The 288,358-nt window shown below is 36.4% G+C and overlaps 1 protein-coding gene across 2 annotated transcripts; it reads left to right on the top strand.

The window, feature by feature from the left end:
* The first annotated feature begins 86,383 nt into the window (after positions 1-86,383).
* On the top strand, positions 86,384-288,016 carry PDE318 (P-loop containing nucleoside triphosphate hydrolases superfamily protein). 2 transcript variants are annotated; one of them, XM_089830202.1, is made up of 14 exons: positions 86,384-86,531; positions 106,190-106,341; positions 131,134-131,254; positions 131,434-131,483; positions 131,641-131,754; positions 169,242-169,316; positions 229,013-229,051; positions 229,149-229,220; positions 255,129-255,242; positions 255,361-255,432; positions 255,623-255,659; positions 286,988-287,100; positions 287,267-287,449; positions 287,553-288,016. In XM_089830202.1, exons 1-14 carry the CDS (start codon positions 86,507-86,509, stop codon positions 287,670-287,672), a joined length of 1,287 nt encoding a protein of 428 aa, XP_089686328.1. In that variant the 5' UTR covers positions 86,384-86,506; the 3' UTR covers positions 287,673-288,016. The 2 variants fall into 2 exon arrangements, with proteins under 2 accessions (XP_089686328.1, XP_089686324.1); XM_089830198.1 differs by having other exon boundaries at positions 131,419-131,483.
* Positions 288,017-288,358: the final 342 nt, after the last annotated feature.

Genomic DNA, 288,358 nt, shown 5'->3' with positions numbered 1-288,358 from the left:
CGAATCCTAAATAGTTTTAACAGGCGGGAAAGAGGACTTACCTGAAGGTTTTACCCCAAAAAGTGAGGACCACTTTGTAGTTCCTTGCACGTTTGTTTTGGAAACCAAAGGAGACTTGGCTGCTTCCTTGATTAGGACAGTTGGACCCCCAACCGTGATTTTCGACCTATCCCTAGTGCCAGGAGCAGCCAGACAGCCTCCATCTTGCTGTCCGTGCTCCAGTCCAGGAACCCGAAATAGACCATCCAAGGAACTCCCGCTCTTGCATAAATTTGAATTTTGAAAACACCCGCTCCCATCGCTATCGCTTCCCATCGAATTCTAACATGAGGCAATTAATCATAAAAAGCCTAGAAAATTGTGAGTAGTATTTTTGTGAACTACTTATTCAAAAAAGGAAAGGAAAAAATAGAGCAGACAGTATTCAAATCATTAAACCGTAATTTCAAAGAGGTTGAGAGCACTATTGCAACAATAGGGTAAGAGATCCAGTAGCCATTAAGCTAATTTTGCATATCTAGATCTTCTAAATTGTAAGTAGAATTATGCCAATTTTTTAGTGTACAACTGTAGCTGATTTTTCAGTGTACATTCATAAGCGATTCAAGAGCTTGAAGCTAAGGTTTCAGGCATTTTCAAATTTATATATAGAAGCCATGGAGTGCAAAGCTATCCAAAAGTGTCATTTTAAACCTCACCCAATACCCATTATGTTCCCTCCCAATAGCGGCTTGCCAAAAAAAAAGTACTTTTGACACAAATGGACCAATCACAAAGAAATGATCAACTATTAGTACATGTGTTATCAGTTATTAATACGTGTTATCATTATCTAAAACTTCTCAAAAGCCATAATTAATTGGTATCTATCACGAAATCCTCACAATCATTAGACCCCCTGGTGGCACTAATTCATTTCAAAAAACTGTAAAATATGTAAAACTCTATAAGAATTCATTTAAGAAAACTATTAAATATGCAAAACTCTGCATTGCAATCTGTGACCTTTGTAAAGAGATACTACAACTAAGATATAAATTTACAGGGGTGTTAATGTCTCTACTATTGGTGGACAAGGTACTGACATGAGGATAAAGATAAAGATTGGATTTTAAAATCAAATCTGAGTCAGTTGGTTGATGGTGAAGAGATTTGGCCAACTTAATCATATTTCTAAATCAGATTTAGTCTGACTATTATGTCACTGACATACTTATCATGGGAGAAATTATTACTTCAACAACTTCTAGGCTTCTTGTAACTATTTACCTTGTGTTCCACTTAATTTTTTATGAAAGATCTCGATCCATTCTATGGGTTGATTTGGTTTTAAGCTTTCCTTTTTTAAATATATTTTGACTAGTGTTGTCAGTTGTCCTAGGAATTTAAGCACATAACTCTAGTCTATTCGATGGTAAGATTCAAAAAAACCATTATACATGTACATTAATTGCATTTCATAGTTTTTTGGGGAGTGGAAATCCATAGAATAGTACACTAGTCACAAATATTTCTCATTATAAATGCAAAATTTAACGCAGGTGTTGTTGTGGGTGTGTTAGCTACCATTCTTCTACTACTCTTTCTTCTTCAAAGATTTGGTACTAGTAGAGTTAGTTTTCTTTTCTCCCCTATAACAATTGCTTGGTTCATGACCAATTCCCTCAATGGAGTATACAACATTATTGAATATTACCCAGCAATATTCAAGGTAGTCAGCCCTTATTTTATAAGTCCATTTCTTTGAAAATAATGGCAAACACGGATGGGTGTTGTTGGGAGGATTTGTCTTAGCAATAACAGGTTTGAGCCTAATTTTCATTTAATATAGTCTTGACAAACTTTTGTAGCTCAATAATCTTCATAGAATTCATATATAGTTGTGAAGTTCTTGAAATAAGAAACAATTACAAAGATAGGCTAAAAGAAATTTGTTGTTTCATAATTTAAACCAGGTTTTGAGGCTATGTTTGCTGACCTGGGGCACTTCAATAGGCCTTCTATTCAAGTTCCACTAATTTGAGTAGATGAAACTATTACAAAGTTATCAGATTTCTACAAACCATCTAAAGATTTATGGATTGATTGTGTAAGATTTTTTCTCATTAATTTTTTAGATCATGCTACATGATCCATCATCACATTACAAGAGATCAATAACTTATATTCTTCTTTTGATCTCTTCCATCTTGATGATGGATCATGTAATAATTCTCCTTTTGATCTTTTGTACACTATCATAGTGTGATCCAAAATGTTGATAATAAATAATCTTCTATAATTAAATTTAGAAATCTCATAACAAACTATTACAATTTCAATTTACTATTTGGTTTCTATTTAATGACAAAATTAGAGTTTTGCATTGCAAATTGCTTTCTCTATTATTCTCTACCCTGCTCTGATGCTGACATACTCAAGGCAAGCAACTTATTTGATCAAGAACCCTGATGATATTAGTCATACATTCTACAATTCATTACCAAAACCTATATATTGGCCAATGTTTGTTCTTTCTGCTTCAACAACCATTGTTGCTAGTCAGGAAGTAATCCCTAAGGTAGGATTCTTGGATATTCTTAACCTAGGCATTGCCAATAGAAGAACCAACTTGGAAACCCAAAAGAATTGCAAGGCAGAGAAACATTAGTATATAGTTGACTTCTGGGGAGTAGATCTGACCCTCTTTTGTTTGTGTGGTTTGAACAATCTTCACCTGCGAGAAGCAATTGAGAGCCATGGATTGTTTTATGATTGAGAAGGTTGCAGAAATTAGTGCCTATCTCTAACCCTAACTCTACCCCTACCCCTAAGCCTAACACTATATATAACCCTAACCCTATATATAACCATAACTCTAATCATCTTATTGGGATACTAACTGCATTGGCCTTTCTCTCTTCAACATCCAATACCTTCTCATGCACTAGTCTCTCAAGACACTCAGAAGCACTCACATTATCTTCAATAGAAATGTTATTTGTGTCATTCTTGGACTCCTTGATAGTATCATTTAGCAATAATTCACCACATTTTACACCCCTTTGAGATACAGCTTGTTTTGGGCTCTCGAAAGAATTAATAGTTAGTTCAACATTAGCTTTCAACAACTCTCCCTTCTTGTGCTATGGCCCTTCCAAGTAACCACTTGTTTGGTAGATTTGGAAACATTGACAATGATTACAACAGGAACATCAATTCCAATGTTTTTGATCTCTTCAAAACCTTTAGTAACAACTAACTCTTTCTTCTACCCACCACATCATCCTCTTCGATTAATAGTAGGTACATCAAAAACATCCTTAGAGCTAGCATTGACCACCTTCTCCTCATTATGACTACTCTTATGTCCTTTTCAAGTGACAACTTGTTTTATGCATTGCAAAGAAGTTGACATGGGTTCATTTGAGACACAAAAGGCATTAAATTTATCCTCTTTGTTGCTAATTTTCAAATCCTCCTTATGCTCACCCTTACAACCCTTGTGAGTGACCACTCTTTTGAGAGATTCATAAACATTCATAGTGGCTTCAATAGGAACATTAGTTATAGTTTTCTTGGCCTCCTCAATACTATTAGTTACAAATAGCTCTCCTTTCTTGCCACCCTTTTGTCCTCTTTGGTTAATGGCAGGTTCATCTAGAACATTAATCACATCAATCTTATATTCTTCAGAGCTGGCATTCATCAGCTTCTCTTCCTTGATGCTGTATTTTTGTCCACTTTGAGACACAACCTATTTCAAGCACTCCATAGAAGTTGAAGTGGGTTCAACTAAGACATACTACATTAAACTTATCCTCTTCACTACCAATTTTCAACACCTCATTTTGCTCACCCTTATAGCCCTTGCAAGTGACCACTCCTTTGTGAGATTCAGAAGCATGCACAGTGGGTTCAATAGGAACACCAGGTAAAATTTGTTTATCACCTCATCAAGTCAAAAAATAAGGTCAAACTTGATCCATTGTAGACATAACCCCTTTTTTGCCAACATTCTCCTTTTTAAGATATAAAATCCATAATTAATTCATCCATGAAGTATTTATTTGGAGAAAATTCAATAACCTGTTACATTTAAAATTAAATTTAGCTAGTTACATGCTAGGAGACATGAGGCCATGATGATGCTTCTTCTTGAAAAGTGTCTTCCCTAACTCCTATAACAATATGAGTTGAAAGGCTTGCTTCTTCCATAACTTCCAAATTGTTAGAAATAATAGTTCACTAGTATAGCTGAGAGGCGAGATGGGGGTGAATTAGTTATGCAACAATCTGGAATATTAAACTTCTTAAACATTTCTTAATCATTCAACCAAAGAAAACAAAAACCATAAAGAAATGTGCATACACAATTACACCAGATATGTTGACTAGGGAAACCCTTGATTAGAGGGAAAGCCCCGATGGGAATGATGCCCACAAGATAATGTACTAATCTAAATATTCCTTGTTAGAGGATGGACCCTGTTAGGAGTCAATTATAATGCTTAGTACAAAGAGTCCCTGTTAGGAGACTTTGAATCCCTGGTAGGAGTTGTAGAAGGCAGTTGAACCCACTATCCAAATAGCTTCAGGATCAGATCAACAAACTCACTATCCAATTGACCTCAGTACTATTCCTTTCAAAATAATAGATGTGTGATAGTCTTTTGCTTCTTCCTCTATCTTGTACGTTGGACTACTTCACCTTTAGATCATTGAATCAAATCTTGAACTATGTATCCATAGACAACAACCCTTGAGGTCACTTACATGCATTAGTAGATTGCTCTGCTCCTCTACATCACAATCCACAACTCTTCTCTGCTTCTCAATCTCAATGATGATAATTAAAACTTGGAAAACATCTTTCCTTTATACCACACTCAATATTAATTCCTCAAGTCAGCTCCATACTTTATTATAAGTTAATTAAATGAAATACATATCGATTAAATGATGTCAGCCCATAGTTATATACAAACTTTCACATGTTTGACTTACATACCTATGCACTCACTGACATCATCAGTAGTCAGTGTACTACTTCTAGTTAATTGCACAACCCTTCATTCCAAACACAATCCTATATCGATCATACAATAGAAACTCTTTTCCCAATGCTCTGTTTCCCTGCGGTTCTCTGTAAATCATTAATATCTTTCATACATTGTCAATTCAAGTTCTGCGCACTTGCCCATATGTCAAATATATGTTGTAGTATATTTTGGTAACTACGTATAGGCAGATATGCAAAGTGATGTCTTAAATGCATAAATCTCGATCTGCTGCTCTGTTAGTGTTTTGCAAACTTATTACTATGTTGTCATCAATGATAAATACAATCATAACACTATTATGTAATGCTTCCCCATAGTATTAGCATTCATGCTAACACAAATCATCATTCTTAATAACATAATAGTCATCATTAGTAAGTGCAAAAATCTACTTAGAGTCCAGATCAATCTCATCAAGGTCAATTGGGGAGTTATCATCTAAGTTAATGCATTCGCTCTTGGAATGTGGAATTAAAGATTCGGTTCATTACAAAGTTGGATTTGGGTTGAATTCACTCAAAATTCTACCATAGTTAAGGAAATTCACTCCAAATTCTCTCTCAAGGACCTTGTAAGAATTTTGGTTTGGACAAAGGTATTTGAAACAAATTTGGGGCGAATTTTATTGAAAATGTCATTTTCATTGACATCTTTATAAAGTTTGTTTTTGCCAACTTAGGTCTATTTGATCCTCCAACCCTAAAAGTGACCACTAAAAAGACCAAAAAGATTGTTATATATGGAATTTGTGCATTTGTAAATGAAAAGAAAAACTTCTTGCCTCCATTGCTAAACTTTGTTGTTTGGTTGTCATTGCTCAAGCAGTGTTGACAGGTGATTATTGCATGCTCTAAGCTTGTTTCTAAGTTGTTCCTTCATGGTTGCAAGTGTGGACAACTCCCCAAAGACATTGAAGAGGAAGATTTTAACTTTTTTTGCTTCTAATTTGCAACAAAAAAATTATGATTTTTTTTTATGGTTGATTATTTATGCTCACATGATTGCTTTTGAGCCAAAACATTGATATGGTGGTGTATTTTGGCATTTAGTAATGTCAATTGGACTAAGACATTGATATATGTGGCAATATATTTTGCTATGTTGCTTTGATATTAGCATAGTGGGGTATAAACTTATTTGCTACTGCACATATATTAGAGTTCCATGACTCTATGCTAGTTGTGCGAGTAGTCCAAGTTGTTGTGCCAAGTAGACCTTGCCGAATTTTTATGACTTGGCTAGAGTCATGAAATATGATATATAATTTCATATATATATAATTATAAAATTATATTTTCAAGGGCCTTTTCATTTTTTTGAGTCATGAGTCGAGACTAGCTTGCTGAGTCATGAGTCGAGACTGGCTTGCCGAGTTTGAGCCAAGTCCTAACTTCTCAATTACATATTCCCTTTTGTGCCAACATTCTCCTTTGAAAACATCATCCATAGCAACAAACAAATTTTTTTTTCCCCTCATCAAGTCAAAAAATAAGGTCAAACTTGATCCATTGTAGACATATCCTCTTTTGTGCCAACATTCTCCTTTGAAAACATCATCCATAGCCACAAAAAAAATTTGTTTCTCACCTCATCAAGTCAAAAAATAAGGTCAAACTTGATCCATTGCAGACATATCCCCTTTTGCGCCAACATTATCCTTTTTAAGATATAAAATTCATAATTAATTCTAATTTAGCTTTTATTTCCACAAATAACTTATTCAATTCATTTTTCCATTTCTATATCTCTCTGATTCTAATTCAAGTGTCAATGCAATATAGCTCAGGGGATCTTTGTTTTAGACCTTGAAATGCAATATCTCATTATTAATTGTTATTTTTGTTTGTAGGTAATAAGTATTCCTTAGGAGAAAGTATTCAGATGGGTTATCTTCTAATGAATGGGATTTATTTTAAATGTAACAGGTTATTGAATTTTCTCTAGATAAATGCTTCATGGATGAAAGCTTTATTTTTACAATACATGAGCTATGTATGCATTGCATGCATAAACTATTTCAAAGGTATCATTACTTGGTGAAAAGATTTTCTTCATGTGCTTCATGTTTTGTCTTTTCACATCAACCCAAGATATTTTGCATAAATTAATATGTTGTGGCATTTTGGCTGACCGATGTATACAATTGTTGAATGATGTATGTATTATGATCTAAATAATTCAACAAAATCATGTTTCTTTATCTTATTTGTAGTTTTTTGCTACAAGTGCCTATGAATTAATTTGAAGTAATGGTAAGTCTTGATATTGACCTAATTATTTTATTGCAGTGGTGAATCTAATTTTCCAAGATACATTGATCTAATTGCCTCATCATTACATATGTCTGAGAAACTTATTTTCTAGTTGAGCTCTAAGGTTTGTTATCACTTATTTTGCTCATTATTTCTATTAATTGTGCATCTTTCGTATATTTTTATTTAAACAATTAATCTGTCACTTTAAAGTCTAAATGTAAAACCTTGAAATTTGGAGAAAAACTTTTTGCGAAGCTTTACTCTAAAAGTTTCTTTGTTTCTTTGAGTTACAAAAGGATGATCAAATGTCCATATATAGCAAGGACACTTGCAAACTAAGTAAACATGTAGATGTTGTACTTTAGATGTGAAATTGCGTGAAACATTTCAAAGAAGTCTTAGTAATTTTCATGATATCAAATTTGGAATACATTTTAAGGTTGGCTTGCTTAATCTGGTCCAAAGACACAGACACAAATGACATTAACCCTATTTTATGCAAGCTATGAATATGTTCTTCCAACTCTAATTGGACCATCCATGTCCATGATTGCTGCATTTATAGGAGACATTGCAGCTCAATTGACAACAAAATTTACTAGTTTGTGACATTTCTTCCTATAAATATTATTTTCTTGTATGAATATTTTTGTTAGGTACTCTAATGTTAAAAACTTCTACCTATCATTCGGAACATAGCAAAGTCTTCAATGCAAGAACGCTTATTTCTACCTTCCAATGAATAAATCTTCTGAAATTGTAATGTTCCTATTGCTTACATCTATAATAAACTAGAATTCTAGCATATTAAACGTTGTAATCTATTGGAAAGTATGAGTTATATGGTTAAATAAAAAATGGTAATCTATCTCTAAACAGATATTGGGATGGAATTCTTTTTTTCTCCCTTCTAATGCTCTTTACCTAGTTGTTTTAACACTTGTGACTACAGATGAAAACTGCTTGGATGAAAAGAGTAGGGACCAGATAGAAATTCTTTTAGGATCTTTGATGTAAACCATTGCACAAGATTGTGAAAAACACTTTGAAATACTTCATAGACAAGAAACTAGTGAAGCATCCAAGGACCTGTTTGAAAAATTTACGCTTTTTCTTGGAATAACGATAAATTTTACAAGATTAGTTTTGCTTGTAAATAATTCTTGAGATGACCCTAACATCAAAGAAAATATTTGGAGTGTTGTACATAAACCTTGCATCCATTGTCTTTGTAAAACCCTTCTAGATTCTAATGTGCAGGTATGTTTTGCATTGATCTGCATTTTCAAAAAATATAAAATAATTAAGTAGAAAAGTTGACAGGCATTATTGTATTTTAATGTTTTTAGGTTCAGACGGTTGGATTGCATGCATTAAGAGCAATCCTGCAAACAACTGTCACAGAGAATCCCAATAATAACAACTACACAATAGCTCTTCTTATCATGGGAGAGCTTGCTAGTGATGTTTTCTCACTAATTTAAAATTCAACACAGGCATTTGTGTAGGAATGCATATATTTCTATATTCGTAATTAAGATTTACTTTTTTTTATCAAGCGACCAAATTTTTCTCTTTGAACTCATTATTACTTCAACATGTGATGGTGTTCTGACATATTTTTACTTACAGCTGCAAAAATTAATGACAAGTGAGCTAGCATCATCCGTTGGTGTAAGTTTAAAACTTCTTCTCCTCTTATATACTTTAATAGAAGCTAGTGAGTCCCAACAAGATGTCCTTGATTTTCTTTTACAATCAATAATTATGTCCTTCTCTGTAGACACTGAAGAAAATTCAAAGGTATAATCAAGCCTGGCTCTTATTTATTATATATAGTTGCTTGGTATTTAGTTTCATTTTTTAAAATCTTCCTTACAAGAAAAATGAGAAATTAAGACTTGTACAAATTTATGAGTTAATGGACTTTATTGTGTTGGAACATTGTAGGCATGTACTAGGTTGAAAATTGTGGCAATGAAGCTTGTATCACATCTTTCCAATGTTCTATCATTTGCTACATAGTTCAAAGTTGTTTTGCAAGGAACACCAGTTGATATTAGACAAAAACTTTAGGTCAATTAGTAGAGAAAACCCTTCCATTATCTAATATAATGCTTTTAAATGTGTCTATTCTATTTTTTTCACAACATTTCAAAACATTACTTTAATTCATAGGCAATAGTTTCTGTTGCCGATAAAATGCATCAAATTATATTACAATACAACATAAGAAAGATTACTAGGGAATGGTGTGTGAGGTTGTTGACTAGAGGTTCCATGTTGAGGTAGCTTGCATATTACTTTGGCTGGTATTTTGATAATTGGAAAACATTACTCTATCTGGGCTTGAGGCTTGAAAATTTTGGTGATAAGTGCCTTGAATTGGTGTTATAGAATCCTTTAAGGAGCTTGAAATTTTCTTATTCCAAGGATTATGGCATATTTGAGTTTTTCTTGGATTGTTGATACCTATAATTTGTTACTTGTTGTTAGAGTGGTGAAGTTGTTTGTTAGAAAGTGATACTCTATGTTTTGTAGTGACATTTTTAATGTTTTGTTTTTATTGAGTTTTTAGTATATTCGAGTGCATCTATGTGGTCAAGTACTTGGATACAGATCTAGTATCGATGGATTTTTCTAAAGTGTCTTGAATATTGTTGGTCTCTAATGAGCACCTTTTTCTTCTAGTTTATTTGAAGGAAATCATAATCAACATGCCAATTTTTACAGTGTTTTCGATGATATTGTCCTCACCATATGCTAATATACATCATTTCCTTCTAAAGTTCATAGAGTCATCTTGTTACTGTAATATTCTCGTTGCCCTTGTAGGGAGAGTGGTAGAAACACCTTTGTTCTTTTTTTTCTCATTCATGCAGCCAAAAGTTAAGATTATTTATCATCTTAGAAGTAATGTAATCCTCTCATTATTCATCCAAATTATTTACAAGTTCTCTTTACTGAGAAGGATGCACATTTAAGGTTTGAAGTGTGAATAATTTTTTCATTGCTTTGTTCCCAACACTCAACAAGCACTTACACTTATAATTATGATAGACAGAAGATATTCTTCTTTCTCACCAATTCAACTCCATTTTGACATTCCTAAAATCATTGTCTTTAGTATTGTCCATTGTTTCTATATTTGGGTAGCAGATTTAATGGAGAAACTCCAGTACACTCTTCATGGAGAATGATGTTAATTTGAAATCTTGAAGCTTTATAAGAAATAGTTATTGATTTGACCATTGCTAGGTCAATGCCAGGCTTATGCTTTCCGGGATGATGCATGAGATGTCTACTTTGCATTTGCCTTTTACTAGCTTATACTAGTGTCAAAGGAGGAGGCGAGTCAATCTTTAATCTTGGTCTTTTTTTAGTTTTCATTTTTTTGTATGCCATCTTGTTGTCATCTCTTGGAATGTGTTACATGGGATATCTATTGAATTTACATTGAAATGTTTCTTTACCATCATTAAATCTTTGCATGGATTATGTTTATGGCTTCAATTTGAATCTCGTTGATTTTTGCTCTAACCACATTCAATAACTAGCATGCATCCTAACAATTCATTGTCATCAAGTGTAAAAGATTTCTTTAATTTTTTGCCTAAGTTGAAGGCTCCTTGCCTTCTAGTTAAGGATCACTTTGTGAAATGAAGAGAGTAGTGTTGTTTTAATAAAGTAGATTTTGATACCTCACTCTGAATGCTAGAGAGTGTAACTGTAAGGAAAATGAAATGTATTTCATTTTTATATCAAGATAGTTGCAATACTTGTGTACTAAGATTTTTAAGTAATGCTCAAATGCTCTTTTCAGATTTAGTGAAGCACAAGTGAAATAGCATTAAGTTGATTTTTCTTGGCTTCAAATGTTCTTTTTAGTTTGCATATTAATACAATTTTGACCCTACCTCAGGAGCTGTCAATACCTAAATTTAAACTGAAGAGGACAAATTTTTCTTATAGTACATAAAATTTGGTCATTTCTTTATTGATTCTTTTATATATAGGTGGCAATAATCATTCAAAACTTTGGATGATTTTAAATTGAAGGTACTCTGAAGTTTGTTACTATATAAACATTAGCAGGTATAAAATGAGTTGGACAAATACATGAGGCAAGAGCAAAAGGCAATGACAATGAAATGTTGAGGATACATGTTGCCAAATATTAAGGTGTGTCATCTTTTTGTCTGATGTCTCAAGTAACTTTTGGCTTTTCGTGTGAACTTTGATGTGTGCCCTTGTTATTATGTTTTTCAAGTTGCTACATTGATATGATACAAGTATGTTATACTAGATGTCAAACTTCTTGCAAAAACTCTAGTTGGGTATTGTATGTAATATGTAGTATCTTTGAAATTTGAACTTTTTTTAAAAATTCCACATTTTGTGTACTTAATTTTTCTTGTCAAGATTTTGAGTCTTATCTTACAAAAGTTCAAAAATGGTCATTTCTACAAAATTCAGTATTATTGAATGTTGATCTTAACAGAGTTGGTTGTACAAGAAAATTAATTTGATTGGTTAGATAGCTAGAGATGATATGATACAGTTATATCATGTTCAGAAACCTATCTGACAAGGTTGTCGAGTCAACTCCAAAGATTCATTAAATTGCTTTTGTGGATTGATCCCACCACCTACTGCAGTCTAAAAATAAGGGCTATGGCAAAAAATGGCAGACACCATAGCAACACTTGTTGTAGACCCACATGAATCATTACATTCTAGTTTGGATTTTCCTTCATGTCTAACAAACTTGGGTGCAACATGTTATGCTAATAGCATACTTCAATGCCTTTACATGAATAAAACATTTAGAAATGGTTTCTTTTCTCTTGAGCCTAAACTTTTGCAAGAATAGCCAGTTTTATGCCGACTTTCACAACTATTTTCATAGCTAGATTCGGGCAAGAAGGTTGCAGTAGACTTAGCTGCATTTACAAGGACATTGAAACTAGATAATGGAGTCCAATCGGATAGTCATGAATTTTTGACATTACTTATCTCTTTATTAGAACAATTTCTTAGTCACTTAAAAATTCCTCAAGCAAAAACTATGGTGCAGGGTTTGTTTCATGGAAGTCTCTCACATGTAACTCAGTAAGTTGTCTTGGAGAATTTTTTTGGTATACCTTATTGATGGAGTACGCTTACTTTAGCATATATTTAAAATGGTTGTTAATTTAAGATTCTATGTTTACTTCCAACAATTATCAATACAAGGGAGATGTACCATAGCTAGTAGCTCTTACCTTTGAGAAAGAATTGTACTAAAGATATACCATGCTTGCAATACACTTTCACTATATATTTAAAATGTTGTGTATTAAGGATTATCAATAGGTGCAACAACACTCACAACCACATGCCCAAAAAACCACACAATTTCATTCACAATTGCAGGCCCAACAATCTTTGCAATAGTATGGTCAACATTTACAATCTTCACATCAACATGTTCAACAAACCCCATTTGGCCATGCACTAGCTTCATAAAAACCATCTACATATAGATAGTTGTTTGTTTCCCAATCTCTAATCTAGCCAAATGTTGTTTCCTCTCTTCAATAGATTCCTCCTAGCATGTCATTATCTAGCATACATCCCCAAGCTCAAAAACTATCACAATAGCAACTGGTGCAACAACTATCACAAAAAAAGTAGCCAGTGCAACAACTATCACAACAACAGCCCTCTAGTCAACTATTACAATAGCAAGTGCCTACTGTGTAGAACAATATTCAACCCCAACAACACCTTTTGTTTCAACAACAAATCTAGTTGCCTCTGGTACTAGCACCTTTAGTGCAGGCCTCAACTCAATCCTAACAACAACCACTCTTGATGCACCCTCAGCAAAAGAAAGTGTAGGATGAACATTGTTAATAAATGTAATGACTCAAACTAGTTGAGTGAATGTGAAATATCTTAAGAATACTTATTCATGATTTTCATTTTTCAGGGTTATTCTCAAGTGGCTCCAACACAATAAGCTAGACTGCAACAAGTCAATAGTGCATCTATGACTTCGTTGTTGATTTATTTAGGATTGTTAATGTGGTATAATATTAACATTTTTATATGTTTTTGATAAAGCAATGGACATTCTTAGCATAGCCACAAGGAACTGAGACAACTAGCTCCACCAACACACTTTTTGTGTCTGTTGAAACCAAGACTGTTGCAGTTGTCGCACCAGTTAGTGCCCCTAGCTCAACACCGCTGACTTGTGTTTGGATAGGAAATACTTCTCCATAGGGATACAAGTATTATTATAATAGTATGACAGGTAAAGCAAGGCTTTAAGCACCATTATTTTATTTAATCTTGTTAGCTTCACTTGAAACTTTGTGATTAATGTTAGACACTCATATTATGCAACTTGCTCGATAGAGGCCACCCTTTAATTAAGTTAAAATGCTATCATTTCAAATGATATAGTTTCTTATGGTTTCCAATTTATGTTATCTTGCAACTAGTAGTCATGTTGAAAAAAATTGAGCAACAAAAGCAACTACAACATCCTCAGCCAGAACTACAACAACCTCATCAACAACAAAAGCCTCAAATGCTACAACCCCAACAACAACAACAACCTTAGATGTAGTAGTCCAATGTACAACAACAGGCACAACTTCAGCAAACCCAACAACAACATTAGCCTCAACTACAACAACCTCAGTAACTTGTTCAACCTTAATTATCAACAGTGAGTTTCCTTTTATATGATGTTCCATGTGGACCATAGTAGTAAAATATAACAGTAATTTGATACTTAAAATTTTGATATGAATTTTTACTCAGACCTTTGTGTTAACCAACAAAATAGAGCAACTAATTTTTCAATAATGTATAAAACCCCTTTAGCCTCTCTGACATGGAATCTTACAAGTTGTCATCTCCAAAGATGTGGGTGGAATTAGTTGTCCAATTTTTAAAGATAATTTATTTTAACAATAGAAATATAATTCATGCCTATAGAACACTTCGCATGCTTATTTGTGCTCTTTGATGTGGCTTCAAGGAAAAATTTGGATTTTTCTATATAAGTAATTATTGTTTCAGTGTTCTTGATACATTTTTACTTACTTCCATTTGGCTACTATTAATCTTGAAAATAAACTCTTTTGTGCGTTATCTGTGCACAATGTCATGTGGGCTTAGTAGTCACCATTTTATTTTGAAATGAAAAATAGTTTATATTAAAAAAAATTCATATGTTCTTTCCTTAAAAAATAAGCATTTATTTTGTGTAACTGCATGGTCAAAGGGTGGATGCAGAATCTGCAGCTGCAATTGCATGTTTGATGCATGACCTTGGTGATGTTACATCAAAATTTAAGGCAATACTTAAAATCATAACTGGAAGAGCAATGATTGTACCTGAATGGAAGCACTTGACTACATAGATATTGCAAGCTAAACGATCCGAGAAAGGCACATATTCTAATGCACTCCTTGCAATACTTGATATAATGAAAGGTAGGATTGAAAACAACTTCAAGTCATCTAGCTCTAGAACTCCTAATGCTATACATAACCTATTATAGCTATACTACTCTATATGCTACGAAATGTACTCATACAATGCTATACACATTGTATGATTACTCTCCAAAGGGTATTAGCTTAATGGAATAGCACTTGCTTTTAAAGTAGGAGGATGGTGGTTCGATTCCATCATGCCCTATTATAACTAAATATACTACTAAATATGCTACTAAATATACTAATTATGTGACCAAATAGATCACTACATATAAAATTAAATATATGACTAAATCAACTTTCAAATTTATGGCTAAATATGTGATTAAATATACTATTAATTATATGAATAAATGTGTGACTAAATCAATGATTGAAAACAGTGACTTAAATCAGTCAAGTGACTAATAGTAGTTAATATCCAGTCATTTATAACACTACTAAATATACTACTAAGTGACTTTAGTATTAATTTTGATTCGTGACTAAAATATACTACTAAAAATCAGTCAAGTGACTAATAGTAGTTAATATCCAATCGTTTATAACACTACTAAATATACTACTAAGCGATTTTAGTCACCAATTTTCATCTATGACTAAAATATACTACTAAATATACTATTAAATATAATATCCAATCATTTATAACGCTACTAAATATATTACTAAGTGATTTTAGTCACCGATTTTGATCTGTGACTAAAATATACTATTAAATTTAATAGTTTATTTTAGTCACAGATCAAAATCGATGACTAAAATTGCTTAGTAATATATTTAGTAGTGTTACAAATGACTAGATATTAACTACTATTAGTCACTTGACTAATTTGAGTCACATATATACAATTTTTAGTGGTTTTTTTAGTCACATATTGTTGTTTTTGTACTAGTGACCCCAACAAAATATTCATGGATAAAAACCTATGTTCACTCATGAAGTGGGGACATGTGCTTAATTTATATGCTACACAATAGAGAGCTTTGTTTCTCTATGAAAGGAACTTGATGCCAATTGATCCCTTTTTTCTTTAACTGTATTAAAGGAATACAAGCCCTAGAATTGTGATAAAATAGACCTTGAGTAATTTGTTAGATGACTGAGAGGGAGTGAACCAGTTATCCTACAGGCCTTAAAACACTTTTCTCAAACTTAAACTCTTTATAATTTTAGATCACTAGCTCAGTAACCAACTCTAACATTATAATATAAATTGATATAAACTTTGCATCAAACTATTAACTTCATATATTGAGTAAAGGAGTAAACTTTCAGCTTATACCGAGTTGCAACAATAAAAAGTAAATATAAATAAATGTAACACAACAAGAATCCACACAATTTTGACACAAGTATTTAACATGGAAACCTTGTTAAGGGAAAAAATACCTGGGAACCAACAATCCAAAAAATTTACTCTTCTAAAGTGAGCTCTATTAGGAGCCAACCTTGTTAAAGGTTACATACACATTGTTAATGTGACCTTTTTAGAGGATTTTCACCAAAGATCATCTAGACCTTATCACTCCTAAAATATATAGAGTGGCCTACTCTAAGGGACTTAAAATGTTCAATAGAATGTCACCATATAATGGATTTACAAATAAGACTTGTTAGGTCCACTCGGTTAAGAGATTTTTTGCTACAATGACTAGAGAGTAATAATGAAATGACCTATTAGGTTTTAGCACCACCTTTCTTATCTAGATATCTATGCCACTCAAAATCTTTCCTTTGTTTATCCTCCATCTTATTTTTGATCCCTTACAGTTGATATACTCAACAACTCATCTAATTTTCACTTCTCCCTCTTGATCTTCAAAATGTATTTATGCTCGGTTATCCTCTAGCTATCAATCTTCTTCTTCAATTTGATCATCAATAATGAGCATTATGTTCATCCATTAAATATTAAAAAAAATTTTCTCTTTCTGAATCTTCTAGGTTTTGCCTCTTAATCATAATCATTGATCTTTGTCTAGCTCAAATTCATTAAATGTAGATACTCAAGTAACACACTTTCACCTTGAACTTTGTGCTCCAATTCAAATAATCAAATCTCCTTCATCAGATCTTATTTGAATTTCTTGAGAATCCATTGATCTCATAACTAAATTTGTCCTTATCCTCAAAACTTCTCAAGTAATATTTATTTTCATCAAATGTCAACCTCATATTAAATCTTTTCTAAATTGTTCTTCATTTTCATGCTTGGTTTACATTACATCTTGCTCAATCAATACTAGGCTTGGTTAATACTATAATTACTCTATTAATAGTACACCTCCTTTACTTCTTTATCAAGTGCTTAGTGAAAATTGTAGTAGCTTAGTTAATTCTAGCATTATTCTTTCATCGACCAAACTATCTTTCTTATACATGATCTCAAAAATTAATCACATCATATAAAACAATCAAACCAGCAGCAATATACTGTCAGATTCTAACTCATTCAAGTTCCTATTAAATACCATACACTTATCAACACTTACATCATCATTATACTTTCTTAAAATCCTCTCAATCAATCAAATGATATTGCACTCTATTAAATTATCACAATGTCTCACTACTTAAGGCTTGACATCAATGACGACATGACTCTTTCACATACATTAATAACATTATTAGTTGTGACTAACAATATTCCCCTTTGACATTGATGGCAACACATAAGACATGCATTACATTATATTAGGAAACAATAGACCTAATCGAATACCAAAACATCTTCAGGTATCTGACTTCATTCTGGTTTTTTACAACTCGTGATCTTTATTTTTTATCAGATTATGTGATCTACAACAAGTTCTTACCAACATCTTCATCTTATTCTCCTCTTCGACTATTTCTCTCCCCTTGGATGTACTCATTCATTCATTTCAACATCATGTATAAGTCCCCCTTTAACATTAGAAATAAATATTAGTAACTAATAGCATCTCCCTCTTAGGGTAACTTATCTTTGTTCTACTTCATGCCTTCTTGTGTTGATCTCATATTAGTTTTGACATATGGGTGTCTATACACTTAAGTCATTTACAAGTTAGAACTTAGTTCATGCCAAACAAGTAATGCATGTCAAGCATAACATGTTAGACAGTCCATGCCAAGTGAGATACTTAGTAAGTTTCGAGTAAACAATTAGTGTCGAGCAATTAGTATGTGTTGAGTCATTCAGATGCCGAGTGATAGCACTAATGTTGCAGTTGATGTTGAGCATCAAGGACTTTAGATGCCGAGTAAAATAGTTTTCACATAGTTTTTTGTAATGGTACAAACTACTATGTAAACCATTTTTGGAGTCAACTTAAGGATTTTTTTGTGATTCTAGATGATAAGAACAAATCTTAATTGAGAATCCCTGTGTAGTACATGTAGCCAATCAATTAAAGGGATGAATTGAGTGCTAGATGGATGAATTACAATCATTTATTCATACCTAACCATAGTCACCTATTTTTTTAAGGAAGGTAAACCCTAAAACATGGTTTGAGTGAAGAGAGAAATTTGCATGCACAAACAGAGCATTTAGGTGTGACTAAGGAAGAGTGATCATAGTGTATGAATTGCAAAATCAGTTAGAGGAGAACAAAGGAAAGGAATTAGAGGACATAAGATATACATTTGATAGAAGAGGATCAAGAATATATGCAAAGAGGTGATATGTTATCTAGCAGTAGAGTGCTAACCACAAGATCTATGCTAAGACATTCTAATAGGTGAATCAGTTAAATCTCTTAACATAGTAGTCTTAATAGGTTGTTGTAAATCCTTTAACAGGGTGCTTAGTTTATTGTAATTTGAAGTCCTTTAACTAAGCACAATTTTAACAAGGTGTTGAAAACCTTTAATAGGGTAAGATCTAACAATCCTGTAAACCTTTAACAGGGCAAACCTTTCACAGGGTAGATCATGTTTCATGATCAAACATTGTAACCTTCATTGGATACACTTTACAACTACAAAAGTGAAGATTTGTGGGTGTCATCCCCACCCCAATTTTACCTTCTCATTGAAGGGTTTTTGGATAATCATATCTTGTGTCATATGTGTGAATGTTTATTTGTTTTCATGCTATGGATGTATATGCTTAATTTGGTATTTCAATTTACATGTGAAATTGTGAGATGGATGCATGGTGAATGATTTTATGGTTGAATTTTTGAAATGTTGATTCACCCCCTCCTCTCAGAGTTTACTTTCCCTATTGCATTTCCAACAATTGGTATCAGAGCCTTGTTCTATAGAAAGGAAAGCTTTGCAACTTTGAGGAAAGATCTTGACGATGGAAGTCTACAAGTTGCGAAATATTATTAATAATCAAAAGATTGAAATCTAGCTTGCCCTACATTAGTTAAATGAAGTAAGAGATGAGTTGAAGCAATCATTAAAGAGAAGAAAAGAGATAGTTGTTGAAGATAATGACACACAATACCAAGAGATTGACACTACTGGACTATTTACAGAAGGAAACTCAAGTGAATTTGATGTAGTAGTTGTAGGTCTGATGGAAAAGAATGGAACCCTAGTTGAAGAGGTCAGAAATATTAAGATAGAGCAAGAATCATAGGCCACATTACTTTGTGAGGTAACTGAATAGAAAAAGAAAGTTGTGGAAGACAAAGTCATGATTGAAGATGAAAAAAGAATACTAACCAACAAATTAGAAGAAAAGCCATCAGAAGTGTAAAGGATTGCTAACATGAAATTGGAGACAATTAATCAAGTCATGATTGCCAATCGTGAATTGAATGGTAAAGGCATTGTGATCACAACCCTAAAATTACAGAATGAACAATTGAGTAATGATCTAATAAGGGAAAAGGAGTTTGCTGAAAGTTTCAACAAACCAAGTGAAGCCATCAAGTACTTTGAAAAACTAATGAGATCCCCTAGATCCAACGATGATATTACTAGATTAGGATACAAAAAAATAGAAGAAGGAGAATCATCTAAAAATGGTGAGGAAAGAAGTAACAAAGGTAAGGACTCCAAACCTACTTGTTATAATTTTTGAAAATTAGGACATACTGCGAATATTTGTAGGAGCAAGACTGCAAATTAGAATCCTAAGAAGAAGTTCATGGGTAACTGCCACAAGTAGAACAAGCAAGGACATCAAGCACACAAATGCAGAACCAAGACCATGAGCACACAAAGATTTGAAGGATACTACTATAACTGTTAGAAGTATGGACATAGAGCATATGAGTGCAAATCCAAGCCCAAGTGGTCATCAAACAAGCAGACAAAGATAAAGCACAATGGCAACTCTTATAATTGGGATTATAATACTAGGTATAGTTATCACTACTATCAAGAATATGGAAATGTTCTTGAGAATTTCATAAGAACACATTTCAAAAGTGATTACAGTAGATGGTTAAGTCAGACTACATGTTTTAGTTGCTTAAAGACTGGTCACATAAGCAGACATTGTCCAACAAAGTCAAAGGCACCAAGCAGTGAGTTCAACAAAGTCAAAGGAAAGGTAGATGTTGAAGAAGTCAAAGTACAAATGAAAAAAACATGGAAGAAGAAGGAATATTTCAGCACATCAAGTTTAGATGGGATCACTTCACCCAATGGATTAGGTGATCACACCACACCCAATTGAGCAATCAAGAGGTATGTGTGGGACTGATAATTAAATGATATACAATACATTAGGTCCAAGGATTTAGTTCTAAAAATATTATATATGCATGAAGAAAGATACAAAGTGTTGTTTAGAACTTGGAAGAAATCTTTAATTTTTATTAGTTTTCATGTTGTTGTCGAGCATGAAAAGTTTCACTTAAGTTGTAGAATGAAATCTAATTGAAGTCAAGCTATCATAGGTAGTGTTGGTCAAGCTTGTAGTAGTTGTCAAGCATGAATAAAATTACATGGAAGCCAAGTGAGTTGGAATTACTATTGAAGCTGAGCTTATAGCTGTGTAAGCACTAAGCATTAATTGTGAAGTTTTAAGGGTTATATGATTATTTTCGATTCATTTGACATCATTCAAATTTAGAGAGAGCACAAAGAGCTTAAGGTGAATTCAAGAGATCATTCCAAGCATTTTTAGACTGGATTCAACCACTGTTGGACACCATTCATCAGATTTGTGAAGGTATTTATTGTGTGTCGAGCTACATTGTTTGAATTTTTGCAAACCCTAGTTAATTGATATGGCGTATAGTTCTTATGCTACTAAGGTTAAAGAGGGAAAGGAAGTTTTAAATTTTCAATTAATCAATAATGAGATCAAACAACCAAACTTTAGAGCAATTCCTAACATTGCATACAAGCAAAACTTGTCTGGTGTGCTATCGATGATACCACCACAAGTTTTAGTGATTCAAGATGTAAGATGTTGTTATACATGTAAGGTGGGTACCATAAGTGACATGGAGATTAGAGACCTATATAGAAAATTATGTGAAAACAAGATATTGAAGGAGGAATATAAGATTGTAGAAAGAAAAGGGTTAACCATGCCCTAGATTTCCCCAATGTTTTCATGACAGAGTAGATAAAGATTATTTTGAGCAGGATTCATGACAACTCTGCATGGTTAGAGGATGGACCTATCAATATTACCAAGAGGATTGTGCAAATGGTAACATGATATCTAACCCTAGATAGGTCTAAGACCATGAGAAGTGATGCAAAAGAGGTTATTGAGAAAAATATAGGGGCAACGTGGAATAAGAGAGGAATGACAATTGACACTATCACAAATCCCCTAATTGCTTTTGCAGTAAGGATAGTTACACATAAATTATTTCAATCCAAGAGATTGAATAGTGTACCTTGTATTTTTGTTGATGTATGCTACAAGATAGTCAAGAAGGATCATTCTTATGACCTTGCCAAATTACAGTTACAACAATTATCAAAAAATTTGGGAGCCATAAGGAAAACCAAGAGTACATAGTGCAAGTTTGGTTCAATACTTGTATGTATATTTTTCTATGTGTAGAACACATTTCCTTATTTTGGTAAAGTTGCATGGAAGACAAATAGATCTATTGCAGTGCACATAAGTGAATATATTAAGCAACTTGGAGAAAATTTTGAGTGTATAATGACTAGCTACTTTCAATATTTTAAGAAGTCAATGAAACAAAGAATGAGGATACCAATTTCACTAGTTGAGAAGCATTTCAATGATGTTTGCTTTCTAGTTGATACTAACTTCACATATGTTCAGGTTGCTATTCCAAGGGTGAAATGGCTAAGGCCTCTAGGTTATGAGATCAATGTGGATGAAGCATCTGCAACAATTACTACTTTGTTGATAGAAGAAGTAGATAAGAAGGCTACAATCTTTGGTAATCATGATGTAGCCAAGTCTAAGATAACTATGGACTTGAAGACAACCTCTGTAATAAGGGAGAAGGAAAAAATTATTCAGAAGCTCAAATAAGAAATTGGTGAAGGGGTAGAAGAAGATGAAGAAGAAGAAGATGATGAAGATGATGATGAAGAAGGTGAAGATGCACCTGGCCAAGCACCACTAGCCATAACTCAAGGTTAAGGATAAGACCAAGGTGGAGAGGAAGCATAAATTGAAGAAGGTGTCGAGGGAGAAGAAGCCAATAAAGCACCTATAGCCACAGAGAAGAAGAAGAGGAAAGCTAAAGCTCCAGTAGTAAGCAAACCAAAGAAGGTTGTAAAACCTACACTACTTAAGCATGTAGTTTCTGCTACTAGGGCTAGCATGAGAGCTATTGCTAAGAAGGCTCAAGAAGTAGAAAATTCAAAGGGAAAGAGAGCTAGGACAACTAGCAAAGAAGGTGATTCTGAGAAGAAACAAAGGAGAAAGTGCATTTCTCCAATCGAATCAGATGAGGAAAGGACAAAATTTGATGACAACAACCAATTCAAAGTGGTAAGTCATAGTCCTTCTTCTGATTTGGACAACTTGTGTGAGAATACAAAGAATAATGATTACTTATCTTGATTCACACATGTTGAGTTTGATAAACTTGGAAAGATTGACATGAACAAAGTAGAAGAGTCTATATATGCCATGATGGCAACATTCAAGAAGACTCTAATTGAGCTTGCCAACTCTATACCCAAGAGTCTATATGATAGAGTTGAGCAAAAATGGAAGTTTAGTCTCAATACAAAAAGGAAAATCAAAGAGACTACACTAGCAAGTGTGATGCCAGAATTGGATAAGGCCACAATGAAAAAGGTCATTTAGAAGTACATAGGGAGATTTTTGTGCAAGATAAATCTTCCATGAAACAATGAAATAAGGTTGTTTTGGTCATTTATGGGCTTGTTCTAGTTTACTTTTCCATGTTTTCAATAAGACAATGTTTTTAGATCCCTAGGTTCACTTTTAACCCTTTTGTGTGGCCATTAGCAATTTGGGTGTTTTATAAGCTCGTTGCTCAATGAGGTCAAAAGCGCACAATCTATGTAATTGGATGTATTTTCTTATAATCTAGGTTCCATTAGTGGCATTAATTCTATTAGGACTCATTTGGACAGTTCAAAATACTTATAAGGCTTAAAAATGTAAAAATGCAATAAAAGTTGCAAAAGTTGCTATGCAACTTTACAAAATTTTCCATAATTAAGAAAAAGTGTTTGTAATCAATCCCCCAATAGTCACAACCTTTTCAAATTGGTTTGATCATTTGAGGAAGACCTTCATATAGCCCTTTCAGGTGGGTGGAAGATAGAATGTATGATTTTTCCTTGAAATAAATAAAGAATACCTTTTTTTGCATTCTGGACAAGTTTTCTACATGGTACAAACCTGTACGAATGCATAAGACTTGAGCCTAGTATGGTTGGATGTATACTTGAGGTACCTTTCTAATGCAACTGGTTTGAGGTCTTGACATGTCTTATAACTTAAGTTATACTCATTTTTGTGCTGACAGCCCGATATTTGAGGGTTTCAAGGGTTTTGATAGAAATTGCTTTGTAACTCAAGATTCCACCATATGAAATTTATGGCCTTTGGTGGAATCCTTTTATTTTTAGTTCTCTTTAATATTCTCTTAGTTTCAATTGAATATATGTAGGAACAAGGGAGAAATCTAATGCCCTAGGTGTATATCCTATGTATGCACCTATGCACAATTCTGCTGCAACTAGCATTTGAGACCCCAAAACTTCATTTCATGGCCTAAAACTTTGGATCTGGCATATTTTTGGCATCTAGCCAACCTAATTGATTTGATGTTTTTGTCACATGTCAAAATGGGACTTCCTTTGTAAAGATGACCTAATTAGCCCTTTAGGCCTAGTGGTTGTTATAAAGGTTTGGACAGTGGTTTGTTTCATGAAGCCTCAACACTTTGGATTTTTGTAGTGCATCAAGAGTAGTAAGAATTCTAATGGTTAGTTTCTTGCTTCAATTCAAAATTTACAAGTTGCAGGCCAAAATCTAGTTCCTTGGGCTACTAAGAATCCAAGGGTGTAACAAAGGAACCATGCCATTTTCTTAGTTTGGGGTCTTCAAACTTAGTCAATGTGACCATGCTAATATAAAAACAATAGCCCTTGATTCTGGGTTCATGGTCTCATGTTTTGAGTAGGTTTCATGTGTTAAGCCAATTTTGGTGTCAAGGTGCAAGCGTGGGGTCTTGGGTCTCATTTGAGTTCTCAAACCTTGCTAAGGTGTTCTCATGGGCTGATCTCTCCCAACCTACATTGTCTACCCTCATCATTTACATCAAGTGGTATCAAAGCCCATCTAGATCTTTGGGATTCTAAAATTTTGTCAAAATGTCAGATGGAGAGAATGATGGATTGCCATCTAAGATGACTAATGTAGACATAGTGAAATATTTGAAGGAGTAGAAGATAAAGGAAGATGCACAAAGGAACAGAGATGAACTTAGAAACATTGAGATGCAACAAATGAGAGATGAATTGAAAAGGCTTAGAGAAGAGCTTGCCAAAGCCAAGAACTCTAAAGAATTTGATGAAGGGAGTGATGCAAAAATCCCTTTGAAGGAAGAAGAAAAAATACCTCCAGATAAGAGGTTGCTTGTGAGCACTCTTAAGTCCATGGAAAGAAGAACCATGCATACCAAATTAGACTTAGCAACTTATGATGGGAAAATCCCTGATGCTGTAGTTGATTGGGTGGATGCCCTAAATAGTTTCTTTGAATGTGTTGAGATTCCTAAGAATCAAAGGACAAATATAGCCAAGTCCAAGTTGAAAGGCACTACTCTTACATGGTGGAATATCACCCAAGGAGATAGAGTAAAGAATGGCAAAGGTCTAGTAACCACATGGATGAAGATGGAGAAGTAATTTAGGAAGGCCTATGTTCCTGAAGACTATGAAATTCAACTTCATTGAAGAAGAATGAATCTAAGGAAAAAAAGACATGACAGTTTCATCCTACACTGATGAGTTTCAAACATTGGTGATGAGGACACAAGAGGTTGAATATGAAAATATCAAGTTGGCAAGATACTTGCAAGGTCTCAAGTTATCTATTCAAGATGAATTGAGTTTGACAAAAATAAACACCATGCAATGATATGTGCAACTTGCACTAAAGGTGAAAGAGAAGTTTAAAAGAAGAAATGAACAATCTAATAGAGGAAGAGGCAGGGGTAGAAGTAACTCTTGGCAAAGAGGTCAATCATCCAATGAAGGCAAATCCATGGAGCAAACAAACAAAGACCACGGTGAATCTAGTTAGAGAGGTAGCTCTAGAAGAGGAAGATCCTTTAATAGAGGAAGATGGAGATCTAATGGACCTCCTAAGTGTTTTAGATGCAATCAAATAGGACAATATCCAAACAAGTGCCCTAAAAAACCAAACAATAACAATTAAGGAGAAAGAAGGACCCAGTTGGTGCAAGAAGAAAGAAATTTAGAGGCTGAAGAAGGTATGGCACTAATGATGAGACAATCATTCCTACAAGTACCTCATGCTCAAGAACCAACACAAAGGAAGAACCTGTTCAGGACAAGGATCAAATGCAAAGAAAGGGTATGTAATCTATTAATTGATTTAGGATTAATAGAAAATCTAGTTTCTAAAGAAATGATTCAAAAATTAGAACTAGAAAGAATTCCTCATCCATATCCTTATAATGTTTCTTGGCTAACAAAAGGGCAGGAAACACTTGTAACTGAACAAGCCATGGTAGAGTTCTCTTTAGGTGATTTCAAAGATAAATTTTTATGTGATATTGTAGAAATGGATGCTTGCCACCTTCTTTTAGGAAGGCCATGGCAATATGATATGGATGCCATGTATAATTGTAGAAAAAATACATACACCATAGTGAGGGATGGAAAAACTTATAATCGCAAGCCTCTACCTGAACCTAAAAAGGAAAAAGAACCTTTGGCTATCATAGTGGGAGAAAAGAAATGTTAAAAATAATAAAAGAAGAAAAAGAGGGATATGCATTAATTCTAAAACCAAAAGATGAACCATTACCTAGCAAGGATAAATCAGTCCCAAAAGAAGTCCAAAAGCTTCTTGAAGAATACAAGGAAGTGGTTGCAAAATACTTACCCTCATCCCTCTCACCCATTAGAGACATAAGCCACCAAATAGAATTCATCCCTAGAGCATCCTTGCCTAACAAAGCCTTATACAAACTCACTCCTGCTCAAAATGCTGAAATATCCAAACAAGTTGCAGAATTATTGGATAAAGGACTTATTCAAAAAATTCTTAGCCCATGTGTTGTTCCATCAGTTTTGGCTCCCAAAAAGGATGGTAAATGGAGACTATGCACTGATAGTAGAGCCATTAACAACATCAACATCAAATATAGATTTCCTAACCCTAGGATTGAAGACCTTCTAGACCAATTGGGCAATGCATCATATTTCTCAAAAAATGATCTAAAATTTGGTTATCACCAAATAAGAATCAAGCTAGGTGATGAATGGAAGATTGCCTTCAAAACTACAGAATTTCTTTATGAATGGCTAGTAATGTCATTTGGTTTAAGCAATGCCCCCTCTACCTTCATGAGGCTAATGAATGAAATATTTTATGATTACAATGCCAAGTTTTTGGTTGTTTATCTTGATGACATACCAATTTTTAGTTGCAACTTGGAGGAACACCTTGAACAAATTAAATTGGTTCTCAAAAGGTTAAAAGAGCATCAACTAATGATCAACCTTGAGAAATGCACATTCTTGCAGAGAGAATTCACCTTCTTGGGATTTGTGATCTCACAAGGGATACTAAAAATGGATCCAACAAAGGTAGATGCAATCATCAATTGGCCTCCTCCAAAGAATGTAGGTGATGTAAGAATTTTTCATGGATTAGCAACATTTTATAGAAATTTCATTAAGAACTTTAGCCATGTATGTGCACCTATATTGGATACAATAAAAGAAGGTAAAAAGGAAAAGTTTGTTTGGACTAAAGCAACAAATGATGCATTTGAATATCTAAAATCAAGAGTGGCACAATATCCAATAATCACTCTTCCTAATTTTAATAAGGTTTTTACTATTGAGATAGATGCAAGCAACCTAGCAATTGGGGTAGTCCTTAGCCAACACAATAAACCTGTGGCTTTCTTCTCAAAAAAACTAAATGATGCTAAAAAGAAGTACTCAACTTATGATTTAGAACTTTATGCTATGGTTCAAGCCCTCAAGAAATGGAGGCATTATTTATTACCTAAAGAATTGGTGGTTTTTACAGATTAACCATGCTCTAAGTTACTTAAATTCTCAAGACAAGTTGAGTGTGAACATATCAAATGGATGTAACAATTACAAGCCTATTCCTTCACCATAAGCATAAGAAAGGCCAAGCAAATAAAGTTTTTGATGCTCTAAGTAGGAGGATCATTTTGGTGCAGGAAATCCAATTTCAAAGCATAGGCATCCAAGCATTGAAGGACCTTTACAAAGATGATGCAGATTTTGGTGAAATATATCAGGTTTGCACTACTCTTATGGACACATATTATACAATTTTTTCCAAATTTCTTATTCACTATGGATTCATCAACTTTGTGTTTCAAAATGCTCTATGAGAGACAATATAGTAAAGGAAAAAAAATTGTGGGGGAATGAGTGGTCACTTTGGTATTGATAAAGCATTAGAGGCTATTACAAGACATTATCATCGGCCAAAAATGAAGCATGATGTCAAGAAATATGTAGAGTCATGTGTTATATGCCAACAAGAAAAGGGTACTACAACTAACCAAGGGTTATACCAACCTCTCCCAATCCCTTCTAGACCTTGGGAAGTAATATCTATGGACTTTGTGATGGGATTACCAAGGACAAAATTAGGATATGATAATATATTTGTGGTTGTAGACTGTTTCAGCAAGATGGCACACTTTATACCTTGTAAAAGCACTCATGATTCCTCTCATATTGCCCATCTCTTCTTTAGAGAGATTGTAAGAATTCATGGTCTGCCTAACTCTATTGTTTTAGATAGAGACACTAAATTCCAAGGACACTTTTGGAGAACCTTGCACAAGAAATTAGGCACTAATTTGCAATTTAGTTCTACCTACCAACCTCAAATAGATGGTCAAACTAAAGTTGTAAATAGATCTCTTGGAAACCTCCTTAGATGCCTCACCAAGCAATATGCACAAAATTGGGATTTAATTCTTCCACAAGCTAAATTTTCTTAAAATGATTTACCAATCCAAATAGTTTATGGCTATCATCCAAAAGGACCTCTAAAACTTAGAGAGTTACCTAATGATATAAAGGTTAGTGCACAAGGAGAAGAATTGGCTGACCTTATCAAACAAGTACAAGAAAAGGTGAAAGATACATTGGAACATACTTCACAAAAATACAAAGCATAAGCAGATAAGAAGGGGAAAGATGTTCAATTCCAAGTAGGTGACAAAGTATGGGCATATTTGAGAAAGGAAAGACTCCCTAAAGGTCATAATATCAAACTCCAAATGAAGAAGATAGGACCTTGTACAATCTTGCATAAGTATGGTCCTAATGCTTATGAAATTTCATTACCACCTACTATTGTCATCTCACCAATTCTCAATGTGGCTAACTTCACTATTTTCAAGGACACTTCTGATGTTGTAGGTACATCTACAACAAATTCACATGAAGATTGGTTGAAAGATCTACCACCTTCACAACCTTAGAGTTGGAAGCAATCTTGGAAACAAAAATTGCCAAAAAGACAAGGAATCAAACATACTATCAATACTTGGTCAAATGGAAGGGGTTTCCTGACATTGATGCCACCTGGATGACTAAAGATCAGATTTAGCAACATGGATACACTCTTGATCAACTCACCTCAAGTAGGAACTTGAGTTTCTTTCCCCAAGGCAGCATGATGTAGGAGCACTCTTCCATGAAATAATGAAATAAGGTTGTTTTGGTCATTTATGGCCTTGTTCTAGTTTACTTTTCTATGTTTTCAGTAAGACAATGTTTTTAGATCCCTAGGTTCACTTTTAACCCTTTTGTGTGGCCCATTAGCAATTTGGGTGTTTTATAAGCTCATTTCTCAATGAGGTCACAAGCACACAATCTATGTAATTGGATGTATTTTCTTATAATATAGGGTCCATTAGTGGTATTAATTCTATTAGAACTCATTTGGATAGTTCAAAATGCCTTTAAGGCTTTAAAATGTAAAAACTTTTTGCATTTAAGAAAAAGTGTTGTAATAAATCCCCCAATGGTTAAAACCTTTCAAATTTGGTTGGATAAGTTGGGGAAGACCTTCATATAGCCCTTTCAGGTGGGTGGAAGGTAGAATGTATGATTTTGCCTCGAAATCAATAAAGAATACCTTTTTTTTTGCATTTTGGGTGAGTTTTTTGCATTGTGCAAACCTATATAGACACATAAGGGTCTAAGCCTAGTATGGTTGGATGCACACATGAGGTACCTTTCTAATTCAGCTAGTTTGAGGTCTTGAAACATCTTATAACTCAAGCTATACTCATTTTTGTGCTAACAGCCCGATATTTGAGGGTTTCAAGGGTTTTGATAGAAATTGCTTTGTAACTCAAGATTCCACCATAAGAAATTTATGGCCTTTGGTGGAATCCTTGTATTTTTAGTGCTCTTTAATATTCTATTGGTTTTAGTTGAAGAGATTTAAGAAAAAGGGAGGAATGTGATGCCCTAGGTGTATATCCTATGTATGCACCTATGCACAGTTCTACTGCAACTAGCATTTGAGACCCCAAAACTTCATTTCATGACCTAAAACTTTGGATCTAGCATATTTTTGGCATCCTCCAGCCAACATAATTGATTTGATGTTTTTTTCATGTGTCAAAAGGGGAATTCCTTTGTAAAGGTGGCCTAATTAGCCCTTTAGGCCTAGTGGCTGTTATAAAGGTTTGGACAATGGTTTGTTTCATGAAGCCTCAACACTTCAAAGTTTTATAGTGCATCAAGAGTAGTAAGAATTCTAATGGTTAGTTTCTTGCTTCAATTTAGAATTTACAAGTTGTAGGCCAAAATCTAGTTCCTTGGGCTACTAGGAATCCAAGGGTGTAACAAAGGAACCATGCCATTTTCTTGGTTTGGGGTCTTGAAACTCAGTTAGTGTGACCATGCTAATATAAAAAGAACAACCCTTGAGTCTAGGTTCATGGTCTCATTTTTAGAGAAGGTTTCATGTGTTAAGCCAATTTTGGTGTCAAGGTGCAAGTGTGGGGTCTTAGGTCTCATTTGGGCTCTCAAACCTTGCTAAGGTGTTCTTGTGGGCTGATCTCTCCAAATCGACATTGTCAGTACCCTCACCACTTGCATTGTATTTTCTCCTAAATATAGGGCATTCACTATTTTGCAAAATGAAATTGAGGATGTTGCTTAGAAATCCACCCAAATATGGAAAACAATATTTGGACTAACAACACCTAAGACAATTAAGCAGACACCTGTTGAGGTAGGTGTAGACAAAGGTGAGGAAGAAGTAGTTGAGATTACTAAAGATGACACTGAAAAAGATTCACACGTGGAAGGTGCTAAAAATAATAATGATACACAGGCAACAACTGAAGTTGACTAGCAAACAAAACAAAGTATACCAGATATACTAGTGTCGAGTGCCAATCCACAACATGGGTTAGATGTAGACATAGCTACAATAAAGATCAAGGATGTTTCTGATACTGTCATTTAGAGCATAAATCCCCTAATAGAGGAAGATATGAAGAAGATATTGGTAGATTCCACCACCAAGGCACAACTATGTAGCCATCCTATATTGGTGAGTGTGGATGAGATTGAGAAGGTAGACATGGCATCTGCAGGGGAGAAAACACAAACATAAGAAATATCTATAGCCCCTCCTCAATTTATAGTGGTACAACCTACAACTCCTATTGTAGTGTATCAAAGGAAGGAGGCAACAACATCTCATGTCAACATAATGGTGCAAAATGATCCGATACCAACAGTCCCAATAGATGAAAAGGATGAGGAAAATGAAAAAGAAGATGGAAAAGATGAAAAAGATGGGACACAAGTTCAAAGAGGTCAAGAAGATACTCCTATACCTACAACACAAACTCAAGGTGCAACTGAGATTGAAAAGCAAGAACAAGATAGGACTGGAGAGCCAGTACTAGTTACTTTGCTAGAAACTACTACTCCTCTACGTCAAGCTCTTCATAGGCCTACTGTAGAAGCTACACCATTGCAGTCATCAAGGCCTAGTCCTAGCACATCCAAGACAGATGAAATTACATCATTTGGTGATGTTAACTTGGATGAAGTGATTATGTTGCCAAAGTTTTATATTGCAATAATCACTATTGAATAGATGAGCATACTTCAGGATGCTCTTGCACAAAAAAAGCACCAAGAACTGCTTAGAAGGGAGCATAGGAAAAAGTAAGCATTGCAAGATATCAAGGACATTTTTCTTGATCCATTCAACCTGCCTGCACCTCAAGCAGACAAACCTACCATGGAGTAGTTCACAAACATAGTAGAAAATATTAATGATACAAACTTGGATTCAAATGTAAAACTACTTGAATGATCTGAAAGGAAATTTCAAAGAAAAGTTAATGAAAAGATATCAAGTGTAATTGCACTTAGTCAGGTTGAATTAGCAACCAAGATTGATAGTGTAAAGAAAGTATTAGAGAATATTTTATCTCTTTACACCAAGTTGTGTGATACAACTCTATTGACACAAGAAATGCAGTGACATATTGACAATTTGGAGGGAGATATGAAGAACACAGGTACTACTCTACCCAATTCTCCAGCTTAGAGTCAAAAGCACTTTAGGGATTTGATGAACTCCCAATGTTAGTTGACATCCCTACATGCTCAAGATGCAAAAATTTGGGCTACATTGATCAACATCTAGTCCATGTACACATGGAGATACTACACAAGGAACTAGCCTTTGTAGAGATAGTGATGAAGAAAGATTCCCATCTTTCTACACATGAAGGCTTAGTTCACCTTGTTGTCGAGTTAACTATCCAAATCAAATCATTGGAGGTAGCATGTGATAACTGGGATGTAGCTCTGAAGATAATACTTGAGGTCCATAAAACTTTCTTGGACAAACACACTATACGAGTATAACCCTTTGACATAAGTGTCGAAAAGGGGGAGAAATAAGAAGAAGAAATTAGTTTTTAAGAGACAATGACTCCAAGGAAAGAATGAATACAGTTTTGGGGGAGACCAAACAAAGGTGGAGTCAAAGACATAAATAGAGTACAACACAGTTCAACATATGCATATTTACCTAACAGGGGTATTGGTTCAGATTCGAAACATCACAATGAACTCAGGGGGAGTTATAAGTTTTGCAAAATTTTGAAATTCTAAAATTTTGTACATATGCCAAATAGAGATAGTGAGTATCTGATATATGCTCATAAGTTAAGATCATTCATGCATGACCAAGTGTTGTTGCCACTCATGTAAAAGGGAGAGATTTTTGATCTTAGATTGGTTTTGACATATGAGTGTTTATACACTTAAGTCATTTATAAGTTAGAACTTAGTTCATGCCAAACAAGTAATGCATGCCAAGCATAACATGTTAGATAGTGCATGTTGAGTGAGATACTCAGTAAGTGTCGAGTAAATAGTTAGTATTGAGTATCTCAAGTGTCAAGAAGCCAATATGTACTGAGTCATTCAGATGACGAGTGAAAGCATTGAAGTTGTAGTTGATGTTGAGTATTAGGTACTTCATATGCTAAGTGAAATAGTTTCGACATAATTGTTTGTAATGGCACAAACTACTATGTAAACCACTTTTGGAGTTGACTTAAGGATTGTTTTGCAATCCTAGATGATAAGAATGTATCTTAATTGAGAATCCCTATGCAGTACATCTAGCCAATTAGTTAAAGGGATGAATTGAGTAGCTAGATGTATGAATTACAATTGTTGATTCATACCTAACCCTAGTCACCTAGATATTTTTAAGGAAGGTAAACCCTAAAACATGGTGTGAGAGAAGAGAGAAGTTTACATGCACAAATAGGGCATTCAGGTGTGACTAAGTAAGAGTGATCATAATGTATGAATTGTAGAATTAGTTAGAGGAGAAAAGAGGAAAGGAATTAGAGGACACAAGGGATACATTTGATCAGAAGAGGATCAAAGATATATGCAAAGAGGTGATCTATTATCTAGCAATAGAGTGTTAACCACATGATCATTGCTAAGACATTCTAACAGGTGAATCAGTTAAATCTCTTAACAAATTAGTCTTAATAGGCTATTGTGAATCCTTTAATAGGGTGCTTACTTTATTGTAAGTTGAAGTCCTTTAACTAGGCACACTTCTAATAGGGTGTATCCTTTAACAAGGTAAGATCTAACAATCTTGTAAGCCTTTAATGGGGCAGACCTTTCATAGGGTAGATCATGTTTCATGATCAAACATTGTAACCTTCATTGGATACACTTTAAGATTATAGTAGTGAAGCTTTGTGGGTGTCATCCCCACCCTAGTTTTACCTTCTCATTGGAGGGTTTCTGGGTAATCATATCTTGTGTTATATGTGTGAATGTTTATTTATTTGAATGTTATGGATATATATGCTTAATTTGATATTTTAGTTTACATGCACAATTGTGAGATGGATGTGTGGTGAATGATTTTATGGTTGAATTTTTGAAGTTTCGATTCACCCCCCCTCTTAGAGTTTACTTTCCCTATTGTATTTCCAACACCTTGTACTTCTCCCCTCTCCCGTTTCACTCCCCCTTAGGGTAACTTCTTCCCCTTTGAAAATAATTTCTAAGGTTACTACAAGCCTTAATGAGAAACTTATAGAACCTTGTATTTCTACCTTGTACCTTGCATATATTGATTACATTTGCTTCATTACAACCACTTTCACAACTCTAGAAATTCTCTCAAAGAGTGAACTCGTGCATCAACTTCAAAAAGATATTCTAATTATCCATGAATTGATGCAACATGCATCTTCACCAAGCGAATGGTGAATAGGGGAAGGACCCCTAACTTACCTCTTAGATACTCAAAAGCATCCTTATGCAATGATTTTGGGAATATACCTGTAATTTTCTCCTTAGGCTTCAATCTTACTTATTTTTCTTGAACTTGTTCTCTCTTGTAATGATATTTGATATATATGTGATTGGTGACTTCCTCTTGCATACCTTCTAACAATTGATTAATCCAAATAATATTTGAACAATTAATAGCAATATTAACATACTCAACTTTAACAGTGGACTAGGAAATGCAACTTTATTTCTTGCTTAACCATGTATTTAACCTTTCTCCCAAACAAAAACTCTACCACTAGTGTTCTTCCTGTCATCAACATTTCCTACCCACTCAACACTTGTATAAACTTTTAGCTCAATATAAACTTTTTTCTTATACCATAAACCATAGTCTTATGTTTCATTTAGATATTTGGATATCCTTTTTACCATAGTCATATATGTCTCCTTAGGATTGCTTGAGATTCTTGCAACTATACCAACTGCATGTGCAATGTTAGGTATGCTATGTACACCATATTGTAACTTTCCAATCATTGTTTTATATTGTGTCTCATTCAGTTTAATAGTGTTATCTTCCTTAGATAAATTGCATCTAGTGACCATAAGGGTGCTAACTAGCCTTGACTCAACCATACCAAATGTTTTTTGAATCTCCTTAATATATTTAGATAGAATCACATATATTTAACCTTTTGTTTGATGAACTTGTAAACCAACAAAAAACTTAATCTCACCAAGCATAGACATCTCAAATTCTTTACTAATTTTATCAGCAAATGTCTTTCACAACACATCACCAGTAAATATTATGTCATCAACAAATATTTCAGCAATCAAGACCTTATCACCAGCTTCACTTTCAAATACAAATTATTGTTATGACTTGTTCTAACAAATCTAATGATGATCAAATATGAATTCAATCTTTCATACCATGCTCTCAATGCTTGCTTCAATCCATACATGGCTTTGTCTAGTTTACATACCAGGTACTTTTGATTTGGCTTCACAAATCATTCATGTTGTTCAATGTAAACTTATTCCTCTAGAATTCTATTTAGAATCACAAACTCAACATCCATTTGATAGAATTTGGATCTCTTGTAAGTTTCATAGGCCAATAGTGTTCTAAATCCTTCCATTCTAGTAATAGGTACAAAGGTCTTTCAATAGTCAATTTCTTATTCTTCTGCATAGCCTTTACAAACAAGTATGACCTTGTTCCTCACAACTTCTCCTTTCTCATTCAAACTTGTTACTAAATATCAACTCGGTTCTAGTCACTTTTTTGTCTTTAGGTCTTGGTACCAGTGTCCATGTATTGTTCTTCTCAATATGATCTATCTCCTCATTCATAGTATTGACCTAGTCATTATTCTTAAGTACATTTCTAATAGTTCTAGGCTCAAGTTCAGCAATCAAACATGTATTGTCCTTCAACTTACTTATTTGCATGACTCTAGCACTCTTGTCTCCAATAATTTGATCTTTTAAAAGGTTCTTTCTCACAGACTTTGAAAGATAGACTTGGTTTTCTATTCTCAAACATTATCATCATTTGGTTAGGGTTCAACATTATGCTTAGTTTATTCTATTTCAGGCTTGGGTGATTCACATTATGCTCGACAGCTCTTTATTGTTACTCAGTGTACCATTGCAATGACTTAATTAGGTGCTCAAGTACTATATTAGGTGGGCATATACACCAAGATGGTTTGCAAAAAGTGGACACCATGAATTAAAAGTCAAAATTACACATAACGTGATAACATGATTGCATTATGTGTACTTTTGATCAAATTTCAAAATGGGCCTTAGCTTGTTACCAAGCCAATGAATTTTTTTTAATAATTCAAACTTTTACATAGTGTGATCATGTTATGCTTAACAAAACATGATCACATTTTTAAGAACTAGAAGCATTGCTTCTAGTTCTTCATAACCCCATTAGGTTATGAAGAACCATAAGCAATGAGTGTGGGATATATAGAAGTGGGGAACAAAGGAGATACAAGGGGAGGGAGGGGGGGGGGGGGGGGGGGGGGGAGAGAGAGAGAGAGAGAGAGAGAGAGAGAGAGAGAGAGAGAGAGAGAGAGAGAGAGAGAGAGTTCATATTTCTCTATGAATAATTCCACAACATCGTCACTTCTCTATCTACACTTTTTTTTTTGAGTGCATGTGTATTGAAGACCTTTTATCACTACTTGACCTACTAGTAGATGGTGAGTATTCATAATTATCATCATTTAACATAGGCTCACATGCATATCTTACTTCTTTCCTTTGTTGCTTTCCCCTTTCTAGCTCTTTATGTCATTATTTGTAACTTCTATCATGAGTCTGAGAAGCTCTTCCCACTCTTTTCCATTAACTAGGTGGGATTTGTCTCTTAATCTTGATTAATTGATTAGTAGTTTCATTCTTAGCAAAATTCATAACCAAATTCTCCATAGCTAGTTTTCTTCTTGATCGCTGCAATATTTTCTCCTCAACTAAATATTTTGTAATAAGTTGATATACAATCACAATTTTCTCTTGGGTAATCCTTTAGGCATATGATTGACCCTTTAGATTCAAAAAAGAGTTGAAATATAGACCTGGTAGAAGAATATTTTTAGGTCCCCAATTTAAAAACTTTGTCACCTAGTAAATTTTCAATTTTTAATGGCACCATTTGATAGTTTTCATTGGCACCGAGAACTGCTAAAACAATATACATAAGATGAAGGCTTGAACTACTTTCTAGTTGTTCTTTATCAAATGATTCTAAAGGGAATAATATTCTCACTAGCAAATTGAGTTTCCAAGCACATCATTTCCTTTTGCTTGTGTGGATCACATTTCAATATCAAAATCCTCTTGATGTCTTTTTCACAACGTACATGGGAATGTACAACTACTGTAATGTGCTTCGTCTTATCATCTTTAGTGATTATTTTCAGAGTGTGTATAATTGCAAAGGTTTTATCAGCTTCACAAGCTATACACTCCTAAAGACCACTAATAATTTGATGCCTTCTATCTACCAATAATTTTAATTATGGATAGGAAAGATATCCAAGGATAATCATATACATACCTTTTTTTAACACACCTTCTCCTACTGAAATATTGTGCAAATAGATGACAATTGAAATATACACTTCCTTTTTTTGTACTGCTTTAGTTTTTGAGCTCGAAGAGTCTCATACATTGATAGGCCTTGATGATCTCCTATATTTTTGAGATTGGGAAGACCTAGTTAACATTCACCTTGGTTGCAATTAACACATGATATGCATGTGAGACTACATATTAGATGATGATGATCAATACTCACCATCTACTAGTAGCTCAAGTAGTGACAAATACCTTATACCTGTGGCAATATATGCAATATGGATTCCAAGGATCACCTAGCTTCATAAAACAAGAAAGAAAACATCCAACCATAAAAGTATCATACATACATGTCTAGTGATCATATTGTGTTGAAGATGGCTTCTGATGTCACATGATGATGATGATGACGATGATGATGATGATGACGACGATGAAAATGATGAATACTCATCATATACTAGTAGCTTGAGTAGTGATAGAAGGTCTTCAATGCACATGTACTTAGAAACAAAATTTAGAGAGATCCTATGGGGTCCTAATGTCTCTTTTGACACACTAGGACCCCTCATGACCCCTTTCGATACATTAGAGCCAACGAGTCTATGGAAGATATTTGTCAATAGAGGAGATACACCAATTAGATCTACAATAATCTTAAACATCTCACCTCAATTGATGTCATGTTGGTTTTGAAGCTTTCTCCTAACTAGACCTCCTTGTCCTTTTATAGTACCTACATGCAAATAGAAATATGAAGTTTAGTGATAAGCTCTACATATACCTTGATAAAGAAGGTGTATTGAAACACAACTTAACATGATCGTATAAAAATATATAGGAGGGATGACAACAAATAAAGCATTCTAGTTTTCAGAAACCATATCAAACCTTTCTTGATTCAAAAATGTTATTTTTATCTTGACTTGATATATTTTTCAATCTCTACTAGCCTATTCTTGTTCTTTCTCTTTCCACTTTGAAGAATTTTGTGAATTAGGATTCAATGGTTGTACAAAACCTTCAAGAAAAATCCAAGAGAAATATTTATTTCTTATAAATAATATAATTTAACCCATTCTACATACCCCATTAACATGTAGAGTCATAACTACATACTTAAACCCAAATACTTATACAAACATTTGTTACAAAGAAAACAAGCTCATGTTTACAAGTGACAAAATGATTGCACCATATGAAATTATGTGTACCACATATGATAATGATGTCTGCATTTCCATGCCCTCCAAATCTGGTGGTGGTGGCATATTGATAGGCTTTGACGATTTCTCAGATTGTTGAGACTGGGAAGACCTAGTTAACATTCACCTTAGTTACACTTAACACATTCTATACATGTGAGCCTATGTCAGATGATGATGATGAATATTCACCATCTACTACTAGCTCAAGTAGTGACAAAAGGTCTCTAGTGCACATGTACTTAGAAAACTTGTGATGAAGATGACACCTACAACTACTAGATAGCCATGGAAGACTTGTGATGAAGATGACACCTACAACTACTGGACTGTCATGGAAAACCTGTGATGAAGATGACACTTGCAACTATTGGATTGTCATGGAAAACTTGTGATGAAGGTGACACCTCCAACTACTAGTATGTCATGGAAAATTTGTGAGAAGATGACACCTATATTCACTAGAGTGCTTATCAACATGTTTCATTGTTTCAAGATCTACACTAAATTGGCTATCAATGTCGAGCATCAAATTTTCTTTCATCTCGGGAAGGCTCCAATAATTTCTCTAGCCATTCGAGAAGAACACCTCTTACTTATCAATTGACGATCTTAAGGGGCTTTCTAATGAATAGTTCATGAGGCACAACACTTGGTGAAGATTTTGCAAATGGGGTTGCAAGCAGAGTGGGTTTAACCATGGAGGAAACTCTGTAGTTAAGCGTGCTCAAGCTGGAGTAATGCTAGGATGGGTGACCTCCTAGGAAGTTCCAATGCTTGACCTCTACGAGCATCACCTAGATTCAATGAGTGCTAAGTGTTCCATTTATTCTCATGAGAGATGGATTCATGTGTAAATCACTACTCATGATACATGGGTCATCAAGTTTGACTCAAAAACTACAAAATTAAATCCTAATAGCAATATCACAATTTGACTTGTTGTGGAAAATACCTCTTACTTATCAATTGATGAGCTTAAGGGGCTTTCTAATGAATGGTTCATGAGGCACAACACTTGGTGAAGGTTTTACAAATGGGGTTACAAGAAGAGTGGGTTTAACCATGGAGGAAACTTAGTAGTTAAGCACGCTCGAGCTGGAGTAGTACTAGGATAGGTGAAGTCTCAGTGCTTCACCTCTATGAGCATGACTTAGATCCAATGAGTGCTATGTGTTCCATTTATTCTCATGAGAGATGGATTCATGTGTAAATCACTACCCATGATACATGGGTCATTGAGTTTGACTCAAAAACTACACAGTTAAATCCTGATAGAAATATCACAATTTGACTTGCTATGGAAAATACCTCCTACTTATCAATTGATGAGATTAAGGGGCTTTCTAATGAATGGTTCATGAGGAACAACACTTGGTGAAGGTTTTGCAAATGAGGTTGCAAGAAGAGTGGGTTTAACCATGCAGGAAACTCCATAGTTAAGTGCGCTTGAGCTGGAGAAGTACTGGGATGGGTGACCTCCCGGGAAGTCTCGATGCTTCACCTTCGTGAGCATCACCTAGATCCAATGAGGGCTAAGTGTTCCATTTATTCTCATGAGAGATGGATTCATGTGTGAATCACTACTCATGATACATGGGTCATCAATTTTGACTTAAAAACTACACAGTTAAATCTTGATAGCAATATCACAATTTGACTCACTGTGGAAAATGCCTCTTACTTATCAATTGATGAGCTTAAGGGGATTTCTAATGAATGGTTCATGAGGCAAAACACTTGGTGAAGGTTTTGAAAATGGGGTTACAAGCAGAGTGGGTTTAACCATGGAGGAAACTCTATAGTTAAGTGCACTCAAACTAGAGTAGTACTAGGATCGGTGACCTCTTTGGAAGTCCTGGTGCTTCACCTCTGTGAGCATCACCTATATCTAATGAGTGCTAAGTGTTCCATTTATTCTCATAAGAGATGTGCAAATCACTACTCATGATACATGGTTCATTGAGTTTGATTCAAAAACTACACAGTTAAATCCCAATAGCAATATCATGATATTGTTCTAGGTTTTCTTGTTTGTCATGGCGATGAAACCTTGGCTTAATTTCTTATTTTTCTTCTTCCTATTCTTGACATACACACAAAAATCCATCACTACATTTTCCTACATGATAAAAATTAAAGAGCAAGTTTAGTAAAATGAATTGACATACCTCAGATCCTTCACGGGAAGTCTTCGTCATTTCTTGAGACGATGATTTATCTTCTGGTTCGACCATAATAATCTCTCTCCTATATCCCAACCTTACATTTTATTGTTGTATTGCAATTAGTTATTTCTTGTAAGGGTCACCATTTTTATGAAAAATAAACTAAATGATTCCAAAACCCACAGTTTGAGTTCCAAAAGCTAAACTTTCCTTGATAGAATTAGCATTTGAATCTTTGTATAAAATCCACTGTGTATCGTCCCTCCACCACACTCTTTCTTTGTATAAAATCCATTGTACATCATCCCTCCAATCATTTATTTTATGAAATTAATCCATTTTTAGGTACTTTCTTCATTAATTAGGCCTAATTAGGCCTATTAGGCCTCTAAACAATTGACTATACTTTTACATAGAAATAACACAGCCGTGTAATGTCTAGTAAAGTCATATTAGACATAATGTGATCACATTATGTTTGTCTATTAGACATAATGTGATCACATTATGTCTAGTATGACAATTTAGTCATACGAAGAATAATGCAATCATGTTTTATTAACAAAAAAATGTGATTGCGTATAAGCTTGGTAATAGGCCTTTTTAACTACCCAAAGGCTTTGGTTAATGTTCTCCCTCCATTTTTTTTGGTTTATGTTGGCCAATTTTGCCTCCCATTTAGCCCATTACTTGTAACTAATTTGATAAAATATCAATGGGATGGATTCTTGTTTTGGGTGAACCCATTAAGGTTGGCAGCTAATTTTTTGTGTGGCCTCAACCTCTTTGTTGACTAAGTAAACTCCAATTATTCTTGGTCGGGTTGACCCACATAGGCAAGATCCTATGACTCTCACATTTTTGTGAAATATTTTCCTATCCTTCGAAAAGTGTGAGATGTTGTCATGCATCACCATTCCAACATTTCTTCATACTACAGAGTCTTTATGAGGTTTTGATGTCTAGGATTTTGCCACGTATGTTGAGCACTCCAAAAAAGTTGGCTCTGGTGGGTCTACAAGTGACAAAGTCTTCTTGTCAATGATTGGTCCGTGAACTCCATATCAATAGTTTGAGGGGTCCAAAGTTTCATACACATGTAGATGAGATGCTTCCATGTGTTGCCATTCAGGAATTTCTTCATGTCATGGAGTCTCTGCAAGGCTTTGAAGTCCAAATTTGCACCACATGGTTGAGCATCCCATCTCTGGCACTCAAGTTAACCCAACATGGACTATGTAGATTGACGACAAAGATTCAACAAAATCTTATAAGATCATCATTAGTTATGTCAAATGGAAAAGTGCAAGATGTTGCTATGCATCACCTTTCTGACATTTCCTCATATGCCAATGTCTCAACAAAACTCTGAAGCCCAAAATTGTGCAAAATGCTACCAAGTGTCACCATTCTAGCATTTCCTCACTTAACAATGTTTCGGCAAGGCCTCAAAATCCAAAATTTTTCCATGTGGTGGAGGGTCCCATCTCCAACGTTTAAGCCAACCCAATACACACATGCGTAGATTGATGGTAGAGATTTAATGAAATATTAAAAGATCGTCATCTGATCTATCAAACAACAAAGCACATCAACAACAAACATGTTTTTGGGAGATGGTCTTCTCATCTAACAAAGTGTGTCATGTTGTCACGTGTCACCTTTCTAACATTTCTTCACTCTGTAGAGTCTTTGCAAGGCTCCAAATCTTGGAATTGCGTTACAACAATTGGATCTGGCTCATCTTGGAGTCTTCTCACTACATCTCATCCATCCACTAGAAATAAAGAAAATATACATCGACAATGGTGACTTAATCTCTTATTGGGGAGATTTCTTGTGACATCTAGGTCATTCATTTCAATGGATGATCTATATCAAAGACTAGCATTTGTTTTTGGGGAAAACAAATTCTCCCCACCATAATCATCCATGCATGTTGTGGGTGGATAACACATCTTGTTATCCTTCCCTATGGTTTTCTTTGTCCATGGCATGCCATCAGGGCCAATTCTTCAATGCCCAACAACTTCTCAGGCCTTGTTTGCATGACACCTATACACTTCATGCTTCTTTAATGCATGAAATGATCAAATCTTTGGTTATTGGATCTCTTTTATGACTGGGTGCATTGATTTGGGTTTCTTCCTATCACTTCATGGGAAGATTGTACTTCATGATCAAATTTCATTTTGATTCTCAGTTATTTCTCTCCTCTGCAACTCAACTCCATCTTGGCTGGGATTTTAACTTCAAGTTAGATCAAAGTTATGCTTGAACTCTTTAAGAGGCAGTTGTAAATATGTTTTCGAGGTTCTTCTTTGCTTGTATTTTTGCAGTAGTGTTATGCTCTACAACCTTTGCCTTTCCATTAATGAAATCTATGTTCCTTATCTTCTCTTGCCATTTTGTTGTCTAATGCATGTATGTGCCTTTTGGTGTTTCTTTTTTTATTTTCTTGATTCGGATGTTGTGTTAATTCTACTAAAAGTTGTTGCATAGTGAAATATCTTTCCTTTCAACACTTCAATTAGTTCCAAACCTGCATGTGATTCCTTGGGAAATAGATTAGAGTCAAGATTAGTGTATTTTAGTCAATTCATTGGTATTATGTGCAACTATGGGCATAGTTGTAACCCTAGTTATATCTTGGTGCATCACCCCCCCTTTCCCTTTCAACATTTTACTTTCTGGTTCTCTCTCCTTTTTCCTCTCAAGCAGTAGTTTAGGTGCACCCTGATAATAAGGAAGCTGGCCTACTCTAGAGATTCAACCTTAAAGCGCAAGTCCCACACTTGGAGGTCATTTCCATGTTACATAAGGTCACTTGAAGGTCATACCTCAAGAAAGGGTGTAGAATTTTGTGTCAATGATTTTTGGCACGCCCGGTGGGATAATCATTTAAAGATTTAAATTAGTTTCCAGAACCTCCACTGGTCATACCACAATTTTTGGCATGCCTAGTGGGACTCCATTCAAGCTTACTAAGAAGTCTACCAGTTTGTTGGTGTCAACTTAAGGACTTCAACTTCTATGCTGAGAGGATAGTGCTTCTCTTAACATTCTAGCCTTCAAGAGGCCCACATTCAAGCACTTGGTGACTCCATCTCTACATCTTGGTTTCCAAACCAGAAGTGTTGTAATTCATGCCCAAAGTTCAAACAAAGGGCATCTTTTAGAGGTAGTTTTTATTTTATTGATATTTCATTTTCAATCCTAGAAGAAAAAGAAGTAGACTTTCTCTATCACCAATTAGGAGTTTAGAAGTAGCACATACACCTTCTAGATCTCTTTCTACTCCTCTAGTTGATAGATCACAGCCTAGGGCACCATCATTTCATTTGAATAGATCATTATTTCACATGGACCTCCTTATAAATCATATGTGTTCTACCTTTAATGGTGGAATCCCACTAGGGTGGCTTATAATAGGGGTTTAGGGCCCAAAGTGGTCAGTGTTAGGGTAACCTATTGTAAATTGTCTAATAAGATGGTAATTAAAATATTTGACAAATATTAAAAAGATAAATAGAGATGTTGTATCACCCATGCATTTAGTGATTGTATAGGCTAAGGATGGGAACAAGATGATACCTAGTGAGAGGCATGATTAGTTTTCCCCATCTTCATGAAGGGGTATTTTGGCTCCACATTTATCGCGTCAAGGGGCTAGAGTCCAAAGTGGCCAGTCTAGGATAACTCAATGCTTGAGATTTTAGGGTCTAGTGAGAGACTATCCTAAGGTAACTTAGGTAGTTTTTCCATGCAATGACACTCTCGAACATGTAACTTGAGTCTCCTCTTTAGATTTTGTATTTGTTTCTATAGGGTGTTTCTATTGTTGGGTGTTATTTATTATTGGTGGTTGATTTTTATTGATGATTGTCAGCTATTGATTGGTTATTATTCTTTTGACATTTGGAATTGGATTTAGAAGTTGGTATTCTTTTATTGGTTGCATATCTTTGGTTTTGATACTTGCTTTGTACTTAACATTTGGAATTGGATTTAGAAGTTGGTATTCTTTTATTGGTTGCATATATTTGGTTTTGATACTTGTTTTGTACTTGACATTTGGTAGTTGACCTTGGTATGTGATCTTGGTATTAGTTGATTTTCTTTTTGAGCTTGGTTATCTTTTCTTTATGAGTAGTTTGTGTTTCTCATGAGGTAGAATGTTCTATTAGGATTCCTTACCTAGGATTGGTTTTATGTTTTGATATGCATATGTGGATCATACATTATCTCCCTTGCACAATGGGAGTGGTGCATGACTAGGTTACCACAAGGTCGGGAGGTTGTGACTTCTTACCATTTGGGTTCCCCACATATTCGCACCGGTGCAGGATGTTCCTTGATGCAGTGCACTATACTTATTCTTATCTTAGAGACTTTTTATTTGGTTGATGTATCTATGTATTGATGTATCTTGTATCTTGAGATCCTACGAGATGATGTATTATATTGTATTGTATTTTCTTTACTATCACATACCCTACAACATGTGTAATGGATGTTGCGTATTGAATCTACTTGATTATATTAGTTGAACTTATGTATTTTATTATGAGATTACATATCTATTATTTTATCATGATTGTGGATATGGTACGTAACATTAAATTTAATTAATGATAATTTCATAAAATTGACTCAACATGAAGGAACCCATGAGGAATGAAAACTGCATTAGTATTTTCTTATGTGTAATTGATGTGTATGTGTATGTTGCTTCTGCATTATTACCTTGATATTGTATAATAAGAATAAATAGTGTAACATATTTGGTTTTTTTCTTTTGTATTCTCAAGTGGGATGTTACACACACACACACACACACACAAAAGCAATTACATGTCTTTATTATAACTAAGAAATTACACATTATGAGACTATAACTAATTTGGAGCTACATTGTCAGGTTTTGACCTTGAGAGTTGTGATATTTTACCACAAATAATAATCTATTATTTATTTATTCCATTAAAAAATTTATCCTATATATGTAATTTAATTAATTTAATATGATAATATAAACAAATTGTTATTGTTATGACTCAACATTAATAAGAAGTAATTTTAAATTGTCTCACATTGTGAAATAAGTAGATGGGAGAAACTAAATGACAGATAAGAGAAGAGAGATAAACGAGCTCAAAAGAAGATGAAAAATGAGAACTTATTTCTTTGTATAGTTCAAATAGTTAAATTAAAAATGCTTTTCTAGAAGATGAGACATTTAAAGTTGAATAAATTCTATAAATATTATAAAAACTTTCTCAGAAATTTTATTCAAATATTTTGAAAAATATATCTATTGAAATAATTAAAATAATACAATCTAATTATATCATCAAATACATACACTTTAAAAAATAAAAAATAAAAATTGTATCTATTTTCTTTTTGTAAACTCTCAACAAGTTCAAATTATAATTTTTTGATAATAATAAGCCAAAAAAATGGTTGTCCCTATAAATAATAGCCTAAAGGGTGCAAAGTCATCAACATAAAAGTAGTTTAGCACATTATCAACATACTAACATAAAAACTAATGTTTTACATCTGGAATCATAGTCTAGTAAGATGTCTAGACTATTAAAAGTCTTAACATAAGGCTATCTAGGGCCATGATATCTAAAATATAAAAAGTCTTAACATAAAGCCACCTAGTGCCATTAGCAATATTAATAAAAAGTAATAAAGGAAATTTAACCCTATTGCACATCCTTGAATTTGCATCTTGCTTCATAGAGAACACTAGATCAATTTTCACTAAAAAACTTAAATAGTTCCTTCTAATATCCTTCATACTTCTTATTAGTTTCCAAGATCTTATACAAAAAGAATAAGGAGGTAGTTGAAATACATATTACCCTCAAACTAAATCAAGATACACTCCTTAACTTCATTTCAGTCTCTGTGACCCTAGCTTTAACCTTTTTGACACATTACAAGAATTTTACATTCAAAACAAGTCCCATCTTGTCGGGTTTTATAAGTCCCTTCTATCTTGAATTTTTTCATCTCCTCTTCCTCTATCATAATATCATGGTTTAGATCAAATAGCCCCATTTTTATGGTCTTTGAAATATGGATGGAACTTCCCTTAGTATATTTATCAAAGATTTCATCTCCTCCATTTACCTCTCTTGGTTACCTTCCTCAATTTTCCTTTCCTCTTCATTATTCTCACTACCCTACTCATCATCCTCTTTAGTACAAAATTCCAAAAAAAAAATCATTTTTCCTTTCTCTATGGAGTGAATGGCTAGTCTATGGATCACCTAGGGTTACTTTCATTTTTATTACTTTTTTTCCCTAATTCCTTCTCCTCTTCAATTAAAATATTTTGGATGGTTAGTTTGGCCTTTTTAATTTAGGGGGAATGTTTCGCCCCCTTCTTACTAATGTTAGAAAATGAATCTTTGTATTTACGATCCTTAGGACACTCAGGTATCTAATGTACTTACTTTTGTTGGGGCATAGGGTGTCTATATTATTGGTTGAGGGAGAAGTGATGTGTTTATGGGTTTCCTACACAAGAATTTTCCTGCAGAGGTAGAAGAGGAGGTGAAAATGGTAAAGATGGTAAATAAGACCTTAGTGGAGTGAGATGAATTTTCTCCTTTGAATTTTTTCTTTATCTACCACTCCTTTAATATAACATTTTAGGGAATTTAGAATGAAAAAATGAAAGGAGATAAGACTACAATCCCTAAAGTAGTTGAGCAAAGGCATGTGGTAAGAATAATAAACTATAAACCGCTCTTGAGACTGAAATATCTCATTATCATTAAAAAAAATGCCTAGTTCTATGAGGGCGATAGTTTCCCCCTCTTGAAACCATCATACAACTTATTTGGGCCCTCATTGCCCCTAAAACTAGTTGAGACTATTGTTTTCAATTATACAACTTGTCTTCTTCCATTTCTAGCCTATGGTCGATAACCCAATAGCTTAAAAAATGACCTCATCATTCATTTAAAAGGAGATTATGTCAATCATGAACCTTCTATCCACCAACAAGGTCACAAATTGCATAGAGAGGTCCTCATCATAGTCATTGATGCTTTCTATGAGTTGCAAGACTTCATCCTCATGCATGCCAGATTGTAGCATCATTTTTAAATTCTTCATATTTTATTGGCTTGATTTGAACCTTCTCCCCACATGTTATGTCAATTGAAACAATAATAGTAAAGAGCCCCACCCAAGTCTTAACCTCAGCATAATTCACAGTGATAAAGAAAATTGACATATATAACCATACAAAAAGATAAAATGATTACTATGCATGCCAAATTTGTCTTTGTTACTTCTTGTTCTTCTCAGAATAGCCCACTTGTGTGACAATACCTTTCTTTACAAAAACTAATTTATTCCTACCAAATCTCTATATCTTATGCAAACTTTCTTGATTTAATAATGCTTGGATTTTTTTCATTTCATCTCATCATGACACCATGTAATCATTGGGATGTCTTGCAAAATGTTCACATGGCCCGCGCCTTCCCAAATGTGCTACCTTGGCTTGTCACACAAAAAATTCTCTACATAAGTGTACCAACCCTTAATTTCTTTTGCCTTGTTATCAATTTCAAATCCTTGATGACATTTCCTTTTCTTGCCTATAGTTTTGGAAATTTTTTCATTTTTTACGATAAAAGGCTAAGGCCAATATTTTTTATTAATCATTAATTATATTTTACATGGTTCCTCCATTCAAACAAGCACTGGTAGGAAAGAATAGAGTCAAGAAAACCTCCAGTCTTGTCCAAAGACTTGCATCCACTAAAGATACAAACAATATTATAGAGGAATTCACCTATTTACAAAATTTTTAATTGTGAGGTTTTTTCCTTAATTTACACAATATTTGTCCATATTAATCTATCCATCCTTTGGAAATCTCTATAGTTTCCCTTTAATAGATATTCTTCTTGTTGCTTTGCCTTCTTGTTTGAATTCTCATTTTATTTAGCCTGCATACAATTTCCTCTTGACGAAATCATTGTTAGAATTAATCAATAAAAAATGAGTACAATTTATTTATCTTAACATGTCATATGCATCAACATATTAATTAGGAGGATATTAGTCTAGTCACAATAATTAATTTACTTAAAGCACAGATACTTCATGAATGTTTCCAAAATAAAGATTGGATTTTTATTCCAGGCCTTGTTGTTCTGATCAAATTAGAGCTATAATGAGTGATCCCATTTAAATTATATAGAAAACCTAGTATATCATTGCAAAGTAACTCTCTAAAAATAAATTTCTTATGATTAATCTTGTAATGAAAATGGTGGGTTCAGTATGGTGATTATCTTAGATGCAATGTTAATATTGGTTTTCAAAGTTGTTACCTTTCTTGTAGTTCATCTAATTAACTAATCATTCTATCATTTATGGAAGCCTAATTATTTTATCAAATTCTTTGTGAAATTTATGATCTTGACTCTAACTTAGGCACTCTTGGTTACCCTTTCATCATCCATGGAAACTTCTCTTTCAATATATCAAGTTGAACTATTTTGAGGATTAGTGATTTGGTTATTAACCATTGAATTAGTAGACAAAAAATTGCTATAGTTTTAATCTATAAGAATTACGATATAGTTTTACTTTAGTTATTAACCATGTAGTTAATCTATGAAAACTTACTTATAAGTTAATTTTATTCTAATGTTACATGTTTAGGATTGGGTGATCTAATTATTCTTAAAGAGAGAATCCTCATCATCTATTCCTTTGTTCAATAATATATCTTCTTCTTATTTCCTTCTCAATATATATGTTTAATACTAGTTTCTTCAAATTTGTCAACTATCTTTAACATATATTCAAGTTTGTAATTTATCCAATTAGGAGTGCTTCTTTTCTTTCAAGCATTTAGAATAATTTGTGAATCCTCTTAAATGACTAACTTGTTAAATCCCCTTAAATGACTAACTTGTTAATGCCCATTTCGAGGCTAAGTTTTAGTCCTTTGATCAAAGCCTCTAATTCTACTAGATTATTAGAAAGCGCCCCTAAAGGCTTGGCTTGTTTAATTATCCAAGAACCTTTGTCAAAATGGATAGTACAACCTAATACAATAGGGATTGGATTGCCTCTTGAGGCTCCATAAAAATTATGTTTAGCCCATCCTACTATTGGGATTCCCATTTGCAATCTTTCTTGGCTTGTTTGTTTGCTTTTGAATAGGCTATAGGTGGTTTAATAAGATTACACCAAATTTTGCACATTTTCGCATCCCATTCAAAGAAACAACCTTCTTCCTTATGAGAGTTTCCAAGGTTATTACTTTACACCTCTATAATGCATGCTTCCACTTTACTAAGGAATGAAGTTAAATCTATCCTTTCATTAGAAAATATTCTTCTATTTCTCTCCTTCCATATTTACCATAGAATTGTGGATGGAGACATCTTCCATTAATTACTATAGACCCTAGAATACTTATTTTTGGGCCAACTTTTTAGAAAATTCCTTAAGTTTTTGGGAAATGTGGTTAACCAATTAAGCTTTGAACATAACCATTGCCAGCATTTCCTGGAAAAGGGGCATTGGAACAATAAGTGTTCATCCATAGCATATTCATTTTTGTAGGAAAAGCATCTTGAAGGCCCTTCAAAACCCATCTTGGTAAACCTATTAGTTGTTAGGATTCTCTTTTGCAAAGTTTCCCAAAGAAATTTCCTATCTTGGGAAGATATGCAACATCTATGAGAGGAATATCTATCTTTTCCCATTGATGAGAAATAATTGTCATTTCATATCCTCTTTTGACACTATATTTCCCACAATTTGAGGCACCCCAAATTAATTTACCCCTCCTATATTTGTGGTTAAATCATCTATTTTTTAGAAATTGTTCAGAAATATTTTTTTCTTGAATTATCAAATTTGTCTCTTCAATGAGTGTCCACTTCCAACCACCATGTTGGTCATCATTGATGATATTTTTGTAATTTCTTACATATTGTACCCATAGATTTGTTAGAGTGTTTTTAATATTGGTTGGTAAGTTAAAGCTATTCAATGGAGGAAGTTTGTCATATGAATCTTTTGAAAATAGAGCCTCCTAGCTTTGACCAATGTCCACAATAAGATTTTTGGATATAAGGGAATGAAATTCTAGGTTCTTGATCCTTTAGGTAGATTTCTAATTCAAAACAAACATAAAGGATATGAGTTGTTCAAATACTTGTGAATTTTTATTTTTTTTCAATTTGCTTTCGTGTTCTTAATACATTCTCCAAATTAGTTTTTCCCTTAGGGCTTCATTTTTCCAGCTCCAGTTCTTTATGCTTGGACCTCCATATTCTTTAGGTTTGCATATTATGTCCCATTTGATTAATTTTATTTCTTCTTTTCTTCCATGCCTTGCCAGAAGAACTTCCTTAATTTTCTATCTAGGTTTCTTTTTACTCCTTTGGGGAGTAGAAGACATGACATTTTGTATGTAGGAATGAAAATTAAAACTTCTGTAATCATGATCATTCTTCCGTCTTCAGTTAATCGTTTCCCTTTCTAGCTTTCCATTTTTTTGGTGTAATTTTTCAAATATAAGATTTCATGTTTTACCATCTCTAGCACCCTTTTTCCACTTGAATACCAAGATATTTACAGGGAAAAAGTTCATTTTCTATAACCCATTATTTTACAAATGGGTAAAAGCACAAACTTGTGTCACCTTTTATAAAGAAACATGATATCAGAATGCGACAGTTCAACATTAGTGACAAAAAAAATGGTATTTGTGTTTAAAGTATGAAGGTGATGTAAACTGATGAAATCTGTAGAATTGGATGGACTTGATGCCTATAATTTTTATAATTTTTTTGAGTAAGAATTTATTCATTTTATTTTATTTTGAAGTCCCTTTTTTAACTATAAAAAATATAGGGTGTAGTTCCCGTCAAACAAGTATATGCAAATCATATTTTTTTGCTCTGATTTAAAAATATCTTATAGATGACATGTATAGCTAGTGCACAAAAAAAGAAATAATTATTTTTGATGTATATTTTCTTTGTTATAAGTACTCAAGTTCGACCTTATTAGAATCCAACAATTTTTTCCTCCTGTCAAAACTTTCCTATCAAATCTATACGTTCTAGGAAAAAAAATACATATTCGTGAAGAGTATATGATTTACTATTTTTTTTCTTTTTTTGAGGGAGCATCTTCTGAAATGTTGAAATATCGACTTATAATACTTTGAGATAATAACATAGTATAACTAATCAAAACACTTAAAAAATTATATAATAATGATATTGAATCTGAGATCTATAAAAGGGTATTTTTAGTTTTTGAAAAAAATTGAGTTTTGATAGAGAAATGAAATTTGACCAAAACAAGTTTTGGTATCACAAAGGGTGACACAGATCTATGCTTTTACCCAAATATTTCTTTCTATTTCAGGGGAGGTATTAAGAAATAAAATCTCCCATTTATCAAAATATACTTTTTGACCTGATGTATCCATACAGGTTTTAATTGTTAGGAATAAGGTGTCTCAACCTTGTATAATTCCTATTCTTATTATTTGTTTTGTAAAATATATTTCTTGCAAATAATGTTGATGTGTCAACATCTTGAATTGTGTGTAAGGAGATCATGACTAAAACGGCTACGATGGATTCCTATGACACGTAAGAGCTATGTTAGGAAGATTCAATGACAAGTGAAGACATGTGGCAACTAAGATATTTGAGTATTGTACACTTTACCCCAATAGTGGAAATTTTTGGGGGTTCCTATTTTCTCAGAGAATGGTAAAACCCTAATACGATTTACCTTTGGGAGTAGCCCTAAAGTGAAGCACATGTTATAAGCATTTTTAGGGTTCCAAAGAGATGCGATGCGAAAAAGGTGTATTGTTGGTACTGCATGTAGCTACTGGAGTCTTCTGTTGTCGATTTTGAGCTTGCACTGCAAGTGTATTGTAATCTTTTGTTGAAGATAATACCTTATGCAGGTTCTGAAGGGTGGGGTTGTATTACCGAAAGGTTTTTCCCCACCAACAAATCTTTGTGTTATGTGTTTCTTTCTCCGTCTATTTTATGTATGCATGGTTGGCTACAATATTGTTGTTTACATGATATTGAATTTGTAAGTGTAGAAGATTTTAATAGGATTTGCGTCATACTTTCCTTATGAGATTAGTGCAGGAAGCTGTTTCCGCACCTGAGTTTCCTTACATTAATTAATTGTTTGAAGTTTGGGGCCTCTTCCATCATACTTTATCCTAGAAGGATAGTGTCATCTGTGAATTGTTGATGTGTAAATTTAGGTACTTCCTTTGCTATTGTGATTTCCCTAAGTAATCCATTTGAGTGTGCCTAAGCCAATTGCTTTGGCCATTATAATAAAGAGGAAATGGAGATTAGGTCTCCTTTCCTAATACCTCTAGATATGCTAAAGAAATCTTCAGGTGTGTCATTAATAAGAAGATAGATTTTGGGAGTTGAGATACAATTATATATAAGTCCATTGGTGTGAATAACCAAAGGTTTCCATAGTCTTACATAAAAATCTCTAGGCAACCTTATTGTAAGCCTTTGAATTTCTAACTTCATTAGCATACAAGATTCCTTATTAATTTGAGTTGAGTGTATTAGTTCTCGGATAATATTTATAGCATCAAAGATTGACCTACTTGGAATGAATCCGGTTTATTCTTCTAAAATCAATTATGTAGGACTTTTTTCATCCTATTAGCTAATGCTTTGGAGAGAATTTTATAGATGGTGTTACACAATGCTATGGGCCTAAAGTCCCCTCATTCCTTATGTTTTGATTTCTTCAGGATTGATGATGAATTTTTTTTTATTAATCTCAGAGAAGAGAGTTCCCAAATTTTTGGTTGCATCAATAGCCTCTCATAGGGTGTATCGTAGAATATACCAACATTTTTGAAAGAAAAAAAAACTTGGAAGCCATTTGAACCTTGAGATTTGCCTGGATTGAGGTTTAAAAGGGCTTCTTTGATTTCTTCTAAAGGGAATTTCTTATTTAGATATTTATTATCTTCTGCTGTTAATAATTTGGGAATTGTAGTTTTCATCTTATTTTGAGCTATTAGATTAGAGGATTCAAAATTATTTAAGATATTAGTGTAATAATTAACAAAGGCTTCTACTATTCAGCTTGAATTTTCTTTTTTATTTCCAATGTTGTCCTTGATTTTTGTAATTCTTTTAATGTTCCATTTATTAAGAGTGTTGTGAGAAAAAAGTGTTTCTATCCCCTTTTATTAATCATGTTTCATGTGATTTATGTCTTCAATATAGTTCTTCTTTAGCTAAAATGCTCTCCTATTTTGCAAGTTCTTTTTCTCTGATATATTTTTCATCATCCATTCCATCCTTTATAACTTCTTCATTAAGCCTTTTTATTTCCTCTTCATTTTCTAGTTTTTCTTTGAATATGTTTTGATCAAGTAAAAATTGGTTTTGAAAGGACTCGAAATCTTTTACAAAGAGCAAAGCAAAGTATCAATAAAAGTCTAAGAGAAATTGTGCATCAGCACCAAACAGATAAACTAGCCAGAACATAATTTCCTGCAACAACAAGAAGATAAAAAAGACAACAACAAGACAACTATAAAGTCTTCAGTAGGTCAACAACCTGATCAGCCAAAATGTTCATGTTCATAGCAAAAGCCCTCAGCTCATAGATCTCTTTATCATCCATGACCTCTATCTTATTCGAGTTTTCCCTTGTGCACTTACTAGGACCATGATCATCCTTCATCTCCTTTATACCCTAGTTCTTTCATCCATGCTCCAACTTATCCAACAAAACCTTCATATTTTTAGCAATAGCTTTCAAAATGGAATAACTCTGGTTAGCAATCTTTTTCAATACATTCTTAGTACCCTCAAATCTATTGTCCAAAATATCAATTTCTTCTCCATATCCTTTTCCATGTGATCCACAACTCTAGTTTTAACTTCAAGGGACTCTCTTCATCATGTTAGTGACCTCTTTAGTATTCCCAATCACATTTGAGAGCTTATCCAGATGTTGACTTAAATTCTTCTCACCCCTATTAGTTTTGCTTAGATGATCAAACTCCTTTTTGAGGTCCTACATTTTCTCCTTCATAGTGTTAATGTCCCTCTTCATCGCACTTGGATTGCCAAAGACACCCTTCATATACCCTTGTTCGTCTGGGACAAAGCTCTGATTCAAGTTATCCTCATCCAAGTATAGTTTATCTTTCTTTTCATCAACATCGTTATTATCTTTGTCCTTAGCATCCCCTTGAGGAATAATATTCTTGCCTTTCATATCCTTCTCCTTCTTGTAAGTCATGGGATCCTCATCCAAGGGGATGTTCATGCATCTCTTAGATTTCTACATTTTATTTCTATTTTTAATTCTGCTACCAATTGTTCATGTGATAGTTTTTTTGCCCTTACTCTTCTTCCCTTTTTCCTCCTCATTCTTCTCATTGGTTCTAGTCTCCATCTTGTAGTCCCCCTCATTTCTTTTCCTTCTCTTAGAAGATGAGCCCCCAGGGGTTAGCTTCTTTCTCTTTTTCTCTACTGGCTCAACTTCTTCCTCCTCAATTTCCTTTTCATAGGCCTCTTCTGATTCACTCCCCTCAGTTTCACATTCCAAGGTCTTTTTACTTAAATGGGGTTTGTCCACTTTCTTTGATTTTAACAAACTCATAATCAGAACCATTAGTCCTTCATGACAAGCATGATCCCCTTTTGGATCATTCTGAAGGGTTAAAATGGTACTATCTAGAGATTATCAAAGATAGAAGGTGAAATTTATCCTAACCCCATGCCTAAAGTGATTAATCAACATGCAATGGTGGCCATAAATCTTGGTAAAACGGTCATCCAAGGTTATATATTCAATCAAAACAAACAAAATAAACCTCTAAGGTCTAGAAATAAAAGTAAGACAAAAGTAGGAATTGCTAATTTTAACCAACCTATTTCTCTCTTTGGATGACTCCACAAATTCATCCACATCTCTATCAAACATCTTCCTATCCCTGTAGAAGTTAATCCATTCCATGTCCATGCCAATGGCTTTGACAACAACATCTTTCGTGACCTCACAACCAAAACACTACCATTTTTCCAAGTTTTGATAAACTACTTGGTAATGAATGAGTTACTTTCCTTTAGTTTCTTAAAATAACTCATAAACTTGACTTGATCCAATATGCCCTATATCTCTGGTTTTTGCTTCCATTCTTGACAATTCTTGAGCTCACACCTCTTTCTCCCGCCTCCCATATTCTTGGTTTTGCAAAAAAATAAAATTGATCCTCCCAAAGATTTCAAGCAGGTTCAAGTTCTCGATGTCGAAGTCATAATGAGATTTTCTTTTTTGGAAAAACACCCACAATCTGTGTGATAATAATTGAGTAGTCACATCATATCATACTTAATCATCATCTACAAACCCCCTCTCCAACGCATCTCATAATTACTCCTCAATTTCATTAGCTTCATTATTAAAACAAATTTATTTGCTTCCAATAATATCATACTACATCAGAGATAGATTGTTGATTGGGATGTCATTGTCATTATTCTATACAATCTTCATGTGACTTTTACAAGCCACATTTTCTGTCCAGTCGGCTGCTTTATTAGTTTCTCTGTAATTATGAGTAACAACACATTTAGCAAAGGCGTTGATCAACTTTATAGCTTCGCATATAATATTATGTATAGTCCATGAGGTGGTAGTGACCTTGTTAAGACAATTGATGATATTTAAAGAATCCCTTTCTAGCCATATTTTCTCCATATTCATACTTTTAGCATATAAAAGTCCATAAAGGGCAGCAATAGCTTCTGCTATGTAATTAATTTGCTTTCCAGTAGGGATTGTCATTGCACCAATACTATACCCATTTTCATTTCTAATAGTAATACCAAAACCTACAATCCCTGGGTAGCCCTTTGAGGCCCCATAAAACTTTACCTTACACTATCCCTTGGGTGGGTAGTCCCAACTAGCATAGCTTCTAAGACTTCTCTCAATTTGAGGATAACTATCCCCTTCCACATTCCAATTCTTAATGACTTTAGTTTTGCATTCATCTTTAGGCTCTTGGAATTTATTACTTAGCTTAACATTCTCAATCACCATCCTCTTAATCTTATGAAAGATTTGATTGGAATTTGACTCCTTACCCCTGAAGACCCTATCATTCCTTTCCTTCTAGACACCCCCAACATAAATAAGGTAAAATTTAATTCCACAAGTTGTTAATCAAGGCATTACGAGATGGTGACTTCCATGTTAAGAACAAATCTTGAATACTACAAGGTAGAACCCACTCCATTTCCAGTAGTCTAAAGATCCTTTCCCATAAGTTTCTAGTGTAGGAACAATGTATGGTCAAGTGATTGACTAACTCCTCCTCATCCTTGCAAATATAACATCTACTAACAAGACAAAGTTCATTTTTTAAAAGTTGTCAGTAGTAAATTTTTTATCCTGCAATAAGATCCAAAAAAAGATGTTAACTTTAGGGATCATGCCCTTGAACCAGGCTTTAGCCCAACAAAGTTCATGGCAATCATCAATGGTATTACCATACAGAGAAGAGAGAGAAAATAGTCCATTAGGATTAAATTTCCAAATGAGAGAGTCCTCTTCATTGACTAAAAAGACAACATTCAACATTTTGTTAAGGTTATTCAGAGAGTCATCCACTCTAGTAAAATCCACCCATTTTTCTCCTTCCCAATAGTCAGCAATAGATGACCCAAAGGTAGTCTTGCATTGTATCATATATCCATTCCATTGTTGATCAAAACTAAGGGCATGATCAAAAATCTAGATATCATCACAAAATTGAATAGTCATACCATTGCCCACCTTCCATCTCACCCCTTTATTGATTATCTGCTTATTTTCTTGGGCCTATTTCCAAATAGTTGAATCACCTTAAACAACATCATTGCTATGGAAATAGTGGAAGCTTTTGTTCTCCATATTATATTTGTTATTCTAGATGTCTGTCCATTCTCCAACATCATTATAGAGTCTCCAAATGAGCTTAGTAGTTAAGAAATCATTCATATTATTTATCTTTCTTAACCCCAAACCACTTTTTTTAATGGGCTTGCAAACCTTATCCCAAGAAATAAGGGCCATTTTTTTTCCATACTAGTAGATAAGAAGTTTCTCTGGATTCTTTCTATGGTTGCAACATATTTTTTGGGTATCTTAAAACACTCAAAGCATACAGAGGAATGTTTTGAATGGTAGATTTTAGCACAATTATCTTACCATCCTAGCTAAGGAGAGAGCCTTTCCATCCAACCAACTTGGTATGGATTTTATCAATCACAGAACTCCAAAAAGACTTAGGAGGTTCAAGGGAAAGAGGTAAGCCAAGATAAGACTCCAGAAGGCTACCCACCTCACACCCTATAATTCTTTGGATTTTCTCTTGTCTTTTCACATTAACATTAATGAAATAAATAGAGCTTTTATTCCAATTTATAATTTTTCCCATGGTCTACCCATAATCTTCAAGTGCCTTCTATAACACCTTGTCAGGGAACCCAAAAGAAATTAACCTAAAGTTTCACTAAGTTTTTCAAACATTTTTTTTTGAAAGATAATAATTAAACAACAACAGATATAATAGTGGAAGCATTGAATCACATACATAATTGATGCAATGCAAAGTAGGAGAATCCCCAAAGGAGATGTCCAAACCCCCAACAAATAACCACACAGTGGAAACACAACAAGAAGCAACAATAATGCAAGATCTGATACCAAATCACAATTCTTTATTCGTAGATGTAACTGATTACATGCAATATGCCTGGCTATAAGGCCTTCTAGGTTAGGGCCAAATAAAAACAACAATTACAAAATTAGTTTTGCAAGATCCAACTTACAAGCTCTATCCTAGCTAGTCCAGATATACAACTGGATAAGAAGACCAAGAAGATCCACACTTGTACTCTCAGGTCCACTAAGAAATCATTTGGTTCCTAAGCCGCAACCTTGGCTCTTCAAAATTTGCATCTACACTTCATCTCCTTCTCCAAGATGGAATGAATAACCACAGCCTCCCTTCTAAAGACTCCACAAAACCCTTTATTTATACCCAACTAAGCCACAAGTCGGCCTAGTGCATTACAAACTAAATTAAATCCCTCACATTAAATATATGTTGAGCCACAAGTTAGCCGCAACACAAATTAAATGCCAAAAGTTAGCTCACAAACAACTTGACACCAATAGAAACCAAGACAAAACTCAGTGTCACCAAAACCAAGTTGAGCACCAGTAAATTCCCAAGCATTGTTGAGTTCCTAGGCCATGCCGAGTTCCTAGACCATGCCAAGTTCCATAGACCATGCCGAGTTCCTAGACCATGTCAAGTTACCAAACCATGTCAAGCTCCAAAGACCATGTCAAGTTCCCAAACCATGTTGAGTTTCCAAACCATGCCGAGAACTAGACCATGTTGAGCTCCATAACTTTAAGCCAAAATCCCTCCAAACATGCAGGATTGCAAGCAAGCCTAGGATGCTCCTACATCAAACACCCTAGGTTCAAAAAGATGTTCTCAGAAGCTAGAAGAATGTCTTCTGGGATTCAACACATAAATCCCAAATTGGTTCTCCACATACATATCCTCCAAATCTTCAACTTGCACACTCTTTCCCTTATTCTTCTTCTACTTCTTCATATCCACCTTCGGTGTGCCATAGGCCTGCCTTTCATGCTAATCTCCAACCTTCCCAAAATTTGCTAACTCAACTCAGTTGCCAATACTCAGGTTCCTCCTACTGATCTCTTCATTCTACAAAGGAATTAGGGAAAACTTCCTTCCACCTTTGTCAATAGTAAACACATTCTTGACATAATCATGCACAACCTTGCAATCATACTACCAAGGTCTACCAAGCAACACATGACAACTATTCATGTCCACAATATCATACAACACTTGATCCTTATACTACCCAATCTGGAAATCAACAAAGCATTGCTCCCTCACTTCCAAAGCATGCTCACCTTGCAACCAACCAATCCTATAAGGATAAGGATGTCTTACTCTCTTCAAACCAAGTTTCTAAACCATCTCCTCAACAACAAGGTTATTAGTACTACCACCATCCACAATTACCTTGCAGATTTTACCACCAAACTTACAACAAGTCTTGAACAAACTAGTCCTCTGAATAGAATCCAATGTCTTCTCACCAAGCAATACTTGTCGAGCCAACAAAATTTCTCCTTGCTCAGGCCGACTGTCTTGAACTACAACATCATTCACAACAACAGTTGTCCTACCAATTGGAAATTCAAAAGATCTATGCCTTTTTTACCACATCTAAAATAATTACCTTTGAATCCACCTCTACCTTTTGAATTAGCACATTTTGGTTCACTTTAAGCACTCGGTTTAGCTTGTGCCAAGATATCTTACTTCTCCTTCCCTCTAGAATTACCTTGACTTTTCCTCTTCAACTTATCCTCTGCCTTTAGGGCATACTAATAAGTATCCTTAACTGAAGAAATATTCAACATACCAACCTCATCCTAAATATTTAATCTCAAACTATTAATTTTTCTAGTGTCCTTTTCCTTTGATAATTCTCTATGACCAGATCAAATAGTCAACTTGTATAACTCCTCAGTATAATCGTTCACAGAAATATCTTTCTACTTTAGATTATACAATCTCTTAAACAACTCAACTACATAATCAGTAGGAATGAACTTAGCCTTCAACTTAGTCACCATCAACCTCCATCTAGAGATCTGCATTTCACCTTCCTCTTCTTTGTCTCTTTGCAATTCTTTACACCAAAGAGCAGCATGTCCTTTCAACTTAGTTTGTGCTAACCTCACTTTATGTGCATCCTTAGTATCCTCAAGCTCAAAGTAGTCTTCCAACTCACCAATCCAATCAATCAAGTCTTTAGGAGTCAAAGTACCTAAGAAATTAGAAACCTCCATCTTATGCTTCAGCTTCAACTGAGATCCAGGTCTAGCAAACTGACCAGCCCTAGTTCCAATAGGTCTCTCCACATGATCAAATCTATCCTCACCACTAGATCTAGCAACTTCAAAGTCTTCAAAAACTTCCTCATAACTACCTTCAGTACCCACATGCCTAGGTACACCATTTAAAGCACTCACAATTTCAGCAATCATGTCACTCTTCATCAATGCAATCTCAAATCTGAACTCTGCTCTTATCTTCTCTGAGATCCTTTCTCCTACAACATCACTAAGATCATTGTTACATCCCAAATTTTGACTTGATTTTAAATTTATTTATAACCATTATATTGAATAGATTTTCTTTCATAATCATGTGAAGAGAGTGGTTAAATATATCTATTGAATTCATTATGTTAACTATTTAATGATGATGGTCATTATCCATTGATTGTCATGTGATGATTAGCAATTTCTTGATTTCAAATTATGGTTAATAATTAAATTCCTTATCTACATTAAATGTTATTATGGAATTATCATGGAACTTGTTATTATCGTGGAAATTGTTGGTGTTTTTTACACTACCAAGTAATAAGATACCTGATACCAACATGGTGAAGATCAAAACAACCTAAGGATTAGCTACTCCTTTTAATCAGCTAGATGGTCTTCAGATCTGGACCCAACTTCAACAAAATCATAAAGATTTTCTACTCTTTTGGCTTTGCAAAACCAAGGCAGGTGCACCTGAGGGATAAAAAGATTTGCAATCTGATATTACCTTCATTTTTATTTCATTCAATGACATTCTATAAAAATATTCATCCCCTACAGTAGATTGGTCATAATTCTTCTTAGATATACAAGTAATTCTGGGTAACAATAGCTCACTATAACTCAGAGATCAAATGCAAACAAGTATTGACCAACTATGATATTCTTCATGCATTTAAAGTAAATTGATTTTGATTTTAAGATTATGCTTGATGTTTATCCATTATATCATCACATGCAAATTGAACTTAATTGATTAGTGCCTCATCCATTAGGATTCAAAGTCTATCCAACTATTTGACCTAATTCACTACATTACAATCAATATAAATAGCAATTCTCCCTAAAACTCATTCTTATGCATATCCTTGTTACTACCTGGAAATCCTATCATATCAATAAAGCATTTACTTAACTCATTGAATTAAAAGCAATAGTGATCTGATATACAACTTATCCTAGTTGCATTCAATTAAGAAAGGCTTTGCCTACACAACCTCAAAATGACTAGTCAATAAAAAATGGAGACAAGATTTGGAGAGAAAAGATATGGTGACAATTCATCTTTGTATTAATTCTCTTTGAAAACTATGTAACATTGAAATATAACTCAAAACAACTTAAGACAAGACACCATGATCTTGGAAAATTAATGTACTCTTAGATTTGCAGTGAAAATACATCATAAAACTTGCATCAAGGACTGGACCGAATAAAACTTAGCAAAACTAAAAATTATACAATGACTCGGGCCCCCTCTCTAGCCTTGGAATCTCACTTATATAATGTGAGATGCAACAAGCTTCAGGTCTAGAGAGTATTGATAGTTGTCCAAAAGATGGAAATATATTTACAAAGTTACTGTCACAAAAGACAAATATTAGTGTAATAGAATGTTTTTGATTATGAACATTCTCTTGTGGGACCACTTTTGTTGCACTTTTTGTTGCTTAGAGGTTCATGATTGGTTTTATTGTTGTTGTTGTTCCTCAGAAGATGCAACCAATGGACTTGCTTGTGATGGACTAGGTTTTGATGTTCGTAGACTGAGTTCAACTCAAGGTTCTCCAACGACATCATCATGCATTGAAAAACTAACAGTTATAGTCAATTCTCCTGTTGTCATGTCATCATTTTGGATCTCTGTGCTTGTTACTACAGTTGATTGTTCCTCTTTGTCTTCTTCTGCTTCAACTGATGTATTAGTTATTTGTACTTCACCTTGGTCCATTTCCTCTTCATCAGTCTCACTAATCACTAACTGTTTTGAGTGCACAAAATCTTCCATCCACTTGTTAAAAATTGTGTCATTCGGCCAATCCAAACTCAAAACCTCTCGCTCCTTCTTGATCACATAATCTCCTAACTTATTGATTTCAACAAATTCTTCTCTAATAGAATTATGGAATAATTTAACTTTAATAATTTCTTTAGTTTTCATTGGCCACAATATATCCCCTTTTCACTTATAACCCCATTAATTCTAAGGCACAATAAATCATCTAACTCTTTGGCTCATTCTTCCTTTTTTTTAAATTTATTTATTTTTCTAAGTGCATGGGGGAAAAGTTCAAATTTCTCAGCAAGATATTTTGAAAAACAAATTATTATCCTTTTTTGTATTGCAACCCTCTTCTCATCAAAATTAGATAAGTTATTAGTCATTTCAAAAGTTTTCTCTATCTATTCACAAGACAGATTAATAACTGAAACACACAAAAGGGTGACATCCTTGTCCTTGCTACCCCATTTACTCATAATGGGCTTCAAAGCATTTTCACCACCTTTTATTTCATTCCACATTTCCATTAGTTTTATCAATTATTCATAAAATGTTGGTCATTCAATTTTATCCACCAGATACAAGATTGTTTTCTGATCTTGTCCTGATATAAATTATTCAACTCCACTTGTAATGCCTAGAGTTTATTCTTCTCCTCTTCAAAATCCTCTACAATATAGTACTAAGGTCTCTCTGGTCTGTCTAGAATTTCAATTAGAGGAGTGGATTTAAAAGGCTCTACTAGTGGATGAGGATAAGTAATTCTAGGCCCGCTAGATTGTCCTTGGTGCCCTATCAACTTATTCTCAAGTTCTATCCTCTTTTGCACCTCTTTATTATATGTTACCAAAACCTTCTCATATTTTTCCTATAGCTCTAATCTTTCCCTTTTATCCCTCAAGGTTGTGGCTAGGGTGAGGTTGGTTGTTCCAACACCTAGCTCTACAACCTCTTCACTTGTAGTCTCCTCCACCCTTTTTACAATCAAATTTTTGATCAAGCTAATATCATCAGGCTAGAAAGAGCTAGTTCTAGATCCTTTTCTCATTAACCAAATCACTAACGCAACATGATCCTCACTAAACTTGGCACCTTTTAGCTCTTTCGTCACCTTCTCATCTAAATTTAATTTCTTGGCAACAGAATTAAAGACCGTTACATTAGCAATGTCTCAATTTGGCAAAAACAGGACCCCAGATGATTTTATCATTTTTCTCCCCTCTTCAAGGGTTAGGCTCTAAAATTCTTGCATTATTTCATCCTTGGTTTGATTTTGTAGGGTTTCCTCTTCTATCTCAGGATGCTTTTTTTCATCTTATTACATCTTTCCTCAAATAATTGAATATTTATCCTCCATGCAAACTAATAAAATGCTCTAGATTTAACAAAACTATCATCAACAAGAAACTCCTGACTTGCTTGCTCTACTACAGGGTCCAATTACCTTCCTTTTTAATCAAAAACTATTAACTCTAGGCTAGGAATGGGAGGTTCTTGAGGATTCCCTTCCTCCAACTTTGAAACAATGATAAAAACTCCCCCTTGGAATCCCAATTGTTCCATTTGCTCCTTAGTGAACTATTCTTCTCCTATATGTAGTGGGGACTGGGTAGGTGAGAACTCCTCTATTTGGGGCATTTTTTTTTCTTCTATTTTCTACCTCTTAGGCATTGGCTCATTAGGCCTCTCCTCCAAAACAACACTAGTAGATTCAATTATTTGTTTTCCCTTGTCCACTGTAGGCCTCTTATTCTGAATAACATTGTAACTAGGTCTCCTCTGAATAACCAGCTGCCTTGATCCTACTACAGGGGTGAAGACAATTTTCTCATGACCTCTTAGGCCTTATCTGGATAAAAATTAATAAAGAATAATTTCTTCTCATTCATAGCCTCCATGATCTCTGGAAAAGTGATCCTCAATTTATTTAATTTATCTACCTCTGTCTTAGCATCCTTCAGAGGCTTACAATCCTTATCAAAATAATTATTAAATTCTATGACCCTAGAATAAACTCTCCACTTATCCTTCTTGATCTCTTGCTCCTGAAGAGAGAATTCATTCCTTATTATGTCTTTAGGGAAGTAGGGTTGATGATCCTTGGCACCAGTCTTAGCCCTCCATTTGAAGATATAAAAAAATTCCTCACTATCATTGAAACACTCATGGGAGACAACCATTTTATATGGGTTTAAGAATTTGTACAAAAAAAAATAACCACCCTTGGTGATTATGAACTAGTGAGCAATTGTGCAACTTGGGAAAATTGAGCCCCTAGATCGACTAGTCAATTGTGCTTCCTCCAATCCACCTATCTACCATAGTATTTCAGCTATCCCTAATTTTAGTGGTACTTGGTTGGGAAGTACATGGGGAGTCCCTTGGAATCCATATACTCTAAAAACTATAGACACGTGGTAGGGTATGATGTTTCCCTGATTGTGAGACACCTTCAAACCAACAGGGTTGTCCATAGGCTTGATAAAATCTAGCAGTGCCTCGGGAATTCTAGGATTGTCCCTTAATATGAAGTTTCTCAACTTGGATGCAAAGTACCTATCAAATCTCACAAAGCTAGCCTCTTCTACATTCCAGATCATATATGCACTCCATAACTAGACTGGCAGAGCTTCTCCCTCATATTCTCTATTTAAAACCATCTCTTTTTCAAAGTAAGTAACCCCTTTAAACAAGAACATATGCATCAACAATGAATAATAGCCAAATGTTTTTTCAACTTTGTGTTAGAGAAAAAGGTTAATTTAGTTTCTTTTATTAAATTACCTTTTCTCCCTTCTTAAGATTTTGCTTTATGCATTTTTTAGCTTTCTCTATTTAATAATTAATTAGTAATTATTAAATAGCTTTCACCTTTAGGTTACCTTTAGTAACTTATTAGGATACCCTTTTTGGGTTTCGATCTCCTTTTATGAGGATTGATCTTTTTGTATTTCATTATCTTTTCTACATCTAAATATATAGTTTTCATGTTTTTAGAGCAAACCTTTTGCTTCTTCTTGTCTTTTTCTTCTTTGTGACAGATTTTCTACATGCAGGTATTTGAGGGCTTGTGGATTTGATTTGTGTATTTTCTCAAATCCTTCATGGTATCAGAGCCAGATCTACTATAGCTTGCTCGGTATTTGGAGAAAAGAAAGAAGAAGGATTTGGCAGATTAGATCTATTATTTTTTTTGAGAAAATAGGGGGGTAACTAATTTTTGGAACTACTTGAGGCCAAACAGACATCACGGATGGATTCAAAAGGTGTCAAAACCCTTGTTCCCATATAAAGTTTGTCCATTTTCGACAAAGTTGATTCGACAGGCAATTTTGTTTGCTCGGCAGGCTCGTACGACCTCTACACACAATTCAAGGTAGATTTTTTTTTTGAAAATGTGGGTTTAACTGTCGCGGTTATCAAATTGCAGCAGAACCACTAGCGATTACCGCTGCAGCCACCACTGGTGGTCCACCCAGTGGCCCTGCTCAACCACCCTCCACCCACCCTCTGCCCAACTACCGCTCCACTGGTGGTGTGGAGGTGGCTAATTATTATTATTATTATTTTATTATAAAAATAATCTTTTGTACATTCCAAGGGCCCTGTAGGTTTTTTCTCTGTAACTTGAGCATACATATGTATTTTTTTGATCTAAAAAATGTGTCCGAACACTAGTTCTGAGACAAAGACATTGGTGTAGGTTTTTTTAGGTTTTGATGCATTTTGGTTTCCTATTTTGGCAGTCAAAGCTAGATGTTTTTTTTTGCACTCCGGGAGGCATATCTTGAGCATCCGATCTTCGATTTGGGACTTCTTTATATCATGGGAAAGTTGTTTTCATGCTCTTTCTATTGATGTTGATTGTTGTTCTAGATTCTACTCCAAGCTCATTCTATTTAGTCTTCTTCTTTTTTGCATTCTGGTGGATATCCAGGTTATTTTAGTTTGGGGATTGATTTTGTTGCTTTAGATGATTCATCAAGACTTGTACTATCTTTTGTATTAGTCTTATGCCTTTTCTGATCTTTGTAGACATCATTTGTATGCATTCTTGCAAACACATTAAGATAAAGTGACATACTGCATTTGTATTTTTTGTTTTAGTTGTTTGCCTTGTTTTGCCATCTGGTTCGAGTAGTGTCATATGAAGACACTTGTACAGATTACTGTATTCTTGGGATTCATTATATCTTGTGCCTTATTGTACATGCACTATTCTAATAAAGAGCCATGGGGGGTTGATGTTTTTCCTTTGTTTGCCATCTTCCTTTGTCCAAAGTGAGTGTCCCTTCCGTGACATTAGCCTCATGACGTGTTTGAGATTGATCACCTCAGTATACGTTTATGTACTTTTTTGTGCATCTTGATCGTAGTTCCTTGAATTGTAGTTCTTTTTGGCCCACTTCCTCAGTTGCTTGTTACCTCCCTGTCTACATTAGGGGGGGATTCTACTATTGTTTCTCATGCTTCCTTGGTTCAATTGATCAACTCTTCAGGCTTTGGTGTTTTATACCATTTATTTTTTTGAGTTTAGTTGTTTGTTTATTGGTTCGATGCAGATTATAGTCTTCTCTACCTAGTTAGGTTCTATTTTAGTGGAGGTTCTTTAGATCAACAATCATCTTTCAATAGAGCTTTGCAACTTCTACATGCTTTAGTAATGTTCTTCATGATCACTTTGTTCCTATTTTCTAGGAAATTTCTCTAGTTGGAGGCTTCTTTAGTCCTTCACTAGATTTTTTAGCTATCTCTTTTTGGAGTAGATTTTTTCCCACTGGGTTTTCTCTATTTCTCCATTTCATGGAGATTTTGTTGTGATTGGGTACCTCATCAAGCCTTGTTGCTGGGACCCAAGTTTGCTTTCAGCATTGTAGTTTCCTTGCACTTTCTGCATTGTTGCTCATCTTAAGGGGGGTATTAGAGAAAAAGGTTAATTCAATTTCTTTTATTAAATTACCTTTTCTCCCTTCTTAAGATTTTTCTTTATGCATTTTTTAGCTTTCTCTATTTAATAATTAATTAGTAATTTAAAATAGCTTTCACCTTTAGGTTACCTTTAGTAACTTATTAGGTTACCCTTTTTGGGTTTTGATCTCCTTTTATAAGGATTGATCTCTTTGTATTTCATTATCTTTTCTATATCTAAATATACAGTTTTCGTGTTTTCAGAGCAAACCCCTTGCTTTTTCTTGTCTTTTTCTTCTCCATGATAGGTTTTCTACATGCAGGTATTTGAGGGCTTGTGGATTTGATTTACATATTTGCTCAAATCCTTTAGTTTGCTCTTTGCAATCCCAACTAAACCTAAGTGAATTTCCTCTACTAGATAAGATGTAAAATCAAAGATGATATCTACACCAAAAGAAGAAATTTGTGTCATCATGTACATGAACTTTATTGGCACAAACTCTTGTTCATCCTCACCAAAAACCCTACATAAAGTCATGTAAATGTCTATGGCCCTAGTAGTGAAAAACTGCTTCTTGAAAGGCTCCTTGGTTGATGTTGTAACAAAAGTCAAGTTTCCAATGGTGGCCAAGTGTCCTCTCAATGCACCTTGCCTAACTTGATCCTTTCAAGACAAGTATTTCTTTTCCAATCCCTAGAAGTCAAAGACCTCATGATAATTTATGACTAGCTCCAACCTGAAAACCTCTCGAATCTCTTATGTATTAATTCTTAATAGACATTCCCCATCTACTCTCCTCACTATCCTAGCTATTGGGTCATAATTTAGGGCTATGGTTGTAAGAAGGTTTGAATCCATGAAAACCCAAGGGACTACTAACTTACCCAAATCAAAATTCCAGATATTTCCATGGGGAGCAAACAATTTCCTTTCTAAGAACCATTTCTTGAACAATTGGAGCCCTGTCTCAGAAGTAATGGCATCCTCAATCCAATTCCCTTTATCATATAGGCCATCTGCAATCTAGACTCTAGTGTTCATAGGAATTAACTTTTTCTTTTGAGTTGACTTATTTGTGGACTCAGTTAGTTGTTCTAGGAAATCATCATGTATATTCCTATTGGCATATTCTACTTTCCCAAAAAACCTTTCTTTGGAGGCATATTTGATACTAATACAGAAAAACTAGAATTCTTTGAACTATATTTGGACTGAAGTACTTACTTGGCTTTCCTGTTTCCTCTTTCTAAATTCTATAATGAATCGCTGATACAAAAAGTTCTTCACAACTCAACCAAGCAGGAAAAAGCTCTTCAATAGGTTCTTAGCTCTTAGAAAATTAGAAATACATTTGCATGAAGAAAATATCTAAGTTCTACACTATATCCTTGGTTTTTACTTTGCACAAGGAGCCTTAATTCCCATAAATGGATCATAGAGAAATAGAGTGGCACCATCCTTCAATTTTGAAAACAAGTCGTAGATCTTTGAAAAATATGACGATTTGGGAATAAAACCTCTAATGACTCAGCTTCAACCATCCAATTTGGTAGTCAATCCAATCAAATCCTTCCATATAAGCTTCCTCTTTCATTGTTGGCAACTTACATTGGTCCCACTCGTGCCTCTAGACATGTGTCATGCTCTTGCTATGTCACCAAGGTTAATAAACAAGCAACTCTGGTTGGCGACATAGCGACCATCGTTGATGTCCCTTGCATCAGACAATAGAAATCAAACAATAACTTCATTATAAGTAGAGTGGGTCTATGGTATTTACCTTTGGTCGCTATGTCGCTAGTGGTAAAGTCCATGCAACTTCCTATAGCGACAAGGCGACCACCGTCAATCTTGAGGAGATTTGATGGTGTGGATTAGCAATACATTTCCTTCAGTGCAAAGTCTCAGTGGCATCTAACATTATACCATCCTAACATCCTAATGAGGCTATTAATGATATGTAAATTTATGGCGTCGTCTTTAAGTTTGGTCCTACCACAAAGCCATGTGGCAGATGATCACTATGTCGTCAAGGCTAGAGTTCTTGTAATTTTCTATGGTGACAAAGTGACCATTGTCGATCATAGGAAGATCTAACAGTGTCAATCATTCACTTCAAAACATTGTTTATTTATCAATTGGGTCCCACAGGTGAACATTACTTGGTCGCTATGTCACTAGGAATAAGAAACACGTGATTTCTTATAATGACATAGTGACCACCGTCGATCTTGAGAAGATCCAATGGTTAAAAACTATTTCGGGAGTTTTAGGTAACAATATAAACAAATTTTAAAAGGTTTTCGAAAATAGAAAGGGTAGAATTTAAAAATGATTTCTCCCACTCAATTTAATTTGAAAAAGGCACATAACCCAAAAACTTTTCTAGGGCAACATTTAGTGAAACAAAGTTTAGGGTTTTTCTAGGGTTAACAAAATTTAAAAACACAAAACCCTAATTTTTACAAAAGGAACCTGAAACATTCACTTCAAGATATATTTAGATAGACTTGAAGTGAAAACAAGACGAATAGAAATGTTGCATAGGTGATTGCAGGAGAAGATGAAGGGGAGAAAAATTGCTAAATGGGATCGACAAAATGGGATACTAGCTTAGTTCAATTACTGGGTTGACAGGTATGACCTTTAATTATCTTGGTAAGGACCTAGCGACTTGAACATTAGGATCTAATCAATGAACCCACATGAGCTATTAAATAAACATTTAAAATATTATTTATTTTAATTAAAAATAATGCGTACCTCAAATGGTTTTTGGTTGACCTTTCCACCATATCATTATAATATATATTTATGTACGTGCACATAGATATAGGAATAAAGGTGAGACCATAATATTAATTTTTTTAATAAATAATATGATGCCATGTCAAAAGTACATCTACGTGCAAGTAGATAAATACATTATAATTATCCTCGATTTATAACCTTCAAATCTTTTTCCATATTTATTCAATTTCTTGCTAAAAACTAAAATGTACATTTGGCATATTTTATTGGTGATCAAGAAGCCAATTCTCTTCTTTATGAGTTATAGCTTCTTGGAAACCAAAGAGATTTCAAATACTTCCTTATATTATGAAGTCGTGAGAGACCATGAGCATGAGCATATCACCTGATGTCTCTTCCATACAACACTCGATATCTCTGCAATATATCACCCAATAACTCTCTACATTTTTCCTTGCAACGAGTTGCCCTTTCATTAGTATTCTGCTAAAGACGTGATTGATAATCACATAGAGATTTTGTGCCTGAAGTAAATTTCATGAATGAGCTCACTATTAACATCCAGCCAAAGCGCCAATACTTCTGAACTTATTAGGTTATGTGGTTGACTTACCATATCCAATCAATTTATAATATATTCTTTTTATTAGATACCTCTACATTGCATTTACAATAGTAAGCTATAGACTCTAGAAATACCATCCTTGTTTGATGTCATTAGATAGTTCCTCCTTAAGTCATGACTTCTCATGATAGGTAAATACCAGTTAATCATGATATGCTTTCACATCTTTATTTTACTGTTGAATGACATAGTAAATATTTTGCAAAGATTATCTTTCTTAGGTTAGAAATATGTGATGTGTTGAAAACATGTAATATTCTTATATCAAGTTGAGGATCAACAAATAGAGTTGATTGCTCTAAGATTCAAACACTTGGGACTCATCAGCTGTATAGCCATAGAAAAGGTGAAGAGGTGAGATGGGAATCTGCAATAACATAGAAATAAAAGTTAGACATGACATAACAATTCTAAATTAATTTCATTTAACAACTCATGCTTGTTCATACTATTGTTCCCCTTTTGTCAAGTTGGGCGGTGGTGATCGAGTCATCGAACCCATCAAAAAACCTTGGCCAAGTTCGTTAAAGGCATGTTTGCCATCTATGATCACTTAATGCCAGTAGTGCCAATTATTCAAACATGTCCATCCATAACTGTGCGGACATTCTAAACACCATAATGCTCAGGTGGTTGGACTAAAAGTATCCCAAGCCTAATCTCGAGGTAGGGAGGGCCTTTCTATTTAATAGATTGTGTGAGGATGAATATGGTATGAGGTTGGGAGGTTAAACATAAGTCAATGCTTCTCCTCTTACTAAAAGTTGAGGCTTGCACAACCAATTAAAGACTCACTAGATACTTCTCATATATTCTTCTTTCTATTTCATGTTATACATTTACTTTACTTGTATGCAAGAAAATATAGCAAATCGTTATTTCAATTATATTAGTTGATCATTATTATAGTTATTATAGTTGATCATTGTTACAGTTATTTTAGTTGATCATTATTAGAGTTATTTTAGTTAATCATTATTAAAATTATTTCAGTTGATCATTGTTACAGTTATTTCAGTTGATCATTATTATAGTTATTTTAGTTAATCATAATTACAGTTATTTCAGTTGGGTTTTGTTATCTCAGTTAATCATTGGCAGTTAAAATTAGTTAATGTCTCACGAAAAGGAATTCAATATATTTTGTTAGTTGAGGAAAAATCTTTCTAGATCACCTTTATTTTATTATGAAAATCCATTTGTTACATATGGTATCAGAGCACTGGGTTCAACATTGAGCCTAGAGCACACTACTTTCTAGTAAACCTGAAAACTCTTAGAATAAATGTATAGGATGCAAGTACGTAAAACACCTCGCAAGAAGGCATGACATCCCATCTTCTTGTACTTAATTAAGAACATGCCAAACTTCAATTACACTTGTTGTTCCATGCCTCAAGATAATGAAACCCTAAAACAGGCTTTATGTCGAATGAAGAAGGAAAGAGTCAAGTGGACTCCTACTAGCAAAGCAATATATAGAAACAAACTAATTCAAAACTGGAATGCTTGTCAGGACAATTCTCTTATGCACTTCCATACATCTTGGATGGTGCGGGATATGTACAAATCTAAATCAGAATTGAATGCTGAGAAGCAAAATTTAGATTCCATAATGTAAACATCCTTAGAAGAGGAAATTTTTGTAAATAAAGGCTACTATAAATGCAACACAAAATTATTAAAGTTGATTAAATAAATTGGTTTATTCATGTGTTATATCCACTTCCAAACTCTTTTAATTTGTTATAGGCATACTTAATTTTTTTATTTTTATTTTTAAACACACACACACACACACAACAAATTGACATAAGAATTTTGTAATTTCCAGGTTAAAACAGTAAACAAACAAAATGAGAAATGATGAGAATGTTGCAGATCATGACATGGTCCATGAAAATAACACACAATCATCCACTAATTTATTGCTTCAGATTTTGCAAGAAACGCAACTGAAGTTGGATAATATGCAAAAAAGAATGAATGAGATGGCAGCCTAGATGGGGCAAAACCAAGAGGGAATGCAATCCTCACCTCCTCCCAAAACAGAGATAGAAGTCTCTAAACACAACAAGAAAACCTCACAAGCTTTACCCACTCAAACCAAAAAAAATAGAAACAAGAAATAGTGAGTGATCTATCCGCATTTATTAAGAAGATCAAACCACTTAAATTTGTCAGTTCTGAATCTTGAGAGGATGCAGAGGCCTGGTTAACTGAAATGGAACAATACTTTGAAATTAGGAACTTTTTATAAACCTCAAAAGTAGTTTGGGGAATATATCAGTTTACCAAAGAAGCTGCTACATGGTGGGGAAACACCAAGGTTGAGCTAAACATTAAAACCACTGACATTACCTGGAAAAAAATTGTAACCATTTTAAGGAGCCCTTGGTTATCCCAAACCTTTTATGACCAAAAGTTGTTGGATTTCCAAAATCTTAAGCAAGGAGATATGACTATACACAAGTATTGGGAGAAATTCATTTGATTACTGAAGTATGTACCACCATACCAATAAGATAGGAACCTGAAATTGAGGAAATTCTTCATGGGGCTAAATAATAGAATAGGAGGAGCAATTGATGTTCTCACTCCTCGAACCATGGAAGAAGTTTTAGAAAAGGTTGTCTGACAGGAATATAAAATCAAGAGAGATGATTCCATTCGGGATTTTAAAAAAATTGGAATACAGAAAGTACATATATTGGATCTCAGAAGAAACAGTTTAAGGATTATAAATTTAGCAAACCAAAATCAAAAGGGAATGGAATCAAGGATTTTAAAAGCAATTTCAATACAAATAAGAATAATAAGGGCAATGAAAAGAAAGGGCCACCTACAAGATGTTTCACTTGTGGAGGAGATCATTATGCTAATAAATGCCCTATCAAGACCAATACAATTACCAGGAGTAGAACCCATCTCTCAAGCACCTTATCGAATGACCACCACATAATTAATGGAGTTGCAAATACAATTGCAAGATATGTTAAATAAGAAACTGACCCAGCCTAATGTTTCACAATGGGAAGCCCCAGTATTGTTTGGTAGGAAGAAGGATGAAACTATGAGATTATGCATAGATTATAGAATGCTCAATAAGGTTACTATCAAGAACCAATACCCACTTCCTAGAATTAACAACCTCTTTGATCAAATGAAAGGCACTACAATATTTTCAAAGATTGATTTGAGGTCAAGATATCACCAGCTTCATATCAAGGATGAAGATATTTACAAAACTGCATTCATAATTGGGTATGGACATTATGAGTTCACAGTATTACCCTTCGATTTAACCAATGCTCCGACAGGTCTCATGAATTTAATGAATAGCATATTTCAAGATTGTTTAGATAAGTTTGTACTGGCCTTTATAGATGACATCCTAATCTATTTGAAGAATGAGAAAGAACATTAAGAGCATCTGGAAAAAGTCTTACAAAGGCTGAGAGAATATAAATTATACAAAAATTTGTCTAAGTGCACCTTCTATCAAAACAAAATCTAGTATTTAGGACACATTATATTAGCTCAGGGAATAGTTGTAGATCTATAAAAAATCAAGCCAATTAAGGAATGTCTTATACCTAAAAATGTAACAAAAGTTAGAAGTTTCATGGGATTGGCAGGGTTCTATAGGAAGTTTGTCATAATTTTTTCCAAGATAGCTTAGTCGATCACATCACTTCAGAGAAAGGGAAGGAAGTTTGTATGGACTGAAAAATGTCAATCAACTTTTGAATGTTTGGAAGAAAAGTTAACTACAACACCCATACTAAGAGTACCTGACCCACAAAAGAAATTTGTCATCATAACTGATGCATTAGGAGAAGGAGTAGGAGGTGTGCTAATGTAGCATGAGCAGGTAATTGCATACAAGTTTAGGTAATTAAAGAACTATGAGCAGAATTACACCCCTCATGATCTAGAATTAGCAGTTATTGTTCATGCTCTCCAAATGTGGAGACATTACTTGATTGGGAAACCTTTTGATCTTCGATCCGACCACCACAACCTAAAATACATTTTTACCCAACCCAACCTTAATGCTAGACAAAGGAGATGGTTGGAATTTCTAGTAGACTATGAGTTTGACATTAATTACATTGAGGGCAAAGAAAAAAAAAAGTTGACAGATGCCTTAAGCAGAAGGAGACACATTTCCACAATGGCTATTATAAATTTCAAATTAAAAGATTAGATTTTACAACATCTAGGGCATGATGAATTTTATGCAGAGATCAACCAAGCTCTCATTAGAGACCCACAAGATCCTAGGTATTTAGAATTTAGGATAGAAGAGGATGGATTGTTAAGATATCATGACAGGATTTATATACCCAACAAAATTGAACTTCGAAGAGTGATTCTGGAAGAATCTCATTTAGCTCCATATTCAAGACACCCTAGAGTGACTAAAATGTTGTCAGATATAAAACCTCTATATTTTTGGAAAGGAATGAAAAGGGAAATAACAAAATTTGTGGTAGGATGCTTAAATGCCAAAGAGTAAAAGCAGAGGATCATTATCCACTTGGCCTTTTGGACCCAAATGAGGTACCATAATGGAAATGGTAGATAATTTCCATGAATTTTGTACAAGGGTTACCTATGACACAGAATAGACACAACACCATTCTAGTAGTAGTAGATAGATTGATAAAAGTTGCTCACTTTATACTAGGAAATCTAATCGATGGAGCACCATAAATCACTCATAAATTTATAAAGGAGATTATTAGATTACATGGAGTTCCAAAGAAAATTATCTCAGATAGGGATACTAGGATAACTTTCAAATTTTGACAAACATTATTTTCAGCATTAGGGACTAAATTAAACATTAGTTCATCTTATCATCCCAAGATTGATGGTCAAATAGAGAGAGTAAACTAGGTTTTAGAAGATCTTTTAAGATTTTACTGTATGGATTGACAATACCAGTGGGAAATGTAATTATCCTTGGTAGAATTTTCTTATAAGAATTCTTATCAATCCACCATTGAAATGGCCCCCTTTGAGGCTCTATATGGCAGCAAATGTAGAACCCCTATGAGTTGGAATCAATTGGAGGATAGAATTAGTCTTGGACCTAAAATGCTTAAGGAAATGGAAGAAAAAATAGTCTGAATTCGTCAGAGATTGAAAGAAGTCAATGATAGACAGAAAAGTTATGTAGAAGCAAAAAGAACACCTAGAGAATTCTTGGTGGGAGAAAAGGTGCTATTAAGAGTAAAACCTCAAAAGAGTACCATCAAGTTTGGTAAGAATGTCAAGTTAACCCCAAGGTATGTGAGACCCTTTGAAATATTGGAAATTATGAACCTAGTAGCCTACAAAATTTCCCTACCACCAGCTCTTGCAAGGATACATGACATCTTCCATATGTCATACCTTAAGAAATACATCACTCATCATGATCATATAATTAATTGGAACCTATTACAGGTGCAAGAACCGGGGGTGGTGGAAATAGAACCACTCAGAATACTTGAGGTGCATAAGCTATGCTTACAAAATCAAGAGGTGACTCAATGCAAGGTCTAGTGGGATCAATATGCAGAGGATAATGCTACCTGGGAAGATTATCACAAAATTTTTCTAAAATACCCTCATCTTTTCTCCAGGGGTAGAACCTGAACTTTTATTTTCTTGTAATGATCTAAATAGATATTAGTTTTAAGTTTTGTTGTGATATTCATCGGGGACGATGAAAAACTTAAGGGGGAGGGTATGTTACATCCCAAATTTTGACCTGATTTTAAATTTATTTAAGACCATTAGATTGAATGGATTTTCTTTCATAATCATGTAAAGAGAGTGGTTATATATATTTTTTGTATTCATTATGTTAACTGTTTAATGACGATGGTCATTATCCATTGATTGTCATGTGATGATTAACAATTGCTTGATTTCAAAATTATGGTTAATAATTAAATTCCTTATCTACATTAAATGTTATAATGGATTTATCATGGAACTTGTTATTATCATGGAAATGTTGCACAAGCTATTGTAGGAGAAGATGAAGGGGAGAAGCATTACTAAATGGGATCAACAGAATGAGATATTAGCTTAGTCCAATTATCGGGTTGACAGGCATGACCTTTAATTGTCTTAGTAAGGACCTAGTGACTTGAACATCAAGGTACAATTGATGAACCCACATGAGCTATTAAATAAATATTTAAAATATTAATTATTTTAATTAAATAATGCATACCTCAAATGGTTTTTTATTGACCTTTCCACCATATCATTATAACATATATTTATGTATGTGCACATAGATATAACGATAAAGGTGACACCATAGCATTAATTTTTAAAATAAATAATATGATGCCATCTCAAAAGTACATCTACGTGCAAGTAGATAAATATATTATAATTTTCCTCGATTTATAACCTTCAAATCTTTTTCCATATTTATTCAATTTCTTGCTAAAAATTGAAATGCACATTTGGCATATTTTATTAGCGATCAAGAAGCCAAGTCTCTTCTTTATGAGTTACGGCTTCTTGGAAGCCAAAGAGATTTCAAATACTTCCTTATATTATGAAGTCATGAGAGACCATGAGCATGAACATATCACCTGATATCTCTTCCATACAACACCCAATATCTCTGCAATATATTACCCGATAACTCTCTACATTTTTCCTTGCAACAAGTTGCCCTTTCATTAGTATTTTGCTGAAGAGGTGATTGATAATCACACAAAGATTTTGCACCTAAAGTAAATTCTATGAAGGAACTAACCATTAGTGTCCATCCAAAGCTCCAATGCTTCTGAACTTACCAGGTTATGTGGTTGACTTACCATATCCAATCGATTTATAATATATTCTTTTTATCAGATACCTCTACATTGTATTTACAATAGTAAGCTATAGACTCTAGAAATACCATCCTTCTTTGATATCGTCAAATAGTTCCTCCTTAAGTCATAACTTCTCATGATAGGTCAATACCAGTTAATCATGATATGCTTTCACATCTTTATTTTACTGCTGAATGACATAGTAAACATTTTGCAAAAATTATCTTTCTCAGGTTAGAGATATGTGATATGTTGAAAACATGTAATATTATTATATCAAGTTGAGGATCAACAAATAGAGCTGATTGCTCTGAGATTCGAACACCTAGGACTCACCGACTATATAGCCATGTAAATGATGAAGAGGTGAGATGGGAATCTGCAATAACATGGAAATAAAAGTTAGACATGACATAACAATTCTAAATCAATTTCATCTAATAACTCATGCTTGTTCATACTATTGTTCCCCTATTTTCAAGTTAGGCGGTGGTGATCAAGTCATTGAACCCATCATAAAACCTTGGCCAAGATCATTAAAGGCATGTTTATCATCTATGATCACTTGATTTTAGTAGTGCCTGTTATTCAGACATGTCTGTCCATAACTGTGTGAACATTCTAAATACCGAAATGCTCAGATGGCTAGACTAAAAGTATCCCAAGCTTGACCCTCAGGTAGGGAGGGCCTTTCTATTCAATAGATTGTGTAGGGATGAATATGGTCCGAGATTGAGAGGTTAAGCCTAAGTCAATGCTTCTCCTCTTACTGAAAGTTAAGGCTTGCACAATCAATTAAAGACTCACCAGATACTTCTCGTATGTTCTTCTTTCTATTTAATGTTATTCATTTACTTTACTTGTACACAAGGAAAGATAGTAAATCATTATTTTAGTTATATCTGTTGATTGTTATTACAGTTATTATAGTTGATCATTGTTACAGTTCTTTCAATTGATCATTATTATAGTTATTTCAGTTAATCATTATTACAGTTATTTTAGTTGATCATTGTTATAGTTATTTTAGTTGATCATTTTTATAGTTATTTCAGTTAATCATTATTACAGTTATTTTAGTTGGGTTTTTTTTATCTCAGTTAATCGTTGGTAGTTAAAATTAGTTAATGTCTCACCAAAAGGAATTCAATATATTTTGTTAGTTGAGGAAAAGCCTTTCTAGATCACCTTTTTTTTTTAATGAAAATCTATTTGTTACAATCATCAATTGCCCTAGGGTCCAATCTTCTTGGAGGCATCTTCCTGGATTTTCGTAAAACCTAAGCAATAGTTCCACAAATCCAGAAGATCGATAAGCTCCACAAGATCAACCTTCTCCAACCCATAATCCTAGTGCAAACTACTTCAGCTTCGATGATCTGTCTACACACACAGGAACAAGTAGGCTCTGATACCATCTGACGTAGTGCAAGGCAGGATAATCCCCAGAGGAGATGTCCAAACCCCCAACAAATAATCACACAATTGAAACACAACAACAAGAAACAATATTGTAAGATCTGACACCAAATCACAATTCTTTATTCATAGATGTAATTGATTACATGCAATATGCTCAGCTGTAAGGCGTTCCATGTTAGGGCCAAATATAAACAACAATTACAAAATTAGTTTTGCAAGATCTAGGGGTGGTGGAAATAGAACCACTAAAAACACTTGAGGTGCGTAAGCTATGCTTACGAAATTGAGAGGTGACTCAATGCAAGGTCTAGTGGGATCAATATGCAGAGGATAATGCTACCTGGGAAGATAATCACAAAAAATTTCAAAAATACCTTCATCTTTTCTCCAGGGGTAGAGCCTGAACTTTTATTTTCTTGCAATGATCCAAATAGATATTAGTTTTAAGTTTTGTTGTGATATTCATCAGGGATGATGAAAAACTTAAGGGGGAGGGTATGTTACATCCCAGGTTTTGACCTAATTTTAAATTTATTTATAACCATTAGATTGAATGGATTTTCTTTCATAATCATGTAAAGAGAGTGGTTATATATATTTGTCATATTCATTATGTTAACTATTTAATGATGATGGTCGTTATCCATTGATTGTCATGCGATGATTAACAATTGGTTGATTTCAAAATTATGGTTAATAATTAAATTCCTTATCTACATTAAATGTTATTATGTATTTATCATGGAACTTGTTATTATCGTGGAAATGTTGCACGAGTTATTGCAGGAGAAGATGAAGGGGAGAAGCATTACTAGATGGGATCAACGGAATGAGATATTAGCTAAGCCCAATTATCGGGTTGACAGGTATGACCTTTAATTGTCTTGGTAAGGACCTCGTGACTTGAACATCAAGGTACAATTGATGAACCCACATGAGCTATTAAATAAACATTTAAAACATTAATTATTTTAATTAAATAATGCATACCTCAAATGGGTTTTTATTGACCTTTCCACCATATCATTATAGCGTATATTTATGTACATGCACATAGATATAACGATAAAGGTGACAACATAATATTAATTTTTTTAATAAATAATATGATGCCATCTCAAAAGTACATCTACGTGCAAGTAGATAAATATATTATAATTGTCCTCGATTTATAACCTTCAAATCTTTTTCCATATTTATTCAATTTCTTGCTAAAAACTGAAATGCACATTTGGCATATTTAATTGGCGATCAAGAAGCCAAGTCTCTTCTTTATGAGTTATGACTTCTTGGAAGCCAAAGAGATTTCAAATACTTCCGTATATTATGAACCCATGAGAGACCATGAGCATGAACATATCACCTGATATCTCTTCCATACAACATTCAATATCTTTGCAATATATCACCCGATAACTCTCTACATTTTTCCTTGCAACAAGTTTCCCTTTCATTAGTATTCTGCTGAAGTCACAAAAAAATTTTGCACCTAAATTAAATTCTATGAAGGAACTAACTATTAGTGTCCAACCATCATAGTGGAAGCATTAACTCACATACATAACAACCATCATAAAATAGATTACATCTCTTAGGGTTCTGTGATGTTGAATCACGTTTAAGTTTAATAATATTAAATCTAACACAACCAAAATCCACATCATAGAATTATTACAAGTAAAAATCCATTTAAATAAATATACAATTACATAGGATGCCACTTGGTATAATTAGAATGCTTAATCATCCACAGTACAAGTCACAGGGTATGAAAAGCTCAAAGAATAGCTTCTCTTTTGATATCCTCATCATCCTCAGTAATACCAACATTTACTTTTAATCTAGAAATTTTGTTAACCATTCTATGTTTCATAGTGGTCATATAAAAATACTTTGTATTCTTGTCCCCTTCTTTGATAAAATGTTTTCTAGATCGTTGAATTCAGTAAATCTCTTCCTTAGTGATAATATCATGTAAATCAATAAACTTAGAGTCCTCCTCCTCTCTAGAAACTCTCTCATATCCCTCAACCTGAATGTTTTCCTATATCACTTTCAATTCCTCAAGAATATTTCTTTTGCTATCAAAGATATTCCCAAAAGTTTCTCTATTCCATCTTTTAATGTTATGTTTGACATTTCTTAGCTTCTTTGTGAATTTAAACATTGTAGTTCCCTCAATCTTAACCCTCCACCATTCTTTAATAATATTTTCTAGCCTAGGGTGTAAAATCCACATTTTTTCAAAATGGAAAGGATAGTTCTTTTTAATAGAGATAGGGTCAGCTAAAAGAAAAATGGGATAATGATCAGAACCCGCTTTGACATGAACCGTTAAAGAGCAATTATAACTTTGAAACCAATCATTACTAATAAGCACTCTATCAAGTCTAACTTGTATAAGATCCTTACCCATTATTCTGTTCGCCCAAGTATAGTCTATACCTTGCAGGTCCATGTCATGACACATGTGATTGTCAATGAACTCCACCAAGTCCATTTTGCTATCCAAATTGGGCCGACTTCCCCTCTCTTCTCATTTTCCTTCAAAGGTGTGTTGAAATCTCCCATAATTACCCAATCCTCATCCACAAAGTCCCTCTTATGGTTAGCAATTTCCAATTCTTTGAATATGTTGTTAAAGTGCTTTTTATTAAATTTTATTATTTTTTCTTTTATCAATTTCAATTTTGCTACAAAACCAAATATTTTTTACTCTTCAAATTTACCCTCATGCCACTATTACTCTATATTTTAAATAAAATTATCATCTAAGAACCACATTTTCTCACATTTGAAAAGATTCCTAAAAGGTCTATGTTGTTCTCCTATCTCTAAAACCTAACTGGAAAGTGATTGGATCCTACATTAGGAAGTATGATAGTATTGAAAGATAAATTGAAAGTGCTTAGATCTCCTTTATAAATGAATATATCTAGTCTTTCTGCTATGTAGCAAAAACCTATTCTCCTATTATTCCATGTGAATATTTTGTTAGCGGTAGAAATATCTATTAGGTTGTTCTTTGAAAACCACTCTCTAAAATCTGTCATAACCTGCATTACTGTTCGAGGGCCACTGCATTTTTATTCTAGGCTTATAAGAGCATTAAAATATCCCCCTAAAAAGAAGTTCTCTCTAGGATTTTCCTCCATGAAATTATTGATTTCATTCTAAACTGCTTTCTTATTTGTTGTTGGTATAGGTTCATAAACATTTATAAGTGTGAACTGAACTTCACTTTTAAAACTTTTTATACCCCCCATCCACATATTTCTAGTTACCTATGATTTAAAATCAATCTTCCTTGGATCCAAAATAATTCCAATTCCTCCAGAAGCCCCTACTAATTCTATCATTTTTGTTTTCCAAAATTCCAATTTTTTGCTTAGTTTCTCTGTCTCTTCTTTATTTAGTTTAGTTTCTTGTATTAGAATCATCTCTAATTTAACTAAGGATAAATTGCGCTTGAGTAAGTGCTTCTTGTTAGGGGTATTTAGGCCCCTAACATTCCATGTTATGAGTTTCATGGCTCCATGGGAAGGAACTTCCCCTTTATTACATGATGTCATTAATCTTCTTTTGATTACCAACTATTCCTATAACTATTATGAGTTTGGCTAAGGATTTCCTCCCACATTTTTTTCTTTGTTTAGCACATTTTGGATGATCTATGCCATCCATTTTTGCTACAACACCTAAACTATCTAGATTACTACTTGCATTTTGCACAATGTTTGATATTGATACATATTTTTTTTTCTTCCTTATCTTTTAACTCTTGCATTATTCTGTCACTCATTTTAGAATCTAGAATTTTAGCATCCCCATCATTAGTTGTGGAATTCAAATACTTAGTTTGATCCCCATTCCCCTTGCCATTTTTATGGCCCTATATTCTTTCTGATAGTACTTGGACTCCAAACTCCTCCCAACATGGATTGGTTCTACCAAATTCTCCTCCATTCTATCTTTGTCTCAGACATTGGATATTTCATTGTGACTAGTTGCCCCGTAGTTCCTTATGAAAGTCTCTGCTTCTATTAGAATGTGATTAAGATTTTACTCCTTTATCCCTTCCGCCTCTTGGTGATAATTTAATATGTTGTCATCCTCAAATCGTTTTCTTCCTCCAATTGGAGTTTGCAAGAACTTGTAAGATTTTCATTTTTTTTTCTCTCTTTTACTCTTTCCCCTTTTTCAATAGATACAATATTATCAATCTACATTTACGTTGTTGTTATTGTAGAACTTCTCTTATTTCCCATCTTGATATTGTTTTCTCCAGTCGTGTCTACCTTATTTATTCTCTCTATGCACTTGCTGTAGTTTGTTTTTCATTTTCCATTTTCCACTACAACTTGTTTCTTATGTTTCTCTTGATTATTGATTTGTTTTGTATGTTGTCATTGGAAATTGATGCTGAGATCCTTGGTTTCCAAAGAATTTGATAAAGCTTCTTTTCCTAAATTGTTTTCTTCATCAAATTTGGCCTGAGATTTGGGTGAGGCACTTAGCTCCATTTCTTCTATGTTTTGGCCAAAAACAATATCTGATGAGCGAAGGTTGTTGTTGTCAAATTTATTCATGTTCACATGATCCTTTCTAATCTCTATTGAAGGAGGTCAAATTTTAACTTGGAGATGTTCTTTGTGCTCTTCTTTGGGGACCATCAAAATAATTGATCACTAATATCATTTTGAATTAAGATGATGTCTTGAATCAACTGTCTATATTTACTAATGTTTTCTTTAATATTTTAATATATACATTTTGATGTCTACAATGTTCACATTGTTGTAGTTTGTTGATGTTCTCCTCAAAATTATTACTCTCATGAGTATGTCTATCCTCACACTTGTTTTTTTTTGAAGAGTCTCTCTTTGGTCTCTACTTACTGTTTGATCCTGGGTTGAGACCTCAACACTATTGAAACAAAGGTTGTTATCAAGACTCTGATCCAAATCTTCCTCCACTATCTCCCCTTCCTCAATATCTCCTTCTACAAAATATATTTTGCTAGCTAGACATGGTTTTAGTATAGTGATATCATTCTAATGTGACAATCTAACTGTGGTTTTTGCCTGAAGTTCCATATTTTCTTGTGTTAGATCTATTGCCTTATCCTTGTCCATATTGGCAATCATTGGAAATTTCTAGTTTACATAGATTTTCTGCTTGAGCTTTTAAAGCTTAAACCCTTAGGATCCCTATTAGACCCAGATTCTAGGAGGGTTATGTAGTGGATGTGACCTTCAAATTTTGTGTATTTTATATTGTATAATGACCTATTTGTTATACTTTTGATCAGTATGAAGCCTTGTGGATCTGATTTCACATTTACTAAGATCTTTACTTCATTGATTTCCTTATATCTTCAAAACCTAAAAACTCACTGATTGAAATTCCCATGCATTTTAATTTATGAAAATGTAATAATTCTACTAGTAAAGATTTGATTGTAACCCATGTTGGAAAGCTTAACTTTTTTTACAGAATTCTCATTAACATTAGGAATCCATTTAATAATATTCGCAGTATAGCCTTTGTAAAAGCAGAGAGGCCCAAAAATAAATTTATCTCTAATGCTCTTGCTTCTACAATGAAGTTATACCAAATGATTTCGAAGGGAAGAAATGCTTACCTAATTGCAATACAATTCTTTCAACCACATTGCGAGATTTGATTTCGTTGATTCGGGGAATTTTTAGTACCAGAAAACTCCCAAATTTTTACACTTAAACCGACAATCTTCATTCTACTAATTACTGATGATAAGTATATTTGAAATGTTGTTATTGTTACACCCGCCTACCATCAAAATTGTGTATAATTGAATACACCATAGCCATAATTTTTTAATTCCATTCTGATTATTGTTTATTTACTCTCTCCCTTTAGGAAAGTTGTCCCATGAGATGAGATGTGACACTATATTTCTAGCATCTAAAAAATTCGATTTCAATACCCTTTACTGCTATTATGTTAGCTACCATGTTACCTTATTTGTATGAATAATTAATAAGAAAAATATCAAGCCCAAGTAGGAGTTTCCGAATATCACTAACAATTCCTTCTTTCAACCAATCAACTTTGGTAAGGCCTTTAACAACATTAACAATAAGCTTTGAGTCCCCTTCTATTGCCAAAACCTTTACACCAAGTGAAAGGGCGAACCTGATTCCCCATAGTAGGGCCATCGCTTTCGTTTTGTTATCATGTATCGAATTAAATTACTAGTAAACCCAACAACCATTTCCCCACTAGTAGAATGTATGAAACCACTTACAACAACCTTTTCCCTTCTTGGAACTCCTTCAAAGTTAATTTTGTACCAACTTAGAATTGGCGGTTTTCATCCACTGTTCCTCCTCGCCACCATGGATTTGTCAAACCTAGCCTAAGTGTTGGGTAACTCCTAGTTTCTTGCCATCTTATCATCCAAGAGGTAGGAGGAAAAGATGAACACTTTCAGATAGCAACAACGATATTCTCTTTGAGTAATTTATAAAGGGTTAAAGACTTCCTCCAATGAGTTTTCCACATCCTTGAAATTTCTATAGTTACTTTTCTTATCGTCAAAAGAAATAGGGAGAAAGGATGGACACTTTCACATAGTAACAATGATATTCTCCTTAAGCAATTTATAAAAGGTTTTAAAGACTCCCTCCATCAAATTTTCCACATCTATAAAAATTTATTGACCATACACATGAACTCCATTTTCAAATTTAAAAACTGTATTTTTTAATATTTTACCTCTTTAATACTTAATTCTAATCATTGAAATGGAAAAAAGATTTTTATTAATAAGCTTAACATACCAAGACAGAACAAAACATTTTGAAAAATCTTTAATAACTTACGAGGCCAGAACAACTTTAAAAAAGAGTCATACATTGTAACTTTACATGAATGTTATTACATCTACAATAGGCTCTGATAAATGTTCACCTACTGAAATTAAACAATTTAAGTTATCAATTTTCAGAGTATCTGAACTGTACGCTGAACAGTCCAGGGCCCAGAACATTATGATTTCTAAAACATTACCAGTGCTCGTTAGAATTGTATCGGGTTAACTAATAAATACGGTAAGCTAAAATGAACTACACCCTTCTGAACTGCAGCGTCGATGTTTAAATAGTACGTAATATAGTTGCAGATTGCAAGCTCGAGTCCGCCAAGCAGCTATGCAGATGCTTCCGACTCATCCCGGTAATGTCACAAATCTTATCTTCAATCATTTCAATGGTTTTCCTGTATTGGATAGAAACATCGCTTTCGTTGTTGGGTCCTAAGGCATGTCGCCATGCGTCTCCACTGAGCACTAAGAAAAATTCTGCAAGGCATCCGCCCATAATTCCAGAGTCATTTTTGTGTTTGTTAGTTACGTTCTGTTCAACCCAATGGAATATTTAAACTGCCGTTTGCGACTCTCACTATAATCATCTTTCATGCCAAACTCTCCCAATTGAATTATCTTGTTCTGGTCTAGGTTGGCAGAATGAGGTTTTGAATGATTGCTTGAGTTCAGCTTTCAAGCTCATAAATTCAGCTTCGTTGAAATGAGCCCTCATCTTCATGGTGGGCACACGTTTCAATGGCTAAGGTCTCATTTTGTAAGTATTTAGTGCCTGAGACGACTGACACTGTTTCGAGAGCAAATGGTTAATTCAGAAAATCTCAACATAATCTATTCTTGCTTTTCTGGGCTTAAAATGTGAAATAGTAAGATTTTAAAGTATACATTGTCAAATTGTTTACCATTTTTCCGATAATGAACTTTACCTACTTTTCCCAGCCACTGTTTTCATTATGGTAGTATTACTATGGGCACCGAATATATGGCCTATGCGTCATACTCGCGTTAAATCTTTATTTAGATTTTCCGACACTCACCCAAATAAACTACAGTGGGATGCTATCTTCGATTATTATTTGCAGTTATGGAGCAATGGATATTTGTCACATATAACCTGATTTGGTTTCAAAGTTCATGCTAGCACACGATGGATTCACCTTACTTGAGTAATATCAAACACACCACTGACTATATGGTAGTCAGTGCATTTATAGAGGATGAAAACTAGTGGGAGACATTGCAAGAATCCTATTGTGGCATTGGATACACAAAACTTTTTACTTCATCAACCAATCTATATATCTGTTGGAAACATAGCTGAATCAGACAGCACAGTGATATAATAGTCAGATAAATTAGAGTGATGGTATCATTATTGTTTTGACATTTTTTCAACTGTCATATTAATTTTTGCAAGTGTCCCAGCATTTTCATTGACGTATGAAACTTTAGTACAGAGAGTAGTGGCTGTTTTCATATTAGGAACTAAAAGTCAGAGTCGCTGCAAAAGATGGCATCATTTCAAGTTTCATGACTTTTGGGAGTCCTTAAGTGCACAAACGGGTACCTTTAATGGTTGTGTGAGTAAGAGTCACATGCTCAATCGCACATTGTGACAGGGCTAACATGACAGATGGCTTTTTTTCAAGTTTCATGACATTTGGCTGCCCTTTAATGCACAAACGGGTACCTATGAATCATGATGATTCTGTAAATAAGAGGCATAAACGCAAAACGCAATTGTAAATTGTGAGTATAAGAACAAGGGCAATGGAAGTTACTTGGTTTTAGAAGTAAGGATTGTGGTGCAGAAAGGAGTATTAGTGAAGATAGATAGATGTAGCATGCTCTGTTTGAACTCTTTGTAATTGTTTTGACCAAAGGAAAGGGAAGATGCTGAACATCTGCCGCTTCTAGCGTTTTTTTTTTTCCTGTATATTTGAGTTTCTTGCTTGAATTTCTTGTCTTACAGTCGTTATGATGGTTGTACTTTGTTGTTTTCATCTTGTTCATGTAATTATAGTACTTCGGTCTCTCGAACAACTACAAGAGCGCAAATTCTAACATTGGCTACATTCCATGATCAATTTGAAATACGATTCAAGTAGGAAATAATCAATCTGTTGATTTCCAACAAGTGGAAGGAGCTTGAGAGATTGAAATTACAATCAAAGCTCATCTTTGGGTATTATGTACAGTTGCTTCTTTAATTTTTTTTTATGATAGTAACAAGATCACCAAAAGAAGAATGACAACCTTATGAATTAGATAATTTACAAGAAGTGAGGAAGATGGCCAAAGAAACTGGAGAAATTTTTGCAAGAAGCAAGGAAAATGGCTAGAGAAATTGGAAAGAACATTGCAATAAGAGTTTCTGGTTTTGAATCAGGCATGGAATATGTGATGGAATCTTAGGAAGACATCACTTGGAAACAAGATCTCATGGATAAGAACTAAGCATTTGTAGGCATGGTGGTTTGGGATTTTTCTAAGAAATTTGGACTGGAAGAGCAACACCATGACAAGGAAGGTAGAGAAGAGGTTATAGATGAAGAGTGTTTCTTAATATAGAGAAAGGCAAAATAGAAGTTAGAATCATTCAATCATTCCTCTTTCAGAGTTGAAGCAAAGAGTTTTGAAGGGTAAGTAGATGCTGAAATTGTGGATAAACGGAGATAAAATTTTACACGGACAGGCTTAGGAGAGCACAAAAAATCATTTTTTTCAAGTCTCAAAATCGAAGGTCATATTCTACTTTTTTGGAAAAAGTGTTTACTAATTTGCTTCATCTAGCAAAAAATAAAAATCTAGTTTCAAATATGTGGGACAATGTAAAAAACCCTGCTGGTTATATCTTAGATCTCTCCAATCTTTACCAATTTTACACCAATCATTTTATTTGCTTTTGGGCCAACATTTTGCAAATGAATTCTTTACCAAAATATGCTAGCAAAATCAGATGTAATTAATCTAGGAAATTTTCTGAATGAACTGCAACTAAAATTTCAAAGCTAAATGCTCATTGAAATTTATTTTGCACTTATTACATCAAACTCAATTCTTGTGCAATTACAATTATTTGATAGTAGTTCCAGCTGCAACTAACCAATTCTACCCTTGCATAGCATAATTACATATGATAAAGAACCTGATTTTGCACTTGAACAATTCAATATGCCAATGCAACCATAATTAACAAGCAATTTCGATGCAATACAAATGATTAAAGGAACCTGATTGGTCTGCTGTGTAATACAATGCAAGGAGAGACTCCAATTGAATGCTGCCTCAATTCCCAAGCATGATGTTGACTGTATATCAGGAGTAAATATTTGCAGACCCTGATACTCCCAAAACGCTGGTCACAGTCCCTTGTTAGCAGCCTGATTTGAAAAGCTGATGGTCTAAGATGAGATGCAAAACCTCCAATTACCTAGCAGCAGATTTATCCAATGAAAACACTGCCCCTTCAATCACCAACAACTCCCAATTAGCTCAAACACTGGTCATAAATGAATTGCTTCAGCTATGAGCAATGATGTCCAGGACGTATACACATTTTAGACAATGCTGAAGCTCACACGCTGCCATTGGATGAAATCGACAGTCACACAGATCCAATTTTTAATTCTATCAATTTCTACAGCAGTTCACAAAAATTCTTCTTCCATAGATCCACATGATACCTCTAGCAAACAGTCTCCTTAAACACAGATTAAACAGTAGGAGAATTAGCAAATAGTTTTACCTCAGCAACTATTTGCAAAGCAAACTCTGACTAAAACCTCAGATTCGAATCTACAATACTTTAGCTGAAGATCCAATGGGACAACTCAGAATTCAGACCCTTATACTTCAGCAAGGGCACAAAAACCACAACTCAAAAAAAACCACAATGGCATCAAAAGAAAAGAAAATATCCAAGCATGCTTTTCTCAACAAATGGGCTTGTATTTATAACCTCTAGATTCCCTTTTGTTGCCAAAATGTAACTTCACTCAAGAGGCTTCACCACACAACATTAATTAGAAACTTCTATTAGATTCTTTCACTTGACTTGGCTTAACTAATTAATAAATGACTCTTTCCAATGATAACTCAACTCTCAACTTAAATGAAATTATAAAGTTAAATTATAACTTTATAATAAGCCATTTAATAAATTAATAATAATTTGGCCATTAAAAATATAATAACTCCCTAAATACTCATCATTTAAATATACTGTTTGAAATAGGAGTTATACCTATTATTTCTCCATGTGACCAAATGCAATTTTCAAAAATAGAAAGAGTCCATCTCGATCAACACCAACTTACCACAAATAGTAAGTGCACAAAACTAAGACCAAATGAAGTCCAATTTGAGCCAAACGAAGACCAACCTGTAGCTTACTGAATTGTGGAGAAGATAAGACCCTCCCAAGCCAAGCCAAGCCATTGCCTCAGAAGACCCTCTATCCACAATAATTAGCCTACGAGGATCACAATAATAGGCCAATCCTTGAAACTCTGATATTGACAAAAATGGAGACATTACAGACAAAGCTAAATAATTGATGAGATTTTTTTTAATATTCTATCATATTAAAGAAGTGCCAAAGAATTAAGTGGCAAATCTTTAGATAAGGTCATGGTCATAGTGTGTACTGTATACAACCATCAAATAGCCCCGATCTACTAGTGAAGTTGATTGGTTTTGAATGTGCCCCTTGGGAATCAAGTTTTGATGAGGTAGGGATTATGTCTTAGATGATTTTGACATAATGGACACCCCTTAAACATTGTGTCTTAGTTGAAGAGGCATCAACTTAAACTCATGTTTCCAATACCAACAAGTTACAAAAATGATTTAAACTTGATATTGTTGGCCGGGAAATAGTATACAGACATCGGTGTGCAGATACTTAAAATTTGACCATTAAGAAAGGTTCAGAATAGGAACTTAAGAAGATAGAAGGTACTCTAGGGATATTATCTCCCTATTGTAGCTATAAGTAGATTTTAAGATTTATTCACCAGAAGTAGAAATAGAGAAGGGATAATATAATGAGATATGATATGAAAGGAGATATAGGGAATGTAATTGAAACCTGTTGACATATGAATATAATTAATTGCAAATTCTGTTAACTCGCTTAATAACTTGCTGATGAGTTTTTGTAGAACTCACGATGGTTTTTGCTTGAAAATCTTGCGAGTAAATGAAAAACTCGTCCAAATTCATATAATTTAGTATTTCTTGCGTGTAATTAAAAAATCATGATTTTCTATGGTGATGAACTTCATCCTCTCTCTTTTTATTTTCTCCAATTTTTGTCGTGAGCCCTTCTATTGTTGGGTTTTGCTCACATCTAACACCTTGTATAGCTTACCATTGCTGCCCATCAAGCCCGTTAGGGGCTCCACTCCCAAACTCCCATTAGTTTTTGGGATCTCTTGCCATAAAAATAAATTTGCTTACAATGAGGGGTCTTGGACTGGCGATTACAATCAAGAACTTAGATAACTAAAATTATCACTATTAAACTCCAATTGATAAAGATAAACATAAATTTCTAATTATAAATTGGTATTTAATATAGATCTTTATCATTACCATCTAGGCATTTGGCATCGACCAATGATGAAGTATCAAATGTATTTAGTTTCATGATTTTTTATATTTCTTTAATTTTTTGAATATATATACATGTCTATACACATACCCAAACGATTTGTACCCCAAGGCACAATTCTTTTGTTTGTACCGAGAAACCTAGTTCTCATACCCATATTGACAACTTAGCATTAAACTCTGATTTTGATTCATGTATGATGGAAATTAGTGACATGCTCAACAAATTCAGTAATATGTGTGTTTTTGAAGAATATTTTAAAAAACTTCTGTATCCTAAAATGTTTGTAGATTACTGAGTTATTGCCAATAATTCTGTGACTTTTTTAGTGTCTTGGGTTTTCCAAATTTTTGGGCTAGTTGAGTCATTGCCGAGTCTGAGTTTTTCAACTATGGTACCTACTACCAACAACTTCTGCCCAAAAATAGTTATCTAGCTTAGCACTACTTAACATGTTCGTAGCTCTTTCCATTAATGTGTTTTCCATTCTTTCTGCTACCCCATTATATTGAGGTGTTTATGTTGCAGACTTTTGCCTGACAATTCCTGCATGCTTGCAAAACTCATCAAATTCCTTAGAGCAATATTCACCCCCATCATTAGATCTCATTTCTTTTATCTTATAATCTGATTTTTTAACCAACGCCTTAATGGTGTAGGAGCATCTAATCAAACATATGTACACATGAATGCTAAAGAGGCCAAGGTAGGCATAAAGACATCAGCTTGGTTAATTGGGACATTTTGAAACCTATCATGGCGTTTTGCGAAGATACAAACAATATAATGTGTAAAAGTCCTACAGGTCCTGATACTTAAATGGTTGTAATAGAAGCTAATAGTGCTCATAGGGAGTCAAGATAGACAATAAGATCCTAGATCAGTTGAATGAGTCTTAGGAGGATTAAAGGTTAAAGTTTGATAAGTTAGAACACTCAAAAAATTGATTAAGTTAGTTTTAAATTCAAAATTTTAAATGATACCGGCTAGTAAGCTTATGAGGGAAAATGAGTCAAGGGCCTAATTAAGTTTGTAATGGCTTGAAACTGATTTGGATCAGTTGTAACAGTTAGAACTCACCTTATTAAGCCCGGTCAAGGCATAGGGAGGCAGTGTGGTACAGAGAAAACAAGAGACTGTACAGACTGTGACAGAGATATGCAATTAAAATCATTATTTTCTGCAATTTCTTTGTCTATTTGAATTTTTGATTGATCATATTGATTGAATCCATCTTTTGGATGATTGGAGAACAAGGATAGAACATTAAAAAAGGATTGTGCACTAAGGTACCAAAAGTCTCATATATTTTCAATTTGCTGCTGAAAGACATAGGGGTTTGACATTTTTGTTCACAGTTTGAGTAGTTTATGGGAATTTGATCATTTCATGGATGATTTCTGACTGTTCCTCATGGAATGATCCCAATCTAACACGTGTCAAAAGGAACTAACCATTAATATGCAGAAATATTGACTGTGCAAGGTGATCAATGTGAGTGTTTTGGTTAAAGGAACTTTATATTTGGGGTTTGGCTATAGCAGTAAGCAATCTACCTGAATAAGGGTATGTTTTTATGATTGGAATAGTTCTATTATAATTTATGTCATTCTAATGGTGAAACAACTTTCACTTGATTGAAATTGTATTTGGGAGTTAGAGATCAACCAAGCCCTAGTTATATGAGGGTTTCTAGGAGCAATTTGGGGCTTTTATAGTTTTAGAGCCTATAAGATCAATTGACAACAAATTCCTTTGGTTGGAGGCAAATAACAACTTTGTTGAGAGATTTAGGGTCAGGGGTTGAATATCTTATATAGTTGCTTTGTAATATTGGGGTAAAATAGGCCGAAAAAAAGTGACAGTCACCAGTTTGGCAAGGTTGGTCCAGGATACCAATAGTTGAATTTGGGATATGTTAAAGTATCACCAAATGGGTGTTAGAATGCATGATTTAAGCTGAGGGTCTTTTGGCAAGTTTTGGTGAAAAGAATAAAAAACACTCACTGGAGACCTTATAGAGAAATAAGCCTTATTATAGGACAGCAGTTTGGGTTTGCTTACAAGACAAACACTTGAAACTTTGAAAGTTGCTTGTTCAGGTTGGATTGAATGAGGAGAGGTTGTTAAAATCCTTGGTAGCCATTAGGGAGGCTGGGTTCACGTTTTTGGCCATTCAAGCTATTATGTGCCTTGAGAGACATTTGAAGCATTTACACAAACAATTAACCATTAAGCCTTAAAAGCACCACTTCTCCCCAGCACTTAACTTCCTTAAACTTAGTGAAAACTTAAAATCTTGTGGGCCTGAAATAAATCCAACTAATTCTCGAGACATCATCAATGAAGGAAACATAATATTGAGACCTATTCAAAGAGTCAACATCCACTGGATCACATATATCTGGCCGAACAATCTTTAGGGTTCTCTTAATTTTATTAACTTCTTTACGAAATGAAGATCTATTACGTTTACCAAACATAAAATGCTCACATAAATCCTTTTTGCTAACAAAATAATAACAAATGCTGCTAACTAGTTTTTTATATCTAGTATGGGCCTAATACATTCTTCACCAGTATGACCCAATCTATGGTGCCATAACGTACATGCAATTTCAGTCCTAGTTACTGTTGAGTGTTGTAGTTGCACAATGACAACGACATAAATTCGTGAGTATCTCTCTCTTGAAAAGTGAATAAAATATCAACTCCAATGTTTTGGGGGGCTATTTTTCAACCGACTGGGTAGCTCAATTGAAGATAAATGTTTCTGTTTAATGAGGAGGCCTTTGTTGGTTTGGTGAAGCCTAATTTGTAATTCTGTGACACTTAGAAAGTATTTAGTAGAAAACAATATTTTTGTATTTTCTGATTTTTATGGTGGTGCATGCAAGTCTAAATTAATATGAATTTCTAATTTAACCAGATTTTCGTGAAAAACAAATGACAAAGAGACAAGGTGATGAGAAAGATAAGTAAATCGCTAAAAATGAAATTTAAACGGACATGAGCCACAATGGCAATGCATTTGCAAATTAATTCTTCAAAGGGGATGGTAGAAAACCAATGAAATTTGGAGCAACATAATTGTAATCTCTTTGATGCAATTGTCAATGGAACTTTGTAAGTATGATTTTTCATAACTCATCAAATCGTGCAGCCATAGAAAGTGTATGCATACGGGACAATTGCTATGAACGTATGTAAGAAATCCCCTTCTCTAATTCGTCACAATAGAGGTATCATGCGGCTAATCATGACAAATTCCTAGAATACTAAAATAGCACGAGCATTAAAAAACAATAAGACTATTAGCTCCTTTGTTATTCATGATTTGTTAGTTCACAAAGGGAACGCACATTCTAGCAACACTACACACAGAATGAGAGCACCAATAGCATACTTTATTGCATAAAATGTCGGCCTTAAATACATATTACATCCTTGTATTTATAGTGAACCCTCTACTTCATGTAAATTTCGGAGCTAGGGTTTTTCTCATTTAAAGAGTATGCTTAAACTAATAAAATAATGCTAAATATATACAAATTGACCCCTAATATGGTGCTAAATCGCCATGTACACTTGTTTTCATCAATTAAATGGTGAATGGGCCTTTATGTGATCAAAACTATAAAGAGAAGAAGAAGATAGAAGAAAGACATCTCCGAGTGGTAGCAAGAGCTTAGGAGCCTTTTAAAATAGCAACTCGACCTCCTTCATGCATATGTATTAGTTAACCACGCCGAGCTAAAAAAATGTGGTTTCGGTGCATGAAATTGCCAAATTTAGAAATTGGTAGTTCACTGTTAGCACAACTGTAAGTGGTCGAAAATCATTGCACCTGCGAAGTTGAGGAGCTCGATAGAGCCAAAATAAGTCAAAAAACTTAATTTCTAGCATCTGGGTTTTGTTCCCCTTCATCCAAAATAATCCTTGGATAGGTTGGCTTGAACTTTTCTATGACAGTCATGATCTTTGAAGGATCTAATAAATCCACGGCCTCATATTTAGCCCTCACCTGGCCATAATAGCTACAAACTTCCTGTAAACCAGGCACCCTTCTGTCCAATTCCTTGAGTGCCTTCTTAGCATTGAAAATCCTTCTAAGGTCATCCTCAGTACCGCCTCAAAGGTGGCTTGGAATTGCTGTGTGATTGACTCTGAAGCACACAAGGTCCTTCGGGAGTCATCGTAAAAAATCTCTAGGCTGGCCCTGGTATACAACTTATCTGCTTCCATGATCTTGGTCTGTGTCTTATCTTGCATATCTTGGCTGTCAGTGAACAATGGAAGCATAACTTGGTTGCTAGCTTCAATCTTCTTGATCCAGTCATCAAATTTATCCAACTCTGTAAGAGTGAAAATGGCCAATAACATCTTATATCTTCGTCCCTTGATTGTTCTCACTTTCTCCTGATCTTTTGATATGTTTGAATCTCATTGGCCATATCGAACTCGACCAATCACGCCTCCTAACTTTTGCATGCTTTCTTGTATGCCGTGCAATAGCTGCATGTTTACTTCTATATTCTCTGTTCCTTTCTCCTCAAAACTGTGCCTCCATATGTAGCATGCATTCAAAACGAATCCCTAGGGAGTGCGGCCGAAGCTCGTTTGTCGAGGGAAACCTTTAATGTAGCCTTAGGGTTGGCTGGATTGATGGGACCCGCTACCACTTTTACATAATCCCGCAAAACTTGGTTTTGTTTCTTCAAGACTTGAATCTCCTTTTTATCTCCGTCTAACTAGTAGAACACTTGCTTGAGACCCATAGTGGTCATCACCTTTCGTGTGTCCTTAGTGAGCTTCCCGAGCACTATTTCCTTCATCTTGTAGTCCTGTGGATCTACGCTTTGGACATCGGCATGTGGTGGCGGTATGACAACCTATGCTACCACGTTATCTTGCACATCCCTCATTATAAAGGTCAACCACTAAGGATCCTCTTGAATAGGTGCTGGAGGTTGTAAGGCATTGGTAAGAGCACCATCTAGCGAGGAGTTTAGCAATATGCATGTGGCTGTAGATGTGTGTTCTAATGATAGTACACTTGTTATTAAAGATGAGGTGAGTGATGTAGAGACAAAGTCATGTTATACTATTGATCAACACATTGGTGAGGTTCACTTCGTGGACAATCTTATGTTCAACATGGATGCAACATTGTCTTATGACAATCCACTATTTGAAGTTGATATTGATCACTCACTTGAGTGGTGTTGGGCTTAGTTTTCACCATCTACAGATTCGGTTAAGTTATTTGTTGCGATAGTTGGTGATGTTTGTGTGCCCACAGATTTTGACGTGACTGCACCTATTATTGATATAGTTGGCATGAGTGCATACGGTTCTCTTGTGGCTATGTCTTTTTCAGGAATTGTTGGTGATGATTAGGATTCTAGTCCAGTATATATTATGTGGGTGGATACAATAAATGAGAGGATGCTGAGATCTTCTCTGGAGTTGTAGTCTGGTGATATCTTGACTTCCACATTATCAACACAAGTTCTGGGTACTACGTTGCAAGATATATTGTTGGTCCTAATGATGTTAGTAATATGCAATTAGTTTAGTGTTGACAGAGATGTCGTATACCTCTTCATTTGGGATCTAGGTGGAGGTTGGAGTTCATTGTGTTGCTAGATTGCTTGAGGACAAGCAATCTTGCGGAGGGAGGACTGTAATGTCCCCATTTTTGGTAGGCTTCTGTAGTTGGACAAGTCAGTTCATTATGTTGACCCTCGTGAGCTGACAAGGTGATTAGAGGGTCTCAGTTGTGGACTTACTATTTTTGGTAGTTGCCATTTTTAGTAGTGCAATAGGTGACTTTGGCAGTTGGGTGTCACCAGTAGTGGATCTGGTTGTTAATTGCATGAGCTCATATTTATTGATTAATTATTAAAGTTGCATTATTATAATAATAATATTTTATTATAATAATGCCATTAAGAGAACTAAAATAGTTGTGTTGGAAAGTTTCACGAGCTGAGTTCTTTTGATAAACTTTCGCAATTTCTGAAGTTTAGTTCTTTTGGAAAACTTTTGCCAACAAGGGATTATAAATACAAGCTCTTTTGCAGGAATCGGGTGCAACACGGCCCCCCCTATAAACTGCAGTGCGCTGGATAAACTTTTTAACGTGACTGGTAGCGCTGGTGCGACATGCCCACCGGTACCATGGGGACGGGGGAGACTAGAACCCGTGACCAACCCCCTGCAACAGGGAAGATTTAGCCAACCGAGCTAGGGCCCCCGCCAAATACAAGCTCTTTGGATTGGAAAAAGCATGCTTGAATATTTATTTTCTTTGTTGCTTTGTGCGAGAGTTTCTGAGTTTACTGTTTTCTTTTCCCTTGCTGAAGTATAAGGGTTTTCAAGCTGAGATGTGCTTGGTAATTCACAGCTGAGGTATTGTGAATTAATTTTGAGGAATTGTTTGTCTTCCTACTATTCCTACTGTTCTTGGAAGTCATTATTTATTATTATCTGGAACTGGTTGACGACTAAGTTTGAAAATTGTCTTGGACATTGATCTGCAAATTGTTGCTGGAATATAATAATCTGCTCACCACTTCCCTACTGTTCCACTCTGTACCCGGGAAGTGTTTATTGGTGAAGGAAGAGCAAATGGTTTGCAAGTTATCTGCTATTGCTAGGGTTAATTGATGCCTGCAATTTGATCTAAGACTTATTTGTGCATTTGTGAGGGCGACACAAATATTGGTGGTTGTGTTTGGAACCACATCTACACCTGTGCCCTGTTGGCAATTTGGCTAAGAGGTGAGTATGGAAATATGTTAAGGTTGTCATTAATGGCAACATATCATCCCTATTAAGTCAACATGTTATGAAGACAAAGTTTTGGCTTGAAGACTTAGAAAATTGTGTAAGTATCACAGAGTTTATCTGTCAGCATAGACACCTTCTTGGTTTGCAAATATCATAGACAACAAATTGGCACGTACGCACTTGAGGAAACTAGAACAAGGTATGATGATCCTATATGCAAGATCACAAGTCTTTATGAGCAGTACAGAGGGAGTTATTAATGTTTTATCAGTTGCAGTACTATGCAGGCAGAACATGATAGAGTTAAGGGAAATGGTAATATCTATTAGGGAATTATTTTTCTTATCAAAATAATTGCTTGACCATTTAGTGATGACATCCTAGATGTTAACCCTAAGTGGGCAAGAGGTAGTTTTGAATTTTGGGACATGTGTGAAGACATGAAGGTTGATAGAACATAATAACTTAGTATAAAGGACAAAGTTTTGGATGCAAAGTTGTGTGATGCCTTTGGACATTGTTATATATTGTAGCCTACTTGTAGCTGATTGGGAATGTCATTGCTAGCCATTTTCGGTGAGTAAGAGAAGCTGTGATTCATATCAGGCTTGGACGTGGTTTTTGCTTGCCTTCTACTGTATTTACTGCTGCTTGAAGGCCATACTTTCCTGCTGTGAATTGTGTGTTTTGAGAGCCTGCATTTACTTCATCCTGGGCGGCCCGAATTTGGTGAATGGTTAAGGCTATTGGATGTTGCTATTAGACGCCACTGTTAGGCATTCTTGAGGCTGTGATTATCAGTTATATTTAGTGGCGTTTGGATGCAAGTACTGTGTTGAAAATTGTTGGCATTTGTTGACTTATAGGGTGACCAGATACTGCTGCAACATATCACTTCCTTAATCTTTAAACACCAAGTTTGGCGTTGCAATTCCTTGGGTCTGCTGTGACTGAATTGGATGCCATTCATAATCAGGTTCCTAAATTTTAATTGTAATTACATGATCATAGATCGTAATGAATCACAAGTGCTCTAATTCCAAGTCTTTAGTTCTATACAGGCATTGTATTGTCATTTTAAATGGTTGTATGATTCCACTATAACTGTTTGTAGAAATGCCTAGTGGCTATAGGTGCTCATTGGGATGTGTGGCAAGTTTTTGTCTAAATGTCTATTAGCTGTAATTGTTAATTTTGGTCATGAATATGTTTGTCAAAGGTCTGAAACAGCTAGCATATCACTTATATAACAACCTTTCATTGTCAAAAGTATTCAATAACTTTATTCACAACCTACAAACTTAAGGAACACATTCTGAAAGTAAAGTAGAACGAGTTTAAGCTTGCATACAAAGTTTTTGTCAAAATGTCAAAACATTTGAATAGTAAAGGAAATTGGTTTTTGTCAAGGTTAGAACCAATAGGGGGTTCCTAAAATAGTATCAAAGCAGTTTCCTGCCATCCTGTGGGGTAGGAAAAATTTATTATTTTGATCCTCTTGTTGTTACTCTTGCCCTTAGTTCAGTTATGGATGAGTACAATTTTTTTAATAAATATGGAAACCAATTGAATAACTGGGGTAATCTTAGGAAGCAAACAAATGCTCTGATGGAAAGTATGAAAAAGCTGAGACAACATCAAAAAAGACTGGAAGCAAGACTTTTAGATCTGATGACAATTGACAGGGCAACTAGGTATATTGTTTCCATTTTAAAAACGTCTTCACTGATAATGCATGAAGATAAATTAGGATTTTTCATAGTTGAGACATCCAGAAGTCTTCACCATGATTTTTCAGCAACTGGTGATCATGGTGAAGATGATCCTGTGCTTAGTGGGGCAGCCATTAGTCCTCTTTGCAATTATGATGTTGAAGATTCTAGATAGGGATATGTACATATGTCTATTTCATTAGAGGATGACAACATTGAGTTCCAGTAGTTTGTGGAATCCAGAGTTAGTGCTTGGGAAAAAGTTGAGGACATACTAATTGCCCTGGCAGTCTTACATCAGTTGGTAGTAGTGGGGATATGGGAAGTATAGGGTCTGATTTTTCAGGATTGTAGTCCCTCATATGAGTATGTTGATGATGTTAATAGTGTTAGTGTAGAAGATGTAGTTGTTACCACTGTTAGTTTAGACTCTTTGGATGAGGGTGTTGTTTTTGAAGAGTGCGTGGAGGATATGAGAATTGATAGTTCTGATATTTTATGGCAGCTGTCATAGTGTTGAGTCAGTGTAGGAGACAACAGTCTTCTCAGGTGGGATGGATGAGGGCATAGAGCTACCTATTTATGTCAATCATGATTTGAGTGTTATGGAGGAGTTAAGTGATGTAGATTTATGCCCTAGCGATGTTGATCTAAATGATGACATTGAGTCATGTATGCAGTAGCATGCGACAACAGAGGGGTCTCAGTTGGGTAGTGTTGATATTAGTGTTGTGGGGACCTGTGATGTTTCACGTGTTGATGATTCATGTTGCAGTGAGTCTGGTATATCATATTAGACGTTGGGCGATAACTCAAAGTATTTATTGGATGATGATAGGTCCTAGGATTGTGATTTATAGGGATTTACTGACAAGGGGGAAACAAAGACACGCAAGGAGTCTGATACAGTAGTAGCTTCCACTTCTTTAGAGGAGGCATTGGTAGAGGTACCTTGTACCAGTATCTCAATTGTTGATGTGTGTGAGGATGATAGTGCACATGATCTTAGTGATCATGTGGTGGTAGTGTACATACAAGCTCCTATCATAGTGCCGAGTTTGGGCCAGAGCACATGTACATGAGTCAGTGATTATAGGTTCCTTGATATTTGATTGGACAACTTAAGGTTACCGATAGCATGATTGCCACAACTTTAGAGGACTTTAATGTTGCTCGACAAATGTTGGCTATTTATGGTTGGAGCACTCTTGTGACAGATGAGCACTATGATGGTGGTCTTTCCCTTGAGGAGTTTCATGCTCTCCTAGAGGCTATCGGGATTATGAGACAATTATTTATAGTTAGTAAATCAGGAATTCCTACTCAAGAGAGACTAGGTATGTTATGATGCCTTGTGGGGAAAGGAGGATGAGGTTGATGAGCTCACCCATGAGCTTGAGGTGAGTTAGAGCGTGTATAGTCTATGATAGCCCCAAATCGAATTCGGCTACACAGTGGTGGTTGGTGGTGAGTTGACTTCTACGGACATGGATGATGGATGCGATTAGGATGCAGTTACATTCATCCTTGATATGAGTGCAGTAGTTATAGATGAGATGAGTGCATCAGTGGAGGGTTGCAGAGAGCTTCCTCTTGCACTAGGTCCCTTAGTAGTTAGATCTCATGGTGGTAGTGTAGATACAGGTTCCTATGATAGTGCCGAGTTTGGGCCAGAAGACATGTACACGAGTTAGCGATTACAGGTTCCTTGATATTTGATTGGGCAACTTAAGGTTACCGATAGCATGATTGCCACAACTTTAGAGGTTTTTAATGTTGTTCAATAGATGTTGGCTGTCTATGGTTGGAGCACCCTTGTAACAGATGAGCACTATGATGGTGGTCTTTCCCTTGAGGAGTTTCATGCTCTCTAAGAGGCTATCAGGATTATGAGACAATAATTTACATTTAGTAAATCGGGAATTCCTACTCGAGAGCTATGTTACTTGGGGACACGTTTCCAGCTACGTTTCCAGCCCTAAGCCTTGAGTTTGGAAGCTGTCCTCGTTTCAGGGGCTTGGGGATGGTCAGAAACATTTCCAAGCTGTCCCCACCAAGCAAGAAAATCAAAAACTTGTCCCCGAAACTTCAGAAACAATCAACATGTTCCCAGATGGTGTTGACCGTCCCGGGGACCTCGTAGCCATTTCCTGTCCATCTTAGGGATTGCTTGAAGTTTCCAATTTTAAAATAAAATTTAACTCAAAATATATTGATAAATGGTGATTTTCTGCCCATCCGCAAGCCCCACATTAAAATAATAAAATATGTTAATATAACATATTTTGAAAGTTTATTTTTTTGGAAGCCATTACAAACTTAGTATCCAACTATGACTGAAAATTCAAATTGTAACTTTTGTTCAACAAAATAGACCTAAAAATGGTTATAAATCAAAATTCTATTTGATATTCATATTGCAGACTTGGAAATGATTGTTGCTGGGTTAAGGAATACTCAGATTGTTTTCAGCTTTGATAATGCTTCGATAGCAGTGATAATTGCCCAGAAATACATTGTTGTAGCTGATTACTGCCCAAACAAGATGGCTGCTACATGTCTAGGAGGATTTGGCACAACAAATTCAATTTTCCTCCAAAACCCACATGAAAGGGCTCTAAAGTTTAAACATATTGCCCATCTATGGCAGATTGATTCTCTCATTTGATGTCATCCTATGTTCCTATTCTTAGACTTTAGTATTCTTAGACGATGATTTGGTTAGATGCTATGTTCTATGCTGATTTGATGAACAAAATTGATAATTATAAGTTATGTTGCTATGATGAATGTGACAATGTTACATAATTTTGAAATTCATATATATATATATATATATATATAGCCATCCCCTGTCGTCTCCTATTTCAGCCAAAAATAAAAACCCTCCCGGAAACCCGTTCCCCCATCCCCCCTTCCCCTCGTTTCAAAAACTTAGGGTAATATAGCTTGAGAGAGATTGGGTATGTTATCATGCCTTGTGGGGAAAAGAGGACGAGGTTGATGAGCTCACCCATGAGCTTGAGGTCACTATGGACTCTTTGTAGTATAACTAGTCCGTCCTCCAAGAGTCACAGTCACGTTTGGATGAGGTTATCATGGAGGTCCCTCAGTAGTTAGTGCACTGATAGATGATGCAAAATAGGTTATTGAGTCTTGATGTGCTAGTAGTGGATTTTGTAGAGAGTTGTGTGCTAGTTCTTGATACTGCCCCCACTTCTTTGCAGGATTGGGTAGGGTATCATCTAACTTGGAGACGAGCTTTCATGGGGATTTTTTTACTTCTACTGAAAGAAAATCTATTACTTCATCTCATAAAGCCGATAGTGATAGACAGTTGGTAGTGCCATAGTTTCAGAGAGATCAACTGTGGGTTGCAGGGGAGCAGGTTGATGCTTCTTCATATAATTTCTACTGCACTGAGTCGTTTATGGATTATTTGCTTGAGAGTCCGGATTTGCAGGGGGAACTATACAGAGCTTGCAAGGGCACAATCACCCAAGGTTCTCTTGGTATTCGACGTTTGGTGTGAGAGATTGTAGAGACCATTTCTATAATGTTTCCCCACAGCGATTTTGTGGTTGCATTTGCTGAGAGGGTTACCTAGGATCCTACATTTGGCCAAAGCACAAGTATGGCAGATAGAGGAGCTAGTGTTTAGTTAATGCTAATCATATAAAGAATTATGTTCTATTGGTGACTTTTGGACATTTGACCCCTCAAAGTGGCTTATTCTCAAGTATTATCATTTATTTGCAGCATGTTTGCTACTATATTCTTCTTTTGTGAAAGTTATTTCTTACGGATTTATTATTGCTAGATGATGCATGGGGATTTGCTTTTTTTGGAACATCTATTTTATATTATGCTAAAGAATAAAATGCTCACCAGAGATAAGCAAAAGGACAAAACGAAAGCCACATCCTATAAAATTAAGGCAAAATAACACTTCTACCCATTTCTTGACAGGAAAGGAGTCAACATCCTACAAAATTAGGGCAGCTTGGGCTTTGTAATCAGGACCAATTCCTGCTTAGAAACTGTCAGTTATCTGAAACTGAGTGGGAACTATGACAGTTGCTGTGGTGTAAACCATAATTGTTGCTGTCTTCTCTGATCATCTATGCGTCCCCTAAATGAGAGTCACACAGTAGTGGCTGTAAATAAGTTAATGAATTCAGCATGTGAGCATTCTGAAAAATCTTGGCAGCAGACTACAACAAAAAATGGAAGAGAAGTCTGAAATATGAAACCTGTACATCCTTGCATTCGCTACCAAGGCTTGACCATAAATAAGGACCTGATCCATGTAGTTGCATTTGAAGATGCAACAGCAAGGAATCATTTGCATAACACTTGATTTTTTGAGCTTTAGTCATCTTTTTGGCTTGATTCATTCACATTTTGTATGCCATTGTTGCAAATCACAGTTCTAAATGTTTTCCCAAAATGAAAAACCTTTCTTGCACGTCATTTTCTGGAAAGCACAGTCCACAGGCTTAGTGAGCCACAAAAAAAGCGAAATATCCAGTTGGACTGTGTTTCTAGATCCCAAGGATTCCATGACCCCTCAAATCAATAATAAAGGAAATCAGAATCTCTGTCCCAACAGCGCAGATTCACTTGAGAGGAGCTAATCGAGTAAGCATAGAAGCCTTGGCATCAATAGTTATGTTGCATAGCTGAAAGAGCCCTCTGAGTTATTGGATGTACTTTACAGAAGACATTATGTGATCTGCATTCTCTGGTCCAACCATCCATTTACTTACAACTACTTCTTCCATGCTCTATGGTCAGACTTCAGAGATTCCTTGATCCGAGTTACCAAAGGGATTCCTTTCATCCTAGGTTTCTGAGCAGTTTTTAATATTTTATAGGTGGCCTGATTAAAAAATAGGTAAGAGGATCAAAATACTTGGTGCTCCTGCTCATATTTTCCCAAGAGTCATAACTTTTCCACCTTTGGTAGAGCTAATCAAAAGGTTTGTTTTTCCTCACTGAGCATAGCCTCTGTTTTATCTGCACTTGTTACAGCACTGCCAGATTCGTAAAAAGTATTAAACAAAGGATTGTGCATTCAACTGAATATTTAATAAGCTCAGGATTTATAAACGAATCATTAGCAAAGTGAACACTAGGTGACCATTTATCTATTGGTAATGAACTTCCCTTGTTTTTCCTCTGCACTCGAATCCCCTGGATCCAGCAAACCACTAGCATATGTGACATTTATAAGCTAGGGGTTTAAGGGCAACTTTACTGGGTGGATCTCCATGGCTAAATATGTTCTGAAAAAGTTCTCGTCTCATCAGATTTTGCAAAAGCCCATGGAAAAGAGATTTCAGAACCCTGTGAATTATTGAGCCAATTTCAATCAGTTGAACATGTTGAGAATCATGTCTTATTCAATCCTCTCAAAAGCTTCATGAAAATCCATTTTCAGGAACAGTGCCAATTGACCAGATTTGTACCCATGATTGATCTTGCCTGGTGATGAACCTACCAAGATCAAATCTTTGTATGATAAATTTAGTTTGGTCCTTTTGGACTTTTTGAGCCACAAGCAATGTAATTCAAAGGTGAAGGCCTACAGCTGGAATTTTTTAGTGCATGTTTAGGATACTGATAGAATGCCTTCCAATTGACATTTCTGATTTTGAACTCCTAAAGATGAGTTCCATAGGTCTGTATTAATGAACTCACTCATGGAATTAGAATTTCTGTAATTTTAATGGTATACTTAAGTCTTAGACGCATGAAATTACAGGGATTTTTATTGTTTAAGAAAATTATATTGACATGTTTTCAAACTTAGTTATCATATGATCAACCGGATTAGTTGAAATCTTGAAATCACATGTCAATTAATTGTGGCTTGATTTTCCAGGTTCAACTTTGCTAAAGAATGTGTCGATCACAGTAAGATTGGCATTTTGTGGGAAAACACACAAGGGAATCTATGCGGCTGGAGCTGAACTCAGCGGGAACAGTTCTGGTGTAGCCACAAAGGAAAAAGGTCTGAGAGTGGTAGACGAAAAGGTGATTACAGTCTCCTGTAAACAGATATCAACACCTCAATTGCAAATGTTCAAGTTATAAATACATATTCTGTATGCATGTAATAATTTATAACATATTAAAGGTATTGATGTATTAATAAATATAATATGAAACTTTGAGTGACTGTTCCTATCTGCTTTGTAAACTTAATTTTGTTGCTGTAGGATTAGTCTATCTTCAATTATGGCAGAGGATAAAAGAAAATCTGTTTTATACAGTGGCTATTATTGCTGACAACAAGATCTCTTTCATATAAGCGTAGAAGTTATTCAAAAATAGAAAACTATGAAATGATTGCTTTATCATGATTTAAGCTGGGCAATTGGGCTCTCTGATATGATTCACAACATTTTGATCCAAAGGGTAAGATCTGAACCAATGATTGGAACCCTATGAAATGGAAAGTGTGTCTGCTAACCAACTAGTCAAGTTGCATAATAGATGGTGAAATATTTCTGTTATGGTAAATGGTCAGCACTTGAATTTTTTTACCACAAAACATTGTCAAAAGAAGAGTTTGTGTTTGCGAACGAAGTAACAAGTTGCATACATTATATGGCAAAATATTTTCTATTATGGCAAATGGTCACCACTTAAAGTTTTACCATAAAACAGTGTCAAACGAAGAGCTCAACGAGACACTGCAGCCAAAGCTGAACATTGAATTAATTAAAGGCATCACTCTATCATCAAAGCTACATAGTAATAAAAAAATCACTTAATGGAAACCCACGGGCATTACTCAAAGAACCTTGGTCGGAAAGCTTTCTGGGTAGATCAAGGTAATAATTCAGATGTGCATGTGTGTGTCATGTATGTAAATACGTTATGTATGTATGTATGTATGTTGTCTATGTTATATATGTATGTAGATGTTTTAATCATAGATTAGTAAACAAGGTTATGAGAAGTTGTTGTGAGTTTCAGATGTTGCAGTTAGAGTGGAGAACTTGTCAAGTCCAAATTTGTTAGAGTTGCAACTGCAAACCATTTGGACAACTCACAACCTCATACGTGTCTAAGTTACTCGAGTGTGTATGATAGTGTAGGTGTATTTGTGGTGTTGTTGAGATACATGCTGTGACATCTTGGAGTATGGTGAAGTTCTAGATATACTCAAGAGGTATTGCAAGCATTTAGAAGCAATTAGGTATTTGTATTTGCTACCACAAACCATAGATGGTATTTGGTTGCAGTGTAGGAAGACATGTATATGGTTCAGGTAAAGTTGTTTGGCCAACAACTTTTGACCATGTTTGAGCAACAAGGGTTAATTATGTGTGGTTATTATTCATTCAATGTGCAATATGCTAACGACATGGTATAAATAAAGTAGATTTTTTTTGCATGACAATGACCTTGCTGTGCAAGGTAATGATGCAGCACAAGCTTACAAGTATGATATGTAAGGTAATGGCATTGTGCAAGTAGCAACTATGCTGTGCAATACAATATTCATGCTGTGCAAATATAACTGTCTCCCTACAGTCGTGCATGCCATTAGATGTTCCAAGAAATGTTGCAAGAGGTTGTACAATGTTACACCAGCCTTATCAAGTAGGTCCTTTCTAGATCAGCCTAGGAAAATTGTAGGATTGTTCACGTTGATTAAATGACTAGGCTATATGCTATTGCTTGCATGGCTTGAATTGGTCAAGTGGCAGTGAGTGAAGTGGACTACCTTCTTCTTGGGGAAGTAGTACATGGATGATGAGGATAGTTTCTTGTCACTGTATGCTTTCTTTGTGGGTGATGGTGTTAATTTCTTGGCATATATTCTCTTGGAAGTGTGGACTGCCATGATTCTTCTTTGATTTTTGAAAGCTCCTAAATCCATAGTTGCACGATCTAAGACCTCAACAAGATTTCCAATTTGGGTTTCTTCCAAGTGAGTGTTTTCTTGCTGGATGTTGTCAAGGATTGTTTCATGTTCTTAATTGGTTGCAATTGGAGCAGGTAATATTTTGTCAATTCTAATAAGATTTATTTTAATAAATATGGTCTCAACCCATGACACATAAGAGCCAAGTGCTAAATTAGGGATATTAAATGGAGATGGAAAATTTGAAGTCCTCTTGATGTGGTCAGTTTGATGTTTTGATTTGTTTCTTAGTTCTAGTTGAAATGAATTGTTTCAAATTCAAAGTTGATGTTTTATTGTTTATAACTATATTATGCAACGTTTGAAGCATATATTGCTTATAAAAATCTGAATTGTTGTTTGAATGATATTATTTTTCATGTTTTCTTTTCTTAAGACATTCTTAATATATTGAAAGATTTTTTATTGCAAGCTGGAATAAACTAATAGACTAATTTAATTTGGTCTTGTGGATTTTGAAATATTTGATGCAAACTAGATTAGCCAGTGCAAATATGATGAAACTAAATAAACAATTTCTTTTCAATGAATGCAACCAATTATCAATCTAGATTTGATCAAAATAAATGTGCTGAAAAATTTGCTTTTCCATAGATGATTGTGTTGCAACATTAATCATTAGATTTCATTGCAGTTACATCTGTTGATATTTGAGATCTTTTTTTATTTCAATCATTCTCTTGATCACATTTGATGTAGAGTTGTGGATAGGTAGAGTCGATATAGTGTTATTATTGTTCCCATTGTTGATACAATACAAAGTTTGATGATATGGATGTTAGAATGATAATTGACCCATTGACCCATTTTTATTTTTGTAGAGATGATGATGAGTTATTCGAAAGGTCATTAAGTAGAGGCTACTCATTTTGGCCACTTTTTGATTGGCATTCTTCAATGTAGATGTCACATTTGGAGTTTGCATTTTTATAACCATGGTACAAAATCGTCCCCATGCCCTTTTTTTTGATTTTTTGATTTTAATATGCATCAAATGTCAGTTTGCATTCTAGGTTATACTAGTCTAGTTACCAATTCATGTCATACCCACTTTTATACCGTGGTATAATGTGATGCAAGAAAATTCAATGTAAATAAAATAAAATATCCTATCTTTAACTTTTTGTACCCGGTGACATGCTATTGCGTGACCTCTAGCATGTCGCCTCTTAGGCTGTGTTGGTTCCCAAAACCATAGATTGGAATCCTACGAGTCTTGCCAACTCGATGCTAGGATATCTAATCGGCTATGGCCAACTTGACGGGATTGATCGATGCAATCCAAGTCCCCTGCACTTTTGGCTCTACAAAGCCAAGGTGGGTCCACCTAATCTTGGATGAATCACTAAAATCCATGAATGTTTGCAACAAATAACTTAATTATAAATGTAATGAAAAATCCTCCGGAATGACAATAAATTTAGATGACTTTCAACTTGCATAAAAATAAGTGGAGTGCCAAAATTACATTCACTTCACAACTTAAATGATAACTTCGGAATGTAAATACTTCAAGTTTGTATATTCTGAAAAAATAATAAATATGATTTACTTGAAATGAAATGATTAAAGTAAAAGTGTATGCAGATTATTATATAATTGAATATACTAATTCTTCAAATGAAAAATATGAAATAATTGCCAGCGTATGGATTAGGAGTCAAAAGCAATATAAAGACCAATGCCAAAATTCAAAAAAGGGTGATAGAGTCAATATTATAAGTTTTAACATACAACTTTATGAAGTCTTATCTATTTAAACTATAATATAAATAATTTAATTATCAAGATGCAACAGATCAATTATACTTATGCTATTGCAAACTAGTCTAGATTGTTTTTAACTCCTACGGAGACAAGATAGACATATATATGGAAACAATTTAATATTTCACTGTATTTGTGATCATCGAGTTTGAAAAGTTGCAATTGATTCAATCCACTTATCCTATATTAAATTACTTACAGATATAAAAAATGCTCATAAAGGACAAAGCTATATAATATTTTGATTCTAAAGCTTCCTATAAACAAATGACATGAACTACTTATTGGTTGTGTGAGAAACGAAACAACAATGAAGACACTCATGATTGATGCTCAATCCACTATTGTCTGATCCAGAATCGCATATGTAAAAAATCACTTAATGACTCAATATCCACGGGCTTAGTTCAAAGATCCAATCTTTGCCAAATGAAAAATAGTATATCAAAAGTGCCTGAATTTGTAAATATTGTATATGAATTGTGTGTATCCCCCAAATGTCATTATTGCTTCCATATTTATATAATCAGAAGGGTGTCGGGTGCCTTCGAAAGCATCACACATCTTCTTAACAAATAATTACTTTGCTAGTCCATCTGCAAAATACAAATACAAAATGCAACATGGGGAAATAACTATTGCATTCAGTTAATTTCTCTCATCTGATAACCATGTGATTTATCTATACATTAAATTCTTCTACGACATGAAACATTTTGAACACATATGAGGATTGGAAGGCTTTTGGTTTATAGAGAAATTTGAAGACATCATTCCCATAAAATATGAGTACTTTCTCCACTTCTTGATTCCCGCAAACTTTTATATTCTACCTTTATACCATGCGTTGCTTGAACCATTGTCTTCAGAATAGCGTTTTGAGTTTGTGCAAGTGGCTTTTCATTTAGGGGAATATATCCATGCTTGGAATCCATGATCAAATCCATGACAATATCCAGAATATACGATGGGAATTTCATCATTCTAGTTCTTGATTCCATCACTTGCGTGCATTCAACAAACACAATTGATTTCCTCTAATCACCAAGCACCTATCGCTCTGTTGAAAAAGTATCAGATTTTATAATTTTAGAACATCCTATTACAGTTTCGGCGGCATTATCATTGGGCTTTAAGTTCAAAGAAGAGAAACGACATGACAACTGTTGGGAGTTCCTTGACGAGGCATTGAGATTTTTGACGGTGCTAAATGGATTGTCTTCGAACAACTCTAAAATTGATAATGTGTTGCTCTTTGCTTTTTAATAGCTACAATACAGATGATTAATTTTTACACACTTTAAAAACACTTCCAAACTATCCCCTGACTGTGCATATTTGTTCACGATATTGCAGATAATCACGCCTTAGTGTGTCTCAACTGGGAGTAATGTGTTCATTGTTTTGCTTGCATTTCCAATTGCTCCTTTCCACTTGTTGTACCTTCATACGCTGACTGAAGTCAGTATATGTTACTTATACCAGAAGTAATGATCTCATCAAATACTTAGCTATGATAACGTAAATACATAATTCATATCTCTCCAAAATGGCTGCTGCATATCTCACATGCTTGTGATTACGGATTTATTGTTGCCCGTGGATAACAATATAATAACTGGAGATGCATTTGAGACGCCCACCTCTGTTGGGTATGTTAGATTTCTTGGATCGCTGCAAATGTAATTGTATTGCCTTCTTGGTATATACTTTCCAAAGACAACGATCTTATATATATACAGAAAAACAATGACGAATAGACATGTCCCTTCATGGGACATGACTATTCATTAACACAATGATAATTATAATAGTTATATACTATGTTCCCCCAAGTTTCCGGTACGGGGACGACGGGGAATGGCGAGACGGGTTTTCGGGACGGCAAATTTTTTTGGCAATTTTGGGGACGGGGGGGGACGGCTATATATATATATATATATATAGGGAAATTTTAAAATATACATTGGAATTTGTAAATATACATGTCATTCATATGAAACTAAGCACAAAGCATGTCATTTAAACATTATAGAACCATAACATACAACATTTGAATGCCATCTACGAAATAATATCCGATTTTACTATTTTAGTACCCAATTGTCAAAATGCATATCAATACAATATCAAAGAACATTGAACAATGAACATTAAGTTATCAACAATTGTCAATATCATAAGACTCATAATGATAAGCATGATAAATCTAAAAATCAAAATCAAAATATGCCCAAAGCTGTAGGCCCAAAGGGTAGAGGGCTGCCATAAAGTAATCAGTATCATATTATCAATGTATCATAATCATGTTCATGTTCAACATAAAAAGCAAAACATAGAAAATGAAGCAGACTGCTGCTCTTATTCTGCCTCTACTGCCATGGCATCAAAATCAGAGTTCTCCTCACTATCATCCTCCACAGGAAGCGTAGTCTCATCTAATGGAACCCCAACCAGTCCTGGTGCTGTGTCATCCTCATCTATCTGGGCCACATCCTCAGGCTCAACATCCCATCGCAAAGCTGGTGTCTGCCTATACTTTGGAGTCTGACAATCAGCAAGTCGAAGAGCATGATGCACTGTCACTAGCTTCTCCGCTCTTTTAGAGGTAAGTCTATTCCTCTTGATAGAGTGGATATATGAATATGTGGACCAATTCCTCTCTGTAGCTGAGGAACTGGCAACCTGTGAAAGGAGGCGACTGGCAAGTATCTATAACTCAGGTGTATCTCTCCCATGCTAGGTCCCCCATCCAATAGGATCCCTCTGTGCCAAAACACTTTATCCAACCTTGCTTGTGGCTTACCCAAGTTTGGGCCATGAAGGTTGGTGAAGTCAAGGAACTGTGCACGAAGAGTAGAGGCATCTTGAGTTGAATACATCTTATCAATTGCTCTTGTGAAGCCATCCAAAACCTTTGAATCATCACATGGGAGGCCCCTTCCACTCAACTGTGCATACCATTTGGGATTTAGAGCAAAGGCTGCCATATGAAGCGGGGTATTCATCATGTTCCACCTTCGCGTCACAATAGGCCTAATATGCTCCTCATAAAAGCCCAACGTAAGATCCTTTGCCGCAACAATTCTCTTCATCTTACCCAACATGCTGTCAATAGTCTCATAGATCTCTCCCAAATTAGGAGCATCAGTATCAACATATCTAATGACATCGACAATGGGTGCTATGATAGAGCAAATATATCTGCAAGATCAAGATGCCAACAAAAATAAAAATCAGAATTAGAATTTTAAGAATTTTAAGATTATTAGTAGGAAAATCAGCAAGCAAAAGACTAATAGTAAATTTAAAAATCAACAACTTACTTCATTGTGGACCACCAACTCTCATCAAGGATCCTTTGCCTCACCGCTTTTCCTTTAGAGGACTTAGAATGAGACCATCGTCTGCCACTTTGGATTCACCACCATCAATTGAAGGGCCTCATACACCTCAATCATCCTCTCCATCAAGATGAAATATGTGCAATACCTATAGCAACAATTAAAAATTAAAAATTTAAACTTAAACATTAATGATCAAAATTTAAAGCTAAAAGCATCGCATTTGATGTAAGTAAACTTATAAATAATTTTTAAAAATAACTTAAACTTAAAACAAAATAAAAGTAAACTATAATTATAATTGACATACCTTGTCTCGGTTGGTTTGAGGAACTCCTTCTTAGAGAAGGACTTGAATAGAGCAAGTGAAGTGTGGTGGTTGCAAATAAACATTTGCACTTCTCTAGCTTCTAGCACCGCTTGTTTCACCCATTCAATCTTCCCTATGTCCTTCAATGCATTGTTCAAGGAATGAACACAACAAGGGGTCTAAAATATGTGCCTATAAGCACCCTCTATTATCAAACCAGCTGATTTGCACACAGGTGCAGAATCTGTGATAACCTGTACAACATTAGAGGGCCCAATTTCCTCTATGGCATCTCGCAAAATGGTGAACTGGAATTCTGCATCCTTCTTCTGTCCTGAGCAATCTATGGCTCTCAAAAAATAAGAGCCAGCGGGGGATGTGACAATGATATTGATGAGTGGCCGATGTCTAACATCGGTCCACCCATCCATCACAATAGAGCAGCCTGTCCTAACCCGAGTGCGTCTCATATTCTCAAATAACAAAGAAACCTTTGAGTACTCTTCATCTAGGATACTGGTTTGTAGCTTATGCTTATCGGAGGGTACAAATGAGGAATTCATGCTCAAAATATCTTTCACCATTTGTTTATAATAAGTGGAATGGGCTGCATTATATGGGATACCATTAGCAACAAAGAATCTACCAATGGATGCCTCACACTTCTCCTTTGCCTGTGCATTAAACATACTTTCCACCAAACCCTTCTCACCACTACTCATCTTTCTCTTCCCTCTAGACCCAGTAGGATGCCACTAGTACCAGTGGCAGATGAAATATGCCTAGATGATTGTGAGGGAATGGATGGTGATGTCACTGTCAAATTTTGACCCTCCATTTCAGCCTCTAAGTGCAATCTTTGGCATTCTAATTTTTGTTCATTAGTTAGGTTAGGACAAGCTTTGACTCCTTGGCATGAAACACCTAAAAAATGTTACTTCACTCTTGTATAGCTGCCCCTAAAATCATCAAGACAAACATGACAATCCCACACTGTAGTCCCTCCCGAATTTTTTTAATCTTTTGGCCGAGGTATGACATATTGGAGAAGAGGTCTTTTCCTATTGAAAGGACCCTTTGCAAAATTCTTCATAATGGTAGAAGGGCATTTAAACAAATCAGCTTTAGGATTGGGTTTTTGCCTAGTGTCACTACTAGCAACATCAACCCCTACATTTTCTTCTTCACTACTACTACTTGTACTCCCACTGCTGCTTATTGTGTCAATGTGTTTAAATATGCAATTGAATAGATATATGAGCTGAAACAATGAAAAAAAAAAAAAGAAGACTTTGCAGGCTGCAAATTTATTAAAAAAATGATAGATGGAAGCACAAAGAGTTTTATACTTACTTGGTGGACAAAATAGAAGATCAAACCCTTGTTCAAGCTATTGGAAGCAAAAAGATTACCTCCTCTACTTGCAAATTGAAAACTCCAGCCAACTGCAACATAAAATGAAAACCAAACAATTGTTAAAACAACTTAAATGTGTGGAGTTATATACATTTTAGGGTTTTTGGAGGAGTGGGGCCCACTAGCCGACCAAGAAGGAGGCTTTAAATTTTTTTAAAAAAGTAATGTGCATACAAAAAAGGGGGACGACTGGCTGTACCTGGTACGGTCGGGGGACAGCTAGACGTCCCCTTCTGTACCGGGTACAGCTGGCCATCCCCTTTTTGTCCCCCCTGCATCCTTGAGTTTCTGAAACGTCCCCTAAAAAAAAAGGTCATTTGGGGACGGCTGGGGGATGTCCCCGAGACGTCCCCCCGTCCCCGAAACGTTAGGTTTTAGGTCGGGTACGCGTCCCCGGGGAACATAGGTTATATATATATATATTAATCATTGTATTCATTTCTCTAATGATTATATATAAATATATAAAATCTCACAAAATAATATATATTATATCTCATAAATATATAAATATATATATGTATATATATTATATCTGCACTCTAGTCTCATAGTTTATCCAACTAAAGCTACCAAACATCAACACTCCCTCTTAGCTAGAGGATAAACACATGACAATATATTACCTCAATATAATATAAAGATATTGCGAGTAATGGTCTCCTAAATGTCACCTCATTTGACATTCACCACGTACTCTTTGAGCAATGGGCTCTTGAATGTCAAGTTGCAAGATGTTCACTAACTACTGTGAGTAATGGCTTCCTGAATGTCGTCTCATATAATATTCACCAAGTACACTGTGTAATGGCCTCCTAAACATCAATTTGCATAACATCCACAATGTACTCAAAATGTTCATAAGGTATGTGCACTTGCATTCTCATAATGCTTACCATATGAACATCCACCATACAAAGTATAATCTAGCATGATCTACATAGACATCGTAAGATATCCATCATAATAGAAAATTAAGTTATTGGAAGATCGTCACCTTTCAATAACTTTTGCAAATACAAGTGACATCATTCGGAAGTTGTCACTCCCTCATGATGTACACAAGGGGTAGGCCCATTAAAATCACATAATCACGAGATATATTCATGAATCACAGTCCTCTTGACTGCTACAATTTATTGATCATTGGAGAATCCATCTCAGCATGGTTTACGCCCTTTGAATCAATATGACTGAGATCACCAAAGGTTTGACTGAATCATAACCTCTTTCTGCTCCCTCTCTTTCAAGGTTGCCTCTAATGAAGGTTCCCTCTGAATTTCAATCTCCCTCTTTTTGCAATAACAATTTCAAAGGAAAAGATCAAGGCAAATAACTCTTATAGTACATATTAAAAAATAAGAGAGAGAGACTAATATAATACTCAAGGATAATAATTTTGTGTCATTCAAACATAATTTAGATAAATATCTAATTTAAATGTATATTTTGAATGTGTATAAAAATATTTCATCTTCTATATATACTTTAATTTATATCTTCAACATATTATTTACTTATTAATGTCAAGTAATATTTATCTATTCAACACCTTATTATATATTAAGAACTTATTATACAATATTTATTTAATTTAATATACACCTTCATCCCACTAGAATTAATAGGCATAAGCATAACACTTCAATAAAATCACCTTTATTTAGTAAATATTCCACCATACCTTATTCCCATACCTTTTAAGGTTATGAATATCTTGTTTGATTGACTGGTAATTCTTTTTATTTCTAACCTCCTACAAATTTGGCCCTTTAGGAATGTCCATGGGATAGGTAAACTTTATTTTGAAACACCCTAATATACTTTGATAATCTTGCTTTTGATATTTTTGTCCTTTCCCTTATATTTGCTTTACACATGGATCTTGTGACAAGTATTCATTTCGACCCCTTTTTCATCAAAATTCCTCACATTTGCCATGGTGGCAGAGGGCTGCCTTGATACCATGCACTTTTTCTTTTTTTGTTGAACTCCTTGGTGACTTACGTGAGGGTGATACTCCACAAATGGGCCCTGCAATTTCCTTGCTTATCGCCTAACGTAATTGTGTTCTATATATGGTACACTTCCTGTCCAAATGCCACAGAGGATCTATGTAAATACCCAATTGGCTTGTTTTCGGCATCGCCTCATGTTTTGAACGCTTCCTTTGACTTCTTGCTGACCCACATTCTCTCTGTCACACCTCCTTTGACGTCTTCCCTTTAACATGCTATGAGGATGCCACATAAAATTGTTGCCTCTGATATTCATCCATTTAATTTTCTTCTTCGTAAATGGGCGCTAGAGTACTGCGATTTTATCAATTTTCACTGAGCACTACCATACCGAGTTTAATGAGTCAATTTAACTGAAGAGCATACTAAATATACAATGGTATAGTTTAATAATGTAACTCCTCGATGACACATTGGACATACTTCCCATAATTCAAGATGATCTTTTGTCTTTAGTATTGTTCATTGTGAGAGATAAATCATTGACTGATTCGTTTAATCCATCGTATATGTTACAGTCACCATATGGATCCCGAAAAATCATATTTAGTAGTTGCAGAGATTTATATACATTGGAGACCTTTGAGTTTGTTGTAGTGTCCTTCATTTTGCAGCTTGGCTCTGATACCATGTTAGATTTCTTGGATCGCTGCAAATGTAATTACGGATTTGTTGTTGCCTGTGGATAACATTATAATGACTGGAGATGCGTTTGAGACGCCCACCTCTGTTTGGTACGTTAGATTTCTTGGATTGTTGCAAATGTAATTGTATTGCCTTCTTGATATATACTTTCTAAACACATTGATCTTATATATATACAGAGAAAGAATGACGAATAGACGTGTCCCTTCATGGGACACGACTACTCATTAACATAATGATAATTATAATAGTTATATATATATATGTATATATATATATATATTATATATAAATATATAATATTTCACATAATAATATATATTATATCTCATAAATAAATAAATAAATAAATATACATAATATATCTCACACATACATACATACATACATATATATATATATTTGCACTCTAGTCTCATAGTTTATCCAACTGAAGCTACCAAACATCAACATGGTATTCCAGTTTAACAAACCAACTTCATTATGAATGTCTGCAACATAGTGACAATAAATACTTCGAATGATTTAAATACTAAGCGATAAAACCATTATAGCTGGCCTGTATAGAATAGTATTATGTGTGTAATTTCAAAAATGTAATTCATCATAGTGACATCTTTAACAATATCAAAAATAAAATTAATAGTGCAGAAGGGTGCAAAAGGTGTCTAAATGGAGGCCCCAGACTCTATGAATTTGGGCTCCATTAGGGTGCGTGTGGGTAATCAAATATTTAGGCACAAGGTGTAATGTCCCCTTTTCGGAACACCTTATATTTTGCCCTACATTCACAAATCCAAATGAAACAAGGAACACAAAATGGTTAGAGATATAACCCGAAAGTGGGAATTAGATAAAATAAGGCTGTTTTGGAACCTATAATGAAATTAAATAATAATAATATAATAATAATACATGTACTACATCCATTTTTTAGGGTCAAAAGAAATACTTATTGCACCTCATTCTCATGGGCTCGACCATAATGAGGGTTGAGATAGGAAAGCCATGATGAGGTGCCCTAATTATACTTGACCCTAGGCCCAAGAGCAAAAATTCTATTCCCCTTGGCCTCATGCGGTCATAAAATTGCTCATGAGGTGACATCCTAGTGGAGCCCATACACCATTCCCCTCCATCGCTCTCTCTGTCTCTCTTATGATTGAGGATCCTGTTGAGATAAGAAGGACATGATGAAGTGCCCTAGTTATCCTTAGCCCTAGGCACAAGAGTAGAAACCTTTTCGCTTCTTGGCTTCATGTGGTTGTCACCATACTCATGAGGTGATGTACCTAATGGAGCTTGTACTTCATTCCCTTCCCTAATGCTATCTTTCTTTTCTCTCATGATTAAGGATCCCTTTCTTATACTAACTCATATAAGCTCAAAGGAAGATTGTAGTAGGGTGCTTTAACTTGACCCTAGGCCCAAATCCAGAATCTCTGCCCCCTTTGACCACATGCAATCCTTCAATGATCTTACGAGGTGGTGTGCCTAGTGAAGCCTCACTATTCCCTCTCCTTGCACTTCCTTTCCTTCCCTAATTTGATCAATTATTGTAAGTGTATGATATTGACAATTGTATAGATGTAACTCAAACTTGATTACTGCCACAGTTTGTAATTCTTCTCATAAGTCTACAACATATATCCTCTCACGAGTCTGTCATATATATGTGCCCACAAGTTTGTCATATATATATGCTCGTAATGCTGTCATATATACCTCCTCATAAGTTTGTCATATATCTGCTATATTCATCATAAAGGTTTGGCATAATCTTTTAGATATGCTTATATTTCTTCTAATGAACGGATAGATTTTCCTTTTGCCTTTCAAACGAGTTGATCTCCCCTTCATATCTTCAATGGTGAGAAGTCACGCCTCTTCATTATGTCTGCCCTTTGCAGTGGTCACAACTTATCAAAATTACCACCCTTCGAAAGAGTCACAACTCTTCACCACTTTTGCCCTTTGTGAGGGTCACAACATTTCATAATTACCACCTTTCGAGAGGGCCATGATCCCTCATCATTGGTGCCTTTGAAAGCGTTGTGACCTTTCATTAGTACAACCCTTTTGAAAGAGTTACAACCCTTTTGAAAGAGTTACAACCCTTCATAACATTGTCTTTGGAAGGAGTCACTTATTTTCATATTCCTTTTAATTCTTTCTTGAATCACACCTTCCCTTTTCTCTTCTTTCCTCTCTACCTTTTCAAATGAACTCTCCTCTCTTTTATATCTCATGCTGAGGGAGTCACAACACTTCATTATATATCTCTCGACCTTTCATATTAACTTACCTTGTAATTATATTATATTATTTATATATTTTGTATACTTTGATAAACAACAATCTATTTTACCCAGAATTCACAAATCCAAATGAAACAAGTACAATATAGTTTGAGATTTAACCCTAACCTAAGAATAAGATAAAATAAGATTTGTCTTGGAACCTGCAACCGAATTAGATAAAGTAATATAATCATAATACATGTACTACATCCATTTTTTGGGGTAAGAGAGAAATACTTATAGCACATAATTCTCACGAGCTCAACCAGAGTGAGGGTTGAGATAGGAAAGACATGATGAGGTGCCCTAATTATCCCCAGATGTAGGCTCAAAAGTGAAACTTTCTTCCCCTTGGCCAATTGTGGTTGTGATTATGCTCATGAGATGGTGTACCTAGTAGAGCCTATGCATTGTTACCTTCTATGCTATTCTTTTCTCCTCTTATGATTGGGGATCTTTTTGAGATAGGAAGGAAAAATGAGGTGCCCTAATTATCGTTGGCCTTAGAAACTTTGTCCCTCTTGGTCTCATGTGGTGGTAACCATACTCATGAGGTGGTGTAGCTTGTACATTGTTCCCCTTCATCATTGTTACATCCCAATTTTCGACCCAATTAAAATGTTCATATAGCCGTTGAGGTTCACATGAAGTCAATTGACAGTTAAAGTTGTTATAATCTTGCGAAACGGTACGATGGTTAGTCGTTATAATTTCATATGAAGATAACATGCTAGTTGATTATTTATCATGAATTTATGGGAATTGAAAAGGCGGCTAGCCGTTATGATCATCAATGAATAATAACTTGTTATGGTAATATGATATAACTGTGGAAAATGTCTTTGTAGGGAGCATGTCGAAGGGGTGGGAGCATTGTCAGAAAAGAATTAGGCATAGAGACATCACCATCACTGGGCAAATGGGTATGAATCTTGAATAACAGGATACAATCATTAGACACGCATGAGCTATTAGATAAATATTAAAAACATTAATGATCTTAATTAAAGTACATACCTTTAACGGCTTATGGTTGACATTTCCATCACTTCATCATAATACATATTTATGTACATGCACATAGATATAGAAATAAAGGTGACACCATAGTATTATTTCTATACAAGATTCTATCTAATTAATACGTACATTTAAATACGTGTACAGGAAGATAAAATAATCTTCCAAATGAGGAATGTATTTAGATATACATTTTAAAGATACGACCTTGGATAAAACATATAATATGATGCTATCTTATAAAATACATTTACGTGCAAGTAGATAGATATGTTTATAAATTTATCCTTTTGATTTAAAACCTTTTAAGTTCTTTTCAGATTTGTTCATTTCCTTATAAGAGGCCAAAATGTACACTTGGCATATAGTATCGGTGACTCAAGAAGACAAATCTTTTAACTGCTCATGAGTTACAGCTTCTTGGAGGCCTTTGATATTTTGAATGCCTCGTTATTTATGGAAATCGAGTGAGGCCATTGATATCTTCTTCTTCCACGATTTCACCTTGCTCTTTACGTTTTTCTTATACCTATTTATTGCAAGTGAATCAAACCAGACATAGTTCATATCTGTTTAGAGTTTCCATTCGAAATTACTCACGACTAAGGAATTGGCTACTTGAAATCAAGCCAAGGCTCACGTCCAAGGAATCGGCTATTTGAAACCAAGCCAAGGCTCACGTCTTTCATCTTCAGATTAGGTTATGTGGTTAGACTTTCATATTCAGATTGCTATATGTTTTTCTTAAGCTATTTTCGTATTTGCAGCAGGAAGGAATGTGTCATGAAAACTTCCGTACATTACTTTCGAATTACAATCGAATGGATATTCGACAATCCAGTCTCTCTATGTTGCTGAGTCAAGACAAACTGTTCATGATATAATTACACATCTTTATTTTATTGCTGCATGTCAGAATCAAATGGTATTTTTGCAAGCCTTAAAGATTATTTTCCTCAAGTCATAAAAGCTGTGATATACTGAAACATGTAATATTCTTACACTAACTGAGGTTCAACAAAATGAGTTGGTTTACTTTAAGATTTAAACACCCAGGACTCACTCGATTGTATGGCCAAGGAAGAGGTGAGAAAGAAATCTGCAATAACATGGAAACAAAATCAGAGGTGACATAACAAATATATATTATTTAAAAAAGGAAATCATTTAATAACCCATGTATGTCCAACTCATTCTCTATTGTCAAGTCGAGTGGTGTGATTAAGTACCAGAATCCTTAGTGGCTGACAAGGTGTTCCATGTCTATTTTGGGTAGGGAGGGCCTTTCTAGTTAGAGAAAGTGTGGGGATAAGTTTAAGTAAGGTCCATGGTTGGGAGGTTAAGCCCCTGATAATGTTTCCCCTCTCCATAAGATGTCACGATGTGCATTAGATAAAGACAAGTTAAGCATTCAAGCATTTATTGGTAACAGGTAATTTACTTTTGTGATGCCTATTCAAGTAATAAGATATGATGGATTAATTTATATCGTTGAATTCAGTTATTTCCTTTAATGAAAGCAATCTTTCTCGTCAATGTAATTGGTAAACAGTTAGATCGATTGATCTTCCAATTGAACATGGAATATATTTATTTGCAAGAGATAGGTTTATTTGATGGATTGTTATTTCAGTTTTTCATTTATAAGAATATTGATTATAGCATATCTTCTAATCTTACATTATTGCCACAACTAGCAATAGAAAGAAAATGAAAGATACAGTGGTATCTGATGCCCTAAATGATACAGTGGTATTTGATGCCCTAAATGATGCAGTCGTAATTGATGCCCTAAATGATACAGTGGTATCTGATGCCCTAAATGATACAATGTTAGTGATGCCCTAAAAGAGATAGTGGTATTTGATGCCTTAGATGATATATTGGTATTTGTCATTACGATAAAGTAGTATAGCTATTTGTTCCTTAAGAGGTATTTTATGGACTAACTTGGGTTTTGTAGAAGCATCCCTAGACGGGTTTCAGTTTGAATACTACAGTATGTAGATTTTAAATTCTTGGGTACATTCATTGATGGTATCATCAATTGTTAGTTATGAGTTTTCCGTTTAAGTAATTATAACTGTTAATCTCATTCACATGAACATAACTGATATAACTGTCTTCCTATGAATATGAAGTAATCACTATATATTTTTGATTTTTTAGTTGTTAGTTAAGACCCAGGAAAAGTGGATGTTACAATCATGCTATCCTTCTCTCCTCTTATTATTGAGAATCCCTTTCTTAGCTATCTCAACAACTAACCCATATAGGCTCATAGAGAAGATTGCAATGGGGTGCCTTTCCATTAACTCTACCCTAGGCCCAAGAGTGGAGTCTTTGTCCCCCTTGGCTTCATCCAGTTCTTAACCAATCTCATTAGGTGGTGTACCTAGTGGGGCCTTACTGTTCCCCTTCCTTACACTTCCTTTCCTTTCCTAATATGGTTGATTATTTTAGGTGTATGATATTGACAATTATATAGATGTAACCCAGACTTCATTACTGCCATAGTTTATAAATCTTGTTCACAAGTCTGTCACATATATCTGCATGTAAGTCTGTCATATATATCTGTTCGTAAGTCTCATATATATCTCCTCTTATTCATCATATAGTTTTGCTACCATCTCTTAGATCTACTTATATTTTTACAAACATGAGCAGATAGATATTCCTCGTGCCTTTCAAACAAATTGATCTCCCTTTCATATTTTCAATGGTGGGGAGTCACACCTCTTCATCATGTCTTCCCTTGCAATGGTCACAACCTTCCAATATTATCATCCTTTTAAAAAGTCACAACCCTTCACCATTTCTTCCTTTTGTAAGAGTCACAACCTTTCATAATTACAACCCTTTTAAAGAGTCACAACCCTTCATAACTTTCTCTTTGGAAGGAGCCACTTCTTTATTTTCTTCTTATTCTTTTTAATTCTTTCTTCAATAACATATTCCCATTTCTCTTGCTTCCTCTTTCCCCTTTCAAATGAACTCTCCTTTTCATATCTTATGTTGAGGGAGCCACAACACTTTATTACATATCTCTTGACTTTTCATTTAACTTAATTAAGTAGTATATTATACTATATTTTTTATTTGTTTAGATTTTAATTTTGTTATTATTTATTAGTTAATATTATTTTGAAAGGGGGACATCACACGAGGACTCACATCTCATGCTTTGAGCAAGGTTGGGGTCCTAAGTCTCCAGGTAGGATTGTTTATCTCTAATTAACAGAGATTAATTTAAACTAATAATTCCTAAAATTTGTTTAAGGACAATCCTTATAAATCTCCTTTAATATTGTTAATATTCCCGCTCTAATTAATTCCTTATGATAACTTGATTTTAAATAACTAATTATGACCAATTTTTTACATTAAAATAATTTGCTCGAGTGTATTCGTTAATAATAAATTTCATTTTGAAATAATAGTTAGTAACCTTGAATTTTTTTCCATTAAAACTAAATTTCCCTCATAATTTAATAAAAGGCATCTATGATACAAAGTAAAGTCTCCCATCAATTGAATTGTTTCTTAGAGAACTTAATTCTACATGCTATCTTTTCCACTAAATTTTTACAATACATTCCAATATATAACAAGATGGAATCTCTATAAAATTCATAAATTTAATATTATCACTCACTAAATCTTTTCTAGAAAAACCCAACAAATACTATACACTAAAAGGAAATATCTAAAGGGAAATGAGAGTATCACAAAAAGCTATGTGAGATTAGTGTGTACATCTAGTAACCAATGATTTTTTTAATAGCTTCTAATAAGCAAATACAAGTACATACTACTATGCCATAAAAAAGGAAATAGACATAGTTGATTTCCTATAATCAAAACCTTAAAAGAAAGTCATTGCAATTTACAAATCTAACACATTTCAGCAGCATTAGCATACAAATTTATTATTCTAGACTCGTTAAACTAGAGGAATGAGACATGATAGAAAACACAAATATACGTGGGGGAAACCTTTCCAGGTAAAAAACCTCATACTCCAAAACATCAAGCTAATGTTTTATTTAGAAACAAGTTACAATACATTTTCAGCCTTCACATGGAGATTTACATCTTGCTCCATCCTAGAGAAAATTTGGCGGCTCTGTGTAATGTATTCGTCATCTCTCTCTCTCTCATCTTTTCAGCAACACATTGTATTTATAGGGTTTTCATGCAAAACAAAACTGTTTGTGTAGTGTCTACAGTCAATGTATTTACAACCTATAGAAACTTCCTCTGTGCACAACTCTTGCATAAAAACAATTTAAGAGAATATACCAAAAAGATAAACTTTCTGATTTTGGCTCCAAGTCTATCCTTATAGATGATTTGGTCTCATTTAGCATCTTTCCAAAAATGCATAAATAATTAACCAATAAAATATCCTAAGGTTGAGTCACCTTACCTCAACAATCTTCCATGAATGAAACTAATGAAACTATGTCCTCCTAGACATCCATGAAACCACATAAATCTGGACACATGCACTTGTGCTCCAACTAGACACCTATCAAACAACACAAGCATAAGATCCAAGTGATAAAAAAGTCTACAAAATGCTTCCACCACTTCTCTGCGCTCATGAGCTTTGCAAAAGCATAAAAAATATCAACTTCTTAGCCCAAAACAATTCTGAAGTAATCCTCCAGAAAACAAGATAAAACTTCAGCCAAAACAACAACCAAATTGATCGCTCCAATCCAACTGATAAACCCATGAGATTGAAAATAACATCCACAACAAATGCTAACACATCCAATTACCCATACCTCAAAGGTATCCAACACCAATAAATTCATGCTAGCAACATAACCAACCCATAGATTGCAGCCTCAAGCTCTATGTGTGAACCATTTGATGAAGACCAAATACAAATAGGAACTCCCACTGCATGGGTAATGTCAAATGTAAAAGATTTAAGGCATACCAAGTCTATCGATAGCAAAATAGAGAAAGTGTAACCATGTAGTACCAAGGATCATCAACAAAGATATGCAAAATCCTAGAGCAAAATTGCTGCAAGAAGCATCTCTCTCATCCAATCTCGACAACTCTCCCATGTTCTCAACAACCAACAAAGAAAAGAGATAAAGAAACCATTGTGTCATCACCAAAAACCAATGAAGTACAAGTGACAACACATGACTAAAAAAAAGTGATCACCATAGTTCTAACTAAGATCTCAAAAAAATAGTGTTATGTAAATCCAAACATCCAAGAAGCTATTCAAGACCAAAGAGAGAACTTGCAAATCATAAGCATGTAGCATGTTCTTTCACAAACACCTCTGAATTCCAATTGTGCCTAGTATGATCTCCATCAAAATCCCAAGAGAAAAGCCACAACAACATCCAAAGTTGTTCACCCTCAAGAGATCAAACATAGCATGATATAATGAATCTACATGGATGTAAGCCTCTCAAAGAAGACCAAACTACTCCATTTCCCATTTTAGGAAATCAACCCACTACCATATCCTACTATCATCATAAATGAAAATACACGTCAAGAAGATAACCATTCTATCGATCTCTCATAATGAATCTTCCAGAACCATCTTACTACAACTCAAGATCCATGACTACGAAAGAAAACATAAGGCACTCGAAAGTAACATTGGGCAATACCTCTCAAGTGATAAACCACCAAGTAGACCAAGAGTGGGAAATAAGAATGCTCCTCCAAGATATGCAAGTCATCATGACTTATCCCAGAACAATCTCTTCATAGGTCTCTATCAAACTCACATCCAACGAAGGTGTAGGCTCCTTGAACTTTCTGGTGAAGTCTCATCAAGAGTATACATCTCACAACATGTCTCATATTAAGAGAACTCTAGCCTCACCTAAGTCTTCAAGTATCCATGAACAGCTGTAATCAATCATTCTACGCCAAACTTAGGATGCAACACAACACTATTATGAAGTATCAAGCAAATGATCAAAGTACTCAATACCAAGAAACTAAACCAAGATCAATTTCAAAGGTCCAACCATGGAATTAGGAACATAAACATGACAAGATGATCTAAACTATCCTCCAAAGAGATAACATGCTCTAAGTGAACAAACTACGTTCTTAAGAAAATGGAATCATGCCAAAACTCTAATGTCCAATCAAGAGTGTATCATGACATAACACAAACATACTTTAAACCAATGTCACCTATCAAGCAGCATGAATACCTCAATCAAAGACTTTGAGAGTCCTCCATGACTCTAAGACGTTAACATCTCCAATCACATGAAGATACTTTCTCCAATTAGTGAAGCAACAAATGTGACAGACCCGTCCGCAACAACAAAAGCTAACGCATCGTCCAACATTTGTAACACTAAAGAAGACCATCCATCACTATGTGATGGATATACAGTCATTGCTAGAGTTCTCATTGAAACGTAATATCGAGCTCTCCAAGAATATGACCCACTATCCCCTAAATTTGAAAATCATCTAGGCCCATGCATCACATCAAGTGCAACTAGGATTTTTGAACTAAGGAAATACACCATGTTATAGGACCCCATATTCGACTATCCAAGTAATCACTTATCATCCATCCTCTTATCCTAAAGCAACCACACCAATGCACAAGTGACCATAGACAAGGCCAACTAACAAGTTTGCACCAACATTGAATCAAATCTATTGGATATAGACAGTCCACATCCAAGTTCTCCCATTGCAATTAAATGGATGACCTACCTACCTGAATGCATAACTTGTAGCTCCAATCATTGCAACATGCAAACCCACTATCACATCAATGACTTGTAAAATGAGATCTTAAAGATAACAATCATGTAGACAACATGACTCAAACACCTGATCAAGCATAGATCTGATTTGCCAATTATGTCCACTTCGAGTGCCATAGTCCACAAATCCAAAAAGCATAACCATAGAAATGTTGAGCAACTTATCATGTACCAACATCCCCATGCAAAGAAAGAATCACACCTCCTTTCACCATGCATAAAGCATCATGCATTTAGAACTACAATTATCTCATCTAGTAACAACTTGAAGGAACTAGGCTCTAGAAAATAGCAGTCTAGTAGATCCACAAAAACCAAAAGTTTTTCCTTGAGCATGCAAAACGTGTAAAACTACTGTGTTCAAGAAGACCCATGCACATCCACACCCACTTCTCATCTGGAAGACTCAAAAGTCTGAAAACATCAAAACAATGGATTGTCATAGATGAGCATCACCTTAGATTTTTAAGGAAAATCTATAAACCCCTTGGATCCAAAAAACAAGAATCCAAGCCATGCAAGTACAATCATCGAAGAGGAAAATGTAGTACAAGAAAACTAGACCCACTTGTAGATCAACTCCACAATCACCACTAGAACATGCATCCTAGAGAGAGACTATGCATTTTAGGTAACAAAATAGACACTTTCTAGTGCCCATGCATCAGAAGTACAACTTTTGTCAACCAAAAGCTCCAGATCAATGGCATTTCAACATGACTGACTCCATTCTATTTGTGTTCACCATCCTTCAAAAAATGTTTGTTGTCTCCTGAAAAACTAGATCATGTGCAAGACTTCTAGTCATCAAAGGATTAATTATCAATCAATTCTTTCAGAACAAATGCCTTCAAGCTCTGCAAGCTAAGAGATCTTAATCTGAGTTACCATGTTCTCTTCTAGACTTGGGAATTCCTGGTTCAATTCTCTCAAAAGTCTGGTCCTTGTCAGATTCTGTCAAAAGTATGCCACAAAGACCGAATTTTTCTGGGAATGCTCTTAGAGGAACCATGGTAGAATTCAGACGACTGTTGGGCGACTTTGATTTCCAACAGAAAGGCACCCTTTTTTTCACTTTTTCAAAAAGTTTTTAAGGCTGAATTAGACTCAATGTTTACTTTTTCAAAAAGTTCTTGATGCCAAATTAGACTCAAGTACATGATTATACTCAAATTACAAATCATATTTAATTTGAATTAAATGCTACTCGAGAAGAATCAAGATGTATAAAAGTGCCACACTACTATTAGTGGAATGTATGTAATACAACATAGAGGTTAACATGCATATTAAACTATCCAAAGCTTGTTTTCTTTGCTTCATCTTGTCTAATCCAAAGCTGCTTTCTTTGAATCATTGAGTATGATAATTAATGTGCGAAGCTTACAATATGGCAACAATCACAACCTTGGCCTTAAATGGGCCTATAGCATTACTTTTGGTTCTCCTAATTTGCAATAGCTTAATGATGATGATTTGCTTGATAGTTTTTGATGAAATTTGAATGTGATGGCTGATTTTTAATGTTGACACTATTGTTTTGAACTGAAACATTGAGATGGTGGTGCATTTTGCTACGTTGCTTTAATATTAGCATAGTGGTGTATGGATCTAGTCACTGCTACATATATGTACATATACATACACCCATCCATCTATACATACATACATACATACATATATATTTCTAAAAATAAATATTCTTGTACAGATGAACCCAAATGACTCCAAAACCAACCCAAAAGAATTTTGAACCCGATTCCGTACCTGAATTCAAACCATCAACTTAGATCTTAATAGAAGAAATACCCAAAACCAGAAACACTGTGAATCCTTACATGCAAGCAACATGCAATTCACAAAACCGAGCTCTGATACTAATCAAAGGGAAATGAGAGCATCCTAAAAAGCTATCTGAGATCAGTGTGTACATCTAGTAATCAGTGATTTCTTCAGTAGCTTCTAATAAGCAAAAACAACTACATACTACTATGCCATAAATGCAGAAACAAACATAGTTGATTTTCCACAATTAAAACCTTAAAGGAAAGTCATTGCGATTTACAAATCTAACAAATTTCAGCAGCATTATAGCATACAGAATTAATATTCTAGAATCATAAAACGAGAAGATTGAGACATGATAGAAAACGGAGATGTATGTGGGGAGAACCTTTCCAGGTAAAATACCCCCACACTCCAAAACATCAAGCTAATGTATTATTCAACAATAAGTTAAAATACATTTTCAGCCTTCACATGAAGATTTACATCTTGCTCCATCCTAGAGAAAACTTGGCAGCATAACTCTGTGTAATGAACTCCTCATCTCTCTCTCACATCTCTTCAGCAACACATCGTATTTATAGAGTTTTCATGCAAAATGAAACTGTATCTAAAGTGTCTTTATTCAATGTATTTACAACCTATTTGAAACTTCTTTTGTGCACAACTTTTGCATAAAAACAAATCCAAGAGAATATGCGAAAAAGATAAACTTTCTGATTTTTGCTCCAAGTATAGCCTTATCAAATATTTGGTCTCATTTAGCATCTTTCCAAAAATGCATAAATAATCAACCAATAAAATATTCTAAGGTTGAGTGACCTTATCCCAACAATAACATTACCAGTATCTCTAAATGCCAACCACAACATGAAATCTCTATACCAACCATTAATCAAAACAAGGTGAAGTACAATATACAGGATAGCTTCACCTATATGGTACTTGATAGTGATGATTTGCTCCAAATTTTGGTTCCCTTCCTTGCATGTTGCCTTGCATTCTCCAAACTCACTCCACCATTGTTTTTTTGTTTTCTTGTAAAATGTCCTCTTCCCTTTTCGTTACATTTATTTATAGAAAGTGGGTGGGAAGCTCTCAAGGAAGAAGAGATTCCACAGACAGTAGTGTGACCTTTGGAGTGTACAAACCTCCTTATTCTTACTTCTATCAATTTGTCAATTTTGTTTGTTCTAATTGCATTAATGCTCTCCTGATGGTCATTATTGAGCTCCTTCAAGTGGACTTAGTTGTTGGGAATTAAATGCTGCTGATGTGGAATTCGTTGGTTAAGTCAGCAAGAACTAATTTTTTGCAGTTGTAATACTAGCTTGGCTTGGTGAGAGAAAATAATAAGTTTATATTTTTTTGCAAAAGGGATCTTCTCAAATAAAGAGATGATGTCATGAATGGATCTATAACATCAAGTAATGCCATCTGTGGCTTTCTTCTCCTGTGAACACTTTACAAATTTAGTGCTTCTGTTTTTCCTTGTGTAGATTGAAAAAATAGCAAAACATCAAAATGTTGGTGCATTTCAAAGTCTTCCAATGGTGATGCCATCAAATGATATTCTCCGTTCAGCAATGAGAAAGGCAAGGATGGTTGGTCCAACAAAAGGTATCCAAATAGACAAAGCACATATGAAGCTGATTTTGTTTAACAGGAGAAAGATAGGAGCTTTCCAGTACCATTGGTTGCAATGTTCTTTTTTGAAAGTTTATGTATACTTTTAGTTCAATAAGGGTCATTTTCTAAGCATGTACATTTTCACTGATTTATAGGTATTATGAACATAGCAAAGCGGGAGCGGAATCGAGGTGCCAAGCAGCTAGATGCATTGATGAAAGTAGGCAGTAAATTTTTATGTTTCCAGGTTTTTGTTCTGGTTGTATTCATTGAAAAAACCATAAAGATGTAATAGCAGGCACTTTCAGATAATGAGTTGATCTTTTCCATCATTAAGGTTTTTAGCTGAGTTTGAAAATTTGATGTCTTGATGTCAGGAACTTGCTGTTCCTTTGAGAAATTATGTGGAGAAATTTCCTTCAAATCAGGATCTACATCCTTACGAACAATCTTTAATCGAGTTCACCCTAGGAAAAGGCAAGTATGAAGAGGTATAAGTAATAATCTTATATTTCATCTTTTTTAGCGTATTGCCTATAGAGCAATCCTTTCAAAAACAACAAAATGTGCTTGCTGCAGTTGTAGGCAGATGGAAGGTGTAATTTATGTATTTTGCCTAAAACATCGAATCTGTTCTTTTATTGCTCTGTATTTATTTTGAATGCAATTGCATTCAGTACAGTTCTTAAATGCAATGATTCATAAAGATATCGAATGGAACTTTTTTCTTAGATGTGATTAATCTATGATTGAATACTTGTAGCAGTGTCAATGAGTGCCAAAATCATGAAAGTGCAGATACACATATCTGTAAATGGATCATCTCTACTGCATTAAAATAAGGATGAAAGGATTAGGTAAGCAGACGTCAATAGGGTTTTGGAAAATATATGAATGAATGAATGAGTGTCATGTCCCCATCCATCCAAGCCAGCAAACAGCTATGTGAGGAAGCTCCTTGTATTACCTTTATGAATGTTTAGAATAAGGAGCAACTTCAATGGAGTGATTATGTTTGAAGGAAGAAATGCAACGAGGATTAAATAAAGACAAGCAATCCCACAACAGTGAATATTAACAGTGACTGTAAACTAATGTTAAAACTTAAATGCACAATAGTTGACTATGAATAAAGACAAAGTTTGTCTATACCATCTCACCATCAGTAACAGGCGAATTGTAAGGTAGTAATTACAATATGTTCATAAAAGACAGTGACTCTATTAATAATAATCAATGATATTTATGCAGATCGATAAATGAAGATTCAATCTCAAATTGCAGCTATCTTTATAATGACAGGTAGAAGTTAGGGGATCAGAATTGTGACCATTGACAATGATTTCATCAAAGCAATAGTAATTTACATGCATGCTTGATTATGACCAAAAAATGTGTTAGGGTTTGATAGATCCAAAACAATATAAGAATAAACAGTTATATGCAGAAACAATAGAAGAAAACACAAAGAACATAGATAACACAAAAATTTAACGTGGTTCACCCAAAACCTGGGCTATGTCCACCTACACAACCTTCAACCTTTCTATTATCCAGCAAAAACGTTCACCAACATTACAATGCATTATGCATCTCAGCCCCTTATAACAGCATTTTTAGGGCAACCTCTAAAATCGACCATTTTAGGGTTTTTACAATGTTGCCAGTTTTCTTTTCCCGAAAAAGCACAAAAAAATTTCGATTCAGTGAAGGCGCCGCAACATCAACCCCCACTACATGATCAGTCGCCACAATATCAACAATCTCCCATTTGGAGACTTATCAGGGTCCACACCAAACAAAATGGTCGATCTTCAGTTTATTGGCTATGGCTTAAGGATGATGGGACAATTATAGGAATTGCTGCCCACTAAATTTACTCTCAAATAATTTTTAGAAAACATTATATATGTTTTGCTGATAAAACCAGTTGAATAAATCAGCAATGAACCAGGAAATGCTCATTAGAATACTTCAGAATACGTTATTACGTTATACATCAACAATACAATAATATGCATAGAAACCCAATCTTAGAAACAACAAGAGTTAGATTGGTAATGCATAGAAAAGAACCTATAGCTCCAATGTGAATTTTGATGTGAATTAACCACCAATGTTGAACCAGGTTGGCATCCGATTAGGTGAGAAGACCTTGAAGGTTTCCGTCATGTTTTGGAAATTGAAAGCCAAAGCTTCCCCTTTCTCCAAGAGGAATTTGAAAAATTCCAAAATCCAAGCATGCTGAAAATAAGCTGCTTCTCCCCCTACATGATGACTCTTCATATTCCCTTGCCCATCTCTTCATTTTTTAATTCACTTTTTCCCACTTTAGAGAATAATATAACTTTATGAGCTTAAGTGACTTAATAATTCCACTTTGTAATTTTAAAGTCACTTTATTAAAACAAGTTAATCTCCGGACTTTCTAATAAATATCCCGTCAAACTTGGAAAGCCATGTATAATATTAACAGCTTGCTAGAAAGCTCTTGACAAGACGCTCGAATTTCAATACTGCAAACTTGGAAATATGGACCCCTGTTGACTTACTACCTGAAAGTGAATATGCCTATGTCGAAACTCATATTGACCCTTTGGCAAGGCCTAGTTAGATCATGAGACCATGATGGAAAAGGCTAACGATGCATCAGAGGGTAATGGCTAGAAAAAGGGACATTACTGTCCTCCCTTCCCAAAGATTGCTTGCCCTCAAGCACACTGTAACTAAAATGCTTGGATCCGATATCAATCTCAAAGAAGTCACTCCACCAAGCTGTTGCACCACTCTGATCCAAATAATTTGTCTAAAATTGTGAAGCCGCTCATCACTTCTCCACAACAATGCACTAGTCACTAATATTAGGATCCTAGATAACTCTATGTGCATAATCTATCGAATCCTCTTGCTGTGTGTTGCTATCACATGTGAGAAAATCCTCAATCCAACTGAGAACCTCACTCCAATTGAGATTATAAGCATTGCTAGAGTCAAATAAATGTGGGAACTTGACATTATGCCAAATAACTTCCCAAAATAATATTGACCATGTGATTGATCCTCCTAAGTCCCACAAACAAAAGGGCCATCCACCTTCCCAATTGTTTGGCTCCATACTAGAAAAGGTAGAATGTCCAAAATATCCAGCTGCCACAACACTACCCCTCTAACATGTATGCTGAAACTGTAAGTGTATTGAAGAAGCAAACCAGATATGGTTCCTCTTTCATGAAGGGAAGTGTAACAAACCAAGTGCCATCATCATGCTCAACATTAGTGATGTTAGAGTAACTGTATGCACTAGATAAATGAGGAGAAGAATCAATCAATGAATACCCAACAACACTGCCCTTTCTCTTTATATGTTCCTTGGCCATACTGTTAGCCAAATTACTATGTTCCCTTTGTATGTTCCTCTCCATTCTATGTCTGTCGGCGTACATCTTCTGTTGATTTTGTGCCCATTGTAAGTTTTCCTTCAGGCATCTAAGGATGTCCTGTCCCTCCTAAAGCCAGTCCCTCGCCCTCGGTGTGCGATTGTCACTTAGAACTATGTCAATGAAGGAAAGGGGTTCATACTCGTATAGAGCTTTGAATGGTGCCATTCCGATGGACATGTGGTACGTGGTATTGTAACAATATTCCCCTACGTGTATCCATTTGACCCACGCTCGTTGTTGTGCCGAAACGTAGTTCTGAAGGTAACCTTTGAGCCACTTGTTGACAATCTCCATTTGTTCGTCTATCTGAGGGTGCTAACTAGTACTTGGTGACAATTCTATCCCTGCCAACCAAAACAATTCTGTCCAGAAAACATTGATGAATCGCCCATCCCGATCATTGATAATGTTTTGGGGTAACTCGTGCAGACAAAAGAGTTCTCTAAAAAATAGATCGACAACTTGTGCAACCTGAAAATCTTAGGGCATGGCGAAGAAATGTGTGTACTTTGTCAATCTGTCAACCACCACGAAGATACAATCTTTTCCATTCACCTTGGGAAGTCCAGTTATGAAATCCATCGAGATACTTTCCTACTTATGTTTTGGAATTGGCAGAGGTTGTAGTAACCCGGTGGGTAGAGTATGTTTAGATTTGTTTTGCTGGCAGACTGCACACTCTCTTACATACTGCAATACGTCTCTTTTAAGTCCTTTCCATGAAAACCTCTCCCTGAGACTTTTGTAAGTTTTGAGGAAGCCTGGATGTCTTGCCTAGGGTGAGTCGTGTACCTGCTTCAAGATTTTTTGCTTCAATTTGGATTCTAGCACTAAATATATCCTACTCTTATAGTAAATGATATCATCCACCACTTTGTACTGATCATCTTGGGTGTTGCCATCCATTAGCTTACACCCAAATGTGTTTTTGGAATATTCTATCAACAAATGTGCCTTCCAGTCAGCTGCAATCTGGTTTAGTGAGCAGATGGCGGCTTTCCTAGGCAAGGCATCTGCAACCACATTGTTCTTTCCTTTCACATATTCAATGTCAAAATAAAAAACTTGAACCTTGCTTACCCATTTTTATTGCCTTTCGTTCAAGTCCTGTTGCTCTACAAAATATCTCAAACTATTGTAATCTGTACGAATGACAAACTTGACACCCACCAGATATTGCCGAAACTTGGTTAGTGCATGTACGATGGCCAACATCTCTTTGTCATAGATGGAATATATGCGTTCTATTTGCATAAGCTTCCTGCTCTCATAAGCTATGAGGTGCCTATCTTGCATCAGTACTGCGCCAATGCCTTCTCTGCATGCGCCGCACTCCAAAATGAACGGTTGAGTGAAATTAGGTAATGCAAGTACGGGACAAGTGCTCATTGCTTCTTTTAGCTTATCAAAAGCGAGTTGTGCCTTTTCATTCCACTGGAAAGGCCCCTTCCTTGTCAAATCCGTTAAAGGTGCGCTGAGTTGAGAGAATCCTTTAACGAACCTCTGATAATAACTGTACAGTCCGAAAAACCCTTGCAAATCCATGAGTGATTTTGGGGGAGGCCAATCAAGGATAGCCTGAATCTTCTCCTGATGAACTTGAACGCCATATTTACTGACAACATGCCCAAGGTACAATATTTCTGTCATACCGAATTCACACCTGGATTGCTTGGCGAACAAAGACTGCTCCATGATTCTTAGGACTTCATCCAGATGGTTCAGGTGCTCCTCCCATGTCCTGCTATAAATAAGATAATCAAAAAATACCAATAAGTACTTATGCAATTGTTTGTTGAAGAGGCAATTCATGCATGATTGGAATGTAGCAGGTGCATCTGTTAATCTGAACGGCATGACCAGGTACTCATAATGCCCATAGTGACAATGAAAGGCCGTCTTTTCCACGTCTTCCTCCCTCATGTGGATTTGATGGTATCCAGAATGGAGATCTATTTTCGAAAAGTAGACTGTGCCATGTAATTCATCCAACAACTCATCTATCCTTGGAATGCGATATCTATTCTTTATTGTTTCACATGCGCATCGTCTCGTCCTTTTTGACCAATACCATTGATGACGCGAAAGGGCTAGAACTGGGACGAATCCATCCTTTCTCTAGCAGTTCCTGAATCATCTTTTCGATCTCATCTTTGAATTTCTTGGGATGGCGATACAGTGTGCTTATAACCGGCTTGGCTCCTGCTTCCAACTCGATAGTATGTTCAAACCCTCGATGAGGTGGTATGCCGAGAGGAATGTCTATAAATTTTTTATCATGGTTGCTCCAAATCTTCTAGTGATCATCATCTTGGGGAGGTGTCCGTTGCCTTTTTATAGGTTCTGCCAAAACAAAACAATGTGCCACCCAACCAATGTCGTTACGCCAAAAAGTTGCCTCCATCTGATGTGTAGAAACTTCCTTCGGACCTTCATTTGCCATTCTGTAGAGAACGACATTTTTCCCATCGACAACAAAAGTGAAGTCCATTCATTTGAAGCTTTGAGTGTATTCATCAAGTGCCTCCATCCATTGTATGCTTAGAATAACCTCTATATCGTCAAGGTCCACTATGAAGAAACCCTCAATCACCTTATGATTTGCCATTGTGATACTTAGTTGAGGAACAAGGTGTGTGTAGGGCAGGAGAGTCCCTCTGGCAACCTTGACGTGAAATCCTACGTGTGTCTCCATAGGTAGACCTCTTCGTTTCACTAAAGATGAGTTTATGAAGTTCAGAGTGGCTTCGCTATCGAGCATCACCATAACCCTTTGTCCTTTGAAGCATTCCCGTACACGAAACAGCGTGCATCTCAGGATACCGGCAGGGCGATAGTTCCTCCGCGCCGTACCAATGCTGCAATTCTTTCTGTACGGTTCAAACTAGCCATGTTGGTGTCGTTGTGATGTTTGTTGTCTTTGGAGGGTGTTTCTTCCTGTTTGTCCTCATCATCGGACATGACCTCAATGTAGTGGATCTTTCCTTTTCCAAGGCATTTGTGCCCAGGTTCTCATGGTCCTTTGCAGTTGAAACATAGTTTCTTCCTTCGGAGCTCCTATCTGGTAGCTTTGTCAACGTACGACTTTCTCAGTGGAGGTTTGTTATCTCTATCCATTGAAGACATTGACAGTTTCGAATGTGAGTAACTTCGTGATGATGACGCCGTTGATGACGCCATACTCCTTGCTTTCTTAATGACCTTTGATAGGGTGGCAGGATTGAACCCTTTTACCCAACCTTTTAGTGGTTTTGTCAGTCCGTCCATGAAGAGCACTATTCATCTTCTTTTAGAAATGTCTGTGACCAAAACAAAGTTTCTAAAATGCTGCAATGTACTGGTCAACCGATCCAGTCTGCCTTAGTTGTGCCAAATCTTTGAAATTGAGTTCCAGATCTTTACCGTTAAATCGATCTATCAATCTCTCGGTGAATTCCGCATAGGTATTTATTTGATCATGCCCCAGTGTGATGGTGCCGTGATGCCACCATTCATGTGCAACTCCCTTCAAGTGTAAGGCTGCAAATTTAATTGCTTCTTCCTCCAGCATGAGATTAAGCTAGAAGTAAATATCTGCCTTCATTACCCATGCTTCTGCCGATATGGATCCAGATTTGTCAAATGGTAATAGATTTACTTTACTCAACTTCCTCATGAGATCATCATTAAAATATCCTCTGTTTCCGCCTCCCGAATATCTCATTCTCAGATTTGCATAGTCTTTGTAGGATATATCTTCCTCAAACTTTGCATTCTTCTAGTCTTCTCTCAATTGCTCTTGCATTTCTTCAAAGGTCGGCTACTTCCCTCCGTGTGGTGCCTTCGTTCGTGGGGGGAAAGATGGCATGGAGGGTCGATAGCGTGCTGGATGAGGGTTTGCTTTATCCGACACTGAGTCCGCATTGTGACCATTTTGTTCTTCGGATAATTTATTATTTGTCAATTTCTCGAGAGTTTCTTCCATGAGACACTGAGTATCATTGATTTGTGCCTGATTCCTCGCAAGTTCTCTCAGTAGTGCCACGAGTTCGGCAGCTGTGGGTTCCGGTTTGACAGCCATTCTATCAACAGAATTGGTTCTTCTCTTTTGGCTATAAACTCTCATTCACTGTCCACAGGCTAGCAAGATCGAAGCTCTGATAGTGCTGTGATGATCCGACCCACGCAACTGCTCTTAACAATCTCTACGAATTTGGAGGGCAGTACTGTAAGATTGGAGTTTGATGTACGGAGGCCAATTGGAATAGTATAGACAATATGGAGGCCGTACAGTGTTTGGATGACTGTACGGTATGATGGAGTGGAGATGGTAGACGGGCCATACACCAAGGATGTAAAGGCCGTACGACATGAAGTAACTTGTACGGTGGACAAGCTGTACGAGGGAGAGGCACAATGGTCGTATAGAGGAGGGAGGAGAAGAATAATGGCTGTACAGTTAGGTGTTGAACAAGCCGTACAGTGGATTTCAGAAGGTCATACGGTGTAAGGTGAGTTGTATGGTATAGGTGTCTGTGTCCAATGATGTTGTGTGGATGAAGTCGGGTGTTGGTGGATGATCGAATCACTTAATATAACCAAGATAAAACTCAAACAAGAAATGGAGAGTGAACATAGAAACATTCAATTAATATTAGCAATATGACGGTGCTCCGATTTGCTAGATCTGAGCAAAATATTACATGCAACAACGGAATAGGGTGAGGGTTGAGTCCCACTAAAACTGCACGAGCCAAATAGGGAAGATCTTTCACCTCCAAAATGGTGAACAAACCAAAACTCCAACAAGAATTCGCAGTACCAAGAAATAATCCAAAATGCATACCTAAAGACTATCTACAAGCCGTGCTTAAATACCCATCGGGGAAAACTTTCCGAGGGTGTACAAAGATAGCCGACGACGATACAAACTACGAAAACAAAACAAAAATGGGTCCGAGATATATTAAATCAGTCGATCCATTAACAATAGTTTGATTAATGATTTATTTTATAACAGGAATATTATAGTTAGATTCGCTATCTTGTGTGTACAATGTAGCTTTTGACCGCTAGGTACCATCACTCTAATAACCAAATGCTACTTAGTCTACAATCCCGTCTTAGCTACAAATCTTTTATCAATGAAATTATGTGTAGCCCTATATTGTAATGTCCCTTTCGCTTAACGTCTAATTGCAATCAATCTGCTAGCCTTTATTATTCCCCAAGGCTAGAACAAATTAAAATTTTAAGGGAATGTGGTTATTAATTAAATATGGAATTAATCAAGGCACAAATTATAATGTGTTCATATATAATTAATAAGGTGGGCCGCTTGATAATGTTGAGTGCCTAAGTCACTTAGGAATTTCCTATCCTAATTTAAATTAAGCTTTTTGTTTGGGGCGAACTAAATTTCTAGGCCTAAGTCAATTATTCCTATATCAATGTCAACTTAGTATGGAGGGTAAATTTAATAATTTTTGGCCTCTTTACTTTAGCTTGGGCAAAACAAATAAAATATAATGTATTAATTGATGAAAGGGATGTACTCGATAATAGGAGGAAATGGATTTTTTTTGTCATTGACGACATATGTTTTTATTTTCTCTTCTACAATGAGTTCATCTTCAAACCCTAGGACGACTCTCTTGGTGGTTCACCTGGCTTGGACATAGCCTTGGGTTAGACTTCTTCAAAATGCCTTAAGCCATTTTTGTGGTAAAGTTCACATATATTATTTGTGGACAAATATTACTCCTGCTGTGATTGGGTTGTGCCCAAGGAGATTTCATTCAGCTGGGTGTTTTAATAATGCTGAAGGCAACTACTGTAGCTCTGGGAACCCCTACTCACACGATACTGTAAAGTTTTTCCAAATTCTAAGTAATCAGATCTGAGATAATACCTTTCTGTATAGTTGCTGTTCTGATCTTCCTTTTATCTAACCTTGAAATGAGATGTCAATATTAATTGTTATTTTGAAATATATTTTTCTCAACAAGTATTCGATTTGTAGCAAAGTTGCTTAAAGGAGTAGACTTGATATTCTATTGTGTGCTCTTTAACTACAACCACACCTTACTCATATACCATAACCAAAGGACATGCCCCTTAAAGGGACATGATCGTATCTAGGTCGGCCCACATTGCTCTCCCATAATCGGCGCCTAGAAGGAGATATAGTTTAACAAACAAACATAACTAAATTTAGTTAAGGTTAATGCTAACATATACTCATCACAATAAATTGCCGATCATGCCTAGACAAGGTGCAATGCGTTAATAATCCTTCAAACGGTATTACATGAAAGATGAAGTCTATGCGATCTGCACAATCAGACCAGTATGATGATCGTAGTTATAGTTTTAACACTCCCTCTTAACTTGATAATCATATTGAGAGATATCATATCTAGCATCATCAATTACGATGAATAAGTATAGAATGATACTCTATATCTATTTGAATCTTCTTAGCATGTGGTATCATTGAACACATGATACTATGTCATATTACTATATTTGTGATATGACATATCACTGATACTAGTGATAACAATATTGCAATGAATACAGTATATAGGATAACATCCGCAGAATAATTAAATTCTTCATTTATCCAAGTTGTGACTCATAGGTATTGGCATTCCTATATCACAACATGATCCTGAGTTAAGATCTACCAGAACACAGGATGAACTCTGGAGAATAATAAAATTCTTCCTTTTATCCAAATTGTGACTCATAGGCATAACAATGTCTACATCACAATGTGATTATGAACTCATCTAGATTTGATAGTAGATCTCTACTGTTTAGCACATTATCTAAGAGATCGTCATCTCTCATAATGTCTTCCATACAAGTGTTCATTATCTCAAAGATCGTCACCTCTAACATAATGAATACAAATGGTGGAGCCCATAATAGTCAATAGCTTGACAATAAAATTATTTTATTAATAATTTAAAGAATACAAATGAATTACAATTCAACCATACCAAGTCTTTTCCTAAAGTGATCTATCTTCACTTGAAAGAGAGGTTTGGTAAGAATATCTGTGGTCTAGTGTGCAGTGCAAATATATTCTAATTTTACAGTATTCCTGTCTACCATATCTCTTACATAATGATAAGGAATTTCGACATGTTTGGATTTGTCATGAAAAATTGGATTCACAGAAAGCTTGATTGAACTCTGATTATCACAATGAATAATCGTAGGATCCATGGCTTGACCAAATAATCCCACAAGTAACTTTTTAAGCCAAATTGCTTCTCAAGAGGCTATCGTTGCTGCAATGTATTCGATTTTTGTGGAACTTTGTGCTACTGAAGACTACTTTTTGCATATCCATGATATCATTGCTAAGCCTAAACTAAAACAACATTCTGAAGTGCTTTTTTCTATCAATAACTCTTCCAGCCCAATCTGAGTTTGTGTATCCATGTAGGTCCAATTCAACTTTCTTATACTAGAGCCCAAGGTTAAGAGTGCCTTGTAAGTATCTCATGATGTGTTTGACTACAACTAGGTGAATCTCCTTTGGCTCATACATAAACTGACTTAATGCATTAACAACATAGCAAATATTAGGTCTTGTATTTACCAAGTACATAAAGGACCCAATCATCTGTCTGTAAAGAGTAGAATCTATAGAAGGTGATTCTGCTACTGCTTCCTTATGTTTATGTAAGTTAGTTTCCATGGGAGAAGACATAGGCCTGCAGTTCCACATTCCAAGTCTCTTCAAGATGTCTAATGTATACTTTCCTTGATTATGATGTTGTCAGAATTTTGCCACACTTCCAGTCCTAGGAAGTAATGAAGGAGTCCTAAATCTTTCATCTCAAATTCTTTGATTAGATCTTTCTTGCATGGATCTATGAGATGATCATCACCTATTATTAGTAAATCATCAACATACAGTATCAAAATTACCATATCATCTTTATCTCTTTTATAATATAGATTTGGATCAGCTTCATTCTTGGAGAATCTTAAGCCGGTGAGATACTTATCAATTCTTGCATACCATGCCCTTGGAGCCTGTTTAAGCCCACATAGAGCTTTCTTGAACCTGCAAACAAAAAATTTAGGGTTATGAGTTTCAAATCCTTCAAGTTGCTCCAAATATACCTCTTCTGTAATCTTTCCATTCAGACATGCTATTTTTACATCCATCTGATGTACTTTCCATCCCTTTGATGCTACAATAGCTAGGACTGCTCTTAAGGAGGTGTATCTGGCAACAGGAGCAAAGGTTTCTTCATAATCAATCCCTTCTTTCTGAGAGAATCCCCTAGCCACGAATTTGGCTTTATATTTTTCAATGCTACCATCAGCAACATGCTTGATTTTAAATATCCACTTGGAAGAAACAACAGATTTTCCTTAAGGTCTCAGAACAATTTCCCAAACATCATTCTTCATAATGGATTGGTATTCTTCTATCATGGCATCCTTTCAAGCTATATGTTTAATAGCATCTGAAACATTGGTGGGTTCTGATTTAGACAAATCATTCATATTTGTTGCATAACTAAAAAATCTTTTGGGTCTTTTGCTTTCTCTGAATGTTCCAGATGGTGCAGTGAAGTCTTGTGCTTCCTCTACTTTTCTTAGAATTTTGGGTTTCTTCAAGATTGAGGTTTTGAATTTCATCTTCAATTTCTTCATTGTTCTCCCTCTGAGACTCAGATTCGGTATTTTCTTCAGAACTAGGTAAGGAAGAAGGTTCTTCAAAACTTTGAGCTCTTTTGAATGCTAAATCTTCTTCAAATATTACATTCCTACTAAGTTCAATATTTTTTTGACCAGGTATGAAAATCCTATATGCTTTAGATATTTCAATATACCCAACGAAAATACCTTTCCTCCCGAAGGGTTCTAACTTAGTTCTTTTTTCTTTTGCAACATGTATATATACTGGACACCCGAAAATCCTAAGATGACTTATATTATGTTTGACCTTAGTAAAGACTTCTTTAGGAGTTTTATCTTTAAGGTAGGAATGAAGACTTTTGTTTTGAATATAGACAACAGTACAAGAGGCTTCTGCTCAAAGATAGTATTCTAGATTTTGATCAAATATCAAAGCTCTTGCAATTTCTATAATTGTCCTATTCTTCCTTTTTGCTACCCCGTTTTGTTGTGGGTTATAAAGAACAATATGACAGAAGGGAAGACCCGAAAATAGCTAGACAATAACGGAAGACTATATTCTAGTGTAATCTAAAACGTAATAACATTGGAGAGGAGAAAATCAATAACATACCTAAGACATCATAGTCAAGATAGCTTTACTCAGCGGCTGGATCACAATCTGAGAGAAAACATCAAATCTATTTATCCAATATTAGCTCGGCAGAATAAAACCATTGCCTAGTGGACTCATATTGGTGGCAATAATTGTCAAAGATAGCGATTCCTGTCTACTCCGTTTTAACGGTCTTGTCATCCTCAAAGGAAATTGCAACCAGTCAATTGTCCTCCTTCAAAGACACTATCATTACATGTCATATACAATAGTAACATAATCATAAGAGTGTTTCAATCTTCGTGGCTAATCACAAGAGTGGAGTCATAATTGTAAGGAGAATATAGAATCAGGTCATAACTAAACATAACAAAGGTCATAGTAGCCATTATACCAAGTATTAATTAATTAGTAAGTTTAACCTAGTAACAGACAGAAGCTTTTGTGGTATTAGAACAATAATCATGTAATGATCTCTGTTAGTTCTGATTAAAGAGTTCTAGTCTGGACTTTAAGGTATTTTGTCGAACAGTTGACATGTAACCCAATACTTTAAATTTTGATACTGCTGTAAGAAGTCCAACTCAAGAAAATGCAGTACTATTGCTATAGGAATTTGCAAACAAGGTGGAAACTCGGAAAAATATAGTACTAAAATTAATCTATTCTCCAATAGCAGCAGCTCACATACAATATAATATCTATCACAATGCAAGAGTAATTTCTGAATGTATCCAAATGAATTCAATAATGTTTACATTACTACGTGAGTTTATAAACACAATGAGTGGTAAATGAAACCTGGCATAATCGTTGATGGCTGTGAGCTGTTTGTAAATACTGGCATAATCGTTGATGGCTGGGAGCATATACTGTTGTCTTGACCTGCACCTTAATGACTTCAGTCCTTGTACTGCTACTGCCCAGTCACTTCTATGTTCACACCTGCTACTGAAAAGAGACTCAGCGTGACTTCCTTGGCCTGTGACCTCTCTGCAACTAACAACGTAGCTACTGGAACCAATCTCACGAGCTGCTAACCCTGCCTTCACTATGCTTCCCGTGGCTATGGATATATGGCCGCTGACTAAAAGTGCCTTGTTGTGGTGACCCGAGCTCCAGTATGTCTGGTCTGTAGACTTCTTGACCTACATCAACCTCTCCTTCTTCAACTGTGGGATGTCTACTGTCCAAGCACAACACTTCCAGAAAATGATCTGTAGGTGCCAAGATTTTATACAGATTCAACCTCCTGTGGCTCAATACATATATAAATTCAAATCCTCAATTCTGAAAATGCAATGTGAGTGCCAGGTTTGCGTCCAGCCTCACTAATTTCCTTAAGGGGTTTCGCCCTTAGGAAAAATCCAGTCACATTTAAGCAACCTTTAGGATTTTATAAAATAACATATATTCATGGTGTCCAATCCCAATGCGAATGCCTTCCTTTATAATTTCAAAAAGAGGTGAGGTGCAAACAATTTAGCAATGTGGGATAAAAGACTATTTCGTCTTTTAGTCACTTAAGTCATTTTGTCATAAAGTGTCCTTATAACTTTATAATAACATCAAAATATTTAAATAAATAACTTAAGTCACTTGAACTTTAATATCTCTTAAAATACTTGTTGATTGTCATGCCGTTTGAAATAGGAATCTCTCCTCATAATTCCCCATGTGACCAAATACACTTTCTAAAAATAGAAAAGGTCCATCTCTATTACACTTGACTTACTATACATAGTAAGTATGGCAAATGGAATCCAAAAGATATCGAACAAAGGCCAAATCCATAAATCCCTGAATGTTGGAGACGAATCAATCCTCAGAAAACCTTCTAACCATCCTTATTAGCCTACGAGGATCCAATATTAGGCTAATCCCTGAAATTCTGATGCTGGCAACAAATGGGGACATTACAAATCACAAAGAATTATCTCTTAATTCTAAGTCTTCCCAAATAGGGAACATTACATGTACTACTTGTGACATTGACATTTTCTATGATTTCCATTTTTCTGTGATTTGTATGCAAGGTAATTTATGAATGTGTAAATGCAAAACCATTTGGTGGCATCCCTGAATTTATTTAACAGTCTAGACACATGGTACATGTTGCTATTATCTCCACTCTAATTTAGAAGACAACAAACCATAAGATTCATTATGGAACAGAGAATTATTTATATCATGAGGGATGCATGAAAAGTGTTTTGACAGAATTACCAGGATGGACAAATGAAATCTCTGAATGCTCCAACGAACCAATGCTAGGTCAAATGTCAATATATGAGCTTGTAGTTTGTGGTGTTACATTTGGGCATGATTATTCTGGTCAGAACTCAATACTTGTAATTTGTGAGAATTAGTAATTGAATGTTTCAATTGGGATATCACTGAATGGTATACAAACTGTTTGTTGAAATACCCATGCATTGGATGTCTTCTTTAGTTTTAAATCCAAGCAAACACCGTACAATTTTTCACAAAAACAAAGGAATCAGAGAAAAGAAGAATTTTAATACTTTCTTGCTAAGTGTTTGACAAAATGCGAAACCAATCCCAATGTGTTCTGGAATAGACTGAGAAGGGGTCCTTATAGTGGTATCCTGGCCACATTCGTTCGAGCCTGTGGGGTGTCATTTGAGGGTGTATGGTAACACTTGCAGGAGTTTTAAAACAAAATTACACAATAAAATGAGGCACAACTGATTATAAATTAATTCTATGAACTCTTGGGAATTGGGCCACACCGATGCTATACTAGGTGCAGAGCAGAACATCCAGAGTTAGTAGAAGAACAAAACCCCTTAAACTTAGTAGAGCGGAGAAATGATGGAGGAAATGGACAACCTACTATCTAGGATGTTCTGGCACATTTGGCTTAACAACAACGACAAATGATACAAACATTCATGCAGTCCCAACACCAATTGTTGAATGCAATCGGCAATCTGAGCATCCAACAACAGTAGACACAAAATCAAGATGTGGAAGGTAGTGAGATAGATTGTGAAAATTATGTTGTAGCAGCTATGAATACTGTTCGTTCAACAAACACAAGGTCTGATCAGCCATTGAGACCAACATTCTTACCCCAAAGAATTGAAGCTGAAGAGGGAGTTCCTGAGGAAGAAGCAGAAGAAATAGATATAATAGATGATGTCATGGTCGTTTATGATTATTACATGACACTTCCGAATCGAGTCAAGGAATTAATTAATTCAAATCAGTTCATGGACCAACAGAAAGATAAGGCCAGACTTAGATGGGAAAGGCAGGACAAGGGGCCACAAAGGCAAACTAGGCAAGACTTCCAACCCAAGGAATACAAGGCAGCTTTGAACAAGGTTCCTATACCGACTTTTAATGGAAGCAAAAAAGCAACTGCTAAAGCCCGGGTTCATAAATTAGACATGTTCGTATCCCCCAAACTAATTGAGGATAAAGCTATACATTTTGCCACAATGCATTTGGAAGGAGTAGCTTATGATTGGTGCCACCACGGGCTTGTTTCGCAAGATCATGCCATGATACATTCCTATGAGAAATTTGTAGACAAGCTTATCACTCTATTTGACAAGAAAGAGATAGAGGTGTACTACAAAGATTTGACACAACTCAAGCAAATGGGACATGTAGAACACTACGTCAACAAGTTCCAAAAGGTTGTTGTTATGGTTCTAGATATTATAGAATGGACAGTAATAATGCTGCTTGTTGAAGGCTTGAGGAATAGTGGCACACAAGTCTAAAATGCTACAGGATGCTATTGAGCTAGCATTGGACCTTAAGATTATGCCTCTTTTGTAGCCATAGAGAAAAAATTTCAGCACCTACAAACCAAACCGATAGGTATTCAAGTAGCATAAGTATACATGACCAAAAGTTGGTCAAGAATCTAGGAATGAACTAAGGAGGAAGAAGCTATGTTTCTCATGTAAGGAATCATGGGAACCCGAATACCACTATTTGGGAAAGTGCAAGGTTCATCTGGTTGAGGTCATATTTGACTACGAAGAGCATGAAAAGAAAGAGACTAGCGCAAAGGACAATACTGATCATGAGGATCAATCACCGTAGGTACAATTGGAATGTACTACACCTAAGAAAAGTCCACACGACTTTATTGCTACTTTATTTGGAATTCCTTGAGTTCACCCTTTTTGATTGTGAGGTATCCTTAGGGGAAACAAATGGTTTCCTTAGTGGATAGTGGAGCCACACATATTTCTATAGATGAAGGATTAGTGGTGAAGCAAGGCTTACAAGTTGGGGACTTTCCAGGATTTTTTGTCACTGTTGTTCATGGATTCACATTGAGTTGCACCAGAGTAAATTCCCAATTAAGCATTTAGATTGGAGACCACACATTAACGAATGACTTCTATGTACTAGGTTTTGGCAACATAGATTTTGTTTTGGGACTCTAGTAGTTAGAATCACTCAAATATATGTTCAACACTTTTGCTAGATGCAATTTGAATTTACGGTTGATAGGAAGAAAATAGTGTTGAAGGCCATGTTTGACATTGATCATGAGTAGTTTCGGTGAGGAAGATGGAGGTTTTATTTAGGCATGGGAATATAGATTGTGTAGTTCAATGTTTTGTATCTATTGCACTTCTCACCACTGAAGAATTGCAGTATCACGTTGATATTGAAAACGTCCTTGATAAGCATAGTATAGTATTTGAGGAAATTCATCCAAGATCACCTGATCGTGGGTTTGAGCATGTCATTGAGCTTGAGGATGCTGAGCTAGTCTTCATCACACCCTACTGACATCAATGCCATTTTAGGAGATTGAGAAAACCATCAAGGAATTATTGAGCATGGGTCACATACATTCTAGCTCTAGTCCCTTTGCCTTGTCAATAGTTTTGGTTAAAAAAATGATGGCTCTATGCGAATGTGCATTGATTACAGAGTTCTAAATGAGAAAACCATAAAAAATAGGAATCCCATTCCCAATGTCAACGATCAAGTCAAACATCAAATGTATATGTGGGAATTATAAACGACCAAATCAATGGACACCACTTAATCATGTCAACATAATGTAAATTTTATCATCCCTAACAACTTAGTAAATTACTCATATAATCAAATATAAAATAATATAAATCACTGTGTTAACAAAATCAATATCCTATAACTCGCTACAAGTCATGGGAGTTCAAGCGGGTTGTGAGCCATGCAATCTTTGACAAGTTTATATGACTTGCTAGCATGACCCACTGGGTCATGGGTCATGACGCACATGACTCGCCGACCAGCAGGCCATGCCATGATTTGCCGGGTCCGACGGCCATGACCCATGCACAATCCATGCATTTCAAGTCTTCTAATTTCCTCTCACTGTGACAAACCCTTGTGGTCTTATGATTAATAAGTTTGATCACAACCTCTTTGAAAAAGTTGCTTCCCACTTGGGATTGAGCTTTGCATTTATGGGATATAAACTCTTTGCAGTGGTCTACAATTTGTCAAGGTTTTGATAGGATTTTCATCACTACTTTCTCAATGGTCAATACTGTAGATGCCAATTTCTTTCTTCTTTCTATGATTCAAAAGTGCGAAGACCACTGCCTTCTATCTATGTGTCCTTGTATTATGCCTTCTCTTCCCTAACTTTGCATCTCTAAATATTTAGTAATCTGAGCTTATTCCCATATGGAAACCTCCATATACTTCATGTGCACAGCTTAAACTTATCTTTAGTAGCCTTTACACCTCATTTGAACTGGTTTTACCCTGTTTAATGCATGAGCAGCCTGGGAAGCCTTTCACACTAGAGAAGGGATGACACCTTGTAACATCCACTTTTCCCGGGTCTAAATTAACAACTAACATACTCAAAGAAATACAGTTATTACTTCATTTTCATAGGAAGACAGTTAAATCAGTTTTGTTCATATGAAAGAGATTGATGGTTAAAATCAGTTAGACAAAATTTCTTAACTAAGAACATAAAACACCATCAAGGAATTTACTATAGAAATTTAAATCCACATACCGGGGAATTGGAATCAAGAAATAATTGTAGGGATGTTTTTTGCATTTACCCAGATTAGTCCACAAATACTACTATAATAATATCATATAACGACTTCCATCCAATACCGCTATATCAAAATCAAATGATAAATACCATTAAATACTACTATATAAAATTAGGGCATCACAAACCACTGTATCAATTAGGGCATCAATTACCACAAGATCATTTAGGGCATTAGATACCACTGTATCAATTAGGGCTTTAGATACCACTGTATCATTTACAGCCCTAGATACCACTGCATCATTCCTTTCCTTCCGATTTCCTAATTGTGACAATAACTCAAGATTATAAGATATGCTCATATTTATTATTCATATAAATGAAAGATTGATATAGAAATCCATCAGATATAATCTATCTTTCGCAACTAAAGTAAAATAACTATAACAATGAAATAACTTAATTAATCTTACCTTCTTGCATAGACATCATAAAAGTGATAATACCTGTTTCCGACAAACAATTGAATGTATAGCTTATTTTTATTTGTTAGACGTTCGCCAACTTGGGGAGAGGTGAAACATTGTCAGGGGCTTAACCACGCAACCTCGAACCAAAACTTATCCCCACACAATCTCTAACGAGAAAAGCCCTCCCTACCTGGAATTGGACTTGGAACACATCTGTCATCTACTGAGCATCTTGGTATCTATCCACACCGCTTGACTTGACAGTAGGAGATTACAATAACAGGATCATGCATGAGCTATTAAATGATATTATTCTAGATTAAATGTATCATATCTGACTTTCATTTACTAAGTTATTACAGACTCCATCTCACCTCTTCATCCTTTTCCATGGCTATACAGTGGGTGAATCTTAGGTGTTCAGATCTCAAAACAATCGGCTCTGTCTGTTGATCCCCAACAAATTCATGAATAACATATATATTCTAGCTTATCACAATTTGTGATTTGAAAAGGATATTCTTAAAGATGACAGAACTTATTGTTTCATTAATTACTTTAATCATATTTGATTTCTCTTCCACGTTCTTGCAGAATCATTCCATCTCTTCACCATTTCATGGCTTCTTTGCCAGTGAATTCTAGGTGCCTGCAGGATTATGATCATTCTGTTTTATTTACACCTCTTCACTATGTCATGGCTTCTTTGCCGGTGAATTCCTCGGTGTTTAGATTCTATGAGTATTCTGATCTTTGTTTCAGAAATTATAACAGCATGTTTATTGATATTGATTCAATTATTCATTACAACCACAATTCGATTTCATAATGATGTTATGATATAAACTAAAAAGATCTCAATGACTATGAAAATGCAAGAGACCATTAGCAAGGTATTTGTAGTAAAACGAAGTATATTCGGCTGCATTCGAACTGCTACTTAAAGAAGGAAGACTTATGATATTCGAATGCATGTAATCTATCATTTCTAGTCCTAGCAATTTATGTTCGGTTGCAGTCGGACTTATACTTCAGAAAGGAAGGAAATTCAAATATGTACGTTTTACTATTCGTATTTCTAGCATAGTTAAAAAAACCAGCTGCAATCGGTCTTATATTCATGGAAGAAAGGAATTATATGAAACACAATACATAAAATCATGACCTAAGATTGGGCCAGAAGTTTGTCGGGTTGTGGCTCCTCCCTTCCTTGGCCGGAACTCCTGTATGAAAATTTGTTCACCCGCTAGCTCAGACTCTTGGTTTATGGATTGCATCGATGGCATAGTAAGGAAAAATCAGTGTAATATTGACTGAGCAAACGGATTTGAAATGGCTCAGCTGGAAATGTATAATCAAGGCTCAGAATGAATATCCACCTTTAAAAAGGGAAACGTATCAGACAAGGAGAGAATGATGCTCCTTGGTCGATTCACGGCTCTCTTAAGGACTAGCCAAGACTCCTTTGCTTCTTTCGGTTTCCAAGATGACCATTCGAATTCAAAACATTAATTCAATTTAAAACAAATAAGAGGAAAAGAAAATACGAGGTTGGAAGGTAAAGTTGGAAAGATTATAAGCCATTTGAATTCCCAAGTGTTAAATCGATTTATCATGCCAAGTGTTAATCGGTTAAAAGCAAGAATATTAAAATGGAAGGAATAGAGTTGGAAGATTATAATTCGACTATTATTATAATTCGAATGTTATTATATCTTGAATATTATTATTATAATATATACTTGCATACGTTCATGTAAGTATATCAATGGGGTGACATCATTATATTAAGTTATTATAATGTAATGGTACCATTTCATTTTTATATTTATATGCACGTATATAAATATTTATTATAATATTATGATGAAAGATCAATTAAATCCTTTGAGATACGATTTATATTTTTAACTTAATTATTTTATGTTTCTCAAATTATTTATTTAAATAGTTCATGTGGGTCCCATAGATGTATCCTATTTCAAGTCGCTAGGTCCTCAACCCATCTGCCTAGTGATGGTGATGCTCCTGTGTCTAATTCTTTTTTGACAGTGCTTCCACCCCTTCGACGTGCTTCCTGTAAGGAAATTCTCTGAAATTAAATCATAACAAGTTATAAATAATCATAACGGCTAGTTGCCTTTTCAATTCCATGAATTCGTGATATCAACTAGCATGTTATCTTCACATGAAATTATAATGACTAACCATCTCATCATTTCACAAGATTATAACCAATTTAATTGTCAATTGACTTCATGTGAACCTCAATGGCTATATTTCAAATTAGGTCAAAAATTGGGATGTAACACACCTAACAAGTAACTCTCAAATCTATGACTAGCCGTAGATATAGCTTCTAGCAGTAGTACTAAAGGAATCACGCTTCACAGCTTAGACATTGACAAAATGTGGCGGCTACTAGATTGTAATGTATAGCCTTGAGTATTTTATGATTTTTTTTTTTGGAAATTTGAGTTATAGCAAGGAATGGATAATACATAGTTTGCTGATTCGTTTTTCATTTTCTATTCACCAATCTTAATAAACATGTGCAGGGCATAATGTATAGGAAAGATTGAATAAACTAATGTGCATCCATCATGGATGTATGTTTATGTATGTGATCAAATTTGATTCTATTGGTGATGTAATAGTGTCTTTAAACTTTATTTAATAACGGGTGCATGAAATAAGTTTCAAATCATTAAAAATCTTTAATTTTTAAGGATTTTTTCCATTTTGCAAAGTCATAGCTGATGTGTTGCCGAGTCACCAATCAAGTCAAACTTGCTAAGTCATAGCCGAGTCCGAGTCATGGAACTATGATCAAAATAGAGGAATGCCCCATGGAGCTAAAGTCCGACCATAACCACATCTCAATATGGGTAGCCACCCACATTAAGGATCAACATAATGTCTCAAAACCTCTACAGAAGAAGAAGATGCTCTTGATTGGCAAAGTTTTAATGACACAAGAAAACCATAATATATTCCGAGACTCTCTTTTATGGCTGTCTAAAGTTCATTGAAAGTATCTCAAGTCTGATAAACAATATTCCATGGACAAGGATAATCTTGTTCTTACTATCATTAAAGCCCTGGAGGAGTGTAAAAGATCTAAGGCCACAAGAGGAGACAAGAACACTTTTCCAGCCAATTTGTGGTTTGACGAGGAGTGCAAAATGGCAAAAAGAGTTGGAAAAAGTTCATGAATAGAGAAAGTAGAAAGGAATATGATCAGCTGATTAAAAAAAAGAAAGAGGAGTATGTGAACATGAGAAGGATTGAGCTGAATAATCTTGGTAAAAGCAGCCCCATAAAGTTTTGGAAAGAGCTTCAGTAGAGAAAAGCACAGATAAAGAACAACATCACAGGAACCAAATGACTAGAATATGCCAAAACCCTTTGCGGGTGTGATTTGTCAGCCGACTGGATGGTCCCGGCGGTGTTTCTGTAGCCGACGGCATGATTGTCGTCGGTGTTTTGTATTTGGTAGCCGACGGGTAAATAGTTTGTAGTGGACATAATGTTTGTGGCTGACGGACTCCTCCGGGAAGGTTCGGCGGATAGTATTTATATCCCATCTGGGATCATTGTAAATCATCTTCTATCATTCATCTTATGGAGCATAATGTAATGTTCTGGCATAAGCGAATAATGTAATGTCCCCTCTCAAAATAATCTTGGAGTTTAGGGACCAATAAATTAAATTCTTTACCTTTTTATGAATTGCATCCTTGATTCCGATGTAATCTCATATGTTGCTAATGCAAATGATATGTCAGGTTAATATGAACAATGTGATTTAGTATCACTAACTTAGACAATTGGATATAAGATGATTGTTGATGCCAAATTGAAAGGTGGGATCTTATATATAGTAATTTTTGTGAATCTCCAACTAAATCCCTTAACAAAACCTTTATGTAATCCCTAATGTGGAATGCCTCAAAAATATATGTTTATCCACTTAGGGAAAGAAAAAATATTCTATTAGGGATTCAACAAGTAGGTTGTTATTATAGCAAGTGAATCTAATATATTTGAGGTATCTATGTTTGCATCCCAAGTCAAATGCTACTATTTGGTAAAAGGAAAATCCAGCAGAATAATGGCAATTGATCCTTTCATTATTTTCAGATTATATTTCTATTGTCCCAGCTAGGCTTTAATACTTGTTTCTAATTTATATCCGGTCTGTTATTTCCAGATGTGTGGTATTGACTTGAATCTATGTCCTTATTTTGCTATGATCTGGTATATCTGTGGCCTATACTGGTAGCTGATTGTGACTGATCTGTGTTATTTTCCTGATGATCGCTCTTGTCTACGTATTAATTTTGTATATTCTGACTTCCTTCTTCGATTCCCCTTATCTGCTCGCTGGTTATATGTACGTGCCGCAATGGTCGATGCTTATATATTATTGTTGCTTTCTTCTCCAATTATATGCGCTGCTATCCTTTGTGGATGTCTTCTTTTGCCTATCTCAGTATTAAAATCCTTCTTCGCTGTTCTGTCTCCTCTTCTCCTTTGGATTGTTCGATATCTGATCGCTGCTAATAATGAGTTTTACACTGCTGGTTGTCCAAAACGATAAGCTCTAAGATAGCGTAATCTTCCCTTGCATGAGATATCCTGTCTATTCTGCCAATTCTCATCATATACACGTCATGAGTGAATGGACGTGTCTTCCAAACATTGCATCCCTTCATAATAAGTCATATTAACTATCTTTAATATCACCCATTCTTGACATGTGATATGATATGATATGATATGATAGATTTTAATGACGTCCACGAGACTAAAGTAGTCTATGGGACCCATGCAATCGCCCTCCTGAGTCAGAAGCCAAACTAGTCAGTTGCAAAGTTTTGGTTAACTTGTCTCTTCTTCTCTGAATTTTGATAATCAAATCCGCTGTTCTCTTCACTTGATCTTCCTCAAATAAATAGTTGAAGTCCTTGTTCTGCAGAATTTTTGTATAATCAGATCTGATGTCATTGTAAGCCAAGCATGCCATGACAAAGTGTTGCTCTGTCTCCACTGTTCCCATATTGCAGAATAAACATGTTCTGTCTGCCCACTCTTCCTTTGGAACTTGCCATCTACCAGTTTCACATCGCAGCTGATGTGAACTAGTTCTAATTTGTGCCATCAACATTTTTGCTTTCCAGTTAATAGGTGCCCTTATATAGGCCTTTTCATCATGACTAGAAGTGGGATTAAATTCTTTAATGTAATAAGATTTTTTCCGCCCTATGTGTCTTGTCCACAAAATATTGCGAAATTTTTCATTGACAAACATTTTTATTTCTTTAATGTTATCCGGGCAAGCTTGGATGTTGATATCCCATTTTTGCATCCATTTGTCATTTTGTTTCATCCATGTGCTTTTCCGCCTCACAAGTTTTTCCTCTATTACCAACTTGGGCCAACGATGTGTTTCCAGACCTTGGGTTTTCTTTAAATAGCTTAGCATTCAGATCAATGCGACGGCTTCTAATGGAAAGCAACCCACCTCCACCAAAAGGATTTCATACGGAACTGTGGTCTTGACTTTAAGATTGCATGTGATAAAGTGTTTTTGAATTCTTTCTACTTGCCGCCATTTCCGTTTGGACATACTACTGCCCCACACTTCACATCCGTATAGAATAACCGGAGTGACTAGCAAACCAAACAGAGTTTTCATGGTCGTCCAATCCCATAATTCTGCGTTCCTGCACTTGTTTTGTAAAGAGTATAACGCCTTCCAGCCCCCTTGGATCCTTTTCGATCTACAAGTATCACAGTTGAGTTTGTTATGAAAATCGATGCCCAAGTATTTGTACTCTTCCACAATCTCAAGGGGGCTATTTTCAAACAGAAACTTGTCTTGTATGCCCCTATTCTTCTTTAGTGAGAAGATCATAGTTTTGGTTTTGCTAGTGTTAACTTGCATTCCTACATCATGACAAAAAAATTCTAGTGCTTTCAAGTGCTCTTTCAAACCTTTAGCTGTTCTAGCAAGAATTATGAGATCATCTGCATATAAGAGCAATCTTATCACGAAGTGGGCCAGCTGCACCCCCTCACCATTGGTCTTGTTTATCCACTCTTCTAACTTGTCAATATAGAGCCCGAATAGTGTTGGAGAAAGCGGACACCCTTGCTTAACCCCAATGTTGCTGTCATAATCTTCTGATATCCCTTCTGTCGTTCTGATTTTAGCTTTGACCTGCTCATATAATCTGTAAACCGCTGACCTAAGTTCTTTAGGGACATCCAACTCTACCATTCTATCCCATAGTTTATTACGTGGCACTGTGTCGAAAGCTTTTTTAAAGTCCACGAAACAACAAAAAGCCTCGTTCCCCGGAGTGTCCCAAACTTTCTCTATCAAATGCCTGAGAGTGATGCAGTGATCTATAGTAGAGTGTTTCGGTCTAAAGCCTGCTTGCCCTTTTGCACGTTTGCCTTCTGTTTCAGCCCAGTTGCTGATTTTTTGTTCTACCAAACTACCAAATAACTTGCCAAATAGTGGATTGATCATGATGGTTCGGTAATTAGAAGGATTGTTTATATCTCCACTTTTGTGGAGTGGGATCACCACACTTGTAGTCCATTTTACAGGGAAACCTTCTCTATTGACACTGTTGAAAATCTTAGTGATGTGTGGTGTGAGGATTTCAGCACCCCATTTTAAGTATTCCGCTTGTAGCCCATCTATATCTTGCGCTTTACCAGCAGCTAACCTCCTAATGCCTTGAATAATATCATTTTCGATGAATAACTCCCCTATAGTCTTTGTTTCCATGGTACTATGCTCTCTTAGATCACATTCGTAGAGAGTCTTGGCATATTCCAGCCATTTGGTTCCTGTTATGTTATTCTGTTTTTCTCTGCTGAAGCTCTTTCCAAAATTTTCTGGGGTTGTTTTTACCAAGATTAATCAACTCTATTCTTCTCTTGTTCACATACTCTTCTTTCTTCTTTTTAATTAGTTGATCATACTCTTTTCTACTTTCTTTGTTCATGTTCTTTTTCCAATTCCTTTTTGCCATTTTGCACTCCTCATCAAACCAAGGATTGGCCGAAAAAGTGTTCTTGGCTTCTTTTGCGGCCCTAGATCTTTTACACTCCTCCAATGCTTTAATGATAGTAAGAACAAGATTATCCTTGTCCATGAAATGCTGTTTTTTAGACTCTAGATGGTTTCCCGGAACCCTAGACAGCCGCAAAAGACAGTCTTGAAAAGTATCATGGTTTTCTTGTGTCATTAAAACTTTGCCAGTCGGAATCATCTTCCTCTTCTGTAAAAGTTTTGGAACAATATGTTGATCTTTAAAGTGAGTAGTCACCCTTATCAAGATGGGGTTATGATCCGATTTTAACTCTATGGGGCAATCTTCTATCTCAAAGTTAATTATCTTTGCGACATAGTCTTGCGAGCATATAACATAATCAACAACACTTTGTCCATTGTGTCTTTTGCATGTGATGCCTCCTGATTTAGGCCACTTTTCCATACCATTGCATATAACCATGTTGTATAGGCAGCATAAGCCTAGTAATTCAACACCAAAATGATTAATCTTTCCCATGCTATCCTGTGAAGATCTTTCCCATTTTTGTGTCCCTTCTTCTTCGAGCCAAACTGGATCTCTGCTTTCATTGTAACTCTCCTTAAGATTGAGAGTTTGGTTGTTTGCTGTTCTAGCATTGAAATCACCTATTAACATTATTTCCCTTAAAGAGCTAAAGGCTGCTATGTCTTTTTTTAGTGCAACGAACGGGTCTTCTCGATCCAATCTATGTTTTTTATATATTTTTGAGCCTTTTGGAGCGAAGTAACATATAGCCACCCTTGTAGAAATCTGATTCTCTGTTATTTTTATCCAAATATACTCCTTGTTTACATCTTCTTTCTCTAAGTTTACAAATCTGCTCCAAGTTTCTTTTATTAGAACGGTGATGCCTCCATGTCCCTTACCATTATCTATCTTTTCATTCCACAGTGATACCTTCTTATACCCTTCAAAATCTGGAACCCTACATCCATCATGTTCATGAGTCGCGGTAAGCATAATGATGTCATTATCTTTAGCTATCGGCCCTAACCCAGGTCCTCTTCTCCAAGGATAACCTCTGTAGTTCCAGCTAACTATAGTTAAATGTTCCTGGGTGGGCCCGAGTTCCTATTTATTGCGTGTGATTTTGTCGCTGATTTGGGCTTTGCCATTTTGTAGCCACGCCCACTTGCCGTTTCCTCTTGCTGTTTTCACTTTTTCCCATTCCTTCCTCCTTTCTTCTTGCTGAGTTACGGTGAGGTCATCATCAAGATATATGTGTGTGCCTCTAAGAAACTTCCTTTTGCTGAAAATGTTATTTTTATCCCCTATATTCCTCATTGTCACTCTAACATGTCTATCTTTGCCTCCTCTAATCCATTTTCCGATTCTTTGAGCTTGTATGATTGTTCCATGCCAGTCTAATTGGTCTTTAAAGAAGTCTTTAACTAAATCCGTTGTTTTCTCCTATTCTCCATAGTCTCGTAGCCCTTTGACAACGATATTTGTTGCTTTCTCATTTCTTTCTTTTTCCTCTCTAATCTGTCTCCGAAATTGTTTTTCTATGTTGTCAATAGGAGTGTTTGCTGGCCCCTTTACTATGTTAGCCCATGATCTAACTTCTTCGATCTGTTCTCTGAGTTGATTCTCTTTTATTTCCATATTGGCCATGGCATCTTGAATATTTTTCATTTGCGGGTTTTTGTCTGCTTCCGTAGCCTCTCCTTCTCCCATAGTACTTGCTGCTGTCCTCTTTTCCCCTACTTCTTTTTTTAACAATATTAATTCATACTCTCCTTTTTCCATATTAAATTGCAATTTTTGAATTTGTTCTCTAAGAGACTTGACCTCCGCTGCCAGCTTCCAGTTATCCTCAGTAACTCTTTTCATTGTGATACTTTCTATTTGGCTCCTCTCTTCCAGTGCCCACACCCTTTCCTTCATAGCTACTAAATCTTTCACAAAGATGTCTGGATACCACGTCATAGGTGTCCTTGTGGGGCTGTAATTATTTGGTAGCCCATCCTCCACTGTGTCTATCACCTGAGAATTATCTGGCTTCCCTTTACCGTTAATATCTCTGATATTATCAAACTGCTTAATTGTTTTAGAGATTTCAATCGGCTTCAGACTTTGTTCTCCCTCCCTTGCGCTGTCTGGAGTTTGTGGAATCGGTTTCGGAAGTAAAGCTGCTAACTTCCCTCTTTTTGCATTTTTAAACTTTCGTATCTTTCTCCGCCTAATTATTCTTTTATATTGTTTGGCATTCACATAGATGTAGTTGCCTCCTGTGAGTGGTCCGCTGGCTTGTGATAAGCTCAAAGTGTTTGTGGGTAAATTACCATTTGTCCCTCCAAGATTGAATGAACTCGTGTGTCCGGCTGAGGGTTCTGGAATAATGAGGAAGCTCCCTTGGTTCCACTTGATGATGCTGCTGTGCATTAAATTATCCCCGTATGTCAGGACCAAACCACTATTGCCAGAGATGTCGTTGTGTTTCGTAGCTTCTTCTAGACTAGTTTGCTGTTCTGCTGTTATGGGTGCCCTGACTATCTGATTCTCTGCCACCCTGTTACTATCAGATCCTGTGTTATGTAAGGTGGACCCATCAAGTTCTGACTGTTCCTCTCTTATCTTCGGTTGATCAGTCAATGATACTTTTACAAGTATCCTCTCTGCAGATGTATCAATGATTTCCCCGTTTGTTCCGTCCATGAGGACCATATCATTCCCACTGGTGCCTTGTTTATATGTTTTTAATGGTGTTTTATTGTTGTGAATTTACCAATGCCAGGAGAAGAAACAAAGGAAGCCTGAACAGGTGCAAAATCAGATGCAAGAAAAAGGGAAAAGGCGTACCTGGGATCTGCTTGTCCGCCTATTGGAGGCACATAATGTTGTCTTCAAATGGAACCGAGCTGGAGCCCACTGAAAGAGAGGGACACCATATCAAGCAAAATCATCATCTGGAAGCCCGCCAATATCAAAGCGTTTAGTACTGGATGGTCCCACCGGTTGCTAAGACTACCGACCAAACCCTTAAATCTGCCCCTGCACTGATCCCGTGTCTTGTGGACCCCTCAATCAACCCCAAGAAATGAAATCGTGGAGTTTCGCTGGACAAAGAAGTCTCTACCAGACGCAACAACAGATGGCTCGCCGGCTCCACCGTATGCAGACCTCACTCTGCGTATGCAAACGAAAAGCAAACGGAACAAACAAACTGTAGAGATTTCCAGTTGCCACCACCCACGAAATGTCTCCAATAAAACGAAATTCCCTCACACTTCAGCGGATGTGAAGTCTGTGACCCACATGTTGTCTACGACAAAAGAAGAGCCAGAAATTCGATATGATAACATCGAATGTTTTGATTTGCTCTGCACACGTTGAGACGGATCCCTGTTGCAGAAATTTTTATTATTTTATTATTTTATGAAAATGACAAATATAACATAAGGAAATGAACTGCAGAATCAGTTCAAAAGCTGTGGGGTATGTTTTATTTTTTCCCTCCAAAAAAGGATGTTAAATGCTGGAAGGCTGCCATTGGATTGAATGTCAATGTTCGGACTTTGGCTTTCCAATTGTAAACACTCTTCATTTCATGATCGTAATCTAATCTCTCCTAAACTATGCTGCCATTTCAATGATTAATGCCGCCAGTTCAATTTAGAATATGATTCATAATATATGTTTAGATAATGATCATAAATTTATTTTAATTATTTTAATTTATTATGATTATTATCTTAATCTATATATACATTGATATAATATATTAGATTACTATTATTATCACTTTTGCGAGAATAGATATATTTATTATTAGAAAATAAGTATTTATTTTGTTATGATTATTATTATCAACATTTTTATACTTATAATGATTTTAATAATAAGAATATTAAGTTATTATCATTATAATGATCAATTATTATTATCATTTTAATTATTTAATTAATGATCATTCACTTATTATAAGATACTAAAAATGTTCATTTATAAGATTTATGTTATAATTATCAAATATGATATTATTATAATAATTTATTATTTATATCATTAGTATATTAATGTTATTTATTAATAATTATTACTTGTTTATTTCAATATATTATATTATTTAATTATTATAATAATTCAATCACTATAGTTACAATTAATACTATATAATAAAGATATTATTATTTTATTTATTATGTAAATATTATATCTATAATTTAATATCAATTTAATTATTATCTTTTTGACTCATTATATTATTAAATTTTATTGGAAAAATAGGGGGCATAAAAAATAATCTAAGGAATTTTTCTGTTCATTGTCTGTATGCGTTCATTTATTTTACCTGTACAGTAAACATTTGGCGCCGTTGCCTTATGAACCTGGAAGGTGGGAGGAATGAAGATTAATGCCAAATCAGATCAACAAGGATCGGAATAAGGTCAAGGGAAAAGATGGAATCCGTACTGCACAAGAACATTTAATTCTGGCATAGCAGACAGACCGCCGAAGTAGATTCCAGAAGATTGCCGACGGAAACAGGAGTGCAGAGGCATTGTTGGAGGAGATTCGGCAGCGGGTGGAATTGGTGGAAGAAGCACAGGAGGAGTTTTTGAATTTGTGTTCGCCGAGGGAAGAGAATCTAGACGAAAGAGCATCGACTCGCATGGCTCGGAGTGCCGACGGAGCAAGAGCGTGGAGTGAACTCTTCGTCCGAGATACACTTCCGTGGGAGACAACTTCAGAAGATCTTTTTTCTTCACCAAGGTTCGCAACTGTTGAGTCCGCCGGTGTGGGAGTGCAGTTTGCCGGTGTGGGAGTGCAGTCCGCCGGTGTGGGAGAACAATCCGCCGGTGTGGGAGTGCAGTCCGCCGGTGTGGGAGACCAGTTTGCCGATTTGGGAGTGCAGACCGCCGGTGTGGGAGTGAAGAGCGCTAGTGTTGCAGGACCGAGCAACGCCTGTTTACAGAAACCAATTGTGATGGCGGGACTGAAAGAGAAACTGCCGAAGTTCAATGGCGATGGTACGGCCGATCCCATTCGACATTGCAAAACATGTGAAATGATCTGGAAGGCAAATGGGATAACTGATGAAGACGACTGGATGAGGAAATTTCTGGCCACCCTACGAGGCGTAGCAATTGATTGGTTCACTGATATAGATCCACAAAAGCTAAACAGTTGGGATAACATTAAAAAGGAGTTTCTAGCAGAATTTAAACTGTTGCGGGATGATAATGAAATTTTAGTAGAGATCTTCAATACTAGGCAGGGGAAGAACGAAACCGTCCGCGTTTACGCTAGGAAATTAAAAGACTTGATAAACAAAATGGAAAGTAAGTCGGCAGATGGACTTCAGAAAAGATGGTTCGTGGAAGGCCTACGCTCGAAGTTGCGGAGGAAAATGAAAATTGTGCCACCGTTGTCATACACGGAAGCTTATAACAGAGCATTAGACCTCGAAAGTGAGCAGAAAACAAAGAAGAAGAAGAACAGTAGCTCATCTGATTCTGATGACGACGAGCCTGCCAGAGAAGATAGCAGCGACGATGAAGACAGTAGCAAGAAGGTCCGCGGTTTACAGAAAGACATAATTCGCATGATGAAGGAGTTTAAAAACATGCAGAAGGAGCCAAAAGGCAGTGAGTTGTAGTGCACGGAGTGTAAGACCGACGGTCATACTAAAGGATCATGTCCAAAGAACCAATTTTGTGACATTTGTCAGATTATGGGCCATTTGACAAAAGAGTGCCCCTTTAACATGAAGACAAGAGGATCTCTGCAGGTGTTTCTTACACAGGAGGCTTCCTCATCAGGCAATAGCGGAAATACGAATAGTGCAGGTGCCACATCCGGAGGGTACAGGAATAATAACAGAGGGCAAAATAACAACAATACGAACAATAACAATAATAATGGGAGCTGAAGTCGAACCCAGTATGATGCAAACGGACGGCCGATCGTTCAATGCCGAGCATGTAATTTGTGGGGTCATTTTGCACGAGATTGTACAGCGGCAAACACACTGAAATTATTATGCAAATGGTGTGGACCCAGCGATCACGAAGATTCCAAGTGTCCAAAGTTTGGAGTAAACTTGATCACTGTCGGCACGGATGTAGAGGAGGTTCTGGCAATTACACGGAGGCAAGCGGAAGAAAAGAGAAAATTGGGGGAAGTGCAGGCAGAAATTGCAAAGGCATCGTCGATGGGGACATCTCAGTTGAAGGACATCACCGACACCTTGGCAAAGAACTTCGCAGAACAAAACATTGTATGACAGATCTTACAAACGGAGATACCGGTCAAGATAAGTGACCTCCTTCTCACAATGCCTCAGTTACGGACGGCCATTTTGAATCATACACCATTTCCGAAAGCAACGGAAGACACAGGAAGGGACAGTAGTCCAACGACGACAATAGACCCAATGCTCTTGGCACTCACATCCGGACAGCATCCGACAGTCGTCGAGATGGGGATTTTGGGAAATGTTCTGACAGACACAATTGTCGACGGAGGGTCCGGTGTGAATGTGTTGTCGGAGGATACTTGGAAGAAGTTGGGAAAGCCGATGCTGTGGCCACTTACATTTCAGTTGCTCACGGCAGACCAGCACGAGATCAAACCGTTAGGAACCTTGAAGGTGCAACTAGTAACCATTGGTATGCAACCATTTTTATTGGATTTTGTGGTCATTTCATTGAAAAGAAAAGGATATGATGCTATTCTGGGACAGGATTGGTTGGTGCAAGCAAAAGTAAAACATGATTGGAAATGAAATACCCTATCAATGGAGTGCGGAGGCAAAAGATTCATAATTGACCTACACACACAAATGGTAGGTGAGGAGGCAGCATCGTCAGACTCAGAAGGTGAAAGCGACAGTGATGACGAAAGAAATGATGATGAAGGAAAGAGGAGAATGGAACCAAACGACGAAGGAGTATTGACACTAGAAGGAGGATCGAATGACGACGACCTAGACTCGGTGAATGGCCTTTATCATTGGCAAATAGAAGACTACGAACTCTTTTCGAGTTGTAATATACTAAGAGTCGACGAAGGTGAGAAAAAAGAGGAAAATGAGTGTCTGAAAAAATACAGAGAAGCAGATGACGCAAAGGAGGTTACGGCTGAAGAAGGGAAGGACATGCAATACAAACCCAGAAAAAAGAAAAATTCCACCGTCCAGTACACGGTGAACAGACCGCACAGGAAGAAAAGAACGCATCGCACCATAAAATTACTTGAAGGGTACCGACAGCAAGGAAATAAGCTAGATGCGCGACGACCGCAGGCACAGTGGGCGACGGAGGTGACACAGAACAGACATAAGGCGTGGCATGACAAACTCAACAGGTTTCAGTCGGGGCAGCTGGTACTCAAGTATGACAGGCGAAATGAAATCAAGTCGGGGAAGTTCAAAGTCAGATGGGTTGGATCATACCAGATCCGAAAAGTCGGCGACAATGGAGCAATTAAATTGTCAACCTTGGACAGGGAAGAGATCCCTCAGGCAGTCAACGGGTCCAAATTGAAAACATACCGCGCCTGAAAGATTTCATCACCGTCGCTGTCGCCATCGAAGAAATCGTTGCAGAATGATTCGACACTGTCGCCGTCGCTGAAGAAGTCGTTGCCGAATGCTTTGAGGGCTCCTTCGTCGTCGTCGTTGCAAAATTGTGACGCCTGGAGGCAAAAATTGAGGTAACTCTGTATTTTTATTTTTGAAAGAAAAAAAAAAAAAATTGAAAAAAAAAATTCTGCTGGAGGTGCTTTGAGGGCACCTATCTGCGGGAGGCACTCTGCAGGCACCTATCCACGGGAGGTGTTCCGCAGGAGGTGCTCCGCGGGAATCTGTCCGTAGCAGGTTGTCCGCGGGGTTCTCTTCTTGCTGTATTCACGCGGCAATTCTTTTGTTTATTAGATGCAGCAGGCTCCCACAGATGTAAACCAGTCTCCGGCGGACGAAAAGATTTGGCAACACCCTCGGACGAGCTTGGCCCGTTATTCTCTTCACCGCGGCTTATGTGCTTAGCCATGGGCTTCTAGAGGAAGGATTTTGGAATCCGGCTGTGACATTCGGGCTGTTCCTGCCGAGGAAGCTTTCCTCTATTTTTTAGGGCGCCATCTAAGGAGCAGTATTAGAATACATCCACTGTGATTCTCAGAATTTTGTGTTTCTCATTGCCGGAGGAGATGTTTCAACGAAAGATTGTTGGAGTTCTGTTTCTCATTTGCGAAGGAGAGAGTATTCAAGTCTGTGTAGAAGATGGGTGTGAGGGGTTTTCTTTCAAAAAAAAAAAAAAACGACGACAAATTTAAGTTGTTCGGAATGAGTAGCAGATGATGCCAAAGGGAAGGGGAAGCATCAGTGGTTGCTACAACGAGTGTAGAATCGGCAGAAAATGACAGAAATGGTGTGTTTCGTGCAGTTTTGTGTGAGTTTCGAAGTGCTAATTTGGTCTTGGTGGCGAGGGGCGCTGCCCCTCGACCCCACTGGGGGCATTGCCCCTTGGACCCCTAGTAATTGCGGATATCAGTCGTGGGAGTCTAACCAGTTGAGAAGAGTTGAAGTTACTGCAGGCATGGACTGTCTGTGTACCAAAGGCACTGGGAGTAGGTGTTGGCTGGGAGGCTGTCTTGGTGGATGCGTAGAGAGCTCGAGAGGAGCTAATCATCCAGTTGGAGGCAGGGCAGCGACACTTGGCTCAGGGTACCGAGGAATTGAAAACAGAGAAAGCAGCACAGGTGGCTATCAAGGTCAGCTTGAGGAGACAGTATTGTGTTAGTAGAGGCTACAGATGTAATTGAATGAATGTGGAAGTGATGTGACAGAAGCAGATTTTTGTTGTAGTCACTTTGTTAATGTATTTTGTTTGTTAATTTGTTTCAGATATTTTGTAATTGTCGTCCGGAGACGACTTTTCTTTTTGGGGGGGATGGTGTCAGCTGACTGGATGGTCCCGGCAGTGTTTCTATAGCCAACGGCATGATTGTCGTCAGTGTTTTGTATTTGGTAGCCAATGGGTAAATAGTTTGTAGCGGACATAATATTTGTGGCCGATGGACTCCTCCAGGAAGGTCCGGCGGATAGTATTTATATCCCGTCTGGGATCATTGTAAATCATCTTCTATCATTCATCTTATGGAGCATAATGTAATGTTCTGGCATATGCGAATAATCTAAGGAGTTTTGCTGTTCATTGTCTGTATGCGTTCATTTATTTTACCTGTACGGTAAACATGATTTGGGAGAACATACAACCATGGTAACCGAGACTACAGGTGATTTATTCAGCCAGAATGATATTATTCAAGGCATAAGGAGGCTAGCTGCGGATAAAGCTGAAGATATAGATGGGCTACAAGCTGAATACTTAAAGTGGGGTGTTGAAATCTTGGCACCACACATCACTAAGATTTTCAACAGTGTCAATAGAGAAGGCTTCCCTATAAATTGGACAACAAGTGTGGTGATTCCACTCCACAAAAGCAGAGACATAAACAACCCTTCTAATTACTGAACTATCATGATCAATCCACTCTTTGAAAGTTATTTGGCAGCATGGTAGAACAGAAAATCAGTAAATGAGCTAAAACAGAAGGCAAAAGAGAAAAAGGGCAAGCAAGCTTTAGATCGAAGCACTCTACTATAGATCACGGCATCACTCTAAGATATTTGATAGAGAAAATTTGGGACACTTAGGGGGCCGATGCTTTCTGCTATTTCGTGGACTTAAAAAAAACATTTGACACAGTGTCACGTAACAAACTTTGGGATAGAATGGAAGAGTTGGAAGTTCCTAAAGAACTTAGGTCTATTGTTCACAAATTGTATGAGCAGGTTAAAGCTAAAATCAGAACGATGGAAGGGCTATTAGAAGATTTTGGCAGCAACATTGGGGTTAAACAAGGTTGTCCGCTATCTCCAACACTCTTCAGGCTCTATATTGACAAGCTAGAAGAATGGATAAACAAGACAACTGGTGAGGGGGTACAACTGGCTCACTTTGTGATAAGATTGCTTTTATATGCAGATGATTTCATCATACTTGCTAGAACGGCTAAAGGTTTGAAAGAACACTTGAAAGCTCTAGAAAGCTTTTGCCATGAGGTGGGAATGGAAGTGAACACTAGCAAAACCAAAGTTATGATTTTCTCACTAAAAAGGAATAGGGGTATACAGGACAAGTTCCTGTTTGAGGGTAACCCTCTAGAGATTGCGGAAGAGTACAAATACTTGGGCATAGATTTTCATAACAAACTCAATTGGGATACATGCAGATCAAAAAGTATTCAAAGGGGCTGGAAGGCATTATATTCTCTACAAAACAGGTGTAGGAACGCAAAAATTATGGGATTGGACGACCATGAAAACTCTTTTTGGTTTCTTGGTCACTTCGGTTATTCTATACGGATGTGAAGTTCGGGGTGGTAGTATGTCCGAATAGAAATGGCGATAGGTAGAAAGAATTCAAAAACACTTCATCACATGCAATCTTAAAGTCAAGACCACGGTACCATATGAGATCTTATTGGCTGAGGTGGGTTCCTTTCTGTTAGAAGTCGTCGCATTGGTTCGGATGCTAAGCTATCTAAAGAAAACCCAAGACCTAGAAACACATTGCTGGCCCAAGCTAGTCATAGATGAAAAACTTGTTAGGCGGAAAAGCACATGGATGAAGCAAAATGACAAATGGATACGAAAATGGGATATCAACATCCATACTTGCCCAAATAATATTAAAGAAATAAAGAAGTTTGTCATGGAAATTTTTTGCAATATTCTATGGACAAGGCACATGGGGCGGACAAAATCTTATTACATTAAAGAATTTAACTCCACTTCTAGTGATGAGAAAAAGGCCTATATAAGAGCACCTATTAATTGGAGAGCAAAAATGCTGATAGCGCAACTCAGAAATAGTTCACATCGGCTGCAATGTGAAACTAGTAGATGGCAAGTTCCAAAGGAAGAGTGGGTAGACAAAACATGTTTATTTTGTAATATGGGAGTGTTAGAGACGGAGCAGCAATTTATCAAAGATTGCCTGGCATACAATGACATCAGATCTGGTTATACAGAGATATTACAGAACAAGGACTTGAACTACTTATTCGAGGAGGATCAAGTGGAGAGAACAATGCTCTGATTATCAAACTTCAGCGAAGGAGAGACAAGTTAACCAAAACTATGCAGTTAGATTAGTTTCTCTCCTACATTGGGGGGTGATCGTGTGTGTCCCATAGGCTTCTTTAGCCTCGTGGACGTCATTAAAATCTATCATATCATATCAATGATGGGACATTACATAGAACAACCACCATTCTTATAGATCTGCCATCTGATTTGTTTACTAGTTTTAAATAAAATAGTTTTCATACAATGTCAAGAGTCCACATTGGAAAAGCATAGCATTCATCTCAGTCAAGATAGATGGGTATAATGAATGAAACTGTGATAAAAAACAGTTTAGACTTACATGATCGATACAGTCAAAGCAAGAGTATATGGCAAGAATTGGCAAGAGAAGATGAGAAGGTACTAACCCTAAATGACCTGTACACTGGTTTCAGAAATATAAAGACAAGAAGACTCTAATTATAAGCAACCCACACTACATATTTGAGAAATGTATTATGATGAAATATTCTGTTTTATAGGAAACTAGATGCTTATATTGGAAGATGTCTTCCATGTAAAAAAATCATTTCAATGCTCTTACAGCTAGTTTTTCATGGAACAGGTCCTACAAGCGGTTGATTTATTTCGAAGGAGGATCACATCAACAGGAAAGCAACATGCATCTATTTGTGCCAAGGTTTGGATGTAGTGGTTTCACTTATTTCATGAAAATATATTTAACATTTCTTTGAAGTGAAATTTAATAGTGATATAATTTTGAGAGGATTATTCATTCCTTTTCTTACTTAGCATCTTTAGATATAGGTTTTGTCAAAACTCAAAGCAATTACACCATGCTATATGAGCCACTGATAAAAGGGGCTACCTTTTGTTAACTTATGGTTAGTTCTAATATGTATAATGTTATTCTTTGAAGCATATATCTCTCATCAATTATGAATTTATGATTAATCATTAAAACCATTTTCTGTAGGAAATGGATCAAAAATAGAGATTGAGTGTAGTGTATGCCCCTCATTCTTTTCGAGAATGCTTTGCAAGTTTGAATTCTAACATGAATGGGTTTGCTGTTTGGTTTCAGATTTCATTTGTCATTAAAGAGCATTTATATAACATCTTTCTGGCAAGGATGTATAAACCAATATGCATTAAATAACAAATTCACCCGGAACCCTTCAATAAGCACAATACATATGATTTGAAAATAAATTGCAATACAAAGAGCAGACCTGGAACAGTGCCAATGATGAAGATTTCCGTGAATAAAATCTGAGTTACGCTTTGGAAATTGAATCTTGCTTCAACAAGAGAACATTAACTCTACTACAAGCTGGTCCTGGAGTTTCATCTACTAAATTCTACCCTTCAACCCTTCCAAAGGCCCAAATAAAATATGCTAAAAACTTGTGAAGGCCTGAAATTGTCAGCAGCAGCATGTCCAAAGCTTCATATGATTGTTGCTATTGTAATATCCCCATCATTAAATAAAAATAAAATACTAACTTTATTTAGGCTCCTGATTGATTTATCTATATCTTGGGCCCATCTTTTATTTTTTCCTAGATGTAGGTGTTTTCCATGTCACGTGTTGGCACATTGTTTCTCCCTTGGGAGTTTTCCTCTGACAGGGTATATATGTCCGTTGGATTAGTTGTTGTAGATAAATGATTTGGATTATTTTATTGTACTTCGAATTCCTGTTGAAGTTCAGTATCGTTCCATATTTGGGAAGTGGAAGATCTTCCCTACTTGGCTGTCTTGGTTTCGGTGGGATTCAACCCTCACCCTATTCCATTCTCTGTATTACTTTCCTTAGATTGGCAAATTGGAGCACCATCTTTATTTGCAAATATAATTAATATTCGGCGACAACATTGCATATCTTTTTGTTCTTCTTGTGTTCCTCGGCGAATGTTAATTGTATATTCTAATTGGTGACTAACTCATAAGGCTTACTTTATTACCTTACGTTGTGGCAAGATCCCAAATGTTGCACGACATCCTTCATACATTGTGCATCCCTTCACTACATTTTCCTCTACCTTACATCACACACTTTGACTCCTCCCTCTCGCTCCCAACACCCACCTTTCTTCTATCGTACATTCTACTTCCAAATGCCATATGCCATACTTCCCTTTCCCCACCCTATATCCACTCTCACCATGCCTAACTCCTTGCTTCATTGTACGCCTTTGTCCAACCGTACAGTACACCTTCACACTCCATCTGTACATCTCTGTTGCCTTTGTATGTTACACTCACACTTCATCTGTACAACTTTGTTGCCTCCTTACGACACACACTCCCATTCCATCCGTATTGCTATTCTCTAATCATCGTACAATTCCTTCATCCTTCCTTGCCAAAAGAGTGGTCTCCAATTCCACTGTACACTCCCCTCCATCTCACCTTCCATCTTCCTCTCCATTTCACCTCCATCTCACCCTCCATCTCACCTTCTATCTTTCCTTCATTTCCCCTCTCTCACCATTTCCCCTCCATCTCACCCTCCATCTTACCTTCCATTTTCCCTCCGTTTCCTCTCCATCTCACCCTCCATCTTACCTTCCATTTTCCCTTAACTTCCCCTCTATTTCACCCCTCATTTCATGACATCTCCCTCTATTGTACTTACTCACAATCCACCCACTCAAATTCCGCCATTGCCATCCGTACATCGAAAGAGACCGTTCAGACTTCCTTTGCTCCATCAAATGTCCAATGCATCTTGCAATACAAGACTTGGATTGCCGTAAAGAGGGTAACTCGCCTAGGTACTAATTTGGGACAACTACAACTATGCACAGGGAAATGAAACTCTAAATCACTTTCATAAGACACCAAATTGCCTCCTAAAGAGATGTAACAATGAGACATAAAGTAGAGGCCTGCAATAGAGGAATTAAGACCTCCCTAACACCACTTTTAATTCCTAGACCCAAAGGTCCTCTATTGAAGCTGGGTGCTACCTGCCAAAGGGGTGACTTAAGCTAGCAAATTAAATGCAAAAGAAATGGCACATGTAATACTTGTCTTCATCAGCCAACAGTAGGGGATACATTGCACGAATACTTGGAACTATAAAAAAATCTCAGAGAGTTATAAGCACAAATGAGGGTTCCTAAGTATTGAAATTTGTATGGACAACACTGAGAAACAAAGTCAAATCTTACCAAACTTGAACAACGCCTCAAAAAGAAACTTTACATACCGAAAATATTATGCTCATCTTTTTTTAAATCTATCTTCATTAAATCCTGATAACCAAACTTCGAGCAAACATTGAAAATGCTATCTCAAAATCAACAACCAGCTAGGGTGGATCTTGCCTCGTCGAAACCAGATTAGTTGTAGAGGGTTTTTGCCAACATCTTGTTATGGGTGTACAAGCAGAATGAGAGCCCAATCCTAATATGTAGACTTGGAGGGAAATACTAGGTCACATTCAAATATAATATTCCCTTGAAAAAGGGTCCCAAATATTTCTCAGAACAACTTATTCTCCCATAGCCTAGGCATCCCAATTAGTGACACTGTTAGAAATACTTGCTTAAATATTAAAAAGATACTTTTGAAATATTTAAGTGAAAATATTAAAATAGTTTCCATCTTATTGAAACTTGCAAGGTGTTGAAAACAAGGAATTAAATAGGCCAGAACAAATTGAAGTTGACAAATGATGAATCAATTATCAAACACACACACACACACACACACACACACACAGACACACACACACTGTAAATAATGGTGTTCTTTGAGAACCAAAGGTGACAAATTAAAAAACCCTAGAAAGAACAATGACATGCAACCACTTACTATAAATATAAATGTTCTTTGAGGACCAAAGAGAATAAACCTAGAAAGATTGGTGCCTTGCAAGCATTTACTATGAATAGTAGCATTCTCCAAAGATCAAAGAGAACAAACCCAAAAATATCTAGAAAGATTGGTTCCATCACTTACTATAATTAGCAGGTTTTTTGAAGACCAAAGTGAACAAACCTATAACGATTGGTGTCATACAAAAACATACTATGAATAGCAACTATTGTCAAAACCCATTGAAATCGACAATTGAGCTCACCAAGAACATTGGAACCCCCCAACACATCAGGAAACAACCTACAAAAAATTCTGAAACTCGGTTGATGCTTGCACAACAGGATGGCGTAAAAATTGGGACATTAGGACAAGGGAGCAAGCAAAGGAACTATATGAGTCATCAAGGAAAAAGCATCTCAAAACTGCTAGGGACATTTTAGGAGACTAAAAGGGAGATTTAAATAAGGTTATAGGGAAGATTATGTAATGTCCTTGAACTTTGGATGCCAATTGGATGAAACTTGAATGCTACTGTATGGTATACAATGTGTATGACAATGGATGGATTGGGTTGTGTACGAATGAGGAGAGTTATTGGCACTGTACGAATGAGGAGAGTAGGTGGAATCAAGGCCGTACGGTATCTTTGGTGGCCATATGGTGAGATGAATGGAGGATGTCGTATCTGGAAGCAGAGCCATACGGTATCCTTGGTAACCGTATAGTAGGATGAAGGAAGAGGTCGTACAACAGGGTAGCCGTACAGTGAGGAGGCTTTGATCTATGGTGGTGCAATTCGGTGTATGGCGAGGGTGGAGAAAATGGTGTATGACGTGATGCTAGATGGCTGTACGGTAGGCCATACGTTGGGGTTGATGGAAGATAGGAAGAATGTATGGAGGTGTGGGTGGAGGGTGAAGGCCGTACAACCAAGGAAGAAGCAACTATGGACAAGGACAAGAAGTGGTACGGTTAGATATCTGAGCCCCATGGTGAAACACTCTTGTTCATTCACAAACACATATTTTGATGGAATCTAGACACAAAATAATAGAGACTCAAATACAGATAATTCTTTCAAGAAATATATATGCTGAAAGATGATGCTCCGATTTGCCAGATCTAGCGAAGTATTACATGCAACAACGGAATAGGGTGAGGGTTGAATCCCACTGAAACCGCACGAGCCAAATAGGGAAGATCTTTCACTTCCAAAATGGCGAACGATCTAGAACTGCAACAGAAATTCACAATACATAGAAGTAATCAAAAAGCATACCTAAAGACTACCTACGAGCCATGCTTAAATAGCTGTTGGGAAACTTTCCGAGGGTGTATAAAGATAGCCGACGGTGACACAAACTACGGAAATAAAATAAAAATGGGTCCGAGATATATTAAATCAATCGGCCCATTAACAATAGTTTGATAATTGATTTATTTTATAACGAGAACATTACAGATTAAGTTGGTGGTATTAGATTTCTTCATCTTTACCTTATCTTTCAATCCATTATGATCTACTGAATGACAGCCTCTTATTTGCTTATGTTAAACTTGGTCTTTCCTAATGAAATAATCTATTTTTTTTCGTGGGCTTCAGCAATTTAATAAAAATGCTTATAAACTATTCTAAATGTATGATCACATTTTTCCATTTTTAAGGAGTTACGTCTTGTCTATTGGTCACATAGTAACAAAATTCGCCAATCAACTAGGCTGAGAAAGCCATTCGAGCTAAAAGGTACAAATAGCACAATCAATTATACATGAAATAATGGAAGAATCATAGTGTTCCATTGCTTTCAGATTAAGTGAAGTTTGTCCATCCAAAAGAAATTTTTTCTGTTTTGAAACTGAAAGAATAATACTATTCTAAATTATCTGTCCATGTTTTCCATTAAAATTGCTGGAAAATTTTCCCCAGACTTTTCAACTTTTAAGTGGAACTTTCCAACTTAATCATCAATCCATATACCTGCTGTTCTTTGAACACTTATCTAAATGTTATATGCTTTCATCAAGTTCATATTCATCCTGATATGGAGCCACCTTTTGAACCAGGTTGCTCCTCTTAACACTGCATCTTAATACACCCACTGTTGACTTGATTCTTCCAAGTTTAACCGCAATGGTTGAATGCTCCTAGCCACAAATTGCCTTAATCTGTTCCAACAAAAACTGTCCTATAATTTCATGATAATGTTGTAGTACACTCTTCATTATTTTAATAACAAAAACCAAGATGGAGTTGTGTGATTTCTTGATCAAATAAAATGCCAATGAGACTCATTCTCATTTGATTAGCCAATTTCAATTTGTAAACCAAATTGTTGAAATTTTTCCCAATTATTTCTTCACCACTTCTAAAATTCATCCTCTTAGCTTTCTTTCACTCCTTTCTTTAATTGTTTGATTTGATTCTATTTCCTATTTTTCTTTTATATTTATATTAAATATATCACTTAGAGTATAATTTTTTCACAGTTTTTAGTTTTTTTACATTGTCATTACATCAGACTAAGGACTTTGTTGTCATAGAAAGGACCTCAACACTATAATTGTTTGTATTCAACACAAAGCAAGAAGATGTAGTGGGTTGGTCATTGTGTTCCATCTATTTTCAATAAATTTGTGCACTTGTTAGAAGAAACTTTCTTCATGATCTTGTTATTTCTCATTTATGGTAATCTTGATATTCTCACTCATTGAGTTGATACCGTCATATTCTCTCCCAAACAAGGCTTATCTATTTTGGTAAAGTGGAGCATAGTTAGAATGATGTTAGTGAAACTAAGAAGATTTTGGACAAACTCCAATCCGGTAGCATCTAGGATCATTTGCTTAAATATTGGCTACTCTCATAGTTGTCTTCGTAGAGCTAAAATTTAGTGGATGACCATGTTAGAGAGTTCCTTCAAAACCTTAAGAAGTTGTCTCAAGATGATTGTGTTGAAGGTCAAATTGATCTCATCAACTCGTCAACAAATATAAATAAAAAAATATTAAAAAATATGAAAAGTTCAAAGAGAAAGACATAATTAAATCAAGTGATAATAAATAAACATGTTTGTAACTAAAGTGAAACATGAATTTTTATATTGTTTCACTTACCTTTGGGAGATCTAGTTTTGAGAATGATATTGTTGGCATAACTAATGCAGATTGAATTGAGGAATGTTGTAGTGCAGGTTTGGTGCCCAAGAGATCAGTTATTGTATTGACACTGAGGAAGATATAGCTCAACTAGTGGAAGAAGCAGCTCCTATACCTGAACCAGTAATTTCAAGGTATGTGAAGCAGAATCATTCTGCAGATCAAATAATAGGAGATAAGGATGCTGGTGTACAAACTGGAAGGAAATTAGTGAAAGCACTTGTTTGATTTCTAAATTTGAGCCAAGGACAGTTAATGAAGCATTAAAGAATTATGATTGAATTAAGGCTATGGAGGAAGAGGTTGACCAGATTATGAAGAATGATACATGGACATTAGTTCCTAGACCAACAGATAGGAAAGTGATTGACACACAGTGGGTGTAATTAAATGAAGATGATGAAGTAATTAGAAACAAAACAAGACTAGTATGCAAGGGTAATGCACAAGAAGAAGGACTGGACTATAGAGAGACTTTTGCACAGGTTGCAAGACTTGATGGGTAAGAATGTTACTTGTCTATGCAACTTAGAAGAAATTTAAATTTTCAAATGGGTATCAAGTTTGCATTCTTGAATGGTAATCTAGAAGAAGTATACATAGAACAACTAGATGGTTTCGCATTATCAAAAGATAACGACATGGTGTGTAAGTTGCAAAGAGCATTATATGTTTTGAAACAAGAATCAAGGGCATGGTATGAAAGATTGCACTCTTTTTTGAGCAAGATTGGTATCAAAGATTCTAAAGAACTATTGAGGATAGTAATGTATACATGAAGATTGAAGGTGATAAGATGTTGATAGCTGAACTGTTTGTTGATGATATAATCTTTGGAAGAGATGATGAGATGAGCTTGGCGTTTGTAGAAGAAATGAAGGAGTTTGAAATGTCAATGATAGGAGATATTAAGTCTTTCATTGGTTTACATATTATGCATTTAGAAAATGGCATTTTCACCAGTTAGTACAAGTTTGTGAAGGAAGTTTCAAGACATTTGGATTGGAAGATTCCAAACCGGTTGGAACCCCCATGGCGATAAGATGTAAGTTGTCAAACGATGATGAATCAAGTGCAGTTAATGAAATATTGTATAGGTCATGATTGGTAAGTTGCATTATTTCGTTTATAGTTGAACGGGCATAGCACATGCAATTCAGATAGTGCCAAGATTTCTGTAAAATTCTAAGGAATCCCACATGTTGGTAGTAAAAGGATATTTGAGTACTTGAAAGGTACTATAGAGTATGGTCTATAGCATCCACATTGAGGTGATTTCTCTCTAAATGTGTTCATTGATGCAAGTTGGACAGGAAACATTAATGATAGGAAAAGCACAAGTGGTGGTGCATTCTTCCTAGGTGGAAGAGTTGTGTCATTGATACGCAAGAAACAAAGTTGCATTTCTCAATCTAGTGTAGAAGTTGAGTATGTGGTAGCTTCCGACAATTGTTCACAGGTTGTATGGATGAAGCAAGTTTTAGAGGGAATCGATGAGAAGATAATAGTACCAGTGACTATCTTCTGTGGCAACACCAATGCAATAAATATGTCTAAGAACTTGGTACAACACTCAAGACTAAGCATATTGCAACAAAGTATCATTTTGTGAAAGGGAAAGTGAAGGAGAAGGAAGTTGAAGGAACAAGTAACAGATATCTTCAACAAGCCATTACCTAAGAATGATTTTGCATACCTGAGAGGTAAGTTAGGGGTTATACTAGTAGCGGAGCAGAACTGAGATGATATTGTGACATCAATCTAGTGGACTTGTTTCATATTGGATTGATCTAAAGGGGACTGCTGTTCAGTGGGAGCTGTTGGAGGTGAAGAAGATGTTTGTACCAATAGGTGACTCATGTTGAGTGGTGCTTTTGGCATTGTTGTCCAAGGGGGAGAAGTTTACCGAGGGAAAAAATTACTAGGGGAGAAAACTATTGGGAAGAAGACCTGTAGAAGATTAGAAGGATGATGATTCAACTAAGGGGGTGCAATTGTTAATTAGGAAAGTTAGTGTTGCCATCAATGCCAAAGGGGGAGATTGTCAGCATAATTGATGTAGATTATGTTGAGGAATGTTGTGCAGGTTTGATGCCCAAGAGATCAGTTATTGTATTGCTATTGATGTCAACTTGGTTTGTGTTGATTGACAGTACCTGGGTGAACTGATGAAGTGCGGGAATAGGTGAATCCAGTGTTGTCATTGTGTTGGAGATTGAATTAGAGTGTGCATTACAAATGGGAAACTCAGAGATGTCCCTAGATGTTGTATGTTGGATCGCATAAGTTAGAAACAAGTTTGGACAAAGTTATGATCAAATGAAGTGTGACAGAGCAATCGGGAGGAACAATCAATGACATATGAAGAATAATTTGATTGGTCTATCAAATCTCTGTGGAATCAGATTTTGTGGTTCACGATATATTATTTAGACTATGCTTTGTGATTGAAGATGCAATTGCTGTAAAAACCCATGACCTAGCTATAACTTGAGCAATGCCAAACTTGACTAAATTTTCACCAATCTTCCTCACAAATCAGATTTTTTCAAACATTTGGTACATACCTGATAAACATTTTATTTAGGATATTTGGAATGTACCTTTTTTATTTTTGGCATATATAATTGGCAAATTGAATACATACAAATACTGAAGCAAATGCTAACTGAAAATGTTACTCGTGTAATAAATATGAAAGCATCAATTTCTTATGAATCCAATGTGGCGACTAACTCTTTGAACTGTAACAACTAGTATTGACAATCAACTAATTTCAATTGATCGTATTTATCTAAATTCAAGCAATTCTGAAATTATTTAAAAACAGTGGAAACCTGATTTTTTATTAGTTGAGTTCATGCCGGCTCACAAAATGAACTGTCACATGCCAAATCAATCCCACAATGGAAGCCGCAGCTGATGACCAGTTATTCCATGTAAAATGCACCTCACCAACATCCTGACTGACCCACTGTTATTAGAATGCACCCAGCAATTAGTTTCGGGCTTTACCAGACTAGCCACAGCCCCTTCAATTCTAAAACGCAGCTCCAAACTGCCTTCCGATTTTCTCAGGAAACAATCGCAGTGTGCTTAGGTATAATCGATCAGCCTTGAGATGATTGCCAATGTAATTTGGATGCTCAACGTCACCAGCTGGAAGCTAACGGCAGTTCTCATAATCAATTCCAATCACAATTCAGCAGTCTTGAAGTTGTAAGACTCAACCGAATTCTCCCTCCAAACCAATCAACCTCAATCAATTCAATTCTCCATGATACAGAATGAAACAGTAGGAGAATGTGCAATATGTTATACCCTAGCAACAAGTTGCAACTCAACCTTGATAATTATCAGAAAAACTCCATAGAAACCCTTAGCTAGACTCTCAAAGAGTAAATATGATTTCTAATGTAATAATCAAGATTATTCTCCTTAGCCAGAGGAATATAGTAGGAGAATTTTGGCCAATTGTATACTTCAGCACAACTGCCAAGAACTTCTCAGACTTAACCCTTTTACATCAGCAAGGGCATACAGTTCGGAACTCAGGAAAAAGCCACAAAGACACAAAAAACAAATATATATTCAAGCGTGCTTAACTCATCAAATGGGCTCATATTTATAATCTCCAAATGGCACAAAGTTTCCCAAATGAACTTCACTTAAGAAGCTTCCCACACACAACATTAAAACATAATAAAGTGCCATCATAAACTAATTTATTAATTGCTTTTGGCTCCAAAAATGACCTTTTCCACCATAACTTCAAATTCTGACACGTAAGGCCACTATTTCTTGTTGCCAAGATTTAAAACTTTTCGTCCCGATTCCAACGAGCTATGATACTGAGGTGACCAATCAACAAGACCAACAAAAATAGCAACCTCAATTTATTTAGATGAATAATAATAATTCACCTGTCTTGCGAAAACAACTGAAGAAGCACTAGAATCGAAATCTGACAACACCAAAGTGATCTTGATGATGAAAGACGATGAATGAACTTGACGGGGTGACTTACTATAGATAGATGCTCCCTCCAAGATTCTTGGAGCCTAAACCGGAAGCCCGAAATAAAACTGACAGCATCCTCCAACTCCTCTAACTCAACTGAGCTCATAAGAACCAACAAATTGACTTACTATAAATAGTAAGTCCCTCAAATGGAGCCAAAACACACCAGAGGTTGCTAGAAAGCCTACAACCACACAACTGAGACCCTCAAATCCTACTCTCATCTCGCGAGGGTTGTGATGGTGACTGACTTGGCCAATTGCAGGAACCTGCTAAAAACGGGGACATTACAATTGCATAATGATTAGTTTACTTGAAGACATAGATTCAATGGATTAAAGATTGTTTTGTGAAGAATTGACAAAGCACTTAGAAATACTACTCATGATATATGGGTCAACGAGTTTGACTCAAAAACTACACAGCTAAATCCTGATAGCAATATTACAATTTGACTTGTTGTGGAAAATACCTCCTACTTATCAAAGTACTGAGAAGTTAGAACAATTGATGTTAGATCCTAACTAGTAATGTTGTGGCCGACTTCGGTGAATCTTTTTGTGATCAAGGTGTCATGGCAATCTGGCAGGATAATGAGTGAAGGTGAGATGGCCTTACGTCAATTGTGGTAATCAAATTTCTTGGAGTCATGGGTGCATGTTGGAAACATGAAAAGGTTTGAGTTTTATTGGTTAGATTGATGTGTGTTTACCGTACAGGTAAAGAAGTCAACACATACAGACAATAATAGCAGAATAGCAGAATTATATTCGCAATAGTAGATGATTGATTAATTACAATGATCCCAGATGGGATATAAATACTACTGCCAAACCTTTCCGAAGGAGTCCGTCGGCCACAATTATTCTATCCGTTACAAACTATTTACCGCCGGACTGTCGGCTACAAAAACACCGTCGGACCGTCGGCTATAGAGGACCATCCAGTCGGCTAACACCATCCCCCCCAAAAAAACAGTCGTCTCCTGAGAACTCACAAAATTAGGAGACAACTTACAAACTACAGAAAATCTAGAGAGAAGGGGGCGTCCCAGAAGTGTGGTGCTGGCGACGTAACTCATACACCTGTTCTGTCCTAATGCGGAGATCTGTCTGGATCTGAGAGTTGACTTCGACGGCCTCCTTTAGAAGAAGTGCCGCGTCCATGGTCTGCGTCCTGGCTAACTGCATCTTGTGCTCAGCCGCATCCTTATCTCGAACCGCTACCTCTGTACTTTTCTTAGCCAAGTCCTTCTCCTGCACTGCGGCTGCCAAATTTGCCAGTAATGCTGCCCGCTCTGTGGCCCAAGCTGCCTGCTGGGCGGCCAAGTCGGTGGCTAGTTTCTGTCTAGCCTCAGTCTCAGCTACCAATGATCGCTCTGTTGCAACCCTGTTCGCCTCTGCACGCTGACGACCGTAGTAAACATCTTTGTATAGTCCCACAACCTCATGTGCCAGCTTCATCATAGGAGTGTCAATGGGTCCCAATTCCGGCTCCGTGGCCCAATTGGCCAGCATCTCAGCTGTCTCCGTTGCCGGCCAGCCCCTGTCTATAAAGCAAGTCTCGAATCGTCGAGGAAAAATCCAACGGATATATGCTCTGATTAAGTGCCACTCCCTTCGCCGGGTCAGGGCCTGAATTGCCACATCGTGGCCCTTCTTTAATGCAGATTTCATAGTCCTGAGGTAATCCCGGCACCTGTCCTCGTCTGACCCATAGTCTTCCTTGGCGAAGGCCTCCAATGACCATTCTGCATCATCGTTTCCCTCCTCGTCAGCGGGAGCCATTCCCACATCCGGTGCCGCCGTCTGTGTTGTTGGCGCAACCACGGCATGTGGCATACCCTCCTCCGGAATCTGAGGCTGGGGTTCAGCTGGCCATGTTTCTGAACGCCTAGGAGACTGAATGGAGGGACCCCGCTTCATCGGAGTGAGTCGGAACTGCTGCCTCAGAAACTCACTAGCTCTATCCATCACCTCCGGTTGGTCGACCCGCGCAAGCTCCATGTTCATCTCCGGTACGGGCTGGGCTGACTCGGCCTCTGCTAAAAAAGATGATGAAACGGTGACCACTGCATCACAATCAATGACCTCCAACCGAACCTGCGGCTCAGACTGTGGTAGTGGTGACTGTGCGGCAGTGACATCCGCTGGTGCAACTGGAATCACCTCCGCTACAGCCGTCGGCAATGGCTTGGCGATTATCCGTGGGACGGCATCCGTCACTGTCTGTGGAACCACCTCCGTCACTGTCCGTGGGACATCTGCCTCCGTTGGAGGAGTCATAAAAACCGGGGCATGGCGCTGACGAAAGGCCGGAATGACTGTCGAAGAGAGAGTCAAGTGCGCTGAGGTTGACAGCTGAGGCGGGGCAAAGAATGTGGGCCCACCACCTGCTGTCTCATCGTCAACTTCAACCGATGTGCTCTCCTCTTCTACGGATTCAGCCCCGTCACTCATCGAAGTGCCCTCTCGTCTGCTATCTGTCTCTCCGGGAGGGGCCAATTTGCAGAGTACTTTCTTGTGGCCAGCTGCTGACCCTCCTGTATCTAGGTGTCGCTAGTAGAATATGGGAGGCTCCCCGTCTGCCAACTTGCCCCGTGGAGGAGCCTCAAAGCCATCCATTGGGATCTGGTGCGCTGCTGCCTCTAGAAACAACCCGATGGCATGGTGCGGCATGAAAAATGTTCAGTGCTGAAGCGTCATGAATTCTTCCATCCTGTCGGCAAGCACTGAGGCCCAATCATATACCACTCCTTGCATGATCCCATTCATAAACACAATCTGCGGCAATGCGATATCTAAAGCTCGGGTGGCACCTGTCAACCTGCTCTTGATGACGTCCATGATACAACGCCAATGACCCTCTCGAATAAAGTCCCTGCGAAGCCCTCTGCACCTTGTCCCCTGGATTGCTGCCTCCCTCTCCATGGGTGTAAGGTCCCTGCATACTAGAGCTATCCAATGCTCCTTCCGTTCCTGTGACAGTTTGTGATTCTTTATTTCCACTTTCTTCCTGCCAGGGCCAGGAATGCCGAAGACCCTGGTGAAATCTCTTGGTTTAAAGGACACCGTCATTCGCTGCTTTTTGTACAAGAATGTACTTGTTCTGTTCTGGACACTATATGTCTCTATCATGGTGCGCAATACTGATTCGAACATCCGAATGGAAAAGATGTGAAGCTGAATAGCCCAATGTACCTGTGCTCGTGTCAAAATCTGTTTAATCTGGTCTGCCTCCGGAGTCTCCTGCCACCACTTCCGGCATTCGCTTCCACTAAGACTCTCAAACTGGACGGTGAGATAAGTGAGTTCTTCCTTGGTCTTCTGTTTCTTGCTACTGGAACCGGAGGGGCCTGCCACTCGAATTCCCGACGCCAAAACCCTTGAATGCTTCTCCATATTTGCTACCAACTGACTCTTCCACGGCTTCCGCTTGCCCGCTGACTCCATGCAAAAAAATGGTTTAAGAGGGGGAAAAAAAATTGGCTGAACCAATGAAGTGCTAGCTAAATAACCATCCGCGCAGTAGCATCTGTGGAAGGGAAAAAACGAGCCGCGGAAGAGCTTCACACCTCGCAACGGCTATTTAAATTTCCCACGGAGAAAGTCTGAGACGGAGGAGGTTGAAGTGTCTTAACCTGCAGCTATTCTCTTTTCTACCCGCGGCCCTTGTGGTGGAGACGTAATGGCTTGAGGGTCTGTGGGACTTTATCTTCTCCTGCGGACCAGTAGCTTCAATTTCTTTGCACTGTTGTAACTGTCGTCAGGGAATTCAGACCCTCCTCATGGTTGAATGAAGACGCCTTTATCTGCTAACTTGCACGTTAATGAATTTCCATACCCTGCTTCATAGCTCTGAATGTACCATTGGTGTGTTTCTTCAGCGGAAGCTGATACCCGTGGAAGCTCTTTAGTCTTCTCCGACGCTTGCGGGGCTTTATTTACTTCACGGGAGCTATTGCCTGCGGGGCCTCCGTTTGGTTTGTCCGCGGGACCTTCGGCAGGTTTTGCCTGTGGGCCCTCCGGCAGGTGTTGCCCGCGGGATCTGACTTGCCCGCGGGGCCTCCGGCAGGTGCTGCCCGCGGGGTCTGACTTTCCCGCGGGGCCTCCGGCAGGTGCTGCCCGCGGGGCCTTTCGGCGACTTCTCTTTTTTTTTTTTCAAATTTTTTTTAAAATTTTTTTTTTTAAAATTAAATTAATAGGGGTACCTGGGGCATCTTTGGACGCCGCCGCCGCCAGAGAGTGCTGTGCTGACGACAAGGCAAGATTCAAGGACGGCGAGAACTTCCTTACACGATATGGTTTCAACTTGGACCCGTTAATCGGCTGAGCTATCTCCTGTCCGTCCAAGGTTGCCAATTTCATTGCCCCAGTGTCGCCAATTTCTTGGATTTGATACGGTCCAACCCATCGCACTTTGAATTTGCCTGGCTTGATTTCATTACGGCCGTCATACTTCAGTACTAACTGTCCCGGCTGAAATCTGCTACGTTTCAGATGCTTATCATGCCAGAGTTTGCGTCTGTTTTGCGCCACTTCTGTTGCCCACTGTGCCAGCAACCGTTTCTCCTCCAGTTTATTCAAATTATTCAATCGCTCTTGGAGGCTTCCGTCATCATCCAGTTTGTTTTCCAATGCTATTCGGAGACTTGGAATCACGAATTCTGCGGGGACCATTGCTTCCTGTCCAAACATTAACTGGAATGGTGTGTGCCCGGTTGTTACTTTGTATGCCGTGCGGTACGCCCAGAGGGCAGTAGGTAAGTTCTCTTCCCAATCCACACCTTCCACCGTGCAGGATTTGTAGATGATGGATACCAGAATTTTATTGGTGGCCTCTGCCTGCCCGTTTGCTCTTGGATAGTATGGAGTCGACAGTGAATGATAAATCTTGAACTGAGTGGTGAGTAGTCGAATAACATGATTAACAAAATGACCTCCCCTATCACTTGTTAATTGTAATGGGATTCCATACCTTGTGATGATCTGTGCATAAATAAATTTTGCGGTACTGACGGCCGAGTTATCTGGTAGCGCACGGGCCTCCACCCACTTGGTCAGGTACTCCGTTGCAACAATGATGTAGCGACACCGTCGAGTCTTGCTCACCCTCAGTGGTCCAATGAAATCTAGTCCCCATCGCTCAAAAAGTTCCTGCGCATGAGAGGGTTGAAGTGGCATGAAATCTCTCTTCAGCGGCTTCCTAGTCCGTTGGCAAGTGTCACATTCGACGACCCATTCGCGTGCATCATTGTACACCATCGGCCACTAGAGTCCTGCTAGCAATATCTTCCGTGCAGTGATGTCAGGCCCCATGTGTCCTCCTGCGGGACCCTCATGTGCTTTTAAAACTTGCAGTATCTCTTCTTCCAACACACACCGTCGAAGAATATGATCCGGCCCCATTTTATATAGCAACCCATTGATTAATTGAAATGTACGACTCCTGATTATCAACTTGCGCCTATCATTTGGTGACATCCCCGTGGGAAATTGTCCTGTTGAGAGGTATTCACCAATATTCCTGTACCACTCCGGCAACACCCCAATCTGAAACAGCTGTGCGTCAGGAAAGCCGTCATTTACACCATCCGCTGGTTCCCCTGTTTTGATCCGTGACAGGTGGTCGGCACTGACGCGTTTCTTTCCTGGCCGGACAATGATTTTGAAAGTAAATTCCTGCAACAGTAGCAACCATCGGCTGATCCTCCCTTGGATGACGGGCTTGTTAATCATGTACAACAGGGCCTGGTGATCAACATAAAACAAAAACAGTGTAGCAAGCAAATAATGGCAGAATTTTTGCACAGCATAAACCATTCCCAAAGCTTCTCTTTCAGTCGTGCTGTAGTTTTGCTCGGCCTTTGATAGCAATCGGCTGGCAAAGTATATTGGATGATCCAATCCGTGATTACCAGTTTGTGCCAGGGTTGCGCCGATCGCATAATTGGAGGTATCCACATGAACATGAAATTCTTTATTCCAATCCGGATATGCCAGGATGGGTGCCGTAGCCAGTTGTACCTTTAGGCCTTCAAATGCCTCATCCTGCTCTTTCTCCCATCGAAATGCTTCTTCCTTGCACGTTAGCTTATCTAATGGCTGGGACACCTTGGCAAAATTTTTAATAAATCTCCAATAATACCCTATATGTCCGAAAAAATATTTTACCTCTGTGACATTAGTAGATGGCTGCATTTCTAGAATGACTCTCACCTTGTCGGGATCCGTCTTTAATCCTTCCTTACAGACGATGTGTCCGAGCAGTCTGCCGTGTGGAACCATGAATCGACACTTCTTGGGGTTCAATGCTAATCGGGCCCTGCGACATCTTTCCATACACTCACCAAGTGCTGCCAGGTGTCCGTCCTTTGTGCTAAATATTGACCAATCATCCAAGAAGGCTTTGAAATTTCCCACAAACATCTTGTCAAAGATATGCAGTATAATCTGCTGGAATGTGGTCGGTGCATTACACAACCCAAAAGGCATCCAATTGTACGCGTAGACCCCATCTTCAACAACAAACGTCGTCTTCAACTTATCTTCCTCTGCTATAGAGATCTGATTATATCCGGAGAACCCGTCCATAAAAGAGTAGATTTCATGTCCCGCAACCTCCTCCAGAATGGTATTTGTGAATGGAATCGGAAAAGGATCTTTGATTGTTACTGCATTCAGGCATCTGAAATCAACGCATATCCGGATCTGAATAGTATCCTTCTTCAAGGAAATGACTATTGGTGACACCCATTCGCTGGTCTGTACTTCGAAGATAATGCCAGCGTCCAGCATCCGGTTGATTTCCTCCGTAACGTGTGCGGCATAGTTCTTATTCATCCGGTAGGGTCGCTTCCGTACAGGTACAACTCCATCCACTAGCGGAATGCGGTGCACACACAATTCCGGCGGTACTCCTTTGAGGTCCTTGTATGTCCATGCAAACACATCCTTGTAGTCCATAAATATCTTGAATGCCGCAGTCTTCAGTACTGGATCCCAATTATCTCTGACTAGTATGTTCTTCGGCTCTGCCTCGTCCCCCAAATTCATTGTTTGCAGTGGAGCTTCGTTGTACTTAATTGTCTGTCCTTTACTGAATGCATGGGCGGGTGTAACATCCAACGGTGCCTCCCCCTCCTTTACTTTAGTAAACTCTTTTGGATATTCGTTCTCAATTGACAGAACATTACAGCTGTGAAATAATTCATAGTCCCCCATTTGCCAGTGATAGAGACCGTTGACAGAATCCAAGTCGTCATCCGTTGTTCCTCCGTCCAATCGGAGGACACCCTCCTGATCCGGTTCCATCCGTCGTCGACCTTCATCGTCCTCTCCGTCAGAATTGGATGACAAAGCCTCTTCCCCTACCATTTGGGTATGCAGATCAATGACAAATCGGCAGCCTTTACTTTCCAGGGATAAAGTGTTCTTCTTCCAGTCGTGTCGAGCTCTTGCTTCAATAAGCCATCCGCGGCCCAGGATGGCATCATATCCTTTCCTTTTCAATGGAATCACTACAAAATCCATGAGGAACGGCTGGGTGCCAATGGTTACCGGCTGTGCCATGAGGATACCTAGTGGTTTAATTCCATGTTGATCGGCGGTTAGTAGCTGAAACCTTGGAGGCCACAATGTCGGCTGCCCAAGTTTCCTCCAAGTGTCTTCTAGCAATACATTTACGCCGGACCCTCCGTCCACTATGGTGTCTGTGAGAACATGTCCAAGTATCCCCATCTCGACAACTGCAGGGTGCCGTCCGGATGTCAGCGCCAACAACATCTGATCTTCTCCTCCGGCAACAATTTCCTTTTCTTTCCGTCGATTTGATTCTCTCGGTAACTTTCCCTTCTGCAGGCTCGATTCCCCTGCCATATTTGAGAGAGCAGAACGAAGTTGGGGCATGGTGAGAGGCAAATCACTTACCTTTACTTGCACCTCCGTTTGCAAAATTTGTCGTACTATGTTCTGTTCTGCGGAATTTCTTGCTGAAGTGGCGGCGGTGTCCGGAGGAGTTACTTCTGGAGGTACTTTTCCAACCTCCGCCCGTGCTGCTGCAAATTTCTCCTTTTCTTTGGCGGGGTCCGGGTATTCTTTTTCTTGTTGCCGTGTTATTGCTAGAACTTCTTCCTCCTCGGTTCCAACAGTGATCAAGTTCACTCCGGATTTTGGATATTTTGAGTCATCGTGATCGTCGGGTCCGCACCATCGGCACAATAGTTGGGGTGTATTTGCTGTTGGACATTCCCGCGCAAAATGTCCCCACAAGTTACATGCTCTGCACTGAATAATTGGTCGTCCGTTTGCATCATACTGAATCCGGCTTCTGCTTGTATTGGTACTATTATTGTTGTTATTTTGTCCACGCCGATTATTCCTGTAGCCTCCAGATGTAGCGCCGACGACATTCGTGTTTCCGTTGCTACCTGACGGGGAGGCCTCCTGTGTAAGAAGCAGCTGCGGAGATCCTCTTGTTTTCATGTTAAAGGGGCAGTCCTTTGTCGAATGTCCCATGATCTGACAGATGTCACAGAATTGGTTCTTCGGACACGATCCTTTAGTATGACCGTCGGTCTTACATTCCGTGCACCACAATTCATTACCTTTTGGCTCTTTTTGCATATTTTTAAACTCCATCATTCGAACCATATCCGTTTGTAAGGCACGAACCTTTTTGTTACTACCTTCGTCGTCGCTGCTATCATCCTCAGCGGATTCATCATTATCAGAGTCAGAGGAGCTAGTTTTCTTCTTCTTTGTCTTCTGCGCACTTTCAAGGTCGAGTGCTCTGTTGTAAGCATCGGCATATGATGACGGTGGCACAATTTTCATTTTCCTCCGCAATTTCGAGCGTAGGCCGTCCACAAACCACCTTTTCTGCAATCCGTCCGCTGGCTTGCTTTCCATTTTGTTTATTAAGTCTTTCAATCTCCTGGCGTAGACACGAACAGTTTCGTGCTTCCCTTGCTTGGTATTGAAAATTTCCGCTACAATTTCATTATCATCTCGCAAGAGTTTAAATTCTGCCAAGAACTCCTTTTTAATGTTATCCCATGTATCCAGCTTCTGCGGATCCATATCCGAAAACCAATCAATCGCAACACCCCGTAGGGTTGCCGGAAATTGCTTGGCCCATTCGTCGGCATCTGTGATTCCATTTACCCGCCAGATCGTCTCACATGTCTTACAATGTCGGAGGGGGTCGACTGTACCATCGCCTTCAAATTTTGGTAATTTTTCTTTGGGTCCCGCCATAACTCTGGAGGTTTGCACTCCTACAGTGGTCGGCACTCCCACACCGGCAGTCGACACTCCCACACCGGCAGTCTGAACTCCCGCACCGACAGTCTGTATTCCCACACCGGCGGACTGGTCTCCCACACCGGAGGTGTCGACAGCTGCAAACCTTGGTGAAGACAAAGGATCCTCCGAAATTGTTTCCCGTGGAAGTCTATCCTGGACGAAGAGGTCACTCCACGCTCGTGCTCCGTCGGCACTGCGAGCCGTGCGAGTTGATGCTCTCCCGTCTGAATTTTCTTCCCTCGGCGAACACAAATTCAAGAACTCCTCCCGTGCTTCTTCCACCAATTCCACCCGCTACCGAGTCTCCTCCAACAATTCCTCCGCACTTCGGTTTCTGTCGGCAATCCTCTGAAATCTTCGTCGGCGTTCGGCTTGTTGTGCTAGAATTAAATTCTCTTGCGCAATACGGATTCCATCTTTTCCCTTCGCCTTATTCCGATCCTTGTTAAGCTGATTTGGCATTAATCTTCATTCCTCCCACCTTCCAGATTCATAAGGCAACGGCGCCAAATGTTTACCGTACAGGTAAAGAAGTCAACACATACAGACAATAATAGCAGAATAGCAGAATTATATTCGCAATAGTAGATGATTGATTAATTACAATGATCCCAGACGGGATATAAATACTACTGCCGAACCTCCCCGAAGGAGTCCGTCGGCCACAATTATTCTATTCGTTACAAACTATTTACCGCTGGACCGTCGGCTACAGAAACACCGCCGGACCATCCAGTCGGCTAACAATGTGCATAGAAATTGGAAGCCAACAGTGATTGGAAAATGATGGCTTAGGGTTTGGTAATACGTTTTGGGAAGCCAAAAGTGAAATTCAAATGTAATAAGTTTTGGTTAAATCAGCGGCTATACTAACAAGTGAAGAATGTATTTATATTTTAGTGTGATGTATTTGCAAGGTTGTAGATTGCGTATGTGTGGTGCGGTCAAGTAGTGTGTTGATTATTTGCAAGAAGAGACAAAATTTATGCTTAACTGGTTCTGTACAAGCAAAGGAGAAGTACTATTCCTAGATCGTCTCACTTGTTGAATCTTGACAAGTTTTCCAAGCTAAATCCCTTAACCAGGTCACTCCTAATAGGTTGAGCAGGATCCTAATAGGTTTGAAGACTAAGTTTCTTAACTGGATGGCTTATTAATTTGAGCTCTAAACCCTTTCACAAAGTTACTCCTAATAGGGATAAAGGGAAGTCCCTTAACTGGGTTACTCGTAATAGGGTCTACTCTTAACAAGGCATTATTGTAAGCTCCTAACAAGGCTAGGCCTTTAACCACACGCACTTTAAAGAGTGCAAATATTTGTGGGTACTAATTCCCACTGTTGTTTTTCCCTTTGACCAAGGATCTTCAAGTGCAAAACCTTAGTGTTCTTGTTTTGCATTTTGTTTATGGTTTTACATGTTTCATTGTTCATTGTTTCGCAAGTTAAAATTGGATGCATATGGTTGTATTGTTAATGAATTATGAATCGATCTGATTTGGGTTGAATATTTGGTAAAAGTTTGAATCTGATAGATTACTGATTCACCCCACCCCCTCTCTCAATATCTTAGACCTTATAATACTTACGGTCTACAGATGTAAGGATGCCTTGCAACATGTGGTGGTTGATGATGAGCATTGAGATCAAAGAGCCTTCGATACACCTTTTTGGTCCAATCAACTTTTGTTGTTAATCATTTAGAGCATAATGTTGGGGAATGGATGGCATGGAGTTTCCAAACGATGTGTGAACAATATTTCTTAGCCAACAAATGAACAGGTCACCATTCTTTGTATGTTCTATTATGACGAACACAATAAGCCCAACTTCCTTAATCATTGCCTTTATGATATCAGCAATAAATTGGCCATCATTTACTTTAGGGGACAAAATGATCACATTGATCAACAACCGATTTTTATTATTCTTCCATCCATTGGAAATGGATGCCCTTTTCTTGGTCCATGAATCTCTTATGGGCTTCCATGAATCTTTTACAAGCCTGGCTTCCTTTTCCAAGAAGGTGCTAGACACCACCTCATAACTTGGAGTCTTTTCTCATTTTGGGCCTTCAATAAATTTTCTTACCATTTATTTCAAATATTTTGAGGGAACAACATTGAAAGTTGATCTAGTTGCATAAATACATTTTACTATGTGTTATTTGACAATCTCTTGGGACTCATTTCAAAATGCCATTTTCAAGAGTCCCTTGGGTCTCTAAAGTGTAATAAGCATTTTTGAGAATGGAAAAGACTGGGTACCTTTCTATCATAACTTCATGATTAAATGAAAATAGTGAGGGTTTGAATCCTCAAGATCCCTTTTTTTGCCAAAGGATGATTTTCTCACAGATTGTTTTCACTTAATTGTTTAGGAATGCCACACAAATGTTTTCACTTAATTGTACGAGCTTGAATACCTAACATTACACCTATTGTTTTGAATATCGTACTTCCATAGAGGAGAATTTGAGTTTGTTTTGAAATGGGATCAACCCAAAGAGCTAGAACTAGTTTCTGTTGTAATCCCTATGAAACGAGTTTGATAAACAATATGTTTGAATCAAATGAAAACTTCCATATAGTTTAACATATTTAATTATTTAGCATAGAAAAATAGACGAATGGAAGCAAAACAGAAGTTGAAATAAAATTACAAAATAAGAGTTTGTTTTAAAAACAAAATGCAAGATAAAAGAAGCCTATATCTTTTCCAAATATCTTCCTTTACACTCTTCTTTGCAGAAAATGGGTTCTTGCACGTGTAGGAATAATAATCCATATTATTTGGGATCTTCATAGATCAATTTTAAACTCTATTTGCATGATGGCAAACAACAGTCAAATTATTAGATTTATATATAGTCCCCAGTACCGCCAATGCATTGGTGGCACTTGGGCTTTTGATTGGTAGCACGCTCTGTTAGGTTTTGATCAGATAGCAATACATAGACACACAGTTATCTAAAAGCTTGACTTCTTGATTAGATGTGTTCTCTAACGTAATATTGAGATTCGGAGATCCTAGATGGGTTTTGCAATGTAATTGACATTGACATTAAGAGTGCTATGGTTTCAATAGAAATATAAAGGACTTGGAAGCCTAGTGCTCTCTTTGATTATCCGGTTCCATGCTAAAATTTTGGGGCCTAGGAAAGAGCAATATTTAGTAGAATCTACTATCCCTAGGTTGGAAGGGATGAAGTTGTTAAGAAAGATCCATAATTGTTGGCTTGGTATGCAAGAGATAAACAAAGGTAATCAGTACTCTTAAAATGATGGCTATAAAATCTAGTCCTTCATGAGAAGGACAAATCAACATAGTGGAGCATAGTTTTTTTAATCAGGAGATATTTGATTTTAATAGAAGAAGACATAGATCAGTCTGGAAAGACCTAGATGGCATATTTATATAAGTACAATTCTCTATGATGTGCCTTCTAGATATAATTGGATCATGCTTTAACAGTTTAGCTACACATACAGTCTTTATATGTTTGTTAAGATGTTCTGCAAAATTGGATAAGGTTAAGTATGTCTTTTGTATCATGGATGCCTTTTTAGTGGAGACAGTGTGACAATTTCAAATTGATCTTCGTCTTGTAAAGAAATAAAAATTAATATCAGCTGAGCTTAAAGGCTGAGAAATGTTTTCTGTCCCTACTTAGGTAGGAATGGAAAACAAAGCTTTGCCAAACACCAAACCCATATTTTTTTTCTGATTTTGTATCGGAAATATTTTTTGAACAGAAAACCATCTAGATACTAGATTGACCTTCTGCTAAGCAGCCTGAATGCCATATAGTGATAAAATTTTGCATTTCAAATGCTGTAAAGGGAGAAGATAAGCAGATGATACGTGTGATGGATGAAGCATCATTTTACTTTGTGTATTCACTCAGGGGCGTTAAAAATCTGTAGATTAAATTTTACGAGGTATACTTGAAAAAGTAAATAACTAGTCTCATATACTAATACCCATGACGGTGTTTGTTTATGGGAAGCTAGTGACTTCAAATTGTCCAGCATGGGGAGACTCCTTTTCTATGACATATTTTTTGTTCCTCTTTTAAAGGTGGCATTGGTTGAAACTTTATACTGGATTCTCCGCATTTCCTCTAAGAAAGGCTTCTAAAGGAGTTTGTCACTTGGAACCTGATCTACTTGCAAATAAAGGTTTGATTGCAGAGTTGCCCGAAACTTCTCTATCCCTCCCCTGGCATGTCTATCATATTTGGAAACATATCCGATACTAACTGGATACATGTCGAATATTGTATTTGTCTGCCTAAAAATATTGGTTCTCCAACCATGCCAAATACTATATAATTTAACATTTTTGAAGATTTGGCATCAATCTTCCCAAATTTAATTTAGAAAAATTTCATTAATGTAAATTTGAACTTTTATTTGGTATAAACGAAATCTGCACCAAATGAGAAAGACAAATAAAATGTTTTTCTATTTAAGCAATGCATTTTTTGGGTTATCTTCTAATGCAACTCTACTATTTTCACATATTGTAGTGTTAAATTAACTTATAAATATATATGTAGCATTTATGTGTCAATATTGCTTTTCAAGTAGTGAAAATCTCCTCTAATAACTTAGAAAACTGTTTTTTTCATTAATGTTGTATCTAGCCGTATCCATATTGGAGGTCTTAAAAAATGACCATATCCATACCCAATACCTTATTTGTATATGTATCCGTATCCGTATCCATGCAACTTTGTTTAGTTGTATTGCGGCTTGCCTTTATGTCAAATAGAAGTTAGAGGGTGTGGCCTTTTTTGCCATTTTAAACTTTTAATAATGAATAAGAAAGATTATGGCAAACACCTTAAATTATCATTTTTTTGAATCAATGTTTCAGATCACATTTTAAAAATTCTTTGTACATTCCTTCAAAGTATTTTTCTTTTTATTAAAAATTACCAATGCCACATATAAGAAATTTAATTCTTTCGCCTTTCAAAATCCATCATTTGTCTGTTTTCATTACCTCTCAATTTAAGCTTTCGATAGTGCTCATCTACTTGTAGAAGGAGAAGCTTCCCATCTTTTTGTAAAATATATCAAACAGTTGAGCATAAGTTGCGGCGTATTGAGATATGCTGTGATAGAAAGAACAAATTGTTTGTCATAGTTAATTTAATATTCCTTCATCACTTAGCTGCCTTTGACTGCCTGAAATATAATACGCAGATATACTATTTACACATGTATATAGGAGGACATATAATGAAATATGCTTTCTTTCTGGACATGGGCAGTGAGCAAGGTAAGTATACACATATTCTTGCATTCATGCATATATAGGAGTAGGTACTTGTCACAGGATTCAAAATACAGGTAAGAAACTATTTGTCATTTATAGTTCAACTTTTAGCATGTCATAGTACCTGTTATGTGCTGAGAAAGAAGACAATCTCTAATTATCTGTTAATGCGATAGTTGGAAACCTTTGACTTACAATAACTCAGCTCCTAAAAAATTATCAATCACTTGACTCTGCGAAAACTTGGCAAGTTTTCTGAACATTAAGAAACATCAATTTGTAGAAAAGTAGCATAAGTTGTGGCATATTCAGATATGCTGTGAGGGAAAGAACAAACTGTTTGTCATAGTTCATTTAATATTCCTTCAGAAGTGATGATAAATCACCTAGCTGTCTTTGTATGCCTGAAATATAATATGCAGAACTGTATATACTATTCACGCATATATATTGGTGGACATATACTGAAATATGTAGGAGTGGGTACTTGTCACAGGATTCAAGAGACAACTAAGAAACTATTTGTCATTCATAGTTCAACTTTTAGCATGTCATAGTACCTGTTATGTGCTGAGAAAGAAGATGATCTCTTATTATTTGTTATTGCCATAGTTGGAAACCTTTGACTTACAATAACTCAGGTGCTCCAAATTTTTCAATCACTGGACTCTGCGAAAACTTAGTATGTTTTCTAAACATTATAAAACATCAACTTGTAGAAAAGTTAAAAAAAAACAGGTATAGTACTGAATTTAGAGAACATATATGATATTACTGACTTCCATCATATATATATGAAAAATAGAGTTAAATGCTCACAATATACCAAAAAGTCAAGTTCATCACATATCAACTGTTAATGTTTGGTAGCTTCAGTTGGATAAACTCAAGAGACTAAACTGGAGTTATATATATATGTGTGTGTGTGTGTGTTTAGATAATAAATTATTACATTAATAATCTGATTAACAAATGGATATGTCCCTTATATCTCTTCATGTACTATGCTATAAGAGAGAGCTGCATTTTGGAAAACACATACCAACTATATGGCAATCCTTATTGCGTTTGCAGTGATCCTCCATGAAAGTTAATATGGTATAAGAGCAGGCTGTAAATGTAAAAAAGAAGAAGAAGAAGAAGATGATGAGTTATGTAAGCAAACAGATACAAAGGGTATAGCCGACATCATCGTGGATAAATAAGTATATTACTTCAGCGAACCAAGAAGGAAGAATTGATTCACAAAAATTTATATAAAACCTTCTACATTTCATCGGAAAACTTGGGCGATTCATATACATAGAGTTTGTCATTGGATGGGGAATCCATCATGCAATCTTGGTGTTACAACGGTACAAGACTGTTGAGAATAATGATTTGAAAATTTGATATTCAAATAAGTGCGATAGACCCATGGATATATAACAACACTAAGACTGCATATTCTTAGCCGTGAAACTAATTAGGAGGATAGATATATTTGTGCTGGTTTATTCACAACAAGTGTTTACATAGTCAAAACTCTATGGAAGCATTGACAGAGTGCGAAGATCATCAGCGATGCATTAAGATAAAGAATTAGTATTTGGACATATTGATATATTGTAGATGCACTGTCAATGTATATTGTTTGGATATTATACTTCAGTATAATGAAAGCAAGGAAGTATAGAGCGAGATTGGTGATAATAGTGGTCACAGAATAGGGATATGCATTTAGAATGAAATATGTAGTAAGGGCAATCTCAAACTAATGATATTCAGGAAGACCATCGAGGAATGCAATTTTATATTTCAACGACGACATGCAAGGAAAAAAACTTACAGTCGGAGAACGATCAATATTGGAGATTATTTATTTGTAGTCATCTACATATTGGAAAAGAACTTAATATTGCATACTAGTATTGACTTGAGGGCCGTGATCAATGAATGCTTGTTAGATTTGGATGTTGCTCATTTCTGTGTATTAGGATCAATGCTTCCTGTAAGATCCGAGTCTTGTTGATATTGTTACCTAAATTTTCGCCCCCAACTTAATTCAGATAGAGTCATAGTTATGTCAATCAAAAAGGTGCATTTTTGTGTTTTGCAAAGTCAAAGAGCTTTGATTTTGTGTAAACCAGAGAGCTGAAAATTTACATTTTCAAGAAGAAAGAGTGTCACATAAAACTGATTTTTTACAAGCTTTTTCTGAAAATGTAATTCTTTATTGATCATATATGTTCAAATGTTTCACACAAGCTGTGAAACTGGCTAAGGAACAAATTCAAATCTTGAGTTTGAAAATATGAACATATGTGTAAAAAGAAGCACTAAGGCATAAAGAGTCATAGGGGTCAGTCATTGCTTCAATGACTGGTGATGTTGTTGCTCGCTTTGACCATGCATGCTCTTGATGCCGTTTTGCTCACGTTTTTCTGTGCTTTAGCGTCAAATCCTGAAAATGAAAACAAGAATGGGTTAGATCCAATGGATCCAAGCAATCTCTAACCTATCTCATCATTATACCCCACACATGCATCCACATTGCCAAACCCAAACCCTGATCTGCTCTCTAACTAGTTTGTCTCATAGGCAGTAACAGATATCTCAGCTTGTTAACAAGAGACAAAAATACATTTTGATGATCAAGTATGCCAGCATCAATCATTAAGCATCTATATGTCGCATCTTTATAACGAAGTATTTAGTGGTGCCTTGAAACAGTATATATGGATAACATTGAATGAAATCAATAGAGATAGCCGGATCAACATGTAGTCAACAACCAAATCTGAAATAACCAAGGAAAGTCTGATAACAAATTGAAATATAGAGAAATTGCTGTTCTAAATTTTGGAGCAGCAAATCTAGCATATTTTCTTCATGCCAATGGGCAAAACAACTATACTATACCATGGAAGAAAGTGTTAGACCAAGTAGAGCAAAATGAAAACAGTTGCAGCTAAAGGGTAGAGGAAGCTACAAATTTTTCTTTCTTTTCCTCAAAAAAGTAGCAAACTTTTTGCAGAACTAAAAATCAGATATTTTTCTCTATTTTATGCAGAAGTATATCAGATTTTCATACAAAGAAAAGGCCATGGAAAACATGTGCCATACCATGATTGTCTTCAAGAAATGAGAGCCATAAAGTGCCTAGAAAATGCTAAGTTCGAGCTCCAGATTTGACCAAAAAATCTTTTTTTATTCTATGGCAGCATGTCCAGGTTTGACAGTGAAATGCGCTCATAATCAAAGCATGAAAGTGCAGAAGAAAATGCCATAATCTTCAGTCAAAATGCAGAGTTAGATCTGCTGTTCGAACCTAGAAATATGCATGAAGAATGGTGCAATTTGAGCTTGAAATTTCAGCCAAAACCCTCTATAATGGCGCCTTGAGTTGCAGCTACAAATTGCAGGGAAGACCTGTTGTTTGAACCAGTAAAAAATGCTCAGCAAGAGCAAAAAATTCAAGCCATGAAAAGCTTCAAAAAGCTTCATCAAAAGCTTCATTTTCTCCCATGATGGCAGCTCAGTCAAATAAGCATGAAACACACAGCAGAGCAGCATTTTTCTCCAAGAGGAAAGGCCAAAAATCTCCAGTAAACTCTTTTCCTTGCCATTGCATGGTGGTCAGAAAATATAAAAGCACATATCTGAAGGAAAAACGCTAAAGAAGAGGCCAAGAATGCACAGAAAAACTCCATATTTTCTCCAGCAAACCCTCTTTCTCTCCTCCATATCGGCGGCTAAGCATGAAAGCCAAAGTAAATGAAATAAAATGAATTGCTTTTAGGGTTTGATCCCTAATATTTCCTCATGTGGCATGAAGGAGAAAGAAAGAGGCACATTTGCCTTGTAATTTTTTTGCCAAAGTCCATATATCATGAGTGGAAAGGCTTTTTAGCCTTTGTTTTAATTTTTTCAGACCTCCTTCATGCCAAGTGAGCATGGGTTTTTTCTTAAAATGCAAGTGCTAAGTGGTGAGTTTTTCCCACTTTGCTAATGTAAATCAATATTAATTAAAGATGATATTTTATAAATCATCTTTATTAATATTTGGTTTTTTTAAAATAAAACAATTGATAATAATTATTAAACTTTTAATACATAAACATGTTTATTACTTATATTACATTTAAATATTTTTGATAAAATTATAATATTAATAATAAAATATTATATTGATATTATTAATTGATTTAATGGTCATTTAATAATATCAATATAATTAGTATTTATTATTAATAAGTTATAAATTTCTCATGTTAATATTAAATGTATCATAAATTAATTTTTATTTTTATATATTAAAGGTTAATAGATATTTTGGCAAAGGTGACAAGTAGATGGAATGAATGCAGATATTTTCAGAGTCAGTGAAGTTATTGCATATCAGAGACTTTTGAGTCTTTTCAGAGGGATATGACTGCATTCATGAAGGGTCTTTATGTTGATATTATTAGTCCATGACATTTAGGCCACTTGTACCCCTTTTTGAAGACTTTTTTGGAGCTGAAAAAATGCCTTGAAAGATGAATTCGACCAAGGAGTTGGTGTTTGCATTTATGATGCAGTAGGGTGTAAAAATGCATAAGTATGAGCTTGAGGCTCATTTTGTAGAGGTTCAATTTTTTATGTAGAGTCAGTTTTGAAGTGTTCTTTTTGAGTCCTTTATGATATTTTTACAAGTCCTTTATGATATTTTTACAGATTACTTTGTAACCAATTTGATGAGTGTTATTGTATCACCTTTGGAGCTTGAATAAAGAACAGTTTGGAAGCCATTTTGTCTTCATTTTATTGTGTGTAAGTAACTGATCTGATGTTATTTTTGTGATTTGTCTTGAATCCTTGAGTTAATGTCTCAGTTTTAGCATCTGTAAGTGGATTTTGGAATACCTATATAGGTTATAAGCTATGAAATTGTGCTTCATTTCAGGTTGTTAACTGTGAATATCATTATTCCTGTTAGCATTTTGTTTAAACTCTATACTTCCTATAAAGTGATTATATATTGAGTTTTTTGAGATTAGTATTGTGCCAATATTGAACTGTTTAGTAAAGCTTCATTATGTCAAGTCAATAATCTTCTCATCTTAATGTTTTGGTGCATCACCTTAAGTTCCAGTTAAGTTTACCTTTTCACTATTTAAATTTCATGCAAGAAATCCTTCTTATCCTTTTCCAACCAAGTATTTTAAATTCCCGCATCAATCTTAGGTGAAGTATCATATAGGAACTGGCCTATAATCCAAAAACTTACTCCATTTTTGGGTAACCCACTTAGGAGTATTTCCATGTTTCTCGGAGTGATTGAGTTTTAGGACTTAGTTAGGGTGCAACTTTTAAAGATAACACAAATTAGTGCCTATCAATGTTTGATGACTTTTCGGCCTCAACGTGCCTATCTGTAACAACTAAAATTATACAACTTATTCATCAGGGAGATTAGACTATCTTGGACATCGATATTTTATTTGGATAAAGCTACAGTTACCTAATACGCTGACAACACTTGACAATTTTAATAACCTTGAGTTTCCAATGTATCGATCTTAAGTGTTGGGTGACTCCATTAAGTTATGTAGATAAGATATTAAATTCAGTCAAGACCAAATACTAATTAGTGTGGGAATAAAAAGAATTGGAAAAGGGAAGTACACTGGAACAAGGTAGTTGAAATCATTGCTAACAAATTCCAATTTATTATCTGTAGAGATATTGGTAAGAATCATCATTAGAGAGGGCACATCATATAACTGTTGCGGAGATAGAACTGTATCATACTTTATAATGAAGAACACTCATTTTGTTTAGCGACAGGATATCTCACTTGCATCTGATGTGCAAAGAGTTGAAAAGTAGTTAAAGAAAATAAGTCAATAAAGGACCAACACTTGCAACAAAAACCATTGAAAAATATATAAAATTGTGTCACGCTAGTAAGGAGAATATAAGCGGTCTAGAATAATAATAAAGCATGGAGATCCCACATCATTGGTTGCAAAAATTGACAGACAAATAACACCAGAAGAAGATAACTTGAAAGAAAGGTGGCACCTAAGTGGGACCACCAAAATTCCTATACTTCTAAACAAAGTTAAAATAAGGAAATTGGGAAGGACGAACCCATATGTCCAGTTGCATTTTATTGTTGATGTTTGGTAGCTTCGGTTGGATAAAACTATGGCTATATATAATTACATATGAGATATAATTACATATGAGATATAAGTTTATTATGTGAGAAATTAATATAGTAATTATATATATGAATATGATTATATTTGTTATTATATTAATTATCAAATTAATGAACAAACATGTTCCTTCAAGGGACATGTCTCTTCTTATCCTTTTCTCATTATAAATAAGTGGTCGCTGCCATTTGGAACACACATACCACATACATGGCAGTGCTTAGTACATTTGCAGATCCTCAAAAATCCAACATGGTATTAGAGTAGGTTGCAAATGTGAAATATTTGAGTTGGATTATTCAGTTGGAAGAATGAATCTATCTCTAGAAGAAGAATCATACATGGAGGATTGACCCCCTATTGCTGAAGACGTGGGATTCACAAATGAGTAAAGCAAGGTGTAATCTAGAATCAGATTGAATAAGGAGGAATGTAAGCAAGTCAAATCACTCCAAGGGCGAAGGCAAAGCAGAGTTTGGGCGAGCAGAAATCAGTCACAATACATGGATGGCTTGTAGGCGGCGGCAAAATTGAGATCTCAGCTGAAAGCTTACAATCAGCTGCAAGTGAGTGTCGTGGCCTTTGGAGAGAAGCTTCCAAATTTTTGAGATCATGGTGGTTGTTGGTCAGTCAAATGGAAAGAGCTCCCTGCTGAAAGCACTTCTAGGGTCCAAGTTTAATGTACAAGTGATCAAAATGGGAACCCACAAGCATCTTATACTTTAAATGGTGCACGATCTTTCTACTCTTGAGCCCCTCTTCCGCTTTCAGGATGAAGATTCTAATGGCTATGGATTGCTTGCTATAATGGCTTCTGTTACTAAGAGCGATGAATATATGGGAACTATATCGATGAAGCAACAAAAATAAATTGAGTTTTTGATGGACTTGAAGCAGTGAAAGGTATGGATCATCATAAAGCTTTTGAGCAAACCCCAAAGATGTGACAGTCCATTCTATATAGATATCATATTATGTGGACATCATGTCTGGCTTAAAATGTTTACAAGGCAATTTAACGTGGAGCACTACATAGAATAAGGGTTGTGTATTGAAGAGGTAATCAAACAAGGTACACCTCATGGCAAATAAGATTGAGTGCAGGCCTCTTATACTTTAAATGGTGCATGATCTTTCTACTCTTGAGCCCCTCTGCCACTTTCAGGGTGAAGATTCTAATGGCTATGGTTCAGTTGTGATAATGACTTTTGTTGCTAAGAGCGATGAATATATGGGAACTATTGATGAAGCAACAAAAATAAATTGAGTTTTTGATGGACCCAAAATGGTGAAAGGTATGGATCATCATAAAGCTTTTGAGAGAACCCCAAAGATGCAACAGTCCATTCTGGTGATATATCATATTATGTGGACATCATGTCTTGCTTCGAATATTTAGAAGGCAATGTAACGTGGAGCACAATATAGAATAAGGGTTGTGTATTGAAGAGGTAATCAAACAAGGTACACCTCATGACAAATAAGATCGAGGATCAAATGGATGAAGAGAGGAGACTAGAAAGGAAGATATGACGTGGAAGGACCCGCAAATTACAAATATTATAAATGATTGAGAAATATAGACAAAAAATTTGAAACTATAGAAAGGGTGACAAATTAATGAGGACATATAAGGAGTGAAAAATAGATTGTCCAAAAACATATTTGATTTCCCAAATTGCTAAGGGTGTGTTCAGTCCATGCAAGCACGTGAGGTATAACCTAAATCACAAGGTTCGAATTTGAGTTCGAGTTCGGCAACTATCAAATTTGAATAAAATTTGACACTCCAAAAATAAAAATAAAAATTCGACATTAAATTTGCCTATATAAATTAAATTTTAAAAACTATAAATAATATATTTAAATTTAAATAAATATTTATATAGAACGATATTGTAATTTAAATAGATAAATTATATCTACTACTATTTATCATTTAAAAAAATAATATGGTGAGCATCTAGCATGTGAAAAGGATATTAAGGAATGATCATGGAGCTAGAGAATAAGATTTACAGCAGAAATGATAATAATAATGACGGTCATATAATTCAGTGCATAGAGAGGAGACATCAAATGGAATGAGGGAAGCATGCCAACATAAAACATTATAATTTACACATACAAATTTGAGACATGGAATAGGAAAGTTAGATGAAGTCTATTGGAAAACACTCCAAAGAAGAGAATGCAATCTGTGATGATACTGAAATTATAAGTAACAAGACACACAGTTCAATAGGCACTGAATTTTCATTAAGGGAAAAGGCAACAAACTGTTGTAAGGAAGCAATGACGAAGAGGAGGATCCAGAGTCTGAGGAGGTGGTGAAGGAGACACAGGAGGAAACAAAGGTGGACAGTGGAAAGAAGAAGCGCAAGAGGGAGAGTCTGGAGGATGTGCGCTCTCAATATGAGGAGACGTCTGCGCTGCCCCTTTCTCCTGTCCATCTCCACCTTGAGGAGCAGAAAGAGGAGAAAGCTGGGTATGCGGAAGGGGAAGTGCAGACCAATGACAGGAGGAAAGCGTGGATTAATTTCAATGTCAAGACCGCCAAAATGGGAATCTTTAGGGAGGCCATGAATCCCCAAATCCTAGTGGATAATCAAGAAGAGCAGCAGCTGGAAGAATTAATTGATCCGGCGATTGTGGCTATTTCGGACAGAGCTAGGGAGATAGGGATGAATCTTTTAAATAATACTCGCAACAGCATGATTGATAATTTCAGATCAATCAAATGGTTTTTCCACGAGCTTGAGGAGGTTAAAGACCAGGTGAAACACATTGAGGCAACAAGGAAAGGAATGGATGCCAACAGGAGGACAGATTCGGTCGATAGGCTTACTCTGGCGGAACAAAGGATACACAATTTGGAAAACTACAATCACAATCTTGCGAACCAGATGTTTTCCTTGTTAAGCTCCATCAACAACAACATCATCTCTCTCATGGGCTAGATCAAAGATAGAGAAATGCACAATGATGAGGATGGAAAAGACAGGGACGAGGCCAGAACGGAGGACGACCCTACAAAGGACAACTCCACTCTTGCTCAGGACCAGGGGAATCAAAGGGTGCAACAGATGGAAATGGAGGAGAATCAACAGGCCTTTGAGGCTGCTCAGGTGATGCACGATCTGGAGCGAAAGAACGAGGAATAACTCTTGCCTGTTCTTTTGTTTATCGCTGTCTTTTGGCTTTTTGTTCTGGCTTTTGGCCATGGCTTTGATAGTTTCCTTTTCCTGGTCTTTTCTCAGTACTCTTTCCTTTGGCTGGGCTTAATCCTTATTATCAGCCTTTGAACTTTTACTTTTTTGGCTGGGCTGTCACGCTTATTATCAGCGTTCTTTTGTACTAACTTTCGGGTTTCAGGTTCCCTGTAAAACCTGTTTATCTAATAAAAAACAAACTATTGTAAGGAGTGAAGAATATACAGTTAGCGTTGCATCTGTAAGGGACTAAGGAGGATATATTTGTTTTTTTGATTGGAAAAGCTCTAGCTATGACTATTGTAGGCCATGAGATGAATAAGCACAATCAAAGCAACTTGTTTTAATAGACAATAAGTATCATACAGGTAGCGACATAAAGGATGCACATAGGTTGTAACAAAAGAACATCTTCTCGCAAATCTATTGGCATAATGACATTCTTGTGGCAGGTATATAATATGTCAGGTTGGACGTATTATTAAAAAGACAAGGACCTAATAGTGTGTATGAAAATTATACCTTTTGACAACAACTGCTCATTGGTTCGTCTTACTATCATATAGGCTAATAAAGTGCACGATAACACTCCATATTGCATCAAGGTCGGTAGATATGGAATCGAAGAAATTTGCAAACTTCAAGGGGACAATACAGTTAATAACATTTGGAAACCATAAGAATAAATTATTAAGAAAGGACAAAGTTAAAGGTTAATTCCCATCGGTGGTGGGACCCCTAATTCAAAGCTCAAGGACACTCACTTGTTGAGGGTCAACATTGATATATAATAAAGTAATTTCAGGAAAAGAAGGAAGATTGATATTTTGAGGGCACTTGATATTTCTTTAGAAGGCTACCTTAAAAGAGAGGGAGCATATAGAGAATATGATTCAATCAATTTTCTGTGATCTCAGTCGTATTGATTCAGAGGGAGTAGATCGTGTTGAGATGGATTCTCCAGTAATCAATAACTTGTAATAGTCAAGAGGACTACAATTCATAAATATTCTTCATAACTATATGGGCCTACCCCCTATGTATATCATGAGGAAGTGACAACTTCCAAATGATTATCACTTGTATATGTAGAAGTTATTGAAAGGTGACGGTTCTTACAATAACTTGATTTTTTATTATGATGGATAGCTTATGATTTCTATGTAGATCATGATAGATAATACTTTGCATGGTGGATGTTCATATGGTAAGCGCTAAGAGAATGCGTGTGCACATACCTTATGAACATTTTGAGTACATGGTGAATGTTTTGCAAATTGATGTTTAAGAGGTCATTACACAAAGTACTTGGTGAATATCAAATGAGTTGACATTCAGGAGGCTATTACTCACAGTATTGGTGCATATCTTGCAACTTAACATTCAAGAGGCCATTGCTCAAAGAATATGTGGTGAATGTCAAATGAGTTGACATTGAGGAGGCCATTACTCACAATATCTTTATATTACATTGAGGTAATATATCATCATGTGTTTATCCTCCTTAGCTAAGAGGGTGTGTTAATGTTTGGTAACTTCAGTTGGATAAACTCATGAGACTAAACTAAAGTCACATATATATTATATATAGTAAATATGTAATATTTATATATGTTCAAATATATATGCATGTATAGTTAATAACAAACTATTATATAAATTAAATATTAATGAATAGACATGTCCCATGAAGGGACATGTCTATCCATATTTTGTTCAATATAAGAGAGATGGCTGTCATTTGGAAAGTATATACTATATACGTTATTGGCAATGCAATTACATTTGCAGCAATCTCTGAATTTCAACAATGCTTAGTACAATTGTAGTGATCCTAAAAAATCCAACATTTATCAGAGGTTAACCAAAAATGTGGTCAGTAATTATAATCTTACATTGTAATAGCATACCACGTGGATCCCACCAAAAAGGGGAGATTGAACTTATATTTATAAGTTAACCATAAATGTGTCCAGTAAATATAATCTTACATTGTGAGAGCATACCAGGTGGATCCCACCAAAAAGGGGAGATGGAACTTATATTTATAGGTGACGTGGAAGTATATATGTAAGAAGCTACAAAGAGATCATATTAAAGAGGGCGATACCCTTGTTTTGACCTACCATAATATGGAGTACAAATAAATTGAATGGATTGTGAAATTTGGGCGATACCCTTGTTTTGACCTACCATAATACGGAGTACAAATAAATTAAATGGATTGTGAAATTTTTGGAAGTAATTTGAATACTAATAATGGTAGTGATTGAGTGTTAGAGTCGATGATGCCATGTTCCAAGTCAGTGTAGGAAATTAAAATGCCACCTAAATTGAATTACCTCCAACAAATGTGATATGTTTGGGCTTTCTTGGACCAACAACATCTATACAATACAATTTCTCCCACTTTCAAAGATCAGATTGGCATATAGAGGAAATCGCAATTACCATGCAATAAGCACTGACTGAGTTTGATAAAGGTTTGTGACAATGATGCACGTCCTTTATAACCAGGTGACAGGACCTTCATTGGAGCAACTTGCATGAGGAATAATGTTGACTTGCATTTGCTCTTGAATGGTAAAATAAGTATTTTCTTTGATTCTTATATTTATCTATTCATTGTAGTCTCTTTCGTATTTGTATACATATTATAAGATTCAGAGGGAGTTTGACACTTTGATAAAGGCAAGAAGCTTAGAAGATTGATGTTCAGAGGGGACTCGAGCACATTCATCTAAAGGAGCAGATAGAGGATATGTTTTAGTTGATCCTTGAAGATCTTGATCATATTAGAATTAGAGGGAGTTTCAACTTCATGTAAACATTTGGTATCAAGCGTATGATTGAATGATTAAATGGGCCTACTACTAGCGTACATCATGAGGAAGTGACGACTTCCAAATGATGTCACATGTATTTGCAGAAGTTATTGAAAGGTGATGATCTTTCAATAACTTACTTTTCTATTATGATGGATATCTTACAATATCTATGCAAATGATGATAGAGTATACATTGCATGGTGGATGTTTATATGGTAGGCATTATGAGAATGCATGTGCACATATGTTATAAACATTTTTGAGTACATGGTGAATGTAATGCAAATTAATGTTCTAGAGGCCATTACATAGACTCATAGTACTTGGTGAATATCTTGCATCTCAACATTTTGACGGCCATTACTCAAAGAGTATTTGGTGAATATCATATATTGTTATTCTAGAGACCAATACTCAAATGTGATATTAAAATGGTGAATATCATATGTTGATATTCTGCAGACCATTGCCTTATTGAGTATATGGTGAATATCAAGTATTGATGTTTTGGAGACCATTACTCAGAGCTTTGGTGAATATTATATGTTGATATTTTAGAGGCCAATACTCAATATCTTTTGATCAAAGATATTCTTATATTACATTGAGGTAGTATATGGTCATGTGTTTATCCTCCGAAGCTAAGAGGGAGTTTTAACATTTGGTAGCTTCAGTTGGATAAACTCAAGAGACTAAACTATATTTATGTGTGTGTGTGTGTATAAATAATAAATTATTCTATTAATTATCTGATTAACAAATGGATGTGTCCCTTGTCTCTTGAAGGGACATATCCCTTCATGGACTATGCTATAAGAGAGAGCTACATTTTGGAAAACAAATCCAAACTATATGGCAATGCTTAGTACATTTGCAGTGATCCTCCATTAAAGGTAACATCAACTTCAAATTTCAATATAAAGATAATTTCAAATTCCGATTTCAATTTTCATAGCTTGCTAAATGTCTACGTTACTACAGCTGAAAATCTTCTTATAACACATACAAACTTACAGGAATGCCTATGAACCGTAGCCAAATTTAGAGCTCAAAAGAAAAAGTCAAAATAAACAATATGGGAACTTTCTTTAGGTAGACAATTATAAATTTATAGAGAAGTTTTCCCAAATTGGGAGTTTTTGCTAATTTAAGTGGCCAGCAATTGGTAAGTCAGAATAACTAGATTTTCTTGAACACTTGGTGGCAAGTTATTCTAGGAGTGACTCCAAGACAGTTTTCAACTTAAGAGTATTGTGAATTATTCATAAGTTTTGCAACTATGGTTAATATTAAAACTCATATAAATACTTAGTTTTTTAGATAACAAGGATTAAATTCCTCATTCCAATTAGTTAACTTGTGGTATCAACAGAAACTCAATTTTCGCTTTGTCTAAATTGTTTTATATTAGGAAAAGATGGCTATTTTAATTAGTAGGTTTATCGAGAATTTAAAATATCCTTCAATTTATAGCTTACAAATCCATGCTGAACAGTTTTTTTCGTGATCCTTTTTTAATTAATAAGGTTGCTCTTTTATTTGTAAAATCAATTGCAACCCAAATTAGTAATTTGGCTAATCAATTTTGTAACACAGGTAATCATATTTTGTGTTAAGAATCTCAAGGTATTTTTAGTGGCTAATATTCGTAAATTGGCTAATTTTAAAAAATTTTGATTGGTAATTTGGCTAATAATGTAAGATTTAATGCAACCTAAATTGCCATATTTTTATAAATTTGAGTAATAAAATATTTAAAATCACTCAATTTATTTTATTAAAAAATTTATGTTGAAAGATTCAGCATAATATTTGATATATGATTAGATTTGATTTGCTTAAATATTATATATTATTGGAGAAATTAATATTAATTCACCAATAATTATCATAATTATTAGTTACTTAAGGGATATATCACCAATATTTAGTTTTCACTATTGATTTAAAATAGAATGTAATGATCCTCATAATAATCCATGGGTTAAAAAATATTCAATTTTCATTTGTAATATTCTATGGTGATTAATGAAATTTCTATTATTATTGAGATTCACCAATATTTTCTATTCAAAAATTATGATTTCAAAATAATCGCCAATATAAATAACATTTAAAATAAAAAAATTGAAAGATTAGTGAATAGAAATATTTTTTTTTTCAAAACAATGAAAGATTCACCAATATTTTATATCTTTTTTGGAGTGGGGTTTTTTAAAGATTACCCTAGTTAAGATCAACTCATAGATCATTTCATGTTTAACAGGGTTAATTTAAACATTTAATCTGATGCTTCTTTTTGTCAAAGAGGACATTGAGAAGAAAGTGAAACCCTTAATTTCCGGCAAGCTTTTTGTTGTTAATTGCTATAGGATCATTTTCTGCAAATGTAATAACACTACCATTTATTTCTGTGTGTTCCAAATGCATATTTGAATGTTATATAAATATGAGAAGATGAGACATGTCTCATGAAAAGACATGTCTCTATATGGTAAATTATAAGTTAATCATCATTAGACAATATATTAACAATAATATATATAAACATAATTATATGTAACATAGATATATGCATTATATATAATGTGTGTGTGTGTAGGAGAGTTTGTCTAATTGATGATTAACTAATGACTACATAAAGATTATCTCTAGGTCTATTCAATCTGACTGAAGTTACAACTTCAACACTCCCTCTTAGGGAGGATTGTTATAGAACACATTATGCTCTCAAAAATATAGAGAGATATCATCTCAATATGATATTCTTGGAATGACATATATAAGGATATCAATATATATCCATCAACTTAGATGTTATCTTTCAATATTGTCCGAAGTATGATTCATCAAGAAATATCAGTTACAATTTTATTCTCTTGGTATGTGCACTGGCATCATGTTCATGATGCCTACCAAAACAATATGTTATATCCAAGAAGGATACGAGTTATCTGATTTTCGACACACTCTCGGATAACAACTGAATGTAGTCTATCAGATGATAAGTAATCATTGTGTCATGTTCTCCATCATGACAAGTATCATGATCTCTGACAGTCCAAGACAACAACTTAATGTAGTCTATCATGCTATATTCAACACTCTTCATGATATCCAACACTCTGGGACAACAACTTAATGTAGTCAATCATGATAACAGGTCAAACTATTGTTAAGGCCGTCAGCTTACAATAGCGACCAAACAAATACATCAATGAATGATCGTCACCTTTCATGACATAATCCACATATGCAAAATAGTAACTCTCATGATATCCACCATAAATGAAGTCAGAGGGTGGATCTACCATAGCTGCTCCTAGAGGGTGGAACAAGGGTTTTTACTTCAAACTTCTCTTTCACAAGGAATTTTACCTCAAACTTGTAGTGTCCCCATCTTTTTAGCCTCTATAGAGTTCTTAGCCTTTACATTCTTTGAAGGCTAAGTGAAGGAATAAGGAGAAATTGATTAATTTAATTTCTTATAAAGTCATTAAATAAATTAAAATTAAAAGGTGACTATATTTAATTAATTTAATTAAAAGTGACTAAAGTTAATTAAATAAATTAAAAGAATCTTCTAGAAGGAGGAATTAAATATTATTTTATTTCTTCTAGGAGGTCCAACTATTGGAGGAAAAGAATAAATAGGGAGGGCAACCTCATTGTTGATCATCGAATGCGTTGCCATCTACTCTATTGAATAACTTGTAGAGCCAAGGGTTTTTGTAGTTGCTACATTGATTGTTGGGAATGCACACTCCCATTGATTTGCATAATTGAGGTGGTGAAATATCTTCCGAAGGGTTGCGGCTGTTGGAGAAGACAAATCAATCTTTTCATTGTGCCAAATTTGTGACCTAGGGCCAAATTTGTGGAGTAAGATTGAAGGAATAAGCCGGATACTGCTACAGTAACTTTGCTACAATTTTGTTGCTATAGTAACATTGCTACAGTGATGCTGCTCAGTAACACTGCTACAGTGACGCTACTATAGTGTCATTGCTATAGGATCGTTGCTACAGTGTTGTCGCTATTGTGACCTGCTAGAGTAATTCGCTATAGTGTTGTTGCTGCTATAGGAACTTGCTATAGTAAAATTCCAGATTCCCTTGAGCAGTTTTCTAGGTTCCTATCTATTTCATTTGTATTGCATGGAGGATAGATTTGAATATTTTAGGGCATGTGAAGAATTTAGAGATCATTTGTAATTTGATTTATATCAAAATTTTACATTAGAATTGTTGCCCTAATATCTTATTGATGTAGATGCATATTTTTTCATTTGTAACCAATGTTTATATGTTTTAATAAAATACAAATATTTGCATCGCCATTATTAGTCATTTGGAGTTTGCAAGCATATCTCTTTTAGTATTGCATGGAGGATAGATTTAAATATTTTAGGGCATGTGAAGAATTTAGAGATCATTTGTAAATTGATTTATATCAAAGTTTTACATCAAAATTGTTGCCCTAATATCTTATTGATGTAGATGCATATTTTCTCAGTTGTAACCAATGTTTATATGTTCCAATAAAATACAAATATTCTATGTTTCCTGGGGACGCATTTCCACCTCTAAGACTTAGGTTTCGAAAACGGGGGCAGTTTTAGGGACAGGGGGACGACAGGAAATGTTTCCAAGCTGTCCCCACCTGGATAGGAAAATCGGAAACGCGTCCCCGAAACATAGGAAACGATCAACGAGTTTCCGAAACTTGTTGACTGTCTAGGGGACTGCATTTTCGTTTCCTAGAGGTTTCCGGGACTTCTAAAAAAGTTTTCGATTTTTATTTTTACCACAAAAATTAAATAAGCCACCTACGGGCCCCGCATTTTGGGAGTCCAACTTCAAATATATTAAAAAAAAACTTTTAATGTTTTTTATATGTCTAGCTTTTAAGTTTGTTAATGTTTAAAACTTTAAAACTTTAGTGAGGAAATATTTTTCATTTCCCATCTTCCCGACAAAGTTGCGCTGAAGGGTTGAAGAGCCGAGTTTTTCACTTTTAAACAGGTCGAGTTTGTTTTGGGGGGCGATTTTTTTGCAAGTCGGTTTGGATGCAAGTCGAGTTTGGACGGAGGGTAGAAGCAAATCACCAGCAAGGTCAGCACGCAAGGGTGGACGTGTCTTGAAGACTAGGGCAGCACGCATTTGAAGCTGCGTCCAAACATAATTCGGATTGTTTCTAACTACGCAAGTTATAGGTTACTGTCCAGACTCCAAACATAGTTCAGACTGCTCATTTTTGTAGGGATAAAATCTGTCATCATATTTCATATCATGAAAGGCAAGATAGCTGAGCATCAAACCCTAATACAACACCATAATTGAGCTGTGTTACATACGTGATCTTTTACAAAGACCCCAGTATGGATCGTTAATAAAATTCATGGCAATCAAGAGAAACTGAAATTACTTTTATGTATCTCAAAACTAATTTAATTTATGAGCACAAGTCCTTGATGTAGTGGGTATCTTGTACATAAAATACGTTGTAGTGAATTTTGCGTGTGAGAGTAGGGAATGCCAGGATTCTGTCTCAAGTTGTAAATAAAAAGTGAACTGGTGTCTAACTTAGGTGAATGGAAACGAAGAAATAGCAGGAGCACAGAATAACATGAGAAAATACCTTGAATATCATGGAATATATCTCTTCAAGGTATATGTAAATTTCATTTTCTTGTTTGATAATAAGATCACCTTTTTGCCATATAATTGGTTTGCGGGGAAAAGCCCTTGTATCCAGGTGGGTTTCATTCTGAGTTTGGGTTTGTAAGAGAAGAGCCTGTTCTATTTTCTATTTTATTCACGATCCATATTTATTTATTTTAAGATAATATGTTAATGTTAAAGTATTCTAAGATTAATATTTAATATTTATTGTGTTAAAGTTCTTGATATTTATTACAAATTTTTTAATGTATGTCATGACTTATGAGAGAGAAGTCTGATTTTCATTTTCATTTTTGTTAAATTTCAGATTCTTGATCTCCATTAAATTTAAATATGAGCAATAGCAGCACTGATGGTTCTAGTAGTGATGAAAGATGGCAGGGTGAAAAAGTTGGAATTGCAGGTGGTGGTGATTCAAGAGATATAACAAACAAATTTGAAATACCTTCAGTTGTCCTCAAAGACTTTGCACGAGGTCCTTTTAATCCTAAAAAGCCTCTACTTTGCCTTGTTCATCCAACAGATGTCAAAAAGAAAAATTCAGGTGGAAGTAGGATTTATAAATGTCGTGTGTGAAGGTGAAATTAGAGGGAGCTACACATGGGTGTGGTCTCATTTCTTCGGGGTTAAGGGCAAAGGAGTTAAATACTGTAAAAAATTAGAGGAGGATGCTAAATTAGAGTGTTATAGATTGCACATGGAGGCTGAATACAAATCTAAAGGTTTGCCCTTTGTTATGCCTCCACCTTCACAATTATCTACTCATGGTATTACTACTCACTCTATGTCATCCAGTGATAGTGTGTTTACCAGTGTGGGAACAAAAAGAAATGAAAAGGGAAAGAGGAAGGCTAGTGATAGTGGGCAGCTAGGGTCAGTTACAGATTTGTTCAATACACAAGCACGAGAAATGTTAGATTGTTTAGTTGCTAACTTATTTTATGCCCATGCCATCCCATTTCATGTGGCCCGATCACCATTCTTCAAGAAAATGATTAGAGATGCAGGTTCAGTAGGCCCTTTGTAGTACCCCCTAGAGATCATAAACTACACACTACCCTCCTTGATAAAGCATATTCCAAGGTGAGTTTGGTGATGGAGGATATGAGGCGTACTTGGATGAAGACTGGTTGTTCCATTGTGATGGATGGGTGGACTGATATTAGACATCAGTCACTTATCAATGTCATTGTCACATCTGCAGCTGGCTTTTATTTTCTTAAGGCAGTTGATTGTTCAAGGAAACGGAAGGATGGAAATTTTCAATTTGGCATTCTACGAGAGGCCATAGAGGAGGTTGGGCCCTCAAATGTTGTTCAAGTGATTACTGATTCAACACGTGTGCAAATTGGCTGGAATGATGGTGGAGGGTGCTTACAAGTACATCTTTTGGACTCCATGTTGCGTTCATGCATTGAACAATGTATTGAAGGACATGGGAAAATTGTTTTGGGTAAAAGTGGTGACACAAGGAAGAGAGATTCAAATGTTTATTTGCAACCACCATACCTCACTTGCCCTCTTTAGGACGTATCAAAGAAGGAATTTTTCAAACCTGTAGAGACAAAATATGCTAGCTACTACATTCTGCTAGAGAGGATGGTTGAGGTGCATGACGCTCTACAACAAATGTTAGTGAATTCAGAGTGGAATAAGTGGCCTACATCAAACACTATTGAAGGAAAAGCCATCAAACAAAGGATTCTTGATGATGCTTGGTGGTCTACTATGAAGTAAGACATTGTTGATTCTCATTTTCACTTGGAAATCATAAGTTTCATAAATCCTTTCAATTTTCAAATTTCTAAAATCTGATTTAAATTTAAAAGATTCTGATTTTCAGTTATTTACTTTTAAAAATATATAATTGGCATTTCTTATTCTCATTGCAGATATGTTTGCTCAATCATCTCTCCTATTGTGGATGTCATCAGATATGTTGATATAGACTCTCCTAGCCTTGGGGAGGTATATGAGACTATAGACAGCATGCTTCAAAAGATGAAGCAAATAATATTGGCTCATGATAATGATTTGGTCTTATATGAGGAGTACATTAATCCAATTTTCTTGCGGAGGTGGAATACTATGAATACTCCTCTTCACATGGCAGCTTATGCACTAAATCCAAAATGGTGCCTAGGCTTGGAAGGTGTGCTCCTAGCGAGGATGATGAGGTGAGACGTGGTATTATGAAGGCCCTTCAAAAGATGTATTCGTCTCAAGAATCTAGTATACTTTGAGAGCAATGGGTTGCCTTCACAAACCTTGATGGTCCAACCTTTGGCACAACAGAGGCAAAGGTGGATAGAGCAGTAATGGCATTGAAAAGCCCCGTTGGTTGGTGGCAATGGCATGGATCAGATGCACCACAGTTAAAGATGCTTGCAATTCGTCTCCTCTCACAGGTAGCTAGTTCCTCTGTTGTAGAGAGGAATTGGTCTACATACAGCTTTATCCGCTCCGTGAAGAGGAATAGGGTTACCTCTAAACAAGCGGAGAAGTTAGTGGCTGTGCATAGTGCTCTGTGACTTGAGGATCGTAGGACTCTAGTGTATCGACAGAATCCAACTTTACGGTGGGATATTAATCCGGAGGACACCACCTAGGTTGATGAGGATGACATACTGCCAGGATTGCTTGGCATTCCATTGGATGATGCATCCCTTGAGGCTCAAGATGATAGTGATAGTGACTTTGATATGGATGATTAGGGGCAGCTGTCATAGTATCTTTGCTTTCATTTTGATTTTGATGTTTTAGACTTGAAGTGTTTTCTCTTGACATTATATGATCATTGATAGTTGATGTCATGTCCCCTTTCTAGCGACACAATTCGTACAATAGATTTGCCTATCATCGGCTCTCGTAGGCAAATGATTTTGGAGAGAGAGTCATCCCGTTGCCAGATGGTTGCATTTTTGCTCTCGGAGAGTATAATTAATCCTACATCCAGTAAGTGGGGCCTACATGTTCTAATGTTAAATTGAGATTGCACTTTTAATTTTATAAAGTTATTTATTTAATTATTTTATAATAAAGTGCATTATAATAAGATATTATAAAAGACGCTTCTAGAAGCTTCTAGTGACTTCTCAAAAAGTGAATAAATAGAGGACAGGAGGCACCCATTTGGACAAGCGATTTTGTGGATTCGATTTCTATTCCAGTTGGAGCGATTTGTAGTCATTTGGTCTGCAAATTCTCAAATTATCTTTGGGAACGAAAAACTCCCATTGATAGGCAATTTTGAGGGTGTGGAATATCACCCGAATTATTGCAAATTGGAGGTGACGCGACAGTCATTTCATCAGGGCATAATTTCGTGCCTAAGGCCGGATCACCACACGGAGACTGCTGCAGTATAGGATTACCTTTGTTCTTTCAATAGCCAGGACTGAAGTCGAATATCCCTCATTTCAAACGGCAGTTTGAAGTATATATAATCATCGATCTACATTAAAAGTTGAGACGCAGCATCCCTGGAGTCGGACCGAAAGAGCTAGCGGAATCAGTGATTAGACCAAGGGTTCAGATTATTCGCAAGTTTGCCTCCCGATTCCAGAATCAATACTACAGAGGGCGAAGGTATATACGTTTTTTCAGATCGGCTTCCATCTCCCTTGTGATCCACAGACCTCCTGACATCCAGCGGACTTAATTTCCAACAGCTCGGGCACCCTTCTGCAGGTTGCGAATTATTAAAATAATCAAATACAGCGGACGCTGAAATCGGGATGAGAACCAGTTCGAAAATTCATCTCTGGTTAACAGATCCAATCACAAAGTCGTGGTGACAGTCGACAGCAGAAACCCGTGCGGCAGTTTGGACATCTGCATTGATATTCAGTTTGTAATCAGGAAAAAGTGCCATTTCTTGGAGGCAAGATATCGCAGGTTTCTAACATTATTAATAAAAACTAAGTTCAGAAGTTTCTTGCTTTCAGTTGTTAATTGCTATCTGTTTAATTTCTAATTCGAATTACAAAGAGATTTCCTTTTCTGAATATGGTTGAAGCTACTGTTATTTACGAATAAAATTGTTAAGTTATCACATCCTCACCCAATTGTCAGTCGCAAACCCTTTTTTTTTTGACAAATTATCACAATACACATTGGTACCTTTAGTGGCCTTTCGAGTAAGGAACATCTCAGTTGATACATTGATGGAATGATTATACATCAATATGATCATTGATAGACATGGTTGATAACTTGATACTTTAAAAGTTTAATTGTTTAAGTCTTAACTTTTCAATGTTTTCATTTTTTTGAAAGTTGATGTTTTTCATTGTCTCATTTGATTTATTTCATGACTTACTAATGGTATTGTAAGTACTTAGATGATGATTGAAAGTGATTATTTGAATCATCTTAGATGATTGAAAATGATGCTTTTTAGAATTTTCTATGACGACTCAATTAGATGCTGATTGCTATGCCCTATGATCATTGATGAATCAATATTTGATGAAAGGAATTGATAATTTTAAACTATGTTGCTGTGATGAATGTAGAATTGATGAATACATTTGAAAATTCAGATATATATATATATATATATAGCCGTCCCCTGCCGTCCCCTGTTCTTGCAAAAAAGAAACCGTCTCGCAAACTCGTTTCCCCGTCCTCCGATCCCCTCGTCCTGGAAACTTGGAGTAACATAACAAATATTTGCATCGCCATTATTAGTCATTTGGAGTTTGCAAGCATATCTCTTTTAGTTTGGCATTTTGGAAAGAAATCAGACTTTAGATCTACAATATATCCCTTGTGTGCAAAGTGTTTGATGAAATTCTTAGGTTAGAAATCAGGAAATTAAAATCAAAATTGCAAGGGATATTATAGTGGTATTAGAGCTTGCTTGCAAAGTGTTTGACGAAATGTCAAACAATTGAACTAGAGAAGAAATTGGTGTTTGACGAAGTTATAACCAATTGGGGATATTATAGTACTTTTCCTTCTCAATCTATATACTTTTTCAAATCCAAGGTTACCTTTGAGGTAATGCCAGACTCCCTCCAAAAATGATATCAACCTTTTGACCTCCTCACACAAGGTTGCCTCTAATGAAGTGACAAACTCTCTCTTTGTATAGAAGGATACTCATAATCTCAACCATCAAATATATTCTCTTCAAGACCCTCACTTTATCCAGCCTAATCATTAGATCACTAATAAATTCCAGATCATAGCTTCTTTGGAGCTACTGTCATAAGATTAAGTCTACACAATATTTGGTAGTAGGTATAAAGTACCAACCTTGTTTTTTTACAAGAGCATCCTCAGACATAAAGAAAAAGATCAAGGCAGATAACTCTTATAGTACATATGGAATTACAATTAAGAGAGAGAATATGAGTAAATAAATGTTATATTTAAAGCTAATGAATACTTATTTGTGCATCCTTGATACAAGTTGCTTTAATGAACGCCCATATGCATCAAATCGAAGGATGATTCAGATTTGAAACTCTGATGATGTCTCTTCCCTAATATCTTCCCTTTTTAAAGATGGTCAAATGGGACTGAAACATTGGTTATTGCCCCCCCCCGCCCCTGCTCCCCACAATGTAAAATTCCCACTCATATCGTTTCAGCAATTCTACAGCACATCAGATATGAGAAACTTCTTTTTATTTATAAAGTTGTTTTTCTATGGACACGGATCACATTCCAGAAGGACATAGTTCTTGCCAAATGAGCTCAATTGATTTAGCCCAAGTAATTCAGCCCTCACAACTCTACAATTGCTACATTCAAGAATAATGTGGCCTTCTCATTAGTGGTTTGAAGATTGTGATGAATTGGCAAGGAAATGCTTTGCCAGAAAATATTAAGCACATAGATAACAACCCAATCTCTTCCTCTCAAATTCTTTGCACTGTTGTCCTTAGAAGCAACACAAGGTTTTATAAAAAAAAATAAATCGCAACACTAATAACATGTCAAGGAATGTTCATGCCCATGGACATGGATGTGGATGCTTTTGTTAGTTGAGAAGACAATGTAGGTGTTCCTAATAACAGTGGACATCAAAACAAAGGCTAATACTTCACTATCTCAAAAAATATAATAAGGTCATGGGATTGCTCAAGATATTACTTACTCCACACAATAATATCACAAGGACTCATCATAACGGCCCTAATTTGGTATCAAAATACTGATTTATCATAGAGAATATCAAATAACCATGTGGTGGGAGGATGCTAGCAAGAAAAATTAATATTGGGTCTCCCTTATTATACTCCCTTGATATTTAGGGACAATTAATCAAATTCTTACAAATCTCAATTCCTGATTTCACTTTTATTTGTGTAATAACAATGATAGAATTGGAATACAAATATAATTCTCTGTTCACAATTTTCCCATACACAGATAGATTATCTTCTTCTTCATTATTTTAAACATGGATGGTCATTAAGTTCAAGATCTTGCACAATCTTTCGAGTTGATCTTTGTTTACTTTATCTGTCATTAATTATTGTCAAATTGCAATGCTCTAATGTTGTTGAAAGGCTCCTCTACGAATTGTTAACAGTTTCTAAATTCATCATCTGATATGGAGGGTAAGGGCATATCAAATATGATGTGGTGAGGTATTAGTTGTCCACTGTATTCATGACTATCCAGTCACCTTTAATCTGATTTTAATATTCGATCTTGTGATCTATTATAGTATCCTTAGAAATTGAGGGTATTGTTTTTGTACTTGATAAAATGCTATATTCACAATATACTTGTATGCAGATCCACCGCTTATGAATTAATACCTGACTAAGAATAATAGTTCATATGATCTTTCTTTTATTATGCTTTTATGTTACATAATTTCATATCTATTTATGATAGATGTAATGGCTCTTATTATTAATATTATCCTCTTATCATCAACTTCATCCCAAACAATTTGTGGCCATGGTAAAGTATCTTCCTGCTGCTGTGAATGTATGACAAATAATCATGGTGTGTTCTGTAGTGTGTTCTCGTCTACCTTAATGTTTCTTGTGATTCTGATATATTCTGTTTCTTCCCCCGTTTTTTTTCTGATGTTATATTCATGCATAGCCGTGCAGTCATATAATTGCCCCTGTTATATCTGTTTGATACCTCCATTCTCTATGATTGGCTCATCTACCATATATGTATTTCATCTCATGTTATTCATTGTTATTCCAGCGGCTCTTGTGATGATTCGCAATACAATTTATACTTAAAGAGGTGTGTTTCTTGTTTAAGAAATACACAACAACACTGATGATACATTTGTTTGGCTGTAGAAATGCCCTTCCATATATAGCCGATGTTCCTTTTATTGTTCATTTTCTGCGTATGGTGAATGCTAGGGGTTGTAAGGTTCCTTATATATTGACATCCAATAAAGGTGTTGTATTCTAAATTCTATATTTCTTCCACCTTGTGTCTTTACACACCCAATACAGGGGATTTGATTGTGTCAGCTAAGACCCCACTTCAATGGGTTATGAATGTGCGTTGATGTATCTTGTTATTGAGCGTTTGTCTCCACTTAATTATTTTATTTGTTTTGCTGCTGACTGGGATTCAATTGTTATTTTCTGAATCCTGTGTTCCTATGCGTCCACCAATACATATCGTTTAATTCTAAGGGAAACAATGATGAGTTTATCTCTTTCAGAATATTTGTGTTCTTATCTCCATCTGTCATGTCCCCACTCTAGCTCAGTCTAACAGAGACATGTGAGTCAGCTTATTATGGGGTCTTGTAGGCTGACAGGGTTGGATAGAGACCCAGTATGGTTATTCAGTGTTGGGGATTTGGTTTTCTGGTGGGTATTGATCAGTTGGGTGACGTTCCTTGTTTTTAGGAGGCAGTTCCTACATTTATGGGGTTCATTCCTACTTTTTAGGAGGTATGATCATGCCTAGGGCTGGGTTTCCATGAGATGACCCTTTGGGTTCAGTTTCAGAGGGATAGGGCTTGTTTCCTAAATTTTAGGAGCATCCCTAGATTTTAGGGATGAGATTGCCAGAGGATCCTTGATTTCCGACTTCAGTCACAGACAGGTGATAGGATGATTTTATGGTTTGTGATGTCAGTTGGGCAGTTTGTGGCTATTTGGGTTATATTTTTTATATTTCCTAAGTTAGCGTTTAATATTTAAATAAGGCTAAGTTAATAGCCATTTTGGAGTAATAAGGGAATTTTGGCCTCATCTGGATGCGTATCCCATGTTATGATAGCTCGTTGGAAAGGTCTTGAAATTCTCTAAATCTTCCTCTTTGGTCTCAGGGCAATTCGGTGAACGGATTTATTAATATGGTGGAAAAGGTCATTTTCTAGTGACATGGTCACTTTAAAATAAGATTTAATTCATTTTTTATAGCCAATGCCAATTGGGGGCCACTTTAGGGTTCGAATTGCTTTGCAAGGCGTTATAAGGAGATGGGTGCCATTTCTCATGATTATGCATATTTTTCAAACACTTCTTTTTAGATTTTCTCTGCTTGAGCGATTTGCATTCTGGGACACAAATCCCAGGGTAATTGCTGGCTGGGACGTAACCCTCAGCAGCATTGGGTATTGGTTTGTCAGTAGTTTCAACAGTATTTAGGAGGAAGGTAGACGCCACTTCAGCTTGGGCCTACAGTTTGTTTTGTTGGGCATGTTCTTTGGCGTATGGGAGGTGAATTCTAGCAGCCGTACACTGCCATTTCTTGCAGCCGTACTCTGTCATTTGCAGCGCTTGGATACATAGAAAAATCGGTTACTCAGCAGTAGATTCTTGCATCTTATCAGCCCGTTTTCATCAGCCAGTTGTGGCGTCATTGTTAGAGGAAATGTACTGGATCTTTTATTTGGCTCTATAATTCAGAGATCTGCCTGGTACGATTTGTATCAACTCTGACTTTACTGCATATTGTTATTTATTTTCAGACTCTTTTCTTGCCATTTGCTACTTCTCATTTTTATGTGGAATAATCATCAAAAACACAAAAACAAACAAACTCTTCTGCATTTCCGTCTAGTTCTACAAGAAAACATTAATAAACAGGAAAAAACAAAAATAAAATAGATCTACAGCAGATTTGCAGCAGAGATCCATCAGGGATCTTTCAGTGGTATCAGAGCTTACATCTTGCCAGCCTGTAGGGTTTGTGAGAAATTGTCACAACAGATTTTGGCATCTGGGTATTGGATAAAAGTTTTTGATAAATCATTTCAGCATCTGGGTAGTCACTAGTTGGTGGATTGAATTCAAATCTATGCATCCTGGTGGAGAAATACACAGATTCTACGAGCGCAGGAGAAACCAGTGGCAAGCAGAGGCCGCTAGAGACGCACAGATACTAGCTATGGGTGAGGCACAGGGTGCTGCTGGTGATGGCATGCCTACAGAGGCAGAAGAAAGAGAGATGATGCGGACCCTATTCACTACTCAGCCCAGGATCGCTCAAGCTCTAGACAGGTTACAGGATACCTTGGAGCGTTTGGAGATGGGTGGACACAGAGGCAGGCAAAGTAGATCAGTTTCAGTGGCTGGTAGTCAGCGCAGCCATCAGTCCCATTCTTCAGTTGGGAGCTCCCTTCATTCCAGTAGGTTGCATCGCCATCGTACACCTACTACGAATAGGCCATTGCTTCCCCAATTCATACCAGGTGAACGGCCAGCGCAGGTGGAACCACTAGAACTGGGGTTTCAGGAGTCAGTTTTGGCGGCCACAGCTGAGTGGAGAGCTCTACCTCCTGAGGTTAGGGACGTTTTCCCTCTTCCCCAGTATTGTGCACAGCGTAGAGATACCACCAGGTTCAGGGGAGATCGTAGTAATAGACTACCACAACAGCAGCAGAATTATGACCTCAATAGAGCTATTGTGAAGATTACATTGGCCCCATATAATGGCTCAGGAGACACTAGTGCACGAGCTTGGGTCCACAAGCTGGACATATACCTTTCATTGAGGCCCGTGCCTGAGCATGAGGCTATTCAGTTTGCTGTGTTGCATTTAGAGGGGATTGCCTATGATTGGTGGCACCATGGATTGGTCACCCAGGATCACGCCTTAGTTCACTCCTATGCTGAGTTCACCGAGCGACTCATTGCACGATTTGACCGTAAGGATACAGAACTTTATTACAGGGAGTTGGCTCACCTTAAACAAACTGGTCATGCAAAAGCCTATATTAATGAGTTCCAGCATATTGCAGTTATGGTACCGGATATGCCCCAGAAACGTAGTGTGATGTTGTTCATTGAGGGTTTGCAGGATAGACTAAAAGGATTGGTATGTGCTTTCCAACCAACTACTCTTAAGGAGGCTATTGATGTGACATTGAGATTGGATACTGTTCCCACTTCTTATCAGGCAGATAAGAAACCATTTAGAGATTCACGGCCTGCACAGAAGGCCAATACGACATAGAACAAAGGAGGGACCTCATCTAAAACTCCTTGGATGAATCAGGAGACGAGGAATGAATTGAGGAGGAAGAAGTTGTGTTTTACCTGTAAAGAACCATGGGAACCAGGACACCGTTGCATGGGTAAGGGAAAGGTTCATTTGATTGAGGTGACTTTTGAGTTAGGGGATGAGGAGGTTCCTGATACTGATATTGAGGATAATACAGAGGATGTTGAGCAGTTTTCGACACAGTTGGAGTTAGACACCGTTGAGCCTGTGGCATCAACTAAAGTAGTTATGGCTACCCTCTTCAGTTATCCTAAGTTTCATGCCTTCCGGTTGAAAGGTACACTTAAGGGTAAGCGGATCACCAGTTTGGTAGACACAGGTGCTACGCATAACTTTATTGATCAAAAATTAGTTGAGAGGCGTGGCTTACAGTACGAGGAGTTTGGTAGTTTTGGAGTGAAGGTGGCTGATGGTGCCATTTTGGGTTGTACCAAGCAGATTCCACAACTTAGTATTCAGATGGGAGATTACTTTGATTGATGACTTCTATGTGCTTCCTATAGAAGATTATGATGTGGTTTTGGGCATGCAGTGGTTAAAGGGTATTGGGCATTACATTATTGATCACCACTGTATGCAGTTAGAGTTTCTTTTTGGTGGGCAAAAGGTGATTTTTAGGGCAGTGTCAGATGGTGGACCCAGGGAGGTGACTTCTCGTAGGATGGAGACCATCCTTAGGCATAATGATGTGCTTTGGGCTACACACTGTTTGGTTAAATCCAAAACACCCATATCTTAGGATGGCCATGTATTTCATGTGGACATTCAGTCAGTGATGGATCATCACAGTAGAGTGTTTGGTGATATACCTCTTGGAGTGCCACCAGAAAGAGGGTTTGAGCATGGTATAGAGTTGGAGGATGGAGCGAAGCCAGTGATTACTACCCCATACCATCATCCTAGAGCCAATAAGGATGAAATTGAGAAGACTATTCATGAGCTATTGGACATGGGTTTCATTCGACCTAGGTCCGGCCCCTTTGCTTCTTCTATAGTGCTTGTTAAGAAGAAGGATGGGACTCTACGGATGTGTGTAGACTATAGAGCTTTGAACAAGAAGACAATAAAAAACAGATTTCCCATTCCGCGCATTAATGAGTTGTTAAATGAGTTACATGGGGCTGTCTACTTCTCTAAGATTGATCTTCGTTCAGGTTATCATCAGATAAGTGTACGAGCAGAGGATGTACACAAGACCGCCTTCCGTTGTCATTATGGGCACTATGAGTTTCTGGTAATGCCTTTTGGCCTTACCAATGCACCAGCTACTTTCCAGTCCTGTATGAATCATATCTTCAACAAGCAGTTGAGGAAATCGGTTCTAGTGTTTTTTGACGACATATTGATTTACAGCAGTACTTGGGAGGACCATCTCAGACATCTCGAGGAGGTACTTAGCATAATGGAGAGTCAGTTTCTATTTGCTAAGCTTTCCAAATGTGAGTTTGGATTGGGGAAGGTGTTATATTTGGGTCATGTGATCAATGCTGAGGGAGTGAAGGTGCATGAAGAGAAGATTCAGACGATTCAGAATTGGCCTGTTCCTCGGAACATTATTGAGTTACGTGGGTTCCTTGGATTGTGTGCTTATTATAGAAGATTTGTGAAGGGTTTCTCACAGCTGGCAGCACCTTTGACAGATCTCACAAAGAAAGGATCGTTCAGATGGACAGAACAAGCACAGGGGGTCTTTGATAGACTCAAGGAGGTTATGAGTACTTGCCCCGTTTTGGCACTACCTGATTTCTCATAGCCATTTGTCCTGGAGTGTGATGCGTCGGGCTTGGGTATAGGAGCGGTGTTGATGCAGAATAGACACCCCATTGCCTATGAGAGCAGGAAGTTGCAAAACAATGAAAAGTTGTACTCTACCTATGATAAGGAAATGTTGGCTATTATGCATGCGTTAGCCAAGTTCAAACAATATCTTGTTGGCAGTAAATTTGTGGTGAGAACAGACCATAACAGTCTGAAGTATTTCCTAAATCAAACAGAGCTCAATGATCAACAACAAAAATGGGTTAGCAAAATTCAGGCTTATGACTTTGATATCGAATTCATAAAGGGGAAGAATAATACTGTGGCTGATGCACTCTCTAGGAAACCTTCATTGGCTGCCCTATGTTCATTGAGCGAGATTTCAGCAGATTGGAAGGCTCAACTTTTAGTTGAATACTCCAAAGATCAGCATGCTTGTGAGATTATGGAGGGATTGATAGTGGATGACAGATACAGTTTGGTAGATGATATTATCTACTATAAAGACAGGGTTTACCTTGTTTGGGGTTCTTAGTTGAAGGAACAAATTTTGCATGCTCTCCATGATATTCCTACAGCCGGACACCCAGGATATGGTAAGACTTATAGGGCGGTACGTGAGAAGTTCTCTTGGAAGGGTCTCAAAGATGATGTTTTACGCCATGTCCATGAGTGTATGACTTGTCAGCAGAACAAGTCGGAGCATACCTACCCAGCGGGATTATTGCAGCCCTTGCCTATACCGGAACAGAAGTGGACAGGGATCTCCATGGATTTCATTATAGGTCTTCCTCGGGTTCAGGGGAAAGATTGCATCTATGTTGTTGTGGATAGGCTAATGAAGTATGCCCACTTCTTTCCCATTGCATTAGATTTTACAGCATCGCAGGTGGCTGAGCTGTTCTTCAGGGAGGTGTTTAGACTTCATGGTCTTCCCAAGACCATTGTGAGTGATAGGGACAGAAGATTCATGAGTTCCTTCTGGCAGGAACTTTTTACACTAGCTGGTACTTTGTTAACACCTAGTACTAGTTACCACCCTCAAACGGATGGGCAGACAGAAATAGTTAACAAATGGGTTGAGGGATATTTGCGTAACTATGTGTCAGGGCAGCAAAAAGCATGGGTGCGTTGGCTGCATTTGGGCGAGTATTGTTATAATACTACGCATCATATGTCCATTGGCATGACGCCTTTCAAAGCTCTCTATGGATATGAGGCATTATCTTTCACTGATTTGGCATTTGGTGATAGTAGAGTTCCCTTGGCTCAAGATTGGTTACAAGAGAACCAGGATGTCATGAGATCTCTTAGGGAGAATTTGCAGCAGGCCCAAAATTAGCAAAAGATGTACGCTGACAGGCACAGGATTGAGAGGGCATTTGAGGTGGATGATATGGTCTTTCTGCGTTTACAACCATATCGGCAGAGCACCCTAAAAAGGGGGGGAGCTGAGAAGCTCAAACCACGTTTTTATGGTCCAAGCAAGATACTCAGGCGAGTGGGAGAGGTTGCATATGAGGTTGAATTACCACATGGCAGCAAAGTTCATAATGTATTTCATGTATCTTGCCTGAAAAAGGCCCTTGGACAGCATATTATAGTTTCACCCGAATTACCTCCTATGGATGAGGAAGGTAAATTTATTTTGGTCCCTGATGAGATTCTTGAGGTGAGGGAACGACGGCTGAGAAGCAGGGTGATTCGAGAGTATTTGGTTCGATGGAGAGATCTTCCCATAGAGGATGCCACCTGGGAGGGTTAGAGCATTTTACAACATCCTGCATTACAGTTGCTTGTGGGAAAGCATCTCCGAGAGGGGAGGACTGTCATGTCCCCGCTCTAGCTCAGTCTAATAGAGACATGTGAGTCAGCTTATTATGGGGTCTTGTAGGCTGACAGGGTTGGATAGAGACCCAGTATGGTTATTCAGTGTTGGGGACTTGGTTTTCTGGTGGGTATTGATCAGTTGGGTGACGTTCCTTGTTTTTAGGAGCCAGTTCCTACATTTATGGGGTTCATTCCTACTTTTTAGGAGGTATGATCATGCCTAGGGCTGGGTTTCCATGAGATGACCCTTTGGGTTTAGTTTTAGAGGGATAGGGCTTATTTCCTAAATTTTAGGAGCATCCCTAGATTTTAGGGATGAGATTGCCAGAGGATCCTTGATTTCCGACTTCAGTCACAGACAGGGGATAGGATGATTTTATGGTTTGTGATGTCAGTTGGGCAGTTTGTGGCTATTTGGGTTACATTTTTAATATTTCCTAAGTTAGTGTTTAATATTTAAATAAGGCTAAGTTAATAGCCATTTTGGAGTAATAAGGGAATTTTGGCCTCATCTGGATGCGTATCCCATGTTATGATAGCTCGTTGGAAAGGTCTTGAAATTCTCTAAATCTTCCTCTTTGGTCTCAGGGCAATTCGATGAACGGATTTATTACTATGGTGGAAAAGGTCATTTTCTAGTGACATGGTCACTTTAAAATAAGATTTAATTCATTTTTTATAGCCAACGCCAATTGGGGGTCACTTTAGGGTTCGAATTGCTTTGCAAGGCGTTATAAGGAGATGGGTGCCATTTCTCATGATTATGCATATTTTTCAAACACTTCTTTTCAGATTTGCTCTGCTTGAGCGATTTGCACTCTGGGACGCAAACCCCAGGGTAATTGCTGGTTGGGACGTAACCCTCAGCAGCATTGGGTATTGGTTTGTCAGTAGTTTCAACAGTATTCAGGAGGAAGGTAGACGCGACTTCAGCTTGGGCCTACAGTTTGTTTTGTTGGGCATGTTCTTTGGCGTATGGGAGGTGAATTCTAGCAGCCGTACACTGCCATTTCTTGCAGCCGTACTTGCAGCCGTACTCTGTCATTTGCAGCACTTGGATACATAGAAAAATCGGTTACTCAGCAGTAGATTCTTGCATCTTATCAGCCTGTTTTCATCAGCCAGTTGTGGCGTCATTGTTAGAGGAAATGTACTGGATCTTTTATTTGGCTCTATAATTCAGAGATCTGCCTGGTACGATTTGTATCAACTCTGACTTTACTGCATATTGTTATTTATTTTCAGACTCTTTTCTTGCCATTTGCTACTTCTCATTTCTATGTGGAATAATCATCAAAAACACAAAATCAAACAAACTCTTCTACATTTCCGTCTAGTTCTACAAGAAAACATTAATAAACAGGAAAAAACAAAAATAAAATAGATCTACAGCAGATTTGCAGCAGAGATCCATCAAGGATCTTTCACCATCTCCTTTCCAGTTCAGGCTATGTTTCTCTATGTTCTTCTAAATATTTATCTTCTCTATAATGGTCTCCACTCGTTCCGAACCATCGTCTCGAGGTAGTCATCTTATATGATTGAATAGAAATCTTTATTGGTTTGCGGCTCTGTCTTAACTTGTTTGCCCATGTTGTCGTTTTGATTCATGCAGGCTTCCTTATGTGATCTCCCTTCATATTTATTTCCTTCGATTGTGGTCATTGTTTCTAGATCAATATGAAGTAGTGAATCAGAAAATTTTCCGTTCACTGTCAAATCAGATTGACCCCATACACATATCTTCAAGCTATAGACAATTTAATAAAATATATATTGGTGTCTGATGTATGCGAAGATTTTCTACTCAGTAATAACTGCTGATGCTTATAGTATCAATGACGTCAATATAGAATATTGCTGGAGCCTTTGTTGACCGTAGAAATCTCCATTTTGGTATATTCCTTTGTTTTTTTCTGACAAGACTCAATATTAGACTCTTCAACATCTTTGCATTCCCTTTGTTTGTACGTTGACTGTAATGCTTAATGCATGTGATGCTAGTCTGATATAGTTGCCATGATGTCCATTGTTTTGTGACTAGCTTCCCAATGATTGGCAACATCTGTTATTTCCATCCCCTTCTTTGATTCTATTTTTACACTTGCAGTCTAGCTTTGATACCATGTAATTTTATAGTATCGTTTTCTACAAATGTAATAACACTACCATTTATTTCTGTGTGTTCCAAATGCAGATTTGAATGTCATATAAATATGAGAAGAGGAGACATGTCTCTATATGGTAAATTATAAGTTAATCATCATTAGATAATATATTAACAATAATATCTATAAACATAATTATATGTAACTATATATATATAGAGAGAGAGAAAGAGAGAGAGGGCGAGAGAGGAGAGTTTGTCTAATTGATGATCAACCAATGACCATATAAGGATTATCTCTAGGTCCATTCATTCCAACTGAAGCTATAACATTAACATTTATGAACTAATGGAATACATCAATGACCTTAAAAATAGATAAATTTAGTGAGGGTCAAGACAATAATTTATTTTGTCCCTTTTATGCAGGGCTTTTTGGGTTTAGAATATGGAATAGTGAATCTGATTAACTAGATCCTTTCGTAAGTGATTGTTCTCTCTCTGTCAGAATGGATGTTTCTTATGATTAATATTATTTGTTTCTTTTTTTGTAATGCTATGTTTCTTCTCTTTTAAGATTTAATTGTTCAAGTATCTTACATTATTTCAATCTTATTCCTCCTGAAACCTGTTTTATTTGACATTACAATTATTATAATGCTTATTTTCCTACTTTGATTAACAAACTAACGATAACATTTTTTGATTATGCAGTCTATTTCAAGACGCGAAGCAGAGCAGCGACTAAGTGAGGTTAGTTGTGGCTTTGTGTAACACAGTTTGTATGCATATGATTCATCTTTTAAGTATCTTTGGTATGAGGTTTTATAAATGCTATAATCTTGTTCAGGGATTCTCAAAAATGGAAGAGCTTTTTCAGAATAATGGAGGAGCAGTAGATGATCTCTTGAACATTGCAAAGGTAAATTATTCTCAGTTTTGTTGCCATGTTTGTTTTTAAAATTGCAAAATCCTCTGCAAGATCTATATTCGAAGGTGAATTGTTTTCAGATTTGCTGCTATACTTGATTTTAAAAAGTAAAATTTTTGCAAGCTTTATGTGCAAAGGTGAATTTGTTTCTATGCCTGATTTCTAAAGTGGAAAATTGTTTCTAAGATCTTATAGGCAAGAGAACATGGTATGATGATAAATGTATTTTACTAATTTGACATATTTTAACCAATTTGTGGTGATTCTCTTACCAGAAATTACTTTCTGTTAAAGGGGATATAGATGTCAGGATGAAAAAAATGAAGAAAAGAAGGCAATCTATTAGTTTCCACAAGTGACCAGAAAGTTAAATGCTAAATAAATATATTTAATTTTTTTTACTGCAACTACATATAACATTCTCTCAATTTGAAGACCCGTTTTGTAGATAGTATCAGACTTTGATCTATGATTTCAGCTTCTAGTCACATCTGTGATCTGTGAATCTTGCCCATTGTTTTGATCTTCACTTAACAATTTTCCTTTCAACTCTACCTTTTATGGGAAATCTGGTCTCCTTAGTTTAAACTTTAAACTAACACTGGCTGATGAATATCGTGTTTGATTTACTTTGGCCTTATTATAAGATCCTACAACTTTGTGATAAATTGATCTGTCAGAAATAAAATGGTATTGTGCATAAATTTGAAATGATGTTTTAGAGAACAGGCTTGCCTGTTCTTTGACCTGAGTTTGTTTGGAGTGCATGAGTCTCGGCTCCCTTCTTGAGATATTTAGTAGCTGTCACAATACATTTGCATCTTGCATCTTCTTGTGGCTGGTAGATCAAGCGTTTTGCTACAGATTCATAAATCCAAATGATTAAGATTGTAAGGAACCAGAGTTCCATTTTATAAAAGCTTTTACATTACATTTAAGATGTCTGATGATGCTCTATTGAACCATATGAAGGAGAATGCCATCCACATTGGCCATCATGATCATCTGTTTTGAAATGTAGAGAAGGCCCATTTTAATAATGTACATCAATATTTATCAAGGGACACAGAAATCTCATGATCATGAATGAGGGCAAAAGGCAAAAAACGAAGTAAGCATATGATATTTCACAAAGCACTTATTTGTACTTTTAAATTGGATGCAACAATTTGTCTCCATTAGTAATATTTCCACAAAAATAAAAGGGTTGCAAGAAGGCCTAACAGTGAACAGCCTGCAGATTATTGTGCCAGCTGTCCACTTCTAGGCCTTTCCACAACTGTTTTAACTTTTATTTCTTTGGAGATATTATCAAAGCCTTACATATGGTGTAAGTCAATGAACTCATTTGAAGAGGACTATCCAATATCTCATAGATGCTAAAAAACATAGTTACTAGGCAACATGAAGTATGTGTCTAAAAAACATAGTTACTAGGCGACATGTATCACTTTTCTATTTTAAAATAAAGCTGGAGACACATGCTTTAGGACAACTTACACACACATATATGGCTGTATATATGATGTGTCAAAATATCTATGATTCGCCATGGGGATTGTGAGTAATTTTGCTATTCTAAAGTAGAGCTGGAGACACGTACTTTAGGACAACTTAGACACACATAGATGGCTTGTAGAATGGAAATATCCCTCAAGTTTCACAAATACAGAGATATGCTAATCACATAGAATAGTTCAATTGATACATATGAAGTAAAAACCTAACATATACCATTCATACCACAGTACCAGTAGGCAAGGAAATGATTTCTTTATTAATACCAAAAACAATGCCTTGAGGAGGAACTGCTGAAGGTATCCCCTTCTTCTTGACTTTGCTCTTGTCGAAAGTCTCGTCCTGCCGGTGTCTCGGGGTTTTTGTATCCCAACTTCCTTGTTGGTGTCTCAGAGATGACCAAATTTGCTATACCTTCAATTGTATTCTTGATCAATCCTTCCTGGATTCTTGTGGAATCCCCTTGTCCTTTCTAGTTACGACATCTCTCCTGCTACTGCTGGAGACATAGTATCCTCAAGGCAACTTCTTCCTCAGTTTCTTCTCCTTGTGCTCGCCTGGGATATATATTTGGAATCAGGGGCATGAATCGTTTTAATGTTTGTTTCCCTTTTTGGAATCTTCACGTTCGTCGCACTCCCTCGTTCTCCTTTCCACAAATTGTTGTAGTACTTGTTGTCTCCATTCCCTTTGTGTCTTTGCTCTTTCCTCTTCCACTCGTAACAAATTTCATGCTAACAGGTGAGGGATCTCTCCCAGGAGATCGTATGTTGCCGGTGGCACAGAAAGTTCGTCATGTTAGTGTAGTTTTTTATTTTTCCTATTTTGCTAGGTTTTTCCTACACTTTTAATAATCTCACTTAGGTTAATAAAGCATGTCTTATTAGGTGAATGGTTGTGAGGTGTCACCTTCCTACATGTGAGCATCCATAGCTATCTTGGGAAGATACTTTGCTATCTTTAGTCCAATAGATGGTTGCTCCTCATTGGTTGGTGTTGCCACCTCCTCCCTCTTCCTAGCCTATATAAGCATGCTACTTGGCTTGTATTTGTATCTCTTTTTTTTGCGTCCTCTTAATGCTATTTTGCTTCCAGCATTTGCATTACTCTCTTGGAGACTAACTCTATGATGCTATTTTGATTTTGTATCATTTGCATTTATAGTTTAGATATTTACTCTTTGCACTAGTTTTCTGGGTTATTAATCTTTTCAGATTCTAACATGGTATCAGAGCTTTTTTATGTGCAAGAGTAGATTTTAGTTTCCTTATTTGAGAGATTCGGGGGGGGGGCGGGGGCTAATAAACTTTATTGTGTTTTTTTGAAAAATGAAGTATGCTCTTCTCTTGCATCTTTGGATGATCCTGAGAATCAGAAAAGTTTTGACAAAAACGGTTTTTCTCTGGGGTTTCAATCTCAAATCTGACAACCAACTTGCATATTTGAAGTTTTCAATCAGTATTGTAGGTTCTAGCATACCATTGATGGACTTAGGAAGCTGATCCAACATTTGCATGTCATATTTTGGTTGCTAGGGTCGTTTTTTAATTTTTGGAGCCGTTTTTTACTGTTAAAGGCGTCCAATTTACACTACAAGAAAAACGCTTTCTGGGTTTTGTTCGCAGCCCCGAAAAACCATCTGGGTATCTTTTAGATTTTGCATGCAAGCTGTATATTTTGCAGAATCGAGCATGCAAAGCTACAGCCATACCTCTCTCCGTTGGCAGTCGCAGATTTGAACGCAGTTTTCAAATGTCTCATTCTTGCTCATACGGACTCCGATTTTGATGATTCTTGTTATGAACTTGACTATTTTTTTGTGCTCTATCCACTAGTGGAGTTGTTTTTTGATTTTCATGCATGAATTCTTCAGAAATTGCAGATTCTCAGCCGTGACTGTGCACAGTTCTCGTTTTGAAAACTTCGGAGGATCATAACTTTCTCATTCGACCTCGTATCGAGGCGATTCTTGTTTTGAAAGTGCATGATTTTTCGAGTAGATCGCAGTGGTGCTATTTGTTTCCTTGATTATTGTGCCCAAGTTTCACTTTTACTCTTCATGAGGGTTTGTAATGCATTGAAATCAAGACCACTAAGTATTTCTTTCTAGTGGTAGTTGTAAATGCACTAAAATAAAGTGCCAAATCATATTTCTTTTGGGGGGGTTCTTTGATTGAGTAAAGAGGGGGGGGCATTGTCGTGGCTGGGTTATCTTCTTTCTAGCATTTCTTCTCTGCATTTCTTCATCATGGATCAAACAAATATGCCCATCCTAACTCCATACAATTACTTTGAGTGGAAATCACGCATGACAATTCACTTAAGGAAAGCTGGATTAAATAGGATAACTATGGGACTTGAAACTGAACCTGCTAAAGATGAAGATAAGCCTAAGTGGTTTAACAAATGTGATGAGGCATTTGGAACATTGTGTTTGTCTGTTTCTCCTGACTTGCTATTTCACATTGAGTCTTTGGATGCACCAAATGAAGTATGGACAAAGCTAGAAACACTATTTGACACACAAGATTCAATGAGGGGTCATATGTTGGAAAATGAATTAATTAGTTTGAGTCCAGGCAATTTCAACACAATCCAAGATTTCTTCACCAAATTGAAATCACTAAGGCTGCAGTTAAAACAATGTGGAATTGAAAAGAAAGATGAACAACTGATTCTGAGTATTCTCTCTAAGCTAAGTTTAGAATATTCTGTGTTTGTCTCTACCTTCTATGCTACTAAGGGTGCACTTGGTACTCAATTCACCATGCCATATTTAGATGATTTTGCTGTCAATCTCACTCGAGAATAGGACAAGCTAATCTAGATGGGCATTCTTAAGTCCTCTAAGTCACATGCCTTGGCTGCCAACCAAGGCACAAAAGAACAACAAGGACAAAGTAGTAACAACAATAGTAAGGACAAGAAACAAAAGAATAGCGAGGAGAAGAAGGATGAGATGTTGGTTTCTTCAAAAACAACTATTGATACACCATCTTCCAAGGGTGATAAGCCTAAGAAAGAAAAGGTCAAATGTGCCTATTGTAAAAGACTTGGTCATGATGAACATAAATGTTTGCAGAAACAATTTGATCACTTAACATACATTCTTGAGAAGAATAATATCAGTGTTCTTGAGTCTATCAAACAAAGTTCTAATGAAGGGTCTAACAAAGAAAAAGAAAATAGCAAGGGGAAAGGAAAGGGCAAGGCCCTTTTTGCAGTTGCTTCCTCACCATCCACTTGGGTTCTTGATTCGGGTGCTTCACACCACATGGCTTCATCTAAGGAAGAACTTGCATCCTTGGAGCCGTGTACTATGCCTTCTATTTTGATGGGTGATTGCACTCTTGTTGAGGTGTGTGGGAGAGGGTCTGTTGATGTGGAGGATGACACATTTCATGATGTTCCTTATGTACCCTCATTGTCAACTAATCTCCTATCGGTACACCAGATCACTCACACAGGTTTAGGCAAGCGGGTTGAGTTCACTCCTGATTTAGTGGAGATACATGAGTTGCACAATGATTCTACAGTTGCTGTTGGGAGAGCAGATCATCAGTCACGACTTTATATGTTTTCTCACTTTGTTCCTGATCCTCCTTTGACTCTTGAATCTTTTAGTATATAAATATAAGTTTGTTGTCTTTAGAATGTATATACCAAGAAGGCAATGCAACTACACTTGCAGCGATCTGAGAAAATCAACAACTGGGTCCTATCAAGAATCCACAAGATCTCAATCGCAAAGTAACGGATTGAGGTGCAAACCAAGGCGAAGGTTCAACTTGATGCTAGGAATATGCCATAAGGTGCACAATGGCTAAAGATTCAAACTAAAGGAACTCCATAGAGAACACTGAGGTTGGCAGAACAAATACAAACAAGAGCAAATTGACAGCTTGATAAGAAATTATTTGAAACTGCGAGAGTCAGAAAATGAGCAGAAAAGATTAAACCAATACAATTGTTGCGAGTAGGTAGAAGATACATATATCATCATTCTATATATGCATATTGAATAGCTGTGAAATCAGTCTTATATGCCCAAACAAATATGTGTACAATACTATTTGGAGACTAATGTGAATAAGATTCATATAGTAGTAAAAAGAAATTAAATTTACTAATTAATTAATCAAATCTCATGTGATTATGATTAATTAAATTGAAAAGGCATGAAGTTTGTAAGAGACATCCCGTTTACCAAAATACATAACTATTTAAATATAAATAAGAGATTCTCTTATTTGAAAAGATGGGAAAAGTGATGAAGTAGTCGATAAGAAAGAAAAAGAAGGAATAAGAGGAATATGTATAAAATCAGATTCTCAATCTGATATATATATGTTAGAGCTAAAAGAAAAGAGCATGTGGAATGTGTGGAAGAAAAACAAGAGTGAAGTGCTTGAAAAGAAAAACATATCAGATATTTCAATCTAATATATTTGCAACAAAATTTTAAGCGTGAAATGTGCGCAATGTATTAAAGGAAAGATAAATGTGAAATAATGAAGAATATGTGTGAAACGTAAGAAGCAAAAGCACTACATGAATATATGTATAATCAGATTTCTAATCTGATTTCTATATATAGAAATATTGAAAAAGGAAAATAAGTGTGACACAAATTATAGAGAAGAATGTATGTAAGTGAAAATAAAAGAATAAAGGAGGAGATTAAAGAAGTGTGATATGTGTAGTAGATTGGGGGCAGATATATAAGATACATATATCTAGAGATGAATATCAAATTGGAGAAGAATTCCTAAAATACAAGAAACTGTCCATCATTAGTTGAGTAAGCAACAATATGAAGGTGAAAAAGATGTTTGTGTGCAGTGGGTTGCTGCTCATGAAGACAATAGTGAGAGTTGGTGCTTCCAGTAGGTTAGTGCCTACAAAGTGTGGGAGGTGAAGCTTCTAGTGAGTCGGTGATCATGAATGGTTGGAGCCTACAAAACATTGTAAAGAAACAAGTTAATATAAAGAGCAATTATTTGTTAAAGTTGTAGCTTCTATCGGATTGATTTTAACATGAGATACCTTGTTGATGGTAAATTATCTTTAAGATAAATATCTTATATATTAATTATATATGTAATATAATATATATAATATATATTATACATTATTATATAATAATATAATAATATAATAGTATATTTTATATATTATTATATAATAATATAATAATATATTACATATATGGTTAACATATTAATATTACATATATGCTTAAGATGAGTTACATATATGGTTATTTATATTACTATTATATTAATATGTTAACTAGTGATGTTTAATCGTAGAGACATGTCTCTTTTCATATTTATAAGCCTTCATTTGCATTTGGAGCACAATCAATAAAATGCAATTGTTAGTACATTTGCAACGATCCTAGAAAAAACTCAGAGCAGGACTGCGAATAGTAAGAAAGTGATTAATGAAATAGATCTAAGACAACAATAATATCAATCATTGAATAACAATGATGACACTCATGATAGAAGTATTCACAGAGATTCGTGTGTAGACAACACCTAGCAAAACTAATGTTGTGTACATGATGAGAAAATTATATTGCTAGATTGGTGCTCTGCTTAGGAGAGACAATAGATTTGTGATACTTGTGATATCTGGTTATAGGGACCTAGATATATTGGGAAAATTTTGTAGTCAATATGCATTCAAGATAGAACATCAAATATTGAGAGACATTAGACATCACAAAGAAGAAAAGTCGAAACAAGGTGGACCCACTGCTGATCTAACAAAACTGTAAGAAGGGACTTATTAGCAGCGAATACCACAGATGATTTGTACCCGTTGGTGAAGTCGAGGAGTACAAAGATAGGGTTATTTCCACGTCTGCATACACAATGGGGAACATTAAATGCGTAGTGCATGCAAATGCTTTCATTGTTCGACCGTCGATGTGAAACCAAAATAGATTTAACTTAAATATTATTGTGCCTTTTATGTTATCATGAAAGGATACAAATTGTTTATAATGGAATAGATAGGAAAACACAAACCATCAACCCATTCCTAATCAAGAGAAGACCACCGATTCAGGGGCTGGATCAAATATAAAAGGCATTCAAACTTAAATAAGTTTGAATGCCATCATTTACAGATAGAACGAACCAGGCTCAATCACCATTTAAGAAGACATGCGATCCAATTGGAGAGGACAACATTAAAATAAGGGAAGGAGTTATGTCGCCCAACCCTAAAAGGAAGAATGTGAATTAAAATTTACTTCATACAAAACCTCCATCTCGTAAATCAATAATAGTTGGCGGCCTATTCATGTGCCACTTTAAAAAGGACCCACACGAACATTATCAAATAGAATGAAAGGGAAGCACTTATTATAAAGAGGGGGAGATCCCGCAGCAACAAGAAAAGAGGGATTGAAGAAGGATATCAAGATTGATATCGCATGTTTAGTTGGCCTCATAGACAGTGTGCGAGACTATGGGATTGACGAAGAAAGAATGTGAACTTTTAGGGACAACTTAAGTTATTAGGTTTTTACTTTCACCGTGGTATTATAGGAGATAATTATTTTCTTCGGTCAAGGGTGGTAGGAATTTTTCCATCTTTTGTTTTATTTTATGAACTAATAGGGGAAATACTTAGACCCCTTACATCATAAACAAAAGCCACATGAAGAAAGGAAGATATAAATATGAAGAGCCTGCTACGCGGATACATGGGAAGTCAACCAAAATTCTCTTTTGAATAGGTTGTATAAATGCCATTCAATGGAAGGAAGGAAAGATAAAGAAAAATTAGGCCAGCCACGGTAGAATTAAGAGCAAGTAAAAGGAAAGATATTTATATTTTGAATGATTAGAAAGAGAGGATATTATGGTAAGGGCTGCCATATATGAAGCTGTATTGGAACCCGACATTGTAGGAAATCAAACACGTAAGGCATGTAAGGTTAAGGTAAGAGTTTTATGAATTGTAAAGGTTGTATTTATTTGTTAGATAAGTTTATTATATGATTTTTTTCTTATGTTTTGATTAAGTAAAAACATGTTTTAAAGGACTCGAAACCTTTACAAAAAACAAAACTCTAGAGATAAGCAAGAGATGTAAACATCAGAGAGAAGCAGCACAGGACAATATAAAACAAACCTCCAAAAAGAACAACCATGAGGTCACACAAGACAAAGCTGGAAAAGACAGCAAAAGAACAGTAAAAGAACAACAATCGACCAGCTAAGAAGTCTTTATCAGGTCAATAGCCTGATCCGCCAAAATATGCATATTATCTACACCAGCCTTCACCTCGTCCTTCTTACTGACATCCTGATTCTTCTTAGAATGAGCACGGGCACGTTTGCTTGGTCCTTGAGTCTCTGCCACCAGAGGGGGTTCCTGCCCTTTGTCAATCTTATTCCTCTTCAAGAGGTTACCCACATTGTTTGCCATCTGTTTGAACAATTTAATGATTTTTCTCTTATGTTATTATATGTATTTAATATTTATATATATGAACATATTTATATGGAAATTTATAAAATTCATTTAAGCTTTGATAATTATTAATATTGGAAAAACACATTTCTAATATAAAGAATGGTAATGTAAGTTTTGACATTATAAAAGTTATGTAATTATTTAATGGCATCATAGATATGAGATCCATTTAAATAGTATTATATTATTATAAGAATATGATTGAGATAAAAAATTGGATCTGTTTTCATATTATAGACCTTACTTTGTAAACTATTTTAGTCTAATATAGTCAACAACTAATGTTATTAAATATGTTGATGAGGACTCTGGTATAAGTATGTGATGGATAGGTAGTGTGCACAAGGAGAGGAGTAAAATGCTCACGTTGGGGTAATATGAGAACTCCATGTAGATCATGTCCGAACTCCAAAATTTTCATCGAATCATATGGCAGGAACGACAATGATGTAAGCAAAGGAGCGATTTTGAAGGTCATGAGATGAAAAATAACCGAGTCAAGATGAAAGTGTATAAACGATAAGTTGATAAATGTGTGGAGGAAATGATAAAGTGATAAATGGTTTGATTTGGAAGAAAATAAATTTAACAAACCAAGGGATATGAATTAAACCCATTACATTCCTTTCTATAATTTTAGAAGAAATCTTCCAGAGGGCATTATCGTTTGATTGCATGAGATAAGTATTCTCTTTTGAGTACAATTTTAGTATCATATTTTTTAATAAAAGTAAATCTCTCTTATTTTTTATTTTATAAGACCTATGTGCCTTGATCTTTTCCTCTGAGAATGTTATTACATAAAAAAAGAGGGAGATTGAGAATCAGAAGGAGGTTGATATTTCAGGTATCCTTGAAAGAGAGGGAGAAGAGTGAGGATGTTATTTAGTTAATCTTCAATGATCTTGGTCTTATTGATTAAGAGGGAGTATACAATGTTGAGATGGATTTCTCTAGTAATCAATAAATTGCCACTGTCAAGAGGACTGTGATTCATACATTGTGACCATGTGATTTTAATGGGCCTACCCCCTATGTACATCACGAGGAAGTAATGACTTGTAAATGATGTCACTTGTATTTATAGAAGTTACTGTAAGAAAATTTGAGTTGTGAGACGTTAATGAATTTTTTAAGAATTCATTTGAACTATCTACGAGTCTCTTCTTGATGAATAAAACTTGATGTATGATTTGTAGAGTCATTCATGTGGCACAATTATAATTAATATTGACATATTGTGGACGAGTTTGATAAAATGGAAGGACATGTTCGCCTCTGTTGTTTAACTAAATAAATGTTTGGACAAAAAGAGCAAGTTGGAACTTAGAAAGGAGTTGATGTATTTGATACAAAATTGTTTAAACAATATAAGAATGAGTGAAAATTTTACATTGTGGGGGTAATAATAGTCAATGTTCCATTCTCACTTGAACCTTATTTAGAGGGGAGATGTTCCATTCTCAAATAATCTAAGAAATCTTTTGAATCTTCATGTGCAGATAAGTATTCTTATCCTTTACATTTATCTACTCTTTGTAGTCTCTCTCTTATTTGTAATTTTATACATACTATAAGGGTTATTTGCCTTGATCTTTTCCTTTATGTTTGGGGATGTTCTTACATGAAAAGAAGGTTGGTATTTTACATATGCTACCAAATATTGTGCAGACTCAATCTAATGATAGTAGCTCCAAAGACCCTGATGATCAAAATGGATAAAGTGAGGCTCTTGAAGAAAACATCTTTGATGATTGAGATTATGAGATCCTTATAGATTAAGAGGGAGTATGACACTTCTTCTAAGGCAGCACAGGAGCTTAGAAGATTGATACTCAAAGGGAGTCTAGAAATACATGTGTGTGACTGCATAATTTTGATGGGCCTACTTCTATGTATATCATGAGGAAGTGATGACTTATCACTAGAAAATCAAAAAATTGATTCAGAGTGAGTTTGATAAGAATCCTTGGGGGACGAGAGCCTCTAAGGTAGTAACTATTGGACTTGACTTCCCAAGATCATTGTTTAGAGGGAGAATTTTCGAGGTACAATCCTTTGTGAATGTTATCTTCTCTATGAGGAGAAGCTCTAAGTGAAACTTCTTGTAATGCATTCTTCTCTATGAGAGAAAATTAAGGTGAAAGCCTTTGTACCACACTCTGACTGGGCTCATAGTGGTCAAGTGGAATCAAGCAACAAAAATTTGGTGAATATCATGAAGAAATTGGTTGATTCAAATCAAAGAACTTGGCACAAGGCTTTGTTTGATGCTTTTTGGGCGGATCAGATTATTCCGAAACGAGCAATTGGAATGTGACCTTTTTAGTTGTTATACGGGATCAATGCTAAGATTCCAATAACTTTAGAGCTTCCAACTCTCAAGTTGGTACGAGCTATGGAAGATGAAACTTATTCAGATGTATTGGATAAGAGGATTATGTTTCTTCAACATTTGGAGGAACGAAGGAAAGAAGTGGTTGACACGCTTGCTGCTCATCAACAACAAGTAAAAGTTGACAAAAAGGCCAAGTATCGAGAATTTCAAATTGGTTATCTTGTCCTACTCTAGGACAAGAGGCGAGAACGAAAAGAAATGCATGGAAAATTTGATTCTCTTTGGCGAGATCCTTTTACAATTCATCAGATGGCAGGTGAAAACCGTTTTTGGCTTGCGTATCGTGATGGAACACTAATGCCTCTTCCCTATAGTGGACAACATCTAAAACATTACTTTCAGTAATTATCAGATAAGTAGCCCATGTACATAGTTTTGGTTTTTGATTTGTAGTTTAGTTTTTTGTTTTCTTTTGTCGCCTGACTCTATTACCCAATGGAGTGGATAACAATACTTAGAGAATTGGATTCTATGTCACTCTTTGTTTCCAAAAACAAACGGGTAACATTCCCCAGACAGAGCTAGTTGTTGTCCTGCATTTTGTCACCACAAAATGTTGGTAATGACACAACTTTTTCAAGCTAGTTTCGCATCTCTCTAAGTTGAATTTGATATTCAATTGCTTAATGTTGATCGATCGATCAATTCCAATTCTTATATCAAATTGTTTTATTGAAGGCTTTCATCAAATCTTTTTCATTTTTTCTTTCTGTCGAGCCTTTGCTTTATTTTTGAGGCCTTCATCATCCTTTTTTTTGCTTGAGTTTGCGTTTGTTGGTTTTTAGTCCCTTGTTTTTGCTCATGTCATGGCTTTCGGTTTCCCCTTCGATTTGATTTAACCTAGAGCGTAATCGGAGTTGTTAGTCAAGAGATATGACCATTATAGTGCCTTAAAAGTGGGCCTTTTTTATGCAACAACACAAATTAAAAATATCATGTTATATTTTTAATTTAACATTCACTTTTTGAAAAATATAACTTAAATTCACTTTATGTTATGTTTTTAAGTTACTTTATTATTAAATTTTTCACTTAAAGTAACTATAGTGCACTTTATGTTATAATTTTAAGTTGAGTTACTTTTTGATTTTTCACTTAAGGTGACTATATTAACTATATAGTTCAATTTAATTTTTGATGTTTAAGTCAAATGCTCATTTAAATGTTATTTTAAAAATGATATTTATATGTTATATTTTTAAAATGATATGTAAATATGGTTTATGCCCCATTAAAGTAACATTTTAATGAAATTAAATTGATATATGTTTATTTAACCACTTTAAGTTATAAAAAATGGACATTTTTATTACATGTAAAATCCATCAAAAGTGGACATTTTACATGTCACTTCATATAAAGTTCAACTTAAAAGCATAAGATCATCAAAAGTGAACCTTTTTGGTGTCATTGCTTATAAAGGTGAGTTTTATAACTTAAAATTTGTCATTGCATCAAAAACATGAGCTTTCACTTAAAATATGCAATCCATCCCAAAAGGTGCGATTTAAACCAAATGCATATTTTAAAATGTGTCATGCCTCCCAAAAGGTGCGGTTTTCCTTATGGGGAGTTTTTAAAACATGCAATCCATCTTAAAAAGTCCAATTTGTATCTTGTGCATATTTTTAAACATGCATTGCTTCCTAAAAGGTCTGATTTTAACCATTTTTCATGCATTTGCTCCCAAGAAACCCAATTTTGGAAGAACATGTGTAATGAACCTCCAAAAACCTGATTTTGGAGTTTGTGAGAGATTTACTTGATGGTTTTTCATGAGATCTTCTCCAATAGGGTCGTTTTTGCTCATCAATGGATTTTCTAACAATAAAAATCGATTCATTTTGCTGAAAATCATTTTTCCAAGCTCTATCCTAGGGCACGTTTTTGCTGAAAACTCCAAATAAATCTGTTTTTGGCCCACGTTTTTCTTCAAGGAGGAATTGATTTGGCATGTTTTGGTGTTCTCATGGCATTGTGATACATGTTTTGGCTTTAAGAAGCCAAAATGTTTTGATCTCTCACCTTGAAGAAAAGCGTTTTTAACCAAAATTGTCCCATATGCATGCAACCCAAAAATGTTGGATTTTGGAGCAAGAATAGAGCACGTTTTGGCATCTTCCACCTAAAATGCCTTGTTTTCTGCCTTATCCCATTCGAATTTGCAAATTTTGAAGTTGTCCAAGTGCTTTTGAAGAAATCTTCAACATTGGAGCATTTTTTTCCACCATTTTTGGCACTTAATCTTCAAATAAGTGGACTTATTCTTTCTTGCTATTTAATTTGTGCTTATCTTGCTGATTTTATGCACATTATTACTTGATGATTGCCACTTGTTGAAATCAATACCATGGAAGGTGCATTTTTTCCTTTAAAAATGAAGAAATTGTTCATTTTCATGTTTTTAGTTTTTCCCCAAACTCCAAATTTGAAATCGTATTGAAGTGCTTTGCATATTGACATATTTGAGTCACTTTCCAAAGATACGTTTTTCTTTTGAGTTTTTGTGTTTTGTGCTTGCTTTCCGATTTTTATCCACTTTGGAGAAGTTACAAGTTCTTTCCCAAGAACTTGTTGGTGCTTCACTTCATGCAAAAGCATAATCACGTTCTACTTCCATCTTCCAAGTCACAACACTTCACATCTCATCCGACAAATGCGATTGCATGTTTTCCATCTCATTCATCATTCACACATACATGTAATTTCATTTCCATTTCCACTCATCTCACTTTTCGCATCCAATCGCACGACACGATTACATGAAAATTCTTTTACATGTAATTGCATCTCTAAAACCCATTTTTGACTAAAGGTCACTTTTAAAGTCAAAAGTTGTCATTTGCACACATTCCCATGTACCAAGCACTTCAAAAAAAAAATAGAGTTAAAGGCACTGATGGAAAGTTATTTTGAGTTTACATATGGACATCGTCAAGAAGGTTTTCAAAGAGTGAGAGAATCCAAAATGTGCCAATCTACAAAGGAGAATTCACGAAAACTTGAGCGGGAAAAGTTTGATCACCTCAAGATTTCGAATGACAACGGACAATTCATCAAAGAGAGTCGGAGGTTATTAAAAGACGCAAGACCATGGTTATCAAGGTGAATGCAGTGGCACAAAATATAGGAACTCACAATCTTGTGATCAATTGGGATAGCATCGCCAAGTACAAGGCCTTTCAGGACAATCCCTAGGATTGTTTCAATTCTCTTCTATCTTCTTCTTCTTTCACGTTTGTAGGTCTAAGAGGATGCATTGCATGAAATGATGTAATTACATGTAATGCGAGTTGCATGTACTTGAAAAGATGTAACATGAGTTGCATGTAACCCTAAAATTTCTCTTCTAGCTAGACTAGGTCAAAGTTGGTTGAGTTGCTCTCGCTTTTTCCTCCACCCTTTTCTCAACTTCTGTGCCTCTATAAAAGAGTGCCCCCTCATTGTAAAAAACATCTTTATCTTTATGCAAGAGAGCTCTAGAGAAATTGTGCCAGCAAAACTTTGTTTGTGTAACACTATTTTGAGAGAAAAGTGAATACAAAGGAGCATTTGAGACCTAACTTTGATTAAGTGAGATTGTTATTTATATGAGTTATACGCTTTGTCTATAATTCATCTAAGTTATCTTTGATTCATGTTATCTTGTGTTCTTGGTAATTGTATCTTGTGAATTGAATATAAAAGAGTTAAGAAGCAATTGGTGCTGGAGCTTTGACCAGGAGCAATTGTGGAAATATATAGTTAGAAGCTTTGTCTGTAGCTTATACCTCTTTCTTAATTTGGAAAATAGTTAAGTTATTCTTACTTTTAGGAGTCTTTGTGCCCTAATTGTAAAGCTTTTCCATATAGAAGTATGACCGGACTTAGAGCCAAACCGGTAAATTTTCAGCTAGCCTTTGAGTTCCTGAACGTTTATTGGTATCACTATTTCTAGCGCTTGATAGAAGTGGACTTAGAGATTCACCCTACCCATTACTCGCTCCATGAGTAAGTGGATGCTTTCACCCCCTTTATAAAATCTCTTGACTTCTTGCTTACCTTGAGTTGATCGAAGGAACAGTGAGAAGGGGGATCCTTTCCTTCATGGTAGGAGAGACTCTGTCTCACACGTTGTGGCTGGTGATCCTATTTTTGCGATTGGATTTTTATCCAAAAATGTCGGTTGCAAAATATCCACCCAACAAGTTTGACTTCCTATAAATAGCAAGTCCCTCAAATGGAGCCAAAACACACCATGGGCTATTGAAAAGCCTATAAGCCCACAACTGAGACCCTCAAATCCCACTGTCAGCTCACAAGGGTTGCGATGGTGAATTGACCAAGCGGACTATAGGAACCTGTGTCGGCTACAGTTTCTACCAACGACATCATTCCCCCCAAAAGAAGAAAGTCGTCTCCGAATGACAATTACAAAATACAATTACAACATACTAGGATAGATTAACAAAACATAATACACTAACTGGTCTCCAAAATGTGTTGCATCTGCAGCCTCTGTGAACACCATACTGTCTCCTTAATCAAGCTAACTTTGATAGCCACCTGTGCCGCTTTCTCTGCTTTCAACTGCTGGGTACCCTGAGTCAAGCGTTGCTGAACTACCTTCAACTGGATGATCAACTCCTCTCGAGTTCTCTATGCATCTACCAAGACAGCCTCACGTCCAACACCTACTCCAAGTGCCTCTGGTACACAAACACTTCATGCCTGCAGCAGCTCCAGGTCTCATCAACTGGTCACACTTCCCACGACTGATATCTTTCCTCCTTCCACACTTGGCTGTTACCGTCTTGGCTTTTGTTCGCGGCTTAACCCTTCTTTCCGCAGGTGTTATATCTTTTAGCCGCAGCTTGTCTTTTGTTCCAGCGGCGTCTCTTACTTCTGCAGGGTTACAGTTTAAAGCAACGGGTGATTGCAACACTTTCAACAGAGAGACCAAGGAAGGTGACAGGAGGTTTTCTAAAAAAAAAAAACGATGACAGATTGGAGTAGTTTGGAATGAGTGACGGTTGATGCCAAAGGGAAGGGGAAGTATCAACGATTGCCAGAAAGAGTGTGGAATCAGAAGAAATTGCAAAAATGGTTTGTTCCATGCAGTTTTGTGTGGGTTTTGGAGTGCTGCCCCAGGACCCTGCAGGGGCGTTGCCCCTCGACCCCGCTAGGGGCGTTGCCTCCTGGACCCCCAGTCATTGTGGATATCAGTCGTGGGAAGTGTGACCATTTGATGAGACCTGGAGCTACTGCAGGCATGGAGTGTCTGTGTACCAGAGGCACTTGGAGTAGGTGTTGGACGTGAGGCTATCTTGGTGGATGCATAGAGAGCTCGGGAGGAGTTGATCATCCAGTTGAAGGCAGTTCAGCGACGCTCGACTCAGGGTACCCAGCAGTTGAAAGCAGAGAAAGCGGCATAGGTGGCTATCAAGGTTAGCTTGATTAAGGAGACAGTATGGTGTTCACAGAGGCTGCAGATGCAACACATTTTGGAGACCAGTTAGTGTATTCTGTTTTGTTAATTTGTCTTGGATATGTTGTAATTGTCATCTAGAGACGACTTTCTTCTTTTGGGGGGATGATGTCGTCGGTAGAAATTGTAGCCGACAGGGTGTTGTCGTCGGTAAGGATTTTGTAGCCGACGGGTAGATTATGATTGTTTTGTAGCCGATGGACCTCTTCTGGAAGGTTCGGCGGAAAGTATTTATACGCCCTCTTGGGTCATTGTAAAGCATCTTATCACCAGTTATGTAATCTGTCGGCATATGCGAATAAAGGAGTACTGCTGTTCGTGTTCATTATCTGTGTGCATTTCTTAATTAACCTATGCGGTAAACAACCTGCTAAAAATGGGGACATTACAATCCTCCCTCCCTAAGATTGCTTGTCTCCAAGCAATCTCGGAACAAAATGAACATCATAGTCCACCTGGATCCCATGGGTAGAACTGTGTACTATCCATGTCATGTACAAGCGACTCTTGTAGCACCAACACCCAAATAACAAACGTCACCATCAAAATCATTTGAAAATTGATCCTAGGCATTGATGAAGGCAATAGCTCTTCGGAACTGAACCCAACTGAAATACCAACTCTGTCCACACCTGAGTCCCCATCAAATTAACACTCACACCCAATTGCATTGTGGAGACAATAACCATAGGAACCTGAAACACTGATATCAATTCCAACCTCAGCTAAACAATCCAGGGTATGTAGATATTGCAAGCGGTCTAACTTGCAACTGTCAATCCCATTTGCAAAAGATGGTGCTAACCCATCCCATAATGGACGGTATAAAACTGGAGTCAACCCACACCGATGTGAAACCAAATCCTCTACCTGTGGGTCAAAAGAAAAATGACGAACACAAACCCTACTGTATAATGTCGGTAGAAAGCTCCAATCTTTATCAATGGCTCATCTGTACCAAGCCAGGAATTAGGAAACAACTCCAATCTCTGACTCCGAACTATTGGTCGGGCAGGATCCTTGGCAACACTCTCAACAAACCCAACCTCAAAATCCTTGTGGGGAAGCATGGTATATAGAGTCTCTACAATCTTTCCCACCAACCTCCGAATAACACGAAAGCCTCAGATGAGAGTTCCCTTAGACACTTTATATGAATCCTCTCGCATATCTGAAGTCTCCAAAAGATACTCCATGAAAGACTCTGTGTTTTAGAAATTATATGTGGAAGCATCAACGTGCTTCCTCGCAACCCACAATTGATTCCTTTGAAAATGTGGCATTGCCAACTGTCCAATGCTATTAGCTTTATGAGATGAAGAAATAGATTCACTTCTAGCAAAAGGAAGCAAATCAACATGAGAGCTCGACTTCACTAATACTCTTACCTCATCCATACCTACTGCACCCATATCCTGGACGAATGTGTCTGCCATATCATCACGTCTCTCATCCCCAACTATGAAAGCAAACTCACCACCAACCACAATATGTAACTGAACTAGGTCTAGGGTTGGTGTCGATTGTACCCACTCTAACTCCATGATAACCTCATCCAACTGTGACTATGACTCCTGAAGAGCCAATTGAGTATACGAAAGAGAGTCCACAATCACCTCAAGCTCTTGGGTGAGCTCAACCACTTCCTCATCTTTCCCTAACAATGCCTCATATAGGTGTTACTCTACTCCATAAGGTAATCTCTATCAGCAACTCACTATGAGTAACTATGCTTCAAGATCCTGACAGTCTCTCAAAGCGCATGAACCTCTGCTAGAGAAAGACTCCTACCACCGTGCTCATCTGACATAGGAACACACCAACCATATGTAGCTAGCATCTGACATATGGCATCATAATGCTCAAGCGCTGAAGAAATGTCACTATCACTCACCTTCAGGTGACAAGTCACATGATGCCTTTGTAACCCCTGACCCGTATGCAAGTTCTCTATCTCACTAACTACATTGTGATAGAAAACTCACTCAGAACTCTCCACCACAAGATTGCTCATACATGTGCTATCGTCCTCGCACAATTCTGCATCCGAGATACAACTACCATGTACCTCAATCAACACCTCATCCGAAGAAATGGAAGCCCTTGCAGTATCAATCTCCTCGCATGCCTCAACTTCCACCTCAATAGTAAAATCCTGTAACCACCGATCCTAGGACCCATCCATAACCTCCTCGGAGTCATCAGCTGATACTTGGCAAGGGATATCATACCCGGTGCAACTCATAGCATCATGAAATGGATCATTAGACGTGTCCATACTATCTGCATTCACATCTCCTGACTTTGTTGTAACACCCATGTCGCCAACATCATAGTTGGGTGACTCCATACATGCCTTGGTACCATGTAAGGAAGCAACTGCCTCCTACACTAGAGAAACACTACGATTGCTGACATATAAGTCTCTAATAACAACTCCCTCCTCGGGAGAGTCTGAACAGTTAGTGACAACTACAACATCAACTGCCTTTGAACTAACCATAGCGACTACTCTGGGAGCCTCAACCTGCTGAAACTCAGTGTTGCTATCCACCTAGGGCACTGACACATCCACATGTCCCTGTGAAATAAGCCCATCATCATCATTGTGGATAGGACTAGTAGGTGTCATACTATAATAGGTACATCTATACCATGGACACTTGTCGGGGAGAACTCAAGCTTCCTTCTTTGCAACCTTGATCTTGGCCTTCTAAAGGAAAAAACTATATACCTCGTTGCCCTCTCAATTGTCTCTGGATCTGACAAGCTCTCTGCCAACCTTTGCTGATGAAGCTTAAGCTTCTCCATACTCTCCTGCAAAGCATTCATTTTCGAGCTAACTTCCTCATTACTCCACTGACTTCTAGAACTGTCTTTCCTCCTATGTCTGTCCATGGCTAGAAAATGCTAGAGTGCTGGTCAGTCCAAATGCAACAACAAATCTGAAAATAAAATAACTTTCCTACCCCATAGGATGGCAGAAAACCGCTATGATACCACTGTAATAACCCGACTGGATCTCAAACAATCTATGTTGAAGATTTTTTTTTTTGTTCTTGAGGTTTTGCAATTTGGATACAACAATATAGCAGCAAACTAGAAGATTGCAATAATAATTTCAACTCAAATATTTAGATATTACATAGGGAATATGCAGTTGAAAAATTCCATATTTCAATATCAACTTAGATACCGAGTATTTTCACAAAATACCAACGACCCAATTGATAAAATATTGTCTACTATTTAAATCAACAATACCTAGAAAAATTAGAAATTACAATCCATGAACTTACAGGTAAGATATGCCTTGAAACCCTCTGAAATGAAGACTAGCAGCAACAAGGAATTCTTCGACAAACAAATGCAATTGCAGATTTGGAAAATGTTGCTCCCAAAGTACAGATAGAAAATAACACCCAACAACAGATATAAATTGACGCTCAACCAACTCTAAATTAACTAGCACACAATTTGATATAACAATTCCAGTGAATCTCTTCACAAATTCCAGAACAACCTCCAACACCAAAAAAAATTAATCTTCTCCTTAGCAACAGTTAATACATTAGGAGAAATGACAAATCGTATAGCTCAACACAATTTACAAAGCAATCTTAGAATTCAATCTACAATACTTCAGCTATAGATCCGAAACCCTTATACTTCAGCAAGGGCACAAAATTTCAGAACTTCAGAAATGTCACAAAGACAAAAAAAAAGAAGATAAGATAATCAAATAATTGGATGGTTTGCTCATTAGATGGGCTCATATTTATAATCTCCAAATGACACAGAGTTTCCCAAATGAACTTCACTTAAGAAGCTTCTCACACACAACATTAAAATATAATAAAGTGCCATTAATATAATTTATTAATTGCTTTTGGCTCAAAAAATGACCTTTTCCACCATAACTTAATATTTTGACACGCAAGGCCATTGTTTCTTGATCCCACAATTTAAAACTTTTCGTCCTGATTCCAGTGAGCTATGATACCGAGGTGACTAACCAACAACACCAACAAAAATAGCAACCTCAACTTATTTAGATGAATAATAATAATAATTCACCCATCTTGTGAAAACAATTGAAGAAGCGTCAGAATTGAAATCTGACAACACCAAAGTGATCTTGATGACGAAAGACGATGAATGAACCTGATAGGGTGAATTATTATAAATAGACGCTCCCTTCAAGATTTTTGGAGCCCAAATAGGAAGCTTGAAAAAGAAACTGAGAGCATCACACAACTCCTCTAACTCAACTGAGCTCATCGGAACCAACAGTTTGACTTATTATAAATAGTAAGTCCCTCAAATGGAGCCAAAACACACCATAGGCTACTAAAAAGCCTATAACCCCACAACTGAGCCCCTCAAATCCCACTGCCAACTTACGAGGGTCACGATGGTGAATTGATCAAGCCAATTGTAGGAACCTGCTAAAAATGGGGACATTACATCATGGCTTATGCTCATTATAAATACAAGAGATTGCCGCCTTTGGAACATCACATAAAAAATATGGCAGTGCTACTACATTTGCAGCAATCCTCTGAAATTAACACCTAGTTACTAAAAAGTGATCGCATATCTAATTCTAACAGACCCATTTTCTGATTTTTATGTTAGTAGTTTTGATATTGAAAAACAGCACTAAATGGTTTCATAAAAGCAACCCAAAAAGGATTTCTCCACCTCAAAATCCATGCCAAACTGAAAAGTGCAATCACCTTTATTGAATTCACTAAACACTCTAAATCTACTCAAATTTGGCACAAATATGACTCTACAATGAAGCCATCACTGGTATGCAAAATTCAATGGGTCTTTCACCATTTCTAATTGCTGAAAACAATGAAGAATTGTCACCCTCCAATCCTGATAAAGTGCAGAAACCCTTGTCTCATACACAATTCCAAATTTGAAGAAAACAAGTAAATGAGAACAGATATGCTTAATAAGTTCAATTTGCACTTTGCCCTTTTTATAAATCCTTCACGAGGTTTGATTAAAGAGGCTTCTCAATTTAGTCACATTTAATGACTTATTAAATTCCTTGAATTGACTTTGTAATATTACTTTATAACCTCCTTGGTTTAGATGATCAATGGATAATCAATTAATGCACTTTAATGATGTCTCATGGCTCTATTTACTTTATAACTCTCTAATAGACTTTATAATTATTTTTCAATAAAGTTTACTTTATCTATAATTTATAACATGAACGTGCATCAGTTAAATTATTGATTCAACTGGAGGTCAAGGGAACTACTCTGTATGCCATGATCAGGTGCCCTGCCAAAAATAGCAGCTTTGTGAATTTGACTTAATGTAAATAGTAAGTCCTTGAATATGTTCTCATGCTACATGTGTCAAATCTCAACACTCCAACATAACCTCTTTCACGTGCCTTTCTATAAATAGAAACCCTGACTTTTCTTGAAATAAACACTTACTGTGTATAATAAACATGCCAAACTGAGCCAGATGAAGAGCAATCCTCAACAGTCCTGTCCTCCAAAATGGGAACTGGCCTCATGTTCTGCCAAATGCGACCCTCTAACTGACTTCGCTTACAAGGGCCACTGATACGCTAATCCAAACCGCCAACCATGGTGAGCTAAAAAGGGGACATTACACAATGAAATCTCCAACCTGAATTGGGTTTCCATCCAATTCAAGATTAGCCACAAGGGTTTGTGTCCTCAGGAAATTGGAACTGAAACAAGAAGCTTTGAGAGCTCTATCTTCTGAGAAGATTTCATAAACTAAGGATATCTAGACTGAGCCTCTTACTGATCTTTAATAGCACATCTGTGTGACCCTTCATTTTCCCTCTACCTGTCTCTTGATATTCCTTTTCCTTGTCTCTTTGTTTCTTCCTTTTTTATTTAGAATAGGGAAATAAATAATGAAATGACCACCCCTGGTTTGGATTCTGATTTTTATCTGTTTTTTCTTTTCTCTTTTTTCACTCTGTAATTTTTTCAAACAGTTTGCATTCATAAATAATTTAACAATTCACAGAGATAATGGTTTATTATAAATGTTTAAAATATATTTATTAGACCCAAGACAAGACACTGTCTGGATGATTCAAATTTTGACAATAGAACAATCGTGAAATTACAATGCAGAAATAAAATCTTAGAAATGCTGCATGGTCTGAACTAATTAACAACAACAAATCCTATAAATACAAACAATCCTGTGTGATTCAGAGATTGAAGAAGATATAACTTACAGTTTTATACTAAGCTCTTTAACTGACGAAACCTGGGACAGAAATTCCATTCAATTCTACTGATGAATTTCTAATGCTTGCTGCTGTAATGTTGAAACACAGGACCTTGCACTATGCAATACAGTGCAGCTCCAATATCACAGAGAATATTCAGGAAGGACATTGCAGCTTCTAATAGAGACATAGTAATAGCCACACCTTCAAACTCAACAACAGTCAAATAGTGCCTAGTGTTTTCTGGAGGGTTGGTCAACAATCCTGAAATTACACCTGTCTATGACTCGGTTTCTGTAGATGGCTTAAACAGTCCTTGACTCCATTCCTGATAGAAGCCGTTGACAACCATACAAAGCTTATGTGCAATACTGAAAGTTTTTATTCTAGAAGTCTACCTGATTGCTGCTAAACTGGAGAAAAATTGAATAATATCATTGTATTACTGGTAACACCTGTACTTTTCCGGAGACTCGCCATAGCTACAGACTACTGTAGTCTTCAGACCCCTTACCATGTAATAGTTGATGCCCTATTTGATATTGATTTGGCTCCAGACAATATTTTACTAAGAGAGAGTGGGCAGTAGAAGTGAGAAATGTTTCTTCTAGATATCTTTGTTGGCAGTGGATAGAATGTGAATTTTGTTGCAGTTGGAAATTTATGTGAAGTTGGAAAAGAGGAAGAGTATGGGGTTGTTTATGGAAAATCCATTAGGAATTTCAGTCTTCGTCAAGAGAGAGAAAGTACATGGCTAGAATGAACGAAATGAGAGGTATGATAAGAGACTTGAGGGAATCTAAAGCTGCAATAGAAAAGAGGAGTGAAAAATATGAGTATGAAGGAGACCCATTATTTTTCTAGCAAAGAGATATTGGTAAATGAAGATGTATATGCATCTGAAGATGAAAGAGGAAATATCATAGTAGTATGCCTTAATGATAGCATGGAGGAATGTTGACAATTCAATGTTGTAGACTTTGAGGACAAGAAAGAGAGTTCAACATAGGCTAAGAGTCCTTTGGAGGACATGAAGGTATATGAAAGTACAACTAAAAGCAAAGAATATGTTGCAACGGTGACATAGATAGAGGTAATTGTCAACATTTTTCATTTATACATTGAATAAGAAAATGGATTGCATGATGATGAAAATATTGAGAAAGAGAATGTTGCAGCGTTAATGAAAGAAGAAATTTATGGTGTTGCAGAGAATAGTACAGATACATGTTGGTGGAGGTGGCCAAAATAAGGTGGGTTAGATCCAACAAGAGAAGGTAAGAGTAAGAATTTCAATTGGAATAGGATTTTACATATGCTGGAGTAGATTCGATATTGAGGGAGAGGAGTTGAGAGCAGATATGGTAGAGGAGGATGGTAAATATTTTGACTAGATGCTGGAAGAAGTGAAGTAAAAAGTATTTTTATGATTCTAATTTCTTATGCAATGACGGAATTTTCTATAAGTTGTTTAGAACTTAAAAAGATAGTGCTACTATTGTGATGTCATGTGTCAAACATAAGATTTTAATCATAGTAAAATATAAAGATAAATAATAACTAATAATATTAATAATTATTTATAATCAAATATTAAACATTTTATCCAAGTTATAAATAATATTAATTATAGTCAAATAGTTACTAAATTAGTCAAGATTAAATATTGATTATATCTACACAATAAATTTCCATTAAAATAAATACTGTTTTATTAACAAATATAAGACACTTCACTGTAAATATATCATTTTACTAATAAAACATAATACACCCATAATCGGTTAATTAAAGGAATAACTAACCTTGAATGGGTGCTTTTTACAAAGATACAGACATGTACATGAAACCCCTATGGAAACGATATTTATATATATTAGCATCACACAAATTAAGGGGAGGACAGCGGAGAGGACTGGAAGGAAAAGAGTTTATGGAGTATATACAGTCAGCACTGACAGAGGCAACTAGCAGATATTCTGTCCCAATCAGTAATATTTTCAAGTGACATTAGATCACTTTGGAATTATTATAAAAAGGAAATGATGACTGATCTATATATATATTAATAACAGTATAATCATACATGTAATACTGAAATCAGAGATATATATGTAAAATCATATACTAATATTAGTTAAATCAATCCTGCCACACACACACACACACATATATATGTTAGTGAAATTAGATCTACATATTTTAATAAATATATAATAGTGAAATCAGATGAGATATATATAAGATTATGTTATGTCTTAAATACAAATAAGAGATTGTAATTATATACATGGATGTTAATAATAAAAAAATCTGAAGTGTATACATTTATATATTCCGTAAAGGATAAACAACCTTCAGTCTATTATATATATACACACACATACACACACACACACATATACATACATATATATGTAAAGGTTGCAAGATTGGGTGGTTTGATAAGACCCCCAAAATCTTGACTGCATCAGAAGTTTTCCTTTCTATAGCCATTGTGAGAGCCTTGTTCTGATCCAATCTCCATTGAACTGTGGCATGGTGTTGAGTTTTGTCAGTAGATATTTGTTTCCTTTCTTGAGTTTTCATTTTTCAATTCATGTTTTTTTTGGTTGCACTCTGCCCATTGGTTTCTACATTCATTTGCCCTTACATTAAATTGTTTGGATTCTAATTATTTCAGACTAGAACAAAGTCCTTAGCAATATTTATGTCCATTATTTTAAATTGTATGTGCTTTAGTGAGACTTTTACTGGTGTACATTGCAGACTTTGCGAGCAATGCCAGTTGTGGATCTTGAAACACCCACTCTCTGCCTTGTTGGAGCACCAAATGTGGGAAAGTCATCTTTAGTTAGGATTCTTTCAACAGGGAAGCCTGAGGTGTTTATTCTTCAAACCAAAGCAGACCCAGTATACTGGATTGTATTATTTTTAGATTGATTGTCTACTTTGCAGAGTTCTGAGTCGTTGATTGCTTAATTTGAACCGAGTCTTTCAGGTTTGCAACTATCCCTTTACAACAAGAGGCATTCTAATGGGCCACATCACCATAAATTATGAACGTTTCCAGGTATATATATGTATAGTAGATGGCAAATATGTATGCTGTATTTGAAGTATTATTAAGATACATATGCACTATTGCACACTATTTGTCTTAGTTATGCATGCTGTATTTGAAGTATTATTGAGATACATATGCACAATTGAACTCTAATTGTCTTAGTAGTTTAAACTTAAAGATCTTTGGTTTATTACAGGTGACCGATACACCAGGACTGCTAAGGAGATCTGATGGTATGGTTAAAAATTGTGCTCTTATATTTTGTAGTTATTTTTGTTTGATATTTCAAAGTATTTTGTTAACCTTCCATTATAAACATAGAATGGTGTCCACAACATTTAAGGAATCAAGTTATGGCATATCTTATATTCATAACTTGTAACTACTAGGCATTATTAGTAGTTATCTACGCAAGGATAATTGTGTATTGTTCACATTATCTATGTATTTTATTAACCATGCCCACTTTACCTTGGGTCTCTGCCTTTATCATGTATCAAGCAATACAAATTTGAGGAGTGATATATGAAGTTTTCCCTTTCTCATAATGCTCAAGAAGCTCAACGATTCTAGTAATATTGGCATTGAGAACTCTTCAAAGTTTAATTAAAACAAAATGAGACAAAGGAATGATAAAATGTTTGCCAAAAAGGGAACAAATTAGTCTTTTGACCATTCAACTCGAGATAATTATTAAAAAATAAAGCAACAGAAGCAGCATGGGACTCTAATTGACTCTTGCAGGAATCAAATTGAGTTCTCTAAATCCAATTTTTACCATAGATTTGTAAAATTATTTTATTGGAGTTAAGATAAACTTATTAATGTCTAAGGGACTGGAGAGCATACAAGGCAACAATCTCCAGCGGGAGCACCAAATAGTGTTTGTGGAAAGAACAAATAAGAAGGAAAAAGGATGCAGCCAAAAAAGGCTAAATACTCCTTAGGTGAGAAGTAGATCAGAATTGAAGGATACGAGCCGGGTTGATGCTGTGGCCTAGACCGTCTAGAGGAGCTGTTGGAAGGAGGGTGACACTATTGAGTGTATCCTCCGCGAGACCTCACAAACCTGGTGTGTCTCAAAGAAGTATGGACGAGAGACTTCTTATTCCCACGGGTATGTAATGACCCTCTCTATAAAGGCCACAGAAACCCTCAAACTGAACTTAGGAATTTTGTCAAACACTTGGCGTGTAATAGTAACAATATTTAGAATATGGTAATTTCAGATTTGATACTTTCAGAATATAATCACAGAATTACAATATATATAAAGCCATTGAACTATATTTCAATTACAATGCAATAAATTCTAAAATTATTTTATTACCAATTCTGGACTGATTATTACAATGACTGTATGACAGCAAATTTACCCAAAAATTGACATATATTTCAGAATGCAAGAACCTGGTTTGAAGAACTATGGAAGAACACCACGTTTTGCTGCAGATCGTTGATGAAGACCTCCAACCGCACCCCCAAACTGTCCTTAATTTGCTGCTGCTGCCCAAACTAGCAGGGCCGTACCAGGCCGTACCTGTACGGCTGCTGAAATAAAATAATATTAGGGTTTTGGGACCCCCAAATGCAAGGAAAATGGGCGCCTAGGGTTAGGTAGTAACCCTGTAAAACCATAAAAAATAACTCCAAGGGGTTGAGGAGATATGAGCAATTATGTGGTTTTGAACCCTGCTTTGCCAATTCTGAAAATGCACTTATTCTGTCTTCAAACTCTTGTCAAATGCTTCTCCAATGATAGGGCAAATCTGAAATCCTTATTCCAACCAAAAACAAACCCTAACAACGAATTCTCAATAAGCTCCAATGAGATGGCTGAATACCAACTCCAATTATGCAACAATTCAGGTGATATTTCACACCCTCAAAGTCGCCAATCCAAGGGAGTGATTCGTTCCCAAAGATCAAATAATTTGCAGATCCAAAGTCCACAAATGTCTTCACAATGAAGAAGTAGAAGAGTTCTCCAATCCAAGCATGTCCAAATGAGAGGCCCAGCCCTCTATTTATTCACTTTTCTAAGAAGTTGCTAGAACTTCTAGAAGCATCCTTTATAATTTCTCATTATAATGCACTTTTTATAATAAAGTAATTTTATAAAATAAAAAGTGCAACTCAAATTAAAATTATAACATGTGGGCCCCAATATCACATAATGATAAAATATAACCTCTTAACACTTCTTCAAGAGCAAGATATGACTATCTGATCCGCAGAATTGACTCTCTTTCCACACCATTTGCCTACGAGAGTCTGGAATAGGCAAATCCATGATCAATGCCATGTCGAACTAAAGAGGGGACATTACAGGGTAGGAAACCCAAGTGATAAGAAAGAGGTAGTGAGCTGGTGAGAGGTTTGTTGCGAAGGAAACAAGGACTCCATAGTATGGTCGCAAAGCCATGCGGTCTCTTGGAGATGGATGGAAAGACACCACTGACTAATATTGCTGAAGAATGAGGAGAGGGACCTACACTCCGAGTAAGCAGTGAGATCATCCCCTGATCTCAATGCAGATGGGGCACCAAAATATAAAGTGGGTCTTAGATTCCGCCTTCCCAAGGGAGTTGAGGCGAAAAACCCTGTCATCCTTTGTCAATCTGGTGGTTTGGTGTGATCCCTCCCTAAAAGACCCCAAAAAGATGCGGAGGGCATGAGTCCAATTGTAATGTTCCCATTTTTAGTAGGTTCTGTAGTTGGCTAGGTCAGTTCATCATGGTGACCCTCGTGAGCTAACAATAAGTTTTGAGGGTCTTTGAGGTAGGCTTTCTATTTATAGTAAGTCTATTTTGGGTAATTTTCGTGAGCTGACAATAAGTTTTGAGGGTCTTTGAGGTAGGGTTTCTATTTATAGTAAGTCTATTTTGGGTAATTTCTATAGTAGGCATTGTAATGGTGGCTTAGATGGTTGGTCGTCATCTACGGTATTCATGGATTTTATATTTAATAAGTTATTAAGAGGCTTTGATTATTACAAGTACTTTATCTTCTTTCATGTTATAAAATGGAATTGTGAATGTGAAGCCTCTTAAGTGAAAAGTGTCTTCATGAAGCCATGTGTTAGAAAGTTATTTATTTACAAGAATTAGATCAAATAGATTATCCTATTGTCTATTGATTTTTGATTATTGATTGAGTATGTGCATCAATCGACTACTAAGGTATAGTGGTATTGATTTGTTTTGCAATCTGATTAAGTTTGATTCTCTTACTGTTGTTGTCTGTGGCTGAGAAGCAATTGTGTGCTGAGAAATTTAATATTGGAATTTGGGAAATCTGTTTGTGTCTTCCATTTATGTGATTACTGTGGTTTGGAAGACTTTGTTCTGTTTGAGTTTAAAATATATTTCATCTGCAATTCGGAGTTTTCCAATCTTTGGATTTCATTCTCATTGTTGGTGTCCAGTGTTTGTAACAGCGCATGTTTTAAATTTGAAATTTGATATCAATCATTTGAAAATTTTAGCATCCAGGATTTTAGTCATTTGGTGCTAGGGTATTGTGAAATCTGAGCATTGTTAGCTTTAGAATTAGGGCACCTTAATTCCAAGCGTCGGCATAAATGATCATAAGTGAGCATCTGTTATTGGGCAGTATTTTCTCTGTATTTTGATCTGCGTTTTTGGGTCATCTGCTATCACCTCGACATGTTTGGTATTAGCAATCCAAGCTAGGGGGATTTTTTCTTGCATTATACTCCAGTATTGGTGTCGGTTCTTGTCATTGCTGGGACAAACAGATGGGGATTGTCACTGAATTATGATGCTACTGTTGGGTGTGGTTTCTTGTCTCAAACGCAGGCTGTATGTGTGTGATTGATATGTATCATTGGGCACCATCTAGCAATCGCGTGGGATATTCAGCAAGCAAATCGGGTGAAGGAAATGTCATGTTCCTGCTGCAACTCAAGCATAGAGATGTTTAGGTTTTTTAATGCATTATTGTAATTCCATGTCTTAGTTGTTGAAGCAGTAGATAATAATTGCAATAAATCACATAATTCAGGGAGTTGGAATGGCAATGAACATTCCAGATTCACTCCATGGTTAGTTGTAAATTTCACTTTGTTAAGCAAATAGTCTACAAATCATTAATTACAAGTCCAATCATATAGTGATTGTTGGCATTATGGATAGTGAGAATTGCCCATTGTGATTTATCATTATACTAGTATTGCATTTAGTTGAGTTGTGCATGCAAAACGTAGTTGAATGAAATTGGAATAAATAAATTTCCAAGATTCTAATTGCCAAATTAATCTAAAATTTGATAGACGACATAGCTATTTGTGAAAAGTCTATTTGCATATTTTAGTATTATGTTCAATTTTTTTGGAGAATCATATATTTAATAGAGGGAGCCAATTCGGCTCATCACAGTGGTATCAGAGCTTGCATGATAAGTGTTTGACAAAATGTCAAACCGCTAGAATTCAAGTTAGAACTAGCTTGGGCTCTTTACGTGGTATCAGAGGAGTTTCCTGCCAGCATGCAAGGAATTGGGCTCAGTGACAGTGATCACTGCATTATTCAGAGGTTTGACTTTAATCCATTATGAATTAGAGATTCATTTGCGGTAGACATTATATTTGCAAAGGTTGCACATCCCTACTTGGTGATGGCGGACCTGAGATACAATTTGGTACTATGGGCGACAAGATTTTGATAGTCTGGGAGGTTCTACTGATACAGGGTATAGAGATGTTGGGACTGGTTCTAAGGTTCATAGAGAGGCCTGAGAGACATTTAGGGATTTTCCACATGGTCGGCAACATGTTGTCAAGGTGTTGCAGTAGCTTTCTAACACGTTCTAGTGTATTTCACTTCCTAGAGATCGGAGTAGGGAGATAGGTTCTCATGATGCTTTCCTCAGTTCACATAGGTCCCGAGTGGATGAAAAGTCTAGAGATAACGACAAAATTAGAGTAGAGGACCAAGTAAGGATAGCTGGTAGGATTGGTACTTAGGATAGGCCACAAAAGGCCTATGTTTTTGAGACTTGAGACAGATGCAATCCATACTAAGACTAAGGCCACACCTTTTGTGGATGACACAGTAGTATAGTTTGCTGAGTGAAATGCTTTGCTGCAAGTAATCAAGCAGAACCTGAATTTTGATAGATTCTTGATTCAGAAGTGAGAGCGTTTTAGAGGTAGGCCTTTTCCCTGATATCTGGCCTAAACAGACCGATTTATGAGAAGTGACCGGTAAGATGACTCTAGAGCAGTTTGATGGCAATGGTAGAGTGACAACTCAAGCTTGTATTCATAAACTTGACACATATTTTGGCATTGCATTGGATGATTGAGTAGGATGCTATAAGATTTTAGTTGGTATGCGATCTGGATTATTTCTTTGTATTGCGAATTCCTATTGGAGTTCAGTATTGTTCACCGTTTCGGAAGTGAAAGATCTTCCCTATTTGGCTATTTCGGTTTCAGTGGGATTCATCCCTCACCCTATTCTGTTTCTGCATTACTTGCTTGGATCTGGCAAATCTGTGCACCATCTCTATTACAGATTCATCTATATATATCATTGGAATTGGATTGAACCATTTGCACTGGCATTACTTGAGGTATTTGGCGAATATATGTTCTTGCATCTAGCTCGTAACTCATTCTGCACTCACCATACGGACCCTGTGAATCCTGTGGCTTAACAACACATACTGTATGGCTTGGACATCTCTACACCATAAGACCTAGTCATCTTCATAGCCGTACAACTGCCCCTCCACTTACCGTATGACCATACCGTATGGTAGTCAACTCCACCCTCACACCATACGATTGCCCCTCCACTTACCATATGACCATACCGTATGGTAGTCAACTCTACCCTCACACCGTACAACTTCCATATCACCATATGAACTTCCTAGAAAGCATTGATCCACCGTATTTGCCCCTACCGTAAAGTCAAACATTACAAACCCTCCATATTCTCCTCCAAGACCGTGCACCATGCTTCTTAGGCCACCATACGACAACTAATTCATAGTTGGAACATTACAGTGATATCAGAGCCAAAGATCCTGCCAGCCTGTGGACAATGAATGAGAGCTTATAGCCGGAAGAGAAGAAGATCCCACTCCCATTTCGTTGATAGAATGGCAGAACAAGAACCCACTGCTGCCAAACTCATGGCGCTACAAAGAGATCTTTCGAAGAATTAGGCATAAATCAATGATACTCAGTGACTTATGGAAGAAAATCTTAGGGAATTGGCAGACAATAAAATATTCGGTGAACAAAATGGTTAGAGCACAGACTCGGTGTCAGGTAAGGCAAACACTCATCCAACACGCTCTCGACCTTGAATGTCATTTTTCCCTCCACAAACGGAAGCACCACACAAAGGAAATTAGATAACCTTTGAGGAAGTTTAAGAATAGTTGAGAGAAGACTGGAAGAATGCAAAAATGGAGGAGGATATATCCTACAAAGATTACGTAGCACTGAGAATGAGATATTCTGGAGGTGGAAACCAAGGATATTTTAACGGTGATCTCAGAAGAAAGTTAAGGTAAATCTATCACCATTTGATGGATCCGGATCGATATCTACTCGAAGCATGGTTAATGAAGGCCAATACTTACTTCCAACTTAATCCAATGCTAGAAGAAGAAGCAATCAAATTTGCAGCACTACACTTGGAGGGAGTGACACATGAATTGTGGCATCATGACACCATCTCACTAGGGCATGACCAAATAAATACTTATGCGGAATTCACTAAAAGATTGATAGGTCAATTTGATGGTAAAGATCCGAAACTTAATTTTAAAGAGTTGGTAGAACTGAGGCAAACGAGATGGGGTCAACCAGTACATCACAGAATTTTAGAAACTCTGTTTTGGTCAAGAACATTTCCGAAAGTAGACGAATAGTGCTCTTCATGGATGAACTGATAGAACCACTGAGGGGTTGGGTAAAAGGTTTCAATCCTGCCACCCTTTCGGATGCTATAAAGAAGGTGCGGAGCATGGCATCATCATCGATGTTGTTGGTGTTTTGTTATGATGTTAACAGTGCTAAAACTACTAGGCGACAAAAGGCTTAATACCTAGATATCAGTACATACACAACCTAAAGAATAGCCAATTCTCATTATCACTTGCATATGCAAAGTACTAGGACCCAACTCCAACAAAACCTTAGACGGTTTTCTACTCTTTTGGCTCTGTAAAAATCAGGGCGGGTGTACCCGGGGATGGTTCAAAGATGGAACAATTGTATGAGAATTATTCTTAGTTTCATTTTGATTCTCATCTCTAAATCCTCAAACATATACGTAAATCTTACCGAATTGATAAACACATCCCTTGAACAGATATGGCCAAGAAATCTTCTATAGCTCTGCAGATGTTTCCAACAGCAATGGCTAAACGAAGCTAAAACAATCCATGCAGGCAAGTGCTGGCCAACTTTGAACATCTTACAGGAAATATAAGTAAAAATTGATTTTATGATGTACTTTGAAAAAACCAGTCATAATATACTTCTCTTTTGGCTGAAATACTTTCGATCAGTGCCTAATCCATTGGGGATTCAGAGTCAAGTAAATTCTTAGATCTAATTTGTTGCTTTGCAACAAATTCTTATCAGCAATTCTTACCAGAATTTATCATTCAAAAATCCTTTTTAACACCTAAGAAACCTCATCACATTCATCAGAGCCTTTATTTAATCCATTGAATTAACAGCAATAACAAATGGATGTACAACCTTACTATATTGCAATCAATTGCATAAGCTTTTACTCACACAACATCAAGGTAGCTAAGTATTTAAAAGGAGACAAAATCCAGAAAAGAACAGATATGGGGACAGTTCATAATTTGTATTCATTTCCTTTGAAAATGGTATATCCTTTACAATAGACCCAGAAAGACCTTCAGAGAAGAAGCACAGTTCTTTCTACATTCATCTATATCTCAGAAATTTTGACAGAAAAGTATACTACAAATTTCCTTCTCAAAATGTTTGGACCAAAAACAGAACTAAGCACAATACTTAGTAAAAACAGAATTCGGACCATTCTTTAGCCTTGGGATATCACTTAAATAGTGTGAGATGCAACAAGCTTCAGGCTAAAGAAGGTGACAGGTGTCCTTCTTTAGAAAGACAAAAACAAAAATAACAGAAAAGTTAATTACAACAACAATTCTTGGCGGGTCCCTTTTTGTTATGCTTCTTGGTTGTTGTGATCTGATCTCACAATCATTCTTCATCTTCAGAGTACATACCCATAAGGTCTGTAAGTGATGTATCATCTTCTGTTACCTGCAAACTCACTTTAACCTGGGGATTTTCTATGTCATCATTGCTGATTACAAAAGTAACTATTACTCTTACATCTTCTTCGTCCTCGTCTCCTGACATCTGTTCACTAAACTGATTTTTCCATCTATTAAAAGTATCATCGTTTGGCCAATCAAAACTTAGGGTTTCTCTTTGTATCTTTATTAAAGAATTGGCATTTTCCTCTAAATCATCGAATTCTTTTCTCATATCAGCATAATATAATTGTACTTTTACCAGCTCCTCATTTGTCTTTGCCCAAAACCAATGGCCAGTCTCACTGATGATGTTTGTTATTCTGTTATCAAATAATTCATCCATTTCCTTTTTCCATTTTTCTTTTTCCTTTACTGTATCAACAGATTCTAAAGCACAAGGAAATAGGGTGAATTTTTCAGCAAGATATTTTGAAAAGCAGAGTATCAATTTTCTCCGTAAAGAATCTCTTTTATTCTCAAAATTATCTAATTGATTCAATAAATCAAAAATCCTTTCAACCTGATGATAAGGCATTTGGACTGTAGATATACAAATAATTGTAACATCATTGTTTCTCTGTCTCCATTTCTGTGCAAGAGAATCTAGTCCATCCTTTTCTTTATTCAACTCATCCATGAGGGTTACAATCCTTGTCAACTGATCATAAAAAGTTGACCATTGTATTTTGTCCCTCAAATATGTCACACCCTGTCTCCATTTCTCTTCCTGCTGATTTCTAAATTCTATCTGCCACTCATGTAATTTGGTTTTTTCTCCTTCAAATTCCTCTGCAGTATAGAATTGGGGTCTTTCAGGGGTGTCAGGTATCTCAATAATAGGGGTTAATCCCACAGATGACTGTGGAGGATATGCAATTCTCAGTGTACTGGATTCTCCCACTTTCCTCTTTCCAAGTACCTTCTCTAATTGAGATACCCTGTTTTCCAACTCAATTCTCCTTTTTACCTCTTGGTTATAGCCATCCACCACTATTTCATATTTATTATGCATATCAATCATTTCCCTCTCTTCTCTTGCCGCAGTAGCCAAGGCAAATTTAGAATAATCCACATTCATGTGGGCTGCCTGTACATTTGAAGTATCAGCAACTCTCTTTACAATGATACTCCCTGTTAATCCTGAATCATCAGGCTGTGATGAAGTAGTTCTGGATCCTCTTCTCAGGGACCACATAACAAGGGCAGCTTGATCATTGCTGAATGCTGTACCCAAGAATTCCTCTTTATTTGGATCCTGGAGTCCTAAATTATTTGAAACAGAATTAAAAATTAATGCGTCAGCAATGTCCCAATTGGGCAATAATAAAACATTAGCATTTTTTACCATCTGTTTTCCCTCATCAGGGGTTATATTTTGGAACTCTTGCACCATTTGTTCCTTTATTTGATTTTGAATGGAGGTTTCATCCATTTCTGGATGTTCTGTTTTCATATTCTTACATCTTTGCTCAAAAATGTGCATGTTTACCCTCCACGCAAACTGATGGAAGGCCCTAGATCTTACAAAATTGTTATCAGACAAAAAATGCTGACTGACTTGTTCCAAAACAGGGTCCAATTCCCTTCCTCTGAAATCTGCTATAGTTAATTCAAAACTTGGCACAGGGGGTTCCTGGGGGTTCCCTTCATCAATTTCTGCTTGTGTAACAAAAATTTCTCCTTGTGACCCCATTTGTTCGAATTGCTCATTGGTGAGCTGTTCTTCCTCAATTCTTATTGGGGTTTGAGAAGGTGAGTAACTTTCATCAGGGGATTCTTCCTCCCTTATTATTCTTCTTCTTTTGGGAGAAGGTTCAGGGGGTCTTTCTTCCAGGACAGTGCTGGTGGATTCAACTATCTGTTTTTCTTTATGTACAACGGGCACCTGCTGTCGAACAATAGTATATCCTGTCTTCTTTCGTACCACCAGTGGACCTATTCCAATGTTGGGGGTGAAACCCAATTTTCTCATAATTTCTCTGGCTTTATCTGGAAAAGAATTAATAAAATGCTGTTTCTTCTCATTCATTACTTCCATTATCTCAGAGAAAGTATTCATGAGCTTATTTATTTTATCTGCATTGGTTGCATCATTACTAAGAGGACTGTAATCTTTGTCAAAACAATTAATGAATTCCAAAACTTTTGAATAGACTCTCCATTTTTCTTTCTTTATTTCTTGCTCATGGAGAGAATATTCATTTCTTATTATATCTTCAGGAAAATAGAATTCATGCTGAACTGGACGAAGCTTGATTCTAAATCTAAGGGCAGAGTTAAAGAAACCTTCTGTATCACAAAAACGAGAGTGAGACACTGCCATCTTATATTGATCCAAAATTTTATGGAGAAAGACCCACCCTTCTTTAGTTATCACAAACTGGTGGGCTATAGTACAAGTAGGAAAAATTGATCCTGTCCCCCTTTTGTGCAAAAAGGTCTCCTCCACTCCTCCCAACTGCCACAAAAATTCAGCTATCCCTACCTTTAAAGGTACCTGATAGGGTAACACATGGGGTGTTCCTTTGAATCCATAGACCCTGATGACAGTTGATACTGAATATGGGATAATATCTCCCCAATTATGTGAAACTTTTAGATTATGGGGTTTGTCCATAGGCCTAACAAGGTGCATTAATGCCTTAGGGATTCTGGGATTATCACTCAATATAAGGCATCTTAGTTTGGAGGCAAAGTGCGTATCAAATCTAACTAAGCTAGCATTTTCTGCTTCCCAGGTCATGTCTGCACTCCATAATTGGATTGGCAGTGCCTCCCCCTCTTGTTCTCTATTTAAAACCATTTCTTTACCAAAATAAGTGGCCCCTTTAAAAAGAAACATATGCATCAATAAGGAGTACTGACCCCAAACCTTTTCCACCTTGCCCTTTGCAATCCCCACCAATCCCTGGTGAATCTCATTTGCCAAGTAAGATGCAAAATCAAAAATTATTTCCACACCAAAAGAGGAGATTTGGGTGATCATATACATGAAGCTCACTGGAATAAAATCTTCTTCGCCCTCTCCGAAGACTCTGCACAGGGTCCTATATATCTCTACTGCCCTGGCATTAAAACATGATTTCTTGAATGGTTCTTTGGAAGATGATGTTATGGTTGGGAGGCCTCCAATCCGGCCTATGTGGTCTTTCAGTGCACCCTGTCTAACTACATCCCTCTTGGATATATATTCTTTTTCTAAATCTATCAAATTAATGGGCAAATGATACATGGTGAGAGGTCCCAGACTGAAAACCTTCCTAATCTCCTCGGGACTGATGGTAACTAAAGCCTCACCATCCATTCTTCTCACTACCTTAGTGGCTTGGTCATAGTTTTTTGCTATAGCTTCAAGCAGGTCAAAATCCATAAACACGCTGGGGACAACAAGCTTCCCAAGATCAAAATTCCATATATTTGGGGCATATAACTTCCTTTTCGCAAACCATTTTTTGAATAAACTCAAACCAGTTTGAGAAGTTTGAGCATCCCGGACCCAATTACCCTTATCATACAATCCATCAGCTATCCTTAGCCTAGGGTTCAGTGAGGTTAACCTCTTAACTTGCACCGTTTCTACAGTAGACTCAGGAAGTAATTCAAGCAAATCATCATGCACATTTCTATCCAGGTAGTTTATTGCACCTGTAAATCCCTTCTTCGGAGGCATCTTGGGCTATCTTTTTAAAACTTAAAAGCTCACGAAGATGATGGTAGTTTTACTTACTTGAATTCTGTCTCAATTCTCCTCTGTATTCCTGCAAATTTTCCGCGAACAGACAACTTGACAATTTTTTATCAAACCTTGGCACGCTTTTCTTTCAGTAATGGCTTCTGCACAAGAATGGCTCCAAATCTTTTCTCGCGTGAAATGAAACTGATGAAATCTCTTTGTATTATACTCTGTTTTTCCTCACGGACGAAGCTTTCTTGTCTAATTAATACAGAGTGGCACTACATTTTGCATTTAAAACTGCGCCGTCGATCTTCAAAAATCCTACGATCACGCGGTACAGAGAGAACAACTAGGAGTTATTTTTGCCATGTCAGTTATTTTACCCAATGAGAACTTGCCACGTACAGAATTCTTTCTTTTGATGGCGCTTATATTTGGACCCACTGACGACGGAGAACACGTGTCAGCATGTCGCTACTTCGTTATGCATAAAGAACAAGCATCTTGCCATGGCGAAGCGGCGACAATCGTTGATTAGATCAAGAAATGATCGAAAGATACGCTATAGGGCTTCTTAAGAAAGAAGGTGGCGGGCCCAACTCGCTATGTCGCTATAATTATCTCCCTTGCAACTCTTCATAGCGAGGAAACGACAGCTGTTGATCACTTACCAAATCAAAGGTGAAGAAAAAAACACAAGATCTCCCGATTTATATTTGCTATGTCGCATGGCTTAACAAGCATGCAACTTGTCATAGCGAGGTAGCGAGCTCCGTTGATCCACTTCAAACTGACGTTCAAGATTTTTTTGTACATTCAGTCAGATAGGTATTAATGAGAATCGGATCTCTGCATAGTTGGCACATGTCAAAATTTATCATAGTTACCTGTCATTCCACGTCATCAAAGATCTTGCCGATCTTTTACCATTTCACGGGGCCTCGCTAACTCGCTAACGGTGAAGCACCTGAATTTTCCGATAGCGAGGTAGCGAGCTCCGGCACTTAAAAGGATTCCGTGCCGGAAAATGCAAGGGTTATCCAGTAATTACTTCTGTTAATTAAAACTGATTCTGACAACGGTATTTATGACTGGTCATGCCACCTGGTGTAATTATGATACAAGCAAGATGCAATGTCATTATTTTCAGATTTTCACGTGGCCTCGCTACTTCGCTAACGGTGAAGTGTCTGAATTTTCCGATAGCGAGGTGGCGGAACGTCCTGAAAAACCAACATTTCGGCTCTGATGTCAGATATTCTAGTGGGTCCCTATCCTTTTTTGGATGGTGAATTGCAAAGTGTACCTGCACAATAAAACATTTAATAAGCAAATCTCCGATCGCCGCATCTTCACTTTATGGTCCCACCGCTTAAAATACTCAATACTCGTTATCTCGCTATACTTAATGAGCATGCAACTCTTCATAGCGAGGTAACGCCAACGGTAGATCTAATCGGATCCGACGGTTGGGACAAATAGGAAGAAAGGTAACCCGGGAGAAAGGAAAAGGAATATGACAGCATATTCATCTCTATTGAAAATTCAAAATTTTGCGCCCGACAATTTATGAATAGAGATGATATAGGGTTTATATGGCAATTATTTCTTATGGATGGTTTATGCAAAACCCTATGCTTCACTTAGGCATAGAACATTTGACTTTTCTATGATTTAACTGAAAATTTTTACTACACAAAAAGTCAGACCAACAGTGGCTCTGTCTGGGGATGATATACTACTTGAGTCTATGCAAGGATTCAGAATCTATGGGAGAGCAGACCACACATCCGGTAAAGTGACAACTTCTTCAGAGAGCACAGAGCAACACACAAAAACAAAAAACCCAGACTGTACAAGGATTTACAGAAAACAGGATGGCAGGAAACCCTAAAACTATTGTTCATGGAAAAAAAATATTTTTTCAAGAAAAATACCTCTTCAAGAACTGTCCATGAACTGGCAATTCAAGAATATTATCAAATATATCTTTGATTATGTAAGAATCTTTACCCCAAGCATTCTCAATGAGATATGGGCCTAACCAAATGGGATCAAATTTGCCATGTTTTCCTTTATCTTCAATTCTGGCGTTCCACATTAAGACTAGGTCTCCTTTTTCAAATTTCTTGTTTACAGTTCTTTTATCATATAGTGTTTTGACTTGTAACTGCAACTTTTGATTCCTGAGAGATGCTTCTCTTCTGGCTTCGGTCAATCCTACCAATTCATCCATTCTTTCTTTCATTTCATCAGTAGTATCTTCATCATATGACTGGATGTAATTGTATAATCCCATCAAGTTGTTTTGGGGCATTCTAGCTTGAATTCCATACACTAAATCAAATGGAGCCACCCCAATTGCCTTCTTTACAGTTACTCTGTCAGCCCATATTGCCAACTGTAACTTGGAATCCCAAGCCCTTTTATTATTGTTCAAGGTTCTCTTAATGATTTTCAACAGGCTTTTATATGTGGACTCAGCTTGTCCATTCCCTTGTGGATGATATGGAGCAGATGATGTTCTTGTCATTCCATATTTATCACAAAACTTGATGAATTCCTCAGACCTAAAACACATAGCATTATCTGTGACAACTTTCTGTGGACATCCAAATCTGGAAATGATATTATTCAATAGGAAATTATTTACCACTTTACTTGTTGCATTTCTGGTAGGGATAGCCTCTACCCATTTTGTAAAGTAGTCAGTAGCAACCAGAATCCAAGAATAGCCAGTGCTGGACTTGGGAAAGATTTCTCCTATGAAGTCCAGACCCCATTGTTGAAAAGGTGCTTGAGTTTCAACTGGCTTCAGTGGAGTATTTCCAGAGAATTTCAGCTTTCCAGCAAATCTCTGACAAGGATCACATTTCTTAACCATAACTTGAGCATCTTTGAACAAAGCAGGCCACCAGAAACCAGCCCTCATTATCTTGTGCGCAGTAGTTTTGGCCATGTAATGTCCTCCACATACTCCAGCATGCATTTCTTTCAAAATCTCTTTTGCCCTTTCTTTGTCAACACATTTCAACAGAACTCCCTCAAAGTTTCTCCACCATAAGTTATTTTGAATAATTACATACCTGATGGCTTGCAATTTAATATTCCTTTTTTCATTATCATGCAGATGGGGAGGAACTTCCATATGTTGCAAGTAATGTATAACATTGGTGTACCAGTCACACTGGTCCATGTCGCAGAAGTCAGCTCTGAAATCATCATTTACCAGGTTTATCTGATTAGCTTCTAGGTTAGTTTCGGCCATGAGTCTGGCCAAACCTTGACCTCTTACTAACTTAGTTATCTGCATATCAATGTTAAATTCTTGGATTCTATTGATCCATCTACATCTCTTTCCTGACACTTCCTGCTGAGAGAATATATCTTTAACTGCAGCACTAGGTACAAAAGCAATAATAATAGCACCTACCAAATAACTTCTGAATGCTTTTACAGCCTTTACCAAAGCATATGCTTGTTTTTCATTTATTTCATACTTCAGCTCAGCATGCTGCAGGGATTTGCTAAAAAAGGCAATAGGCTGCTCATACCCTTCTTGATTTTTTTGTAATAAAACTGCAGCTACAGTATGGAATGATGCAAAAGAAAAAATATGCATGGGTTTTGCATAATTTGGGGTTCTCAATACTGGAGCATTTTTTATTGCAGTTTTTATATCCTGGAATGCCTGTGAAGGTTCACCATTCCAATCTATAACAGCTCCTTTATTGAGCATTTTTGAAATGGGTCTACTAATTTCAGCGAAATTGGTAACAAACCTCCTCAGAAAATTAACCTGGCCAAAAAAGGACTGTATACCTTTCACATTTTTAGGTTTGGGGACTTTATCAATAGCTATTACCCTTTCTGGGTCTATTTTTACCCCATCCTTAGACACACTGTGTCCTAATAACTTTCCTTCTGTGACCCCAAATGAGCATTTCTTTGGGTTTAGAGATACCCCATATTCCAGGGCTTTTATAAAATTTTTTTCCAAGTGTTTGCAGTGATCTTCAGCCTTGTTAGAATACGCTGTAAGATCATTCTGGTACACAACCATAAATTTGTCAATATACTCATGAAATGCTACATCCATGGCTCTTTGGAAAGTAGCTCCTGCATTAATCAAGCCAAAAGGCATCCTCACATACACATATGTTCCCCAAGGGGTTGTGAAAGCTGTTTTGAACTGTTCACTTTCTTTTACCAGAACTTGATTATATCCAGAAAAGCCATCCATCATTGACATCAATTCAGAGTCGGTCACTTGTTGTAACATGGCTTCCATATTAGGTAAGCCATAGTTATCTTTTAGAGATGCAATGTTTAGATTTCTAAAATCCACACAAAGCCTAATATCTCCATTCTTTTTTCTCACAGGAACAAGGTTTGAAACCCAAGTGGAATGCCTAATTGGTTTGATTATTCCACCATCTCTCAGTTTTGTCAATTCTTCCTGCATTTTTGGGGCAAGGGTAGGATTGATTGGCCTCTGTTTTTGCCTAAAAGGTTTTACATTTTCCTTCAACGGTATGACATGCTGGAAAAGGTCCTCCCTGTAAGCTTTAAGGTCATCATATGACCAAGCAAAAACATGCCTGTACTTTCTAAGTAGGTCAATCAATGCTTTTCTGATTTGAACAGGCAGATCTTGGCCGATGTAAACCCTTTTAGGGAATTCATCCGTTCCCAAATTCATTTCTTCTAGCTCCTGGGGTTTGGGGTCATTTACTCCCGATTTTACTTTGTCTTGGTTATCAAAAATATTCTCCAAGACTACCAACCCCTTAGGCATCTTATTTGTTTTTAATTGCATGATTTCTTGACCAAAAATGGTTTCTTTCCCATTTATGGTTTCAATCAGTCCATTGCAGTCCATCTCCTGACCATGTTATTTGTCTTCATTTAGCAAAAAATTTGTAATATCTTTGTCATCTTCAAACACCTACCAATTTTCAATGTTGTTAGGTATAGAAGGTCTGTTTTGGACCTCAATCTGGGAGATTCCTGCAAATGATATTTCTTTTGGTTTGATAGCTACATTGGCCAGAAGATCAGCCATTTTATTCTGGGTCCTATCTCTCCACGAGATCCCAAATGCATCAAAGAATTCTATTTGATCCCAGACTGCGTTTTCATATTGTTTTAATCTCCTATTTTTTGAGGAGTAGGTTCCTTTGATCTGAGAGATGATCAATTCAGAATCCCCTATGACACACAATTTCTTAATTTTGTGGTGTGTGGCCACTTTGAGTCCTAGCAGCAATGCTTCATATTCAGCGATGTTATTAGTGCAGGCAAACTTCAAGGTGAATGAATACCTGAAGGTGTTATTTTCAGGGGACACAAAGACTACACCTGCCCCTGCACCCTCTTTAGAACTAGCCCCATCAAAGAACATTGTCCATAATTTTGGTGAATTCATGCAACATTCAACCTCATTTTCAATGATAGCAGGCAAGTTTTCCACTTCCTGAATAATTAATTCAGCCCTGAAAGCATTAATCCCAGTGTCTAGGAAACAAGTGGTATCTTTGTCAATTTCTTCACCTAAGATGTGGTTAACCCTTGGTTCCCTATTTACCCTGACAACTTTGTCCCCTATATGGAAGGTGGCATAAGTAAGGTCACATTGTAGGCTTCCCCCCATGGCAGCACTCCATTTTCTGGAAAGTAGCATCCCGTAGTGTGGGGGTATATCCACTACAAGGACAGACATGGTTAATTCTACCTCAGGAAATGCAGCCAGTTTGAATGGTAAGGCATTTATAGTACCTATTACTGGAACCTCTCTAGCATCCATCCCTCGGCATCTACCTTGCTTAGTATCCACCTTCAATCCTAGGGCTTCCATTACTTTGAAAGGCATTATAGTGTTGGAAGCTCCAGAGTCTATCATACAATTTTTCAAGGTTTTCCCTTTTATGATTAGACTAAGGAAAAAAGGATCAATATCTTCTATGAACGCAACTGATGAATCATCTAAAAACATTTGAAGAATCTGGGATATAATACCATTGTCCTCTATTATTAATGGGGTCTGTTGGGCTACAGCTTGATCATCAATACTATTCTTGTTTGCTATTCCACCCAACCATGACAAAGCCTTATTCTTATGCTCTTCAATTCTAAAAAGCTCAGACAAGGGTACTTTCACAGTAATTTGAGATAACATGGCAATCATATCAACAGGTTCAACCACAGTAGGTTTTACAATAGTACCTGGAATCGGAGTCTTTTGAGTAGTGGGCACCACTTTTTGCTTGACAACATCCGGTTCTGATTTCTCTGGTTGCACTACTGTCTTTGTTGCTTCACCTATCTAAAATTGAACCTTCTTCTTTGGTTCCCATTTCTGACCCTTGTTCTCCTTGATCTCAGGCACATCTATACTGACTTTCTTGTGTTGATCATTTGTCTTATGAGTGGTGTCTTTGATGAACACACTAGATGGCCTTCCTGCATCATTATTTATTGCTCTATTTCTCAAATTGTAATTACTATGGACTTGTGAAATCATCTCGGCTGTAATTCTATCAATTTCCTCCTTGGAGGGGATTCTTAGGTTTGTGAGACCTACGTCAGAAAATGTATTGCATACCTTATCTGTATCATTCTTTTCATCATCTGAAAATATTTGCTGATGATGTAACTGGTAAGCAATTCTCTGGCTGGTAACATCATTCTCAGGTTCTTCTGAATCAGAATCTATTAGATCATCAAATGTGTTCACCATATTGTAGCTTATATCATCATGGTTTTTCTCTTCCGTTTCTTCTTCTACTTGCACTCCTTGAGCTTGGGCGAACGACTGGGCAACAACACAATAATCAGCAGAATGAGGTGATTGGCATATAATGCACCAAGGTACATCATCATTCATATTTACAGTATTCCTTTGCAGGGGGTCTGGGGTACCCTTATCTTTCATATTTTGGGTCTGGTTGGGAACTGGTTTACCATCTTTCCACTGAGTGGTGTAAGGGTAATTCTGCATCCTAGGCTGTCTATTGAAATTGTTGTTATTCATAGGGGTTCTCTCAGTAACATTTGTCTTATTGAAAATAGTGGGATTCATCTTCTTGAGCATTTCTAAAACATGGCCTATAGTAGGTTCTTCAGGCTTTTTTCCTATGGGAGTTCTGTCACCCTCCCTTTTATTATTATTCTTAGGATTGAAAAGCTTAGGATCATCCCTCCTCCCTAATTTGCCAGAGGCCTTTCTATTATTTTCTATATTCATTGCAACTCTATAGGCATCTCTTAAAGTTTTAGGATTCTTATCTCTCAGTTGGTAGGCCATTTTGCTATCAAAAGCATTGAAATAGGTTGTGAGACAGACGTCTTCATTTAACCGCATAAACTGAAATAGTTTGTACATCCCTTTCTGAAATCTTACATTGAAATCAAATGTGGATTCATTTGGATTCTTCTTGATATTGTTGAACTCATTCAACATGAATCCTGCATTAGTATTGTCCCCATATTGCTCTTTGAACAATTTCTCCAAATCACTCCATGAAGTAATACTATCATCAGGCAACCTCCTGAACCAATCCCTTGCATCCTCTGTGAGTGAATGCACAAATAATTTCATCACCATGTCCTCATGTTCAACTTCATAATCATTGAGCATGTCAATGAAAATTCTCAAATGTTCTTCACCAGTAACAGCATTATTTCCAGAAAACTTAACCACTTTATCCCTTAAATCAAAAGATATGGGATGGGGGGCACCAGGAATACTGACAAATGATATTTGTCTATATTTTTCGAGGTATATAGGTTTCTTCTGGAAACCAGGAACATTAGAGGTACTAGCTGCATTAGCTTGACTTAGGAGAGCAGCTTGGGACAGCTGTGGTGGGACAAATGGGACTTGAGTGCCAATATTGGGAGATGAGGTAGGAGCAAATTGGGGTACTTTCTGAGTCGGGATTATGGGACCACTAACTGGTGCAGGATTTGTAGGTGGGATAGACAAACTAGGCCATGAATTCAATGCAGAATTAGACTTTATGAATTGGATTTTCCTTCTGGTTTCTGCGGCCTGAGCTTCATTTTCAACCTTCTCAAGTTCTTTTGCAAGGTCTTCCCTCTCCTTTCGAGCCTTCTCTAGGTCTAGATCTAATTTTGATATGGAGGGTTGTATAGGTTTGCTCGGTATGGCTTGAGGCTCATTTATTTGGATTCCTATAGCCTTGCCTTTCCCTTTATCTGGAACTGTTCCAGTGGGCTCTATTGGATCAACTTGAATGGGTTTATAAGCTTGAACTTGAGCAATAATTGGTTCTTGCCTTTGATTTAGGCGTTTCTCCTATTGTTGAACTTTAGCTCTTAGATTATCAACATCTCCAAAGACGTCCTGATGGAGAGTGGGGGTATTCTCTTCTAATTTTTTATTTTGCTCTTTCAAAGCAGCCATCCTTCTTAGCAGAGTATCTCTTTCTATTATTGCATCCAAAGTGGCTCGCTCCCTCTCCTTTTCAAGACGGATGCGTTTAGCTTCTTCCTCAGCAATCCATTTCTTCAAAAATCCTATTTCAGATTGCACTTCTTTAGAATCAGCAGAGGTTGCCTCGGAATCAGCAGGGTCATCTAGATCTATAAGGTTTGGTTCCATATACGGGGCTACTCTGGGATTAAAAGGGGTATCAAATGAACTCCTAAATCCTAGCCTACAATTTATATCTGCTACAGGCTCTGGTCTTAGTGAAGCAATTCCCATAGTAGATACGTCTTTGTCTTGAAAAACTCTCTGATCTGGTAATGGGGTACTGAAAATACCTCCTAAGAGTCTTGTATTTTTGGATTCAGAGCTAAGCGAAGATGACTCTCTTGCTATTATCGGTTGATAATGGGAATTTACAGAGGCATTACCTCTAGGCTTCCAAGTAGGATTTGGATCTATTCTTTTCTTATTTTGGTTTTTCCTACCACCTTGGGGTAAATCAGTATACATTGATACATCGGGATTGGCTCTCATGTAAGCCCTTGTGTTCTTTCTCTTGTCAGCCATATTCTTCTTTTGTTACAATAAGCACTAGCTTCAAAACCTTGACTGAGTCGCCACCCTCTTTCGGGAAAATATAATAACACTCTTACTGACAGAAAGAAAACAATACACAAATAGGAACAAAAATACGGCACAAAGAGACCAATCACTGATGTTGTAAGACTGCAACTCTTGCTTGTTAGATAAGACACTTGGATAAGCTGGATGCGTCAGTGTGTAGCAATGGTACTTGGGTTATATCTTGTTTAAATTCTCAAATTTTGACACTAAAGATTCCCTTATAGCTACGGGCAAAATAAAGATCACACGACACATACGTACTCAGTAAGGCTAAAGACAACTGCAGTACTTTTTACAGATGTGTTAGACAGTTCCCCAGCGAAGTCGCCATTTTGTTGGTGTTTTGTTATGATGTTAACAGTGCTAAAACTACTAGGTGACAAAAGGCTTAATACCTAGATATCAGCACATACACAACCTAAAGAATAGCCAATTCTCATTATCACTTGCATATGCAAAGTACTAGGACCCAACTCCAACAAAACCTTAGATGGTTTTCTACTCTTTTGGCTCTGTCAAAACCAGGGCGGGTGTACCCGAGGATGGTTCAAAGATGGAACAATTGTATGAGAATTATTCTTAGTTTCATTTTGATTCTCATCTCTAAATCCTCAAACATATACGTAAATCTTACCGAATTGATAAACACATCCCTTGAACAGATATGGCCAAGAAATCTTCTATAGCTCTGCAGATGTTTCCAACAGCAATGGCTAAATGAAGCTAAAACAATCCATGCAGGCAAGTGTTGGCCAACTTTGAACATCTTACAGGAAATATAAGTAAAAATTGATTTTATGATGTACTTTGAAAAAACCAGTCATAATATACTTCTCTTTTGGCTGAAATACTTTCGATCAGTGCCTAATCCATTGGGGATTCAGAGTCAAGTAAATTCTTAGATCTAATTTGTTGCTTTGCAACAAATTCTTATCAGCAATTCTTACCAGAATTTATCATTCAAAAATCCTTTTTAACACCTAAGCAACCTCATCACATTCATCAGAGCCTTTATTTAATCCATTGAATTAACAGCAATAACAAATGGATGTACAACCTTACTATATTGCAATCAATTGCATAAGCTTTTACTCACACAACATCAAGGTAGCTAAGTATTTAAAAGGAGACAAAATTCAGAAAAGAACAGATATGGGGACAGTTCATAATTTGTATTCATTTCCTTTGAAAATGGCATATCCTTTACAATAGACCCAGAAAGACCTTCAAAGAAGAAGCACAGTTCTTTCTACATTCATCTATATCTCAGAAATTTTGACAGAAAAGTATACTACAAATTTCCTTCCCAAAATGTTTGGACCAAAAACAGAACTAAGCACAATACTTAGTAAAAATAGAATTCGGACCATTCTTTAGCCTTGGGATCTCACTTAAATAGTGTGAGATGCAACAAGCTTCACGCTAAAGAAGGTGACAGGTGTCCTTCTTTAGAAAGACAAAAACAAAAATAACAGAAAGGTTAATTACAACAACAATTCTTGGCGGGTCCCTTTCTGTTATGCTTCTTGGTTGTTGTGATCTGATCTCACAATCATTCTTCATCTTCAGAGTACATACCCATAAGGTCTGTAAGTGATGTATCATCTTCTGTTACCTGCAAACTCACTTTAACCTGGGGATTTTCTATGTCATCATTGCTGATTACAAAAGTAACTATTACTCTTACATCTTCTTCGTCCTCGTCTCCTGACATCTGCTCACTAAACTGATTTTTCCATCTATTAAAAGTATCATCGTCTGGCCAATCAAAACTTAGGGTTTCTCTTTGTATCTTTATTAAAGAATTGGCATTTTCCTCTAAATCATCGAATTCTTTTCTCATATCAGCATAATATAATTGTACTTTTACCAGCTCCTCATTTGTCTTTGCCCAAAACCAATGGCCAGTCTCACTGATGATGTTTGTTATTCTGTTATCGAATAATTCATCCATTTCCTTTTTCCATTTTTCTTTTTCCTTTACTGTATCAACAGATTCTAAAGCACAAGGAAATAGGGTGAATTTTTCAGCAAGATATTTTGAAAAACAGAGTATCAATTTTCTCCGTAAAGAATCTCTTTTATTCTCAAAATTATCTAATTGATTCAATAAATCAAAAATCCTTTCAACCTGATGATAAGGCATTTGGACTGTAGATATACAAATAATTGTAACATCATTGTTTCTCTGTCTCCATTTCTGTGCAAGAGAATCTAGTCCATCCTTTTCTTTATTCAACTCATCCATGAGGGTTACAATCCTTGTCAACTGATCATAAAAAGTTGACCATTGTATTTTGTCCCTCAAATATGTCACACCCTGCCTCCATTTCTCTTCCTGCTGATTTCTAAATTCTATCTGCCACTCGTGTAATTTGGTTTTTTCTGCTTCAAATTCCTCTGCAGTATAGAATTGGGGTCTTTCAGGGGTGTCAGGTATCTCAATAATAGGGGTTAATCCCACAGATGACTGTGGAGGATATGCAATTCTCAGTGTACTGGATTCTCCCACTTTCCTTTTTCCAAGTACCTTCTCTAATTGAGATACCCTGTTTTCCAACTCAATTCTCCTTTTTACCTCTTGGTTATAGGCATCCACCACTATTTCATATTTATTATGCATATCAATCATTTCCCTCTCTTCTCTTTCCGCAGTAGCGAAGGCAAATTTAGAATAATCCACATTCATGTGGGCTGCCTGTACATTTGAAGTATCAGCAACTCTCTTTACAATGATACTCCCTGTTAATCCTGAATCATCAGGCTGTGATGAAGTAGTTCTGGATCCTCTTCTCAGGGACCACATAACAAGGGCAGCTTGATCATTGCTGAATGCTGTACCCAAGAATTCCTCTTTATTTGGATCCTGGAGTCCTAAATTATTTGAAACAGAATTAAAAATTAATGCGTCAGCAATGTCCCAATTGGGCAATAACAAAACATTAGCATTTTTTACCATCTGTCTTCCCTCATCAGGGGTTATATTTTGGAACTCTTGCACCATTTGTTCCTTTATTTGATTTTGAATGGAGGTCTCATCCATTTCTGGATGTTCTGTTTTCATATTCTTACATCTTTGCTCAAAAATGTGCATGTTTACCCTCCACGCAAACTGATGGAAGGCCCTAGATCTTACAAAATTGTTATCAGACAAAAAATGCTGACTGGCTTGTTCCAAAACAGGGTCCAATTCCCTTCCTCTGAAATCTGCTATAGTTAATTCAAAACTTGGCACAGGGGGTTCCTGGGGGTTCCCTTTATCAATTTCTGCTTGTGTAACAAAAATCTCTTTGTGACCCCATTTGTTCGAATTGCTCATTGGTGAGCTGTTCTTCCTCAATTCTTATTGGGGTTTGAGAAGGTGAGTAACTTTCATCAGGGGATTCTTCCTCCCTTATTATTCTTCTTCTTTTGAGAGAAGGTTCAGGGGGTCTTTCTTCCAGGACAGTGCTGGTGGATTCAACTATCTGTTTTTCTTTATGTACAACGGGCACCTGCTGTCGAACAATAGTATATTCTGTCTTCTTTCGTACCACCAGTGGACCTATTCCAATGTTGGGGGTGAAACCCAATTTTCTCATAATTTCTCTGGCTTTATCTGGAAAAGAATTAATAAAATGCTGTTTCTTCTCATTCATTACTTCCATTATCTCAGAGAAAGTATTCATGAGCTTATTTATTTTATCTGCATTGGTTGCAGCATTACTAAGAGGACTGTAATCTTTGTCAAAACAATTAATGAATTCCAAAACTTTTGAATAGACTCTCCATTTTTCTTTCTTTATTTCTTGCTCATGGAGAGAATATTCATTTCTTATTATATCTTCAGGAAAATAGAATTCATGCTGAACTGGACGAAGCTTGATTCTAAATCTAAGGGCAGAGTTAAAGAAACCTTCTGTATCACAAAAACGAGAGTGAGACACTGCCATCTTATATTGATCCAAAATTTTATGGAGAAAGACCCACCCTTCTTTAGTTATCACAAACTGGTGGGCTATAGTACAAGTAGGAAAAATTGATCCTGTCCCCCTTTTGTGCAAAAAGGTCTCCTCCACTCCTCCCAACTGCCACAAAAATTCAGCTATCCCTACCTTTAAAGGTACCTGATAGGGTAACACATGGGGTGTTCCTTTGAATCCATAGACCCTGATGACAGTTGAGACTGAATATGGGATAATATCTCCCCAATTATGTGAAACTTTTAGATTATGGGGTTTGTCCATAGGCCTAACAAGGTGCATTAATGCCTTAGGGATTCTGGGATTATCACTCAATATGAGGCATCTTAGTTTGAAGGCAAAGTGCCTATCAAATCTAACGAAGCTAGCATTTTCTGCTTCCCAGGTCATGTCTGCACTCCATAATTGGACTGGCAGTGCCTCCCCCTCTTGTTCTCTATTTAAAACCATTTCTTTACCAAAATAAGTGGCCCCTTTAAAAAGAAACATATGCATCAATAAGGAGTACTGACCCCAAACCTTTTCCACCTTGCCCTTTGCAATCCCCACCAATCCCTGGTGAATCTCATTTACCAAGTAAGATGCAAAATCAAAAATTATTTCCATACCAAAAGAGGAGATTTGGGTGATCATATACATGAAGCTCACCGGAATAAAATCTTCTTCGCCCTCTCCGAAGACTCTGCACAGGGTCCTATATATCTCTACTGCCGTGGCATTAAAACATGATTTCTTGAATGGTTCTTTGGAAGATGATGTTATGGTTGGGAGGCCTCCAATCCGGCCTATGTGGGCTTTCAGTGCACCCTGTCTAACTACATCCCTCTTGGATATATATTCTTTTTCTAAATCTATCAAATTAATGGGCACATGATACATGGTGAGAGGTCCCAGACTGAAAACCTTCCTAATCTCCTCGGGACTGATGGTAACTAAAGCCTCACCATCCATTCTTCTCACTACCTTAGTGGCTTGGTCATAGTTTTTTGCTATAGCTTCAAGCAGGTCAAAATCCATAAACAAGTTGGGGACAACAAGCTTCCCAAGATCAAAATTCCATATATTGGAATGAGGGGCATATAACTTCCTTTTCGCAAACCATTTTTTGAATAAACTCAAACCAGTTTGAGAAGTTTGAGCATCCCGGACCCAATTACCCTTATCATACAATCCATCAGCTATCCTTAGCCTAGGGTTCAGTGAGGTTAACCTCTTAACTTGCACCGTTTCTACAGTAGACTCAGGAAGTAATTCAAGCAAATCATCATGCACATTTCTATCCAGGTAGTTTATTGCACCTGTAAATCCCTTCTTCGGAGGCATCTTGGGCTATCTTTTTAAAACTTAAAAGCTCACGAAGATGATGGTAGTTTTACTTACTTGAATTCTGTCTCAATTCTCCTCTATATTCCTGCAAATTTTTCGCGAACAGACAACTTGACAATTTTTTATCAAACCTTGGCACACTTTTCTTTCAGTAATCGCTTCTGCACAAGAATGGCTCCAAATCTTTTCTCGCGTGAAATGAAACTGATGAAATCTCTCTGTATTATACTCTGTTTTTCCTCACGGACGAAGCTTTCTTGTCTAATTAATACAGAGAGTGGCACTACATTTTGCATTTAAAACTGCGCTGTCGATCTTCAAAAATCCTACGATCACGCGGTACAGAGAGAACAACTAGGAGTTATATTTGCCATGTCAGTTATTTTACCCAATGAGAACTTGCCACGTACAGAATTCTTTCTTTTGATGGCGCTTATATTTGGACCCACTGACGACGGAGAACACGTGTCAGCATGTCGCTACTTCGTTATGCATAAAGAACAAGCACCTTGCCATGGCGAAGCGGCGACAATCGTTGATCAAATCAAGAAATGATCGAAAGATACGCTACAGGGCTTCTTAAGAAAGAAGGCGGCGGGCCCAACTCGCTATGTCGCTATAATTATCTCCCTTGCAACTCTTCATAGCGAGGAAACGACAGCCGTTGATCACTTACCAAATCAAAAGTGAAGAAAAAAACACAAGATCTCCTGATTTATATTTGCTATGTCGCATGGCTTAACAAGCATGCAACTTGTCATAGCGAGGTAGCGAGCTCCGTTGATCCACTTCAAACTGACGTTCAAGATTTTTTTGTACATTCAGTCAGATAGGTATTAATGAGAATCGGATCTCTGCATAGTTGGCACATGTCAAAATTTATCATAGTTACCTGTCATTCCATGTCATCAAAGATCTTGCCGATCTTTTACCATTTCACGGGGCCTCGCTAACTCGCTAACGGTGAAGCACCTGAATTTTCTGATAGCGAGGTAGCGAGCTCCGGCACTTAAAAGGATTCCGTGCCGGAAAATGCAAGGGTTATCTAGTAATTACTTCTGTTAATTAAAATTGATTCTGACAACGGTATTTATGACTGGTCATGCCACCTGGTGTAATTATGATACAAGCAAGATGCAATGTCATTATTTTCAGATTTTCACGTGGCCTCGCTACTTCGCTAACGGTGAAGTGTCTGAATTTTCCGATAGCGAGGTGGCGGAACGTCCTGAAAAACCAACATTCCGGCTCTGATGTCAGATATTCTAGTGGGTCCCTATCCTTTTTTGGATGGTGAATTGCAAAGTGTACCTGCACAATAAAACATTTAATAAGCAAATCTCCGATCGCCGCATCTTCACTTTACGGTCCCACCGCTTAAAATACTCAATACTCGTTATCTCGCTATACTTAATGAGCATGCAACTCTTCATAGCGAGGTAACGCCAACGGTAGATCTAATCGGATCCGACGGTTGGGACAAATAGGAAGAAAGGTAACCCGGGAGAAAGGAAAAGGAATATGACAGCATATTCGTCTCTATTGAAAATTCAAAATTTCGCGCCCGACAATTTATGAATAGAGATGATATAGGGTTTATATGGCGATTATTTCTTATGGATGGTTTATCCAAAACCCTATGCTTCACTTAGGCATAGAACATTTGACTTTTCTATGATTTAACTGAAAATTTTTACTACACAAAAAGTCAGACCAACAGATGTCATCCTCACGAGGTTACTCACTCCATACTACCAGTATTTCCAAAGGACAAAGTTAACAAGCCTTTGTCGAAGAAGCCTTCGTTGGACGAAGCTACCAGACTAGAGCTACGAAGGAAGAAATTATGCTTCAATTGCAAGGGACCGTGGGGACCTGGGCACATATGCCTCGGCAAAGGAAAAGTACACTACATTGAAGTTGTATCCAATGATAAGGACAATCAGGAGGATCTACCTACAGAAGACGACCATCCCCACGAGGACACCAAAATAGTTAATCTAAACTGTACAGAGATAATTGCAGCATTGGTACAACGTGGAGGAACCATCGCCCTAGCCAAGAGTCCGAGATGTATGGTATTTTGTGTATCGGGAACCTCTCAAGGACAAAGGGTCATGGTGATGCTTGATAGCGGAGCCACTCTAAACTTCATAAACTCATCTTTGGTGAAACGAAGAGGTCTACCTACTGAGATGCACGCGGGATTCTAGGTCAAGGTTGCCGGAGGGACACTTATACCCTGTATGCACCTTGTTCCCCAACAGAGTATCACCATGGCTAACCACACTGTGACAGAGGATTTCTTTATAGTGGACCTAGATGATATGGAGGTTATTCTGGGCATATAGTGGATGGAGACACTTGAGAAATACACTAAGAGCTTCAAATAGATGGACTTCACTTTTGTTGTCGATGGGAGTAAGGTTGTTCTCTGTGGAATAGCCAATGAGGGACTGAAGGAAGTTTCAACACAGCTGATGGAGGCAACTTTTCGGCATGATGACATTGCATGGGCTGCACATTGTTTCGTTTTGGTGGAACCTATAAAAAGACAAAAGACACCCCACCATGATGATGATCTTCACAATATTTTGAGTACCTATGATTAAGTTTTATAGATATTTCTCCCGGCATACCCCCCCATTGCAGGTTTGAACATATCATCGAGTTGGAAGTTGGCCCCAAACTAGTTATCACCATGCCATACTGTCACCCCAAGAAATTCAAAGATGAGATCAAGAAGACGATTTAGGAGCTGCTAAGAAAGGATGGAGCTGTCCCAGCTCTAGCCCTTTTCTATCATCAGTGGTTTTGGTTAAAAAGGATGGAATGATGTGCATGTGTGTGGACTACCGTGCGCTGAATAAGAAGACAATAAAAAAAAGATACCCTATTCCCAGGATCGATGAATTGTTGGATGAGCTGCATGGTGCAAAGTAACGAGAATCGGAATTGGATCGGAATCGACAAGGCCGAATCGAATCGAGAATCAGCCATGAATTGCCCATGAATCGACAAATTTGAAAAAACCCTTTAAATTTAGAGATTTTAAGAATTTAAAACTTATTTCATGCACCTTTTATTGAATATAACTTGAACACACTATAACATCATCAAATAGAAGTTAAAACTTAACATACATAAACATGGAACATAAAATCCATCACATACGTAACTATGTTATGTAAAATGTAAATTGTAAGCTAGCTGAAGTAAATAGAAATCAAATGATCATAATGATTCAAATCATAGAATGTATGTAAGATGAAGATCCATAAGACATCAAATCATAAATGTATGTAAGAATCTAAGATGAAGATCCATGAAAGTTTGAAACGTATGTCTATTAGTGATTCAGTATCAATATCTGTAAACAAAATTAAAAAAAATTCAGATTTTTAGGGCAGATTTAGGCGAAGGAATCAGATCATCCCAAAAGATCCTACCAAAGAAGATAAAATATTCAAGTTTAAACCAGAATTCTTTTATTAAACATTACCTGTCCCATATTTATGAAACCAACATACTGTGCTGCACAAAAAACTTAACTAAATGTAACTTCCAGGTTTGTTGAAGACGAAATATGGCATTTATTAACAATCAATTTTTCATCAATATAGTAGTAGTATTTAAAACACCTAGTAATCTTGCCAAGGCAATGTGTTTGTTGTGGGTTACATTAAAGAAAGCCTTTAGATTGTCCCTATATATACCTGTGATGATTATTTATATCTTAAATTGTCATCTCTATCAGTGTTTGATCATTGATGTTACATATGCTCAGTGGCTGAAAGACCTCATTCAATCAGTCCCGTTATTTTATGAAGACCTTGGATGTTGGATGGTTGAAGTGTCTTATTCTTGGGCATCATTAGTTATCATAATGGCTTGGGCATCATTAGTTATCATAATGGCTTGTTGGATCCCTCTGCTTTATGGAGTTTTAACAATTAGTATTGCTAGTTCTTCCTCAAGGGAATCTTGGTCATGCTGGTATTGCTATAAATTTAGTTGTGTTCTTGGTTGGAAAAGGATTTTTGGTGAATCTAATTTTCAGGTGGTGGTGACTTTACTGAATGAGCACTGATTGGATGATGTCAGTTGGCATTTAGCTTTTTTTATTAGACAGGTTCTTAGGTTGTATGGCTCTTTGGAATCTGTTAAAGTTTTTATACACATTCCTAGAGAATGGAATGGAGTAGCAAACTGTCTGGTCTAATGGGCTTCTAATCAAATGCAAGATTGGAATATTGTGGATAGTGGGCGATCGCCTTTAAAATTGTCTCACATGTCGGATCAGTTAGGGTTGTGTAGTGCTCTCTTCCCTGTTGGGCAGTTGGTCCTTCTTGCTTTGTATGTCTCTGTGTTGAATAAATTCTTACCCCTTAGTAAAACAGAATAGGAAAAAAGCAGGAAGTGAGAAAGGATGTGGATTATTTGGTGATGTTTAGTTTAGAAGATGTAATATAGTTGGAGAGAGCACTGTGTTGAATGAACAATTAAGAGGGGTTCCCAGTGTCTGCACATGTCACGCATGTCTGCATATGTTTCATATCAGAGTAAAAGGGAGTGGATCAAACATAAGTAATGCAGCACTCTACTTATTGGGAACATGTGGCCAAACATAGCTGGTGGGGACTTGTATAGTAGCTTGTTCTCTTAGACCAATGCAAGCATGTGTTAAATAACCATGTTATTGCTCAAATTGGTCATATTGAAAGTACTTTTCTGTGAATGGCATTGTGCATGAAATTAATGCTGCATATTATTTCCTTTGCTAGGTTAATATGTGATACTATAAACTGCTGTTTTTTTCTAATCTTTTTGTGGAATCAATAGCTCTTTATTAAACATGAATTTTAGAAAAAAAATTAGTGGATTGCTATTTCATGCAAGGGCTCTTTAAAGGGCAATGTTAACAACTTAAACAAGCGAGTACATTTCATTTTGTCAAATCATCATTATTCCGTGCTACATAGGAAATTTTTCTTATAGACTTTTTGTGTTAGGACTTCGAATTCTCATTGCCAGACATTGAGTGATATTAGAAGATGGGGTCTGTAGGAACTAGTTACCATACATGGGAAATTACTGCAAGAAGATCAAGACTCTCTTTGACTTTTTCCAATTTTGATATGGTTGCCTCCAGTATGAATGTAGTTGTGTATATCTGTTTTAGCAATTGCAAAAATAATTGTTCTAAATTTGTAGGTGAAAGAAACAATTTGGAGAAGTTGACACTTGCTGCTTTATCCCATCTACCATCAGCAATACTGTTTGTTCACGATCTTTCTGGTGATTGTGGGACATCTGTTTCGAATCAGGTTTGTGATTTTCACAGTGAATTTGCATATAAGGTTTATGACAATTTATTTTTCAGCTTCATTTAAACATACCCAATTATTGCCTGTAGTCCATTCTAATTACTGCTGCTAGATAAATTGTATCATACTTTTAGTAACCTGTCCATGATAATGATAATGACTGCAGTTTATGCTTTACAATGAAATGAGGGAAAGATTTGGGAATCGAGTATGGATGGATGTTGTTTCCAAGGCTGATTTGTTATTGAATTCTTCAAGTGCTGCTCATACCACGGAGGACAATTACAAGTTAGTTGGACCACAGGGGTCTCTCCACGTCTCTATCAAGACCAACCAAGGAATTGATGAGGTGATTTAAATTTTTCATAATCCTGTTTTTGCATTTAATTTCTAGTCAGGCAAGGTGTCGAATGCTTGATGAAGCTTCTGTTTTCTTTGTTTTAACGTTGCAGCTAAAACACAAAGTCCACGAAATTCTTTTATGCCAGTTATCCAAAACTAAAAGCATGTCACCAAATTGTCACGATGAAGGAGATGACATCTCAGAAGAAATTCGTTTAGAATCTAAATAGTCCCATTGACTGTTCATATAGCGTGATTGATAAGTCTTGTTTTTGTACTAATCTATTCAAAGTATTAGAGGTGTTATATGTTACATGTATAAGATGCTACAGAAATTATGTGCATGCAAAGTGCATCACATAAACTTTAAGCCGTATAAATTTGTAAATGAATTATTTAATGATGACGATTCCGTTCACTTTTTAAAATATCTTTATCTCATTTATATAGATAGGAAGACGTATCAGCTGTGTGGCCCATTGGATTAATCACAATACCTGACCACCAAGGAAAGCCTTTTCCTCTTACAGTTCCATTTCAATTGATAAGAGTCAAGTAGCTCAACTTTTAATTAGCATCTGTCTTCAAATTTGTTGAGAGTGTTTCATTTCGATGAGTATTATAACAAATTAATTTATCAAATATAAGTGGAATAAGCGGCTTGAGAAGTAGAACTCTTATTATATTTATGACAGATTTTTTTGAACATTATAAGGCGTTAGTTGGTTGTTTAGTATGAGGTAGTGATAGTATAGATAATGAGGGTGCTCAAGTTTACTTATGATGTTCCTAACTCCCCTCTTACCAATTCAAATGCTTGGCATGTGCTCTATTATTGGGAGGTTTGGGGGAATTGTCCTAATATTAATACAATTAAGAGATGAATGCACTGTGTTTGGAAAACTCTTTGCAAAGT

Source organism: Cupressus sempervirens, chromosome 1 (assembly GCF_028749045.1).
Source record: "Cupressus sempervirens isolate cs-2001-9-10 chromosome 1, ASM2874904v1, whole genome shotgun sequence".
Taxonomy (NCBI): Eukaryota; Viridiplantae; Streptophyta; class Pinopsida; order Cupressales; family Cupressaceae; genus Cupressus; species Cupressus sempervirens.
This window is presented reverse-complemented; position numbering and strand designations above follow the sequence as displayed.

Coding starts and splice junctions, on each gene's coding strand:
- PDE318 (XM_089830198.1), top strand. CDS start 86,507: ATGCAGATGCTTCCGACTCATCCCG. Junction 229,052..229,148: donor CAGAGCAGCGACTAAGTGAG/GTTAGTTGTGGC, acceptor AATCTTGTTCAG/GGATTCTCAAAAATGGAAGA. Junction 287,101..287,266: donor GGACATCTGTTTCGAATCAG/GTTTGTGATTTT, acceptor TAATGACTGCAG/TTTATGCTTTACAATGAAAT.